Source organism: Capra hircus, chromosome 6 (genome assembly GCF_001704415.2).
Source record: "Capra hircus breed San Clemente chromosome 6, ASM170441v1, whole genome shotgun sequence".
NCBI classification, from domain to species: Eukaryota; Metazoa; Chordata; class Mammalia; order Artiodactyla; family Bovidae; genus Capra; species Capra hircus.
In genome coordinates this window covers 114450702-114731702 of record NC_030813.1, presented here as the reverse complement: position 1 = coordinate 114731702, position 281001 = coordinate 114450702, and the positions used below count along the sequence as shown (strand labels likewise).

Below are 281001 nucleotides of genomic sequence, written 5' to 3'. Positions count from 1 at the left end.
GCCAGTGGCCCCCACCCAGGACCCAAGTTCCCAGGCTCTAGGCCACACCCTTTCCTTCCTGCCCGGGGTGGGGGGTCGGGGGCGGGCGGCGGCGGGGACTCAGACTGCCTGCCTATCCCAGGCTGCTGGTGTGGACGGACCGCCCCCTCCCCGCCCGCTTCCCTGTGGCCCTTGGTGGGATCCACACCTCCACCCGGCTGTATGAAGCCACCGGCAGCAGTAGTGTTTGAGTTGCCCTTGACAGATGTAAGAGGCAGGACGTGTGTGTTAGCCACCCAGTTGCGTCCGACTCTTTGTGACCCCAGCCAGGCTCCTCTGTCCGTGGGATTCTCCAGGCAGGAATACTGGAGAGGGTGGCCATTGCCTCCTGCAGGGAGAGGCGGGATGGTAGCCTCCAAAGCGTCCACTCCCAAACCTTGGATCCTGTGACCTTCTATGGCAAATGTGTTTAAATCAAGGGTCCTGAGATGGGTGAGCCTCCTGCTTATCTGGGTGACCCTGTGTGCGTTCACAAGTGTCCTTGCATGGGGGAGGCAGAGAGGCGGGGGTGTGGAGAGGGAGCAGGGACGTCTGAGGATGCGATGCTGCCCTTGAAGGCTGGCCTGATGCGGCCGCAAGCCAAGCATGCTGGCAGTCCCTGCTGCTGGAACAGGCAAGGAGCCATCCTGCCCGAGGGCCTCCGGGGGTGAGGCCAGACTTCTGGCCTCCAGAACCCAGAGGGTAGCATTCTGTAGTCCTAAAGCCACTCCGTCTGTGGGCATCTGTTACAGCTTCCATAGGGAACTATGAGGTTCTTGTATGCGAGTGAAAAGTTTTAAAAAAGGACTGACTGCCATCCAGACCCCTGTGTGTACCTAACTTGTCCCCTCTTTTCCCAAAAGGGCCCCCAGCCAGCACGGGAAGCCTGCAGAGGAGAAGGACTTACTTTGGACCAATGCTTGCAGCCCTCCCCAGGTGCCTAGGAGCCCTGGAAAAGCTGTGCTGGGGTCGGGGCGAGGAGGGAAGGGCAGGCCCCACGCTTCTGAGCCCCTAAGTGCGGGGGAGCATGGCCCCAGACGGCCGGAAAGACTGGGGCTCTCATTCTGGCTACTCTCAGAGTCATCTGGGGAGCTTTCTCTTTTTTTTTGGATTGTGCTGTGAGGCATGCTGGATCTTAGTTCCCTGACCAGGGATCGAACCTGGGGCCCCTGCAGTGAAAGTGGGGAGTCCTAACCACTGCGCCTCTAGGGAAGTCCCAGCTTTAACTCGTTCTGATGCCAGGTCCCCACCTCCAACTGCTTTACGAGAAAGTTTGGGCAGGGACCATGCTCACTTGATTCCCATGACCACGTTCACTTCAATTCAGTTCAGTTGCTCAGTCGTGTCCGACTCTTGCGACCCCATGGACCATGACCAAGTTACTCTTGGCTTTAGGCTTAGGATCTGAACTCGGCCACCCTGAATGGCACCTGCCCGGCCCCTCAGTTCTCAGGGGCTCTCAGACAGCTCTGCTATCAGGGAAGACCTCACCCCCCACCCTCCAGTCCCGGGTGCCACTCTGCTGATGGCCATGGTCCTGCCTGGGGCTCCCTACGTGGAGGCCCCCCCCTCACGTCCCCCAGGGGTCCTGCAAGCCTCGGGCCTCCCAGAGCCCTCTCGACACTTCCTTGTCCTCAGACTGGGATGGGGGACGCCCTGGCCAGCTGCCACTGCAGCCCCCGCCTCCGCCCCCGGAGACCCACACTGGGCCTCCTTCCTCTCTCCACCCATTCCAGTTTCCCGAAGGGAGTTTGGGAGGTTTTAATTACCAGAGCACCAGGGGGGTCCCTAGTGGTCCCGTGGTTAGGACAGGGAGCTTTCACAGTCATGACCCAGCTTCAATCTCTGGTCAGGGAACTAAGATGCCCAAAGCTACGAAGCTAGGCAAAGCAAAACAAAACAGGGCAGGCCCTGGGGCCCTCCCGGAGCTCAGTCACCTTGTTTGATTCACCGCCCCCCACACAGCCGGCCTTCAGGGGACCCTTAGTCCATTTTTTAAGAGCAGCTTTATATTCATGGAAGAGTTGAGGGGAAGATGCTGAGAGTCCCCATGTGCTGCTCCACACCCCGGCTCGTGCACAGACCCCCGCAGCTCCAACATCCCCCACCAGAGCAGCACCTTCTTACAATCGGTGAATTACACAGGCACGTCACCATCATCCAAGGCCGCGGTTTACTTTGGGGGTCACTCTTGGGGTTGCCAGTTCCAGAGATTTGGACAAATCTGAGATGACACGTTCCCATCATTAGAGTCATCCCGAGGAGGCTCCTGCCCTGAAAACTTCCGTTCCGCCTCTTCATCCCTTCTCCCACCACCCTTGGCAACCACTGCTCTTTTTACTGTTTCTATTTTGTTGTTATTTAGTCGCTAAGTTGTGTCTGACTCTTTGCGACCCCATGGACTGCAGCACGCCAGGCCTCCCTGCCCTTCGCCATCTCCCGGAGTTTCCTCAAACTCATGTCCATTGAGCCAGTGATGCCATCCACCCATCTCATCCTCTGTCGTCCCCTTCTCCTCCCGCCTTCGATCTTTCCCAGCATCAGGATCTTTTTCAATGAGTCAACTCCTTGCATCAGCTGGCCAAAGTATTGGAGCTTCAGCTTCAGCCTCAGTCCTTTCAATGAATATTCAGGGTTGATTTCCTTTAGGACTGATGGGTTGGCTCTCTTTGCAGTCTCAAGAGTGTCCTCCAACACCACAGTTGCCTTTGCCAGAATGTCAGATAGCTGGACTCATGCAGTCTGTGGTCTTTTGAGAGTGGTGGCTTCTGCCACTCAGGTTTGCAATTGAGTTCCCACCGCCCATGTTTTTCAGAGGCTTGATCGCTCGTCTCTTTTAAGCTCTGATTGCTAGCTATTTCTCTATCCATCATCACCGACTGAAGGGCATCTTGGTTGATTCCAAGTTTTCCCAGTTATGAATAAAGCTGCTATTAACATGCATCTGTGGGTTTTTGTGTGGGTATAAGTTTTCAGTTCCTCTGGGTAAATACCAAGGAAGCCTGACTGCTGGATGTTGAGATTCCTAAGAAACTGCTTTCCCCCGTGGCTGCACCATTTTGGATTTCCATCAGCGGCGAGCCGGATAGCCCCCTCCACATACTCACCAGCGTTTGGTGAGGACTGTAGCACCCTGATAGGTCTGTAAAGTGGCGCCTCTTCCCATCTGTTAATCTAGGCTCCTAATCATAAAATGTGTCATCTGTTTGGCTTTTACTCTGAACTGTCCAAGCCAAGCCCTTCTGTGATTAAAAACAAAGTCCATTCCATGTCAAGTGCTACTGAAACACAGCCAGAGCTTTCGGTGTTTTGTTTGCTAATCACTGTGAGGCTTCTTGCGCTTCCCAGGCGGCCCTAGTGGTCAAGAATCCGCCTGCCAATGCAGGCAGCCGCAGGAGACTCAGGTTTGACCCTTGGGTCAGGGAGATTCCCTGGAGGAGGAGATGGCAGCCGGCTTCGGTATTCTTGCTGTGATAATCCCATGGACAGAGGAGCCTGGTGGGCTACAGTCATGGCGTTGCAGAGTTGGCCATGACTGAAGCGGCCAAGCAGACAAGCATGTTAAGCTTCTTAATCAGGTCTGATGAATCCTTGAGGCTTCCTATACTCCTAAATACACACACACACACACACACACACACACACACACACACTGCTTTGGATACACTTATTCAAACATCTTCTCCAAGCTTGTGGCTTTTCCCCCTTGAGCTTCCCTGATAGCTCAGTTGGTAAAGAAACTGCCTGCAATGCAAGATAACTTAGGTCCGATTCCTGGGTTGCGAGGATCTGCTGGAGAAGGGATAGGCTACCCACTCCAGTATTCTTGGGCTTCCCTGGTGGCTCAGCTGGTGAAGAATCCGCCTGCAACGCGGGAGACCTGGGTTTGATCCCTGGGTTGGGAAGACGCCCTGGAGAAGGGAAAGGCTGCCCACTCCAGTGTTCCGGCCTGGAGAACCCCATGGACTGCATAGATCATGCGGTCACAAAGCGTCGGCCACGCCTGGGCGGCTCCCACTCTTTTCATGCAGTGGTTTACAATTTTAATGGTAAACAAGTGTCCTTCTGTTCCTCTTGCGCTATCGTGTCTTTCTGGAGACATCCTTCCCGTGCCAGCTCAGGAAAATTCCCTTTTTTTTTTCCTTTAGAAGAGCACATCAGTTCCTCTTTCCGTCCTGTGGTCTTTAACCTGGCGGCAGTGGGCATGAGGGGGCTGTGTGGTCAGGACGCTGTTTCACCGGTGGGCAGCTCCGTGTCCCTCTGCGGCAGCTACAGCATCCAGCTTCTCCCTGCAGGCCTGCATGCTTTCTACTGAGTCCACACGTGGGACAGTTCAACACTGGGCGTCGGATTTTCCCCAGTTATTTATTCCTGCCCTGTATCCATGAAATGCTCTTCGCAGGTGGCTCACTGGTGAAGAATTTGCCTGCCAGTGTGGGAGATGTAGGTGTGATCCCTGGGTCGGGAAGGCCCCCTGAGGAAGGAAACGGCAACCCTCTGCAGTGTTCTTGCTGGGGAAATCCCACGGACAGAGGAGGCTGGTGGGCTACAGTCCATGGGGTCGCAGAGTTGAACATGACTGAGAAAATACCCCCCCACGCACGCATGCCTACACGCATACATGCGCGCATGTACACGCACATATACACGTGTACGCACACACACGCACGCATCCATGAAATGACTTTGTATTCATAACAAACCATGGGATCTGGCGGGGCAAGGACTCCGAATCGCACGGCTTTTCAGAGCGTTTCCTAGCTCATGGGTGCTGGTCTGCAGGAACAGAGTTGACTTCGGGTCACGCTTTTCCCTGCAGACTTGGCTTCTTGTTAATTCCAAAGCTGTCTGAGCCTCTCCTGGGGTTTTCTGTGTGAGCCACCCTCAGCATCGGTGAATAATGTCCCTTTGCCCCTGCTCTAACAAACTCTGAACCTCTTCCTTTTGCCTTTGTTTCGCTGCACTTTCCGGGACCTTCACTGCGATGTTGATGCGAAGGGGCTGTGGGGGCCGCCCGGCCTCACCCTTGACCTTCGGGAACCACGTCTCAGGCTCCACTAGATACGGTGGAGACCCCTTCCCAGGTTGGGGGCCTGCCCCTCCTCTGTAAGAGGGCTCATCACGGGCTGGGTGACAGGACTCAGAATGTGTCCACTCCACCCACCGAGGCGGTTCTGGGGGTCTTGTCTGCTCTGCCCCGTGGTGTTGGCCAGGGACCCGGCAAGACGTGGAGGCTGGTGGAGGGTCGCGGGAGGGGCAGCTGAGCTCAGGGCGGCCCCGGCCTCCTTCCAGCCAGGGCCCATCCCGGCATGGAAGGGCTCTTCCGCATCAGCCGTCCTGTTCCAGGCGGGGCCCACCGAGCGCATCCAGGGGAGCAGACTTCCAGGCCCGCCCGCCTTCCCCCTTGGCCCCGGGATCCAGGCCGCATCAGGAACAGGCGTGTCTGCTCTTGCTGGACAGCAAAGCCTGCCGTGCGTGACCGTGACCACACTCTACCGGGTCCCTCCCTGCCAGCCTCGAGGAGGCTGCCAGTCTGAGTGACAGCAGCTGGCTCAGGCGAGATGTGGGATGTGGGGTGGAGGAGGTGGGCAGGGGCCACTCCACGGGGTGGAGGGCAGGGGGCCCTGCTCCTGGGCCTATCCCAGGCCTGGTGAGCGGCCCTGCCACCCCCGCTGCCCTCCCCGAGGGGCGGGCCTGTCGGAGCCCCAGACATCAGCGTTCAGTGTTGTAAGGGTGTTCCTCCTCCCCGGCCTTCTCTGGAATCCCAGCCCTGCCCTCCCTCAGCCTCACGGCCTCCCCAGATCACTAATCCCTGGAGAGGTCTCCTCACCCTGCATGTGGGGCTCCCTGGAGCCGTCAGAGGCGTGGAGCCCACCCCCGTCTGTGTGTTCCAGCGTGGATGCCCCTGTTTCCTGGAGACACCCTTACCCTGCACGTCCCCTTCCTGGGATTCAGGGCGAACCCAGCCCAAAGCCACGATGCTTCTGAAATTGTTGAGCATGGCCCCGGGGTGAGCAAGGGCCCTGTTTGCGGCCAGAAGTGACTGCCCCTGGGGTGGGGGGGAATAATGTCCCACAGCATCCCCATAGACCCAGGCCCTTCTGGAAGGCTGCCCTCTGCTCCGCGAGGGAGGCCCTGAAGTCCACGTTGTCCGGGGGCCTCAGCCTTGCGGAAGGGCGGCTGAGAGCCTGGGGTCCCGATACCCAGGCTTCCCTGTCTCCCTCTGTCCTCAGCTCCTGGTGTTAGGAGCTGAGCCTCAGGGCCTCTTGTGTGGACTTGTAGAGCCTGGAGGGTGTGGGCAGTGGGCAGGTGAGGATGGAGGTCTCTGGGGGAGGGGAGCTGGCGTGTTGCTGGATGTGTGTCCTTTCAGGCGGGGCTCCAGTTGCAGGCACACCCGGGGCTCAGCCTCAGTATTTGTTGTCTGTGTTCTGTAACAAGTGATCACAAGCACAGTGGCTCACAACACGCCTGCTTCTTATCTCAGTTTCTGTGGTCAGTTCTCTGCTCGGGGTCTCAGAGGAATGTCATCAGTCTGGGCTGTGATCTCATCTGAGAATCAGGAGCCCCTTCCAGGCCGTGTGGTCATTGGCAAAATGCATCTCCTTATGGCTGCAGGGGGGAGGTCTCCCTACCCTGGAGGGCTGCCAGCTGGGAGCCGGTCAGCTCCTCACCTCGTGGCCCCCTCCATAGGGAGTTTGTCCATGGCATTCTTCAAGCTGGTAGATCCTTTCTGTGCCATCACAGCTCTCTGCAGGGAAGGCTGGGCCCGCTTTTAAAGGATTCACCTGATTAGGTCAGGCCCACCTTGTTTGGGAAACTCAGTCAACCAATTAGAGACCTTAATTACATCTGCAAAACCTTCACCTTTGCACATACATAACCTAACTAATGGGAAGGAGATGGCAACCTACTCCAGTATTCTTGCCTGGAGAATCCTATGGACAGAGCAGTCTGTCAGGCTACAGTCCATGGGGTCTCAAGAGTCGGAAACGACTTAGCGGCTAAATCACCACCACCACCAACCTAACTAAGGGCGGGAAATCCCATCACATTCAGTTTCACTCAAGAGGAGGGGGTTATATTGGCCAGTTTAGCGTCCTGCCTTCCCTCTGGGTGAAAGAACATCCTTGTCTTTACTCATTGGTTTGCATCAACCCTGACTGTCAACGATGGGGGAAAATACTAGCTATGCCGTTGTTAGGCATGGGTGGTAAAGAACCCACCTGCCAGCGCAGGAGACATAAGAGACGTGGGTTCAGTCCCTGAGTCAGGACGATCCCCTGGAAAAGGGCATGGCAACCCACTCCAGTGTTCTTGCCTGCAAAGTTCCAAGGACAGAGGGGCCTGTCAGGCTACAATCCACGGGGTCACAGAGTCAGACCCGACTGAAGCGACTTAGCACACAGTCTTGTTAACAGTCTGACGAGCAACCCACCCCCTTTACAGATGAGAAAACTGAGGCTCACGGAAGGCAGGGCACATTGACACACGAAAGGTACCTTCTGCTGGGTGCTCCAGGTCACAGCAGGTTGGAGGGAGGCAAGGTCCAGACTTGACCTAGCACGGACCCCAGCCCGGCTGTGGCAGACCACCACACAGCCTGTGACTGACAGCTGCCCCCCCCCACCCCCGCCGCACCGAGTCAGGCGCCGGACCCCCACAGCACAAGCTGACGGCTGTCAAGCTCCCTGAAAGTGTGGTGGGGTCACGGGCAACGCAGACCCCAGTCTGAGGGGCATCTTACAACCCTTGAACACTCTCAGGACTGTCTAGTGACACCTCTCCATTCGCAAGGGAGACCTCCGGGGCCTGCCTGCACCCCTCTGCTGACGGACAGCTCCCTCCTCGCTGAGGTGAGCTCGTGCTGAGACACACCCCCTCCTTGCGGCTTTGGCCCGCCGGTCGTCCGGAGGTGATGGGCCGCTGCGGCTCCACTGTCATGATGGAGATGACTGATGCTGTGCACCTTTGAGACAGTCACTCTCCCTCTAAGAGCCTCAGTTTCTTGTCAAAACTGGGGGCCAGCCTGCACTTGGTTCTCCAAGGGTGGAGACAGCATGCTGGCGGGGAGCTCTGGGGCCTTGCGGTCAGGAAGGGTGCAGTGTGACCCTGGGCAGGCTGATTTCCTTCTCGGTTTGGGAAAGTGTGTGGGAGAGCCTTCAGGGACCCCCTGCAGGGAGTGTGATTTTATCCTCAGCCCCAGGGTCTCCTCCAGGAGGGGCCGCTTGTGGCTCAGCTCATGCCTGGCCCGCAGGGGTTACTGAGCTTGCACACAGTAGGTGCTCAGTGAACCCAAGTGAGAAGGTGCCTGGATGGACCCAGTGGAGACACTGGGGTGGCAGGGCCCCTGGGCTGTACGTCCCTGTGCCGGACGCGTGCCTGTCCCACACCCACCACTCTGCCAAATGAGGAGGTGGGGGCCTTGCTTCCCGGGGCCTGGCTGCTGCAGCGTCAGAGCAGGACTGGAGCCCAGTCGGCCGGGGCCCAGGGCGGCTAAACGCTGGCCTCCACCTGCCCGCAAGGTGCCTCGGCCACCAGTGCGGGCCGGGCGGCCCTGAGGTGTGTGCCTCCTCTGTGCTGGTACACAGCTTCTCTTCACGCTCAGGACCCTGCTGTGGGGTTGGGTTTTGGTTGCAGATGAAGAAGAGATGGAGGGTTTGAAAGGCTGGGTGATTTGATCAGAGTGACTCACGCTCTGGTTCCGGGTTCTGTAGCCTGCGGGTGCTGGCGCTCGGCCCTTGGCAATCTCACCGTTAATAGGAAACAGGCCACTATTAGCCCCGGCTCTAAGCTGAGCCCTCGGCTTCTCAAATCCTCACTTCAACCCCACATGCAGCGATCATCAGCTGTGTCTTAGTTGCGACCAGACTGGGACTCTGAGAAGTAAAGCTTCTTGCCCAAAGCCCCACAGCCTCTATGGGAGGAGCTGGGATTTGAACCCACAGGTTGGATGACTGGGCCTCACCTGGACCTCCAGGTCTGCCGCCCTAGAGCAAGGGGTCCTGGGCTGCCCGAGCCCCCCGTGGGCCTAGGGCATGGGGCTGGAACCCCAGGTGGGAGTGGCGGAAACCCAACGGCTCCTGGATGGCCAGGGATGCCGCAGGTTCCGAGGTAGGTGGTGGACCAGGAGTGGCCCTGTCCCCACCTCGCGTGGCGCAGCTGCAGGCCCGGCCGGGCAGCTGCCCAGCAAGCCTGTGACCTCAGAGTGCTGTGACCCCGGGGTCACCATGATGGGGCTTCCCGCCGCCTCCAGCACGGGCTGTCACGTCTTCATGTTTTCAATTACAGCATGGCCTCCGCCCATGGTGCAAACCCACCCAGCCCTCAGAGAAGGCAGCCCAGGGTCAGGGTTACAGGGAAGTCTGTTGGCCCTGCTGCTGGGACCTGCTCCCTCCCGCCTGGAAGCTGCTGCTTCTGGAAAGTTCTCTGCTGCCCCCTGGTGGGGAGAGGCCTGGGCAGTGGCGGGGGGGGGGGGTGCCCTACAGGTATGTCCAAGCAGGGAGAGAACTTTGGGGCTCAGGGCTTGGGACCCCAGAACCAGAGAATGTTGGAGCGCCCCTGCCCACCTCCCCCAGACTCTGGGCCTTCCAGGCTCCACCTCCTGGGCACAGAAACAAGCCAGGGGTCTCCTGACTCTGTTTCGTTCTGTTAATGAGGGTCCTGGGGAGAGAGATCTTTTTTTTTTGCACAGTTCTTCCGTGTATTCTTGCCACCTCTTCTTGATTTCTTCTGCTTCTGTTAGGTCCATACCGTTTCTGTCCTTTATCGAGCCCGTCTTTGCATGAAATGTTCCCTTGGTATCTCTAATTTCTTGAAGAGATCTCTAGTCTTTCCCATTCTGTTGTTTTCCTCTATTTCTTTGCATTGATCGCTGAAAAAGGCTTTCTTATCTTTTCTTGCTATTCTTTGGAACTCTGCATTCAGATGCTTATATCTTTCCTTTTCTCCTTTGCTTTTCACTTCTCTTCTTTTCACAGCTATTTGTAAGTCCTCCCCAGACAGCCATTTTGCTTTTTTGCATTTCTTTTCCATGGGGATGGTCTTGATCCCTGTCTCCTGTACAATGTCACGAACCTCATTCCATAGTTCATCAGGCACTCTATTTATCAGATCTAGTCCCTTAAATCTATTTCTCACTTCCACTGTATAATCATAAGGGATTTGATTGAGGTCATACCTGAATGGTCTAGCGGTTTTCCCTACTTTCTTCAATTTGAGTCTGAATTTGGTAATAAGGAGTTCATGATCTGAGCCACAGTCAGCTCCTGGTCTTGCTTTTGCTGACTGTATAGAGCTTCTCCATCTTTGGCTGCAAAGAATATAATCAATCTGATTTCAGTGTTGACCATCTGGTGATGTCCATGTGTAGAGTCTTCTCTTGTGTTGTTGGAAGAGGGTGTTTGCTATGACCAGTGCATTTTCTTGGCAAAACTCTATTAGTCTTTGCCCTGCTTCATTCTGCATTCCAAGGCCGAATCTGCCTGCTACTCCAGGTGTTTCTTGACTTCCTACTTTTGCATTCCAATCCCCTATAATAAAAAGGACATCTTTTTTGGGTGTTAGTTCTAAAAGGTCTTGTAGGTCTTCATAAAACTGTTCAACTTCAGCTTCTTCAGTGTTACTGGTTGGGGCATAGGCTTGGATAACTGTGATATTGAATGGTTTGCCTTGGAGACGAACAGAGATCATTCTGTTGTTTTTGAGATTGTATCCAAGTACTGCATTTCAGACTCTTTTGTTGACCATGATGGCTACTCCATTTCTTCTGAGGGATTCCTGCCCACAGTAGTAGATATAATGGTCATCTGAGTTAAATTCACCCATTCCAGTACAAAAAAGATCTTCACGACCCAGATAATCATGATGATGTGATCACTCATCTAGAGCCAGACATCCTGGAATGTGAAGTCAAGTGGGCCTTAGAAAGCATCACTATGAACAAAGCTAGTGGAGGTGATGGAATTCCAGTTGAGCTGTTTCAAATCCTGAAAGATGATGCTGTGAAAGTGCTGTACTCAATATGCCAGCAAATTTGGAAAACTCAACAGTGGCCACAGGACTGGAAAAGGTCAGTTTTCATTCCAATTCCAAAGAAAGGCAATGCCAAAGAATGCTCAAACTACCGCACAACTGCACTCATCTCACATGCTAGCAAAGTAATGCTCAAAATTCTCCAAGCCAGACTTCAACAGTATGTGAACCGTGAACTTCCAGATGTTCAAGCTGGATTTAGAAAAGACAGAGGAACCAGAGATCAAATTGCCAACATCCGCTGGATCATGGAAAAAGCAAGGGAGTTCCAGAAAAACATATATTTCTGCTTTGTTGACTATGCCAAAGCCTTTTATTTGTGTGGGTCACTATAAACTGTGGGAAATTCTGAAAGAGATGGGAATACCAGACCACCTAACCTGCCCCTTGAGAAATCTGTATGCTGGTCAGGAAGCAACAGTTAGAACTGGACATGGAACAACAGACTGGTTCCAAATAGGAAAAGGAGTACGTCAAGACTGTTTATTGTCACCCTGCTTATTTAACTTCTATGCAGAGTACATCATGAGAAACGCTGGACTGGAAGAAACACAAGCTGGAATCAAGATCGCCGGGAGAAATATCAATAACCTCAGATTGCAGATGACACCACCCTTATGGCAGAAAGTGAGGAGGAGCTAAAAAGCCTCTTGATGAAAGTGAAAGAGGAGAGTGAAAAAGTTGGCTTAAAGCTCAACATTCAGAAGACAAAGATCATGGCATCCGGTCCCATCACTTCATGGGAAATAGATGGGGAAACAGTGGAAACAGTGTCAGACTTTATTTTTGGGGGCTCCAAAATCACTGCAGATAGTGACTGCAGCCATGAAATTAAAAGACGCTTACTCCTTGGAAGGAAAGTTATGACCAACTTAGATAGCATATTGAAAAGCAGAGACATTACTTTGCCAACTAAGGTCCGTCGAGTCAAGGCTATGGTTTTTCCTGTGGTCATGTATGGATGTGAGAGTTAGACTGTGAAGAAGGCTGAGCGCCAAAGAATTGATGCTTTTGAACTGTGGTGTTGGAGAAGACTCTTGAGAGTCCCTGGGACTGCAAGGAGATCCAACCAGTCCATTCTGAAGGAGATCGGCCCTGGGATTTCTTTGGAAGGAATGATGCTAAAGCTGAAACTCCAGTACTTTGGCCACCTCATGCGAAGAGTTGATTCACTGGAAAAGACTCTGATGCTGGGAGGGATTGGGGGCAGGAGGAGAAGGGGACGACCAAGGATGAGATGGCTGGATGGCATCACAGACTCGATGGATGTGAGTCTGAGTGAACTCCGGGAGATGGTGATGAACAGGGAGGCCTGGCGCGCTGCGATTCATGGGGTCGCAAAGAGTCGGACACAATGGAGCAACTGAACTGAACTGAACTGGGGAGAGAGATGGGAGGGGCCGTGACTGCTCAGCGGCCCAGGAGGCTTCTTTGGGGACACAGAGATGTTTTGGAACTGGACAGTGGCGGCTCCACAGCCTTGCAGGTGTAGCATATGCCACTGAGTCATTCACTTTTAACGGCGGGTTTGCATGATGTGTGAGCTTCCCTGGCAGCCCAGATAGTGGAGAATCTGCCTTCAGTGCGGAGGCCTGAGTTTGACCCCTGGAGCCCACTCCAGTGTTCTTGCCTGGAGAATCCTATGGACAGAAGAGCCTGGAGGGCTACGGGAGATCCATGGGACTGCAAAGAGTCGGACATGACTGAGCGATTAAGCACACACCTAGGCACACACAGGATGTGCATTTCAAGTCACCAAAAGGAGAATCTCGGAAGCGCGCCATGGGGCTGCCCACGGCCTCTGAGCCTCAGCACCCTGTCTGTGGGTCAGGAGCCAGTTTCAGCCCTGCCTGAATTCCCAGCCCTCAGTGGGTCGCTGGGAGGGATGGGAGAGGGGGCGGGCGGGGCTGGGGTCAGCAGTCCAGATAAGCCTCTAACTACACTCAGCACCTAGTGGCTGCCGCTTGGGCTGGAGGCCCCGCCACCGCGTGTCCCGATGGCTGACTGGAAGCTGCAGGTGGGACTGGCCAGGCGGGGCCGGAGGACACACAGGTAGGGGCACACTTGGAGCCCCTTCTCCTGTCCCCATCACAGACAAGGGCAGAGATGTATGGGGTAGGTCCCTGCCCTCAGGTCCTAACGGGACACATGATGTGAGGCAGGCTAGCAGGCTGGCGCAGGGGTGAGTACACGGGACTCTGGCTCTCTGCCCCTTCCTACCTGCTGTGTGACTGCGGGCAACGCACCTAACCTCCCCGTGCCTCCGTTTCTTCAGCCGTTCATCAGGAGACAGACAGTCCTGACCTCGAAGCGTGCTTCGAGCACTCAAAGCAGAGAGGCCCCAGCGCTGGACACTCGGTGAGGGTCTAGGGAAGGGAGAAGGTGCCCAGGGAATCCCACGACCCACAGCTGACCAGCTTGGGGGACCTGGCCTGGGATGGCTGGACCCCCAGTCCTACCTGCCCACACCCGAGGATGGGGTGCAGTAGTGGAACGGCCCCCTGGGGACAGGCCCTGATCCCCACATACTCCCCAGGAGGCAGTCCGGGGATGGCGGAGCCTGGGGACTCCAGAAGGCTTTCTGCAAAACACATTTATTGCTTCTTGGCCCCTTGACCGCGTGCCTCCCTTTCCCAGGAAGCCAGCCCCTGAGACCCTGGGCCAGCCGGAGGCCGTGCCTGCAAGCACCGGGCTCAGGACGGGGGCCCGGGGACCAGGTGGCCCCGGCGGACGCTGAGCTCGGTGGCGAAGGCACGCGCCTTCTGGTAGAAGAAGAGGGACATCTCGCGGTCGAGGAGGGAGTGGTGGTAGACGGAGGCCAGGCGCGTGCAGAGCTTCATCTGGGCCCGCTTGCTGCCCAGGTCCATGGCTGCTGCCAGCGCCAGCTGGTAGTACCCGGCCGCGTCCAACGGGTCCTGGAGACAGACGGCGAGTCACCGAGGGGACAGCACCGCACCAGGGAGGGCGGCCTCGGGGGAGCTTCTCCCTAGGCTAGGCCCCCCGGCCAGGGCAGCTCCAGGGCTGGGCCCGCAACAGCGCTCCAGGTGGGCAGGACACTTGCTCGCCCCAGATGGGCCAGCTTTGGCGCCTCTGGACGGGCCCTGCATGCTTCCCCCAGGGAGGAGCCCCCTGCTCCTCCCAGGGCTGCCTGAGACAGACCGGGCATCTACGGGGGCCTGGACTGCCATCCCGGTGGCCCTGGGACCCCCGGTCTCCACTCCCCGCCTTGGCCCTGGAGCCGAGGCCTCGGACCTTGTAGTACCTGGTCCCCTCCTCCCAGAAGCCTCTTTCCTGCTCACCCCCGGGACCTCTGAAAGATAATCTGTGTCTCCCCCCTTGGGCTGAGCTGAGGTCTGGGAGGCTGGGGTCTGAGAGGTCCCTGCAGGGCCATGTGGCCCAGGGTGGCCTGGCTTGACCCCTGCAGCCCACATCCACGCTGATGCCAGCATGCCCGGCCTTTTGCCCCCGGTGCAAAGCGGCTCCAGGCGCCACCTCTCAGAGTATCCCGCCACCCTGAGGGGGCGTGACCCCCATGCCCTCCAGGACGCGGGCTCCCAGTTCAGATGCATCTTTGCCCTGGATGCACCATCCCCAGGCTGAGACGTCCCACATCCCCTCACCCCTGCCGACTTCTGCCTCCCACCCCAGGCCCCACGTCCCCCCTGGAGGTTACCCAAGGGCAGGCACTAAACCCAAACCTGCCCGTCCCCTCCTGCTCACAGGGGCTCCCCGGGACAGAGAACACAGTCACCAGCCCTGGCCCGCCACTGCCCCCGCACAGAGCAAGGACCCAGAAGACAACGGAAGCAGGCGTGTGTAGCAGTCACTGTCCCCTGGCCAGGCGGGGGGACCCTGTGTGTGTGTGTGTGTGTGTGTGTGTGTGTGTGTGTGTGTGCTGGGGGGAGAGGGCAGGGAGCCAAACACAGCTGACTCTGGGAAACAAGAGGTGTGACTGGCCCTGAAGCACAGGGAAGCTTGGCAGCTTGTGGGAGCCTGGGAAGCACCTCACTCAGCCTGGGGCGGGAGGGGAGGGCTTCCTGGAAGAGGCGGCATCCCAACTAAACGGAAGGAACTGGCCAGAGTGGGCGGGGGGGGGGGGGTGCATTCCTGCGCACATGTGTGTGTAGAAGCTGGTAGGTGGCAGGTCCAGGATTCACACCCACGTCTTTTCTAGTCCAGGGCTTGCTCCTTCTGCTATGACACAACACACACGGGCTAAAGAGAGTCGGTCGGTGAAGACGCCACAGCAGCCCCCACCTCCAGGGCAGAGCCCCCAGGCCCCCCTTTCTGCACAGGGCTGCAGGGTCCCAGTCCCTGAAGCCCCAGCCCACTGCCCCTCATTCTGCCATAATCAGCTGCCCACGCCTAGCCTGGTCCCCTCCCTGCCCTGTGGGGGCACCAGCTCGTGCTCCAGCAAAGCACTTGAAGAGCAAACCGCACAAATCCTGAGCAGCTCGGGGCCTGGACCTCGGGGGGAGGGGCTCAGCTGCAGAGGTCACCGCTGCCCACGGAATCCCCAGCACTGGACACAGCAGTGGCTGCAGGGACGACTTATGGCCAGCAGGTGTCGCCAGTCAGGCCTGCCTAGTCAAGGGGCTGGGGGTTACCCGGGGCAGTAGAGGGTCTTCCAGGGCCGCTCCGGCTCCTAACTGCTGCTGGTTGGGGAGGGGGAAGTGGAGAACTCAGCCCCAGACTGGCGCACCCTCACTTCTCAACCAACACAGATCAGGGACGCCGTGCAGGGGCAGGGCTAGACCCAGAGTAGGGGTGATGTCTGCCTGTATGGGCAGGGGGGAAGGGGGAAGGCGCAATAGAAGAGACACCCCCAGGCCCTTGTCTCATCCACTGCAGGGTTCACAGACGAACGGAAAAGTGGCCCCAGCCCCCACCACTGCAGCCCAGACAGGTAGGGGCTCAGCCAGGGTGCTGGGTGTCCCTGCCGGAAAACCTGGGGCAAGTCACGCCCCACCCAAGCCCCGGTTTCCCTCTCTGTGCAGCGAGATGATAAAGAGGACACGCCCTCTCCCCCAATCCAGGTGATATGAGGATTCCGGGAAGGAAGAAAGGAAGAGCTCTGCACAGACTGGCAGGCTTCCTGGAGGAGGTGTCAGGTATGGGCTGTACTTTGCAACCTGAAAATGAAAGTGTTAGTGGCAACCCCATGGGCTGTAAGCCCGCCGGGCGGCTCTGTCCGTGAGGACCCCCCAGGCAAGAATACTGGAGTGGGTTGCCATGCCCTCCTCCAGGGGATCTGCCCAACCCAGGGATCGACCCTCATCTCTATCGTCTCCTGCACTGGCAGGGGGGTTCTTTACCACTGGCACCGCCTGGGAGGCCCGCCTTGCAACACGGGTCTCTGGGAAGAAGGGTAACACTTCCTCCTGGCGGCTCAGCTGGTAAAGAATCACCTGCAAGGCGGGAGACCTGGGTTTGATCCCTGGGTTGGGAGGATCCCCTGGAGAAGGGAAAGGCTACCCACTCCAGTATTCTGGCCTGGAGAATTCCATGGACTGTATAGTCCACGGGGTTGCAAAGAATCGGACACCACTGAGGGACTTTCACTTTCTCGCTCTCACTTTCCCCCACCCCAGAAATGTCTTTATCCACCTCCTACATTTTTTGTGGTTCACTTCTGCTGGGCAGTCAAGACACAGCTTTGCAGTCACCCCATCCAGAAGCTCCCCCCACCCCCACCACCCAACTACACTCATTTTGCCCTTTACCCAGTGGCAGCTTCCCCCACTGACCCTGAGCTCTTGAGGGCAAGGCCGGACCCGCCTGGAAGCAAGGACGGTGTCCACTGGCCTCGCCTGCAGCTCACAGGGGGGCCCAGAGCTCCGGGGAGATCCCTGGGACTTGAGGAAGAGGACCGCAATGCCTCCCTCATGCCCAGCACCGGGCGACGGCCCCCACGCCCCGCACCCAGCCCTGCCTGCACCCCTCTCAACCTTGAGGTCGTAGAAGATGATGTCGCCAAGCGCCAGGTACACCTTCACGTAGTACAGGGGCTCCTCGTCGAACTCCAGCGGCGAGGTGCAAAGCGATAGCGCCTTGAGGTAGAAGTGCTCCGCCAGCTCGCTGTGGCCCAGCCGGTGGTGCAGGGCGGCCAGCCGGTGACAGGCCACCCGCTGGTTCAGCTGGTCCCCTGGGGATGCCGAGGAGGGCGGATGCCGTCTCACAGCCCCAGCCCGTCCCTTCCCGGCCCCAGACCGCCGTCCCACTCGTGCTAAGCCGCCTCAGTCAGGTCCGACTCTGCAGCCCCAGGGACTGTAGCCCACCAGGCTCCTCTGTCCACGGGACCCTCCAGGCAAGGAGACTGGAGTGGGCTGCCATGCCCTCCTCTTCCCATCTTTAAGGGGCACCTAGTGATGCCCGCTCTCCTGGCACCTCTGGGCTGTGGCAAAGTCGTGGAGCAGGACACCCACCAGCCCAGGCCTGCGCAGAGGCCCCTGCACAGGGAGCTTCGCTTACTGTTCTGACCAGGAGAGCCCAGAAGTCCTGCAGTTTGTGCCTCTGCAGACACGACCTTTGGCCTCCCTGCTGTATCCTCAGCTGCCCTCCACCCTGTCCTTGGCAGGGAGTCACCAGATGAGGCTGCCTGCAAAATCCTCCCCCTTCCAGGGTGAGCTCTGCAGGGCCTGAAGGCCCCTCCAGGGGCACACCTACTGTGTGCTCGGCCCGGTCGGGCTCCTTGCCTCAGGGAAGACAGATGGCCTAGAAGAGCCGGGCTTGGAGGGACAGGCCCCCGGAGAGGAGGACGGGGTTTCGCCGGCAGAGAGCAGCGGGGCCCACGGGCCAGTGGAGAGGGGAGGACAGGAGGGCATAGCAGGCAGAAAGGCACCAGGCGGCCCTGCCTGGCGTGTCCCGGAATGTCCGCGGTGCAGGGTGCCCCGGCCAGGCCCCCTGGCCAGCAAGGGGGGCACAAGGCGGGGGGCACAGAGCTGATGATGTTCAGGCGGGACGGGATAGGTTCTCTGCCGCCCGTCTCAGCAGCCTGACCCCAGGGCGGGAGAGAGGAGCCTGCGGGCCTGGGGAACTGAGGCCCTGCCTAGACCTCAGGGGTGGGGGGCCCTTGGGGTGGGGTGCGGGGCTCACCCAGGGTGAGGCTGAGTGCCAGGGCTGTGTGGGCGAACTCCAGGCCCTCCTGGGGCGTCTCCATCTCAGCCAGCAGCGCCGACAGCTTGTTGCAGAGCCGCAGCTCGGCCTCCCGGCTCCCCGTGGACACCGCCAGGGGCAGTGCCCGGTCCTGAGGGGACAGAGGGCAGGTCAGGCCTCCTCCTCCCGCAACAGGCAGCCAGGCCCATGCCCTCCTGAGGGCCCCTGGGTCTGCCCCCGTGAGCCCCCTGGAGCTTCTCGTGCCAGGTCGCTTCAGGCGTGTCTGACTCTTGTGGCTCCCTGGACTCTAGCCCGCCAGGCCCCTCTGTCCATGGGATTCTCCGGCAAGAATACTGGAGGGGGTTGCCACGCCCTCCTCCAGGGGGTCTTCCTGGCCCAGGGGCTGAACCCGCGTCTCCTGCACCTCCTGCCTGGCACTAGGAGGCGGGTGCGGTGCCGCTAACGCCACCCGGGAAACCCTCCCTCCACACCACACCATCAGTTCTCAGCAGCGTGCCATCCCCGGGCCCCTGGGGCGTGAGCTAGGGGTGTGAGCCTGGCCCGTCAAGCTACACCGCAGGCCCTTAGACCAGCCTTGCTCCTCGGTGCAGGGGCCTGACCAGAGGGTCCAACACCCCCTGTGCACCAAAGAGGCTACTTTTATCTCTGGGGCCCAGCCTCATGCAAGCTGGTCAGACAGAGGCGGAGACGCCGCCCTCCCCGGGAGGCACGTGCAGAGCCCTGGTCCCGGCGGCCCTCCATCTGATGCGACGTGTGCCCTTGGACCTGCCCCTGCGCCTCTCTGAGCCGGTTTCCTCCTCTGTGGAATGCGGGCAGGCCCTGCCTCCCAGGGTTGTGTGGATCTCTGGGAGGCGTGTCCTCCGACGGGCGTTACTTGCTCTGTTCTGCCCAGGCTGGGGCTGCGGGTTGGGATGGTCTCTGACCAAACCACCCGGAAGCTGAGCCTGTGCGCGAAGTGGGGAGGTCCTGCCCCCCAGGAGGGTCGCCCCTGAAGCCCACTAGCCTGGACCCACAGGACAGGGCGGCGCTCACCCGGTAGAAGGACACTGCTTTCTCGCGATCCCAGGCCCCGTTGAAGAAGATGTCTCCGGCCTCTTCGAAGAGCTGCAGCCCCAGGCCGGGGTCCCCCGTGCACAGGGCGGCGTTCTGCGCAGCCTGGATGTACAGGTCCACCAGCTCGCTCTGCCGCAGCGCGTAGTAGATCTTCCCGGCCTGCAGCCAGGCGTGCGCCTCCTTGTCCTTCTTCAGCAGGTCGATGAAAACCCCCAGGCTGCGCTTGGTGTACTCCAGGGCGGACCTGTAGGCCCTGGGGTTAGATAGAGGCGGGTGCTAGGAGCCGGCCTCCCGGGCCGCCCCGCTGCGTGGAGGCGACCAGGTTCTCTCCGGGGGCCCGTCTGGCCACCTTGGACCTGGGGCGTCGGGGGGGCCAGGCCCAGAGCCTGCGCGTCCAGGCTGATGGGAGACCAGGGCAACACACGGCCCTCATCCAGCAAAGGTGAGGAGGCCTTAGGGAGGGAAGCAGGCAGCCCTGGGGCCTTAAGGAGTGAGCGGTTCATCTCTGCCCCCCCTGCACACACACAGGCCCACATCACCTCCAGACACAGCAGGGGTCGTGGCCCCTGGGCAGAAACGTAGAACCCATCCAGGCCAAGGGCTCTGACACGGACGGAGCGTCAGAACCACCCAGGGTGCTGGTCAGACACAGATGGCAGGGTCTGGCTCCTGGAGCTGCTGGCTCAGGAGGTCCAGGCTGAGGCCTGCCACGCGTGTGTGCTCAGTTGCGTCCGGCTCTTTGCAGCCCCCATGGACTGTAGCCCGCCAGGCTCCCCTGTCCACAGGATTCTCCAGGCAAGAGTGACTCTCTGTGACCCCATGGACTGTAGCCCGCCAGGCTCCCCTGTCCACGGGATTCTCCAGGCAAGAATACTGGAGTGGGCTGCCATGCCCTCCTCAGGGGACCTTCCCGACCCAGGGATCGAACCTGCGTCTCCTGCGTCTCCTGCGTCGGCAAGTAGGTTCTTTAGCACTGAGCCCCTGGGAAGCCTAGGAATGCACACCTCCCACCAGAGCCCAGGGGAGGTGGACCTGCTGACCCGGGACCCCACTCTGAGGAGCCTTGATCAAGGCTGTGGGCCCATTGGTCCTGCTGTGAAACTGAGACCCCCAGGGTGAGAGGCATCCCTCCTGAGTCCCAGGGAATCCAGCCCCTTCTCTGCTCTCAAGGAGCCCCCACACTGGATGGGGTGTTATGAGACTCTGCTAGCCTGCGAGCTGTGTGGTCCAGCTATCTGTTCCCCACCCCCAGGCAGGACGCTCTGGGTGGGCTTCACAGGTGACCCCGAAACCCTGCTCTGGGGAAGCAAGCGGGACGGTCACTGTCTCCTGTGGACTAGGACCCTCCAGGCACACATGGTCGCTGTCCTCACATGTGAGGGGACAAACAAGGACCAGACTACGTGGCCTAGTGCTGGGCCAGTGAGAAAACACTCAGGGTAGGCTGGGGCCAGCTTCTAGAAGCTACCACGGAAGGGAGGATGACTCAGAAACACATGCTTCACCCCTGCCCTTGGGGACAAGACAGAGCTTGCTGGCTCAGTGCCCGACTGCCACTAAGGACAGAGGGATGTCCTGGGACGGTGTCCGCACCCTCCCTGCCCCGGGGCCGGCCCTCACCGCTCGGTGCCCAGGGACAGGTAGAGCTGGCTTATGGCCTCCAGGAGCTGCCCCTCCAGCACCTTGTCGTTCGCCCTGCGGGCCAGCGAGAGCTGGAACTCGTGGTAGACGACGCACCGGGCCTCGTTGGGCACGACCGCGCCGTAGAAGTGACAGAGCCGCTGGACGGCGAGCAGCTGGCCTGGCGGGAGACGGAAGGGAGAGGCCCTGTCAGGCGCTGCAGCGGCCTTCCAGGGCCCGCGGCCCCTGTGGCGCGCCCGCCTCTGTGAGCTGGGGTTGCTCCACGTGGGGACAGGCTGGGTGTCCGGCTCGAGGTCACACAGCCGGCCAGCAGCCGGGACGGGGCCAGGCAGGGCACGTCACAGACGCTCGAGGGACAGTGCTGGTCACTGGAGAACTCCCAGGCTGGGCGGTCCCGACTGGGCTCCCCTGATGGACTGGGACATGTTTCTGCTTCACAAAGCTCCTCCCAGACAGACAGGGGCTGTGTGTGAGCATGGTCAGCTGCTCAGTCGTGTCCGACTCTGCAGCCCCGTGGACTGTGGCCCACCAGGCTCCTCCATCCATGGGATTCACCGGCAAGAACCCTGGAGTGGGCGCCACTTCCTCCTCCAGGGGGTCTTCCTGCCCCAGGGCTCGAATCCACGCCCCCTGCACTGGCAGGCAGGTTCTGTACCAACTGAGCTGCCAGGGAAGCCTGAACAGTGGCTAAGCTCCCACCAAGTGGACCGCCAGCATCCCGACGAGGCAGACCGGCCAGCTGAGTCCAACGCTGGAGCAAAGGGCACGCAGTGGAGACGGGATTCAAATCCGGCTCCCGCATTCCACAGCCAGCGCTCCTTCGTGAAGCCGGGCTCCGAGCCCACAGCCTCACTCGCCTGTTCTAAAGCCAGAGGAATGGAAACAGCTGGGAACTTGCACCACTGAGAATGACCTGGCAGCGAACAAGCCACGAGGAGACGTGAATGACACGGCGAACCAACCAGGCCTAACAGAGCGCAGAGCACACGCCCAGCAACAGCAGAAAGCGGCGTCCTCCACGCGCCCATGGACGTTCTCCGGGACAGACTGGAGGCTGCCTCTCAGAACCGTCCTCCGTAAACTTAAAGGGCCAAAACCACAGGAGGCATGTCTTCCAGGAGCAATGGACGGAATCAGAGATCAGGGGCACTAAGGAGTTTGGAGCATTCGCGTATCTGCAGAAGTGGAGAGCGCGCTCCTAAATCACTGGGCTTCCCTTGTAGCTCAGTCGGTAAACAATCTACCGGCAACGCAGAGACCCGGCTTTGATTCCTGGGTTGGAAGGATCCCCTGGAGAAGGAAATGGCAACCCACTCCAGTATTCTTGCCTGGAGAATCCCATGGACAGAGGAGCCTGGCAGGCTACAGTCCACGGGGTCAGTTGCAAGAGTCAGACACGACTGAGCAGCTACACCACCACCACCAAATCACCAGTGGGTCCAAGAGGGAAACTGGGGACTGCCCTGGTGGTCCAGGGGTTAAGACTCTGCACTCCCAACGCAGGGGACCTGGGTTCAGCCCTTGGTCAGGGATCTAAATCCTGCATGCTGCAACTAAGATTTTGTATGTTGCAACTAAGACCGGTTCAATCAAATAGCTAAGTATTTTAAAAGATAAACAACCAAAAAAGAATAAAAATTTCAAATCAAAAACCTAAAGTTCACCCTTAAGAAACTAGAAAAAGTTAACTCGATCCAAGGCAAGCAAAAGAAAGGAAAAATCAAAGTTGAAGAGGAGACGATAAAATAATAGAGAATAGAAAAATAAAGAACAATGAAACCAAATTACAGTTCTTTGAATAGGTTAACAAAAGTGACAAAAGCTTAGCCAGACTGACCAAGAAAAGAAGGAGGTAGCCGAAGATGACTAAGATCAGGAAGGTTAGATGGGACATCACCACGGATCTCACGGGGGAAAAGGGGGAAGCTGTGAGCGACTGTACGCCAGCAAATGAGACGATCTAAGTGAAATGAACCCTAGAAAGACACAAACTAGTGAAATGGACTGAAAATGGAACCAGCTCAAGGATGGGTGACCCTGGGGGTCAGCACTGCCCTCAATCCCCTCCCCGTTCCATATGGCGGAGGGGCAGACCCCCTGACCCCCTGGAGGACCTCCTGGGTCCCCCAGCTTTGCACTCCCAAGTCTGAGTCCCCCAGTGCCTGGGTTGGGGGTATGGGGGCATCACAGAAGGTTTCTGAGCAGCCAGCGGGGGGCCATGTGCCCTTGGTGGCCACCGCCTGCACCTGCCCAAGGCTGCAGGGCAGGTCGGGGGACCCAGCTCCTGGCTCCTCCTGGAGGTCCAGGGGATTCCCCTTCCAGCCTCACTGAACAGATCCTACATCCCTCAGTAGCGCCCCAGTGCTCTCAGGAAAATGCCAAACCACAGCCTAGGGTCTTGGGCCCCTGCCTAGCTTCCCACCTGAGGCTCCCACCACTCATCACCTGAGCCACTCACTCCAAACTTGGCACCGCCCTGCAGGGCCCAGTCACTCACCCCAGGGCCTTTGCACAGGCTGCTGTGCCTCCTGCCAGGCCCTCTCCCGTACTTGGCTAAATTCTTCTCATCCCCCGGGTCTCAGACTAAACAGCCGGCCCCCTCCCAGCTGGGGCCTGGAGCCGCCCCACCACCAAGCTGAGCACCTGCTTCTGTGGCTCTCGTGGCCCAAGCATCGGTTTCCTGTGGCTTGGCCGCAGCCCCTGTGAGGGCCACTTGGGTGTGTTTGCTGGTGGACCCTGCCCAGAGCCTGCCACTCGCAGCAGCTGCCTTTGGATGAAGCAGCTGCCCCACACGCTCTGGGCCGGGGAGGTGTCTGGGGTGCCCGGCTGTTGGGAGACACTAAGGATACAGCGCCAGCAAAGCACCCAGTATGCAAGGCCCACGTGGCCGCTTTGGCTTGGCTGCCCCCCTGCCTGGCCTGGGCTGCGTCTGGGGTCACCCCCTGCCTGTCTGCCCGAGACTGCCAGGATTCCCGGCCTCGGGACTTTCAGTGCAGAAAGCAGGATGGTCCCAGGCAACCCGGGATGAGCTGGTTGCCATGGGGACATCTGGCCCAGCATGGGGCACCTCAAAACACCTGCTGGTTCCCACCACTCGGCATTCTCGGTGGAGAAGCAACCACTTGCCTCTGATTTGCAACCCCCAGGACGCTCTGAACAGAAATGCTAGGAGCCCTTGCTTCCCAGGCAGCCCGCCCGCCCTACACTTACTCTCCCAGTGGTCCATCTCCACGGCAACCAGAAAGGCCCACTCGTAGTAGCACCTGGCCTGCCGGGCGAGCGCCCTGTGGGTGCACAGGTCCCCCAGGCGTAGCAGCACCCGGGTGAAGTCCGGGCCGCCCTCCCTGCCAGGCAGCCGCGAGAAGAGCTTCACGGCCTCCAGGAGGTAGTGCTGGGCCAGCCCGCCGGCACCAGTCTGCAGACACAGGGCCCCGAAGTTGGCCAGGACCACCGCCTCATTCCGCGGGCAGCCCAGGCGCCGGGCCACCCTCAGGGCGCAGTAGTAGCCCTCGGCTGCCCGCCGGGTCCTGCCAGTCCTCTTCAGGGCGATGGCTGTCATGTTGGCAATCAGGCCCTCCTGGTCCGGGGTGGCCACCGCCGCCTCCAGGAGGGACTCCAGGATGCCCAGGGCTGCTGGGCTCTGCCTGTGAAGGACGTGCAGCCAGGCCAGGGCCACCAGGCGGTCCACGACAGTGCGGCCACCCAGCTGGGCGTCTGTCTCCACGGCCTGCACCATGAAGGCGATGGCCCTGCCCTGCCACCCGTGCTGGCTGTACAGCTGGGCCAAGCTGGCATAGACAGGGCCATGCAGGGCCCGCCCGGAGCCGGAGGCCGGGGAGGCCAGCGCCCGCCGGAGGTAGTGAGCCAGCTGGGCAGGCAGGACGGGGAGCCGCGGGCTGTTCTGCAGGACCAGGGCCGCGCTCCGGAGTGCGCTGCGCAGCGAGCCCTGTGCCCGCAGCGAGGCCACCCTGATGCAGCTCAGCGCCAGGTGCGGCAGGCACCTTTGGCTGTAGATGCCCGCCAGCAGCAGGTAGCAGTCCATGGGCCAGGAGGCGCCCGGGGTCCCCGCCGCCCCGGGTAGCAGCAGTAGCAGCCTCTCCAGGAAGGGCAGGGCCTCCTCCGGCTGCTTGAGGCGGGCGTGGTGCTTGGCCAGCAAGAAGCAGGCCCGGGCCTCGGCCTGAGGGCTGCGGCCGCCGATGGCCTTCCGCAGGGCCAGGGTCAGGAGGCTGGAGTCGGCCTCGGAGCTGTCGCCGTGGCTGGGCGTCCCCAGGAGCAGGGCCAAGGCCTTGGGCACCACCTGTGCGCACTTCTCCTTGCTCTTCTGCCGCAGGTGGACCGAGGCCAGGCTGGTGTACACGGCCGCCACCAGGACCAGGTCCCCGAAGCGGCCCCCGAGCACCCCCAGGGCTTCCTCGAAGTACACGCGGGCCTGGGACAGCTTCAGCTGCCGCACGCACAGCCGTCCCAGCAGGAAGCAGAGCCTGGCCAGGGCCATGGGCAGCCCGGCTTTTTTGGCCACCCCGCGGACCTCGGCCAGCCGCCTGACCAGCTCCTCGTCGTTGAAGCCGCCGAACACGCCGCTCAGCGCAGGCGGGGAGAGGTCGTACAGGCCCCGGAAACCGGCCTGGAACCCGGGTGCGTCCAGGAACAGCAGCTGCGAGCCCAGGGCCTCCGGGTCAGCCCAGTCATCTCCTACGTCCAGGCAGAAGGAGGGCTCCTCGGTGTCCGGCAGGCCTGCACCACTGGATGCCCTGTGGACGCCGGGGGACCCTGGTTCCTTGGGGCAGCCCTGACAGGACTTGCATTGTTCTAGAACATTCTTCACCATCTGCAGGATCTCCTGTGGCTCTGGGTTCAGGCAAGGCGGGGACATTTCTGCAAATGACCAAAATGCCCGGATGGGTGAGAGTGGGATCTGAGTCCAGGCAGGCCCGGGGGCATCCCTCCCCTGGCGGCAACGTCCCTGTCGCCTCCTCCATAAGGCTGCCCTGGGCATCTGAGGTGCCGTGGACTGCTGGGCACACTGCAGGGCTATAGGGGTGACTTTCCGGGAGAACATGGAGGAGGTTAGCCAAGCTTCTACCAACTAACGTGCCTCACAGTAGCCCTCTCCTCTCGGCCACGTGCAGGAACCCCCAAGACATCAAGCTGTAGCCAACCAGAGCTACTGACCAGCGTGAGCTCCAAAGCGCCCTCAGAACAGACAGTGGAGTCTGCATCCACCTGCCCGGCCCTAGCACAGGGGCCCTTCTGATGGGAAACACTGGGAACGGCTCCCAGACCCCAGAGTCCCTCTCATCTGGGCTGGTTTAGGAAGCTGGTTACTAAAGGGTTAAAAACAACTGCTGAAGAGTCTGGGGACAGGAGCTGTCCACGCCTGCCTTGCCTGCTGAGGGCCTGTTGGCCTTGGATGGACCCAGCACCCAGAGGCATGTCCAGGCTTGAGGAGCAAACAAGCTACGTTTCCTGTTGGGAAAACATGGGCTTTGAAGGGGAATTTGGAAGGAAAGAAACGGGAGGTAAAGACTCTTCTGTTTCAAGTTCGCTTGTAAAAAGTGTGTTCAAAGCTATTACTAGGAATTAAAAAAAAAAAAATTAAATCCGGTTGAGCAGCAAACGTACAACTCGACCGTGTACTTGACTGGCTAAAAAACGCCCCTTCCAGCGGAGGCGCGTGGTCTCCCCGGGGCGTCTTCCTGCATTATCCCTGTTACCCTGCCCCTGACAGCTGAGGTCCTCCCGAAGGCAGCCTGCAGAAATCCGGGAGTGGGGAGGGCCCCGGGACAGCCCTGGGACCCAGGGGCTGCTTCCGGCCCTCCTTCCAAGGGCCCTTCCATGTTTGCACGTGGAGGGATCCCATTCCCAGGAAATCTCAAAGGGTCCTCGGCTCGTGCGTCCCCAGGCTGTCCCTGAAGCAGACCCTCTGCTGTGGCTGAGATGCAGACGTGGGAAAGAGCAGGGACTTTCCCAGCGTAAGGCTCCACAGCAACGCCCTCTCCATCCACTGCACTCCTCCAAGCAGCACATGGGGAAAGCCAGCTGCTTTGGGTTAAATGAAAGAAAACCAGGGACTTCCTGGTGGTCCAGTGGCTAAGCCTCGGCGTTCCAAATACAGGGGGCCTGGGTTCGCTCCCTGGTCAGGGAACGAGCTCCCACATGCCCCAACTAAGAGTTTGCAAGCCACAACTAAAACCTGGTGCAGCCAAAAAAGAAAGAAAGAAAGAAACCCAGAGTCAGGCATAAGCCCATCCCTTAAGGCTCAGAATCCGCCTGCAGTGCGGGAGGCCTGGGTTCGATCCCTGGGTTCAGAAGATCCCCTGGAGAAGGGAAAGGTTCGCCACTCCAGTAATCTGGTCTGGAGAATCCCATGGACTCTATAGTCCATGGGGTCGCAAAGAGCCGGACATGGCTGAGCGAATTTTTCACTTTCAGGCAATGGTGGGGATGTGCTTCTTTGCTGGGGACAGTGCAGGGGGCCAGGCTATGGGCCAGGCAGTGGAGAGGTCACCCCACCTACAATGGGGACAGTGCGGGGCGGGGAGCCTCACCTCCGCTTCACCCAACCTCCCCCCAAGGCCAGACTGCATGTCACCAGCCCTTCCCCACAGAGGAGTGAGCTCTGCGGCCAGCTCCACCCCGAGGCCCAGCCCCACGCCCCAAGGGCTCCCAGGCCTTGTGGGAAGGACGCACCTTCTTCCTCCTGCTGCTGCTGTGTCTCAGCTTCTTCTGACGTGTCTGAAAAGTCAGAGAGAAGGCTGGCATCACTCTGGGACCAGCGCCCTCCGGGTTGGGGCCGAGTCGGGGGGCAGCTCTAGGACGGTAACACCCCTGACGCCAGCGCTGAGCGGGGGCACGGTCCGGCCCGAGGCAGGGGGCGTCAGCCAAGAAGCCATGTCTTCCAGGATGCACCCCTGCCCCTTCAGGGCTCCACCCCCGCCACGAGGCGGCCTCCTCCGGCGCCCTCGCCCCTGGGCTGGGCGGCAGAGCTGGACTTGCACCCCCTCCCCCTACCACCAGCGCTCTGCCACGCCTCGGCCCCGCCTCCTGGCTGCCATGGAGACCAGGTGAGAGGAGCCGCTGCACAGGGACAGGGGAGTGTGCGGCGCTGTCAGCCGTGCAGCATCCAGCGGAGAGGACCCCACCGCAGCAAGCGAGGCCCCCCACAGGCTCCCCAAGCAGGGAAGAAACCGTGGGCCAGGCCGGCTGAGGGCTGATCCGCCGAGGCCTCAGTTCTCATTGGACTTGTATGCGGAGTGAGTCATGCGAAACGCTGGGCTGGGTGACTCACAAGCTGGAATCAAGATGGCCGGAAATATCAGCAACCTCAGATACGCAGATAGTACCACTCTAATGGCAGAAAGCGAAGAGGAACTAAAGAGCCGCTTGATGAAGGTGAAACAGAAGCGTGAAAAAGCTGACTTAGAACTCAACATTCAGAAAATGAAGATCATAGCCTCCAGTCCAAATAGTTCGCGGCAAATAGAACGGGAAAAAGCGGAAACAGTGACAGGCTTTATTGTCTTGGGCTCCAGAATCACTGCAGATGGTGACTGCAGCCACGACGTTAAAAGACGCTTGCTCCTCGAAAGGAAAGCAGTGCCAACCTAGAACGCATATTAGAAGCAGAGACATTCGTTTGCAGACAAAGACTGACCTAGGCAAAGCGATGGTTTTTCCAGTAGTCATGTACAGATGTGGGAGCTGGACCGTAAAGAAGGCTGAGTGCCAAAGAATTAATGCTTTTGAACTGTGGTGCTGGAGAAAACGCTTGAGAGTCCCTTGGACAGCAAGGAGATCAAACTAGTCAATCCTAAAGAAAATCAACCCTGACTATTCATTGGAAGGACTTATGTTGAAGCTGAGACTCCAATACTTTGGCCACTTGATGTGAAGAGCCGACTCATTGGAAAAGACCCTGATGCTGGAAAGACTGAGGGCAGGAGGAGAAGGGAATGACAGAAGATGAGATGGTTGGATGGCTTCACCGACTCAATGGACATGAGTTTGTGCAAACTCAGGGTGATAGTGGAGGACAGGGGAGCCTGGCGTGCTGCTGTCCATGGGGTTGCAGAGAGTCAGACACGACTCAGCAACTGAACAACAAAGGAAGAGAAATCCATCAGTTTAAACCGAACATTGGTGAGAAAATTCTTATAACACGTGTCAGGAGGCAAGCAGGAAAGACACGCGTGAACATATGCTCACGTGTGTGTGCACATGTGTGTGTACATGTGTGCGCGCACAAATGTGGGTATGTGGCTATATGTGTGAGTGCACGTGTGTTCACATGAGCATGTACACATGGACACATACACGTGTGTAGGTGTGTGTTTGGGTGTGTCTGTGTGTACTCATGTGAGTATGCATGCGTATGTGTACACATATCTGTGGGGATGCGTCCAAACGTGGGCATTTATTTCCCTCCCACACGAGGAACAGATGAGCTGAAACGTTGCATCCCCAGGGCCCGGGGAGTGGCGGGTAGGCCTGTCCCACACCGTCCCCTCTGCCCATGACCTCCAGCTGTGGCTGCCGACTCGCCTCCTCCCTCTACTGTTCGTACCACAGTCCTAGGCCCCCTTGCTTCCCCAGCCCCAGCGGAGCAGGCAGTCAGGCTGGTGCCTAGAGGCAGTGGAGAAGCGGCTCAGCTGAGACCTGTCCCCAGGGCAGCTGGGAGGCTCAGGCCCCACTTTCCTGCATCTCCCAGCCCCTTACCCTGCTCCTTCTCTCTGTCTCTCCTGTCACCCCCTACCTGCCCTGAAGGCAGTGCCAGCATCTGTCTGGCCACCTATAAGTGCCCAGGGGCTGGCATTCAATACTGTGAACGATGGAGGAGGCGGAAGATTCCTTAAGGGCGGCGGGGTGGGGCTGCCGCCGCAACCAGTGGACGAAGCCAGAGCTGTGCCGCACTCTGCAGAGCAGACAGTCCAGCCTCGAAGAGCAGAGTGGACGGAACAGAGCTGAGGGGTGTCAGCCGGGGGCAAGCTCTGCACCCTCGTGGCCTTTCCGGGAATCTGCCCTAAGAACACTGTTCTGAATCACAGGCTGTAGGGCACTTCCCTGTGGCTCAGACGGTGAAGAAGCTGCCTGCAGTGCCAGAGACCCAAGTTCCATGCCCGGGTCGGGAAGACCCCCTGGAGCAGGGTGTGGCAACCCTCCAGTGTTCTTGCCTGGAGAATCCCACGGACAGAGGGGCTGGCGGGCTGCAGTCCACAGGGTCACAAAGAGTCAGACACGACTGAGTGATTAAACAGACAAGGTGCAGCCAGCTGCAGGTCCTGAGAGGTCCCCGGGGGCATCCTGAGGGGCGGGAGGAGCACCCCCATGTCCCCCCCCACCTACCCAGGCTGTACACCGTGCAGACATCCGTGCTGGACGTCCTTCTCAGCAGCTGCCTGGCCTCCTCCTCAGAAAAGTGTCCTTCACGGCTAAAGAAAGACCTTTCTTCTTCACTGAGAAAAATCACATTTTCCAAGCTGGAAAAAAATAAACTGCATGTTAGATCGCACATTTCCAAGTACACATTTCATATGAAGACCCTTTTCCCTCCCTCGCTTGGCAGATAAGCCCTGCCCAGTGATGAAGACCTGAAGATAAAAACAAAATAGATCCCGCCCTCAAGGATGCTTGCTCAGGCCAGAGGCAGACACCCAGGGGCAGGAAAGGCTGTGACAGATGCCGCTGATCAGTTTCTGGAAGAGGCGCTCCTGCGCAGCCTTCAAAACCCCACCTTAAATGCCCTTCCCCTGTGAGACAGGCCATGGCAGCTGCAGGCAGACTCAACCCCTCCACACTGCAATCTCTCAGAACTCCTTACACAACATGGGTACAGAGCACACGTGTACTCAGAAAAGTCAGGAGAGGAAAAACAGGAAGGAACAAAGGGAGGGAGGGAGTGGGGGGAGGCAACTTCTGCTTATAGAACCAAATTGGCAGCAAAATGTGAAACTTTCAAATGTACTTCGAAACTTAAGAGGGAGCTATTGTGGGAAGTTAAAGAAACCCTTAGGGGAGATTATGACGCGTTGGACATAAAGCCTGTATTCCTCCAAAAAGTCAGTGTCCTAAAGGACAAAGAGACCAAGGGACTGTCTCAGATCAAAGAGATGAGACTCAAGAGACAGACAGGTGATAATATGGGGTCTGGAATTTTCTTTGGCTAAAGCGAGGATCACTGGGAAAAATAGTAGGATCTGAGAGGGTAACAGGCAGGAAGGCCAGGGGTCTCCAAATGGAGGAAATAGCCTGTAAGTGTCAGACATTTTTATCTCCCTTAAGTGGCAGGAGGAAACAAACTAGCGATATTTTTTCCCTTCTCTATACAAATTTAAAAGGAGGTTTCTCTTAAAATTCTGTGTTGCCATGACACCTGGCTTCACCTGAAGGTAACCAATCAATGCCTTTTTCTTATGAAATATTTATCTTAAGCTATACCCCCTGTCCAAGGTAAGGAGCAGCGGCTGTGCTTTGCTGGAGCAGCCGTGAAGAGATACCCCACGCCCAAGGTAAAAGAAACCCAAGTAAGATGGTAGGCATTGCAAGAGGGCATCAGAGGGCAGACACACTGAAACCATACTCACAGAAAACTAGTCAATCTAATCACACTAGGACCACAGCCTTGTCTAACTCAATGAAACCAAGCCATGCCTGCAGGGCAACCCAAGACGGGCAGGTCATGGTGGAGAGGTCTGACACAATGTGGTCCACTGGAGAAGGGAATGGCAAGCCACTTCAGTATTCTTGCCTTGAGAACCCCATGAACAGTAGGAAAAGGCAAAATGATAGGATACTGAAAGAGGAACTCCCCAGGTCAGTAGGTGCCCAATATGCTACTGGAGATCAGAGGAGAAATAACTCCAGAAAGAATGAAGGGATGGAGCCCAAGCAAAAACAATACCCAGTTGTGGATGTGACTGGTGATAGAAGCAAGGTCCGATGCTGTAAAGAGCAATATTGCATAGGAACCTGGAATGTCAGGTCCATGGATCAAGGCAGATTGGAAGTGGTCAAACAAGAGATGGTAAGAGTGAACGTCGACATTCTAGGAATCAGCGAACTAAAATGGACTGGAGTGGGTGAATTTAACTCAGATGACCATTATATCTACTACTGCAGGCAGGAATCCCTCAGAAGAAATGGAGTAGCCATCATGGTCAACAAAAGAGTCTGAAATGCAGTACTTGGATGCAGTCTCAAAAACGACAGAATGATCTCTGTTCATCTCCAAGGCAAACCATTCAATATCACAGTTATCCAAGCCTATGCCCCAACCAGTAACGCTGATGAAACTGAAGTTGAACGGTTTTATGAAGACCTACAAGACCTTTTAGAACTAACACCCAAAAAAGATGTCCTTTATATTATAGGGGACTGGAATGCAAAAGTAGGAAGTCAAGAAACACCTGGAGTAACAGGCAAATTTGGCCTTGGAATGCAGAATGAAGCAGGGCAAAGACTAATAGAGTTTTGCCAAGAAAATGCACTGGTCATAGCAAACACCCTCTTCCAACAACACAAGAGAAGACTCTACACATGGACATCACCAGATGGTCAACATTGAAATCAGATTGATTATATTCTTTGCAGCCAAAGATGGAGAAGCTCTATACAGTCAGCAAAAGCAAGACCAGGAGCTGACTGTGGCTCAGATCATGAACTTCTTATTGCCAAATTCAGACTCAAATTGAAGAAAGTAGGGAAAATCGCTAGACCATTCAGGTATGACCTAAATCAAACCCCTTATGATTATACAGTGGAAGTGAGAAATAGATTTAAGGGACTAGATCTGATAGATAGAGTGCCTGATAAACTACGGAATGAGGTTCGTGATATTGTACAGGAGACAGGGATCAAGACCATCCCCATGGAAAAGAAATGCAAAAAAGCAAAATGGCTGTCTGGGGAGGTCTTACAAATAGCTGTGAAAAGAAGAGAGGCGAAAAGCCAGGAGAAAAGGAAAGATATAAGCATCTAAATGCAGAGTTCCAAAGAATAGCAAGAAAAGATAAGAAAGCCTTTTTCAGCGATCAATGCAAAGAAATAGAGGAAAACAACAGAATGGGAAAGACTAAAGATCTCTTTAAGAAAATTAGAGATACCAAGGGAACATTTCATGCAAAGATGGGCTCAATAAAGGATAGAAATGGTCTGGACCTAACAGAAGCAGAAGATATTAAGAAGAGGTGGCAGGAATACACGGAAGAACTGTACAAAAAAAATCTTCACGACCCAGATAATCATGATGATGTGATCACTCGTCTAGAGCCAGACATCCTGGAATGTGAAGTCAAGTGGGCCTTAGAAAGCATCAGTACGAACAAAGCTAGTGGAGGTGATGGAATTCCAGTTGAGCTGTTTCAAATCCTGAAAGATAATGCTGTGAAAGTGCTGTACTCAACATGCCAGCATGGAAAAGGTCACTTTTCATTCCAATTCCAAATAAAGGCAATGCCAAAGAATGCTCAAACTACCGCCCAATTGCACTCATCTCACATGCTAGTAAAGTAATGCTCAAAATTCTCCAAGCCAGCCTTCAGCAATACGTGAACCGTGAACCCCCTGATGTTCAAGCTGGTTTTAGAAAAGGCAGAGGAACCAGAGATCAAATTGCCAACATCCGCTGGATCATGGAAAAAGCAAGAGAGTTCCACAAAAACATATATTTCTGCTTTATTGACTATGCCAAAGCCTTTGACTGTGTGGATCACAACAAACTGTGGAAAGTTCTGAAAGAGATGGGAATACCAGACCACCTGACCTGCCTCTTGAGAAATCTGTATGCAGGTCAGGAAGCAACAGTTAGAACTGGACATGGAACAACAGACTGGTTCCAAATAGGAAAACGAGTACATCAAGGCTGTATACTGTCACCCTGCTTATTTAACTTCTATGCAGAGTACATCATGAGAAATGCTGGACTGGAAGAAACACAAGCTGGAATCAAGATCGCCGGGAGAAATATCAATAACCTCAGATATGCAGATGACACCACCCTTATGGCAGAAAGTGAGGAGGAGCTAAAAAGCCTCCTAATGAAAGTGAAAGAGGAGAGCAAAAAAGTTGGCTTAAAGCTCAACATTCAGAAAACAAAGATCATCGCATCTGGTCTCATCACTTCATGGGAAATAGATGGGGAAACAGTGGAAACAGTGTCAGACTTTATTTTTTGGGGCTCCAAAATCACTGCAGATGGTGATTGCAGCCATGAAATTAAAAGACGCTTACTCCTTGGAAGGAAAGTTATGACTAACCTAGACAGTATATTCAAAAGCAGAGACATTACTTTGCCGACTAAGGTCCGTCTAGTCAAGGCTATGGTTTTTCCTGTGGTCATGTATGGATGTGAGAGTTAGACTGTGAAGAAGGCTGAGCGTCGAAGAATTGATGCTTTTGAACTGTGGTGTTGGAGAAGACTCTTGAGAGTCCCTTGGACTGCAAGGAGATCCAACTAGTCCATTCTGAAGGAGATCGGCCCTGGGATTTCTTTGGAAGGAATGCTAAAGCTGAAACTCCAGTACTTCAGCCACCTCATGCGAAGAGTTGATTCACTGGAAAAGTCTCTGATGCTGGGAGGGATTGGGGGCAGGAGGAGAAGGGAACTACCAAGGATGAGACGGCTGGATGGCATCACGGACTCAATGGACGTGAGTCTGAGTGAACTCCGGGAGATGGTGATGAACAAGGAGGCCTGGCGTGCTGTGATTCATGGGGTTGCAAAGAGTCAGACACGACTGAGTGTCTGAACTGAACTGATGCTAATGTCCTATGCATTTACCCGAAACTCTGTCTTCAGTCGGATCTGCCTTTTGGGTTCAGAACCTACTTGATAAACGAGTATGTTAAACTCTGATACTGTTCCTCTAATCTATGCAAACGACACTATTTGTATGGTGCTCTGCCCTTCTTCAAGATTCAAGTTAATCCTTTTATGGCCCAAGATGAACCATTTGGAGCCAAAATTATCCCAAAATACATCTTATGGGTGAGGGGCCTGGTGCCATTCTGAGTTTTGAGACATCCCTTTCTCTCATTAACAGACTGCTGGTGACTATATAACATCCAGCTGAAGACTAGCAGGGGGTACTCTTTCTGCCCCCTTCTGATGCCTATGTCAGAAGCTTTCTCTAACTCCTTTATACTTCAATAAAACTTTGTTACACTAAAGCTCTGAGCGATCAAGCCTCGTCTCTGGCCCTGGATTGAATTCTTCTCCTCCGGGGGCCAAGAATCCTGGCGTCATAATTCAACAACAACCCTCCGGATCTAAGATCTGTGGAAAACAATTCTATCAGTGTTAGTTTCCTGATTTTGACAGTTGTGCTGTGCTCATGCAAGCGACGTCCTGGTTTCAGGAAACACACTGCACTATTTAGGGGTAAAGGAACATCGTGTTTGCAACTGACTCCCAAAGAATTTAGAAGAAAAAAAAATGAAGTAAAAAACAAACAGGAGAAAGTAGGCGTCATAACATGTTAACATCTGGGCAAACTGGGTGAAGGACACAGAGGAATTTTACCCTCTTTTCGCAACTTTTCCTTAAGCCTGAAATTACGACAAAATAAAAGAAATAAAGAATAGCCACCAGAATGTTCACTAAACAAAAGGTGAAAGACCCAGATCTGGCATAGGAAAGACGTTTAGAAAGTACTTGTCGCGCGAATGAGAGGGGTTGTTGGCGCTTCTCTGGTTGTAAATAGGATCAATGGCACTGGGCCCCGTCAACCTTCTGGGTGAAGGGAGGGCAACAGACCAGCTCAGACCCACAGCAATTACAGCACAGACCCTTGGCAAGCTCAGGACATGTCTCAGTCACATGGGGCCCAGCTGTCTGTTGGGACGTTGTGGTCTCCCCAGAGACGGTGACAACCATCTTGTGCTGGGAGTTCCACCACCCAGGGCACGTGGAAAGCCCATCGGTGTTGGTGAAGTTTGAGATGGAGCTTTGGGGGCAGCAGCTTTGGGGAACTAAGGTCTGGTTTCTAGCATCAGCATCGGAGCCCAGCCCAGCTTCAACCTGCTTCTGATGAGCGGGCGGAAGAGGCTCTGGAGCAGACAGACCCTTGAGTTAGAGAGCAGAGAAACTGGTAGCACATGTCGTGATGGCGGAGTGGCAGCCGAGACTTGGTCTTGGAGGCTCAGGTTTGTCCGAGGCGCCAGACAAGAATGAAACAGGACTTCAGGGCTAATGGGGCCTTAGGGACAAACATCTCGTGATGGACCCAGGGGCAGCTTCTGGACCAATAACAGGTCTTTTCTACACACTGACTCCTGGGTACTGACATCTTAACAAAAGCCTGAGAACGTACCTATGCTGCTGACCACTCTCTAAAGGTCACCTCCCTCCTCCTCTGTGCTGCCTAGGGCCAGGTGGTGGGGACCTGGAGGTGACTGGATAGGCCTGGCTCAGAATTCCCCAGAGCGGGTGGGGAGGCTTGCACGAGGAAGGAAGCACAGCCAGGAAGGGTGCCGCCCCCCTCCCACCACCCCCAGGGATGGCAGACAAGACTAGGGGCCAGTGGATGGTCAGAGCAGTTGCCCCTGAAATGTGGGTCAGCAAGGGCTGGGTCTCAGGGGGGCTTGAAGGTTAGATCCAGAGCTTCAAAGGGCTTTATGAAGGGGAGTGGAGGGTGTACTGGGTTGAATAGTGTCCTCCCTTCTCCCAAATCCATGTCTATTTGGACCCTCAGAAGGTAACCTTATTTGGAAATAAGACCTTTTTAGACGGGATCCAGTCAAGATGTTGGTGTGAAGAGATGATCCTGGATTATCCTTACGAGAAACAGGAGACAGAACCCAAGCACGCAGAGAGGCAGAGGGGGGTGATGTGGCCACAGGCCCAGGGCCGCCTGGAGCCACAGGAGCTGGGGGAGGCGGGGAGGGTCCCCCCGGGCCCCGAGGGGCAGGAACGCTGCCAGCACCGGGATTCTCACGTCTGGCCTCTAGTCCGTTGTTTCAAGCCCTCAGCTTTGTGCCACTGGCCCCACAGCCCCGGGACACCCGTGCACGTGGACGCCTGTATGTCTCAGGGGCGGCCCCGGCCACCCTTGGGGGAAGGGCAGGAGAGGGTCCAGACAGGAAGTGGAAGTCAGGCCCCGGGGACAGAGGTGAGGGTGATGAGGAGGAGGAAGGGGCAGGGCCTTAGCCACTCACTCAGACGCCTGGCCCTGCACACTGATGAGGCTCGTCCGCACAAACCCGACCTGGCCAGAGGCCGCGTGCCGGCCCAGGCACCAGGGCAGGCCGGGCACCTGAGCGCCCAGGATCTCAATGTGGTCGCCACTTCGGAAGGTCATCTCTTCGGGCCCTGAGCCCTGGCAGTCCGCTATGGCCAAGGCCTGGCCTATGGCTGCGGGAAGGAGGCCACACATGGTCAGTGCAGGGAGGCAGGACCGGGAGGGGCCTGGGTGGGCCAACAGGCAGCCCTCGAGCACACTGTTGGTGTCCCTGGCCAGGTAGCTTGCGGCTCTTCTGAGGACTGACCAGGTACCCGGCCAGGGTCGTGAGACTGCAGGGCTGGGTGTCCACGTGGTCCTGGGAGGTGGTGCCTTATCCCCACCCTGAGCATGAGGCCTGGAGACGTTGATCAACTTGGCCCAGGGCCCAACGGGGCAAACCCAGCTGAAAATGTTCACTTAACAGGTCCACAGGCCATGCAGACACCAGTCAGTCTGGGTCGGATCAGATGCACTGGGCCTGATGGTGGCTCAGATGGTAAAGAATCCGCCTGCAATACGGGAGACCCGGGTTCGAGCCCCGTGTCGGGAAGACCCCCTGGAGGAGGGCATGGCTATCCACTCCAGTGTTCTTGCCTGGAGAATCCCATGGACAGAGGGGACGGGTGGGCTGCAGTTCACGGGGTCTCAAAGAGTCAGACATGATTGAATGACTAACACACAAAGGGGCCAGGCTGTTTTTTCCAAAGAAGACCCCTGCCCGCCCCACCCCAATGGTCTGAGGGTCCTCCGAGGGGTCTGACGCGGCCCTGGCAAGAAAGCAGAGGCCTCGGGGGTGCTGGTGGGTGGGTGTTCCTCAGTAGAGGCAGAGCAGCTGGGGACCCTGGCCTGGCCCCCCGGATGCTGCGTGAGTCTGGGCCAGCCGGTGGGCCTCTCTGAGCCTCCTCATCGTCTCAGGAGCTGGAGAGCATCCGAGCCACCTTTTCTGGCTTGGGGAGGACTGAGGGGAGCCAGAAGCTTCTGGAATGCAGGTGCCCGCCCACCTCAGCCCCCTCTTCCCCAGGGGAGAAGGACCAACAGAAGCACGTACCCATCAGCTGGACGTCCGGCACCACGGGTCCACCCAGGGGGTCGTTGACGGAGTCCTTGGGGACCCTGAGCGCCCACCTGGAGCGGGATGAGAGGGGGTTTCAGATCTGGGCAGGTTAGAGCCGTGTGCAGACCACACAGGGCACAGCCGCAGGGGCCTGGGCAAAGCCCACCACTTGCTCCTACTGCACAGACACCGCCCCCCACCACCCCCCCCCCCAACACACACACACACACACACACACACACATACACACACACAGCCACCACACCACACACACACACACACACAGCCACCACACACACACACACACACACAGCCACCACACACACACACACACACACATATACCCACACACCACACACACATACATACACCACACACATATACACACACGTATACTCATACACCACACACATACACACACACCACACACACATACATACACACACACCACACACATAAACACACACATATGCCCACACACCACACACACACATACATACACGCACCAACCCACACACCCACACACACACTCACCAAACACACACACATACCCACACACCACACACACACACATACACACACACACCACCTCACACACCCACACCCACACACCACCCCACACACACACTCACCAAACACAAACACATACCTGCACACCACACACATACACACACACCAAACACACACACACACATACCTACATACCACATACACATACACACACACCACCTCACACACACACATACCTGCACACTGACACACACCCCACACACACACTCACAAAACACACACACACACCTCACACACCCACACACACACGTACCACACACACACATATACCCACACACAACACACACACACATACCTGCATACCCCCATACACCACACACACATACACACACACACACACACAGACAGATACACCCACCCACACACAGACACACAGACACACACACACACACACAGTATGTGCCCTATAGGCCCAGGTTGCCACAAGCCCTCTGCCCAGGTGCCTCCTGCCCTCCCACAGGCTGGCATCCTTGAAGACCTCCCTCCATCATCCACGGACTATTTCACTGAAAACAAGGAGATCTAGTTTCTCTCTTCACTTTGGCTGCCAGGAAGCTCAAGCCCAGTCTACGCCCACTTCAGCACATGAACAGGAGCCTGTATGCTACCTGTCCCTGCCTTCCCCAGGCTTTCCCTGCTTTGGTTCTTATTTGCATAGATCCCTGCATGCTCCCTTACTATGGGCACAGGCTACGTGGCTCCCTCAAAAGCTTTCTGGAATGAGCCAGAACATAAAGCCAGAACCCCAGGCCGCACACCCCCAGCCGTCTCATTCCAGAGCAGTCTTGCTGGGGAGGTGTCACTGTCCTGCTGTGCAGGTGACCGCCCTGAGGCTACACATTGAAAATGGTGGAAATATGGAGGCCGTGTCTGCCTGGGGCTCACACTGGTCCCCATCCACCCGCCTTGGCCAATGATCGACCCCGGCCTGGGGCAGTCTCCACAAAGCCTGCCAGCATGAGGGACCCACAGGAGGCAGAGAAACAAAGGTCGGTACCTACTGATGGAACGGAATCAAGGGCTCCTGAGTGGCCGCCGCTGCCCCCTCCTCCTCTGAGGACGTGCCGGGACTCGGGGCTGAAGGGTCCAGTGCAGTGGCCGCGTCTGCCTGAGGACCCCTCGGAGGCCGCCTGAGGGGCTGGGGGCCATTCCTCACTCTCACGTGGTGGTCAGGACACAGGACGAAGAAAGGGCCTTCAAAGTGGCAGAGGGCGGTCATGCAGGCGGCTGGACACAGGGGCAGCACCTGCTGGGCCCCCAGCCCCAGTTTCTGCACTCACACAGTGACTCTAGAGGCCCAGGGACCCAGGCCGGGAGGCTGGACCCGGGCTGGCGTCCCACATCCGCCTGGACTTGGCCAGGAGGAGCCTGGCTCAGCCTCAGCTTCTCTGGGACTCGACTGGGCTGTGAGGGGGCCAGGTGTGTGATCCCGAGGACCCCTCCAGCTTGGATTCTCCCCGCCCCCCGTCACTCCCCAGCAAGTCTGGCTGCAGCTGGCCTCCTCCCGTCCTCTCTGCAGCCGGGAAGGACTGACTGCTAACGCCCTGCTCGTGGCAGCCTTGGAACTCGACTGTGAGACCCCCGGAGTACTCAGAGCAACAGCCAAGCCAGGAACTCAGGGGTCGCTGGCAAAAGCCCCTTTTCTGTTATTTCTTTGGGGGCTTTCCCTGCCCAATGTCCCCTCAGTGTCCACTCCTCCAGGGCCCTCCTGCTGCCGGGGCCCTGGGCCCTCCCGGACCAGTGGGGAGCCACCGACATCACGTCGCTCACCTTCCTGGACGAGGAGGCTCTCGTACGCCAGCCTCAAGGCATCCGCATCCACCTGGACCTGGATGGCCGTCTCCTGGTCCTCGTCAGGCTCGAGCAGCCAGAAGGCCTGGTCCATGAGCAGGTTCTCCAGGCAGTGATGAGTGAAGCCTAGGAGAGCGGACAGCCCTGGTCACCAGTGAGCTCTGGGTGTGTGGGGAGAGGCCCTCACGGTCCAGGGCTGACTGAGCCCTGCACTGACCAGGGCCTGGGGCCAGCCCACTCTGCCCATGGGGACTCAGGGTACTGTCCACTACCCGAGCCGGGCCTCGGGGCTGACCCTCCAGGCTGTGAGAGGACCGGCCCTGACCGTGGACAACTTCTCTGGACTCGTCACGTCCTCTAGGACCATCAGTCTCCTCCTCTGTGACTTGGGACAAGAGTGTTCAAGGAGGCCAGGACACGGGGGGTGGGCACAGCCCTGCTCTGGCTCTCAGCCCTCAGCAGGGATGGAGCAGCAAGGTCCCCAAGGAGAGGTGCCTAGCCAGTCAAAGGCTTGCTTTGAGCAGGAGAAGTTTGGAAAAAGGCACGCGGGCTGAGGCTGGTGCTACTTTCCTCTGTGCTTGGCGAGGGAGAGCTCGGCTGCCCTGGAAGCCACGCTCAGCCCTGCCCATCGCGTTGATCCTCACCAAGGACAGGTGACCCATGGAGAGCTGTCGGGAACACACCTAGTCTTAAGCCCTGACTGGGAACATGAAGGGCTTAGTGCGTGCCAGGGGCCCCAGAATCCTTCCTGGGAGGGCCACTGCTTTACCGAGAGCGTGGTAGGTGGAAAACTTCCAGATTTCTTCAAACGTCTTGAATGTCACCACCATCCGGTCCTGGTCACTGTGGATGGACAGCAGCCTGGCCGACAGCTCCTTCCAGGGGAGAAACAGACATGAGAAACAGTCTCAGGGGCTTGGGGGGTCTGCCCACCAGCAGGAACGTTTCACGGGAGTGACCTGGCAGGGGTGGGGTGGGGCAGGGGGGCGGGGAGGCACAGCAGATTCCTTTACAGCCAAGCTGCTCCTCTCAGACCAGCTGTGGCTCCCCAGTGCCATTCCAAGCCTTCCCAGAGCTGGCGGCCTCCATGCCCCCTCCGTGACTCAAGGGCCTGCCTCACGCCCTGCACACCAGTGACACCAGGGTCTCCTCCACTCAGCTCTGCACAGCCCCAGCCTCGCCTCCCGTCCCCTCCCGCAGCAGCAACTCCGACTCCAATCCTAAACCCAGCGTCCCCTCTCCCATGAACCCTCCTGGAGGTAGCACCAGCTGGGACTCTCCCAGGTGGTCCAGTGGTTAAGAATCAGGGAGCGTGGGTTTGATTCCTGGCTGGGGAACCAAGATCCCACATGCCACAGGGAAGTGAAGCCTGCCAGCTGTGGGTACGGAAACACAGCTAGAGAAGCCTGCGTACCCAGTGAAGACCCCGAACAGCCGCAGAAAGCCGCCCAGAGGAGAGCGGGCGCTATTCTCGTCTCCACTGGGATTCAGAAATGAGGCCCCACCCTTAACCAGCCACCCAGCCCTGGCATCCCAGGGGCATCACCCCCCACCCCCCGCTGTCGAGCACCGTGCTGGGGGCACTGTGCTTGCAGTCCGCTGACCCTCACGGCAGCTCTGTGGGGTTACAGTTCTAAGCATCCCAGTAAGTGGCTGAGGAGGCTGCATTCACAGAGTCCAGGGGGCATCGGCCAAGGCCAGGCCAGGCTGAGTGCACGGTCAGACTCGGCCAGGAAACTGAGTCCCAGAGAAGCTGAGGCTGAGCCAGGCTCCTGAGCAAGTCCAGGCGGATGCGGGACGCCAGCCGGGTCCAGCCTCCAGGCCCGGGTCCCTGGGCCTCTAGAGTCACTGCGTGGGTGCAGAAACTGGGGCTGGGGGCCCAGCAGGTGCTGCCCCTGTGTCCAGCCGCCTGCATGACCGCCCTCTGCCGCTTTAAAGGGCCTTCTTCGTCCTGTGTCCCCACCACCACGTGAGAGTGAAGAACAGGCCTCTCAGCCTGAAGTCTCCAGACCTCCTCCTAGACCCACCACCTTCTTCTCCGAGCCGTCCTCCTCTGCCCCATTCGCGAGTGTGGATCCCGCACCCCTTCTCCCACCCAGGACCCCCAGGAGCCAGACTCACCCCGAGGGCGCGGGCCACCTCGCAGCTCTCATTCTCCAGCAGGCGGAGCCGGCCCCGTAGGGCCTGCTGCAGGTTAGGGTCGGGCAGCCCGCTCTTCCGCCGCACCGCCAGCAGCTGCAAGGTCAGGTCTGGAAGCGCGGAGCAGATCAAGGTGGGCGGGGTGCCGTGGGGTGCTCCCCCGCCCCCGCCAGCCCCCCGGGCCGCAAACCTGGGGGCCCGGGTTCACACCCCACGTGTACCACCTGGGAAAACTTCGCAGGCAGCCTGTCTCCCGTGAGGCCAGTTCCTTTCCTTGTAAATGAGTCACGTGCTGCCCACGACGTACACAGACAGGAGGAAGTGGACTGTGTCATCACCCCAGGGTAGGACAGCAGCTGTCTGGCTTTCAGCAAATGGCCCCCAAGTCACCGTGACCTCCAGCCCCAATCTCTCGAGCCCGAGCTCCAACGGGGCACCTGACCTCCGGGAAACACTCTGCCAGCACTCTCTGGCCCCCACCTCGTCCTTGCTTCACCAGCTTCAGGAGGGCCGCAGCCTCAGCCCTGCTCGGACCAGCAACACCTACCTCCATCACCCTCCACGTGGGCCCAGCAGCCCACCCCACTGATCCACCTGCAAAGCCACCCACCACGGCCCTGCCCCTTCGGTCTGCTGGGGCAGCACCTGGGCCCTGGCCCTCGCTCCAGATGGTCCTCTGGTCCACAGAGGGTCCCCTACAACCAGGTCTGGCTTATGGCCCCGGCTCCCAGCCCCCTGGGCAGTGCCGGCCCCTAGAAACTTCTGCAGCAAAGAGCGTGCCTGCTGTCTACAGCATCCCACAGCGGCCACCAGCCACACGGGCCCCTGAGCTCTTGAAATGTGGACAGTGTCATCAAGAAACCGGACTCTTTCTTTTATTTATTATTAAAAAGCAGAGACATTACTTTGCCAACAAAGGTCCTTCTAGTGAAGGCTATGGTTTTTCCAGTGGTCATGTATGGATGTGAGAGTTGGACTATAAAGGAAGCTGAGCACTGAAGAATTGATGCTTTTAAACTGTGGTGTTGGAGAAGACTCTTGAGAGTCCCTTGGATTGTAAGGAGATCCAATGAGTCCATCTCAAAGGAAATCAGTCCTGAATATTCACTGGAAGGACTGATGCTGAAGCTGAAGCTCCAACACCTTGGTGACCTGATGCAAAGAACCGACTCATTGGAAAAGACTGTGATGCTGGGAAAGATTGAAGGTAGGAGGAGAAGGGGATGACAGAGGATGAGATGGCTGGATGGCATCACCGACTCGATGGACATGAGTCTGAGTAAACTGCAGGAGTTGGTGATGGACAGGGAGGCCTGGCGAGCTGTGGTCCATGGGGTCGCAGAGTCGACACGACTGAGCGACTGAACTGAACTGAACTGATGTTAAGTTTAAGCATAAATACCCACACCCGGCTACTGTATTAGCACAGCGGCAGTGGTTTTCCATCTCAGAAAGAATAAAATGCAAATCCTTTCCACCTTCTCAGGCACAGCCTTGAGCCACCCGGCCTTCTCCCGCCCACTGCCAGCCTGCGATCTTCTCTCCGCTGCTCTGAGACATCCAGGTGTCCCCCACTAACCCCACGCCAGCCACTCCACCCCAGGGCCTTTGCACTCTCCATACCTTCCCCTGAGGCACAGTCCCAGAACAATGCCTGCCCGGCTGGCCGCTGGAGGATTCCATCTCAGCTCAAATGGCCCCTGCCCATCCCTACCCCTTCCCCCTGAGGCTCCAAAGCTGGGGAGATAAGGTGAGAGAGGAGAGAGGAAGAGAGATGGTGGAGGGGGAGAGCCCTCGGAGTAAGCCTTGCACCTGCCTTGGAAATTTCCAGTTCCCCCCCTCAACACACCCCCAGCAGGAGACTCTGGGATCTGGAATCAGGCCGCTCCCCCAGCAGGAAGCCAGTCAGCTTTTCTCAGCCAGTCTAAGCGGTAACCCTCCTACTCCCGAAGAGGGTAGGGCTGCACTTTCACTCCCATGATAGCCTGCCTCAAGGCTCAATAGCCCTAAGGCAGCACTGACCACCTGAAAGGCTGGATGGCAGACGACCCTCGAGGCAGAGGTGAACCGCCAACGACCCTGGGGTCTCTGCGCCCCCCGCCCCCACTGCTAGCGCTCTGGGGCGGGGTCTCAGGATAAAGGACTCCTTGCTGCCCCTCCTGCACCTGGGTCCGCCTCCCAGCATCAGCTCCTGCGAGAGTCCCGCCATCCTGTCCTGGAAGCTGGGATGCCTCTCTCGGGGGGCCCTCCGAACTCAACATGCCCCCAGGGTGTCGCTCCTTGGGACTCACTTCCCGCCTCCAGGGTGACATCGCCTCCTCTTTTACGTGTATGTGTGCTAGCCGTTCAGCCATGTCTGACTCTTTGAGACCCCATGGATGGTAGCCCACCAGGCTCCTCTGTCCGTGGGATTCTCCAGGCAAGAATACTGGAGTGGGTTGCCATTTCCTTCTCCTGGGGATCTTCCCAACCCAGGATCGAACCCGGGTCTCCCGCATAGTAGGCAGATTTCTTTACTGTCTGAGCTACTGACGAGCCCTCCTCTTCGGGCAGAGGCAAACAGTCCGGAAAAGGCCTTTGCAAGTGCAGGTGCACCCCAGCCTTCTGTCCCCCAGGGAAAATGCAGCGTCCCGGGCCCTACCGCAACCTCCCAGCGTCAGAACTGTCCCAGGAGCGTCTGCCTTTAACAAGCCCCGCCCCCACCCAGGAGACAGTGATGGACAGGGAAGCCTGGCGTGCCGCAGTCCATGGGATCACAAAGAGCCAAACACCACTGAGCGTCTGAACAACAGCCCTGACCCACCCCCGCAGTGACCTCAAGGCAGGCGTCCAGCAGCCACATTAGAGAAGACTCCATTAGACATTCTTGAGCCAGGAGTCCACAGAACGGTCCAGGCTGGAGGGAAGGGGGACGCCCAGGGATCCCACATTCGTGAGCCCGGCACAGACTTAACCTGCTGCGTGGGGATGCCTACCTGTGGGGCAGGACCCCATCTGGCCAGGGGAGGGCCCAGCAGCCTGCTGAGAGACGCCAGAGACCAGAGCAGCGTCAGTAGCAGAGCAGGGTCCTGTGATTGACGTGAAAACAGACAGCCTCAGCTACTGAGCAGGCACCAATCCCGGGTATTTCTAGAGGACAGGTTTGTCCACGCCCCTCCAAGCCACCGTTCGCACCCTTCCCCCATGGTCACAGAGGCCAGCAGGGTCCGGAGGAGGTCATGGGCTTCCTTCTGTGCAGTAACTAAGTACCTCACCGGAGCGGCTTCTGGAAACTGCACAGTGTTATCTGGGGTCCGAGAAGGGTCTCACTGGAGCCAAACAAGGTGTAGGGCAGCAGCGGTTCCTTTTGGAGGCCCTGGGTGGAGAATCTGTTTCCTTGCTGCTCCCGCTTCTAGAGGCACCACACCCCTTGGCTTTTGGCCCCTCCTCCGTCTCCAAAGCCAGCAGCGCCAGTACCTTCAGTCTCTCTTTGAGTCCCACCCCAGGGTAACCTCCCGTCTCCAGAGCTTTAAGCCCCTCTGCGAACTCTCTTTGCCACATGAGCTAACTTGTGGGTGCAGGTTGTGGGGAGGAAGACGTGGACTTCTGCGTTGCCTGTTGCTCACTCGCTCAGTCATGTCTGACTCTTTGTGACCCCATGGACTGCAGCACGCCAGGCTTCCCTGTCCCTCACCATCTCCCAGAGCTTGCTCAACTCATGTCCATTGTGTCGGTGATGCCATCCAACCATCTCATCCTCTGTTGTCCCCTTCTTCTCCTGCCTTCAATCTTTCTCAGCATCAGGGTCTTTTCCAATAAGTGGGCTCTTTGCATCAGGTGGCCAAAGTATTAGAGATTCAGCATCAGTCCTTCCAACGGATACTCAGGACTGATCTCCTTTAGGATGGACTGGTTGGATCTCCTTGCTGTCCAAGGGACTCTCAAGAGTCTTCTCCAACAGCACAGTTCAGAAGCATCAGTTCTTCAGCGCTCAGCCTTCTTTCCCTTGTGGCTTCCCTTGTGGCTCAGCTGGTAAAGAATCTGCCTGCAACGCGGGAGACCTGGGCTCGATCCCTGGGTTGGGAAGATCCCCTGGAGAAGGGAAAGGCTATCCACTCTAGTATTCTGGCCTGGAGAGTTCCATGGACTGTATAGTCCATGGGGTTGCAAAGAGTCACACATGACTGAACAACTTTGACTTCCCTTCGGCCTTCTTTAGGGCCCGCCTGCCACATCCATATGTGACTACCAGGACCAGCTTTGCCTCCGTGGACTGTGGTCACAGAGCGGCGTCTCTGCTCTTGATGCGCCGTCCAGGGTGGTCTCAGGTCTTCTTTGCCGGGTTGCTTAATCGCTCTGCCGTGTCTGACTCTGCGGCCCAGTGGACTGTAGCCGGCCAGGCTCCTCTGTCCGTGGAATGTTCCAGGCAAGAATCCTGGAGTGGGTTTTGCCGTTTCCTTCTCCTATAGGACTTCTCTGGAGGCCTCTATCCTGCTGACCACAGAGGGGAGGTGACATACTGGGGGAGCGCAGGGTCTGGGTGGATGGGGTCGCATCCTCATCCAGCCCCACCAGCCACTAGCTGGGGGGCCACGGGTCCTCTCGGCCTTGTGAGGTCAGTCCTCTGCTGGGGTCCCTGGACTCCGGCCCCCCGACTCGAGGCCAGCTCCCTGCTTGCATCTTGGCTAGAGCCCCTGTCCCTGCCCTGCACATCTTCCTCGTGTAAAATGGGATGAGTGGCCGGAACTTTCGGATGGAGGGTGATCCGACCCAGAAACACCTGTGGGTCCGAGAGGGGTTTGCAGAACCTCGCTGCGGCCTCCTCATCACCCCAGGGACACCCCTGCTCGGCGCTGCGGTGCTGCCCGTTGACTTTGGACCGGGCAACGTGACCGGCTCGTTCCTGCCCTCTCCCCACCTGCGGTCCACCAGCCCCAGGCCTGTGCGGTCAGAGCCCATTTCCCGTCCTTGCTTTCTCTGGGTCTCCAGAACAGGGGCTCAAAAATGCCTGTCAAGTCCAAATAAACACATGGTACTCCGATCTCGGCTTCAGACTCAGTCCTCCCACTGAGCCCGGGGCTCCTTGAGGCGTGGCCGATTCCAGGGCTGGGGCAGGGAGAGCAGAGATGAGACATGAGCATCCTGGGGCCCCAGAAAGCAGGTGGTGCCCACAGGATGTTGGAGACATGTCACAAGACCAAATTGGGGGCCATTTGAACTTCAGAATAACTAAGGACAGCAACCAATAGAGTCCAGAGAATGAAATAAAGACCTCTGAGCCTGCCCAGGCTAAAATAAGTGAGGAACTGGGGAGAGGGGACAGCTCTTCGCCCCAGTGAAGGTCAGTTAGAAAGGAGGCAGGCGGAACGCAGCATTAGAAAGTCAACACTGAGAGACTGTTTTCATGGCTTCCCTGCCGCCCAGACACGGCCGGCAGTGCAGCACACCTGGGTTTGATCCCTGGATCAGGAAGATCCCCTGGAGAAGGGAATGGCAGCCCACTCCAGGATTCTTGCCTGGAGAATCCCACGGACGGTGGAGCCTCGCAGGCTAGAGTCCATGGGGTCGCACAGAGTCGGACACGACTGAGCGACTGACATGGGTGAGTTTGGAGGGGGACAGAACAGTCACAGCGTTCCCACAGGCTCCTTACGCACGACGAGAGGGAAGACGGATGACTTTGACAGTGACGTTTACACGGTCAGACATCCCCTTAATCGAGTGAGCGACATGAGACGTGAACGTCACCAGGGCCCAGACCCACGGACGCCGAGAGGGACCAAAGGCACTGGGCATTTCTGCCCGAAGCACCTGCCTGCCGTCCTGAAGGAACACCCGTCTCCACACTGCGGCACCTTCTACAGGCTGACCGCCTGGAATCTTCGAAGGACCAGCTGCCAGGTTAAGAAGCTCCAGGCACACACACCACAGATCGCAAAGCCTGACCAGGGATTTGTCTGGTGGAAAGGCGGTTACAGGGACCGATGGCGGGATCGCAGCGAGGTCTGTTGCAGGTTGTCTAAGCCAGAATAGTGAGTTTGGAATTGTCTCACTGTGCGGCTGCACGAGCAGGTGCTGGTTTTAGGAAAGACACCCAGCGGTGGGGGAGGAGGGGAGTCATGTCTGCAATGGACCCCGAGACCGTCCTGGGAAAACACACCTGCCTGAGCGCAGAGAGAGAAGCAAAGTGTTAACATCTGAGGGGTCTAGGCGGGGTGGTGCGCATGCTCAGATACTCAGTCCTGTCTGACTCTGTGACCCCATGGCCTGTAACCCGCTGGGCTCCTCTGTCCATGGGATTTCCCAAGTGAGAATACCAGAGTGGGTTGCCTTTCCTCTCCTCCAGGGGATCTTCCAGACCCAGGCAATGAATCCGAATCTCCTACAATGGCAGGCAGATTCTTTACCACTGGGCCACCAGGGAAAACCCCTGGGTGGGCTAAGTGAGAATTCTTTGTATTGTTTCTTATAAATTTGTTGCCCGTTTGCAAAAGAAGCTGAAAAGGGTAAGGGGTCCAGATAGATGTGGTGGGAGCCCACTGGCCCCTTGGCTGCTCGGGGCTGGGGAGCCTGGGAAGACTGGGGGGGCTCCTAGACCATCCTGGTGCTGGCGGATGCCAGCTGTGCCGTGGGGCTGCAGGGGCGGGAAACACCGGGCTCGTGGTCAGGATGCCCCTGGCTCGGTCACAGCGCCGGACGGCAGGAATCCTGTGCTCTAGCACTTACGGCACCTTGGGCGCTGGCTGCCTTGCAGGAGGCTGGAAAGGCTCACGTGTTTCTGGCAGGACCCAGCCCCACCGTCTCCTGCTATCGAGCTCTCGGTGGGGCCATGATCCCATGAGATCCCCGGGCCAGGCCCCCACCACTTCTTGGAGCCCCTCTTCTGGGCCAGGCAGGTGTCTGACCGCAGGAGTCAGTTTCCTCAATGGCCACCCGCCTTCCTACCTCCATTTACACCGCGAAGGACCAAGAGAACAGGAGTAAAAACACCGCCAGTCACCAACCACGCACAGTGCCGGGCTCTGGGCCTGCTGCCAAGCACGTGGTTTCGTTGCATTCTCCCAAAGCATCGGTCATTCGTCAGATGCTCATCGGGCACCTGCTGCGTGCCGAGCCCTAGAGCCTCTGCGAGCGACTTACGCAGGTGACCAGGTGGAGGTGAGGATCTGACGACAGGAAGGTGGGGGAAGGACGGGGGACAGGCTGCCCCTGGCTCGGGGCCTTCCTCCCTGTCCTTCCCTTCCTTCCTCCAGTTCTGGAGACAAGGGCCCTGCAGACCCCCTAGGCCACCCCGCAGGTTTCCAAGTGGGGAAACTGAGGCCCGCGTCCAGCAGCGATCCAGCGGCAATCAGGATGGGAACCAGCTCCTCCCCAGCGGCAGCCCAGCCTGAGTCCAAGCCCCTCCTGCGCACACCCGGGCTGGTCGGGTGGGAGTCAGAGGCGCCTCTGCCCTCGTCTCAGCCCGCATCCTCTCCTTCCAGGAAGTAATCCTGCCCAAGGCCTGGCCCAGGCACTGCTCCTCGCCACCCCCAACCCTGGGCCTGGGTCTGCCCGCTGGGAGGGGAGGAGGGACTCCCCACCCTGAGTAACCCCGGGGGTTCACAGCCAAGGACAGAGCAGGACGGTAGGGACGCAAAGTTGTACAAGAGCTGTGACCTCATGTGGGGCTGTGTCCCTGGATCTCCAACCCCTGCCTGCCTGTCTCGCCAGTTTATCACTGATGTGACCCTGGAGGTGGGCCCGCAGCCCTCGCGCACTCTCCATCAATGCAGGCGCTGACGGTGCGACGCCGGGCTCCGTCCCGGGGTGGGTGGGGGGCGGACCCGCACGGTGCACTCACCCCCTCGGACGGTGGCCTTGGCCTCCTCGGGCTGTGGTTGCTCCCAGATGACGGACATGCTCTTGGCCTCTTCTCGGACCCCGCAGTCGCCACTGCTCCCCGAGGGCCCTGAGGGCCTCTTCCCCCTCGGAGCCGGCTCCGCTGGGCCCTCCATGGCCGGTGGCAGCCTCAGTGCCAAGGGCTCGGCATGCCGGGCTGGCCTCTGTGGGGAGAGCATAGGGCAGGGATCAGCAGCAGTCCTGGCCTCTCTGGGTGGCCGGGATCAGCATGGATCCTGCCCCCGAGTTAGGGCGCTAGAGGTGAGCGCGCCTCTGCCTTGCCTGGCGGGCTCCTGAGCACCTTCCCGGGCAGGGCCTCCTCCCCGAACAGCACAGTCGCCCGGAGCAGACTCCATCGGGGGCGCCAGCCTATGTCTGCTTCCAGCTGGAGGGCCCTGCGGGCAGAGGGGTGCCCGTTCTTGCCCATCACAGACCCGAGCAAACTGGTGGGTAGAGGCTGCTCAGAACCTTCCCACGAGTGCCTGGACAGGAACGTGACAACAGTCATGTGGAAACAGGAGACTGAACAGCTGTGCTTTAGGGACACCCCAGGACTCCAGGGTCTAGGGGTAAGCCCACCACACCTTCCACCCAGCGAGGGCTGGGATGGACAGACCCCCCCCCCCCGGGGAGACAGCACACTTCCCATGGGGCTCAGGGGCCCTGTGACTCCAGCCTCGGTTCCCCCCTGGCTCCGCCCCCACCCACCCTGGACGGAGCCGGCGTCGCACCGTTCCTGCTGCTCCTTACAACTAATCTTGAGGCCTGGGGGGTCTCCCACTAAAAGAGGCCTGCACCCAGCGGAGCCCCCGGAAGGAATGCAGGAAATGGGCCAGGTCCCAGGCTGTCCCCAAGATGGGAGGCAGTGGGCGGCAGAAGGCAGGGAAGGAGGAAATGGCCAGGGAGGAACTAGAGACCACTTCCCATGCCCGGGTGCCCTGGGGCCTTCCCCAGACAGGGAGCCATCAAGAGACGGTGACTTCCCTGGTGGTCCTGTGGCTGAGACTCCGCTCTCCCAACGCAGGAGGCTCGGGTTCAGTCCCTGGTCGGGAAACGAGAAGCTGCATGCCGCAGTTAAGAGTTTACATGCTATAACCAGAAGATCCTGTGCGCTGCGCCTAAGACTCAGAGCAGTGAAATAAATATTCAAATATACATAAAAATAAAATTTGAGGAAAAAAAGGATAAGTGAGGGTCTGCACAGGTCACAAATCTGAGGACAGAGAAGGACATGGAGCCGCTTCCAGGCCTGGGGAGGAGAGGCAGACCCGCCCCCCACAGCCCGCTGCAGCCACAGGGATGCAGGTCAACCACGCCGCCCTCAGCTTCTGCCTCGGGGACCGAGGGAAGGAGGAGCGGCACTGCTCAGCCACGCACAGGGCGGACGAGAGCAGGGCCAGGAGCCCCGGCCAGGAGCCCGTCTCTCGCGGAGTCTTGCTGCGCTCTGATGACGGGCCTGGGGGGAGCTCCACCCCAAACCCCGAGCAGGGCAGCAGGAAGTCCCTGCACTCAGAGCAGGATGCGCAGAGATGGGCGAGCACACTTATGAGACCCTTCCTGGGGACAACACTGCCCGCTGAAGAGCAGGCCTGGACTCCAGACCCATCCACCTCGGGGTAGGTGCTGGGGCAGGCCCCGCCCCAGAGACCCAGAGAACGCCAGGCCAGCAGCGTGGGACTCAGAGCCCAGACAGGTCCACCAGGGCGGCAGGGCCCCAGGAGCCCCCGGCCGGCCTCCCAGCTTCACCTGGGACCCTGCAGCAGAGAACGGGCGGGAGACGAGGAGGCCGACGGCAGCATCACCGAGTCGCCACGGGGGCTGGGGGAGCCCTGGGGCACAGGACAGGGGCCTGGGCTGCTCCAGAATGGGGGGGGGGCGGTGCCCAGGGCACTGAAGTCTCCACAGATGCCAAGAGAAGCCAGCAGAGCACTTTAAGCCCCGAGAGGACTGCGTCTTCTTCCTTGAAAAGTCCATTCCTGAGAAAGGACAGAGGAGGAGACGCTGGAGGAGGGACCTGCGAGGGGCCTTGGGTTCATTTACCGCCTCGGATTGTCAACAAGATCTGGGGGCTGACCTCCGTTAGACTCAGCGCAGACTATTCTCAGAATTGCGGGCCTCAGACTGTTCAGGGACGGCAGAGACTGTCTGCAGGCTCCCAGAGGGCACGCAAGAGTTTGTCACCACCTGCATGCGCCAGGCGTCTTGGCCAGGTTCCCAGTGGGGAGAATACATTGTCCCCTTCTACAGATGGGGACCGGGGTGGGCTCGGAGGGGTGGGCAACTCACCCCCTACACACACATGCGCACAAACACACACGTGCACACACACGTACACGTGCACACACGCACATACACACACGTGCACACAGACACATGTGCACACACTCATGCACACGTGTGCACAGACGTGTACACAGACACACATGCATGTGCACACACTCACATGCACACGTGCACACATGTGCACACACGCGCACACACTCTCACATTAACACTCTCTCACTTACCCCCACACGTATCCGTTAGTGCCCACATCCTTGTTTTTAAAAGGCAAACAGAGGCGCTCACACCAAACCCACAAGCTCCCGCCACCAGGTGAAGGTTCTCACAGGATGCTACCCCGGAGCCATCAGAGACCCCCTCAGAGGGGGCGCTGGGCTGAGGACCGTCCCACGCATCTGGGGGAGCAGGCAGGGGGCAGGCGGTGCCTGCAGGCCCACCCCTCCCTGTGCACTGCTGCTGTCCCCCGAGAACCGGCCTTGACCCTGAACTCACCCCCCGCAGGGGGCTGGGCCCAGGAGCCTTCAGCGTCAGCTCCGCCTGCAGGGTGGGCAGAGGAGGTCGAACCTCACACTCGAAAGCCTTTGGTTGTTTTGCAACAGACCCTGCTGACCTCTGCCCTGTGGCCAGCTCTGTGCCAGGCAGGGGCGAGGGGCGCAGAGGAGGGTGACCCAGGTCTGCTGGAATGGGGGGGAGTCTGGCGGTGTTGGTTCCATGGGGCACATTCTGGGAGAGGGAGAGAGAGTCTGCTGACCCCACAAGTGGAGGGAAGGTAGTCTGACCATTGAGAAGGCCCCGGGGGAGGCAGAGCCCGTGCGGGACAGGGAGGCGTGCCAAGAATGAGAGGGCGTGGAGTGTCGGCCATCCACGGAGGCAGGCCAGCAGAGCTACCGGCCACCCCAACAGGCCAGTGTGGAGCAGGAGAGTCATGGGCACCTCAGGAAGGCCACGCAGCCGGGAAGCTGCTGAGCAGCAACTGGGGCTCTGAACCCTTGATCCCAGAGGAAGAAGACCCTACTCCCCCCGTCCTCATGGACCCGACACACAGGGGCGTGAGCTCAGCACTGCCCTGACCACGCTGCTCCCTGGCCCTCGGGGATTTGAGGTGGGGGCTCCTGCAGGACCACTGCCTTACACCCAGGCTCCCAGACCATCCCCGACACCCTTTCATCAGTGGTCCCCAAAGCCTCTGGGTATGACCCCTGGGGGCACCCCCCCGACTGGTGACTCAGGGAAACCGGCTCACATCCCGGGGGCCCTTGGGGCATCAAGGGGGTTCCTTGGCTCACAGGGGCTTCACCAGGCCCGCTGCCCCCTAGACCCTCTACTCCCCCCACACAAGACGAGAGAGCTCCCGGGCTGGGGAGCCTACTTTAGCTCATCTCAAGCTTGCTGATTCCTTTTCTCTGGAACCAGCTTCGCTCCTCTCACGGATTTAACACAGGAGTAGGAAAGGCCGTGTTTCCAGCAGGCATTACCCTGGTCCCCCTTAGCCTGCCTCCAAGCTGTAGAGAAAAGCAGGGCATAGGGGGCCGTCTGGCTGTGACCTCGTCCCCAGCCCCCAACCGCCTCTAAGGGCCAGGGACCAGGCCAAGGGGCACCCAGGGGACGCTGGCACCCTTGTAGGCACCCCCAGGGAGGAGGGAGCAGGCTGGAGGTGGCTCCCTGTCCAGAGGGCGCAGCAGCATGGACCCTCGGGTTCTGGGACGCAGCCTTGCCGCATAGCTCTCCAGCCGCCTTTGGTCAATGTCCAGCTTCGTTTCAAGCCCCCCTGCCTTGTGCTCCCCATTTCCTGCTGCCGGGGTCTGTCCCCCCAACACCCTGTCACACAAAGACCTCCCAGCCTTTTCCAGGAGGCAGCGCCGTCCATCTGACCCCCACCCCCACCCCCACCCCCAGCCTAGCCAGCCCGTCACCCTCCCCTCCTGACTCTGGACACAGCAAGCCCACACCTCTCCTTGAGGTCCCCTGGCCACAGGGTGGGGAGGACCAGGCCACCATCTGCCCTCCTCTACTGTTCTGCAGCATCTTGGGAGGGCATGCGGATCCATCGTCCTGCTGGGGTCCTGTTTGCGGGGTCTCTCTAGCCTCCACCTGGGGTGCCTCGCCCCCCACTCTCTGCTGCCAGGCATCTGGCTCGCACAACCCACATCCAAGTCATCTCTTTCCCCCAGCCCCTGCCCACCTGTCCCCTGAGAAGTCAGGAGCAGCCCACCAGTGCCTGCATTCCAGGCCCACGGGCCTGCCCCCAGCGGCTCAGGGACGGTTTTTCAAGAACAGGGAAGGCTCTGGGGCTCAGGGGACTTCCCACCTGCTCAGCGAGGGGCCTGCCGCTGACAGTGGTAAGCCTGGGGTTCCTAGTCACGGCCCGCAGGAGGAAGTGGGCTCTGTCTCCCCGGGGAGGATCCTAAAATAGCACTACTCAGCCGGAGAGGCTGCCCGTGTCCCCGACTGCATCTGAAACTGTCCTGCCTCGAGGACCACGCAGACATTGCCCACCTCCCCAGGAAGCATCTTTTCAGGGTTGTCTGGGGACCTCAGTACAGAAGGTGACCAGCACACCCCCACATTCACACCCACCAGTGACCTCAGATTTGGTGGCCTTATTCGGACACAGGATGAAGTTAAGGTGCGGTCACTGGGGATGTCCCTGCCGGCCTGGTGGCTAAGATCTCACACTCACAGTGCAGGGTCTCTGGCTGGATCTTCCCCTGCTCAGGGAACCGGATCCCACATGCCGCAACTAAGTCCGAAGACCACAACTGAAGACGCTAGCGTGCCACACAGCTGGGATCTGGGGCAGCCAAATAATAAATACTAAAAATAATAGTAATAATAAGATGTGATCACACTGGGCTGGAGGGCCCTCCATGTGGGGGTCTTTGTAAGAAGAGGAGGAACACAGACACAGCGGGGACCCTGGGTGAGGAAGGAGGCAGAGAGCAGGGTGACGTGCCCATGAGCCCAGAGATGCCTGCAGCCGCCAGGAGCCAAAAGACCCTCCCCCAGGGCCCTCTGCCCACCCCGAGGCTTCAGATTTCCGGTCTCCAGAACCAGGGGAGAATGAACTTCTGTGTTAGAAGCCCCCGTTTGTGGCCCTTCATTACAGCAGCTCCAGGCCAGCCGTCGCCCCGGGTCCCTGCACTTCCCTTCTCTGCTGAGAAGCGGGCATTTCGGGAGGAGGAGTAAGTGACCTCAGGCATAAACACAGGAAGCGCCGTCAATGTTGGGAGCCACCTCCCTGCACAGCTGAGCATCCTCACTCTGTCCTCGTGACGCCTGGGGGAGTGTGATGGGCCCATTTCACAGAGGGGCCATCGAGGCTCCATGAGCAGCTATGGACCAGGTGGGCCCAAGCCCAGCCCTTCACACCTACCCTGAACCTGGGCACACCCTGCCTCTGGCCCCCACACTGCCTCCGTCCACGAGTTCAGCCACAGCCCCCCACCCCCGCTGGGGGAGGTCACACCCAAGTGACCAGCAGCACTGACTCCTCCCAGCGTGACTCTCCCATCTGTCGTCTGTGTGGAACCCCCACAGGCGGGGCTTGGGGCTCCCAGAGGGGTCACTGCAGGCGGGGAGAGGGGTCACTGCGGCCAGGACCACAAGTCCAGGCCAGGTGCTTAGTTGCTCAGTCGTGCCCGACTCTTTGTGACCCCACGGACTGTAGCCCACCAGGCTCCTCTGTCCACAGGGATTCTCCAGGCAAGAATACTGGAGTGGGGTTGCCAGGCCCTGCTCCAGGTCTCTTCCCAACTCAGAGATCGAACCCAGGTCTCCCGCATTGTAGGCAGATTCTTTACCATCTGAGCCACCAGGGAAGCCGCTGGCACGAAAGGGCCTGGGTCAGGGTCTCCCTAGAGCTGTCCGGCCGGGGTTCCCGGTTGAGTCACCTGTCCCATTGGTTGATGCAGAGGAGGCCCCGGGCGGTGACCTCAGAGTGGCCAGGTCGCAGCTGCAGTGCCACCCTCGTCTGGTACTTGTGGTATCTGCCAGAGGTGGCGCCAACCCAGGGTGGGGGCCCACTTGAGGCCCCCTGGGCCCGGAACCCTGCTTGCTGGCAACACAGCTCCTGTGTCCTGGCCAGACCCTCGGGACGCAAGTCTGAGTGGCCGAGGGGAGGTGGGGTCAGGTGAGATCTCAGAGCGGCGGTGCTTTAGCAAACCCGACGTTGGCGCTAGGACAGCAGCTGTCGGCGGGCGCCGGGCCCTCCCGGAGCCCCGCTAGCCAGCACCCTCTCCAGACACCAGTGCTGTTCCCTCCCTGTCCTGAAAGCTCAGAAAACTCTCCGAGAAAGTGAAAAGCAAGAGATGGCTCAGATCCCCCTGCGGCAAGACCCAGGTCTGTGGACAACGCCTGCTCGGCTGCCCTCACCCACCCGTCCAGAGCCCCGTACCTGCGCCCCGCTCCGTAGGACAGCGGGCACCGGGTGGCGGCTCCCGGCTCCTTGCTGGCGGGCCTCGCAGGCCGTCTCCGCCGCCCACAGCCCGTCGGACTGCACAGCGGCCGCCACCGCCCCCTGCTTCCTGCCCCACTTCCTCCCTGCGCCTGGGTCTGGGCCTGGGCCTGGCAAGAGGCAGGCCTGAGCTGCTGCACCGCCTCCCAGGGCTGGTTGATCATTAGCTCTGGCCTGGGCAGGCTCCAGGCCCTGACCCGCCTGCCTGCTGCCTGGTGCCCAAGCTCAGACGTGGAGGCCAGGGGCCACCCAGGCTCCCGCCTTGGCTGGCAGGATTGGGGAAGTCGGACAGCTGCCCTGGGCCAACCTCAGCCCTGCTCTCTCTTCCTCTTCCACTTACTGCACACACACACACGTGCACACACGTGCACATGCTATACAGACATTTGTGCACGTGTGCACACACAAATGCACACTCATGCGCGCACACATGCACGTTTACACAGATGTGCACACAGACATTCGTGCACATGTGTGGGCACAGATGGGCACACATACATGCACACATGTGTGCACACGTGCACGCACAGATACATGTGCATCCATGTGTCCACACGTGTGTACACAGACAGACACGTGGTTTCTTCCCGCTGCTGCCCCACCCAGTGACACAATCAATGGGAATACATTCTGGGGAAAGCTGGGGGTCTGCCCACAAGCTCTCCTTCCTTCCTTGTCTTCTCACCGGCTCCAGGCCTGACCTGGGTTCGAGAGCAGGGATTTGAGCTTGGGGGGCAGGGCTGGGTTTCCTGGCTGTCCGACAAGCAGCAAGAACTGAACTGGGGTTCCCATCAGCTCTCAGGCCCTCACAGAGGCAGAGGGTGGGCTCCGGTTGCTGGCCCCAGCTCAAACCCAGGAGGCTACCTTCTCCGCCCCAAGCTTGGGAGAGGCATGGTTTGGCTTCCTGACCAGGAACAATATCTAAGTTAAGTGCTAATGTGCCCATTTCACAGACAGAGAAACTGAGGCTCAGGAGATGATGTGGTCCAAGGCTGGTGACAACTAGAGGGTGAGCGGGGAACCAGGTCTGACGGACACTGAGATCCCTGAGCCTGGTGTCTGACCCCAGCACTGCTGGTGTTCGGAGCACTCGCTCTTTGTCCTGGGGTCTGGGCAGCGTCCCCAGCCTCTGTCACTAGAAATTGACCCCAGGGTGACAACCACGCCTGTCTCCAGACGCTTGCTCCCTGAGGGCACTCTCATTCAGGCTGAGATCCGCTTTGAGCCCAAAGCGGGCTGTTTCTGGTTGCCCGTCTCCCGCGCCGTCCGCCTTTATCCAATCAACTCCTGGCGTTATGCTTGGCCACCCCAAAGTCACAACCTCCCCTCCCCTCCTCAATGGGCCAGAGCTCAAGCGTGAGAGGCACAGCTGGAGACGCCACGGGCCTGTGGCCGCCTCACGCTGGAGAGGTCCCCACCAAGGGCCAGTGTGAAGACTCAGCCCCTCAACGGGCAGTGCTGGCCACTGGGGAGACCCCAGCAGGCCTGGACCCAGCGCTCCGGCCCCTCACATCCCCAGCCCAGCCCGGCCCCAGGCCACATACCACTGACATGCTTGGTGACCCCGAGGCGGGAGGCAGAGGCTCCAGGGGGCCGTTTTCACGGTCCCCTGTGACGCCAGGTGGAGTAGCAGGGGAGGGTTTCACATCACCCCATGGGCCCCGGGGGACCAGGAGGCCCCAGAGCAGAGGGGGCAGCTGTTCCCCCAGCAGCTCGCCTTCCCCCGAGGGAGCACGGCCTGTCGGAGCCCTGCCAACCTCTCTCCTCCCCTCTCCTGCCCTCTCCATGGAGCAGGAGCAGCAGTCTTTCTAGCCGTGATGGTTACGAAGTGAGCATCCAGGGAAGGCAGTGACGAAGTACCCCACACCAGGCCTCTTAAAATGGCAGAGGTTTATTCTCTCGCAGCTCTGGGGCCACAGTTAGTCAACGTGCCGGCAGGGCCAGGCTCCCGTGTCTCCAGACTGTCCTGGGCCTGTGGTCACGTCCCCCACCCTCTGCCTCTGCCATCATGCGGCCTCTCCCTGTGTGTCTCCCTTACTCCCGCTTGGAAGGATGCTCCGCACCGTCTCCGGGGCCCTGCAAGTCATCTGGGTGGATCTCACTTTGAGATCCTTACACGGATCGATCACATCAAGACCCTTTTTCCAAACAAGGGCGTGTTCAGAGGTTCTGATGGATGTGCCTGTGGAGGCTGCCCTCTTGCCCAGCGTGCTAGACGCCCACGGGAGTGGGGAACAGGCCGGGGACATGAGTTAGTGTTCGGGGTGCCCGCCCGCCTGACCGCAGCATCCTCCCTGCGGGCTGCCTGACCTTGGCAATCTGCAGTCTTCTAAGACTCCGCTCTCTTGCCCACCCCTCAGGCCCCGTCTTGCCCCGAAGGCCCTCCTCACCTGCCCTCTTCCCCATGACACCGGCCTGTCCACCTCCCCAGCCCGCCTGCCTCCCCTTCATGGGCCTGGCACGGTGATGCCCCCACCCTCCCCATTGCCAGGAACCCGCTGCAGCGGTCTCAGCCCTGGAGAAGTTTGGCTTTCCTTGCACTCACCTCTGCTGAGACGGCTCTCCTGGGCAGGCCTGCCTCCTCCATCCATGCCCACACTGACCTGCACAGCGACCTGTGGATACGCTTTTATCCCCATCATCTGTCCCCGGCCTTGACTCCCCTCCTCCCCCGGAGAGCAGAGCTCCAGGCCCATTGTCTCCAGCCAGGCTGCCCCTCAGGGTCCAAGCTCGGCAGGCACCGCCGTGGCAGGCGGCCACATCCACGGATGCCTCCTGGAAGGCCGGCACGGCCGTGCTGATCACGAGTCAGCAGGGAGGCCCTGGGTGGGATCTGACTGTCTGGTCTAGCTCTGAGCTGTCAAGAGGGTTAGTCTAGAGGCAGGAATCCCTCCACAGGGTGTGGGCTGTACGCAGGTGTCTCTGCATCTAACAAATCCCAGTACCCAAGCCTCTCCAGAGACCGCTGCAAGGGGAGAGCAGGGGACCAGGCTCCCCAGGCAGCGGGGAAGGATCAGGGTGTCAGAAGTCCCCATCTCCACCGGCCCCTGGCCTGTGCTGGCCCCGGGCTCCATGGGGCCTTGGGGGCTGAGGAGAAGAGCTAAGCTTGGGCCCTGCACCCTCCCTTCTCTAAGCCACGGTGTGCCCTGGGCGCACTCCCACCCCGCTCCTCTCAGCCTCGTCTGTGAAGCTGGGCTCCCTTGTTCCCCAGCCAGCCCTCCAGAACCCCATGCTGTGCGGAACGCAAGCTGCTTGCTCCTTCCCGCTCTGTTTTTCTGGAAACTGTGTTGAAAGAGGCCCCCGGCGGCTCCATATCCATAAAAGGGTCTGGACTCGCTTCCTCTCCTGGCCATTGTGCCCCGCAGCGGCCCGAGACCCGCATCCTGTTTGCCTCTGCAGCTGTGCTCTTGGCTCAAGGCCGGGGGCTTTCCATGAGCCTCCCCGGCCGTGCCCAGCGTTCTTCCACTCCGCACAGGGCACTCCAGCCCTGCACAGCACACCCTCGTTCTGCGTGTTGCACCCCGACTCCTCAGAATGTAACTCAATTCTGCAAGAGCACTCCAACCCTGCACTGCTGCTGCTGCTGCTAAGTCGCTTCAGTCGTGTCCGACTCTGCGAGACCCCATAGACGGCAGCCCACCAGGCTCCCCATCCCTGGGATTCCCCAGGCAAGAACACTGGAGTGGGGTGCCATTTCCTTCTCCAATGCATGAAAGTGAAAAGTGACTTTCCAACCCTGCACAGCACACCCTAATTCTACATGTTGAACTCCAATTTCTCAGAATGTTACTCAACTATGCAAGAACATACCAACTCTGCATACGGCATGCCAGCTTCACAGAGTGCACCCCAAGTCTGCAACTCTACCCGAATAGACTTCCAGAGGAAGAACGTAAGCCTTTCAGGTGGGGGTCTTTCAAGTAAGGGATCCCTCCTGGAGGTGGCCCCACAGGGCAGCCCCACACAGCCTTGAGTGTGAGAGGCTGGTCTCAACCCCAGCCCAACCCCGCCTTCGGGTCCCTCTGAGGGAGCCTGTCACCCACTGGGCCGCAGCTCCCCCCTTTCCAATGGGCGAGTGGGGCTTGGGGATCTCTGAGTACCCTCCTAGGTCAGCAACTCTGACCCTTGCAGTGATTTACCATCACTGAGCAGTTATCACTCGCTTAAAAATACTAAATCCATGGACTGTGACCACCCCAGTGTACTGCCACGATCCCACGGGCCTGAGCGGCAAATGGACTTAAGAGATGCGGGACTTGCCCTGGACCACAAGGCCCCCAGGACAATGCCAAGGCCTCCAGGGGAGAAAAGGCGGACCCCTGACTCCCTAAGCCATGAGACTCACACAGTCAGAGGAAGAGCTCCCAAGGACTTCCTGTTGGAATGTTTACACCTCTCCCCAGTGACCCAGCTGCAGCATCTCTTTAACCTTCTCTGAGGGGCTGAGTGACCCCTGCCCACTGTAGCCTGCCTGGACTCTCCTCTGCCATCGTGGGCAGAATTCCGGGTGAGCTCCCAGGACGGCTCCCGCCTGACCCCTGGACCACAGACAGCTGCCTGGGCTGTAATCCTGGGCTAGGGGCCGGGGCTGAGGGGTGCACTGCCCTCTGTGTGTGCTGCATGCCAAGTAGCTCGGTGGTGGCCAACTCCTTGTGACCCCATGGACTGCAGCCCGCCAGGCTCCTCCATCCATGGGATTCTCCAGGCAAGAATACTGGAGTGGGTTGCCATTCCCTCCTCCAGGGGATCTTCCCAACCCAGGGATCCAACCAGAGTCTCTGACAGTCTCCTGCATTCTCAGATGGGTTCTCTACCACTTGGGCCACCTGGGAAACCTCACCCCACCCACTACCCTCTGCTTATCTTTTTAACTTGTGGGGCAAGTAGCAACAGTTGTGGTCCTACAAAGACAAAAGGCAATTTCTAATTCCGTCACGCCATCTCAGAACATTTTCAATCCCCTGGGACTGTGTGGAACTATGTCAGCACAGTCTCAAGCCTGGAGGGGTGACCCAGCCCAACCCCCCAGGCCCAGCTGGGGTCCCCTGGACAGCCTCCCTGGCCACGCGGTCCAGCCTCTCCGTGGATCCCGACTCCAGCTGGTGACTGCTCTGCTCTTCAGAATTCAGAGCCACCCCTGCCACCCTCCGTCTTAGCTCCATCACCCCAGTTGCGCCTTCAGGTACCCACACATGAGGGGTCTCAGACAAGTCGGGTTTACAGACCTGGAAGGAGACTGGGGTGGTGTCCTGCCATCTGTGCAGCCAGAGAGAGAGGGGAAGGAGAGGAGGGAGAAATCCAGGAAGGCTTCCTGGAGGCAGAGGCTCCTCGGCTGAATCTGGAGGAAGAGGGACTAGGCAGAGGGTATAAAGGTCCTCCTGCGGAGTGGGGCCCGTCAGAAGAGTACCTGCGCCTGGCCTGCTCCAGGCATGCAGCTTGTCTAGCCTCCCACGGCCACTTCCAGGGACTGCAGATGTCCGGGTGGGGTGCGGGGGCTGAGGGTTAATCTGCAATGGGCCATAAAACAAACAGAGAATCCCAGGAATGCAGAGGCCCCCAGGGAGGGGGCGGGTGTGGGGTGGGAGGACAGCTGCTACCCCCTGCTCGTTCACTCCAGCAGCCTGGGCAGGAGCAGCAAGCACACAGGTGGCCACGGAGCAAGGGGCGGCAGCTGCCTTCTGGAAAGAGAGCAGCGAGGTTTGGCTCTGCCACGTCCCGCTGTTACAGCCCCAGAGCAGACGTGGGTGATCGGAAATGAGAGGGCCTGGCCATGAGCCAAGAAAACGTTATTTGCAAATCGGGGGCGGGACTTGGCCCTGGCTGCGGGCCCTGCTCTAGAGAACGGGTGGGGTGGGGATTCCTGGAAAAGCATCGTAGGACCACCCCACCGCCGCTGATGCAGGAAGGAGTCAGCACAAAGGCACCCCCCTCCCTAACCCCCTCGACCCGGACGCCTGCCTGGAACCAGGATGTGTACGGTTCACTGCTAGGACAGCAAGGGCCTCACTAGGGAGCGGGTGAAGCCATGACCAGACGGCTGAAGACCCTCTATGCCGGACGCCGGCTCAGGACAGTCCCGGGCGCGCGTCCTGCCTCTCTCCTCCCTCTGGTTAGGATGGAACTGTTAAACTGTCAAAGGTCACCAAGAACCAGCCCTTAAGAAAGCCCCCGGGACTTCCCCGGGCGTCCAGCGGTTGAGACTCCACGCTCCGGAAATGCAGGGGGCCTGGGTTTGATCCCTGGTCAGGGAACTAGGGACCTACACACCATACGGTGCAGCTGGGAAAAAGAAAGCAAAGAATGCTCCCAATAAAGACAGGTCAAAGTAAGTCCCTTGGGTTTACAAATGGGGAAACTAAGGCTTGTGAAGAGAAATGCCGTCGCCCAAGGTCGCAGGAGGGAGTGGACCCAGCATTCCCGTCGTCTTTCCCAGCCTCTGGTTCCCCGTCAGTAAGACACATCTGCGACATGCCTTCCGAGGCCCGCGCATTTCTGAGCCCCACCCGGATCTCCCCAGCAGTTCTCCTGAGATGCCCTTTCTGACAGTTTCCCCTGCACGCCCAAGCCCGAGGTCAGGGCCCGGGATGGAACGAGAAGCCTGGAGTTGGCCTGGAGCCTGGCACCCGGCTGCCGCTGGGCCCGCCGAAAGGGCCGCGACCCTGTGTGTGTGCCCAGAGGGGCTCGTCTGTGCTCCTTGTTTCTGGCCTGAGCGGCTGAGACCCGCCCCCGTCAAAGCCAAGCAGACCTCCAGGCCCCGTGATTTCAGGAACCTCTCTTTGCAAAACAAGAATATCGGGACCAAACAGGCTGTCCAGACAACCAGAGCCCCCCTGGGGCCGGGTCGAAGGCCTGCAGGAAGCGGTCAGCAGTTCCCCTGGACTGAAGACGCCACCCCCACTGACCTGGCTCAGGCTCCATCCGGGCAGGCGTCGCCCTCTGCCCAGGAGTCACTGATTCTGCTGCCCTGTCTCCCCGCCTCAGCCCCTGAGCTGGCCAGGGCCTGGGACTCCTTTGCGTTTAGAAGAGGGGTGCTCCCTCATCAATGCCCTAAGTAACCTGACGTGGGCACTCAGAGGGAGGTGGTCAGAAAGGACCAGCCTACATGGGAGCACGACCCGGACTGGCACACCCTCTTGTCACATCCGTAGTGGTCAAGGCAGCCCCTTACTTTAAAAAAGGAGGGATAAGGGGCCTTCCTCGTGGCTCAGTGGTAAAGAATCTGCCTGCCAGGGCAGGAGACGTGGGTTCAGTCCCTGGTCTGGGAAGATCCCACTTGCTGCAAAGCAACTAAGCCCGGGAGCCGCGGCTGCTGAGCCCGTGCTCCAGAGCAGCCACTACTGAGCCTGCGTGATACAGCTACTGAGCGCGCGTGATACAGCTACTGAGTGCACGTGATACAGCTACTGAGCGCACGTGATACAGCTACTGAGCGCACGTGATACAGCTACTGAGCGCACATGATGCAGCCACTGAGCCGCGTGATACAGCTACTGAGCGCACGTGACGCAGCCACTGAGCCCGCACGACGCAGCTCCTGAGAGCAGATGCTCCAGAGCCCGTGCTCCACACCAGGAGAAGCCACTACAATGTAGAGAAAAGCCCAGAGCAGTGAAGACCCAGCACGGCCATAAATAAATAAAATGATTTTTTTTTTTAATGAGGGACGAGGTTCTGAGAGGCCACAAGGCTGGCAGTGGCTGGGCCTCTGAGGTCCCTCCTGTCAGAGGACAGGTTCGCCCCACTCCCCTGGACCATGTGGCCCCTGAGTAGTGGTTGGGGTTGGGAGGTGGGTCCCTGGAGGCGACAGGAGTCGGAGGCCCCAGACTGGGATGCATGGCAACGGCTTCCCCGCTGCCATTTCCCCAGGAGCCTGGAGAGGTTGCTCAGTGATAAATGAGACCCCAGGGATACCCAGATCCCACAGGCTCTCACAAGGTCCAGAGCACCGGTATTCCTGAAGCAGGGCGCAGCAATCCCCCTGGAAAGCTGGACCTCCTGCCAGCCCAGGAACCAGGGGGTGGAGCTTGAACTTGGCTAAGCAAACATTAATCCAGCCCCAGCACACAATTTAGAGAGGCTTCCCCAGGGGGCAAGTGTCCTCCCAGCCAAGACCTCCTCATGGAAATGGAGCACAGATCATTCACGGCAGGCCAAGCTGGGCAGGAGGGCTCGGGGAGGGATTTTCACAGGACTCCCCTGAGAGTCACTCTCAGCTGTGCCTGAACTGCACGTGGGTGATGCCGCCTCCTTGCGCTGGGTTCAGCCCTCATTCCATTCGTTTGGCTGCTTCCCATCTCCTTTCCCTTCCCAGCAAAACCTCCAGAGCCCCCACCCCAGCCAGCTCTGCTTTCCGTCCTGAGCCTGGCCTCGCCCACTCCCCACTCCCCAAAGTAGCCCTCATCCAGGCTGCCAGCACCTTCCAGGATGCTAAGCCCACTGGCTTTGTCTCCGCCTGCGACTCACCGGCCCCTCAGCGGCCACTCTGCCCAGCTGACCACGCCCTCCTCCCGCTCACCCGCTCTGCCGTGTCTGCACTCGCCTTTAGGGGTGAGCACAAACGTAGAGGACTTCAGAGCCATCTGCCCAACTCAGATGGTCCAGGTGCCACTCAGCCCTGAGGGCAGAGCCAGGCCTTGCTCTCGGTGGAACTGGATAAGTGCCTCACGGCCCACCACCTACCCCTCCTTCCCCCATATCTCAGTAGCGGAACCAGCCACTTGGCATCTGGTCCTTCAGTTTCCCTGGACCTGTCACGTTCAAGCCGCCCTGTTCTCCAAACAGTTGGGGGCCTTGGGCTCCCTGAGCCCGCTCTGACCCCTGCCTCCTCCGCGTTTGCGCCTGCTCGTCGTGGTGCTGACACTGGTGCCCGTCTGTCTCCGAGTCTCCCTCCTGCATCACCTGACGTGGACAAGCCAGCCCTTCCCCAGCCCCGAGGGCCCCGAGCACCTTTGGGCTGAAACCAGGTGCCACTATGTTAACACTCAGGATCCTCAAGGCTCTTGTCCAGGCAACCTACAACCATCTGTTGAATGACTGACTAACTGGCGCCTGAACAGGAGCTGTGTGCAGGGGCCCTGCCTGTCCCAGACACGCAGAAGGGGCAGCCCCACAAGTTACCACCTCTGATCAGGCAAAGCCGTGCAGGACACTGACCCCTATCTCCCGCCCATTTCCAGGCGCCCGCTTTCTTCCTGGCTCTCCAGGGGGCAGCTGGGTGGGAGGCACTCACTCAGGTCTTATCCACGGGGCCACTGCAGGCTCTGAGCAGCGGCCCTGTCTGCACCCTTCATACATCCAGCCACCCAGCTGTAGGTTTCACAGGCCGCATGGTGGGGAGGAGTGGTCGGAGCACCCACTGATTTGGCGCCAATCCAGGTGGGAGCCCAGGGTCTCCCGTCACCGTGCAGGTGGGCACAGCCTCCTCTCCCTCCCCACACAGAGCTCTTCTGCCTTCAGAGGGCAGCTCTGTGGTGCCAGCCCCTCACACACCAGCCCTGCTGAGCTGCGCTGACCCTGCCTGCTGCGAGCTAAGGTGGTGAGCGGCACAGGTTCCGTCCACGTGGGAAGCTGGGTGAGCCCACTTCTCTGGCCTCCGTTGTCCGCCCTGGCCTGGGGCCCAGCACCCGCCCAGTGTGGGGAAGGGGGCCCACAAAGGAGAGTGATGATCATCAGAGCCAGTGGGGGCAGGGTCTGGTTGCTGGCAGCACTGCCCAGCCCCACCCTCTGCCTGGCCCAGTGCTGGGTACTGGGGACCTGGGTGGATGGATGAATCAGATGGCCCTGCCTGCGGGAGCTCTCAGCCTAGTAGCAAAGATAGCCAAGGAAACAGAGTGGCTGTGATGGAGGATAAACAGGGAGGCCAGGGCCACCAAACAGCCCCCAAGCTGCCTGGAGACAGCCAGGGAGGCTGCCTGGAGGAGGGGCTCCGAGCCAGGCCTTAGCGTGTGAAGCAGATTCTCTGGCGGGAAATGTAAGCAAGCCTGGGACATCTTACAGGCCCAGAAGGCAGGAAGTGAGACAGATAGATAGACAGACGACAGACGGGTGGATAGTTGGTAGATCTACGGGCCCGCACAATGATGGGACCGAGTCAAAGAGATGCAGGGAGGGGCCCACAGAGGAGACACAGGAGGGGCCCATGAAAGAGAGGGACGATTACCATCAAGGCCAGTGGGGTGGGGTCCGGACAAGAGCTCACAACGGCCAAAGCTGGGACAATCTAAGGAACAACATTAAGTAGGTATTGGATGATAACCCCACTTATAAAAGCCTGGTGGGCTTCAGTCCATGGGGTCGCAAAGAGTTGGACACGACTGGACGACTGAACATCAGCAATAAAAGGAATATCCCTAAGTCCATACCAATATAAATCAAAGGGTGCCTAGGTAAATGGAGGAGAAGGAGGTGACTCTCCCATGTCGCAGAGCTCCAAGGGATCTATGTGGCTGTTCCACCCCCCAGGAGGGGCATCTCCCTTCCCAGTCCTTAGGGGTGACTGGCCAGGTGACTTCCTTCCAGGGAGCACTTCATGGAAATGGAAGAGAAGGGTAATTTCACGGGAGAAAGCCTGACAATCACTGCCTGACTTCAGCAGTGACAGGTCATGTCAACACCAGGCTCCCTCGCCAGGACGGAAGGAAATGGGCATTTTACTTCTGTGGCCTTCCTCCCCCAAACCCATGGCCCCAGTATTAGCATGAGGAAAACTGCAGACAGACCCAAACTGAGGCTGTACATGGGCGGGGCAGGGTGGCAAAGGCGAAGAGAGTAACTCAGCTTGGTAGTCAGGAAAGGTTTCTTGGAGATGGTGACATTTGCTTAGGGGCTCAGCTTCCTTTGGTATGCAGATGACACCACCCTATGGCAGAAAGCAAAGAAGAACTAAAGATCCTCTTGATGAAGGTTGAAAGAGGAGAGTGAAAAAGCTGGCTTAAAACTCAACATTCAAAAAACAAAGATCATGGCATCCAATCCCATCACTTCATGGCAAACAGATGTGGAAACAATGGAAACAGTGAAAGACTTTATTTTCTGGGCTCCAAAATCACTGCAGATGGTGACTGGAGCCATGAAATTAAAAGATGCTTGCTCATTGGAAGCAAAGCTATGACCAACCTAGACAGCATATTCAAAAGCAGAGACCATACTTTTCTGACAAAGGTCTGTTCAGTCAAAGCTATGGTTTTTCCAGTAGTCGTGTATGGATGTGAGAGTTGGACCAAAAAGAAGGCTGAGTGCCAAAGAATTAATGCTTTTGAACTGTGGTGTTGGAGAAGGCTCTTGAGAGCCCCTTGGCCTGCAAGAAGATCCAACCAGTCCATCCTAAAGGAAATCAACCCTGAATATTCATTGGAAGGACTGATGCTGAAGCTGAAACTCCAATACTTTGGCCTCCTGATGCAAAGAGTTGACTCATTGGAAAAGACCCTGATGCTTGAAATGGTTTGATGGCATCACCGACTCAATGGACATGAGTTTGAGCAAGCTCTGGAAGTTGGTGATGGACAGGAAAGCCTGGTGTGCTGCAGTCCATGGGGTCACAAAGAGTCAGACACGACTGAGCAACTGACCTGACTTGGCTTTCCTAGTGGCTCAGACTATAAAGAGTCCATGGGCAATGCAAGAGACCTGGGTTCGATCCCTAGGTCAGGAAGATCCCCTGGAGAAGAGAATGGCAACCTACTCCAGTATTCTTGCCTGCAGAGTTAAATGGGCAGAGGAGCTTGATGGGCCACAGTCCATGGGGTCACACGGAAAAGGTGACTCACTCCTGCGTTCTTGCCTGGAGAATCCCCATGGACAGAGGAGCCTGGCGGGCTCCAGTCCATAGGGTCGCACAGGGTCAGACACCACTGAGCAGCCACACGACCTGAACAGCCTTGGAGGATAGGTCAGAGCAGGCAAGGGAGGCTCGGGTGGACGTCCCACCCGAGGGCAGGCAGGGTAAGGCGAGAGGAGGGAGGGCGGGTGGTGGCCGCAAGGAGCAGGGCTTGTCATCCCTTACCAGGAAGGGGAAGGAAGGTGCCCATGAGCAGGGCCAAACGACAGGAGGGGGGTGACAGACCTCATCACAGCACCCACGTTTGGGCAGCCAGGCCCACAAGGAAGCCAAAGGCCCTCAGGGCTGGAGGCCCGGTGAAGCTCAGGGCCCGGGACGGCGGGTTCGGCTCATGGGAAGCTGATTGTGTGTGTGCACGTGTGTGCACTCAGTCGTGTCCAGCTCTTCACCACCCCAAGGACTGCGTAGCCTGTGACAGGGAGCCAGCTGGGCTCCTGCCTGAGTAGACCCCCTACCCCAGAGTCTGGGTTTTAGATTCTCATCACGAACACAAGGGTCAGACAGGCAAGGCCAGGGGGTTCCCGTCACATGAAACACATTCCTGCTGGAGATGCAGGGACACAACAGGCCCAGAAGAGGCCAGGAGCCCTCTGCCTGGGGTCTCGCATCAGCGCCCACTGCACCCACGCCCGGTCGGGGAGCAGGAAGAAGGGAGCCGTCCGTGCATCACTGCACTCGGCCATTTCTCATGGGGAGAGCTTGGCTCAAGCTGCTCCCGTGCCCAGAATACCTTCCTTTCCCTGTGGCAGCCTGATAGACTCTTACACATTCTACCAAGCCCTGCTTGACCATCCCCTCCTCTGGGAGCCCTCCCAGATTGCTCCCGGTTCCAGGAGAGAATAAGGAGGAGTGGAACAAGCTGCTTCTTCCATTGCCTCCTGCCTCCCGTGGGCACCAACCTTCTCCCTGCACACCCCTCACTGAGGGTCAGCTGCGAGCCTCCCCTTCCACCTGGTCCCTGCCTCAGAGCCAGCCGTGGCTCCTGACACGTGGTGGGGGCTCAGGCTTCATTCGCTTCCCTTGGCCTTTCCTTAGTGCCCTATTTCATCCCCGGAGGGCACTGGGGACACCACCTCGCACTTAAGCATCTCATCTCGTTAGGCTCCTCTGGGCTGGGGCCAGCTGTCAGATTTTCCGTTTTTCATGACTTTGATAGTTCTGAGGACAGGCCAGGGGCTTCTGCGGGCTGAGCTTCAGCTGGGGTTTGTCTGCTGTTTATCTCAGTCCCTTTTCTCTTAATTTTCAACAAACAAAATCTGCTGTGGGATTTGGTTCTGAGTCAGGCTGGACCCTGCCCTCTCCCAGCAGGTATTTGTAACTGAACCTCACCTGAGACCCCATGGCTCAGATGGTAAAGCATCTGCCTGCAATGTGGGAGACCCAGGTTCGATCTCTGGGTTGGGAAGATTCCCCTGGAGAAGGAAATGGCAACCCACTCCAGTACTCTTGCCTGGAAAATTCCATGGATGGAGGAGCCTGGCGGGCTAAAGTCCATGGAGTCGCAAAGAGTCGGACGTGACCCAGCGACTTCACTTTCCTTTCTTTCTTTCTCACCTGCCATGCTGGAGGAAGAGAGCAATGACTCCACAGAAAACGGGGCAGACGGACGCACCCAGTTCCTACTTGTCTGTGTCCTTAAAATATATGAAAAGAGGCTCAGTACCCTCAACCAGAAAGACAAAGGGGTCCCAAGACACGCTCTGTCACCTCCCAGCTCCTCCCTGAAGTCTGCGGGCACACCCTCGGTGGGCTGCGGGGAGGGCAGGGCCTCGCCATGATGAGGGCGGGTTACCAGTCAACCAGCCAGCGCCTATAAAATCACAGTGCCCTTTGCCCAGAAGCCCCACCTGTGGGAACACTCTGCAGACGACTGTCCGCTTCTGACAGGGCAGGGCTCCAAGAGAGTGGGGGCTCTGTAACAGTGACACCTTGGAAATGACCCAGGTGCCACAAAATTCACGCTCCAGACTGGCGCGAGCAGTGTGAAGCTGGTGCCACGGCGTCGGCAAGGGAAGGCCTCTGAGCCACAGCGAGTGAGCAATGCAAGCAGCAGAGTGCTCTGGGCGCCGCCTTCTGTGTTCTGAAGGGGGTGAGAATATTTTCACATTCCCTGCCTTTGTGAGAATAAGCTGGAAGGATCAATACATCAGCGGCGTAGAGGGCTGAGCAGGGAAGCCCCGGGGACTTTTGAGGGTGGTCCTGTGATGGTCGCTACCTGATGCCTCGCGTTTTTCCAAAGTCTTTAAACTTTATAGCACAAGCGAACCTTAATGAATGAAAACAAAACAGATTCAAGACGACTAGGGAATCCCAGGATGGAAGCCGAGTCCACCAAAGCTGTGAACTGTACTATGAAAGAAAGAAGCGCCTCAATGACCGGAGGAGAGAGGTGTCTGCCCCCAAGCCCGGCGATGAGTGGAGGCTGAAGACTGAAAGTAAAGGCCCCACCTCTGTGTCCTGGGCTCCAGCTGGTCACCATGTTTTGTACAGGGCCTGGGTTTCAAAATCTTAACGCTTCTGTACATGTGTCCAGCAGTCTGATGTCAACAGCTAAGTAAATGGTGGTTGGTGGTGATAGACGGGTTTCTCACTTTTGGAGCAGGAGTTACAGAAACCCAGGAGAGGAAGCCGGAATGACCCATGGGGTGGTGGCTGAGAGATGGAGACACCAGTGCGAACTTGAATTTCACGGGACAGAGATACACGTGTTACATGTAGAAATACTTGTTAGATGTGCGTGTATGCACAGGTTGGAATACACGTATATACAGGCAAACTTACAGATATATGTATATAGACAGGTTAGTATCCACACCCACTTATAGCGGCTGGATGAATCACAAGCTGGAATCAAGATTGCTGGGAGAAATATCAATAACCTCAGATATGCAGGTGATACCACTCTAATGGCAGAAAGTGAAGAGGAACTAAAGAGCCTCTTGATGAAAGTGAAAGAGGAGAGTGAAAAGTTGGCTTAAAGCTCAACATTCAGAAAACTAAGATCATGGCATCCGGCCCTATCACTTCATGGCAAATAGATGGAGAAAAAGTGGAAACAGTGACAGATTTTATTTTCTTGGGCTTCAAAATCACTGCAGATGGTGACTGTAGCCATGATATTAAAAGATGCTTGCTCCTTGGAAGAAAAGCTATGACAAACCTAGACAGTGTATTAAAAAGCAGAGACACCAGTTTGCTGACAAGGTCCATCTAGCCAAAGCTATGGTTTTTCCAGTAGTCACGTATGGATGTGAGAGTTGGACCAGAAAGAAGCTGAGTGCCGAAGAACTGGTGCTTTTGAGCTGTGGCGTTGGAGAAGGCTCTTAGAGAGTCCCTTGGGCTGCAAGGGGATCAAACCAGTCCATCTTAAAGGAAACCAGTCCTGGGTATTCTTTGGAAGGACTGATGCTGAAGCTGAAACTCCAATACTTTGGTCACTTGATGTGAAGAGCTGACTCACTGGAAAAGACCCTAATGCTGGGAAAGACCGAAGGTGGGAGGAGAAGGGGACGACAGAGGACGAGATGGTTGGATGGCGTCACCGCTTCAGTTACAGGAAACAAAGCAAACTCTGGGAGATACTGAAGGACAAGGACCAGTCCATGGGGTCACAAAGAGTCGGACACGACTGAGCGACCGAACAGCAACTTGCACAGGCTAAGCTATAGATGTGTGTGTTTGCGTGGATGTGTGCACACATACTCGCGTATCTCTCCATGGGTTTCTATACACATATATGTCGGCTGAGAGGGTCTGAAAGACACAAGTGCAGCAAAGCACACACGGAGAGCAGGTAAAGCACCTTGGCTCCGAAAGCCACGCTCCAGTAAACAGAATCTTTGGAGAAATGGCTGATTCTAGGACTGGGCCAGGACAGACACACGATAAGCCTGGCTTGTGGTGACAGAAACATATCTGAGGTTATTGATGTTTCTCCCAGCAATCTTGATTTCAGCTTGATATTCATTCAGCCCAGCATCTTCCATGATGTACTCTGCATATAATTTAAATCAATAACAGTATACAGTCTTGTCTTGCTCCTTTCTTGATTTTGAACCAGTGGGTTGTTCCATGTAAGGTTCTAACTGTTGCTTCTTCATCCATAAAGAGGTTTCTCAGGAGATATGTAAGGTAGTCTGGTACTCCCATCTGTTGAAGAATTTTCCAGTTTGTTGTGATCTGCACAAACGCTTTTGCACAGTCATTGAAGCATAGGTAGATTTTTTTTTTTTTTTCCGGAATTCCCTTGCTTTCTCTATGATCCAACAAATGTTGGCAATTTGATCTCTGGTTCCTCTGCCTTTTCTAAATCCAGCTTGAACATCTGGAATTTCTTGGTTCATGTACTGCTCAAGCCTAGCTTGAAGGATTTTGAGCATAACCTTACTAGCATTTGAAATGGGCACGATTATCTGGTAGTTTGAGCATTCTTTGGCATTGCCTTTCTTTGGGATTGGAATAAAAACTGACCTTTTCCAGTCTTGTGACCACTGCTGGGTTTTCCAGATTTGCTGGCATATTGAGTGCAGCACTTTAACAGCATCATCTTTTAGGATTTGAAACAGCTCAGCTGAAATTCCATCACCGCCACTAGTTTTGTTCACAGTGATGCTTCCTAAGGCCCACTTGACTGCAGACTCCAGGATGTCCGGCTCCAGGTGAGTGACCACACCACTGTGAGTATCCTGGTCATTAAGGCCTTTCTTGTATAGTTCTTCTGTGTATTCTTTCCATCTCTTCTTAATCTTCCGCCTCGGTTAAGTCCTTACCGTGTCTGTCCTTTATCAAGCCTATCTTTGCATGAAATGTTCCCTTGATATCTCCGGTTTTCTTAAAGAGATCTCTAGTCTTTTTCATCGTTGCTATCTTCTTTTTTTGCATTATTCATTTAAGAAGGCCTTCTTATCTCTCCTTGCTGTCCTCTGGAACTCTGCATGAAGTTGGGTGTATCTTTCCCTTTCTCCCTTGCTTTTTGCTTCCCTTCTTTCCTCAGCTATCTGTAAAGCCGCCTCAGACAACCACTTTGCATTCTTGCTTTCCTTTTTCTTTGGGATGGTCTTGGTTACTGCCTCCTACACAATGTTATGAGCCTCTGTCCACAATTCTTCAGACACTCTGTCTACCAGATCTAACCCCTTGAATCTGTTCATCGCCTCCACTGTAAATCATAAGGGATTTGATTTCCGTCATATCTGCATGGTCCAGAGGTCTTCCCTACTTTCTTCAATTTAAGCCTGAGTTCTGCAATAAGGAGCTGATGACCTGGACCAGGCCGCTCCTGGTCTTATAGAGCTTCTCATGGTTGGCTGCAAAGAATATAGTCCATCTGATTTGGCCATCTGGTGATGCCCATGTGCAGAGCCGTCTCTGTTGTTGGAAAAGAGTGTTTGCTGCGACCAGTGTATTCTCTTGACAAGACTCCATTAGCCTTTGCCCTGTTTCGTTTTGTACCCCAAGGCCAAACTCGCCTGTCATTCCAGACATCTCTTGACTTTCTACTTTTGCATTCCAATCCTCTATAATGAAACGGACGTTGTTTTTGGTGTTCATTCTAGAACATCTTGTAGGTCCTCATAGAACTAGTCAATTTCAGCTTCTTAGGCATCAGTGGTTGGAGCATAGACATGATACTGAATGGTTTGCCTTGGAAATGAATAGAGATCACTCTGGCGTTTTTGAGATTGCACCCAAGTGTTGCATTTCGGACTGTTTTGTTGACTATGATGGCTACTCCATTTCTTCTAAGGGATTCTTGCCACTGTAGTAAATATAATGGTCCTCTGAGTTAAATTTGCCCATTTCACTGATTCCTAAAATGTTGATGTTCACTCTTGCCATCTCCCACTTGGCCACATCTAATTTACCTTGATTCATGGACCTAATTCAGTCCAGGTTTCTATGCAATATTGTTCTTACAGCATCAGATTTTACCTTCGCCCCCAGACCCATCGTACCTGAGTGTTGTTTCTGCTTTGGCCCAGCTGCTTCATTCTTTCTGGAGCTATTAGTAATTGCCCTCATTCTTCCCCAGTAGCATATTGAACACCTTCTGACCTAGGGGCTGAACTTCCACTGTCATATCCTTTTGCTTTTCCATACTGTTCATGCGGGTCTTGTGGCAAGAATACTGGAGTGGGTTGCCGTTCCCTTCTCCACTGGATGTTTTGTCAGAACTCTCCACCATGATCATCTGTCTTGGGTGGCCCTACACAGTGTGGCTCATAGCCTCATCGAGTTATGCAAGCCATAATTTCTGTCTAATCAGACAAATCTTAAGTGGGGGCATTTTATAAAGCACCATGAAATTAAAAGACACTTGCTCCTTGGAATAAAAGCTATGACCAACCTAGACAGCATATTAAAAAGCAGAGACATTACTTTGCCAACAAAGGTCCATCTAGTCAAAGCTATGGTTTTTCCAATAGTCATGTATGGATGTAAGAATTGAACCATAAAGAAAGCTGAGCACTGAAGAATTGATGCTTTTGAACTGTGGTGTTGGAGAAGACTCTTGAGAGTCCCTTGGACTGCAAGGAGATCCAACCAGTCCATTCTGAAGGAGATCAGCCCTGGGATTTCTTTGGAAGGAATGATGCTAAAGCTGAAACTCCAGTACTTTGGCCACCTCATGAGAAGAGTTGACTCATTGGAAAAGACTGTGATGCTGGGAGGGATTGGGGGCAGGAAGAGAAGGGGACGACTGAGGATGAGATGGCTGGATGGCATCACGGACTCGATGGACGTGAGTCTGAGTGAACTCCAGGAGATGGTGATGGACTGGGAGGCCTGGTGTGCTGCGATTCATGGGGTCGCAGAGTCGGACATGACTGAGTGACTGGACTGAACTGAACTGATCTTACAAAGCACCAAACCAAAACTCCTCAAAAAAATTAAAATAAGGAAAGTCTATACAGGTGACCAACAGGCACATGAAAAGATGCTCAGCATCATAAATTATTAGACAAACGCACATCAAAACTGCAATGAGCTATCACCTCACACCAGTCAGAATCAGTTCAGTTCAGTCGCTCAGTCGTGTCTGACTCTTTGCGACCCCAAGGAATGCAGTACGCCAGGCCTCCCTGTCCATCACCAACTCCTGGAGTTTACTCAAATTCATGTCCATTGAGTCAGTGATCCAGCCATCCCATCCAGCCATCTCATCCTCTGTCGTCCCCTTCTCCTCCTGCCTTCAATCTTTCCCAGGATTAGGGTCTTTTCCAGTGAGTCAGGTCTTTGCATCAGGCGGCCAAAGTATCGGAGTCAGAATGGCCATCATGGAAAAGTCTACTAAAAACTTGCTAGATTAGACGTGGAGAAGAGGGAACCCTCCTAAACTGTTGGTGGGAGTGTATACTGGTGCAGCCATGATGGAAAACAGTATGGAATTTTCTTTATAAAGTAAAAACAGAACTACCTTGCGCTATGCTGTGCTAAGTCACTTTAGTGGTGTCTAAGTCTTTGCCACCGTGTGGACCCACACTCGCCAGGCCCCTCTGTCCTTGGGATTCTCTAGGCAAGAATACTAGAGTGGGTTGCCGTTTCCTTCTCCAGGGGATATCCCTGACCCAGGGATCAGACTCGCGTCAGGCAGGTTCTTTAGCCACTGGCGCTACCTGGGAAGCCGTAGAACTACCGAATGACCCAGCAACCCCACACTTGGGCATATATCCAGAAAAAGTTCTAATTCAAAGAGATATGCACTTCCTTGTTGGTGCGGTGGTTAAGAATCTGCCTGCCAATGCATTGGGACATGGGTTGAATCCCTGATCTGGAAGGTTCCACATGTTGCAGAGCTATCAAGCGCGTGTGCCACAGCTACTGAGCCTGAACCCCTCAGACCCCCTGCTCCGCAATAAGAGAGCCCACCTCAATGAGAAGCTCATGCACCACAGTTAGAGAGCGGCTCCCACTTACTACAGCTAGAGAGAGATGTGGCGACGAAACCCAGCTCCGCCAAAAATAAATTTTTAAGAAAAGATACATACAATCCTATGTTCATAGTAGTTTCAACTATTCACAAGCGCCAAGGTGTGGAACCAACCTAAGTGCCTATCGACAGATATGGTACATATATACAATGGGGTATGACTCAACCATTAAAGAGAATGAGATGATACCATTCGCAGCGACGCGGATGACCCCAGAGAGTGTCACACTAAGTGAAGTAAGTCGGAAAGACACGTACATGTGAGATCTAAATAGCGACAGAAACTTATCCATGAAATGGAAAAAGCTTCATGGACACAGACAGTAATCTTGAGGTTGCCAGGGGGAGAGGGGGATGGGGGAAGGGTATAGTGGGAGCTTGGGGGCTGGCAGATGCTAACTATTATATACAGCCTGGACGAACAGCTAGGTCCTACTGTCCAGCATAGGAACTCTCTTCAACATTCTATGACAAGCCATATGGATATGAAAAAGAATGTGTGTGTGTGTGTATATATATACATATATGCATAAAACAGACGTGTTTTGCTGTACAGCTGAAATTAACGCAACACTGTCCATTAACTGTACTTCAATAAAATAAAATTTAAGCGACAAACAAACAAGGAAAGTCTGGGCAATCATCCCAGCCCAGGAGCCCTGGGAGGTGTGATGACTAAATGTCACATGGTGTCCTGGATGGGGTCCTAGAACAGAAAAGGGACATTAGGTGGAAACGCAGGGAAGCCGAATGAAGCCTGGGCTTTCCTCAGTAATAATGAACAAACTCTGGTTCATGAGCCATTGCAAATGCGCCAGAGACTGCGTGGGGCTGCAAGAACTCTGGGCGCTCTGTTTGCGATTGTTTTGAAAGTCTAAAACTGTTCTTAAAAAAAAATCATCTTTTTTTTTTTTTTAAAGGCCCAGGAAGGTGGAACCACCTGGAAATGTACAGAGAGAACAATCAAAGGCCAAAGACACTGGAGGGCACGTCCCAGGCCAACTTGCTGTGTGGCCCTGGGCCCGCCTTGGTGTGCCTCTGCGCCATGCCTCCCCCAGCTGTACGAGGAAGGTGAGAGGGGCTGAGCCTGGCTCTCCTTGCCATCCCCGGGGCACCAGGAAGACCAAGGTAGGCCTTCGGAGGAGACCCCACTTCCAGCCACTGTGAGTTATTCCACCCCCGACCTCCCACCCCCCACCCTGGAAAACCGGCACTGGGCCCGGCCCTTCCACGGGTCACCTGAGACTCTGCCCGGGGCCGCACCCACAGCCCCCTGGGGGAAGGAGGAAGGGTCATCAGGCTCGCAGGGTGTAAGGGTCGGAGGTGCACGGCCTCGCCTGGGCCACAGAGCTGTCCCCTCACCACTGGTCCATCTGTATGAAGTTGGCAGTGCACCCCAGGACCCAGGGGACAGAGCTGCTCCCCCCTCGCCCCCTCTGACCCTTCCTTGTCCAAAAGGCCCTCTTGGACAGAGGGGCTGTCCCCAGGGCTGCAGGGACATTGGCCCCTGGGGGACTGGGGTGGGGTCTGGGGGATGGAGAGGGAGCAGAGACCACCCCCCGCCCCCAGGGCTGATCACCAGGAAGGGCGGACAGCCTTAGGGGTGAGGGACCTGGCCCCCACCCCAGCCCTCCAGCCCCGGGGCTCCCGCTCCTCTCCAGGGCCATTGGCGCTGGACTCAGCCACTGACCGCCTAGGGACACTCTGCTGGCCCCAACACGCGTGCTGCCATGTCACAGATGGCAAACTGAGGCTCGGAGGCGGGTCCCTTACTCGCAGGCCAGGGGCTCAGCCAAGATGGGAATCTCTGGGGCTGCAGCCTCCGGGGCCATAAAGAGGCCCACCCCACCCCCACCGGGGAGAGGCGTGCAGCTCCGCTTCACTGCTGCTGCCTCAACGAGGTCCGGCTTCACGGCTCGCGGCCCCTCCCCGGACGCGGAGCCGCTTGAGCACTGCCCCGCCTCTCCCCAGCCAGGACGGTTTCGCGGCGCACGCCCATGCACACCCTCCCGTGGCTTCCCCTGTCCTGACAGGTGAGCCTCCGCACGCATGCACGGGGCTGGGGACTGCTTTGTAGGCAGTCTGGAACTTACCCCGCTGGGGAAGGAAAGGAGGGAGGCTCCTGGGGTCCCGCACCTGCCTCTGCTCCTGTTCTGGCCCCTCGCGATGGTCCCGGCCGCGTGATGCCTGTCCGGGCAGGAAGGCACACATTTGCAGCAAGCTGGCCCTCCAGGCTCCGATCAGGTGGCCAGGGCTGTCAGCCCGGGTCATTGGCTGCGCCTGTAGCCGGCCCGCCCTGCCGGGAAGGGGCCGGGTCTCCTCCATGACCTTCCTCCTCCTTATCGGTGGTGGTGGAAGTCAGCAATTCCCGGGTTAGCATTCCCCAGCCGGGCGGGGAGGAGCTGCCTGCAGGCGCGAACAGCAGGAACCTGGCTTCCTGACCGCCTGGGTGCCAGGGGACGTGGGGACACCAGGTGACACGTGCCACCTCTTGGGTGTCCGTGCCTCAGAGGGGTAGGAGGCTGGGCCTTTGGGTGCTGGGCTGCTCACAGCTCTTGCTGGGGCCGGGTTTTCTGCAGCTAGGAGCTCAGCAAAGGTCCACTGAGCGGGCCCCTGTGCCGGGCCTGGCCACACCAGCAGCAGGTCCCGAGGCGTCCAGAGGGAGCAAGTCCCAGGCGAGCTTCTAACCCAGGCACCGGGTGGCCTTGAATTTACAGATCCTTGACGCCAGACCCACCAGGTCAGCACCTGCCAGGGCAGGGCCTAAAAATCTGGATTGTTAATGAATCCCAGCTGGCCCTGTCATTAGCAAGGGGCACCTCTTTCCCAAATGATATGTCTTCAGACATCCAAATAGGCGGGCAGAGTCACCGGGGGCCTGTGGCAGACGTGCCCCCGGCCCTTCTCAGATCCCCGAACCACAGCGGGGCGGCGGCCTTCCAGGACTGACTGTGTGACTTGGGGCAAGACTCTTAACCTCTCTGTGCCTCCTGTTCCTGTCTTTGAAACGGAAGATACTGGGTACAGGGCCCCCCTCATCAACGTCTGTGAGAATTAAATGCGTTAGTAAGTTCTGAGGGCCCAAAATTAAGCCCTGCCCACAGATATAAACACACACACATACACACATATACACACTCCCATACCCATACACACGCATACACACACACCCATACACACACACACCCATACACACACACCCATATACATACACACACCTCCATACACACACACCCCCATACACACACACCCCCATACACACACACCCCCATACACACACACCCATATACATACACACACTCCCATACACACACACCCCCATACACAACACCCCCATACACAACACCCCCATACACAACACCTCCATACACACAATACATCCAAACATATACACACACCCGCACACAGACACACACACACACCCATATACATACATACATCCCCACATACAATATACACACACACACACCCATACACACACACACCCATACACACAGTACACACGTATACCCACACACAATACACAACACACACGCACACACACAGTACAGACACACACACAATGCGCACACACACATTACACGCACACACACCAGATGTGCAGTTGTATCATCACCCCGTGGCTCTGACCCGGCCGCACGAGGTGCCGTGCGCTGTCCTGGGGGAGCGCTGGCTCGGGCAGGAAGGGCTGGGCCTGAGCCGGCCGCTCAGTGCCCGTCCGCCCTGAGGATGCCCGAGAGAATGGGCGCGTGGGCGCATGCGGTGCGAGGTGCCTGGCGCTCTCTGCTCTGACTCGTGATGAGAGCACAGGGCTCGCCCCGCACGCCCTCCAGGCTGGCCCCGGACGGCTGTCCCTGTGGCCCCCTGCTGCTGTCACTCCAGCCCAGAAGCCCGGCCGTCCCCGGCTTCCTTGGGTTCACGGTCCGGCCTGTCCGAGGCTGGGGCTCCGGCCTCAGGGCCCACGCTGCGGCAGCGTCCCCAGGTGTCAGCCACCCTTGGTCCACAGGTGATGGGCTTAAAGACCTCTGATTCATTTTCAACAGTGGGAAGTAGAGATTCCACCCTAAACCAGGCATCTGGCTGTTCTGAAAAGTCGGGACATCTGGACCTACCGGGCTGTGTTCCCCAGCGGCTCACCAAGGGCCCGCTGCACCTTCATAGAGGGCATGCTGTCCCGCGGGCTCTGGGAGCGCCCCCCACTCCTGGCTGGCGACCTGCAAGTGCTGAACCCTGACCCTTGTCCCTAGACCATGGCTTGGTGGCTTGATTCCCAGGAAGCAGCTCAGACCCTTGGAATTCTCAGTCGCGCCCCCGCCCCGTCCCTAAGCTCTGTCCTGTGGCTTGGCCCCAGGCCTAGGCTGACCCGCAGACCCCATCCAGCGGCCTGGGGAGGGTGCCGGTCCCTGGCCCCAGAGAGGCCAGATGGGGGCTGAGAGGTAGTTAGGTCCTGGCCGCCCTCCTTGGGGGCCCTTCCCCAGGTCGAGGGCTAGCAGGGACCAGGCACCCAGCTCAGGCTTAGATTCCCAGCACCCGGCCAGGGCCCTTTTCACAGTGGAGACCAAGGCCCTGAGCAGCCCAGTGGCTTGGGCAGAGTCTCCCCACGGAAGCCCCCAAGCTGGGGTCCCACCTCTCAGGCGGGTGATCTCCCGCCTCTCAGGTCTCAGGTCTGGAAGTTCTTTAGTGCTGGAGACCTGTTCCCTGCACCCCCGTAACCCCGCTAGTTTTCTCATGGGTCCCTGTCTTTTCGTCTGCACCACACTGCTTGTGGGATTTCTAGCTCCCTGACCAGGGATCGAACCTGCGCCCCCTGCGTTGGAAGTATGGAGTCCCAACGATTGGATGACCAGGGAAACCCCATGGAGCCCTATATTTTTCAGTCCTGGGGTGCTGTGGGGCAATTCACAGGTCTCTCTGGGGAAACTAAGTTTCCCCATTTGCAAATGGGAAGTGGCTGGGCCGGGAGCCCTCTGGGGACCACAGTTCCAGAGCGGATGCCCCCGCTTTGGCCAGACTGCAGGTATCACTGCTTCTCTCAGCGGGGCTGGTGAAGGGGCCCAAGGCTGTCTTGAGCCCGCGTGGGGGGCCCTGACGCCTCTCCTTCCTCTCTGAGAACCCCCTCAGCAGCCTCACATCCGTCCCCCTGCACCTGGCTGTGATGGGCTCGGAACTGGTGCAAGGAACCCCAGGGCTTCCCTGATGGGCATGAAAAATGCAGGCCATCTCGCCATGAGGACTGGTGCTGCGGAGGCCAGAATTCACTTAAACAAATCACCTATATCCCAGACTCTTGTCTTAACCTTTTAAAGACCATTTTGGAAATCTTACTTTAAAGAAATGAAAGCCAAGTGCAACTTCTTTTTTACCAGCTGTGATTCTGAAGGGCAGGCCAGGCCACCCTGGCAATCCAGGATGGAGGGGTGTCAGGGGAGTCAGGGCCGTCAGCTGGGCGAGTCTCCCTAGCCTGGAGACGCCCGGGAAAGCCACGCAGAGAAGGGTGGATGGTGGCCTGAGGGGCAGGCATGACCCCTTCTGAGCGAGGAGGACCTACAAGAAGCTAGGAGGCTGTAGAAAACAAACGAGTCTGGACAGGCCGAGATACTCACGGCGGGGAAACAAAAGCTTGAGTCAAAGGGACAGCGCTTGGTCTCACACCTTCTGGGATAAGCAGTGTGCCCTGCAGCCAGGGCGACGTGCAAACAGGGGCAGGGCCCGAGACTGCAACAGGCATGACCCCAGCAAGGCAGCTTTACACGGGAATCGGAGCTTGAGGCGACACCCCTAGGCCATATGAACGTGGTTCCTGAGTCAGGGTCACGGGGGCTGTCTCAGCACACTCCTGTGATGTCCCCTGGGGCTCCCTCCAGGCCTGGGCCTATCCCAGACCACAGACAGTAGGAAGCTGGTGTGGCAGCAGGGTCAACACTGACAACATGAAAATATTCTCAAAGTAGCCTGCAAGGGCTTCCCAGGGTGCGCTGGAGTGGGCAGCCTTTCCCTCCTCCAGGGGATCTTCCCAACTCAGGGATCGAACCCAGGTCTCCCGCATTGCAAGCAGACTCTTTGCCAGCTCAGCCACCAGGGAAGCCCAAGAATACTGGAGTAGGTACCCAATCCCTTCTCCAGCGTATCTTCCCGACCCAGGAATTGAACTGCGGTCTCCTGCGGTGCAGGTGGATTCTTTACCAACTGAGCTGTCAAGGAAGGCCAGCAGTCAAGAACCCGCCTGCCAATGCAGGAGAAAAACGGGACTTGGGTTCGATCTCTGGGTCGGGAAGATCCCCTGGAGGAGAACACAGCAACCCACTCCAGTGTTCTTGCCTGGAGAATCTCAGGGAGAGAGGAGCCTGGTGGGTAATAGTCTACGGGGTCGCAAAGAGTCGGACATGACTGAAGTCACTTGGCACGCATGACCTGCAAAGCTAGGCCAGAGGAGGGGATTTCAAAACATCGTGGGTGACTAAAGCCCAGTTTTGGTTTTAAAAATGCTGTTTCAAGTAAACGAGAACGGGTCAGAAGAATGCAAAACTCTTCTCTGTGGTCATCAGAGTGATGAGGTCGGGGCCATTAAGTGTTCGTTAGACTCCGTATTTTCAGGGTGTATCACTCCTATAATAGAAGATGGCTATTTTCTGATCAGAAAAAGTACAGTGAATAAGGGTACTGTCTTAGGGTGCACGTTCAGACATGGAGGCCTTCCTGAGCAAGCTTGTGAGCCCGAGGGTGTCCTCAGCAGACCTGGGCTCACGACCGTCAGCTCCCTGCCCTCAAGTTTTGCTCATGGTGTAGCCCCCCCAACTCCCACTGTGAAGAGGCGCAGGCATGGATGAGCCCCAGGGAGGCTGGGGAAGGGGAGTAACTCTCCTTGAGTGGCTTTGAGTAAGTCCCTTCCCACTGGGTCTTCTCCCTTTCACCTCTCCACGTCAGATCAGATCCCTGGGGGTCACCACCTTCGTGTTCAGTCCAAGCCCAGGGGCGAGCCCTGCCCACCACTGCCCTCTAGTGGAAGACCGAGCATGAAGCACCACACAGGTCACCCCTCTGGGACCTGAGGGGCTAAGACCCCTTCAGTGGGCTCAGGAGGAGCGCCCCCAAGGCTGTGTTCTTATAACCACCCGCCACCACCCTGGTCTTCCCCACCTGTTAAAGCCCCGATTCCTCATCGTACAATAGCACTGTGACTTTGGTGACAGGAAGTGTGTATCAATGGCACCTCACTCCAGCACACTTGCCTGGAAAATCCCATGGACAGAGGAGCCTGGTGGGCCGCAGTCCCTGGGATCGCTAACAGTCTGACATGACTCAGCGACTTCACTTTCACTTTTCACTTTCAGGCATTGGAGAAGGAAATGGCAACCCACTCCAGTGTTCTTGCCTGGAGAATCCCAGGAACGGGGGAGCCTGGTGGGCTGCCGTCTACGGGGTCGCACAGAGTCGGACACGACTAAAGTGACTTAGCAGCAGCAGCAGCAGCAATGTGTATCAAAGAATATTCAAACTACTGCACAATTGCACTCATCTCACATGCTAGCAAAGTAATGCTCAAAATTCTCCAAGCCAGACTTCAACAGTATGTGAACCGTGAACTTCCAGATGTTCAAGCTGGATTTAGAAAAGGCAGAGGAACCAGAGATCAAATTGCCAACATCTGTTGGATTATCAAAAAAGCAAGAGAGTTCCAGAGAAACATCTACTTCTGCTTTATTGAATATGTCAAAGCATTTGACTGTGTGGATCACAACAAACTGTGGAAAATTCTGAAAGAGATGAAAATACCAGACCACCTGACCTGCCTCCTGAGAATCCTGTATGCAGGACAAGAAGCAACAGTTAGAACTGGACATGGAACAACAGACTGGTTCCAAATCAGGAAAGGAGTACATCAAGGCTGTATATTGTCACCCTGCTTATTTAACTTATATGCAGAGTACATCATGAGAAACGCTGGGCTGGATAAAGCACAAGCTGAGGTCAAGATTGAGAAATATCAATAACCTCAGACACTCAGATGACACCACCCTTATGGCAGAAAGTGAAGAGGAGCTAAAGAGCCTCTTGAGAAAAGTGAAAGAGGAGAGTGAAAAAGTTGGCTTAAAATTCAAAATTCAAACAACTATCATGGTATCTGGTCCCATCACTTCAAGGCAAATAGAGAGGGAAGCAACGGAAATAGTGAGAGACTTTATTTTGGGGGGCTCCAAAATCAGTGTAGATGGTGACTGCAGTCATGAAATTGAAAGACGCTTGCTCCTTGGAAGAAAAATTATGGCCAACCTAGACAGCATATTAAAAAGAAGAGACATTACTTGGCCAACAAAGGTCTGTCTAGTCAAAGCTACGGTTTTTCCAGTACTCATGTATGGGGGTGAGAGTTGGACTATAAGGAAAGCTGAGTGCTGAAAAATCGATACTTTTGAACTGTGGTGTTGGAGAAGACTCTTGAGAGTCCCTTGACTGCAAGGAGATCAGACCAGTTCATCCTTAGGGAAATCAGCTCTGAATATTCATTGGAAGGACTGATGTTGAAGCTGAAACTCCAATACTTTGGCCACCTGATGCAAAGAACTGACTCATTGGAAAAGACTCTGATGCTGGGAAAGATTGAAGGCAGAAGAAGGGGATGACAGAGAATAAGATGGTTGGATGGCGTCACCAACTCAATCGACATGAGTTTGAGCAAGCTCCAGGAGTTGGTGATGGACAGGGAGGCCTGGCACGCTGAAATCAATGGGGTTGCAAAGAGTTAGACACAACTGAGCAACTGCACTGAACTGAAGGCATATCAGGTGGCTCAAGTGGTAAAGAACCTGCCTGCCAATTCGGGAGATGTGGGTTCTATCAGGGGAGAAGATCCCCTGGAGGAGGAAATGGCTTCAGTATTCTTGCTGGGAAATCCCATGGACAGAGGAGCCTGTGGGCCCCAGTCCACAAAGGGTTGGACACGACTGGGTGACTTAGCAAGCATGCACAGCACATATTAATGGCTTGCAGTGGCGACGCTGTCCCCAGGCACATGGGTCACACAGGTCCTTGCCTGGTCACCAAAGCAGCTCTCGTCGGTGGATGTTCTGGTCTCACCCTCTTAGAAAGGAGCCATGAGGAGACAGAGTTAGCCCAACATCACCCAGCTGGTGAAAGGGGTGAGCATCAGTTAACACCGCCAGGGGCTCCGCCAACCCCACTGGCAGGACCCGTGGCCAGCCTGGTGCCTGGCGCCCTGTTCAGGGTGACCAGTCACCGGCTGACCAAATCAAGGTGAGGTGCTGGAGCCGTTAGCAGTCTCTGATCTCCAGATGAGGAGCTGGGTGATAGGGAAGAATGATGACGTGTCGGAGTCCCAGCTCCACCAGACGCCCAGCAAGAGACCCGGGCAGACAGACACCCCCTCCCAGCCTGAGTTGCATCTCTGAGGTCAGGGCAGGGATGCTGAAAGAGCCGGCCAAGCCAGGACTCAGGAGGGCAACATCCATGGAGCAGGTCCATGGAGGACAGAGCAGGGGTCCTTCCCTTGGGGACCACAAGTGCCATTCCCCGCTGGCTGCGTCTCACACACCCACCATTCACAGGAGGCAGGGCGGCGTGGGACAGGAGAACCTCCCCTGGTTCTGACACTGCGGGCTGTGTCTCCTTGAGTCAGACACAGCCTCTCTGACCTTCAGGATGTCCATCGTGGAAAGGGGGCTCACACGTGAGCAAGCTCGGAAGCGATCCTTCCCCTTGCCAGCAACCTTCAGAGGAGACCGCAGCCCGGCTGATGCCCCAGCTGCAGCCTCACAAGAGCCCTGGATCCACAGACACTGTGTGATAAGAAATGTTAGCGAGCCGCTAACGTCACATGCCTCCCTGCTGGCTCAGAGGGTATGAGTCCGCCTGCAGCGCGGGAGACCTGGGTTCAGTCCCTGGATAGATCTGCTGGAGAAGGGATAGGCTACCTACCCCAGTATTCTTGGGCTTCCCTGGTGGCTCAGCGGGTAAAGAATCTGCCTTCAGTGTGGGAGACCTGGGTTCGATCCCTGGGTTGGGAAGATCCCCTGGAGAAGGGAAAGGCTACCCACTCCAGTGTTCTGGCCTGGAGAATTCCATGGACTGTGAAGTCCAGGGGGTCACAAAGAATGGGACATGACTGAGCGGCTTTCACTTTCACTTTCAACATCACTAGCCCTTGAAGGGCCATCTGTGTTTCAGTGAGGGGAGGCTGACGAGCTGGTTCAGACCATGGACGGTGGCATCGGCCGCACTTAGGGTCTGTGCACCTCTCTGCTCTGCCGTTTGCTGGCTTTGGGTGGACCTTGGGGAGGGTCTCAGTTTTCTCATCTGTGAAATGGGGGCAACCTCGGGGGCTGCCAGGAAGACAGACAGCGTGACTCGGGTAACGCACACGCGATGGTTTCGCTGACGCGGGTGCCCACTCCCCCGGGGCCGCGTCTTCGGCAGGTGGTAGCTGCTTCACTAGCCTCACTCCTTACCCCCTCACTCTGGAGAGGGAAGCGCAGGGAGGCCCCAGGTCTGTTTGTCTGCACCTTGGGAAAGCAAATGACAAACAGGACCTGATTTTCTGGAAGGACGAGGGTGAGAGTGACTTGACAAAATACTCTGGCAGGACTCCTTAGTCACCACTATTCACAAAAAAGAGCACCTGGGATGAGAAAGCACTTGATTTGGGTGGTGTTCCTGGTTCTGCTTCCTGGAGGAGGAAATGCCAACCCGCTCCAGTACCCTTGCCTAGAAAATCCCACGGACGGAGGAGCCTGGGGTCGTAAGGAGTCGGACAGGACTGAGCTCACGGCACGCAGGGCTCTGAGGGTGGCTGGCTGTGTGACTGCAGGCATGGTGCTCGCCCTCTCTGAGCTTGCTGCGCCCAGGGGTGAGGTGGGCCACCCGTGGACCAGATGGCACAGCACATGTCACGTGTCTGTTCGGCCTCTCCCCTACCCGCCTGCCTGCCCCCAGGAGTCTGTCTGGAAGGCCCCAGTTCCCCTAGTGTGACCTTTCATCTAAATCCAACTTTATTCAACTAACATAAAATCTCGCCGGGCTTCCCAGGTGGCTTAGTGGTAAGGAATCTGCCTGGAAAAGCGGGAGACACGGGCTCCGTCCCCGGTCCTGGAGGATCTCACACGCTACAGGGCAACAAAGCCACACTGCTGAGCCCGTGCTCTAGAGCTCGGGAGCCACAGCTGCTAAGCCCAAGCCCACAAGCAGCTACTAAGCCCACGCGCCCTAAGGCCAGGCTCCGCAAGGGAAGCCGCGGCGAGGCGGCGCTCGCTCTCCACGACCAGGGAAAAGCCTGTGCGGCAGTGCAGACCCAGGGCAGCCAGGATAAAGAAATGAAGCTGTTTAATAGACAGCCCCCGGGCCCTGCTCTCACAGTCAGATCCTGTGTTACTGCACAACCATCTGCCGGTTGCCCTTCTTCTACCGTATCCACAACCTCAACCCCCCGTGAGGCCAACACGGTCACCCCCATTTGTGGATGGGGGAGCTGAGGCTCTGTGGGGTCAGGAAGCTTGCCCGGGGTCACGGCAGCGGCCCAGCCGGGCGGAAGCCTGGTCTGTGGGCCTCCTGGGAGCCACCTCTTCCAGGGACCCAGGCAAGCCAGCAGGAGCAAGGCCACAGGTGGGGGTGGGGAGGCAGGAGCCCCAGGAGAGGCAGGGAGAGAGGGCTCCCCGGGGCCGCTGGTTGCTTTCCCCCGCTCGGGCCTGGCCTCCTCGGGGCCGCCTTTGCCAGGCTGGCTGTTGCTGCCGCTGTCAGCCTCCAGCTCCGAGAGGGCAGGCCTGGTCACCTTGGCCCTGGGCAGCCCTGTGCGGCTCCAGCGACAGCCAGGTAAGCACAGCTGTATAAGATCCCGGCTAGGACTTCCCTGGTGGCAGAGTGGGCAGCACCCGCCTGCTGGTGCAGGGGACACAGGTTCGATCCCTGATCTGGGAAGATCCCACGTATCGCAGAGCAGCTGAGCCCGGGCGCCACAAATACTGAGCCTGTGCTCGGCAACGAGACGGCACGGCAGTGAGAAGCCTGCGCGCCACGCCTGGAGAGCGGCCTGTGCCCAGCAGCACAGACCCAGCACAGCCAACAGTGGCGGTAAAAGAAGACCCTGGTCAACCAGCCGCAGGGAAGGAGGGAGGCCCCGACCCGGGAGGACGTCCTGCTCACTCCCTGCAGCTGGATGGCTGCAGGGACTGCACGGGCCTTGGTGCAGTTCTTCGTCCAGACCGCAGCCCAGCCCTGCACGCCTACTATGTGCCAGGCCCTACAGAATGCAGTGTGGATCTGGGTCTCTGGTCCCGAGCCCTGGCCCCCAGCGACGTGACCTGGGAAGACCCCTCCCTGTGTCAGCCTGTTTCCTGGCCTGCACGAGAGGATCATGACACAGAGCTGAGGAAGCACTATAAATAAAGTTCAGCAATGCCCTGTGCCCAGCGCAAGGAGGGCCCTTAACTCTTGCTGTTCTTCAGTTCAGTTCAGTTGCTCAGTCGTGAATGACTCTTCGTGACCCCATGGCCTGCAACACGCCAGGCCTCCCTGTCCGTCACCAACTTCTGGAGCTTGTTCAAACTCACCGTTCATCGAGTTGGTGATGCCATCCAGCCATCTCATCCTCTGTCATCCCCTTCTCCCATCCTCAATCTTTCCCAGCATCAGGGTCTTTTCCAGTGAGTCAGCTCTTCGCATCAGGTGGCCAAAGTATTGGAGTTTCAGCTTCAACATCAGTCTTTCCAATGAATATTCAGGACTGATTTCCTTTAGGATGGACTTGTTGGATCTCCTTGCAGTCCAAAGGATTCTCAAAAGTCTTCTCCAACACCACAATTCAAAAGCATCAATTCTTCGGCACTCAGCTTTCTTTATAGTCCAACTCTCATACCCATACATGAGTACTGGAAAAAGCATAGCTTTGACTAGACGGACCTTTGTTGGCAAAGTAATGTCTCTGCTTTTTAATATGCTGTCTAGGTTGGTCATAACTTTTCTTCCAAGGAGTAAGCGTCTTTTAATTTCAAAGCTGCAGTCACCATCTGCAGTGATTTTGGAGCTCCAAAAAATGAAGTCAGTCACTGTTTCCATTGTTTCCCCATCTATTTGCCATGAAGTGATGGGTCCAGATGCCATGATCTTAGTTTTCTGAATATTGAGTTTTAAGCCAACTTTTTCACTCTCCTCTTTCACTTTCATCAAGAGGCTCTTTAGTTCTTTGCCTTCCGACATAAGGGTGGTGTCATCTGCATATCTGAGGTTATTGCTGTTTCTCCCAGGCAAATCTTGAGTTCCAGCTTGTGCTTCACCCAGCCTGGCATTTCACATGATGTCGAGATAGTTACTTTTACTTGGAATTTATTTTGTTCTGGTTCCGCGTACATTTGACCATGGAGCATCGAGCCAGCCGGCTCCCGTCCTGTGGGCCACAGTCTACAGGTCCCTTTATTTAGTTGATGCATGTGTGTTAATCGGTCGGCCTCCATAAGATGTTGATTCATGTTTACTTCCAGCAGCCCTGTCCTCAAAGATTAGATCAGAACGCCGGCCCCGGTCCTAAAGACGCCGGTCGTCCATGCCTCACCCCCGGCGCCCCCTAGTGGATGCCTGATGTCCAGCCTTCAGCAAGGACGTCCTCAGGCTGTTAAGCCAGAACCGTCCTCAACCTGGTGGTCTCCCTCAGTGATTTTCCATCCACTGCCCCCACCTGCCCCTGGGCCATGACCCCCATGACCCTGTATTCAGGACGGAGCCTGGCTCCCCCGTTGCAATTATTGTTGTTCAGTTGCTCAGTTGTGTCTGACTCTTTGCAACCCCATGGACGGCAGCACGCCAGGCTTCCCTGTCCTTCACCATCTCCCGGAGCTTGCTCAAACGCACATCCACTGAGACACTGATGCCATCCAAACATCTCATCCAGTGTCGTCCCCTTCTCCTCCTGCCTTCAATCTTTCCCAGCGTCAGGGTCTTTTCTAATGAGTCAGCTCTGCGCATCAGGTGGCCAAGTATCGGAGCTTCAGCTTCAGCATCAGTCCTTCCAGTGAATACTCAGGGTTGAAGGACTGACCTGTTGCAATAGTCCAGAATAAAAGCTCTCCAGCTCTGGGTTTTCTCTGACATGCGCCCCACCCCCGCCACCCCACCCCCCCAGGATCCTCTTTAGGGTCAGGCCCTAAGGCTCTCATAGCTTGGGGGTGGGCTGTCCCCTTGAGCCCCCCAGGCACAGGGAGGGCGCTTCACTGAGTATGGTGGTAATTCTGCTCACGGTGAGGACTTCCGTGTGGGGGGCTCCACGGCGGCCAGAGGGCTGAAGCTGCCAGAGCCAGAGACACTGAGGGGCTCTTGCCTGTGGGACTGGGGGTCACTGAGCTCACAGCACCTCATCAGTGCATCCCAGCCAGCCTGGGAGGGCCCTCGCATTGTTCCCATTTCAAAGATGGGAAGAGTGAGGCCCAGAGAGGGACCACAGCATGACAAGGGGAAATCCGTTCTCTGCAGCTGGTGGTTGGGTTGTGGGCGTCATTGCTCAGAAAGCTCACGTGCGGGGTTTTCCCTGATTAGAAGTTGAGCTTTGCTGATGGCTCAGATGGTAAAGATTCTGCCTGCCAATACAGAGAAACAGGTTCGATCCCTGGGTTGGGAAGATCCCCTGGAGGAGGGCATGGCAACCCACTCCAGTATTCTGCCTGGAGTATCCCCATGGACAGAGGAGCCTGGCGGGCTACAGCCCGTGGGGCAGCAGAGAGTCAGACAGGACTGCGGGACCAACTCAACTAACACTTTCATTTCCAGAAGTTGGAGGCTTCGGGGCTGCCGCCGTGATTCTCTGCCTCTGTAGCTGGGTGTCTCTCCTTCTCACCGAGTGCAAGAAGGCAGATGGCTTGCTGTTCAGAGAGCAGGTCAGATTACTTGTTATCAGCAAGAACCACACCCCCTCCCCCTCCCCCGTCCCTCCCAGCAGCCTGGGACGGGCTTAGAAAAAGAAGTTCAGTGACCAGGCGGCAGGACTCTGAGGCCAAGGAAACATCCCTTGACTTTTCCTTGCCTTGAGCCTTTTTCATCCAGGGTTCCTTGAGAAAATGGAGCTCTAGAGCTCTCCAGCATCCACCGTTCTCACGAGTGAATCCCCTCGCACCCCCGTGCAGCCGGAATGTCCTCCGCCCGCCGAGCATCCTGGGGAGAAAACAGCCCTCGCATCCCTCTCTGGAGTCCTGACTCAGACCTCGGCCAGCTCCGTCCTCCACCCCCACCTGCACCTCCTCCTCGGTCACTTCCGTCTCCCTTCCCCCCCACCCCCGCCCCACACGCGTGGGTTCTGCCGTCTCCCTGTCTCTCCAAAGCTCAGGTTCATGATCACAGTCACTCAAAGCTCAGACACAGGACTCGGCCGCTCTGATTCTGAGACTCCCCAGGGAGTCTGGTCCCCCCCCGGGATCTGCGTCTGGCATTCGGGGCTCCTCAGGATACCCCGCCGCCCCCTCCCAGTCCAGGCAGCCTCCTGTCCTGCTGTCTCTGACCCCTCCACGTCATAGCCTGGTCTTCCCTCCCTAACTCCACTCCAGAAAGGGAGACAGGGCTTTGAAGAGGCAGTTTACTGTGAAAGGGACTCTGGGAACAGGAGTGGGTCCTGGGGAGAGGGCAGAGGGCAGTGATGAATGGACACTGTTGATCTGGTCAGCCCGCAGGCACCGGGGCCTTGATCCCACTGAGATCTTCTAAGAAGCCACGTGGAACGAGCCTGGGGGTTGAGCCTAGAAGAGGGGCCATGAGTGCAGAGACTTGCACGCCCCCTTGACTCACACGCACCTGGTCAAGGGTGGCCTTGCCCCCCTGGGTTGGCATGCGGGGCAATCTTGCAGGCACCCGGGACACGTGTCAGCGAAGCCCAGGGCAGAATCAAAGCGAAGTGCAGGGCAGTGCGCCCGACATGCCCCACAGTCCAGCTCCGGTGTGGCTTCACCCTGCTCACCACCCTCGTCAAAGCCAGGCCCCCAGGCTGCCTCTTGGAGGCCCGTGGTCTCTACAGACTCGCTCAGGAGGTTCAGCACAACAGGGTGTGGCCCTGTGGCTTCAGGTGGGGCTCCCGGGGACCCTCATCCTCTCTCTCCTCCACGCCCTGGGCTGGCACTTCCAGCAAGGTCTCTGGAGGCCCAGACCCTCAACAGCCCTCCCCGCTGGTGGTCCTTGCTCGCCTCCCCTGCGCCCACTGCCACCTCGGTGGAAGAGCCCAGGGGCGCTGCTATGGTCCTCGGGGTGCCAGGCTCACTCCCACTGCCTTCACTCTATGGGCACCCCTACCTCCTGATGACGGTCAGTTACCACGCCCCACTCCCACCAGCAGGAGAGCGGCTCTGCCTTCTGGTCCACTGCTCTGAGGTCCCTACAAGCGGTCAGTTTCAAGTTCAAGGGAGTCTTTGCTCCATCTCCTGTTGGAAGCCAGGGTCCCCTCCATGCACGCTGAGCCGGGACCCCTGGTCCAGCAGAGCTCGAGACCGCAGAGATGAGCGGCACACACCCTACCAGGGGGCCACGGAGGACGACGCTGGAAGGGCCAGCAGCACCCTGGCCTCGGTTCCGGCCCCGTGAACCGCCTGCTTTTCTGAGCACGTACTGCATCCTGGCGAACAGGGCGCCACCCACGGGGAGCGGTCCCCGCACTGCTCCTTGGAGGGGGCCGTTCTATCAGCTGGCAGCTTCCGGAGATGTCTTTTTCTTTGGGACGGGGGCAGGACAAGCAGAGCTCATGGTCTGGGACTCAGCGTCACACACTCTTTGCTGCAAAGTGGGGTTCCTGGTCTGTGGCCTCTTCCCAAGGAGGCTATATAGACAGTGTGTGTGCATCGCTCAGCCGTGTCTGACTCTTTGTGACCCCGTGGACTGTAGCCTGCCAGGCTCCTCTGTCCATGGGATTTCCCAGGCGAGAGCACTGGAATGGACTGCCATTCCCTTTCTCCAGAGCATCTTCCCAACCCAGGGATCGAACACGGGTCCCCGGCATCGCAGGCAGATTCTTTACCATCTGAGCCACCAGGGACACCCATATAGACAATGCTGCCGATTATTATTCACAAACTGAACACTGGCTTTTAACCGGCCCCCATGGGGTGAAGAACCGGGGGCCCAGGGAATACCCACGGTGAGCCTACTTCTCCTTCCTGGCAGGCTGACCTCTGAAGCATTTCCCTGACACACAGCTGATGCGCTTTTCTTGCTGAGTCTTGCCTGGAACAGAGCTGGGAGGTGTCGCCTTTCTTCCCATCTCGGATAGGGGTCAAGGAAGCCAGACACTCTCAGGAATTCCTCCAGTTCCCCTGCCAGGCCGGGGGTGGGGTGGGGTGGGGAGCAGGTGGTGGGGTGGCGGGGAGGAGGCTTCCCACACTGTCCTGCAGCTTAGGTCAAGAGCAATCCCAGCATTGAGCCATCTGGAGGTAGACCCTGCTCAGGACATTTCAATGGGATGTGGCTTCAGCAACATGACAAACACCGATGTCTTAGGGGATGGCTTCAGAGACTGGGGCGTCCAGATGATTGCAGCGGCTGGGAACCTGGTTCCCTGTGTGACCTGGTGTCTCTCTTCTCACCAACCAGGGGGCCTCAGAACTTAAGCTTTACTCCCAGGAGGCCCTTGTGCGGGTAACATTGAGCTGAACCGTGTCCCCCTCCCTCTCCGCTACCCAAGACAGGCTCAAGTCCCACCCTCTGGGACCTGTGCACTTGACCTTACTTGGAAATACGGTCTCCACAGACGTCGTTAGCTAAGATGAGGTCATGCTGGAGGAGGGCAGGCCCCCCAAATACAATGGGAGTCACAGCTCCAAGCCCAGGGACACCAAGGGTGCCCGGGGGACCCAGAAGCCTCCCAGGATCAAGGAAGGAGTCTCCCCAGGAGCTCCTAGGGAGGGGGCAGCCCTGCCACCACCTTGATCTCAGACGTCTGGCCTCCAACTAGGACAGCAAACTTCTGTTGTTCAGGCCCCTGTTTGTGGGACTTTGTCCCACGGCCCCAGGACACCAGGACACCTTGCATCCCGGTTACCCCTTGAACCAGCCCGGCTCTTCTCTCATCTCCAGCACAGGGGCTGGTATGCAGGAAGTGCTCAATCAACGCCCTGCCCGATGCACTGCGTCCCAGAATGAGCTGGCCCTGCCCTTTCACTATTTCCCTCACGTACTCCTAACTCCCCTCGTCTGTTTTCTGCTGCGAGGGCACCAAATTTAATTAGAGAAATGGCTTCTTGATCACTAGCCAAAAATCCAAGTCTTGCCCACGGTGCATCCTTTCCCAAATCAGGCCCCAACGTCCTACTTCATTACTTGTAATGAACCCTCTCATGTAATTTCTCTGTGATGGCGAAACGGTGCCAAGTCTGCAAAGTGCTTGGAGTTAGCCAGGCCGTCCAAATGACGGAGCAGACTCAGCCGTCACGGATGATGAACGCACATGGCCTTTTCTGTCCTGCCTGGATAACTCAGGGTGAGTGACAGGCATGGGATGCTGAGGCTGGATCTGAATTCGCAGAATAATCCAGGTGTGTGGACCCATGTTTGAAGGAGTGAGGCTCCAAGGAGTGAGTCACATGTCATTTCTACTCCTGGTTTCATATGGCCTGGTTTTAAATTATTGAGTGGCTGGAAAGCTCCCACAATGAAATCATATTTCATTTGTTTCTCCATTTGGCTGTTAAGTGAATCAATTTCTGGGCTGGGTTTGGAGGTGAAGAAAGGACAGAGAAACCCACGCGGCTTGGACGAGAGAAGGCCCAGAGGTGCCCTGGGTGGTTTAGAGTCTCTGGAGGTGGCTCTTCCGTGAGACTGGGGCCTCCCATGTGCAGGATGTCTGCACGGCTGGGTTTCCAGGGTGGTGCCTTTCTAGACCAGGCCCCAAGTGAGCCCAGCCACACCAGGCACTCTCTAGGGAGAAGCAATTGGCGGGAAGTCTTGGCAGACCCAGGGTGAGGTCAGGAATGTGGGGAAGGGGAGACTCACCTCTTTTTTTTGCTGTGAGTGAGAGGCAGCAAAGGGGGCATCAGGGCGGAGGGGTACATGCCCTGGAGGGGTACATGATCCTGGAGTTCAGTGGTTACGCTCCTCCACGCTGGAGACCCTGGGATGCCCTGGAGACCCCAGGAAGTGATGGAGACCCCTTGATAAGCCCTGCCTGGGCAGCCTGACATTTGGTGAGGGAGTCAGACAAGAGGGATAAACAATACAAGTGTACGGCAACCTGGAAAGGACAGTCAAAGCCTTGGGGAGCGGAGGTGGCCCCTGGTTTAGCTGGGGTTTGGGAGTCTCCTCCAAGGAGGGCCTCTCTGGTGGAGTCCAGTGGGTGACGCTGAGCTCAGGTGAGGGTGGGCCATCCCCCAGCCCAGGGGGGAGAGGGCCTGGCATGGTTTGGCTCCAGCGCCACAGGTCCCTATGGTCCGACCTCCTTATCCTCAGTTCAGGCCCCTCTGCCTCGTCTCTTGACCTCCTCAGCGCTCCTTGAAGGTCCAGCAGACCCAGGAGAGATGCATGCCAAATCCCACAGGCTCACCCTTCAGAAGAGCCTGGCTGTGTATCCCAGCTTTTCTGCAGGGGACTAGTTTGCATTTGGGCGAGCGAAGCCTCGATTTCCCCATCTGTCCAATGGGTGCAAGGATGAGGCTGAGGATAGTAATGGGGGGCTCTCTGACACAGAGTGGTCCCGGAGCATTGCAACCGTGGTCCTGACTGCTTGCCTCACCTGCCTTGACCTTGGCATCCTCCTCATCTGTATTTTGCCATCCGCCACCCCCCCATTTTGGGGCCACACTGTGCAGCTTATGGGATCATAGTTCCCCGACCAGGGATCAAACCCAGGCCCATGGCAGTGGAAACTCAGAAGTCCTAACCATTGTTCTGCCGGGGAAGTCCCTCAAAGCCCTTGCTCCTCCAACCTGAGTATGAGGCTGGCCCCACTGAGGGTGAGACAAACCCCTCCACCAGGCTCTTCCGCCCCATTTAAGCAGCCCTCCCCTCTTGACCTTTCTCCCTCTCAGCCCCTCCTGGGCAGGCCTCAAGAAAGCAGCACAGATGCCCACTGGCCCTGGACCACGCGGTCGGCGTTGTGCCCATCATCTCTCATCCCTCAACATCCTTCCCTTCCCAAGGCCTTCAGGACCCACAAAAGGGCAGTAAACATTTTCAGGACAGATGGCCTTAATTCTGAAGGGCTTTCCAGGCCCTCGGAGCTGCAGCAGACGCCTGTATCTGCCTCCAGGGTGTTTGTCAAGAAAAGGCCCTTGCCTACCTGTAGGTCACTGGACTCATTTCTTGGGAACCTTCACCTGGCGCAGCCCACACAGGAAACGTATTCCCCAAAGGCACCCCTGGGACGGCTGTGCTGTGTAGCCGAGCACAGCGCTAGCAGACGCTTGAGAAGGGACGCTTAGGCTTTGATCACTTCTGTGTTTTGTGATCACCTCTGGGTCACCAGGGACAAATTATAGCCTGGTGCCCGCAGGAGAGCAGGCTTTGCTGTGAGAGGCTTGACTGTAGGACCAGCTGGGCCCAGGGCGGGGCGGGGCTGGGCCGCCCCTCCCTGGTCTGCAGTCTCCATCACAGGCACAACCCACATCTCCTGGTCAGTGGTCAGGAAACAGATGTGGAGCTGTCCATGTCCTCTCCAGGGTCCTACCTGGGTTCTGCTCATGAGGCCCCTTCAGCTGCCTGGCATCTGCCTGCTGGTACACCCTCCTTTATGACCCAGGGCTCTGCCATCCAGCCCTGATTATACCCCTGGCTTCCCTGGAGCCCAGGTTTGGACAAGGAGGGCACTGGGCCACGGGGCAGGGGCCAAACATGCAAGTGCCCATCTTCATCTTGGAGCTAGAAGTCTGAGTGCCCCGAGGCCCATCCCAGGAGGGATGTGGACCAGCGCTGCCGCCGGAGGTGCAGCCAGGGGACCTGGTCGACCCCCTGGAAAGTCAACCCCTCTGCACTTGCCCTGAGAGCAGCCTGGCCAGGTCATGTCCTCTCCCCAAGCCTGGAGATAGACTAGGTCACGGGAGAGATGAAACCAAAGGAAACCTGCTAAGTCTGCAGGCAGGAAAGATGGGGCAAGGGTGGAAGGAACAGGTGGAGGGCCAGCAGGGCCACCCGGGGCACCCACTTGTGACGGCCTGGGAGGGGGTCCCTGTGAAATGAGATGGGGACTTCCCCAGGGGAACGTTTGGGGGTACGTGGGCCGAGCAGCAGGTGTGGCTTCTACCCTGCCTGCAGGAAGGGGCCTGGGTCACCCCAGGGCATTCCTTCCACCCACGGGCGTGAGCCTGGCAGGAGGAGAAGGTGGGGGGTAGCCACTGGCACCCAGCAAGGCCCAGCGGGTCCTCTGAACATCTGAACACACGCAGCAGACGTTGGAAGGGTCTTGGTTTGGCTGTGAGCCTGTCTGGGAGGTCCTCGTGTCAAGGAGCCCCCTCTGACACTCCCTCCTTCAGGGCTCTTTCTACAATGAATTAGATGACTAATTTGAAAACAAATTTGTTTTCTTTATTAAAACGGTGCCCAGTTCACTAAAGGTACTGAATACGCGGTGGGTGGATGGCTGGATAGAGGACAGGTGAGCAAAGGTGACGCCCTTCGAGGGCTGGTGACGGCCCATACTGCTCTCTGGCTTGTTTCAATTAATGTAATGATAACCATCATTCCCTGAACCCTGGCGTTTTTGCACTTCGAAGTGTTTTATTCACGTGACTCATGGGATCCTCCTAAGAACCCTGTGGGTCAGGTGCTGTTTGAGGGATGAGGAAGCTGAGACACAAGAGAGGGTGAACGAGTTGCCCGAAGTCACACCTGGTTCACAAGGATGACAACCGAAACCTGGTTCCGTCCACCCAGATCACCCAGCCTCCGCGGGCACCGTGCCAGAGGAAGACGAGCGGGCAGACCTGTCCCGCAGGGAGCTCCCATGGGAGAGCCAGCCGGGCCAGGGCAGGGGAGGCAGAGGCATGGCTGCAGGACACCGGGGTTCTCCCTCGCTGCCAACCTGCCGTGTGACTTTGGCAGGACTTCCTTAGGCCTTCGTTTCTACTCCAGTGAAAGAATGTGCTGGAACCATATGACCCTGAGGTTCCTGCCTCAAGGAGTCGAGAACGGCTACAATTCCCCAGTCCCTGCCCCATTTGAAGGGGCCTGCTCAGAGAGGCGGGGCCGGCTCCACTGGGAGGCCGCCAGTGACTGCGTGTCGGGCGGACCTCTAGAAGCAGGCCACTCACACTCGCCCTCTGACTCACAGCGACTTGGGAGCAAGGGCCTGTCCACCCCTTTCCATGGGGAACTTGATGGCGAGCTTCCTAAAGAGGACACGAGGGGGCGGTGGGTGCTGTGATGTTGGGTGGGCATCTGCCCTGCTGCCCCGGGTGATGGCCTGGAAGGTACGGGGTGCTTGGGGTCAGCACCCTCTCTCCTTCCCTCCCTCTATTCAGCAGGCTATCTGTGGGGTGCCCATTCTGTGCCTGGCTTATACAAGTCACCGAGAAGGGATTACAACTGCATAATAATATCAAACACAGCTATTGATCTCAGCTGCTGCTGGGGCCCAGCGCGCATTAGCCCATGGGGGCCTCAGAAGTATCTAGAGAGGTGGGGACTGCTCACAGTTTAACAATGCACATGGAGAAGAAACCAGGCTCCCCACGAGGGAGTCAGACCCGCCAGGCCCCCACCCTGACTGGCCAGGCCCTGCCCTTGCCAGGACTGACCACCAGAATTTAATGCTCTCACCCGTGGTGGATGGCACTCGACCACTTCATGGGTGGGGCCCTGATGCCCACAGAGGGGCAGGACTGCTCAGGTCTGCACTGCCTGAGAGGGCCGTTGGGTGGAAAAGAGGGCACCTGACCCCTGTGAGCATCCTTCCATCATCACATCCACTCGTGTTGAGGGCAAAAGGCCCCAGCGGACAGGCCTGGAGCCAGGCAGCTACACAAACAGCCAGCCCAGCCAGGCTTTCCAGGTTGCTAGGGTGTGTGGGGCTGGGGCCAACCGGCTGCATTGCCCATGGCCGGTTTTCCCCAGGAGCCACTGTCCTCTGGCCTCCCTGCTCCCCGCTGGCCCCTCTTGGGAGTAGGTGGACGCTGCTGGAGGCCGAGAAAGTTATGTGCTCCTGCCTCTGGGCTCTGCTCAGAGTTCACAGTTTCTGGGGCCAGCCCTCTCTTCTCCGCCACCAGGCCGGGCCAGGTCCAGGGAGTCCACGTTCTGAACCGGCCAATCCTGACCCTCCACACCCACCCCCGAGCCCCCCTTCCAACAGCACCAGAAACTCACTGGGGTCCCCTTACTCCCACCCAGGGCCTTCCCTCTGCTGTACCCGGGACCCAGGCCCTCCCTGGGCTGGACCAGGGAGGTTACTGACGTCACAGAGGACAGTCGGCTCCTGGGGATGGGGGACTGATGGGGGCCCGCAGACTGCGCCACCGGGGTCAGACCACGGCGCCAGCCGGTGCGGCGCTCCGGGACCCTGGGGCAGGCCATCGGGTGGCCGCCGCCGAGCCCTAGATCCGGGATCAGGAGCGCAGGCTTCGCCCCTCGCCGGGGCAACTGGGCAAACCCTGCCTACCCCTGCTTGCCCCTGCCTCGGTTCTCTTCTGCAAACTGGGGAGGGAGGGAGTTGGCCCTGTGCGGCTCTTTGCACCAAGCTTGCACCTCACCCGGCCGTGCTCCTGGCCCGCTCGTGGGCTCTTGGCAGGCGCGGATGGCCAAGCCGCCAGCCATCCGGCCAGGCCGCGAGCCATCCGGCCAGGCCGCGCGGACAGCTCCGCAGAGACCCCTACCACTGGGCTGCGGGAGGCCGCAGCGGCGTCGCCCGCCTGCGCATACGCGGGCCGCGCAGCCTGCCGGAACTGTAGTCCCTCCCTGAGGGCGGCAGGTGGCGCCGAGCAAGGAGGAGCGGGGCTCTGGGCCTACATTTCCCAGAGTGCATCCGGTATAGGGGCGGGGTGAGAGGGGCCTCCGGGCGGGGAGGGGCGGGGCTTCGCTATGGGGCGGGGCCGGCGGGGCGGGGCCGGCGGGGCGGGGCTGGCGCGCCGAGGGGCTGCGGCGGCGCTGCGGGCGGGCGGCCGGCCCATCCCGCCTGCAGGCGCTGCACCTGCCGACACGGGCGTCCGGCTGCCGTCCCGCCCCGGCGATCCGACTCAGAGCTGCCGCTGAGATGAGCGCGGGTGAGTGTGCGGGGACCCGGGGCCTCCCCGAGCTGGATCGCGGCGCCGCCAGGGCTGGGATGCCTGCACCTGCAGACGGAAACCGCCCCGCGGCTGCAGCCGACTTGCCCTCCAGGGTCTTTGCAGTATGGCAGGTCAGGTGCGCCCCCCACCCCCGCCCTGTCCCTGCCCCCGGGGACCGCTTTCCCCGAGCGCCGCACCGCCTGGCTGCGCTGGGCTACCTGTACGGCGCCGCTCCTTTGCTTTTCTCCCCGGCGTGCGGGGTCGCAGCAGGGTCCGGGCGAAGGGCGCGCGGCCGCCGTAGACCCTGCGGCGGAGAGGTGTGTGACACCGATCGGGGGGTGAGGGCTTGGCGGCAGGGGGGCGCCGCCGTTGTGTGACTCCTGCAGCGTCTGAGTGGGTAGGTGGGTTGGGGGGGGGCATCAGGTCGACCCCCCTCCCGGCGCCGTGGGCTCGCCCAGAGCAGACTTGGGGGCTCGGAGCCCGCAGTTTGTGTGCCGCCCTCCGCGATGCGCGCGCGTGCTCTCTCCGGCCCCTCGTCCCCTCCACTGCGTACCCAGGCTGCTGCCTCTGGGGCCGCACCCGCAGGGTCTGACAGCCTCTGTGCGGCGCTGGAAAAATCGCACGTCACCACCACCTAGTGCGCTGGGGGAAACTGAGGCCTACCGCTGGGGGGCCTTGCCTCCTGAGAGACTCTGGAGTGACCAGAGCCCCCGTTTTCAGAGCCTTCTGGGGGCCCAGCCCTGGCTGGAGGGCTTGTCCCTACATTCCTCTGCAGGGAGAGGCCATCACCCCATTTTCCAGGGTGCGATCAAAGCTCTCCAGGCTTGAGTCACTTGCTCAGGTCTTGCAGTGGGGCTGGGTTTTGAAGCTGGTGCTCCCTGACTCCTGTGTCCTGCCTTGAGCCCATCTTGCCCGCAGACTACAGTATGGACCCCTGGCCACCCGGCAGAAACCAGAGGAGACAACCATTCCTCCCTGGGGACAGGGGGCGGGAGGGTAGGGAGCAAACAGGACTAAGGAGGGACTGTTCCTTTAGGGACCATTTACTGTATGCCGTCTGCTTGGGACCTATGTTTCCCAGGAGCCCCCCACCCCCAACCACAAGAGGAATCTGTCCCCTCCCCCTCCTAGTTGAGGAAGGAGGGACCACACACGGGCAGTGGGAGTTGAGAGAGAAGCTGAGAGCAAATGGCAGGCTGGAGGAGGCAGACTTCTCTAGAAGGGGATTTCTGAAATGGCCAACCTGTTCTCTGGAGGTGGCTGGGGAGCAGGGCACCCCACCTTGGCAGAGCCTCCAGACACATTTATCTAATGGTAGATGTGGGGGGGTAATGGCAGGGTGCACCAGGTAATTTTAGGCTCTCCTCCACCGTAATTGATCCCTCCGATCTCTCCTGTAATCAGGGGGAGCCTGGAAGGAACCCTGGCATTTCCCCCCTCATTTGTGTTTGTGAGGAGCAGGGGTAGGTGGGCACCAGGGTCCCTGAGGTGGGGGGGACCAGAGGGCAAGGAGACTGGGGTTTGAATCATAGTGTCCACCTGCTGGTCTTGGACACTGCGTGACCGCTTCCTGAGCTTGGCTTCCTGAAAGCAGTATCGTTGCCCCCATGGAGAAGATGAGGTAATAGTGGGAAATCCCGCACGTAGTGGGTCCTCCCTCGATGGCTTGTGCAGATCGGTGAACCTCAGCCTGAGTCAGTGCAGCTTTTGGAACGGGCAGTGGGCACGCCGACCGTCCACCTGTCACTCATGGCCCGGCCCGTGACCTGCACAGCGGTAAAATTTTCACCCACAGCCACGATGGGAGAGAGTGGACGGTGCTCCCTGGTGCCGGACACCTGTGCGCATCTGGAAGGTCAGGGGCTTCCCTCGTCCACAAGGGCAGGTCCCCTGTCGGCCCTCCCTGGGGAAGGCTGGCATCATCCCAGAGCTGGGCGCCAGCATGTGGCTGGGAGCACGTGGTCCAGTCTCCAGCGGCCCAGACCAGCCGACGGTCAGCGCCTAGGGGGACCTGAACCATGGCCCCGGGTGGGAGGCTCCCCTGTCCTTTATGCTGTGCAGGCTGCGGGCGTGCCTTCTTTCAGTCTGATAACTCAGGGCACCTTTGAGAGGGCTCTGGTGTGGCCTCAAGACCCCGTGCCTACTTGCTTTTCTGCGCATTCGCTTGAAGTGTTCGGGGAGATGAGGAAGCAGGATGATGAGGCGGGAGGAGCTGGCATTCTGCGTCAGATAAGCCTGGTCGCGCACGCGAGCTGCGTTCTGTTCAGCCACCCGTGGCCCGCTTTCCCCGCCGTATGGAGGGAGCCCCTTCGGCTCTGTGTGCACCGCTGGCGCACACCTGGGCTCTCACGCCTGGCCACTGTGCACGTCTGGCAGGTCAGGGGCTTCCCTCGTCCACAAGGGCACGTCCCCTGACGGCCCTCCCCAGGGAAGGCTGGCGTTGTCCCAGAGCCCAGGTGAGGCCCAGAAGACGACGGTGAGCCTGGTGGTGGTCTCCTAGCGTCCCAGTCCATGCAGTCACGGGGGGCAGGGCAAGGTGAGGCAGAGGGACGAGCCTGAGCCCAGATGGGCTCCAGAACCAACTCTGCCACCTCTGGGTACCAGGTCTGTGCTTTCTTGGCGCCTGTGTGTCCTGCCCAGGTGGCTACAAGTCTGGTGGGCAGGATTCTCCCAGGTGAGTTTCATGGTGGGGGGGTTGCATTAGTCTGCCAGGGCTGCCGTAACAAAGGGCCCACTGACCGTGCAGCTTAAGCAACAGACATGTGTCTTCTCACGCTTCTGGAGGCTGGAGGTCTGAGACGGAGGTGTGGTCAGGGCTGATTTCTTGCGGCCTCTCGCCTCATCTTGCAAGTGGCCATTACCTCCCTGCGTCCTCAGGTGGCCTTCCCTCTGTGTGGGTCTGTGTCCTTCTCTCTTCCTAAAAGGACACCGGTCATACTGGATTATGGATTTGCGGGAGGGATGCAGCTCAGCCCAGAAGGGGAGGGCAGGCCCAGGTGGAAAGCTGGGTGGCAGCTCAGCCGTCTTCTTTTCCCGTGGCTGATGGGTCAGGAACGCGGAGCTGGAAGAGGCCTGGGGGATGCTCCAGTCCTAGCCACCCACCCGCATGGAGGGGAACCGAGCCCCGCAGAAGGAAAGGTGGCCGTCCCGGGGCCAGGAGAGTGTGCGGTAGACGCAGAGCCGGAGCCCCAGTCCTCTGCGGCCTCTGAAACAGAGAAACACATTTCTGATCCAAGGCGGGGCTCTGCCGTCACCGCAGAGACGTTCACCACGGCATCCCTAACAGCGGCAGAAAGTCAGAAACCTGCTGCGTGTATGTGGTGGGGAGTGACGGGCCATGGCCGTGGGTCCTTCCTCCGGTCAACAGATGTTTCCTAAGCCCTACTGTGTGCCCGGTGCTGCCCCAGGCCCAGGGCAGCTGTGGACCAGAGCAAGCAGCTTCGTGTCTCCCTGAACCGTGCCCTCCTGGGGGAGGCGGGTGGTGAGAACGTCCTCGTTACCTGCGTGACGAGTTTCTCACGTTAGGAGGAAGTGCCTAAGAAAAGCTTCCTTTAGAAAACAGCCGAGGACAAAATGGTGCGTCCCATGCGATCTCCGCGCTACGAAGCAGCTCGGGGCAGGCCAGAAGGAAGTTGTCGTGCCGTCCACGGCGACCCCTCTGTTGGAGGAGGCGAAAGAGCTAGTGCTCCCCCCGCCGGCATCCTTACGCTTCCTGTCACCTTCCCCAGTTTTGTTTTCATTGTGTGCGCTTACCTTTTGCAATGAGGAATCTGAAACAAGAGGGCGTTGATTCCAGGCGTTGGTTCCGGCGCGAGCTGCTTCCAAAACCCATGACTCGGTGTCAGGTTGGGTGACCCCATCTGCAGGGGCCGCTTCTTTGCTCGAATGGAGGTCTCCCAGTTGGCAGCGCATGGATCTTAACACAAGCGCCCAGTTTCCACGGGGGACACCATCTGACTTAGGTGTAGCTGAAGGCAAATTGGCCTGACTCAGAAATTCATCTGAAATTCGTCTAAGGAGGATGGTCATTGCCCCGAACCGGCAGCTCTTGGACAGCCTGGGAATCCTCATCTCCAGACTGTTGGTCCTTCGCATCCGTGGCTACTTCCTAACCCACCACCTGAGATACTTCAATTCTTTCTGGTTTCTGTCCTAAGAAGTGATTTGGGGGCAGTCGGCATGTTCTCTGGACCCAAGTCCTGACTTGGGTGAACTCTTAGAAAGCCCAGTCTCACTGTCTCAGCAAAGGGAGTGTGACCCACACTCTGGACAAGTCACCAGTCAGACACCCTGACCCTCCAGAGTGTCAGCTGTCTTGTGGGAGAGCTGTGAGCCGGCACGAGGGAGTCGGCAAGTCTGGTGGTGCACGGAGCTGGCAGGGTGGCGTGGAGCCTCTGGGAGGGGTCTGTCCTGCTGGTGGGCCTCAGGGCCAGGCCAGCTGTCAGGACCCTGAGCTGTTTGGATGCCCGACTCTGGTCCCCAGGTCAGAAGGCCCCTGCGCTGCAGACACGGGCTCTTCCTTGGGCTCAGATTCCAGCTCTGCCGCCTGCTAGCACAGGATCCTCGGACCTCTCTGAGCCTCTGATGCTACCTCTTCTGGGATCTCCATAGGGACCGAGGGTCCAAAGTGCCTGGTATGCAGGAGAGGCTCAGTTCAGTTCAGTTCAGTCACTCAGTCATGTCCAGCCTTTTGCGACCCCATGGACTGCAGCACGCCAGGCCTCCCTGTCCATCACCAACTCCTGGAGCTTACTCAAACTCATGTCCATCGAGTCGGTGATGCCACCCAACCATCTCATCCTCTGTCGTCCCCTTCTCCTCCTGCCTTCAATCTTTCCCAGCATCAGGGTCTTTTCCAATGAGTCAGTTCTTCTCATCAGGTGGCCAAAGTATTGGAGTTTCAGCTTCAGCATCGGTCCTTCCAATGTATATTCAGGACTGATCTCCTTTAGGATGGACTGACTGGATCTCCTTGCAATCCAAGGGACTCTCAAGAATCTTCTCCAACACCACAGCTCAAAAGCATCAATTCTTTGGCACTCAGCTTTCTCTGTAGTCCAACTCTCACATCCATACATGACTACTGGAAAAACCATAGCTTTGAATAGATGGACCTTTGTTGGCAAAGTAATGTCTCTGCTTTTTTAATTGTCTAGGTTGATCATAACTTTTTTTCCAAGGAGGAAGCGTTTTTTAATTTCATGGCTGCTGGAGAGGTTGGAGAAACAGATAAAATAGTTGGGACAGGAAAACTCGGGTTGGTGTTCAGATGGCAGCTCATGTTTCCTGGTGATCGTGTGGTCTCGAGAGCTGCCATGGGCCCTAGTCAGCGGGCGCCAACCCGCCGGGCTGCCTCTGGCCGCTCAGACACAGGCAGAGCAACCCGAGTGCCGCGTGTTTGTTTACCCGGGGATGTTTCCGTCGCCACTGTCTCTAGGGTGTCAGGCAGCACCCTGCTTCAGTGCCAGGGTGCTGTGGCTCATGGGGCCCCCGCTCAGGCCCTGCTCTGCCGAGGGCTTCTCAGGGCTTCTCAGGATCGCTGGGGTGTCCCCGCCCATAGATGGGGAGGTGGACGCCCAGGAGGGCGTCGGGCACCACACCCCACCACTGGTGAATGAGAGCTGGATCCGAATCCTGGTGTGTCCAGCCGGGGGTGGGGGTGTGGGCGCCGTCTGTCTGTCCCCCTGCATCATTAGGGGCTGCGTTGGTGACCTCGTGGCGTGTGGCTGAGTGTTTGGGGTGCATGAGGCTTGATCCCCTGGGGGCCTCACGATGACGCTTTCTGGTGACAGCATGGGGCGGGGAGTCACAGCCGATGTCCTCACCTGAGCCGAGGAGCCTGGCCTCGTTCCAAGGTGTGGCACCTGCCGGCGTGGCTGGGAAGGCAGGGCCAGCCCCAGCCCAGCCCTGTCTGCTCCTGAGGACGGGCCCTGCCTCTCCAGTGCGCTCCTGTCCAGGGTCGTGGCTCGGCCCCAGGGATCCACCTGGGGATGGACTGCTCAGACCAGGAGAGGGTCACATGCCTCCCTGTAACCTCGACCCCTGGCCCTTGCTGTCCCCTCTGCCGGGCACTTGGGGTCTTCTGGAGCTGACCGCTCCTGATGGAGGAAGCATTCACGGCCGTCCCAGGCTTCTCCAGCTCCAGCCCCGCCGGCATCAACCGTCCCGTTAATGTCTGAGCTCCCCAGACTCTTGGGCCCACCTGCCGGACCTCTGTGTGACCTTGGGCCAGCTGACTTCTCTCTCTGGGCCTCAGTGTACCAGTCTGAAAAAACAAAGGCCACCCCCATTCTCAGGGGTGTGACCTGCTTTCTTCTGACCTCCTGCCCCCCGCCCCCGCCCCCGCCCCCCACTGCAGCGGGGAGATGGTCTGGGTTTGAGGCTTAGCCATCATCGGTTCAGAGAAACACGCCGTGTGAGCCGTGAAGTCTCGGATCACCCTTCTGGGCCACGTGGACCTCATCTGACGGTTTCACGGCAGGAAGCATGTTGCCCTTCATGCTGAGGGGACCTGTTGGTTAAGGGCCTTTCTCCGCAGCCTGCCAGGGAAGCCATCTCTGAGGACATCTGCCTGGTATCCGAGCCAGCAGAGCAGCTGAGTCCGAGTTCAGGGGACGGCCTAGGGAGGGAGAGATGTGCTCTGACCCCTGCCAGCGTCTCCTACCCTGGGCGGGGACGGGGGGCTTCCAGGCTAGTGGGGAGCCAGACCCAGGCTGAACCAATTCTGTTGCAAAGTGATGTAATAGGGGATTTTGTGTGCCATGTTGCCTTGGCTGGAGATATCTAAGCAACAAGGGAGGTGGTCTTGCTTGATGCCTTGAGGGCTTTGGGGTCAGAACACCTGAGTGCCAGTCCCAACTGCCACCTGCTAGGGTCCCAGCCACCAGGTTGCACAACTGCTCTTTGCCTCGGTTTCCCCGCCTCTCACTTGGAGGTAATGGGCTGTGGGGCCAGGGGCCTGGGGTGGGGTTTTTGTTGTTACAGCTGTCCCAGGGCTCAAGGCAAAGCCTGCAAGGTCCGCTGTGGCATCAGCTAGCGTGGCCAGCCGGTTCACTCCTCTGTCTCTGTTGCTGGTTCTCTTGCCTGCCCTGCCCAGCCCACCGGATGCTGTTTTACACTCCCTGCCCGGTGCCGGGGTCAGGAGAAGCCCAGTCCCTGGAGAGCCGCCTGCTCCTGGGTTCTGAGTGGCGTTTTGGGCGTCGGCCCCAACTCAGTCCTGCGAGGCTGTCCTCAGCACGCGCGCAGGGGCTCCACCCGGCCCCCTGCACAAAGTGGGCACACTGGGATGGCCTGGGGTTTGGGTTTCTTCACGCACAGAATGAGGGGTTGGAGAGATCCGGCCACCTGACTCCAGCCAGCTCCCAGTGGCCCCGCCGTGCACACCCGCCGGGCTGAGCCGAGTGGATGGATCCCCCTCCCGAATCCTCAAAGGCTGCCTTGAGTCAGGGCTCCGTGAACAGCCTCCAGTGGAGGATGGACAATGGATGGAGCTCAGGTCCCCGCTTCATGCCCAGCCCCCCCAGCCCCCACTCCGCGTCTGTTTGCCCTCATCCTGGTTGAGGACTCATGGTCAGGCCTCTCTGACCTGCTGCTCTGACCTCCTGCTTCTGCTTGGACATCAGGGGCCCCAGGATCTTGCTGGAAAATGGCATCGCCAAGGCCCTGGTTAGTGCTGCAGTTGGGCGTGAAGTTCCAAGAAGGAAGAATTATAAGGACCACCCCGTGGCCCCCCCATGTCAGTTTGGCGACCAGACTGTCAAATGCTCCCGGGGGCCCACCCCCACCTTTGTGTTCTGAGTGACAAGGCTGAGGCTGCAGGGGGTTTACCTGGGAGGTGGTCCCAGGAAGCAGAAGGGGGAGGGCTGGGGCGTGGAGGCGGGGAGCCGTGGGGCATTCGGATGGGTGGGTGGCCATTGCAGGCTGTGGGGGTTCAGTCCTGCTCGGGGACCGTGCAGAACGCTCCTAAGAACCAGTGAGACCCTGGGGCCTTTGTTGTCCTGGACTGGGGGTGGGGGGTGGCTGGTCCTGGGATCGTGACCGCCCCCCCAAACACACACACACACTGCAAGGTGTGACTGTCCGCAGCCATGCAGGGGAGCCCTGAGGCGGGGTGAGGGCGGGTATCACCACACAGCCGCTGTGCCCCAGAGGGCCCACGGGTCCGGATACGGCCCAGCGTCAGCCTTTTGGGGCCACCGCTGTTCCCAGCCTCAGTCCTGTCGGGGGAACCTCTGATGCCTGCCATCGGCAGCCCCTCGAGGGCTCAAGGCGGTCCTAGAATGCCTGTTCACTTGGTTTATTGAGCACCTACTGTGCACATTTGAAAGGACCCTGATGCTGGAAAAGATTGAAGGCAGGAGGAGAAGGGGACGACAGAGGAGGAGATGGTTGGATGGCATCACCGGCGTGATGGACGAGAGTGTGAGTAAACTCCGGGAGTCGGCGATGCTTGACAGGGAGGCCTGGCGTGCTGTGGTCCAGGGGGTCACAAAGAGTCGGACACGACTGAGCGACTGAACTGACCGCTCAGAGCTCTGTCCTCACCAGTGATTCCCCCAAACGGGTGTGTTTTCTCCTGCCACCTTCTCTCTCCCTCCCCACGCCCTGATGCTGGAATTCCTCCTCCCAGAACCCAGAACGCCCAAGACCCTTGCCTCCATCCTCAGGACCAGTGGACAGGACCTGGAGCCGGGGGCTCAGGAGAGGCCGTGTGCCTGCTCCTAGCTGCTGTGTGGCCTGCAGGTGGACACTGCCCCTCTCTGAGTTGCTTCATCTCTGAGTAATGGCCCCCGCGGACGCCCCTGGCCTCATCCCCAGACAGGCTGGATATGTTACGCACATGGCAAAAGGGACCTTGAGGATGGGATTAAAGAGATCTCGCAGTTGGGGGGTTCCAGGGGGGCCCGTGCTGTCTCGAGGAGCCTGCGAGGGAGGAGGCAGGAGGGTCAGAGAAGAGGGGAGGCGATGGCAGACGCAGAGGTCGGAGAGGAGACGGGATGTGGCGCGGCTGGCTTTGAGGACGCGGGAAGGGCGGCCTCAGTCTGTAAACTGAAGGGCTTCTGGAGCCACCGCGTGACTCAGTGCCACCGCCTACCCCTCAGGCTGCCTCTGCCTTCGAGGGGGTCTACTGAGCACTTGTAAGGGGCAGTGTCACTGGGAGAGTGCAGTCCAACACCCCCGGAGTGCGGGGACGCGGGGCAGCAAGGCTGAGCTGGACCCGGGCACTCATGTGGGAGAGGTGGCCAGCAGACGCAGGGGCAGAGGTCAGGAGGATCAGCGGACGGTCCAGGGTGGCCGGAGCTAGCCAGTCACCCAGGAAGGGCCGGACCAGGCAGCGAGGGGGCCATTGGGCTGGGCAGGGGCTGTGAGCCCAGCACAGGATGTCAGGCCAGGCATCAAGGGGGCCGTCAGGCCGGGCCAGGACCTGGACGGCACCTTCCTGCTGCTGCTCTGGCCGTGGCCATGCCGACCCCGTGACACGCTTCTCACCGGCTGCCCGCATCCCACCGTTCTCCTCCAGCTCTGAGCCTGGCCGCTTCTGCCAAGCGTTTGAAGCGTAGCCATGGGGTTCAGGGCTACAGGCACCGGTTCCCTTGAACACACCCCTGATGTGCCTCGGAAATCAGGAAATGTGATCTGTGTGCAGAAGCCCAGCGTCCAGCCAGGCGCCTCCCTGGCTGCCTCTGACGGGCATGGGGTGTGGCCCGGACCTGGGGCACACGCGGAGCGTGACCACAGGGCAGGTCCGCCTGCTGAGGACCACGGGTGGCCCTGCCAGGGCTCCCCAGGGCCGCCTCTGGCTTCCCTTGGGCAGGGGTCCCTGCCAGACCTCAGCGTCGCTGGACCTCTCTTTCCTGCCAGGCCCTGTCGTCACCCCGCCTCACTCTTTCCCCTCCGGCAGAGCCTGGACCGCACCCCCCCTGGCCCCACCCTGCACCTGCCGCATGAGAGCTTTGTTCTGCCCTTGCCCGGCCGCCTCGCCTTCTTCCGTCAGCCCCCACCCCCTGACCTGACCCCCCAGATTCCTTCTCTGAGCACCCCGCCAGCTGACGGCCTCTGAAAAGGAGCTGAGAGGAATTAAAATCGCCGGCAACAGTGCACACACCGAGCCCCTAAGCGGGCCCCTTTGGGGGACACCCTGCAGCCTAGGGCAGGGTTTTCTAGGAGCTGGTGCCCAGGGTTCCAGGAGCTGGTGCCCAGGGAACAGGGCTGACAGAGGGGGGAGGCAGTCCACGATACTGGGGCATCCAATGGGAAGGGGGCTGCTGGTGTGAAGCTCTGTAAACCTCAGGGGCTAAAACAGCAGGAAGTATTCTCTCCCAGTTCTGGAGGCCTGGAGTCCAAAATCCGCGTCACTGGGCTGAAGCCAAGTCTCGGCGGGGCGGGGCCTCCTCCAGAGGTGCTGGGGGAGTCCCCTGCCCGTCTCTCCTCAGCTGCCGGCACTCCCTGGCTTGTGGCCGCGTCACCCACACCTCCAGGCCAGCGTCTCCAGCACCTTCAGATCACCCGCCGCCCTGTCCGAGTGTGTGGGCCGGTCTCCCTCCGCCTCTGTCTCTGAGGATACTGGCGGGTGCACTTGGGGCCCATAACCCAGGGTGACCCTCCCATCCCAGGGTACTTACCTGTATCCCATCTGCAGAGACCAACCACCTCATTTTTTAGCCATATGATGTCACCCCCACAGGTCCTAGGGATGAGTACCCAAGTATATTGTTGGGGGGCATCATTTGGCTTTCCCGGGCAGCTTCTCGAACATTCTGTTTCTGAGACTGAAACCTGTTTTTTTCCCTCCTTGAGGGGTCTGTAGAAGATCCGAGGGTTAGAGAAAAGACCTCTCAGAGGATAAAAATTGTACGTCTCAAGTAGTCGAACGTAAACATCCCACGGTCCCCAGAGCTGGTGGCCTCAGGGGCCTCTGACTGTGGGTGTGTGCGGTCTCTTGGAGCAGCTAGGTGAGATCCATTGAGCCGTAAATACGTTCATGCCTTCAGTAGAAGGCGGTGGCTCTCTGGAATCTTCTGAAGAAGGGTTCTGAAGCACAGATATGATTGGTGCCTAAAAACTGCAGGGGTCACAGGCTCTGCAGGGTGAGTGTCCAGCCAGATGCTGAGTCAGGAAATTACCGTCCGTCTGTCTGCCTGTATCCAGCAGCTGTTCCCCAGCTTTGAGGGCTTAGGACCCCTTCACTCAAAATTACTGGGGACCCCAAAGAGCTTTTGTTTAAGTGCATTGTATTTATCGATATTTGGTGTATTAGACCGGAGAAGGCAGTGGCACCCCACTCCAGTCCTCTTGCCTGGAAAATCCCATGGGTGGAGGAGCCTGGAGGGCTGCAGTCCATGGGGTCACTAAGAGTCGAATATGACTGAGGGACTTCACTTTCACTTTTCACTTTCATGCACTGGAGAAGGAAATGGCAACCCACTCCAGTGTTCTTGCCTGGAGAATCCCAGGGACGGGGGAGCCTGGTGGGCTGCCGTCTATGGGGTCTCGCAGAGTCGGACACGACTGAAGCGACTTAGCAGCAGCAGCAGCAGCAGCAGTGTATCAGACAGGGCTTCCCTTGTGGCTCAGTGGTAAAGAATCTGCCTGCCAATTCAGGAAATGCGGGTTCGATCCCTGGATCGGGATGATCCCCCCGGAGAAGAAAATGGCAGCCCACTCCAGTATTCTTGCTGGGAAATCCCACGCACAGAGGAGCCTGGTGGGGTCATAAAAGGTCGGACACGACTGACTGAACAACAAGTGTATTAGACGTTAAAATGGAGAATTTTAAGCATATTTAATTCATTGAATAAGGAAAATAGCCCGTTGTGTGTTAACTATGAGTGTCTTCAGGAGACAGACTGGCCTTGCTTTACAGCTGTGCAAACCCCATTATCGTCTGGCTTCATAGGCGGCGGCGGGAGCCTGTGTCCTGTCTGTGTTCTGTCAGTGGTGATGCCACGTGTTATAGGGCCTCGGGCAAACTCCAGCGTACATTTGGGAGGGAGAGGGAACGTTGGAGGAAAATAACATCTCGGTCTTACTATGAACACGGCTTGGACCTGGCCGGCGCCCTGCTTGCATCCTGGGGACCCCAGGGTTCCTAGACCACGCTCGGAACTGGTGATAAAAGATGAAGTGTTATGCAGTCGTTAATATGATTGTCAAGGAGGAGTACAAGGCGTGTGTCTGCACTGGTGATGAAGAATATGGGGTCTGCAATTTTATACACAGTGTCGTCTACAAAGCAGGCAGAAAATACACTGAAATGCAAGAGTTATGGGCAACTCTGCCTTCTTTTTTTTCTTCTGATGCTTGGCTGTTTTATTTTCCCAGCTTCTTCATTTTAAGGGGGTGGGTGGGGGGTAGGCTTGTGCTCAGTGTTGGTCTCAAGAGGCTTGAGTGGAGAGCAGCTGTCTGACCCCCTGGCACCAGCCGGCTCCTGCTCCAGGGACCAGACGGCGTTCTTTCTCTATTTTTGGGAGGTGGACTCTCATGTGGCTCCAGGCCTTTGAGTGGCACCGACATGATGCAGGGATTTGTGTGTGTGTGTGTGTGTACTCTTGGGATAACGTCATCTACTGTTAGAAGCAAGAGAGCAGTTTCTGTGGGCTCTGGAGCAGGTTTCACAGTGGCCGATGAGGAGTTGGGGGCTGGTCTGAAATTCGGCGTCCCCTGCAGAACTTGCCCGGCCCTGGCAGGGCTCCAGCGGAGAGCTAAATATAACCTGGGTGTGTGCTGGCAACCTCGGGCACCCCAGCCCCCAGCTGGTGGCGGAGCTGAGCCCACGGGAGCAATTGATTTGTCTAATGGAGCTCAGTGTCTGCCATTTGTGGGGCATCTGGTCCCTGCGGGCGGGTGGAGAGGTCATCCAGGCCCCGTCTGGAATGCCACAGAGCCTGGCGGGGCAGGGATTCTTGCTCCCGATTTTCAGATGTGTGGGGACGGCAACTGGGCTAAGACGGGAGGCAGGACCCATGGTCACACAGCTGGTGAGCGGGGAGGTGCTCCAAGCTGGGAGCACCCCCATGCCCCTCCCCCCAGGGGGCACATGTCTCCCCTACTGGGTCTTCTGATCTGAGGACTGTGGTCACATGTTTCCGAGGGCTCTGGCATCACTGGCGGCAGAGAATGGTGGTAATGATCATCATAACGCCCCACACAGCATCCCTGCTCGGGTCCTTCCGACGCTGCAGGAGTGGTCTCCGTGACTGCCCATTTTACAGGTGGGCACACAGAGGCCAAGTGACCTTGAGAAACTCGCTGTGGTGGGCACACAGAGGCCAAGTGACCTTGAGAAACCCGCTCCAGGGACCCGGCTGGCAGTGGGAGCTCCTCCGGATCCCGGGTTCTGCTGAACTGCGTCCTCTCTCTCATAGAAATGTGGGTCAGCCGGCTCCCCGAGCCCAGCAGAAGCCCTGCTCCAAGCGCCTCTGTGCATCTGTGATTCTCCTCCACATCTCACCTTGTAAACTAGGGGCCTGCCTGCTCTCTCCAGCTCCTCCCACTGGCCCGGGGCATCATGGGACAGGATGATGTCATCACCTGTGGAGGGGGCGGCAGAGTGGGGTGACCGGTGGGGGCGGGGCAGCCTTCTGAAAGGGACTTGCAGAGAAACGATCCCTCTCTCAAGGTACGGCCTGCCACCTCCAGGATCAGCACCTCGGTGAGGACATCTCGCTGGAGACTGGGGCCCTGCGGGTAATTCCTGCCCACTCCTCGCACAGGGGCCTGCTCGCCCCCCGATACCCTCCCCCCTCACTCCCAGGCACCCCTGCAGCCTCCAGGAGACCTCAGCAGGGCTCTGCTCTGGAAGGGGTGATGGAGGGACAGCAGGGCCTCAGCCTGTCTCCTGGGAACCCCTTAAAGCAGTCTTCAGGGAGGAGGTGGCTCCCTGAATTCCCCCCACCAACGTTCCTATCTCCTCCATGAGGACCTGCCCCTTCCCCGGGGCGACCAACACAGGAAAGAACACTCCTCTTTCACAGGAGACCCTTCCCACCTCCCTGGGTCTCATGGACAGGCAACAGTCAACCCAGCATCCCTGGGGGTAGGGGTGAGGAGGTGGTTTCATTTGAGCATGTGGAGCCCTTGGCCTGGGGTAGAACGTGACCTTGAGGGAGTTCTTCCCTACAAAATCTTCCAGCCTGGTGAGAAAGGCGGACAGTGTGTGGGGAAGACACACCATGAGAAAAAGCACTCCCCTAGGAGGCTGTTGGGGAGTGGACAGAGGGCAGGGAACCAACCTGCCGTGAAAGAGAAATCCTGGCAGACTTCCTGAAGGAGGTGATGGCCCACCACATAGGAGTCAGACAAAGCCGTAGAAGGGCAGAGGTGAGCATGTAGGGCGTGTGTGAGGGGTTTCATTCACGCCTCTGCCCCACGCTAGGCCCTGGGTAAGGTGCCATCTGCCTCTCAGACACCGTGATTCCCCGTCTGCCCTCACGGTACCTTGTACAGCACCTCACCGGCAGAAGTGTTCGGTGATGATGTGGCTACAGGGGGCTGAGGCATCCAGAGAGGGGACAGGGAGGGAGTGTGGAGACCATAGGCTCCTGGGGGTCTGCTAGACCCACCCCCACCCGCCCCCATGACTGCAGGCTGAGCCAGGGCAGGGGTGGGGGCGTCAAGGAATCTCAGCATGTTTATCTGTGAATGGGGGCAGGGGGAGGTTAAAGCCCCAGTGCAGGTGTGGCCAGGATTGGGGAAGATGGGTCACTCTGAGTGGGGGGGAGGGGCGCGGAGGGGACACGGGTGCCTGGGGCATCCGTTTTCCTTGGTGCCTCATCCTCCCCAAGAGCTCGGACTCATCGAGGGCCACACCAGGCCCACGTCCTTGCAGAGGGCTTAGGGGCCCGGCAAGCTGAAACAGGAACGCTGACCCTGTCCTGGGGGGGCTTGGTGGGGGGCGGGTGTGCAGGGAGACCACTGGGGGTCCAGGCATGGCCCCTAGTTTGGAGGCCAGGGCCCCCTCCCTGCCCCAGTTCTGGGAAAGAGGGTCACGCCAGGAATAGAACGTTGTATTTCCCACGGCTCCAGCTGCCGCTCCAGGCCGCAGCAGTCTGCAGAGGATCGGCACCAGGCCGGTGATCTGCGGCTCCGGGTCAGAGTGGCGGGTGGGGGGGAATGTCACTGGCCAACTGGCCAGCATCAGGACAGCGGTGTCCAACGGTCGGGTATTTTTATCGCCTCCTGCTGGGATCATTCTCTGCCCGGGGCAACCAACCCACTCAACACGCAGGCTGCTAGTTGGGAAGTTTGGGAGTCTTGTTCCCAGGCACGTGGGCAAAAGGAAGTTCAGGATGCATCCCCAGACTGCCTGGCAAGCCAGTGCCTTGCCACAGCCCTCCTTTTACCTGGGACCTGGGGTCACCCTCACCTGTGGACCTGCCGTGCTCAAACCTGCATCCAGGTCTGTTCGGAACATCAGGCCCAGCCGGGTCCAGCCTCCCCTCATCTCTGGAAGCAGAAATATTCAGATCCCATTGACTTGGCTCTGCTTGAGCAAATAGGCCCAGGTCCTATCACTATTCGACAAAGGCCATTTCCCTGGGTGCCCGCGAGCTGCTACGAGAGGAAAATGAATTGCAGGCCAATTGCAGGGCAGGGTCTGAGAGAGGCCCCCTGGGCCGTGGTCTTGCCGAGGAGGGACGGGGCCTCTGGTAATTGCCGGCCACGTCTGGGGCCCAGACCTGTGGGTCTTCCCAGGTCTTATAAAAGCCGTAGGATTCCAGCTCGCCTTCGCTTGGTCCGTTACTTCTCTGAGCACTCAGGTACCTGTGACCTGGTTAGACTCTTCAGAACTGCTTAGGGCTTTTGGGGTTGGGCGCGAGGGGTGGCCGAGATCGCAGCTGGACAAGGCAAAGCCGCAATTTGAGCCCAGGGCTGTCTGTTTTCATCCAGGCCTCCCGGGTCACAGGAGAAGGGGGTGTGAAGACAGTGAGAGCCGCAGATCAGGTACCTGACCTTGTAGGAGGCGTGTCCACAGGGAAGCAGGCAGTGCCGTTGAGTTTTTTGTTGTAAATTAATTAATTTATTTTAATTGGAGGCTAATTACTTTACAGTATTGTCGTGGGTTTTGCCATAATCAGCCATGGGTGTACATGTGTTCCCTATCCTGACCACCGCCCCCCCACCTCCCTCCCCATCCCATCCCTCTGGGTCATCCCAGTGCACCAGCCCCGAGCACCCTGTCTCATGCATCGAACCTGGACTGGCGATCTGTTTCACACATGATAATATACGTGTTCCAATGCCATTCTCCCAAATCATCCCACCCTCGCCCTCTCCCACAGAGTCCAAAAGTCCGCTCTACACATCTGTGTCTCTTTTGCTGTCTTGCATACAGGGTCATCATTACCATCTTTCTAAATTCCATATATATGCGTTAGTATACTGTATTGGTGTTTTTCTTTCTGGCTTGCTTCACTCTGTATAATAGGCTCCAGTTTCATCTACCTCATTAGAACTGATTCAAATGTATTCTTTTTAATGGCTGAGTAATACTCCATTGTGTATATGTATCACAGCTTTCTTATCCATTCATCTGCTGATGGACATCTAGGTTGCTTCCATGTCCTGGCTATTATAAACAGTGCTGCGATGAACATTGGGGTACACATGTCTCTTTCACTTCTGGTTTCCTCGGTGTGTATGCCCAGCAGTGGGATTGCTTGGGTCATAAGGCAGTTCTATTTCCAGTTTTTTAAGAAATCTCCACACTGTTCTCCATAGTGGCTGGACTAGTTTGCATTCCCGCCAACAGTGTAAGAGGGTTCCCTTTTCTCCACACCCTCTCCAGCATTTATTGCTTGTAGACTTTTGGATCACAGCCATTCTGACTAATGCCGTCAATTTTAATGAGAAAAGAGGCTTGAGAAGACCCTGCTCACACACCCAGGTCTCCTGGGCTGTGATCCAGAGTCTGCTCATCCTTCAGAGTTCCTCGCAGCTGACCCTCCAAACCGGTAGGCGGGACCCCAGGCATCTCCCTTTTGAATGGCCCCTGGCACTTGCCTTCACCCCACATATTTCTGGGTGCCATCCTCTGCTACCAGGGACCTTAAACAGGGTGCATGCGCACTCAGTCACGTCCAGCTCTTTGTGAGCCCATGGACTGTAGCCCGCCAGGCTCCTCTGTCCACGGGATGTCCCAGGCAAGAATCCTGGAGTGGGTTGCCATTTCCTACTCCAGGGGATCTTCCCAACCCAGGGATCGAACCCACATCTGTTGTGCCTCCAGCATCAACAGGCAGATTCTTGACTGTTGGCGCCACCTGGTAAGTCCCAAATAGGGGGACGTGACCTGTTTTAGGGGTCTTGCTCTCATTAAGTTTCTTGGAGTCTGTTTTATTATCATTAATTGTGCAATGAATCAGACGTTCATTTTTGTAAGAATGGGATTGAAGAGGGAGCAGTCTGTGACGCGGCCCCCCCCACCCCGCCACCCCGGCCCCACGGCTGGCTCTTCCCTCTGAAGCCTCGGGCCACGTCCTGCACACCTCTCCTGACGCCCCCCAGGAAGTGCCCCCGAATAGGACATGCTCTCCTACAGTCGCTTCTCAGCGGCTGCCTGTGACTCTATGGGTTTTCTCTGGTTTGGCCACGTTCTTTATCCAGCACTAAGTACAGCGTTTTCTGCATTAACGTGTCTCATATTGTGGTAAAAGACACGTAATCTAAAGCACGTCACGTTAGCTGTTTTTGCTCGCGCCGTTAGAGGGGCTAAGTCCATTCACGTTGCTGTGAGACCTTTACCACCATCCGTCTCCGGACCTTTTCCATCTTTCTCAGCTAACGGTCCCCACGAAGCAACTCCTCGTCGCCTGCCCTCCGCCCCTCCCGTCCCCTTGCCCTTGGCACCCGCATTTCTGCTTTCTGCCCCTGTGGATCTGGCAGCTGCTGGGACCTCGCAGAAATGCAGGTGAGCCTCAGAGCTTGTCCTTCTGTGACTGGCTTGTCCCCCTGAGCATAGCGTCCTCCAGGTTCCTCATGTGGCAGCGGGTGTCGGAATGCCCTGCCCTTTTTGTTAACCGGACCCTATTCCACTGTGTGGATGGACCGCTCTGTTCATCCTTCCATCCTTCCTGGAGACCTGGCTGCTTCCGCCTCCTGACTGTTGGCAGCGATGCTGCTGTGAACACAGGTGAGCCGCATCCACTCAGGTCCCTGCTTTCCTTTCCTTGGGGCGCGTCCCAGAGCGGCATTGCTGGCTGAGAGGTACCTCTCCTTCATTTCTTGAGGTGCCATCTTGCCATTTTCCCGGTGGCCATGTGACTTTGCCATCGTCAAGGGGTGTTTGTCTCCCCCTTGGGGGTCTCATCGGGGGCCCTCTGGGTCCACCTTGCACAGACCCGACTGCTCGTCTTGGCAGAAGAGCCTGCCCTCACCTCCCTGCACGCTGTCTGGCAGCCAGGCTGAGACCTTGGAGGTTTCCCCACGTGGGCTGCCCCATGTCCACACCGTCTTTACCCAGGCTGGCCCCCTTCTGGGGAGCCTTCCTTCCCTGCCTCTTCCCCCAGCCCGCCAGAGCAGCAGGCGTCCTGCAGGCCCCTTCATTCTGTCCTGCTCCTGGTCTCGTCCCCACTGATGCAGGTGCTGTCCGGGTGAGTCTGAGCCCTTTCTACCTGCCTCCCTCCTGTCCCCCGGCTCAGAATCCTGGGAGCCCATGGGTACCTGTGCAGACCAGGGGTCCCAAACCCTCTGGAGCCTAAATGCCTGAGTGTCAGGGTAGGGGACCCCAAGCCACAGCTCCCAGGACCCAGGAAGCATCCCTGTCCAGCAGGGCAGCCTCACCTCCCTGGAGCCTGAGCGGGAACCCGGCCTTGCTGAGGAAAGCTGCAGCTGGACCCAAGGCCACAGCGCAGGACACCGCCCGGTTAGCAAGGGATAAATTTAGCCACGCTGATGGAAAAGCGTCCTGCGTCTTCCTTCCTCTGCTTCCCTTAGTCCCGAGGACATGATTCACAGGGGCATGGCTGTACCTCCCCGCAGCCCACCCCGTGGTCTAGAGGTGCAGAGATGCTGGTCTAGAGGGTGAGTGACCCCAGGCCACAAGGCAGACCCGGTGGGCTCAGTGGGTGAGAGACCCCTGACCCGCAAGGCAGACCCGGTGGGCTTAGTGGGTTAGAGACCCCAGTCCACAAAGCAGACCCGGTGGGCTCAGTGGGTGAGGGACCCCTGACCCACAAAGCGGACCTGGTGGGCTCAGTGGGTGAGGGACCCCTGACCCACAAAGCGGACCTGGTGGGCTCAGTGGGTGAGGGACCCCTGACCCACAAGGCAGACCCGGTGGACTCAGTGGGTTAGAGACCCCAGTCCACAAAGCAGACCCGGTGGGCTCAGTGGGTGAGGGACCCCTGACCCACAAGGCAGACCCGGTGGACTCAGTGGGTTAGAGACCCCAGTCCACAAAGCAGACCCGGTGGGCTCAGTGGTGAGAGACCCCAGTCCACAAAGCAGACCCGGTGGGCTCAGTGGGTGAGGGACCCCTGACCCACAAAGCGGACCTGGTGGGCTCAGTGGGTGAGGGACCCCTGACCCACAAAGCGGACCCGGTGGGCTCAGTGGGTGAGGGACCCCAGCCCACAAAGCAGAGCTGGTGGGGTCAGTGGGTAAAGCCCCCTCCTCCCCTGTCTCAGCCGGAGCTCCACCCCTCCAGCACCCCACTGCTATGAAGTTTCGCTGCCCTAGGCGCCGGGCAAATTAGGTTGGGGTAAAGTAAACACAACGTAACGCTCGCCCTCCTGAGCGTCGTGAAGTGTGAGCTCTGTGGTATCTGATGCAGGTGCTTGTGTGGCCATCACCGCCAGCACCTCCTGACCGCTTTTCCGCTTGTGAAACTGAAACTCTGACCCCACGACACACCAGCCCCCCACCCCCCAGCCCCGCTCCTCTCGAGCACCACTCTGCTTTCTGCCTCCAGGATTCCATCTGCTCCAGGCGCCCCAAGTCATTGGGGCCCTGTGATATCTGTGCTTCTGTGACTGGCCTGTCTCGCTGAGCAGAGCGTCCTCAGGGCTCATCCATGTGGTAGCCTGTGTCAGCTTCCTCCTCTTGAAGCTGAATAATATTCCATCGCATGAAGAGCCCACAGTTTGTCCTTCCATGTGACTGTGGACGCCGGGGTGGCTTGCCCCTTCGGCTGTTGTGAGTGATGCTGTTATGATAACGGGTGTATAAATACACGCTTTGGGGTTTTACAGCTGCAGCTCTGGGGCAGGTGGCCCTGTGGTCCTACCCCAAGCAGGCCAGGGCAGGGTCCTGGACATGTGGGGCTACACTGGTCCCTCCCCACTGTCCAGTGAAGTGTGCACTCCTCCTGTCCCCGGTGTAGATGGGGAGACTGAGGCCAGCCGGGTGAAAGGACTTCCCACCATGCCAGCATCTGGGCACGGTGCCAGGGCGCTGGGTGGGGGGTGGGTTTCCACATTCAGAACCCACACCCTCACCTTCTCCGTGGAGCATCTGGTCGCCCATGTGCCTTTGTCCGTTCTCTCAGCTACTGATTCATTTATCAGACACTGAGAGGGTCCACTCACCTCCCTGTCCTGGGCTGGGCCATGCAAGATGCAGCTAGGATATACGTCCCGCCCTTAGGAGCTCACAGGATGGAGACTGAATCACTCAGAGGCAAAGAACCGGTGATGGACTACCCACGCCTGCCACAGATGCCGGCCATGGGGGTGTGTGTGTGTGCAAGCCACACACTTGCCGACTCTGGCTACAGGTGAGCGCCGGAGGGCGGAGGGGTCCCTGAGCCCAGAGCCAGGTGTTGTGAGCCCCAGGTTTGTCTCTGTCACTGCAGTATTTTTCCAGGATCCATGAGGGTAAAGTTAGCCAGTCATGGTCTATCCTGTTCCTGGGGGGATTCTGCCTTCTTCATCAGTTTCTCTCCCAGATCTATCTTTTGAAAAGTTTTAAGCATATGCTGGGAGAAATATCAATAACCTCAGATATGCAGATGACACCACCCTTATGGCAGAAAGTGAAGAGGAACTAAAAAGCCTCTTGATGAAAGTGAAAGAGAGTGAAAAGTTGGCTTAAAGGTCAACATTCAGAAAACGAAGATCATGGCATCCAGTCCCATCACTTCATGGGAAATAGATGGGGAAACAGTGGAAACAGTGTCAGACTTCATTATTTTGGGCTCCAAAACCACTGCAGATGGTGATTGCAACCATGAAATTAAAAGACGCTTACTCCTTGGAAGAAAAGTTATGACCAACCTAGATAGCATATTCAAAAGCAGAGACATTACTTTGCCGACTAAGGTCCGTCTAGTCAAGGCTATGGTTTTTCTAGTGGTCATGTATGGATGTGAGAGTTGGACTGTGAAGAAGGCTGGGCGCCGAAGAATTGATGCTTTTGAAGTGTGGTGTTGGAGAAGACTCTTGAGAGCCCCTTGGACTGCAAGGAGATCCAACCAGTCCATTCTAAAGGAGATGAGCCCTGGGATTTCTTTGGAAGGAATGATCCTAAAGCTGAAACTCCAGTACTTTGGCCACCTCATGCGAAGAGTTGACTTATTGGAAAAGACTTTGATGCTGGGAGGCATTGGGGGCAGGAGGAGAAGGGGATGACAGAGGATGAGATGGCTGGATGGCATCACGGACTCGATGGACGTGAGTCTGAGTGAATTCCTGGAGTTGGTGATGGACAGGGAGGCCTGGCGTGCTGCGATTCATGGGGTCACAAAGAGTTGGACACGACTGAACTGAACTGAAGCATATGAAGAAGTTGTTGGTCGGGGCAGGGGCCGGGGGTGGAGGGGGGACTCCGTGCAATGAATCCCTTGTGATACCTTTGCATCTGGATGCATCGACTATGAACATTTTGCTACATTTCGCTCTATCCATCTCTCTGTCTCTCTCTTCCGAACCATTTGAAAGTTAGTTGCATTATAACAAGCAGGCCTTAGCACATGTCTGTACCCAAATATCCGCCCCAGAAAATCCCCGTTTCCTGTCCACCCCCCCCCCACCCCGCCGACAGGGCCCCTTTGCAGATGTTTGCCTACCATCTCTCCTCCAGAGGTCAGGCTGGGGTCGACACCACAGCCGCTCACAGGCCTCTGTCTGTGGTCGCCTTTATTCTGGGATGTTCTTCCCACTTGTTTTCTTTCGTTTTTCTTTCATGCCACCAACCCTTAGAGAGTCCAGACCCGTCTCCCTGTGGGTCGCCCCCTGCCCGATCTGCGTGGGTCTCTGTTCCTTGGTGATGGGAGTCAGGCTGAGCGTTTCTGGCGAGAGGCTGCTGTGCGGCTGCTCCCCGCACAGGAGCACGCAGGGCCGTTGGTCCCGCGTGCTTTCAGGATTTTAGCACAGCCCGAGCGCATCCAGTCGGGGTGAGAACTGCACACGTGGCTTTGCACCTGTGCGCGGATAAACCTGTGAGTGGAAGTTATACGTCTACCCAGAAGCGGAATGGTAAATGGGAATGTCGTCTGTCTGCCAAACCACTGTCCCCGGAGGCGGTCCAGGTCACATCTTTGCCCAAAGGACATGCGAGTCCCTTGTCCCCGTCCCCTCCTGGCCCAGCACGGGGCACTGTCTGTCTGCTCAGATTCGCCAGCGGATGGGGAGAGGGCCCCCCTGCTTTCCCCTGCCCCCGGGCGCCGAGGGCGTTGCTCTGGCGTCGGGCCATTTGCGTCTCGGTGAGCCTGCTGCTCCCTCCTTCGCTGGTTCTCTGGGTTCTCTGCGGGGCTGCTTGTCTGTCTGTGTTGCCCCAGCAGGGGGATGGGCGTGTGCCCTGAGCTCTATCCGACTGGGATGAGGAATCGCTCTCCTTCTGAGATCGGGTGGTGGGGCCCAGGAGCGGGGGTGTGTGTGTGTTGGGGATAGGGGGCAGGGCAGGGGCGCGGGGGGCTGCGTCTAGGTGTGTTGCTGGGCAGGGAAGGCTGCGTGGGCCGAGGAGGGGCGTCTCTGAGTGGGGAGGCAGAGACGAGATCACCTCCGATCGTCCTCACCGGCAATTTCCTTGCTTGCCAGGCTCGAGGGGTCGCTGAGACCCTCTCCCCATCCCGTCCTGCAGGGCCTCCTTTGGGCCTCTGGGCAGCATCTTCCTTATCTCAGACGCCTTCCCACTTGCTTACTCCTCCGCTGGACCCATCCACCTGCTCTTAAGTTTTCTCTTGGCCTTTGAAGTCAGCTTTAGCATCCTCTCCTCCTTCGAGAGAGGTCCCCTGATCCCCAAACCCTGCGGCAGCCACTGGCTCTGCGCCTGCGTTTCCCCCCCGTTACACGCTGATCGCAGGATGAGCCTGCGCATTCGTTTGCTTCCCTGACTGTGTTCGTCACCCTGCCAGCCTGCTAGCTCCTGGTGGGGGCTTCCGAGCTGACAGCCAACCCGCCTTCACCGACAGAACACCCTGCTCAGGGCATCCGCTCCCCTGTGATGCAGACCAGACAGCGTCTGACTCGCTCAACCCTTGGGCGTCCGGGCTTGTCCCACTGCAGCCACCTCCTAGCTGGTACCTTGGGGGTCCCTGCTCTCTGTTGCCTTTGGGGACCTTGGACTTGCTGTCTCAGGGGCATCCATGTCATAGACAGTGGTGCGGATGCTGTGGGGGGTGGCGGGCCGAGGTGTGGCCCCTTTTGAGCTCTGCTCCCCAGATGTGGATGCGGGCGAGAAGAGTGGACTGTAAGGACGTGGTCCAGCCAGGCTGGCGTCTGGGACGCAGAGTTCGATCTTGGTCTGGGAGGCCTCCTGAGCCCCCCGCCCCAGAGATGATGCTCTGTGCTGGGGACCCGGAGGTCGGCCTGGCAGGGAGGAGAGATGGGGCAGAGTCTCAAGCAGGTGAGAAAGCGGGTGGCTGGGAGGAACCTAGAGAAGGGGCAGCCCGAGGAAGGATGGAGAAAGCCTAAGGGCAATGCCGACGTGTGGCATGCGCTGCTCCGAGACCACAGACAGTGTTGGTGACGACAGGCAGGTCTGTGTTCTGGGTTGAGTTGTGTCCCCGAAGAGCGGTGCTGAAGTCCCGACTCTGGTCCCTGTGAATGTGACCTTATTTGGAAATAGGGTTGTTGCAGATGTAGCTAGCTGAGATGAGGTCACGTGGAGTAGGGCATCCTGACGAAACGAGGAAGAGAGACACGGACGTGGAGACACGGGAGGAGGGCCCCGGGACCGCAGAGGCAGAGGCCGAAGGGCTGCCGCTCCGCGCCAAGCATCGCCCGCGACCCGTGTCAGGAGCAGCGAGGAAGGGCTCTCCCCTGGGGGTTCCCGAGGGACTACGGCCCTGCTGACACCCTGATTCAGGACTTCCGGCCCCCAGACCGTGAGAGAATAGAGTTCTGATATTTAAGCCACTCAGTGTGTGGCCGTTTGTTCCAGCCAAACTCACACAGTTAGGAATTGGGACCGAGAGATGCCGCTCACCAAGTGCCCATCACGTGCCACGTGAGGCGCCCGGCACTTTCACGTGTATCATCTCGTTCAGTCTTTCTGCAGCCCGATGGGCAGACACCCGCATTATACAGACGGGAGACTGAGGCCCAGAGAGGTGAAGCCGATGGGCCCAGGTCACACAGTGGCCGAGAGATGGAGCCGGCTGCAGACACGGGCTGCCCGAGTTGCACAAGGGCAGTCAGCTGGGCGGGGGTGTTGGTGTATGATGCGTGGCCCTGTTGGAGGGCGGGGAGGGGGCGAGGGAGGGTGGCCGCGGTGAGGCATTCTCTTTTCCAACCGTGAGGCTCCCGGAGGACTTCCAGGTGGAGGTGTCCAGCACTCCGATAGCTCTGGGGGCTGAGTGCTCAGGAGGGGCCCGGCTGGAGGGCCTGGACGATGTCTCAGAGCCCTTTGGAAATCCATTTTTATGCCCCTGAGAAGGCACCAGCGTTTTCATTGCCTTAAACTCACCTGGAAAACCAGTACCCATAGTTTTCAAGCCCTTGATTTCGTTTGTTTCTCGTCTTTTTAAGCAGCATTCGGCAATGAAGGTGGGAGTGGGCATGACTCGGGGAGGCTCAGGGATGGTTGGACGCAGAGTGGGGCTGGTAAGGGTGAAGAATTATTCTGGAATGTGGAACGGGAGTGTGCAGGGAGGAGGCCAGTCAGGGGCTCGGGGACGCAAGTGGGGCCACCAAAGCCACCTGGCCACCTTCCCCCTTGCCTTTCTGGCTGGAGCCAGCCTGCTGGGGCCGCAGATGGAGGGCTGTGCACGGGGCAGGGTGGCCTGGGTCACGCCCTCACATGTGGCGGTCCTTCCAGGCTCCTGCAGTCCCGCCCACCCTCTGAGGCCAGGAAGAGCGTGTTTCTCTCTTTTCTTTAAATCACTGTCATTTTTGCCTGATCGCCCCACTCTGGCAGGGGTACAGGCATAGAAGTCAGAATAGAACTTTCTCCACTGCAGATGGCGACCCATTTGTGGGTGTGAAATCAGTTTAGTGGGTCACAGCAGCCTTTGTTACGTAAGAGGTTGAATTGAATAGAAAAAGAGCAGACCCAGTCTAGAAAAAGAAAGGAAAATAGCAGAGCACATCCCAAGTAATAGGGCGAAGCATTGTTGGGTGGAAAAAAAAATCTGTTATGTATTCAGATATCGTATAAATGATTGCCGCGTGTGGCAGGCTGAAAAACGCTCCCCCACCCCCAATATTTCATGTCCTCATCTTAGGACCTGTGAGTATTTGAAAAAAACGGGGGTTTTGCAGATGGGATTAAGGTAAGGCTGCTGCACTGGGGAGATCATCCTGGATTATCTGTGTGAGTCCTAAATGCATCACAGTGATTCTCAGAGGGGCAGAGGGAGGCTACAGACAGACTCACAGAGGAGAAGGGGCCGGGAGCAGCAGGGCGGGCGGAGATGAGGTGATGCCACCGTGAGCCAAGGATGCCCGCTGCCACTAGGAGCTGGAAGAGGCGGGAAGGATCCTCCCCTCGGGCCCCGAGGGAGCCCTGCCCAGCAGACACCTGCATTCCAACCCTGTGGTACCGAGTTTGGACTTCCAGCTTCCAGGACTGTTGTTTCACCCATTCGTGCAGGTCTCAAGAAGCTAGTATGCTGTGGGACGAACAACCCCGAAGCTCAGAGGCTAAGTCAATTGGTTATCCTGGCTTGGGGCCTGCGGGCTGGCCAGAGCTCAGCTGACCAGTCCGGGCTCCCAGGGGTCTGGCCCTGTCCCCTCTCCATCTTCCTCCTGGGACCATCGGGCTGGCCTAGGGGATGTGCTCTGTGCAGGAAGGGCAGAGGGAGGTGTGTGACGCCTGAACCCACAGGCGGTCACTTCCTCTTGTGTGCGTGCGGCGACCAAGCCAGGCGCGGGAGCAGACACCAAGCCACGGGGCCGGAAGAGCTCTCTCCCCCCGACTGGGGACCCTGGTGAGGGGGTGGGAGCAAGGGGGCCCGGGCCCGGCCCATCTGCAGTGTGCGCGTGGGGCCGCTGCCGGGTGGGCGCGTCTCTGTGCGCTGACGCTAGAACCATGTGGAAACTGCCCGCCGGCAGCACAGAGCCCGGTGCCAAGTGCCCTGGACGCAGCCGTTCGTGGGTTTTCAGGGCGCAGCTCTGCCTCTCTGTAACCCTCCCTGAGAATCAGTCTGGAAGGTTCCGGGTGGGGAAGGGACAACGTCCCACCTCACCCCTCACCCTGCATCCTTAGAGGGATAGATGGGGGCTCATCCTGCGGGGTCTGGGGCAGGGGAGAAGGGACTGCTCCCCTACAGCCCCAGCTGGTCGCCATCCCGGGGGAGATGTGCACATCCACCGTTAGCCTAGGCTCACATCCACCGTTAGCTTAGGCTCACATCCACCGTTAGCTTAGGGTCCTGGTCCTCCGCCTTGAGCGCGCACGGGGACTTTGGAGAGACCGCGGGGCAGGAATCTCCCACGATGAGGCTGGGCGGCCACAGCCCGTCCTCCCCGTGGGTGCTGCCTCGTGTTGCCCCTCCTGCCCCCTCCCCCCAGAACAGACGCGGAAGAGGGGCAGGGCCCAGGCACCGCCCCCGCCACCCCTGGTCCTGGGAAACCGCGTGAGCCCATGGGAGAGGAGGCCGTGGGTCCCTGGAGCCCTGGAACCTCTGTGGGCAGGGTAGGTGTTCCCACAAGCCAAGGGCAGTCTCCCACGGGCAGGGCCCAGGCACCGCCCCCTGCCACCCCTGGTCCTGGGACACCACGTGAACCCATGGGAGAGGAGGCCATGGGTCCCCGGAGCCCTGGAACCTCTGTGGGGCGGGGTAGTGTTCCCACAAGCCAAGGGCAGTCTCCCACGGCCCTGGCAGCCACTGCAGTCGGTGGGTCATGGCCTGGGGTTGGGGGTGGTGTGCTGGCCTCCATGGGGGCCCTGGTGCAGGCCGGGCAGGGTGGGCGGGGAAGGTGCCCGAAGCTGAGGGTCAGTCAGGCAGATACCTGGAGAGGCATGGAGCCCAGGGAAGACCTAGCGTGGTCAGCAAACACCAGCAGGCCAGCTGAACCAGGCCAGGGGCGGATTTCTGCCCCAGGGGCCAAGGAGCCCCCAGCCTACAGTTCCCATCTCCTGGGAGGTCCTTCTGGCAGTATTGTGGCCGCTCATGCCATGCACAGAGGTCTTGCTCCCCCCAGCCCAAATGGACAGGAGGCATCAGGCCCGGGGGGATGACCCTGGTGAGGGAGCCACCAGCCCTGGGGAGGTGAGGCCAGAAGGCAAGACAGCTGGCTTCTGCTGGGCGCTCTCCCCAGGAAGCAGCGGGCTTGGGGTTCATGTCCAAGCCATCTTCGCTGGGATGCATGGGAGAGGGAGGCGGTCCTTCCGAGGGGCCCTTGAGCCACGCTGAGTCTGGGCCGGAGCGGTGCCTGCCCTGTGGGTGGACGGTACCCGCGGCGGCTCCTACGATGATTCTCTTTCGAGTGCCTGGGCAGACCCCAGCCTCCCTCGTTCTCAGGGTGAGACCAACCCAGGGTTTTTGATGGAAGGTCTGTTGCCCCGGCCCCTGCCCGCCTTCCCATCCCAGCAGAGCCTCACGTAGCCTAGGGCACCGTCCTGCCGGGAACATCAGCTCGCTGTCTTCCCTCCCCAGCCTCCGTCCCGGAGTTGAGCAGCTCACCACCCCTTGGGCTCTGAGTCTCCCTGGGTTTTCTCCACTGGGGCATCCCCTTAAGCCCTGCCGGGAGTGCCCACTGCCCCCTGTGATACCCCGGGTCAGGAACCAGTCGCCATATTGCCCCTCTTCTCCCGTCTGACTCTCAGACTCAGAGCCTGCGAGTCTCTCTTGTTCACGAGAGCTGCCCCAGCTCCCGTCTCTGCCTCGGTGTCCTCATGGGGGAAGCAAGGATGTGACGGTCCCTGCGGCGCGAGGCTGGCTGGGGGCTCAGCGGGGGCTGCTGTCTTTGTCGCCGTCGCCAACACGGTGGTCATTTCGGCCCCGAACTGGGCATAGACTGCAAGGCATAGAAGCTGCAGAATAGATGAGTGGAGAGAAGCTCTCCTCCTCTGTAAGCACGCGGGGCTGTCATTCTCTCCCTGGGACGTGTCATCCGTACCCACTGGTGGGACCCGGGGGCCTGGTGTGATGCTGCCTGCAGCCCTGTGCTTACCACCCACCGTCCACCGGGCGGAGAGGTTCAGACCAGTGCCATTAGTCGTGATAGTGTTAGCCGCTCAGTCATGTCTGACACTTTGCAATTCCACAGACCGTAGCCCGCCAGGCTCCTCTGTCCATGGGATTCTCCAGGCAAGAACACTGGAGTGGGTTGCCATGCCCTCCCCCAGAGGATCTTCCTGACCCAGGGATCGAACCTGGGTCTCCTGCATTGCTGGCGGATTCTGTACCGTGTGAGCCCCCAGGGAAGACCTAGTGTGGTTAGTGAATGTCAGATCAGGCCGGAGGTCCCCGCCAGCGGCCAGCACCCCCTCTGACTCTCCAGAGACGAGCGGATGAGGTGTTTTCTGCTGGGTGCTGGTGGAGGGCTGGTGTGCCCCGCCCCCAGAGCTGCTGCAGCTGAGCACTGGGAAATACGACCCGTGCTCCAGGGCGTGGCCACCGAGCCTCCACGCTGTGGGATCCTGGCCCCCGGCCACTAGGCCATCACGCGCTCAATTAACCAGGATAACGCCTGCAGGGTCTCAGGGGCCACGTGCTCGGGGCCAGGCGGGCCTTCCTGCTTGTGTGGTTCATGGCTCACAGGGCGTTTCTGCCCCTGAGAGCTCAACGCCAAGTGTCGCAGAGAGACACCCAGGCGCACAGGGGCACCAGGGGACCAGGCAGTCAGCGTCTCTCACGCTGCCTGTATGCCTAGGGGCCCCCCGAGTGTCCCAAGCCTGAGTCTCCTCCCCTCTGGCACACGGGGGCTGCGAGTGGGTTAAGTAGGTCGCCCCGACATTCATGTCCCCCCGGAACCTTCGCGTGCGACCTTATTTGGAATAGGGTCTCTGCAGGGTAATCAGGGTAAGAATGGAGAGGAGGTCCTCCTGGAAGAGAGGGGACCCTAAATCCAGTGACTGGTGTCCTTGTATAAGAGACAGAGAAGGACACGCAGAGACGTACAGAGAAAAGCCAGCCCTGTGAGTTCGGGGGCCGAGATAGCAGTGATGTGGACGTTAGCCCAGGATGCCTGCAGCCCCCAGAAACTGGCGGTGAAGGGAAGCACCCCCCCCACCGCCCCAGAGCCTTTGGGGGTTTCTGGTCTGCAGACTGGGGGAGAGTCAATGTCTACTGCAGAGGCCGCAGCTGTGGGGCTGGGTCCCCAGGACCCGGGCACAGGCTGGGAGGTGCTGGGTGGGGGGGCTTGCGGGCGAGCCATGTGGGGCCACAGACGGACCCAGCTCTCCCGGGACCCTCCCCCACTGCCTTTGCAAAGCCGCTTTCCCGGACACCCAGGAACAGGTGTGTCTCTGGAGTGGGGTGGCAGTCTATTTCAGTGTTTTGGGCAGGGCTCGGCCCGGCCCTCTTCGGGCATGAGGGCGGCAGCTGCCTCGTGACCCTCTGGCGTGTCCCCTGAGGGCCATGCTGGCCACAGAGGCTCCAGCCCTCGGCCAGCTGCCGCCCGCCTGTGGCCTCACGGGTGCCGGCTAGGGTCGCGGAGATCACAGTCCATGGGGATGCCCGGAGGAGGGACAGGTAAGGCCCACGGTGCCCTTACCGCTCTGACCATCGGCCCAGGAGGAAGGCTTCTGTTCTGACCAGAAGCCTCCATCCAGTCCCCCCAGGAAGCCCGGGGTCCAACCCGAGGGGAGGCAGCGTGAGCTCTGCCATGTATGAAGGCAGATGCGGCTGGAGCTGACGCATGCCCGCTCCGTGCCCGGCCTTGGCGACTCTCCTCTGGACTCTTGATGTGACCCATTTTACAGATGAGGAAGCTGAGGCTCAGGGAAGGGGAGGGTTTGGGCAGGTTCATCGCTGCGGGCGTTGCTGTCGGGCCCCTACTCTGGGTTGAGCCTCTGTGCCTCCCCGCCCCTGCCCTTTGCTTCTTTCCTAGAGATTCTCAGTCTTCAACCAAGGGTGACTTTGCTCCCGGGGGAGGGTGGGGGGCGTTTGGCCCTGCCTGGAGCCACTTCTGATGGTCTCAGCTTGGCTGAGGAGGGGGTGCCACAGGCCCCTGGGGTGGGTGTTGAGACCAGAGATGCCGCTCACCACGCCGTGGCACACGGGGTGGGCCCACAGAAGCGTGATCCAGCCCAGAGTGTCGGCTGGGCCTGAGGCCGGGAAACCGGCCTTAAGAGATATCGTCATGACTTCGGTCCTTCTGCTGTTGATGTGGAGAGCAGGGCCCATCAAGGTAGAAAGAAACGCTAAGGAGCTCCAATCCGTTCCAACCCCACCTCGGACGAGGTGGCGTGTGGCGGGGATGGCAGATGACAGGAAGAAAGCTCCGGGGCAGGGGGAGGGGCTGGAGGAGGAGACGAGGGTGTGTGTGTGTGGGGGGAGGTGCGCAGAGGAGCGAGCCTGGACCCTGGAGCAGAGAGGTGGGGTGCAGCGGGGAGAGCCTCTGAGAGCCGAGGTGTGCGGGGCGGGGGGGGGCTCCGGCCAGTGTCCAGCCTCCATCCTGAAGTGCTCCCAGCTTGGTCCTCGGGGCGCCGCTGGCATGAGGCTCAGTGCCCAGCAGACCCTGCCTTAGCCAGAATCTCTGTCCCAGCTGTGGCGTCTGTCCAGAGGCGGGATCCGGGACCCCTCGTCCACGTGTCCCTGTCAGCATTCTGCAGGCTCAGGGGGGTTTATGCAGGAAGCAGCCCCTGGGGTGCCGGGTGAGCGGCGGCAAAGGTTTGAAGCCGGACCTGCCTCTGGCCTGACCCCACTGTGGGCCTGGATCTGGGCACTGTCTTGCTCCAGGGTGGGGGGGTGCTCCAGACCCCCTCTGTAAAATGGGGGTGTTTACAGTTCTTCCCTCCCATGGTGCTCTGAACCCACGGTGCCCTGAACCCTCCTAGCAGATTCTCCACGTTTGTCCCCCCAAATGTGTAGCTGTGGGTGCCCCTGCCTCCCCGGGCTGGCTGGACACAGCCCCACGTGGAGGTCTCACTCTGGCCTTAGAGCTCCCGCTGGCTGGGGGTCAGATAACATCCCCTGACCTGCCGTGTGTACTGGATTGTTCTGAAAACACCGGCGGATTCCAGGAGCTGAGCCATGTGACGATGTTCAGTTCTCAGATGGAATTTCCATGCCGGCGGCTGGGCGGGTCTCTCCACTCAGCTGAGAACTTGGTGTCCTTCACGCCCTGCTCTCAGCGGACGATGGGCAAAACAATTGTGATATTAAAAACTGCACAAACCCAGTGAGATAAGCCCTGTTGTTCCTGACTCACAGACAAAGAAACGGCATCTTGTGATAAAAGTCCAGGGAGGGAGACATGGCTCTCTTTATGTAAAATTATAAGAAGAGCTAAAAGCTAAAGAAGTAGAACTTTTAGAAGAAAATATTATATCAGGATAAGGATTTTTGATCTTGGGGGTTTCTTAGAAATGACACTAAGTACACAGCAGGAAGACATAGATACGTTGGATTTATTTCTTCAAAATGAAGCAGCCTTACGCTGCAAGGAGCATTAAGAAGCAAATGGGAACACCAGTCACAGAACAGGAGACGGTATCTGCCAATCATGTATCAGAGGATGGGCTTGTGTCTAGAATATGTGTGTGTGTGCATGCTGACTCGCTTCAGTCGTGTCCAACTCTTTGCGGCCCTATGAACTGTCGCCTGCCAGGCGCCTCTGTCCATGGGATTCTCTAGGCAACAGTACTGGAGTGGGTAGCCATGCCCTCCTCCGGGGGTCTTCCCGACCCAGGCATGGAACTCGCATTTCTTACGTCTCCCACACTGGCAGGCAGGTTCTTTACCACTAGCGCCACCTGGGACGCCCGTCTAGAAGATATAAGCTCTTATAACTCAATCAGAAAAGCCAAATTCAAGGAACAGAAGATCTGAATAGACATTTTTCCAAAGAATGTATACAGGTAGTGAACAAGCTCGTGAACAAGGTGTTCAGCATCGGGGCTATCAGGAGATGCAGACCCAAGCCACAGCGAGACACATCTCACGCCCATCAGAGCAAGTGCGCGCTCGGTCGCGTCTGACTCTGCGACCCCGTGGGCTGCAGCCCAACAGGCTCCTCTGTCCAGGGGATTCTCCAGGCAGGAAGACTGGAGTGGGTTGCCATGCCCTCCTCCTCCAGTCCCTGCCGTCTTCCCGACCCAGGGAGTGGACCCGTGTCTCTTGCGTCTCCTGCATTGGCCGATGGACTCTTTACCACGGCGCCACCTGGGAAGCCCACTAGGGTGACCGTGATGAGAAGGGCCAGTGGTGACAGGTGCTGACGAGGACGTGGAGAAGCTGCTGGCGGGAGGGTGAAGTGATGCAGCCACTTAGGGGAGCAGCCCGGCAGTTCCTCGCACGGTTAGACGCAGAGTTACCGTGTGACCAGCAAGAAAGGGGCCGTCCACACGAAAGAGCCTGTGCTGGAGCGCCCAGAGCAGAAGCTGTAACAGCCACAAGGTGGAAACCACCCCGGAGTCTGGTGGTGTGTTCCTGCAGCGGGCAATTATTTGGACAAAAAGAGTTACAACACGCTGACCCCTGCTACAGCGTGGATGAACCTTGAAAGCCTTAACCTGAGCAAAGGAAGCCAGACGCAATGTCCAGAGTAGGCGGATCCGTTACAGAGACGGAAAGGTCATTGGTTGCGGGGGGTGGGGGCGGGGATGGTGATGGGTGAAAGTGAAGTCACTCAGTCGTGTCCGACTCTCTGCGACCCCATGGATTGTGGCCCGCCAGGCTTCTCCATCCATGGGTTTTTTTCAGGCAAGAGTACTGGAGTGGGTTGCCATTTCCTTCTCCAGGAGACCTTCCTGACCCAGGGATCAAACCTGGGTCTCCCTCATTGCAGGCAGAGGCTTTACTTTTCAGAGGGATGGAAATACTCTAAAGTTGATCGTGGTGGTGGGCGCACGTCTATGAACATGCAACCAACCAGACCCCCAGTTCTTACAAGACACACACACAGGACACGCTTCCCCTGCCATCACCCTCCTTGGACCGGCGGGTTAGGTGGAGAACACGCGAAAGGGCAGAAGGTTAAAGGAAGTGGGGAGGGCGGGGAAGCCAGAAGAAACGGAAGACCAGGCTGGTCACACAGAGACGTGGGCTCGAATCCCTCCCCTGCCGATTACAAGCTGTGGGATCTCAGCCAGTTGCTGAGCCTCGGAGCCTCGGTTTCCCCGGCTGCTGTGGGAGGTGATCGTGCGTCTCGAGCCAGTTGGCGTGCAGAGCCCACAGCCAGGCAGAAAGGAGAGTCGTGGGTATTTCTGGGTGGCCGCTGGGGACAGAGCCTGCCCTTGGAAGTCGCAGGCCAGCTGCTGTCCCTGCTACCCTCCCCCAGCCCTGGCCGCCCCTCCAAGGAAAGAGAGGAGATTGGAGCTCCTGCAGGACCACCCAGCGGATACTAGACAACCCATCCCTCCCTGCTCTGTCCACAGACTCCCACCAGGGACCAGGCAGCACCGAAGCCGGTGGGCGGGGTGTCTGACTTGGGTAAGGATCGTCCAGCTCAGATTTTCAGACCCCAGCTGAGACCCCTTCCTTAGCAACACAGATCACTAAGTAGGCTTTTAAGGTCTACCTTTTGTGGAGAAAACGTGAGGGTTGTAGGGCTGGCCTTCCCTGTGGGTCTGGAATCCCATGCACATCCGTGGGCAGAGGGGCAGTGGCCCCGAGGAGCAGGTTGGAGGAATTTTAAATTGAACGTTGCTATGGGTTTTGCATGCTTCAGTCATGGGAAGCTGCTTCGTGACTTGGGGGAGGATGGTCTTTGTCTGCCAGACAGGCATCTGGGGGGCAAGTATGGAGCCATGAGGCCGGGCACTGGAGGAGGGTCAGGCTGGGGTCTTCAGACTCCAGGAAAGGGCTGCTGGCCCTCGGGAGGACACAGAGAGCCTGGACTCCAGGCTCAAGTGAAGGAGGGCCCTTCCACCACAGGAGATGGGGCTGGGCTCCAATGGCAGGTGAAATAGATGCTTTTGATGAATGATGTGAGCTTGCGGCCCTCAGGTTGCTGAGTCCATGAAAATAGCCGAGGACAGGAAGGTTTGCCAAGCTGGAGCACCCCGGGAAGATGCCTCACAGCGAGTTAGGTCCAAGGTGGACCCACCTCCCCCAGAGCTGGTCCCTTCCCTGCCCTCCACCCCTCAGCTGTCTGCTCTCCCCCCGGCCCCTCGCATCGTGCCACAGAGGGGAGAGCAAGACCCAGAGAGACAGGGCTTCTCGTTCCGGCCTGGAAGCTGCTTCCGTCCTTGGAACCTGTGTGTCCATCTCAGAATGGTCAAGAGAGGATGTTCCCTGATGTGCAGAATGAACAGGATGGTTGGACCTTAAGTGATGGGTCGGCAGCAGGCTCTGGACAATGGACAGTGTCCTCCTGGGAGAGGGGTCAGGAGGAGAGGCGGGGGCGGGATGTGGTGACCTCAGGCGCCCGCGCCATCCTTGCTGGGTTCAAAGCCAAGGGCTCTTCTGGACCACTGAGACTCGCTGATGGTGAGCTGAGAGGCAGCTGGGTCCCCGCCAGGCGGGTGGTGTCTCCAGGCCAAGGCTGCTGCCCCATCTCCAGGGACCTGGGCAGGAGAGGGGGCAGCTTCTGACTCTGAGCGGGCCCACATGCACAAGAGGCCTGTCAGCCAGCCCCCCAGCTGGCTGTGCCCCCCGACTCTGCCTGGAGAGTGAGGGTCCCTGGCAGGATTAGCACAGCCCTCACAGACCCTCAGGCTTCCCAGGTGGCCCAGTGGGTAAAGAATCCACCTGCAATGCCGGAGATGCAGACAGATGTGAGTTCGATCCCTGGGTCGGGAAGATCCCCTGGAGGAGGGCATGGCAACCCACTCCAGTATTCTCGCCTGGAGAATCCCGTGGACAGAGGAGCCTGGCGGGCCACAGTCCACGGGGGTCACAGAGTCAGATGTGACTGCAGCAGCTGAGCACGCACGCAGCACGCACAGAGCCGCCCGGTGGGAGCTGACAGCTGGGGCTTGGGGTCCTGCAGGCCTGGGCTCCAGTGTCCGTGGTGCTGTGTGCCCACTCCCGGCTGTGCCCCGGGTCACTGGTGGGAATTGCCCCGCGCCGTGTCTGGCCGATAGTCCAGGCCCAGGAGCTGAAAGCTGATGTTGTCACTCAGACTATTAATTCTCACCCCTGTGGGGCGCCGTTCTGTGCTCTGAGTCACCAAACGCATCCCCCCATTTCCCATCATTCGTCAGAAATATTCATGGGGCACCTGCTGTGTGCTGGGCCTGAGCCGTATGCCGAAGACCGAGACGAGGTCCCAGGCTGTCCCAGTGGTGGCCGCCTGGCCCACGCGAGGTGACATGAGGGACAAGCCGTGGCCCTGCCTGGGAGTCCAGGGACCCAAGCCCTGGCCCCAGCCTGGCCTCAGACCTGCCCTCTGCTTTCCCCTGTGTTGGGGCGGGGATGGGCCCAGATGCCCACCTAAGCCCTGACCTTCCGGAATGCCACCCGTGAGATACTTAGATGCCTTGCCGGTCAGGAAGGGCAGCTCTTCCGGCGATGAAATAACATCCTCCAGGGACGTGGGTGGCCGGGGAGCCTGGACCAGCTGCTTGAAGCTTCAGGAGTCTGTGAACTGCCAGAAGCTGGAGCCGACGGTGGGCGCCCCCTGTGGGCAGCCTGAGCTTCCAGGGGTGGGGGTGCTCACTGCTGTGTTCTCCCCGCTTCTACCTCCGAAGGGAACGCCTCTGCCAGCAGACACCACTCCTGCAAAGCCCCTACCACATGCCAGCCTGCAGAAGCCCGGCCTGGGGCAGCGTGACCATCCCTCCGTGCAGAGGAAGACAGGCTCCGGGGGCAGCGGAGTGGCGAGTCCCCAGCCCTGCTTCCCGCTCCGGGAGGGTTGGTTTCCGGGGGCCACGGGAACGAATCCCACAGACATTTCTTCTCAGACGGCTCTGGAGGCCAGGGGCCTGAAATCACCCTGTCCCCGGCATGGGCTCCTTCTGAGGTCTGTGGGGACCGGGGCCTTTCTTGGCCTGCGGATGGCCGTCTCCTCCCTGTGTCTCCACTCCTCGAACCTCTGTGTGTCTCTGCCCCAGTTTCCTGTTTATAAGGACACAGTCGTATTGGAGACAGACCGAGAGCCCTCGCTGTAACTTGCGTGCCTCTCTCCAGGACCCAGTCACGTTCTGAGGAGCTGAGGGCCAGGACTCCGACGTGAGGGGGATTCGGTTCCATCTGACACGGATGGGTTCCCTTGTGTGGCCTCCCGTTATCCTCGCTGGCTGGGAATCCATGGAGGCTCCTCTTTCCAGGCACCGGGGGGTTGTAGTGTGGGTGGGGGTCATCATGTGGGCTGGGGGGCCATCTCGTGGGCAGGGGGGTCTTCGCATGGGTGGGGTCATGTGGGTGGGGGGCCGTCTCGTGGGCAGGGGGGTCGTCGCATGGGTGGGGTCGTCATGTGGGTGGGGGTCATCACATGGGCTGGGGGGTCATCGTGTGTGTGTGGGGCGGTCCCTGCATGAAGCAGGAATCTGGGGTTTCTCCGCTTAAACTCTGCCTGAGTTCTGCCCTTGGTCGCTGGGGCCAGGACAGCTGGCCTGTAGTCCTAACCTGGCATCTCCCTGGCTGAGCAGCTGGGCCCAGGCGCCTGGGGGATTTTGGTGTGCCATCTGTGTGGGAACTGGCTAGGGTGGCCCTGGTTGAATTTGGAGCAGGCAGAGCCCGTTTCTGGAACCAGACCCGGAAGGTGATGAACTCGTCCTAGGGCAGAGAAATCACACCAGTCCATCCTAAAGGAAATCAACCCTGAATATTGGAAGGACTGATGCTGAAGCTGAAACTCCAATACTTTGGCCGCCTGATGCGAAGAGCTGACTCACTGGAAAAGAGCCTGATGCTGGGAAAGATTGAGGGCAGGAAGAGAAGGGGACGACAGAGGATGAGATGGTTGGATGGCATCACCGACTCGATGGACATGAGTTTGAGTAAACTCCGAGAGTTGGTGATGGACAGGGAGGCCTGGCGTGCTGCAGTCCATGGGGTCGAAAAGAGTCGGACACGACTGAGCGACTGAACTGAGAGTACCAGAAGAGAGGGAGGCCTGGGCTTGAACTCTAGCTCCACCCCTTCTGGCTGTGTGGCTTTGGGCTGGTTATTGACCTTCCTGAGCTCAGTTTCTAGCTCTGCCAAATGCGTGTAATGATATCCACCTTGCCAGGTGGTTGTGACGACTCCAGTCAAGGTCACACCAGACTGTGGGCACTTCCTTTCCTGGGTCAAAAAGGCCAGCACCTGTGGGACTTAGGCTGTGGAGGAGGTGACCTTACCGTCCCCGGAGCAGACCTCAGGCGGGGCAGGCGCAGGGGTGGGGGGCGGGGCTTGTACAGACGTGGGGCGGGGCTGCCTGGGCTGGAGGTTGGCGTGGCGTTCTGGTTTTCCAAGGCTGGGTAACTAACCACCCAAACCTTCACGGCATCAGATAGGTGTTCTGTGACACTCACAGGTTCCGAGGAGCAGAGATTCAGAAAGGGCTCCGTGGGGGTGTTGCATCTCTCTTCCACAGCATCTGTGGTTTCAGCTGGAAAGCAAGAAAGCCTGGGGTGACTCAAGCCCTGGGGACTGGCATTTCTGGAGGCGCCCCGACTCGCAAGTCTGGGCGATGTGCGGGGTGGTCTGGGCTTCCTCATACCCTGGCCGCTGGGCTCCCGGACTTGGCAACCTAGGAAGCTGGGCAGAGGTCTGCGGCACTGTGACTTGGGTCGGGGCAGCGGCAAAAGTCCACCCCGGTCCCAGGGAGGGTCTCAGAGCTCGCTGCTGAGCAGGAGGAGGGTCAAAGCCAAGTGTGGAGAGGAGCCTGCATGTGGGACTGGTGTCCAGCCGTCTTTACGTGTCCAGTCAGACACGTGATCAGACACTTGTGCTGAAGCCCCGGGTCCAGTCCTGAGACCCCAGGCAGAGCGGCGCTCATCACGGGCCTCCAGGAGCTGCTGTCTGGCCGCAGGGCAGTTCCTGGGCTAAGCTGAGGACAGGGGGCTGCAGAGGGGTCACAGAGGCCATGCTTGTTGGGAATCTAAGAGGATACACAGCTTCACACGGCGGTGGCACCCCAGCGGGTCCCTGCCGTTCACTTGTGAAATTATAGACACAGGCCTGGGGACGGGTCTCAGGATGAACATTCCTATGCCCGGGGGTCAGCATCAGTGCGGTGAGCTTCCTGCAAGGGGTTTCCATGTGTGTCTCCACCTCCGTGCCCTTGGGTGTAAGCTCCTCAGGGTTGGGGACCGTGTCTTCCTTGGCCCTGTGCCAGCAGGAGCTCGGCGAGGAGCTGGTACCACCGTGGCTTCGCCGAGGACGGATGCATGACGTGTCTGCAGAGGCTTCAGGCCTGGCAGTGCGGAGACCCTTGCAGCCGGCTCACTGGGCTCAGGCTGCCCCACAGCCTTGGCGAGACGGGCCGGATCAGAGAGCCGCGTCCTGGTTCCTGGTTTTGTTCGCAGCCAGCCCTTAAGGAGGTTAAGATGGGGAGTGACTACAGGCGCTTTGCTTTGATTTACCAACATATAACAGTAGGAGAGGCCCAGGCCTGTTCCTGAACCCGACGGCCCGTAAAGAGTATCCTGAGGGCAGGGGAGACAGACGCCCTAAGGTCTTTGTGCCATCAACTCCCTGTTTAGAAAGCCGGTCTAAACCAGCCCCTGTGCTGGAGGCTGTGCCAGCTGCAGGATGCTGGTGGCCGCCCGGTGTGAGTGCCGTCGCCCAGCTGGGCCTGGCCGGGAGCCCCTTGCTCTGTCTGCACTGGTCCCCGGCCCCAGGGAGTGGCGCTTCTCAGAGCCCCTGGCCCAGGAGGAGGGCGTGGTGACGTGTGCTTGCTGCTGACCTGAAGATGCCTTTGCAGCGTGCGCCACCTCCTCCTGGAAGCCCTCCCTGACTGCACACAGGTCCACCTCCCCGCAGCACCTGCCCACGGCCCCGTAGCCTCCCTCGGTCCTTCTGTGCTCACTGTCATCGTTAGAAAAGCCAGAGAGGGGAGGTGAGAACTCAGCAGCTGGGACCCGCTCTGGGTGCATCAGAGCCCCAGGAGAGGCTGTGATGCACGGTCGTGTAAAGCTTATTCAGTGTTAAAGCAGACTTATAAAGTGTGGAGACTCCACGCCAGCTGTTGGCATGACACAGAGAGCAAGATGGAGAGGGCTACAGAACCCTCTCGCTGATGGAGCATGGGTTCCCCTCGGGTTCCCCAAGGATGCAGGGACTCCATGTCCCGTTAGCGAAGTGGATTGACCCCCGAGAGCAAAGGCTGGAAAATAAGCTGAACAAGGGCTGTTGGTCCTTGGCCAAGCCAGCAGTGCCTGCTCGGGGGTCCAGTGTTAGCCGGACCCTTGGGGAAGGGACAGGACCATATGTAGAGGCTTTGAAGGTGAGCGGATTGAGTGGACATAAAGAGTTGAAAAAGTCCCCGATGACTGCAGAACGCCGTGTGCTTTGCTGTCTGGAGCGGGAGGGGTGAGATGAGGCCCTGGAACAAGAGGGGCACCTGCCCCCCACCCCCACTCGCTGGGCCCTGCGTGTGCCCTCTCCTGCCACCTGCCACACCTGTGCCCGGCCAGTTTGCACATCCGCCTCCCTGAATGCCCACCGGCTCCTCTGCTCCTGTTTGGTGAACAAGCCAGTGCATGACGGACTTGCAGAGCAGCAGGCGGCAAAGGGGATGCTGGTATTGGACACTGGAGCAGCAGGGACCCTGGCCGAGTCCCTAATCCAGCCACGTGGCTTTGGGAAAGTCCCCAGGCATCTCTGAACCTCTGTGTGTACTCAATCAGTGGTGTCCGACTCTGCACCCCTCATGGACTGTAACCCACCAGGCTCCTCTATCCTTGGATTCTCCAGGCCAGAATACTGGAGTGGGTGGCCATTCACCCCGACCCAGGGATGGAACCCAGGTCTCCTACATTGCAGGTGGATTCTTTACTGTCTGAGCCACCAGGGAAGCCTCCGTATCTTCACCTATAAAATGGGGGTGACAGGCCATTTCCATGGGGGTGTGTGTGGTATGGGTCAAGTGAGGGCCGGGACTGGGTCTGTTTTGCTCCTGTGGGACCTGGGCGCATAGCAGGTCTCAGACGTTTGTTGGGTGGGTGCATGAACAGTGAACAGGGAGGAGAGCTTTGCTGGCTGGAGTCAGGAGTTGCTCACACTTAGCACCCTGCAGCCCTGCTGCCAGCATGGCGTCGCGGTGACCTGCGGTGCTTTCCACAGTTAGGGTGCCAAGCAGGGTCAGGGAAAGATGCAGGGAAGATGGAAGGCGGGAGGAGACAACAGAGGACGAGACGGTTGGATGGCACCACCGACTCGATGGACATGAATTTGAGTGAGCTCCGGGGGTTGGTGATGGGCAGGGAGGCCTGGCGTGCTGCAGTCCATGGGGTCGCAAAGAGTTGGACACGACTGAGCGACTGAACTGAACTGAAGGGTCAGGGTAGATGCTCTGAGGCAGGAGGAGGCCAGCCCGCCATGGTCCTGCACAAGCAAGGATCCCACAGAGAGGAGGCAGTGGACACGTATTCAGGTGGCATCTCAGCAGCTTCCCAGGTCCCGTGATGGGAACGCATGGCATGTTTGCTCACGAGTCTTGAATGAGGCCAGGCTGGTGAATTTCTCTGAACAAAGTGGGAGATTGCCCCCAGGCAGGTCTGCTAAGGGAGTGAAGCGGAGAACCGAACGTTTGGTGGGTACACCAGCCGGAAGGGAAATCTACAGGCCCCCGGATGCTGTTGCCTAGTGTCCTGGGGGACCCGCACTGGGGTGGACATGAGCTGAGAGGTTGACATCAACCTTGGCAGCAGCGCTTGTGGGGTTCAGCCGCCAGGACTGCTCCCCGCGTCGAGCTCCAGCAAGCTTCCGTGCTGGGTCTGGATGGATCCCATTTGGATGGAAGACAAAGCCAGGACAGGCTGTTGATGAGGCTTTGGGGTGAGCAAAGGTATGGCCCCCAGGAGCTCCAGGTCCCCTTCTCCCTTCCCAAAGCCTCTGCCCTCCCCACCCCGGTGACTGGTTCCCCCTGAGACCCTGGAGAACTCAGCCAGCAGCTGTTGGTCGGCCACACCTGTCAGTCTTCACCTCCGAGCTCTCTCCACTTCACCTGATTCTGCACGGTGCCTCCTGAGACCAGGCTCCACATCACAGATGCAAGCGCTGAGCCTTCTCGGAGCTCAGCCATCCCTCAAGGTCACACAGCTGCCCCCTGCAGGGTGGGCCCAAGCCCAGCCTTGCCAGCTGCTGTCCTGGCCTGGCTCCTCCTGGACTCGGACCTGGTTGGTGGATCAGAATTGTACCCAGAGGGATCACAAGAGAGGGGTCACAGCGACCACCGGGTCAGACCCGGGAAGCCACGTGCCTCCACTTTGAGCGCGAGTTCCGTGTTGATGTTACTGGTAATTGCTCACTTATTCCCCGCAAGGCTTCCCTGTGCTGGGGTTTCATTATCACAGGGGGGATTCAGTGGTCACAGCCCCGTGGGATTGATCCTTACCACTTGACTTTCTGTTTCGTGTTAGTATCACAGTTAGGGACTTGTTAAATCAAATGCTAGAGCCAGTCTGGAAATTGTAGCGAAATGAACCTGCTGGTTTGGGGTTAGGTCTGGAGTGTGGTGGTTCCCGCTCTCTTTCTCTCAATTTTTTTTAAACAGGCTTTATTTCTTAGAGCAGTTTCCAGTTTACAGGGAAGCTGAACAGCAAGCAGGGGGTTCCCATATACACTCTCCCCCAAGTCCCCAGTCTCTCCTGTTCACATCTTGCGCGTCACACTTGCTGTGACCTGTGCGTGCTGCGTTAGTTGAGATGGGTGAGCTAGTTCTGACTCGTTATTATATAAAGCCCACAGTTTGCGTCAGCTGTTGCTCTTGGTGGTGTGTGGTGTGTGTTCTCTGGGTTTGGATGAACGTATAATAATAGATGGGCTTCCCTGGTCACTCAACTGGTAAAGAATCCGTCTGTAATGCAGGAGACTCCGGTTCGATTCCTGGGTCAGGAAGATCCCCTGGAGAATGGATAGGCTGCCCATTCCTGTATTCTTGGGCTTCCCTAGTGGCTCAGATGGTAAAGAATCTGTCTGCAGTGCAGGAGACCTGGGTTCAGTCCCTGGATTGGGAAGATCCCCTGGAGAAGGGCATGGCTACCCACTCCAGTATTCTGGCCTGGAGAATTTCACGCACTACAGTTCACAGGGTCACAGAGAGTCAGACACGAGTGAGCGCCGGAGCCCAGCAGAGCGTAGTGATGCATGCCTACCACCGTGAGATCACACAGAACTGTTTCGCGTGAAATCCCCCGAGCCCCGCCTGCTCATCCCTCCCCGCCCCCGGGCCCTGACGCCCGCTGCTCTTTCACTGCGTGGTCTTGCCTTCCTTGATGAAGTCGTGGGGTCAGTCGTGCAGCTCGTAGCCTTTCCAGACCGGCTTCTGTGACTCAGTAACAAGTACCTGAGGCCCCTCCAGGCCTTTTCATGGCTTCATAGCTCATCCCAAGAGTTCTTTACGAGACGAGGTCTGGCCCACGCCGCCCCCTCCCTGTCTAAGGGCCCTGAGTCCTGCCACGCAGGGGGTCCTGAGTCCCTCTTGCTGTGTCCACGTGCCAGCCGGGCGCCTCCCCCGGCCTCAGTCCACTCACTGGGCGGCAGGAGCCGTGCCCATGGCCCTCGCTCTGCAGGCTTCTGTGAGCACTGGTCCCGTTTGCAAAGCACCCGGCCTGTGCAGCTGCACGAGGTCCGAGGACTGAGTCCACCTTGAGGGGTAAGAAATCCCAAACCTCAGATCCGCAGGATCCTCAGGCTGGGACCCCAAGGACGAGCAGGCAGATGCGGGCTGGAGGGGACACCTGAGCAGGGGTACCCATGCCGACAGGCCCCCGCTGGGCAGTGTCTACCTCCCGCCACCAGGGGGCAGCACCCTGCGCTCACCCAGCCACCCAGAGCCCCCAGGCAGCCGGGCTGGTGCTCTCACAAAACGATCCTCTTAGAGCAGCTCTCACCCCAGGTCAAGTATGTGTCCATTAACCAGGAAACTGGCCGTGCCAGGCTGTGAGTTCTTGCGAATGACAGCGGCCGTTGTGAAGCCAGGAGGGGAAGGGGACGACAGACGAGATGGCTGGATGGCATCACCGACTTGATGGACATGAGTTTGAGCAAACTCCGGGAGTCGGTGATGGACAGGGAGGCCTGGCGTGCTGCAGTCCGTGGGGTCACAAAGAGTCAGACAAGCCTGAGCGACTGAGCTGAGCTGAGCTGCTGTGCATTGATCTCTTATGGTTTGCGGGACTCTGGGCTGCTTGCTATGCAAGCCTTTCTGCCTGAGGTCCCAGCCAGCCCTGGGGCAGGTGCTATGAGCAGAGGGCAGATGGACAAACACCTGGATGGCTGGGAGTTCCAGGTCACTGCCTGCTGGAGGAGAGGCTGGGCTGTATCCAGGTCTTCCCCCACCGCCCCCGCCCCTGATGGTCACTGCCTGCTGGAGGTGAGGCTGGGCTGTACCCAGGTCTGCCACCCCCCCCCCTCCCGCCCCTGACGGTCGCTGCCTGCTGGAGGTGAGGCTGGGCTGTACCCAGGTCTGCCATTCCTGCCCCCGCCTGCCCCTTACACTGATCCATCCCACACAGGTGCTGGTGTAAGACCTTGCGTGTCCACTTATGGAGCCACAAGGCACACCGTCCTTTGTATGCTTAGTGGGTGAGAAGACAACATTCGTGCCGCCACCAACCCTCCCCCAAACCTTGATTTAGCCTCGGATACGGACGGGGTGACTCGGAACCCTCTCAGCCCCACGTGAGTCCCAGGCAGCCCCAGGGCGGTGTATAGCCGGGAGTTGGCTCTGCCCGAGGTTTCAGTCCTCAGGCCCAGTGGGGAATCTTTAATTCCAGCCCCAGGACCCCACCCCCCAGCAGTTTTATTAAGTACTGGATGAGGGGTTTCTGTGATGATCGTATAGGAAAAGAGAGCGAGGGGCAAGCCTGCTGCTGACGCCTACACCAGGGAAGTGTCCCCACGGCACCCAGGGCGGCCGGTGGGGCTCCGCAGCCCTCGCCAGGCTCCGCACTGTCCAGTGTGCCGTTTGGTCCTGACCCATCTGAAACCTCGAGGCGGTCCTTAAAGCTGGGCCTGGGGTACTGGGGGTGATGCCTAGGTACTTGTTTGTGCCAATTATCTCCTTTCCTGCACCTGCTTGTCCAGACAGGGTGACTTTTTAAAATATGAAAGTGAAAGGTGAAAGTGAAGTCGCTCAGTTGTGTCTGGCTCTGCGCTCTGTCCGTGGGATTCTCCAGGCAAGAGTTCTGGAGTGGGTTGCCATTTCCTTCTCCAGGAGAACTTCCCGACCCAGGGATTGAACCCGGGTCTCCCGCATTGCAGGCAAATGCTTTACCATCTGAGCACCAGGGCAGTCCTGGTATACATGTATGGTTTGAAAAATATATATGTCTATAATTTGCTCATTTATTTACTTGTGGCTGTGCTGGCTCTTCCTTGCGGCGCGCGATTTCCTCTCTCTAGTTGCAGCGAGCAGGGCTCTTCTCTAGTGGCAGCGTGTGGGTCTCTCCTTGTGGCTTCTCTCGCTGCAGGGTATGGGCTCTAGGGTGCCCAGGCTCAGTAGCTGCATCTCTGGGCCCTTGAGCACAGACTCAGGTGTCGAGGCACACAGGCTTAGTTGCTCCGCGGCAAGTGGGATCTTCCGGGACCAGGGATTGAACCTGTGTCCCCTGCGTGGGCAGGTGGATTCTTTACCACTGAGCTATCAGGGAAGCCCCAGGATGGCTTTGGCCCCAGACAGCTGCTACCCTGGGGGTCTTCAGAGCCTCCTCCTGGAAGGCCTGGTGTCCCCTGCATGGCCCGGCCCTCACCACGGGCAGGACCCAGAGGAGGGAGTCCTGCACTGCGGATCTGCGGATCCACACTGGGGACTGTGGGGAAAGGGGATCTGGAGGCTGGGGGGGCAGGCTGGGGGCTGGATGGGGAAGCGTCCTCTGTGTGACGTCCGCCTCCTCCATCTTTGCAAGAGTGAGGACTTCCGTGCCCGGCGCTCCGTCAGGGATGGTGTCGGGCAGCGCCTCAGTGTGCCTGCGTGTATCTGTGTCTGTGTGCGTGTCAGACACGTGTGCATTGTGCCTATATGTGTGTGTGTGTGTGCTTGCGCGTGTGGATGTAGACTTGTGTCTCTTTGTATGTGTGTCTGTGTGTGAATGTGTGTGTGTGTCTGTCTGTCCACATGTGTGTGAATGTATACTTGTGTGTCTCTGTGTGTCTGTCCGTGTGTGTGTGTGTATTTGTGTGTCTCTGTGTCTCTGTATCTGTGTGTCTGTCCATGTGTGTGTGAGTGTGTATTTGTGTGTCTGTGTGTATGTGTGTGTGTCTGTGTGTGTATTTGTCTTGTCTGTCCGTGTGTGTATGAATGTATACTTGTGTGCCTCTGTGTGTCTGTATGTGTGTGTGTCTGTCCATGTCTGTGTGAGTGTATATTTGTGTGTCTCTGTATATGTCTGTCTGTCCATATGTGTGTGAGTGTGTATTTGTGTGTCTCTGTGTGTCTGTGTGTCTGCGTGTGTATTTGTCTTGTCTGTGTGTGTGAATGTATGCTTGTGTGTTTGTGTTTGTGTGTATGTGTGTGTTTATCTGTCCATGTGTGTGTGAATGTATACTTGTGTGTCTGTATGTGTGTGTGTCTGTCCATGTGTGTGTGAGTGTGTATTTGTGTGTCTCTGTATGTGTCTGTCTGTCTGTCCATGTGTGTGTGAGTGTGTATTTGTGTGTCTCTGTGTCTGTGTGTGTATTTGTCTTGTCTGTCCGTGTGTGTGAATGTATGCTTGTGTGTCTCCGTGTGTGTCTGTCCATGTGTGTGTGAATGTATACTTGTGTGTCTGTATGTGTGTGTGTCTGTCCGTGTGTGTGAGTGTGTATTTGTGTGTCTCTGTATGTGTGTGTCTGTCTGTCCATGTGTGTGTGAGTGTGTATTTGTGTGTCTCTGTATGTGTGTGTCTGTCTGTCCATGTGTGTGTAGTTGTGTGTCTCTGTGTACGTGTGTCTGTATGCCTGCAGCTCCCTGGCTCCTGAGCTTTGGACCTCTGCTAAAACCTCAGCACTCACTCAGCCCAGAAAAGGGGACCAAGAGCCCTGCTTTGGGGCAGCCCTAACCCGGGGGATGGGGGGGTCAGTGCCCCAGCCCCCTGCCCTCCTCCTGAGGGATGCCCTGGAGGGTCTCCGAGGGGGAGATCAGCTCGACAGCACACTCTCCTTCCTCCCTGCTGCTTCTTGCCACCTGGGGTCCCCTGGGTATGCCGCCAGGACCCCATCCTCGCCTCAGCCTCGGGTCAGGGGACCCCAGGCCGAGACGGCAGGTGGGACTGGAAGATGTGGGTCCATGCTAGGCTGTGTGCTCGGAGCTGGCTGAGCAGGAGGTCTGCTTCCATCCCTGCACCTGGCAGAGACCCAGAGGCAGGCAGAGGAGTGGACAAGCTTCCCCGTGGAGGAAAGGGACCAGCTCCTCTCAGGGAGTCATGTGAAGCTCAGGGGGGAGGCGGTGCTCCAGGCTGGTATGGAAGCCCACCGGACAGAGAGCACGGCCCACACTGGCCCCAGCAGCCTGGGTCCACCTCCCACCCAGGACCAGCCTGAGAAGGGCAAGCCTGCCCCTAGCCAGGCATATGGGCTCTCCCGCTATGCCCTTTCAGTAGCCTCCCAGGTCCCCCAGGTCCCCAGCCCCATCAGGCCTGAGAGGAGCTGGTCCCCAGCCCCTGGTCGTCCCCTGACCACCTGGCTGTGGCCACTGCTGGGCTGGAGCTCCCTGGGCACAGACGCTCCGTGGGCCTCAGTGACCTCACGCTGACCCCCATAGGTACCTCTGGAGGGTGTGGGTGAGCGGTGGCCCTGCCCGGAAACCCTGGAGCCCCACAGCTGGGCCTTTCGGCCATCCACCCTGACTCGTCCTTCTGGATGTCTCCATGACCACCCTCAGTTGTGGCTGGCTGTAAGGGGGAACAGTGACGGTACTCAGGTCACTGGCCCCAGGCCACAGAGTGGATTTGAAGTGAGCTCACAGGAGGATGCAATCGTATGGCATAGGACCTGGGTCCCCGTCTGCAGGACTCGCGAGCTCAGCAGAGCTGGGCTGGGGTGCCTTGCTTCTGAGGCCCCGGAGGGCCAGGGGGGATCGGCTCCCCTTTGGGAGGTGGGGGCCAGGACCACCGTCAGGGTCTCCCTTCTCCTGACCTCCGCTGGTCCCCCGATGCCCTCTGGGTCATGCTAGGGGTTATGCGGGGCCCTGAGTGCTTGAAGAGGTGCCGGGTTGCTCACCTGCGCCCGGCCCATCCCGCTTTTTAATGCTGCTCCTTTTCCCCTGCAGTGTCGGAGCCGCAGGCTGCTCCCAGCCCCCCGGAGAAGCCGCCCAGCACGGCCATCCTGTGTCACACCTGCGGGAACGTGTGCAGGGGCGAGGTGCTGCGGGTGCAGAACAAGTACTTCCACATCCAGTGCTTCATCTGCAAAGGTGAGCGGCCCGGCCCGACTCCACCGCGGGGCCAGGCGCGGCCCTGCCGTGTCGCGGGGTCCGCCTCCTGGCTGCCTTGCTGGGCCCCACAGTGTCCGCGGAAACTCGTTAGGTCTGGGCTACTGGAGAAACGGATCCCCACCCTTCATATACCCACGTGATCTTTTCAGCGTGGCCTGCCTGCATCCCTTACGGGGGCGACAGTGGGTCAGAGGACAGGGTCTGGTCCTGGGCAGCGTCCTCGATGGCTGTAGCCGTGTCAGAGGATTTGGATCCACTGGCCAAAGTGGCCACCTGGGCCCCAGAGCCACGCAGTAAATGGCCATTCCTGGTGGCGTGGACTCGGCGCCTTGGGCTGCACAGGGCCAGAGCTGGACCGTGAACCTCAGGCATGCCCCATCCTCACCGGAGGGGGACTGAGAACGTTACCACTTGCTCCAAATGAAAATGACTCTTTATCTGGTTATACAAAGTGACATGTACATGCACTAAATTCAGATAGATAATTTGATATTCAAACATCAGAAAGATAAGAGAGCAAAATAACTCACGTGAAATCCCTCTGCCTGAGCCTTTCTGGGAGCATCCTTCCTTCCAGCCTGCCCTGCCTCCCTGCACTAAAGATGGCGCATATTCTGTCGTGCCCAAAGGGATTTCGAGAATTTACATTTAGTTTCCTGAAAACAGGGCTTCCCTGATACCTCAGCTGATAAAGAATCTGCCTGCAATGCAGGAGACCCCGGTTTGATGCCTGGGTTGGGAAGATCCGCTGGAGAAGGGATAGGCTTACCCACTCCAGTATTTTTGGGCTTCCCTTGTGGCTCAGCTGGTAAAGAATCTGCCCGCAATGTGGGAGACCTGGGTTCAATCCCTGGGTTGGGAAGATCCCCTGGAGAAGGGGAGGGCTGCCCACTCCAGTGTTCTGGCCTGGAGAATTCCATGAGAGTTGGACACGACTGAGCAACTTTCACTTTCCTGAAAACAAATGAAAAGTAGCATTTGGGGGAAGGGATGGAAAAAATGCAGAGTACATCATGAGAAACACTGGGCTGGAATCAAGATTGCCTGAAGAAATATCAATAACCTCAGATATGCTGATGACAACACCTTTTTGGCAGAAAGTGAAGAGGAACTAAAAAGCTTGATGGAAGTGAAAGTGGAGAGTGAAAAAGTTGGCTTAAATCTCAACATTCAGAAAACGAAGATCATGGCATCTGGTCCCATCACTTCATGGGAAATAGATGGGGAAACAGTAAAAACAGTGTCAGACGTTATTTTGGGGGGCTCCAAAATCACTGCAGATGGTGATTGCAACCATGAAATTAAAAGACGCTTACTCCTTGGAAGGAAAGTTATGACCAACCTAGATAGTATATTCAAAAGCAGAGACATTACTTTGCTGACTAAGGTCCGTCTAGTCAAGGCTATGGTTTTTCCTGTGGTCATGTATGAATGTGAGAGTTGGACTGTGAAGAAAGCTGAGCACCAAAGAATTGATGCTTTTGTGTGGTGTTGGAGAAGACTCTTGAGAGTCCCTTGGACTGCAAGGAAATCCAACCAGTCCATTCTAAAGGAGATCAGCCCTGGGATTTCTTTGGAAGGAATGATGCTAAAGCTGAAACTCCAGTACTTTAGCCACCTCCTGCGAAGAGTTGATTCACTGGAAGACTCTGATGCTGGGAGGGATTGGGGGCAGGAGGAGAAGGGGATGACAGAGGATGAGATGGCTGGATGGCATCATGGACTCGATGGACATGAGTTTGAGTGAACTCCGGGAGATGGTGATGGACAGGGAGGCCTGGCGTGCTGGGACTCATGGGGTCGCAAAGAGTCGGACACGACTGAGCGACTGAACTGAACTGAACTGAACGAAACTGAATGGACGAATCAGATCCATCTGACACAGAGCCGAGACTCAGAGGATTCATACCTGGGGCCTAAGCAGCAGCAGCTAAGTTGCTCAGTCGTGTCCCACTCTTTGCAGCCCTATGGACAGTAGCCCACCAGGCTTCTATGTCCGTGGGATTCTCCAGGCAAGAATACTGGAGTGGGTTGCCATGGCCTCCTCCAGGGGATCTTCCCAATCCAGGGATCGGACTTCAATCTCTTCTGAACTGGCAGGCGAGTTCTTTATCACTAGCGCCCCCTGGGAAGCCCGTGTAGTTTTAAGGAATTCTCTCAATGACCCTGCAACCCCCACCTTACCTCTGAGCAGCACAGGGTGTTGTCACAGCCTGCCATCCCGTGGGTTGAACGCCGTCCAGAGATGCAGGGACCTTCACAGATGGACCTTGATGGGCCCTAGGCGGTGAGGGCCTGGGCTTCCTGGTCGAGTTAGGGAAGCAAACGCCACATGTAAGATCACGGAGCGCCGTGGTTTTTATCAGCTCCACGGGGCCCGTTAGCTGCCTGAGTCCCTTCAGCCGATCGTGGTCCCATGAGGTCCTGCTGTGTGCCAGACCTGGCCTTTGAAAGCCCTGAGCAGGAAGGCTTGCGAGCTAGCTTGGAGGCTGTGGTCTGGTCTGGTCAGGAGGTAAATCTATCAGCTCAGTGGGGAAAGTTGGCCCTTAGTGGTCGAAGCCGAAAGCTGGGAAGGGTCCCCTGGGGGTGCAGCAGGGCCCCAGGGAGCCCGCTGGTCCTTTGAGGTGCCGGAAGCCGGCTCCAGCTCCCCTGGCCCTCACCTCTGCTGAGCGCTTCCTGTGAGCCCACTTCTCCTGTGTGTTTCCTTCTAAAGCACCAGTCTTGAGGGGCGGGGAGTGGCTGTGGCGTTATCTCCACTGAAAATGAGGATTCAAGGGTGGCTGTGACTCACAGTTGTCGCCTGGGGGAGCCACTGGCGTGAGTCAGGACGGGGGGGCCCTTCCCATGAGTCTCAGCTCTGCCCCACCCCAGCGCGGAGGGATGGGGTGCGGGCCCCGAGCAGGGTCTGTGTCCCAGTGAAGAGAGGGCAGGAGGCGAGGGCCACGGGGTCAGGGGGGCCACGGTCATCAGTGAGCAGAGACGGACCCCGTGCTCCGTACTGCTGCCTCGCCCGGCCGCCCCGGAGCTTCGGAATCACGGACCTCCTGGGCCACGCCCGTCCTTTCCCAGGAGGGCAAACTGAGGCAACGGGGGGACCCTGCTTGCCCAAGGGGGCAAATCCGGTCAGCTACTGGAGACCCTAGACCCGAAGGTCTTCAAATGAGAGCAGGAGAAAGCCGGGGGAGAGAGGGAGGGGAGGATGGAGACGGATGAATGGGAGAGACAGAAAGAGCAGACCTCGCGTGAGCCTCGGAAGGAGAGAAAACCCCAAGGGCCAGCTGTGTTCCGCCCCTCACCCCACCCAATGCCTCGAGTCAGTGCCACGGTCCCCAGCGGGCCCCTGCCTCCAGCCCATCTGCCCAGTAGGGACCAGAGTGGGCTCTCCAGGCAGACGGGCCTCGGTCTCTCCCATCACTTGGGATGAAGGTAGCACCTTGCGCTTACCTGGCCCCAGGTAGCAGGTGCAGTGTCCGACTCACCTCTGCGTGCAGCTGGTGCACCTGGGAACTGTGTGCAGGCGGGGGGTGGGGCGGGGTGGGGAAGGAAGCAGGGAGGGCGGGTGGAGCGTGAGGGTGAGTGGGTGGAGGGTGACTGCGGAGTGGATTGACGGGTGTGTGGAGAGTGGACATGGGGCAGATGGGAGCCCAGTCGGCTGGCTGGAGCTGAGTGGACAGGGTGCCACTCTGCCCCGATGCACACCCTGCGACCAGCCAGGCCTCCTGGCTGGAGCGAGTGTTGGGCCTGGCCTTGCCCCCACCCCTCTGGGCCCAGGCTCCCGCCAGACCCCGTGATGGCCCATGGCTGGACGCCCGTTGGTGCCTCCCAGGGCTGTGAACCAGCTCTCTCGGGAGCTCCCATCTCCCTGTCGGGGGTCCGCATGGGGGGCGGTGGGCCCTGCTGGCCACTCAGTCTCCCCAGGGGCACGCAGGCACTGCCCTGGCCCTGGATCCTCCACCCTTGCCTCTTGCTAAGACCCCTGAATGAAGGTCTTCCCTCTCGGGTTCTGTGGAGGGGCCTCCTGGACAGGGGGACAAGGAGGGCAGGGAAGGAGGGCGGCGGGGAGAGCCCCTACCCCCCCAGGAGCCCCCCATCTGTAGCCGCATCACAGACTCTGTGGGAGCTCTTGTGTTGAGTTCAGTCGTTTGAAAAGAAAACTTGAGGACCGCTGCCCTGCCCTCAGCCGTGACCCTGTGCTCTTCACTCAACCCTAGGCCCACAGGGCTGCGCCGGTGCCCGGGGACCTTTCCTGGGGCGGACGTGGCCCAACACCCTGGCCAGGGCCCTGCCTGACCCGTTTCTTCTGCTCATCAGAGCTGCCCAGGTTCAGTCTCCTCTGCGCTCCCGCAGAAGCACGCACTGTGTTGGTGCATAAAGCCAAAGCCGTTAGGTTGCTCTTTTTCAAAAGCTGATTTGGAAAGGTCCAGGGGAAGTACTCCCTGTGTTTAGAAGGATTGTCTGGGAGCACCGACCTCAGGAACTGGATAAAAGGTGTTAGATGTCCAGCCCCCAGCCCATCACCTGCTGTGGCCCACAGGGTTTGGTCGGTGCGGGGAGCGGGGCGGGGGAGGGCTGCCGCCGGTGACCCTCCCCCAGGGTCCTTCTCTGAGCTCCAGCCTCCCGAGTAGACATGGGGATGGGTCTGGCCCAGTCCTTAGCAGCTGGGGTGGGCAGTGCTGGGCCAGCATCTGGACCTCACCATTGAGCCCCAGCAGGCACCTGAGGCGGGTTGCCGTGTTAGTGGGGGCAGTGGCAGGAGTCTTGTGGGCATGCAGGCCTGGTTCCAAGACCCCCAGGCATCCACCCACCCACAGGCTCATTCTGTGCCAGGAGCCCTGTCAGCCTGCAGACACAGCAGGGCCCCTGCCCTCAGGAGGAGGCATGTCTGCTTAACCTGCTGGAAAATGACAAGAACAGCCAAGAGTTCCTGCAAGCTTTTAAAAAGTTGTGTTTATCCACGCACGAGGATTGCATAGTGTTTGATTGATCTTTTATTCACCGCTCATGAAAATGCAAAGTCTGTGAGTCACTGAAGATGCTCTTGGATGAATAAAAGAAAAGGGCCAACTTACAGTGTCTTAAATTACATGGCTATTTATCATCTTAACAGGCAGCCTTCTCACCCCCAGAGCTTGTTATTGTAACAGCTCAACAAAGTCATCAAAGACTGGCTTCTTTTCCCACTTCTCCACCCCAACTGCCCCACCCCCAGCCTTTTGCATTTCAGCAGTGCCTGTCCTCATGGTCTCAAGATGGTTGCTCTAACTCCAAACATCATATCCTCACAGGTTGACACTCAACCCTGGGGAAGTGGTTGGGCAGGGATGTGGGGCAAATGTGCCCTCCTCCTGCATGATTGCCCTGTTTGGTTAATCAGGATAATCTCCCTTTGATGACAAACCTAAACTGTTTATTAAAAAGCAGAGAAATCGCATTGCCAACAAAGGTCCATATAGTCAAAGATATGGTTTTTCCAGTGGTCATGTATGGATGTGAGAGTTGGGCCATAGAGAAGACTGAGGACTGAAGAATTGATGCTTTTGAACTGTGGTGTTGGAGAAGACTCTTGAGAGTCCCTTGGACTGCAAGGAGATCCAACCAGTCCATCCTAAAGGAAATCAACCCTGAATATTCATTGGAAGGACTGATGCTGAAGCTGAAGCTCCAGTACTTTGGCCACCTGATGCTAAGAGCAGACTCATTGAAAAAGACCCTGATGCTGGGAAAGACTGAAGGCAGGAGGAGAGCAGAGGATGAGATGGTTGGATGGCATCACTGACTCAATGGACATGAATTTGAGCAAGCTCCGGGAGATGGTGATGGACAGGGAAGCCTGGCGTGCTGCAGTCCGTGGGGTCGCAAAGAGCCGGACACGGCTGAGCGACCGAACAGCAGAGACCCTTTGATCAGGGAGGAGAGTGTTTCCCTGGAGGCCCTCACAGGCTTGCTGTATGACTCACTGGCTGGAACTGGGTCACACTGCCTCCCACCAGTAAAGAGGAAAGGGAGGGCGGGGACTGACTGACTCCAGCCAGGTTCCTCCCTTGGTGGGTGTGTTGACAGTCCAACCGCAGCAGGGTCTGTTAGCACAGAAGACAGCTGTGTTGAATTCTGACCCGAGATCCCAGCGTATTGGGGTCCCGCCACCCAGACGCTTGCTTGGCGTGACTTGGTTCACCCGAATATGAAAATCTGGGAAAGGAGTCGCGTCGTTTTCCAGGCCCTCTCGACGTCGTCAGGCTGGGGCTCTGCTGCCAGCTCTGGGTTCCCATCCCAGCTCTGCCACTCCCTGCTCACGTGGGTCTCAGACACATTTCTTAGCCTCGGTTTCCATTCAGCAACCCTACTGAGCCCCTGCTCTGAGCCGGGCAGCGTTCTGGGTGCCTGGGACGGATCCATGAACAAAACAGACATCCTTGTCCTCGTGGAGATCACGTTCTAGGGCCGGGAGACGGAGAAGAAGCACTAGATAGCGTAAATGAGTAGATTTTTATTATATACTGAAAGTGAAGTACTAGGGAGGGGAAGACAAGGAGCAAGATGAAGATGGAGTTGGGAGTGTCAGGAAGTCACTCTTTTAAGTTGGGTAATCAGGGCAGTCTTCACAGAGGAGGTGACCTTTGCATGAAGACTCGAAGGAAGTAAGGGAAGGGCATCGCAAGCAGAGGGAACAGCCAGGGCAGTGACTGTGAAGCAGGCAGCTGTGCCCGGCGGTTTCCAGGACAGCAGGAGGCCTGCTTGCCCAGAGTAGAGTGAGGAGGGAGTGGGGAGGGCTGGAGGGGTTCTTGCAAGGACCCGGGCCCTGACCCCGGAGGAGGAAGAATGCAGGAGGGTCCTGTGTGTCTTAGTGTCGTGGCCTCTGGGTGCCGGGCTGATGTGGGGGGTCACGGCAGGGTGGGGAGACGGGCCTGGAGCCCCGGCCCGAGGCCATGGCAGCTTGGACGAGAGTCTGAGGGGGCGTCTGCTTCCGGATTGTCTTAGAACCCAGCCAGGTTCACGGTGCACAATGGGACTTTGGGTGAGACGGAAATAGGCCAAACACCCAGCACACAGCAGGTCCTCGGGAAACAATGAAAGCTGTTACTGTTGTTACAAACAGCTTGAAACTTGCCTAGGACGATGAATCTGGTCCTCCGGACCTTCCACGTGTGGCCGAGTCCTGTGCTTTCAGAGCATCTGTTTCCAGCTGGGGTCATCTGTCGCCCTGCTCACGACGCCTGGGAAGCACAGGCCCCGACTCCAAAACGACAAGAAGATGAGACAGCGAGACAGGAAAGCCGGTGCTTCCTGATCCGTGCGGCCCAGGGCTGAGCATGCTCGTGTTTGCAGAAAGAGTGAAGATGGGGGGAGGGACGTGTGTGTGAGTATGAGTGTGTAGGTGTGACTGTATGAGTGTGTGAATGTGTGTGTGTATGTGTGTGTGTGAATGCATGTGTGTGTGTATGAGTATGTAGGTATGACTGAGTGCGTGAGTGTGTGTGTGAATGCGTGTGTGTCAGTGTGGTGTGTGTGAGTGTGCATGTGTCTGTGTGAGTGTGTGTGTGAGTGTATGAGAGTGTGGGATGTGTGTGTGATGTGTGTGACTGTGAGTGTGCGTGTACATGTGTGCGTGTGTGTGTGCATGTGTGTGAGTGTGTGTGCCTGTGTGAGTGTGTATGATGCGTATGTGTGCATGTGTCTGTGTGAGTGTGTGTGTGTATGAGAGTGTGGAGTGTGTGTGTGTGATGTGTGTGAATGTGGTGTGTGTGTGTATGAGTGTGTGTGACTGTGTGTGAGTGTGTGTATGTGTATTTGTGAGTGTGCATGTGTGTGTGCCTGTGTGAGTGTGTATGTGTGTGTGCATGTGTGTGTATGTGTGTTTGTGAATGTGTATGTGTGTGTGTGTTGGTGAGTGTGGATGTGTGTGTGTGCCTGTGTGAGTGTGTATGTGTGTGTGCATATGTGTGTGTATGTGTATTTGTGAGTGTGCATGTGTGTGTGCCTGTGTGTGTATATGTGTGTGTGTATGAGAGTATGGGGTGTGTGTGTGATGTGTGTGTATGAGTGTGTATGTGTGTGTGCATATGTGTGTATGTGTATTTGTGAGTGTGCATGTATGTGTGTGCCTGTGTGTGTATGTGTGTGTGCATGTGTGTGTGTATGTGTGTGTGCATGAGAGTGTGGGGTGTGTGTGTGCGTGATGTGTGTGTATGAGTGTGTGTGTGAGTGTGTGTGTGTGAGTGTGTGTATGTGTATTTGTGAGTGTGCATGTGTGTGCGTGCCTGTGTGAGTGTGTATGTGTGTGTGCATGTGTGTGTATGTGTGTTTGTGAGTGTGCATGTGTGAGTATGTGTGTGTGTGTGTTGAGTGTGCATGTGCATGTGTGGGTGTGTGTGTCGTGCATCAGCTCTGCCTGTAACTTGGTAACAGCAGGTGGGGTTGTCCACAAGGACACACCCCTCTGGGGATCATGGACGGCCATGCCCAGAGCTGGTCTGGATGTCGGGGGGTGACAGGGACCAAACGCCTGTGTTCCAGAGCGTTTGTGGGAACCGAAAGCCGGGGAGAGCGGTGGACAGTCAGGGCAGGAAGGACTCTCAGCTGACGTGGGCCTGTTGTTTCCAGAGGGAGGGTCTGCGGCAGAGGCCAGGCTGCGGCCTGGGCGGGCGGTGACCCGCTGCCCCCAGCCAGCTCGCTCCAGCGCTGCGGACGCCTGAGTTCTTGGTCTGCCTGGAGCTGTGGCATCAGCCGCTCTCTCCTCGCCCCAGGCACCGGCCCCGGAGCGCCCCTCAGCTGACCACCCCGAGGGACCGCCATCCACATCCCAGTCTCTTCCTTTGTGAGAGTCTTTTCCATCCGGAGTCCTCTTGTCTTCAGACTTTTGTGTCTCTTTAAGGGACTGCGTGAGCCCTTTCCCTGCCGTGCGTTCGTCAGCACCTTTCAATACCTGCCCAAATTCCTTCAGTTGCCTGGCCCACGGCAAACTTGGAGCCATTCCTCAGCTGTTAAACGGTTGCATGGATTCCAGCCCGCGCTCGGCTGATCAGTTTCCTTTGCCTCATCTTACTGATTTATTGTGACAACCGTGGAAGATCAGCATGATTAACCCTTTGTTACAGATGAGGCCTCTGGGGCTCAGAGAGGTTAAGTAACTTGCCCCAGGTCACACAGCAGCGAGGATCCACGCCCAGGCGTCCTGTCTCTAAAGCCCAGCGTTCACTTTTCACAGTATCCTGTAGTTATGCTGCGGCTGACACTGTGCGGGTGGACTTCTGTGGACGTTCACAGTCATTTCCTTGAGATAGAGTCCCAGAGACAGACGGCTGGGTTAGAGGGTAGGAGCCGTTCACACACTCCTTTGAGTCGGTGCCAAACGGTATTTCAGAATACCGGTTGTCTTCCCACCACGGTCCGCCCCCTCCTGACCGTTTCTCAGAAATGACCATGGTTAACCGCCAAAGAGGGGGCCTCTTGGGGTCACTCACAGCTGCTCGGAGCCCTTCGTGACTCTCGGCTACTTGCTTAGGCAGATGGAGAGTAAGGACAGCGTACTGCCTTCATGAGGACTTTTAGCAGATGACAGAGGATGAGGTGGTTGGATGGCATCACCAGCTGGATAGACATGAATTTGAGCAAGCGCCGGGAGTTGGTGATGGACAGGGAAGCCTGGCGTGCTGCAGTGCATGGAGTCGCAAAGTCGGACACACCTGAGCGACTGAACTGAATGTATTTGGACTCTGTTTTTAGCAGGCAGAGGTCTGGCTTTACTGTCTGGCCTTAAGCTTAGGCGCCTGGGCAGCTGCAGTCCGCTCCGCAGCAGAGATGGCCCGGGAATGGGTGGGGGCGCGTCATGGCACTCGCGGGACCCAGCTCGCAGGGCAGAAACGCTGCTTTAATTCCGTCTTCTGGTGCCTCTGTGATGGAGACTCAGGTTTAAAGGGGCACTCGATCCCTCTGCACACTCTTCCCCTTTGAGGAATAGTCAGTGCCGTCATAGCTTTAAGAAGGTTGGAAAATGAGCCAAACCCCAGAGCCAAGGGTGTCCGGGAGCCTGAATCGCTCAGGGCTGAATCGCTGCAGGCGGCATTGGCAGAGGACAATAATTCTCCTGCACAGGCCCCGGGGAGCCTGTTCTTCCCAAGTCGGGGTGTAGCTGCTGGGGCTACAGTGGGGCGCAAGATTGAACAAAGGGGTCTCACCCTCGCCTGGGAGGGGGCAGATCCAGAGCCGAGTGCCGGCCTCGGGTCTGCCAGGTGAGTGACGTCAGTCCGACGACGACCTGGCCGGTGGCCCCGCACGAGTTGGGGCTCACGCCACGCGAGCTCATGGGATGCCCTGTGTGCTGCCGTCCTCCCGGCTGAGGACGCGGTGCCCAGAGAGGCCGGGGACCTGCCCAGGGGCGCACAGCACGGTGCACGGGGCGAGCCTGCACCACCCGGGCAGCCCCGGCGTCCCGGCTCTCAGCTGCTCAGCTTTCCGTCCAAAGAGCCAGCCGCCCTTGGAGACGTGGAAGGAAGGATTTCTAAGCCCGTGGGCGGCTGTTAGCGCAGAATGGTACGTGCAGCCCTGTGGCCTAAGCAAGGGGGACAGGGGATGACGGGGAGACCCCCACTGCCTCGCCCCATGTGGGGCTGGGGGCTGCGCTGAGTGGGTCCCTCCCAGCAGGGCCACTGGAGCCCCCAGGTCGCTGTGGGAGAGTGCACTGTGCGTGCTGACCAGTCCACGTGCTGAAAGGCGCTGCTGACTGGACCGAGCAGAACTCGGCCCCAGGGACCCTGAGACCCTCCGGAGATTCCGATTCCCGGAGAGCTCTTCCCGAACCTACCAGCCTGAGGAGCCACCTGGGGTGAAGGGAGGCTGTCCAGTTGCCCTTGCCTCCCAAACCTGCAGGGCGCTGTTCAGAGGTCGGGGCCCCCCGATCAGACACCAGGAGCTCCTCTCCACTGCCAGCGTCCGTGTCATCAAGACTGCACTGCAGAAGGCTTTTACCCTCCCCGTGTAGTGATCGTCTCCATGTAATAACAACGTATGTGTTGCATTCTGAGGTTCTGTGCTGGTCTTGGCCGTGCTGGGCCTTCGTCACTGTGCGGCTTTTCCCTGGTTGTGGCGGGCAGGCCTGCTCTCTAGATGCGGTGTGTGGCCTTATTGCGGTGGGTTCTCTTGCTGTGGAGCACCGGCTTTAGGGCACGCAGGCTTCAGTGCTTGCAGCCCTCAGGCTCAGTGCTGTGGCGCACGGGCCCAGTAGCCGTGCAGCGTGTGGAATCCTCCCGGACCAGGGACGGAACACGTGTCCCCTGCATTGGCAGGTGGATTCTTTACCCCTGGACCACCAGGGGAGCCCCATCATATGTGTTGCTCTCATAGTTAGTACTAGCGATCTTTACTAATAACTAGCTTTTTACTAGTACTAGTAAAGTAGTACTACTTTGTACTAGTAGCTGTAATAACAACCCCATCCAGAATAAGCTATTAAATATTTACAACCTGTGACCATAAGAACCTAGATAGCTTAAAAAGCAGACATTACTTTGCCAACAAAGGTCCTTCTAGTCAAAGCTGTGGTTTTCCCAGTAGTCATGTATGGATGTGAGAGCTGGACCATAAAGAAAGCTGAGTGCCGAAGATCTATTGCTTTTGAACTGTGGTATTGGGAAAGACTCTTGAGAGTCCCTTGGACTGCAAGGACATCCAACCAGTCCATCCTAAAGGAGATCAGTCCTGAATATTCATTGGAAGGACTGATGCTGAAGCTTAAGCTCCAATACTTTGGGCACCTGATGCAAAGAACTACTCACTGGAAAAGACCCTGATGCTGGGAAAGATTGAGGGCAGAAGGAGAAGGGGATGACAGAGGATGAGATGGTTGGATGGCATTACCGGCCCTATGGACATGAGTTTGGGCAAGCTCTGAGAGTTGGTGATGCATAGGGAAGCCTGGCGTGCTGCAGTCCCTGGGGTCACAAAGAGTTGGACAGGACTGAGCGACTCAGCTGAACTGACCATAAGGCAGGGCTTCCCAGGTGGCCCTGGTGGTAAAGAACCCGCCTGCCAATGTGGGAGACGCAAAAGATGCCGGTTCGATCCCTGGATCGGGAAGATCCCCTGGAGGAGGGCATGGCAACCCACCTCAGTATTCATGCCCGGAGAATCCTATGGACAGAAAAGCCTGGCGGACTATAGTCCATGGGGTCGCAAAGAGTCAGACACGACTGAAATGACTTGGCATGCACGCATGACCATGAGAAATTTCTGATAAATTGAGCTCCGTGTGGACTGCGGGGTTTTTGTTGTGGAACCATTGTTTTCCATCTCAGAAACGCCCCTCTTGCAGACGGTTCTGTTGGGGAGGGATAGAAATTGGCTTTCCAGGCAGAAGGGGGATGAACACCTGCCTTTACTCAGAACCTGGCTCTGGGTTTTTAAACAGAAGTCCATGGTCTTGCTTTGGCATCTCCACTCGACTAGTTAAAGTTGCCCATTCTTAGAATTTCCCAGAAATGATAACCTCTGCAATCAGTTAATCTTTAAACGTTGTTTATGTATTTGCCTGTTGCAGCGTGTGAACTCTTAGCTGTGGGGTGTGGGGTCTAGCTCGCTGAGCAGAGCGCAGACCCAGGCCCCTTTCCCTGGGAGCACTGAGTCTTAGCCGCTGGACCACCAGGGAGGTTCCCTCAGTTAATGTTTTGATGAAAACGTTTAAGCATTGATTAGAAGATGGGCTGCAGAGTTTTTGAAGACCCTAGCTTAGGGGCTGAGACGCATGAAGACCCCAGACGGACCAGATGGCAGGGTGGTCCTCCGCAGGGAGGGGCGTGAAGGCTGCTGCCTTGGGAACCAAGCCTGGCTCCCCCGTGCCCTGGGGCCCGTCCTGGGGGAAGGCGCCTCCTCCTCTACCCGGCAAGTCCCCCCTACCTGGTCCTCCCAGGGCAGGAGGTGTGTATTAGGGTCAGTGCCTGTGTGCCTGGCCTGTCTCCCTCCTGCAGGAGGTCCGGCCTCATCCACACTGGGGGAGACGGGTGCGGAGAGTCAGGAAGCCTCGCTGTGGCCTGGGGGTGATCATTTGTCCCTATGGAATCTTCCCATCCAGAACAGGGCCTAGCACATAGTAGGTGCCCAGGTACTGACCGCCTCCCCCATCTGGTATTTCTGTGCTGGGGACAGCACAGCTGGAGGGGCTAGGGGCTCGTGGGCATCTCCCCTTCATCCCTGGGGGCCTCAAGGAGGCGAGGAGACCCTGGACTGGCCCTCCAGCACGGCCTCGTTCTCTTCCTGGGCTGGTGTCCCTTTCTAGAGGCTTCCACAAGGAGGTCCACTCAGCTCCAGGCTGAGGGGCCCAAGCTGGAGTCTGAGCCTGGACCCCGGCATCCCAGGGATTCAGCGAGCCACCCCAGGCTCCCCCCCAAGGCCCGTGTGTGACCCGTCAGGACCCGGGAGCTGGTGGTCGCCTGCTAACTCGGCTCCGCCTGTGTCCCCAGCGTGCGGCTGTGACCTGGCCGAGGGTGGCTTCTTCGTGCGGCAGGGCGAGTACATCTGCACGCAGGACTACCAGAGGCTGTACGGGACCCGCTGCTTCAGCTGTGACCGCTTCATCGAGGGCGAGGTGGTGTCGGCTCTGGGCAAGACCTACCACCCCGACTGCTTCGTGTGTGCCGTGTGCCGGTGAGTGGGGCCGCCTCCCTCTTCCTTGCCTCCCTCACCTCCCCTCCTCCCTCCTCCCCCTGCTCCCTCCTCCTCCCTGCTCCCTCCTCCCCCTCCTCCCTCCTCCCCCTGCTCCCTCCTCCCCTGCTCCCCCCTCCTCCCTCCCCCTCCCTCTTCCTTGCCTCCCTCTGTCTTCCTTGCCTCCCTCTACTCCCCCTCCTCCCTCTACTCCCCCTCCTCCCTCTACTCCCCCTCCTCCCTTCTCTCTCCTCCTCCTCCCTCTCCTCTCCCTCCTCCCCTCTCTCCCCCTCCCTCCCCCTCCTCCCTCCTTCCTCCTCCCCCTTCCTTGCCTCCCTCATCTGTCTTCCTTTCCTCCCCCCTCCCTCCCCCTCCCTTTCTACCACTGGCTCAGGGCCAAGTGTGGCAGACACACCCTGACCCTGCCCGGAGGCACACCTCTGTCCAGCCCCACACCCTGCGGGCCCCCCGCCCCTTGCCACACGGGACTGAGCCCTCTTCCGGGGATGCAGAGGCCCATGGGTGCCGAGGCTACCAGCTCATGGCCGCCGATGGCTTCCAGGGCGCGCTCCCCTTCCCTTGCTCCGGCCTCCGCTGCCCCCTCGGCCCAGTCCTGTCCCGTCTGCCGCCTCGGCCGGGTCCTGTCCTGTCTGTAGCCTTGGCTGGGTCCTGTCCCGTCTGCCGCCTCGGCTTCCTTCTCTCACATTGGTGCCGCGATGCCCTCGCTTCATCCCCTCTGAGCCCACCCACTGGCGCTCCCCTCTCCTCTGCTGTCCGGTAGCAGCCCACCTGTGGCCCCCGCCCCTGGTCTGTGGGCCCCAAAATCCACCAGGCAGCACAGGCATCTCCCCAGGTCCCCCCCGTTCCGAAATCCCCCCAGCTTCTGCACCGCTCGGGCCCAGAACTTGTGTGCCTGGAGTCCCACCAAGGCCTCGGTGCTGGGGCCCCTGCTTCCACCCCCGCCCCCGCCTGTCACTGCTCCACGCCGCCCCCATGGCCTCCACGAGTAAGTGTGGGCCGCCAGCCCTGCTGAGGGGAGCGCCACGGTGTGCTCCAGTCCCTGCGCTCCTTTGCTCACTCGGTCGCCTGTGCAGGCGTTCCTCAGCACCTCCACAGGGCCAGGCCCCGGGCTGGCACTGGTGACTGGAGCCGCCTTAGCCCAGACCCTGCAGGGCACAGCGTCCAGCGACACAAGGGCACAGCCAGACTGGCCTCCCCTGGGGCCTCTGCCCTCCCTCTCTCCTCCTAGCCCCACAACCCACTGGGCACCGTGTCCTGGAGCTGCCCAATGCGAGTGCCCACAGGCAGGGGCTGGATCAGACTTCTCTCTGGTGCCCAGAGCCTGGCACGGAGCAGGTGGGCAGTGAGTCGTCCCTGGAAGCAGACTGAGGGGCTCACCCTCAGCCACAGGGCCGCACCCACTCCCCTCTCTACCCTGCACCTTTGGGGCTTGGAGAGGGGTCAGCGGGCAGTGGGCATCCTGCCCCCCCCTCCTCTCTCCCCCTCCCTCCCCCTCCTCCTCCCTCCCCTCCCTGTGCAGCCCCAGATACATCGCTCCCAGGGGAATGTTCCATTTCTAGGAAACAGACTGAAAACCTCTGGGTTCGTTTTCTCTCTGTTCTCTGTCTCACCCCACCCAGCTGAAAGGGGACTTTCTGGAGTGCTGTTCCTGAAGCCGTTTTCTGTAGTTACAGACTCTGCTCCAGACAGAAATGGGAGCTTTGTCAAGGGTAGGGGAAAGTGCTGAGCCAGGAAGCCAGGATGACAAGGGGCATTTCTAGTGGAGGGCCACTGCGTGTCATGGCAGCCTGTCTGGGTCGAGTTGCCCCCAGGGTGGTCTGCCTGTTTGATTTCTCTGCGCGTAGCTTAGAGACATAATCACCACGGCTTTGAAGGGTCACCTCTGTGATCCACCCTTTTAAAAATAACAGCTGACGGCTCTGTGGTTCTGGAGTCACCGGGCCTGGACTTATCCATCCCCTATAAACAACTAGAAAACAAACCAAAAAGAAAAAATAGACAAAACAGTTGTTTTGGGGGATACCGGGGCCCAGGCAGCCCAGGACTAACAGAGGAGTCGAATGCCGGGACCCGCCCCCAGGCTGTTTCTTGAGCCAAGGAGGATATGGCCTCCTCCCTGGATTAGAGAGACGGAGCCGCAGCCAGAGCAGCGTGGCCGAGGGGAGAGCGCTGTGCAGAGCGAGAGTGCGGGGGATTGTGTAGCGCTGCCTTTGGATCCTGGACCACAGTGAACAAAATCCCGGACTGTAAAATAAAGATAGGAACCCAGCGTGCGGTTTAGCACGCTCCTAGTGGCCGAGCTTTCTGCAGGACCCAGGCAGGAAGGGCCCAGGTGACTCTGGCTCTGAAAGGCAGCAGCTGTGTGTCCTTGGGAGAGTTAACCGCCTTCTCTGAACTTCAGTTTTCTCATGGATAGAGGAAAATGAAGACCCACGTGGACAAGCACGTTAAACAGCTGTTAGAGGAGGTGGGAACTAAGAGTCTGTCATGGAACCTGGCTGGCAGCAGTAGGCGTTGAGTAAACGGCATTGTTGCCTTGACTGCTGAAGTGAGCAGCGGCCCGAGGTGGTCAGAGGAGGCGGGGTCGGATGCGGGAGGCCCACAGCCTAGACTGCCCGGTGGATCGGTGGCTCGCCGCCGTGAGTAAGCGCCAGCCGGCCCCCGCCTGCCCTCCCCACGGCCCCGTGGCCTCCTGCTGGCGTGATGAGGAGACCGCGGCCAGGCCGTCCAGTGGCCAGTCTGAGGTCGGCTGGAGGGGCCGCGGCGGCGCCTGCGCAGGGAGGCCCTGCGTCCCGGGCCTGGTCTCCGGGGGAGGGCCGCGTGGTGTCCAGGGTGGTGTTCTCCCAGGAGAAGAGCCGGGCTGGGGGGTATCCTGGCTGGTAACTCGCTGTCTTATTCCAGGTCGCCCTTCCCGCCGGGGGACCGAGTGACCTTCAACGGCAAGGACTGCGTGTGCCAGAAGTGCTCCCTGCCCCAGTCAGCGGGCAGCAGCGAGCCCCTGTGCCAGGGCCTCTGGAGTAAGTGGGCGAGGCAGGGCTGTGGGGGGCGGCCTCTGCGGTGCCGGGAGGGGGCCTGACGACTCTGGGGAGCAGTGGGGACGAAGAGCTGCAGATAAACACACCGCAGGGAACCGGGGCCAGGGGTCTCGGGCACTCCCACCTCCGAGCCTTGGCTCAGCCCGGGACGCCCCCACCCCCTGGCCCTGTGTGCACTTCTGCCTTCAGCCTAGCTCTAGGCCACCTCCTCCAGGAAGCCTCCCGGCCTCCTTCTGGCCCTCTCCCTCCAGCACCCACACTCAGCTCCCCACCATTCATTCCACACCACCCAGAAGCCCGTAGGGAGGGCCATGAGGAGAGCGGTGACCTCTGGGCTCCTGTGGTCTGTGGCTCTCTGATAACTGCTCCATCCCCTGGGAGCTGAGCCAAGGCATGTATGCAGTGGGTGCTCAATACATGCTTCTGAATGGAGAAGGGGGTTGTCAGGAGGCTGTGGACCTGAGGCAGAGTGAGAGCAGGGCAGGGGCAGAGAGGTGCTGGCCTCATGGCCTGGGTGGCTGTTCTGGGACCAAAGATGGGACAGAGGGGTAGGGAGGGAGCCCAGCGCTCCGGGACGGCTCCCACGAGCTCCCACTGCAGAAACGGGGTGTTCAGGGCCCACCCTGCATGCAGGGCCAGGGTCATATGTCCTGAGGCAGAGGAGGGGTTTCTGCTGACCCCCAGAGCCAGCCCCTTGCTCACAGTCCCCTCCCCACCAGCCCACCTTGTCCCTGACACTGGAATCTGCTCAGAGAAGGCTGCATATCCTTCCGGAGCCAAATGTCGGCTTCAGGGGCTGCTAAGAATTTTATCTGATAAGTGAGGTGAAGCCTTCATCCCCAGGGAGGCAAGCTCACAGCAAGTCCCACTGGGGAGGCTATGGCTCTGGGGTCTGCTGGGAGAGGTCTCCATTCACAGCTTTCTCTGCAGCTGAGGTTTGAATTGATTAAAGAATTTGAGGATGTGCTCCAACAAACAATCCTATTATCATTTAATCTGAAATAGCAAAAAAAAAAAAAAACCCAACAACTACAGCATAATTCAAAAGGCAGGGATTCGTTTGAACAGTTTGTCCAGAGCATCCCGGCAGCCGGAGCAAAAAGGGAAGCCTGTCCAACCACAGACTCATTGTCTGAGACTTCTTTTTGAGATTTTTAAAAAATGCCATGGGCAGAAAGGCTGCCCTGTCCAAATGAAAATTTATTTTAAAATATCAAATTTGTGTTTTCAAAAACAAATGCTCGCTTGACCCCTGGATGGTCTAATAATAGAAGCTGCCCCTCCTCCCAGTCCACGGCGATGATCTGCAGCTTAGAGCCATTTTTGTGCCCTGTTGTTCAGCCGCTCAGTCATGTCCGACCCTCTGAGACCCCACGGACTGCAGCACGCCAGGCTTCCCTGTCCTTCACCGTCTCCCAGAGTTCACTCAAACTCACGTCCATTGAGTCGGTGATGCCATCCAACCATCTCCTCCTCTGTCGGCCCCTTCTCCTCCTCTTTCCCAGCATCAGGGTCTTTTCCAATGAGTCGGCTCTTCGCATCAGGGGGCCAGAGTGTTGGAGCTTCAGCTGCATTTTTGGGCCTGGAAAGCACTGAATGCCCATCACCAGCTCGTGGCTTCTGTGTGGACGTCTGCACATCCCAGCTCCTGCCTCCTTTTGTCCCCAGAGCAGCCCGAGGGCAGGGGTTCCTCTCTCCCTCTCCAGGAGCATACGTGCCCTGAGCCTGGCGGGGAGGGCAGATGTGCTGGGTGCCCAGTGAGGGACAGATGGGGTTGAGCTTTGAGCCAAGCCCTTTAAACTCCAGAGAGGGGAACCTGCCCTGCTGTGAACAGAGGCTTTTTCTGAGATGCTGTTTGGTCTGAAACTTGAAGCACAGGCTTCAGGAAGTGGGCATTGAGGTGAGGGTACTGCATGAGCTGGGGGCAGCCGCCACCCCCATGTGAGTGGACAAGGGGTCTTCTGTGTGGGGGCAGGGGGTGGAAGTGACACCAAAGAGACCAAAATCAGGTGGCAAAGCCATACCGGGGGGCTCCAGCTGCATCCTGGAGGCAGTAGGGAGCCAGAGATGGCTACTGACGGAGGGAGTGCCCACGTGGGTTGGGAGCACTGGGAGTGTGAGCCTGAGCAGCTGTCTGCCCTGCAGGGGGTGGTGGTGGGGGGACCCTAGGAGAGGGGCTCAGTCCCTTCCTGCCCCCCATCCTTCCTGCCCCCGTCCTTCCTGCCCCCCGTCCTTCCTGCCCCCGTCCTTCCTGCCCCCTGTCCTTCCTGCCCCCCGTCCTTCCTGCCCCCCCGTCCTTCCTGCCCCTAGTCCTTCCTGCCCCCCATCCTTCCTGCCCCTCGTCCTTCCTGCCCCCCCACTCCTTCCTGCCCCCCCGTCCTTCCTGCCCCTGGTCCTTCCTGCCCCCAGTCCCTTCCTGACCCCTGGTCCTTCCTGCCCCTCACTTCCTGCCCCCTCATCCTTCCTGCACCCCCTGGTCCTTCCTGCCCCCCCGTCCTTCCTGCCCCTGGTCCTTCCTGCCCCCAGTCCCTTCCTGACCCCTGGTCCTTCCTGCCCCCTACTTCCTGCTCCCCCATCCTTCCTGCCCCCCCCCCCCGCCCCGTCCTTCCTGCCCGCCCCATCCTTCCTGCCCCCAGTCCCTTCCTGACCCCTGGTCCTTCCTGCCCCCCTTTCCTGCCCCCTGGTCCTTCCTGCCCCCCCGTCCTTCCTGCCCCCCGTCCTTCCTGCCTCCTGGTCCTTCCTGCCCCCCACTTCCTGCCCCCCTGTCCTTCCTGCCCCTAGTCCCTTCCTGCCCCCTGGCTCTTCCTGCCCCCTCTTTCCTGCCCCCCTGGTCCTTCCTGCCTCCCCCATCCTTCCTGCTCCCTGGTCCTTCCTGCCCCTGGTCCCTTCCTGCCCCCAGTCCCTTCCTGCCCAGGGTACACAGCTACAGGTGGCCACTTTTGGGTGCTGCCTTCCCCAGGGGAAGTAAGAGTGACCGGCTCCTCCCATGGGAGTCTCGCTCAGTCCCAGGGCCCTGAACCTCCCTCCTCCGCTCTCTGGCCTGAACCTGTTGCTTAGAAACAGGATCGTGCTTCTGGCTGGGCAGGGATGCACTCCTCCCTCTGGGTGTCCACCACCTCCCTTCTTGCCTGAGCCTCCACGATGCTGCACCCTGGGCTGCCTCTTCCACTGCCTGGGATAGGGTGTCCTCCCAGAGGGCCCCCTTTGCTCCCAGCCAGGCTCCCCTTTTCCAGGCTGCCCCCTGAGTCTCCAGCTCTGAACTGGTGGCTGGTTGGAGCTGGTCACAGCCTCCTGACACAGTCCAGGAGGCTCCTTTGCTTTGCCCACGTATGGAGACTGGAACCAAGGCTCCAAGCAGGCTTTCCTGACTTGGGCACTGTTGACCTTTGGGGCCTGATGATTCTTCACTGTTGGGGTGACCTGTATTCCGGGAGGGTGTGCGGAGCATCCCTGGCTTGGCTCACAGAGACCCAGCGCCATGCCAGTTGAGGGGCAGCTCTGAGGCCAGGCTGCATGGAATGGACGCTGCCTCTCACCACCTGTGTGCCCTGGGTGAGTGGTATCTCTGCTCTGGGCCTTGGGGATGGACGCAAGGTCAGTAGTGTGTGTGGGTGGTGGCCGGGTTGGGGGGGGCAGCCTGGGGCAGGGGCAGCCAGGAGGTGGGAACCTGGGGCCTTGGATGGGGCAGTGCTGTCTGAGTTGAGGAGCCCCCATGGTTCCAGCCAGGATGGGGTCACACCCTGAACCTGAGATCCCCCTCAGATCGAGGACCTGGAGGCCACCAGAGGCAGGGGGTGGAGAGAGGGGCAGGAGTGGGTGGGGCCTTGGCACCGGGGCCTCCGCTGGGTGTGTGCTGGTGAGGAGCTACAGGTGGGCTGGGTCTTCACCACCCGGGCAGAGGTCGTGGGCTCCTCCCTGTCTTCTGCCCGCATGACTTTGCTCGGTTCACGTGCTCAGGGGTGGGTGATGGGGCTGGAGCCTCAGTCCCCCTTTGTGGAAATGGGGTGAACCTCTCCCATGGCGAGACCGTGAGGTTCGATGAAGGGGTAACATGGAAAGATGAAGGGGGGACCAGGCCCCATGGGAGGAGCAGGCCTGCCAGCTGCCTTGTGGGGTGCAGCGGCCTTGTAGGGTGCCCGGAACCAACATCCCTCCTGCCCCACCCCCACCGCATTGCAGTCACGGCCTGGGAGAGGGTGGGATGCACTTCAGTTCAGTTCACTTCAATTCAGCCCAGTTGCTCAGTCGTGTCCGACTCTGCACCCCATGGACTACAGCACTCCAGGCCTCCCTGTCCATCACCAACTCCCGGAATTTACTCAAGCTCATGCCCATTTACTTGGTGATGCCATCCAACCATCTCATCCTCTGTTGTCCCCTTTTCCTCCTGCCTTCAATCTTTCCTAGCATCAGGGTCTTTTCCAATGAGTCAGGTCTTCGCATCAGGTGGCCAAAGTGTTGGAGTTTCAGCTTCAGCATCAGTCCTTCCAATGAATGTTCAGGACTGATTTCCTTTAGGATGGACTGGTTGGATCTCCTTGCAGTCCAAGGGACTCTCAAGAGTTTTCTCCAACACCACAGTTCAAAAGCATCAATTCTTCAGTGCTCAGCGTTTTTTATAGTCCAACTCTCACATCCATACATGACTGGAAAAGCCATAGCCTTGACTAGACGGATGCACTTGAACGTGCTTTATCTTTCCCAGTGGCTGCTCACAGCTCCTCCCACTCAGTCCAGTTCCTTGGAGAAATCCCAGGTCGAGCCCATAATTTCTCAGGCACTTTTAAGAATTAGAACCCAGTGGGTTCCTTGCCATCAAAGGTCACCCTCTGATTCGACCCAGAGCTCCCTGACCCGGTTAGATCTGAGGGGACAGTGGGTTTCACCCTACTCCCTCCCCAAGACCCCAGCTAGGGCTCAGAGGCCCCAGGCATGTCCTGGGTCTCAGGCACCCTGTTAGTGACAGGGCCGGGCCTTGAACCCATGACCAGGTCTGGCAGAGGAGGGGGCACTTGAAGGGAAACAGGGAAACTATCTGGAAGATTCTAGAAGGTCACGCTGGGACCCAGGCCTGTCATGCTGCTGTGATGGCAGAGCCAGGCCCAGGTGGCAAGAGCGAGGCCTTCCAGGTGACCTCTGCCCCACCTCTGCCCTGGGCTGTGGGGACACACTCCCTCAAGGACATCCCATCATTGACAGCAGTTGTCGACTGGATTTCTCACACAAGTTTCCACCGTCACTGGCAAAGCAGTGCGAACCATGCTGAGCTCCAGATGTTTTCAGAAAAGGATGATTGCGTCTCCATGACAATGGTCCTTGCAGCTTGCTCTGGCCTCCGTGTTCACGGCTCACTGTTAATGAGGCTGCACCCTGAACTCAGGGGGGATGAGTGAGGGGGCTGGGGTTAGGGGGACATCCCCCGGCAGCTGCAGGTGACACGTTGGGCTGAGCCTCGGACCCTGCCCTGGGGGAGGGCTCACTGCTGACACGGCCAGAGGCAGAGAGGAGACGTGAACCTCTCCCCAGGGCTTCCTCTCAGCAGTAGCAGGGGTGACTCCAGTGTTCACGTGTGCTCATTTGTCTATCAAATGCATCTGCCAGCCCACGGGCCTCTGTTACTCTTCTTCATCCCCTGACAGCTGTGTGAGGCCGGTTCCTTTATCGTCCCCATGAAGCGCATCCCTGTTTTAGTGAGCACAGAGAGGTCACTGTCACACAGCTTGGGGGGCAGCCTGGTTCCCTGGTCCGTCTTTCCAGCCACTGCTAGTGGTCTGCCTCCTCCCAGATCTGTCTGGCACAGCCCAGGAGTCTCCTTTGCTTTGCCCATTTGGGGAGACCCGAACCGAGGCTCCAAGCAGGCTTTCTTGACTTGGGCACTGTTGACATTTGGGGCCTGATGACTCATTGCTGCGGGGGTGACCTGTGTCCTGGAGGGTATGCAGAGCATCCCTGGCCTCCAGGCTCCGGGAGCACCCCTCCCCACCCAGCTGGGATGGTCAGAATTGTCTCCAGACATTGCCCAAAGCCCGGGGGAGCAAAATGGCCCTGGTTGAGACTGGCAGAGGGTGTGCGTGGCCCAGGGTGGCTTGATCAGGGATGAGCATGGCTGGAAGGGCAGAGTGGGGGGCCGGCCGGGAGCCCAGAGCAGGCTGGGGGCCGTGGGTGGGAAAGCACCAGTCACCTGGGGACCAAGGCACTGCCAGGGGCCTGGTTCCAACCTGGGCTGGGACCCGGACCTGGAGTGCAGGACGAGGTCAGTGTGTCCCGTGTCCGAGATGCAGCACAGAGGGAGCTCAGAGGCCAGGCTGGAAGGCTTCCTGGAAGGGGCGTTATGGCAGGGGAGCGCTTGGAGGTCAGGCGTTGGGCCTCCGACCTCTCTATCTCCGCACCCTTCCTAAGGGGGCACGGTTAGGGTTAGAGTTCACCTGCCCACAGAGGAGGGCAGAGGGGCCACCAGCGCTCCTGCAGGCACGGCACCCTGCTGCCCAGGGACGCTCCCTCTGGAGACAGCCCCCAGTGCAAGGGGCCTCTGTCCGGGTCCACATCTTGCCGAGGCCCGGAAGCCCATCTCTGGGGGGCGGAGCCGCCATCGGTTCATCCGGGTATCCCTGGCTCGCGGCGCGGACTACATGCAGCCAGCGCTCAATGCATGCAGGAATGAGCTTCAGGGTTTGTTTTCCACATGGTCACATCGGCTGTCGTGTAATAGCGTCCTCCTTCAACGCCGGACGCTCCCCTCTGTCCTGCCCGCTGTCGCTGCCCTCGTGGCGTGGGCCTGACGTCCCAGCGCTGTGGGGCCCCCCCCGCGCCCCGCGCCCGCGCCCCGCCCCCGCCCCCGCCCCGCGCCCCGCGCCCCGCGCCCCGCGCCCCGCGCCCCGCGCCCCGCGCCCCGCGCCCCGCGCCCCGCGCCCCGCGCCCCGCGCCCCGCGCCCTTCGCCGGGAGGATGACGTCTGTGCTGCGTTCTTTCTTCCAGGTTGCGGGGGCTGCGGAGCCGAGATCAAGAACGGCCAGTCCTTGGTGGCCTTGGACAAACACTGGCACCTGGGCTGTTTCAAGTGCCGGACCTGCGGCAAACAGCTGAACGCGGAGTACATCAGCAAGTGAGTGGGTGGGGCGGCCCACCTGCGGCTTGGAAGGGGGCGGGGCTCCTCCAGTGTCCACTCTGCGCTCTCGGCCTCTCAGCCCCTGCCCCAAGTCTGCAACGCAAGCCCCGCTAGGACGGCAGGACTTGGCCTGTCTGTCCCAAAGCCCTCTCCCTGCCCCCTCCACCAGCCTGGCTTCCCTGCTGCAGAGACGCTCATTTCTGTTCATTGAGCCCAGGCGTTAGTTAGTGCTCCCTCCTTTGACCTTGTGGCAAGTGCTATCCCTGGGTGTCACCCTCCCTGTGGGACCTGCCGCCCTCGCTGGCCCCCGGATCCCCACTGAGCACAAAGTGGAGGTCAGCCGAGGCTGCTGGCCACAGAGCCAGGGAGGGATGAGGGGCTCAGGGGTCACGGGTGCAGCTGTCCTCTGCCATGGTGCTGACGTGGGGTCCCTGACGGGTGCTCAGAGTACAGGGGTGGCTGGCTTGGGGTGCGTGGGGAGGGAGCTTGTGCAGATCAGGGCCCAAGCCCCTGCTGGTTGGCCAGGAGGGGGCTGCATTAGAATCCCCAGAAACACCAGGGATGGCAAGCCTCCCGACAGCACAGGGGAAGGAAGGGTCATGGACTGAGCTCACGGAGCAGCTTCTCTGAGGGCAGAGCGGCTGTCTCCTGCCAGCCAGGGGTGTTGGGGACAACTTCTGTCAAAGGCTGTGCTGGTTCTTGATGCTCTGGGGGAACAGAACCATCACAGGAATTGATTGGTTTAAAATAATTCCTGCAGTAAAGCTGCAGAGAATGAAGCACACACACGTACACGCGTGCACATGTCCATGAGAGGTGCGTGTACACCGGGAGAATCCGGTCACTGTGTGTACCTGCGTCAGTTTCCTGGGGGACCTTGTCCCCTGATTCTGTAAGGTGTGTGAGCTTTGGGGAACCCCGAGGAAGGCTCTCTGGGTTTCTTTGTATCGCTTCTTACAAACGCATTTGGACCTACAGTTATCTCAAAATCAAGCATTTCCAGGGAAACCGAGATGAGCCTCTGTCCAGGCTGGGTCAGGCTGGGTGAGTTTCTGCTGCCTGTTTCAGAGTAAGGAGAAGGAGTGAGTGACATGCAAAGGCGGCCTTGGGGACCGAGCACTTAAAATAAAATGCTTCCCAGCCCCCAGAGTGCAGCAGCTCACCCACACAGCGTGCGTGTTACCTAGCAGCCTCCGGAACTCATGAGGAGGGGCCTTGGGGTTGCCATGGAGATGTTTTCTTTGAATCTCCTGGGTTTGCTGCATGTACAGCCTTTTTGGGGGGCTGTGATCGGGGCCCTGAGGTCAGGACATTTGAAGGTGGACCCTAGGGGCTCAATTGACGTGTTCCATCGCCTGTGCAAGGAAGGACTGCTTTCTCACTGGGACTGCGAGAAGCACCAGGACCCCACCCCAGGCCTGTCCACTCCTGCCAGCATCCGTGGGACCCAGACAAGGTCCCGAGCTTTGAGGAAAAGAGGGTGCCATCAGCTCCTTCTGCTGGCAGCTCGAGAAACCTTACCTTCTGTTGGCAGCTGAGCAGAAATCAAGACCAAACTGATGGCACGGCAACACACCAGCAGTGCCGGGGGGAGATGGACCAGAGCACCAGACGCCCCATCACTACCCACCGTGCCAGGTGCCTCCACACCTGGCTCCTGATGGACTGGGCCTGGGCCAGGAGCACCGTCCTGGCTGTCGATGACAATGACAGTGATAGTGGCCTCAGCCAGCAGCTGGCAGGTGCCCGCCGAGTGCCAGGCACCGGTCACCCCTTGTCATACACAGACTATTCTCTTACGACCTCCACTTTACAGACAGGAAGCTGAGGCCTATGCAGGTTAGGTAACCGCTGGGACTGGGGATCTGAGTGCCGGCCTGTCTGGTCGCCACTGCCCAGCCACACCCCACCCCACCCCACATGGAGCGCTGGCACTGTCCCGACACCATCACTGCCGCACGCCCCATGGCTCGACCGCACCGTGATAACTCCGATCAACTTCTAACGAGCTCCGACCACATGCCGCACACTGTTTAGGCCCGTGCCTGCATTCCCATCCTTCGACACCCGCAGGCCAGCTGTGACCTTGTAGCCCAGTGCAGGGAGCCCAGCATCTGAGCAGCCCGCCTGCAGCTGCCTGGATGGATACTCAGGAGCAGCGCCCACCAGGACACCCCTCTCATCCGTAATCCCCAAAGCCTCAAGCCACACCCTGTGCAGAGTTGGCCTGCTGCTCACGGGCAGCGTGAACGCATTGCGTGTGGTTCTCCAGCTCCTTCCCAAGCAGCGGAAGGTCCGGGCCACGCCCGGGGACAGTGAGGGTCAGTCCCAAGGCATACCTGCCCTGCTTGGCATCTTGTCACCCCCAGACCTGTTTTCCGACGTGGGCAGCTTTGTCAGACCCCCTTGTCAGCTTGCAAGGATGCCCCAGAAGGAACAGGAAGCCACCTGATGAGGAAACAGACCATTTCACACCCAACCCAGCTGTTGAGCGTTGGACAGAACAAACTGGAACGAAGAGTCACGTCTGCAGAAACTTCTTTTATTTCCCAGATGCAGTTTTGGCTCCTTGGGCTCTCTGGAGCCCTCCGCCAGCCCCTCGCTCACCCCTGGGCAGGCGGCCCCACCTCTGTACCTTGGTTTCTGCACCTGTGAAATGGGACCATCTTTGTGGTATTTCTTACCGGGCTGCTAGGGGGACTGAGGGGCCGTGCTGTGCTCGGCAGGTAAGTGCTGAACACACGCCGTCCAAGGGCCCGCTGTTATCTGGAGTAGGAGGCAGTGGGCGTTTGTTTGCCTCTTGGACACAGCCCCTCTCCTTGGTGAGGACTGTTGGGCCTTGGGAGTCCTCAGGGTGCCCCCGCCAGTCCTGACTGCCGGCTCTGTTGCAGGGATGGGCTACCCTACTGTGAGGCCGACTATCACGCCAAATTTGGCATCCGCTGCGACGGCTGTGAGAAGTACATCACGGGACACGTGCTGGAGGTGAGGAGGCCAGCTTGGAGGTGGGACCCGGGACCCAGCCTCGCAGATTCCGCCGCTCTAAGGCCTGCTGTGGGCCCTGGGACCTGCCTGCCCCCCTGGGACTTAACCGAGAGGATCCGAAAGGATTCCTTTGTGCAGGAATCCACGCCCCTGAGCCTCTGCCCCCCTCTTCCTCCCAGCTCTGCCAGAGGACACAGTCCAGGCTCTGCTCAGTGAGTGCCGCCTCCTCCAGGAAGCCTTCCCTGCCACACTCTCTCAGCTGTGTGATCTTGGTTCAGCCCTTTGGCATCTAGATGCGAATCTGAGGCTTGGGGCTTTTAAAAGTGAGCCTGTGCTCCTTAGCCGGTCCTCGCCCACACCCCAAGCCCATGGCGGCACCGGTCCACTTGTGGTTTCTGTAGCGTTTCCGCCTCTGGGCGTTTCCTACAGATGGAGAAGTACGCCCTGCTGTCCTCTGCAGCGGCCTCTGTCTCACAGGTGCCTGGTACACGAGCGCGCTTCAGTATTGCCCTGTGTCTCATCACAGGACTAGACCAGAAACGTGTAAGCTGATCGCTCGTCGTTGGACGCAGCACTGCTTTCCACCCTCTGGCTGTGATAAATAACACTGGGATGAGCATCTTTTTTATTGACTTTCTAGTTTTCCCGAAGGTTAGTTCACGGACATGCAGAAACTGCGCCAGCAACTGTGAGCGTTTTCAGGGCTCTTGAAAGTTGTAAAGTGCTTTCCAAAAAGTCTGTTCTGATCTCCCACCCTGGGTGTAATCTTTATGGAATCCTGCGCCAGGTGAGAATGTGGCCTTCGCTGTCATATGCCCCCCTTCCACCCCTAGAGGTGCTGTGTTTTGTCATTTTTAACCAGTCAGAGTTCTTCTTGAATTTAAGTTCCCTTTCATCAGCGTTGCCTGCTTATACACTGGGGTCAGTCAATCGCGTTCTTGCGCTGCACTTATCTTTCATCAGACTTCTCTGCTTCTGCGCTGGGGTCTTCATGTGCTTCTGACGCAGTTGGGCAGATGGTCACACGATGAGATGGTTGCCGTCCCATCTGCCAGACCTCTTTGTGTCTTCTTGGGTGGTGAGCAGGCTGAGTGTCTGTACCCACATCCTCTGGACCTGGACGAACGCTGTGTCCCTCCCCTGCACCCCACCGTGACACCTTACCTGGCGCCCCTCGTCCTGGGCCTCTCTCCTCTCCCAGCCCTTTGCTGCAGATCCTGCTCTGGGCAGTCAGCCCCCCTCCCACCCGACCCAGCTGCAGGACTGAGGCTTCTGGAGAATTCCCCCACTGGGGCCCTACCTGCTGCAGGGCCCCAAAGACTGTTCCAGAGCTTCCGAGCTCCATCCTCCCAGGGGCTGCTCCCCACCCCCCCCCCCACCCCAGCCTGCCAGCCACAACGGCCTTGTCTGAGATTTAACGGGAGAGGGTCCAGGGTCACTCAGGGCTGTCTGCGAAGTTTCCTGGTCAAGGGTCTGTCCCTCCTCCCATTCACACTCTCTCCTACCTGTTCTTGGTCTGAACCCCTGTGCCTCCTGTGGGAGGCAGGCCCCCTTCCTCTCTGGGGGGCCCACCTCCCCTCTCACCTCCCCTCTCACAAGGCATCCCCCCCATCCCCCCTCCGCCCACCCTCCCTGCCACTCCCTCCCCCCCCCCCTCCCTCACCCCCTCTCACAAGGCATCCCCCCCATCCCCGCCTCCGCTGGGGCCTGACCCTGCCCTGCCAGCTCCCTTCCTCCCTGGGGGGGTCCCACCTCCCCTCTCACCTCCCCTCTCACAAGGCATCCCCCCAGTGGCTCCATGAACAGCTCCCATCCCCCTCTGCTGTCCCCCCCTTCACAGTCAGGTATCTCCATGGGATGCTGACCTGCCCCCATCCAGCCCCCACCTCCCTCTCCAGACCATGCTCTGCTCGCCTCCCCCAGGCCCGTCTCTGTGTCCAGGAGAACACGTGCTGGCCAGCGGCCACCCCATGCGGGGCCGAGACTACTTGAACCCAGGCTGCCCAGCCAGGGCCCCCGCCACCCACCCCCCCGGCCTCTCGCCCTGTGGAGTCACTGGTGGGCACTGTTCTGCTTCGGTGCCGCCCGATGCCCTGAGTGGGGGCCTCTCGGGCTCTGTGGTCTGGGCGTCACTGCTGCAGGTGTGGGTAGGACGCTCCTGACCCGGACCCTGTGGCCGCCCTGCCTCTCCCAGTCCTGAACCTGCCCTGTGCCTGCCGAGCGCCCCCCATCCTCAGAGCAGCCAGCATCTCCTCGGGGGACCCTACAGGACGCCCCCCCGCTCAGCGGTGGCCCCGGGGGTGGCTGGTGGGGTGGGGGGTCTCCCCTGACGGATCAGGCTCGGAGGCCAGGGAGCAACCCCATCTGCATGTTGTCTTTGTTGGGTCTGCCTGTTAGCTCCCTAATTGACATTCAGTGCTGGGCCCAACACAGGCTCCGGGGTTTGGGCACTGTGAGTGGGGCGTCCCCTGGTCCGCCTTGACCGTGAGGAGCAGGAGAAAGGCAGGTCTCGGTGGAGGGTGCAGGAACCTCCCGGGAAGATGAATGCTTTGTTTTCGCCCCTGCGGGCGAGCTCCGGCGCGGTGGTGGCTGAGTCGTCGGCGGGGCCCTGCGCGGCTCAGAGCATCCTCCGCGAGCCGGCTCCGCAGAAGGGGGGCGGCCGTCACCGCGGCGGCGCTGCCTGGGCTCGGCCCAGAGCCTGCTGGCGACCTGGCTGGCCAGGCAGAGGGCTCTTATTGGGGAACGGTGCGGGGGGGTGCGGCAGGTGGCCGGCCAGAGACAGGACCTGCAAACAGGACAAGAAGGATCCAGACTGCCGGCTGGAGGGTGACGGTGTCTGTTCCTGCCGGCCTGTCACCGGAGGGGCGCTGCACCGGGGCCTTGGGAAGGCAGTGGGGGGGCGACTGCTTGGACTGAGCTCTGGTGCCAGGACTGCGTGCAGGTAGGAAGCTCCCTGGGCCAGTGGGGAGGCCATGCTGGCAGAAGGGGGGTGGGCTTGCTGGAAGCTGGGCCGATCAGCAGGGGTGAGATCCTTGAGGCACCTGCCACCAGCCCCGATCCTGCTGACTTGCCTCCCAAGAGGCTCTCCTCTCCAGAGCCCGAGTAGGAGAGCAGCTCGGGGGCCCCTTCCCCGCCTGCAGGAGTCTGCCGCGTCTGCGTGCCCGGGCCCGGAGCCATCTCATGCAGGCGCCCGCCCGCCCGCGAAATGTGCCTTTGACTCCCTCAGCCACGCTAAATACTCAGCATCCTCTGCCCCATGCCCACATCCTGCGTGTCTGGGGTGTCTGTCCCCATGAGCCCTCTCCACACTGGGTCCGCAGGGGACCCAGGAGGGGCTGACGCGGGCCCCCACCCAGTCGCTGGCTGGCTGGCCCCCTGGAGCGTGGGAGCAACCCTGCAGGGCTGGCTCCCGGGGATGGAGTTGCTCTGCGGACGAGCTGGAAAGTGGGCTGCTGGTGCATGGCCAGGGGACCGGGCTCTGAGAAGACCAACCAGCGTCTGATCCGGAGAGGAGGTGCCCAGTGAGGGGGTGTCCCTGGCTCGGTGGCCCCGTCACCACCTTCTCCTCTTGTTCTCACTGGTATTAGCAGGAACAGTTGGGAACTGGCGGGGCGGGGGGTGGGCACTTCTTGCTCAACCCCACCCTCCTTAACCTCGGTCCCACCTGCCTCCTGCAGCCTGGCTGTCTCCATGGTAACGAGAAGCCCAGGGTCCCTCCGGAACCACTAATTAACCCCCTCATTCCTTTATTGCTTCCTCCCTGCTTCCCTTCCTCCTACCCCTCCTTCCTCTGCCCTCCACTCACCTTGCAGACCCTTCCTGAGCACTGTCCCACCCCGGCCTGGGGGCTGGGCTCCCAGGGATGACCGTGGTAGGAGCTCCTCTGCCTGGAGGACCCCTGGGGGGTGCGGGGCCGGTCACCTGAACGTTTCTCCATTTCAAGTGGACCGTCTCCATGACTCCAGAGCTGGCAGATTTGTGCCCCCCTCTCCTTTCCAGCACTTTCCTTTTCACCCTTGTGAGCTGGCAGGACTTTTATCACAGAGAGAAAGCAAGCCCCGACTCTGAACAAATAAAAGCCTTTCCGAAGGACAGAGGTGAAGTCAACTTTTCTCTCTCTCTTTTTTAAATTTAATGAATGTGAAGTCAACTTCTCAAGGCCCCAGCTTCTCTCTCTCTCTCTTTTTAAAGTTTAATGAATGTGTTTATTTTAAAAACACGCTCAGAAGGAACACTTGTTTGTCATAAACCGAAAATCATCTGTAATGAATGTCATCACCCAGAAAAAAAAACTACCGTTAGCATTTAAATGTCATCCTTGCTCATTGTGTGCACACATGCCCACATGGACACACAGACACACACTCAGATACACACAAATACACACAGACATACACATAGACACACATAGACGCACACAGACGCACACAGACACACACACTCAGACACACACATAGGCACACAGACACACAAACAGATATACATAGACACACAGAGACACGTAAAGACAGATATATGCACGCGCGCACACAGATTCACACTCATACTCACACAGAGATACACACGGGCATGCAGACACACACAGGGATAGATGCACAGCAGACACACACAGACACACACAGACACACACACACACAGACCCCACGCAGGCACGTGCTGACTCGCCTGCAGCCTGACGCCGCGTCCCCGCTCAGCACCAGCAAGGAGTGGCGTCTCCGCTCCTTGCCTTCAGCCGTCCATCCGTCAGCACGTTCCCGTGCAAGGACCCTGGGCCGACGTGCTCGCTGCAGGACTTCTCAGAGCCTTGACAGCTGACGTGCCTGGAGGTGGAGTGTGCTATCTCTCTGCTCCCACACTCTGACCAGGATCCCCCTGTCGCCTAGGACCCCATTAGGCATGACGGGTGGACACTGTTTCCCTATTCTGAACGTCTTTATGAGATACCCTCTCTGCGTGCGGCTCTGCTCTAGGGCCTGGGGACAGCAGAGGACGAAGGGACGTGGCTCCGTCCTGGAGCAGTCTCCCCAGGTTGAGTGGGGGTGAGATAGGGGCAGGGCCAGGGGGCCACGCCAGCCTCAACATGCTCCCCCGAGCCCCTGAGCCCAGCACGAGCCTGTCCTGAGGCCAGTGGCATCAGCCGTGGGTCCAGGCTGACTCAGGGGCTCTGGGGGCGGCGGGTCTTTGCTGACATGGCACACAGCCAGGCTCTTCTTTTTGGGGTAAAATCTCCTTGGGCGAGTCTGGGGTGGCAGGGCCCTCTGTGTGGGCTCCTTCACCCCACCCCCACCCATCCCCGCTGCATGCTTCCTGCTAAAGGCTGTCGATGAGCTTCCTGGTAAATTTCATTTTGTCGGCATGCTCTATGATTAGACCTTTTAAAGATCTGGATCCGGTTCTGGTCATTCGCAAAGGAGACTAAATTAGCTTCAAATCCGGGGATGTGTCAGGAGCAGCCACAGGGAGCTGGCCATTCTGGGCTAGGGGGGAACGTGTGCCCTACAGGGCTGGCCCTGTGGGGTGGGGCCCCAGGGGAGGCCTCAGAAAGTAGGCGGAGGCCAGGCCGGCTCTCCCGAGACTGGAAGAGGCCGTGGAGGAATCTGGGAGGGGCAGGGTGTGCCTGCCTCTGATGGGCTGCAGGAGGCCCAGCCTCTGTGCTTCCCCTGTGGAGGAGGGAGCAGGGAGGGCTGGCCTGCTCCTCGGCAGGGAGGAGATGGGGGCTGGGGACCCAGAGGCTCTGCCACTTCGTGTTACCAGCCCAGCCCTCCGCGTTTGCAGTGCTTGGAGCCCTCCCCTCTGCCTGGGGGTCGGTGAGGAGCAGAGCCCACTCAGTGCTCCTGGAGGCTGTGTTCCTAACAAGCCTTGTTCTGCTTGATTAAAGACGACAGCCGCTTGTCGGAAGGCACGCGGCATCGTTGTGAAGGCGCGCGCGTGCTACAGAATCTCACGGGCTTTTGATCCCCTTGGCAATCTGGGCCACCCTGAGCCCCACCTGGGTTTAGGGGGCTTGTGCCGCCTGCCGGGCAGGGGCTGGGGGGTCGGCAACACAGGTGCCGCCTGGGGGCTGACGGCTGAGGCCCTTCTTGGACAGTATTGGGGGGGTTTTGGAGCAGGAGGTGCAGCCGTGTTCCGATGATGGGGAACGCCCGGCCAGCGTGACCACACCAGCAGTACCGAGCAGCGACGGGACTGGTGGAAGGCCTGAAGACTCGACTGTGTTTGAGCTTATGCGCCTGTCTTGGTTGGCCTGGGCTGCTATGCTGTGAACTGCTAGGCTCAAACAATAGACACTCATTTCTCACATTTCTGGAGGCTGGAATTCCGAGATCCAGGTGCCAGCCCTTTGGGTTCCTGGCTTGGAGATGGTCACTTTCTCCCTGTGTTCGCCCACGGCAGAAAATGCTGATGCCTCATCTCATAAAGACACTGATGTCCTTATAAAACACCACCGGGGCCCCAAGAGTCAAGACTTCATTTCCTTCCGCGGACAGATCTGTGAGTGGTCTTCCGTCGCGTTTGTCCCACTCGCCCGGTGACGACCCTGTGATCTGCTTCTACCTCCTGGCTATTGGCAGTGACGCTTCTATGCGGATTTATGTGCGGGTTCTGGGTGGGCGTGTGCCCTTATTTCTCTCGCTCTCTTCATGTTCCTACATAGGGAGGAGCGGAATCGCTGGGTTATGGGGCAGTTTTATGTTTACCGTTTGGAGTCACTGATACTGTTTTCCCAGCAGCTGCACCAATGTGCAACGGCTCCGCCTTCTCCACATCCTCACCAGCACTGGCTATTTTCCATTTTGTTTTATTTAAATTAGACCCTGTGACCCCGGTGGTAAAGAATCTGCCTGCAGTGTGGGAGACTCGGCCGATCCCTGGTCAGGAAGATCCTCTAGAGAAGGGAACGGCTACCCACCCCAGTATTCTTGCCTGGAGAATCCCCCGGACAGAGGAGCCTGGCGGGCTACCGTCGATGGGGTCTCAGAGTCGGACACGACTGAGTGACTCACGTGTTCACTGCCACTGGTGGGCTGAGGCAGTATCTCGTTGGTGTTTGGGCTTGCTTTTCGTTAATGACAGTGGTGGCGAGCATCTTTGACTTGGTTCTTAACTGTTGCTGTATCTTCTTTGGAAGAAAATGTCCTTTCTCGTCGTTTACACGTTTTTTAGCTGAGTCCTTTGTCTTTTTGTCGTTGAGCCGTAAGAATTCTTCATATATTCTGGATCCTCAGCCCCTATCAGATCTATGATTTGCAGATACCTTCTCCCCTCTGTAGTTTATCTTTGCACTTTCCTGATAATGTCCTTTGATTCACACACGTTTTAATCTTTACAAAGCCCAATTTATCTCTCATGTTGTTGCCTCTCGTGCTTGGCACATCCTATCCAAGAGTCCACTGCCAAATCTGGGGTCAGCAAAATGTACTTTCTTCTGTGGTTTTATACTTTTCTGGGAAAACTCTTTTATTGGCATGTAACACACAGAGGAATCCATGAATCTCACAAACTGGGCACACCCAGGCAACCAGCACCCCGACCAGGAGGACACATGCCCAGCACCCCAGACACCGCCTGGGGCCCCCAAGGCAGCCACCACCCTGATTCTAACCGTATGGGATCTGCTCTGCAGTGTCTGGTCTCCAAGGCCTTGGGTCTTCTGAGGCCTCCGTGTTGATTGCTCAGGGAGTGGGGTTGTTGCGGGGGTGGGGGTGGGGAGGAGGCGCGTGTGAACATGGGGTGCGTGCTGCAGAGTCAGGGACTGCCCAGCTCAGGGCAGGGGTCACAGGACCAGACTCCTGGCTCTGCCCCTCCTGCTGTGTGGCCTTGCTCAGCTTCCTCCACCTCTCTGCACTCTAATGAAAACGAGGCTGTCCCAGGGGTGGAGACCCGTTAGTGTGGGAAGGGGCATCCCCGTGCTCCTTGCAGAAACAAACAGTTTGCTGGTTGCTGCTGTTTTTGGAGCCAGGAGTGAGGTCGTCTGCCGGGGGCTGGGCTGGGTGGTGCTTTCCGAATCAGTTCAGTTCAGCTCAGTTCTGTCTGACTCTTTGAGACCCCATGGATGGTAGCACGCCAGGCCTCCCTGTCCATCACCAACTCCCAGAGTTCACTCAAACTCATGTCCATCGAGTCGGTGATGCCATCCAACTATCTCATCCTCTGTTATCCCCTTCTCCTCCCGCCTTCAATCTTTCCCAGCATCAGGGTCGTTTCCGGTGAGTCAGCTCTTTGCTTCAGGTGGCCGAAGTATCGGAGTTTCAGCCTCAGCTTTCCAAGTGGAGGGAAGCGAGTGGGCGCAGGGCCAGCCCCTCATGGTGGCCGCGGGGCTGTCTCTCCACTCAGCCCTAATTCTCCTTGGTCTGGCTGGGGTTTCAAGCCTGTCCTCTTCGAAACCGTCCCCATGGCTTTCTCTGCCCACCTGCCTCAGTGTGGACGTGCCTTGTGGGTATGCCATATAGACCCCCAAGTGGCTACTGCAGAATTTCTGCTGTGTGACATCATGAGGGTGGGTTGTCCCCTCTCCCCCCGCCGAGAGTGAAGGGGGTACCTGCCTGGGGAAGGTGTGAGGACAGGTGTTTAGAGCGCGTGAGTCCTCAGTTGACAACAGAGACCTGGTAACAGGTGGCTTCCGTTTAAAGCCAGGGCTGTTCCAACCCCTCCACTTACACCTCGGGGTAGGAGCTGCTCAGCACGTGGCGTTTTCACTGAAATGGCAGCTTCACTCTCGCTCCATCTGGGCCCACCACTGCCTCGTGACCTGCTCCCCAGATGTATCCCTGAGAACAGGGGTCCTGCAGTGGCCCCAAGCCAGTCCTGCTCTCGGAGGCTCACTGTCTTGTGGGGAAGAATTTCCGAATGAATTATCAAACCCTGTGACCATGGGGCTGTGGGGGACCCCGAGCAGGGGAGCAATCAGGGGCAGCTTCCAAGAGGAGGTGGCATTGGAGAAGAGTTTGGGAACATTCTGGGTGGCCCTGTGGGGAAGCAGCCCTTGGCCTGGAGACGCTGGGCCGCGTGGACTGGCACCGCCAGCCCCACGCAGGAGAGGAGTCTGTTTTGGATTCTTCTTCCCCGATGCACAGGCTTCTCTTGTGGCTCAGCTGGTAAAGTATCTGCCTGCAGTGCAGGAGACCTGGGTTCAATTGCTGGGTTGGGAAGATCCCCCAGAGAAGGGAACAGCCACCCACTCCAGTGTTCTGGCCTGGAGAGCTGGATACGACTGAGCGGCTTTCACTTTCAACTTTCCCCCCAGTACTCGAGGGTTACCTGGTTGGCACCAAAGTCACCAGCAGGGAAGGGGCAGGAAAGTGAGAGGCTTGTGATGAACTTTCACCTTGTCACTTACTGGTGCAAGAGTGAGTATTTCTGACTCAGATTCATGGAGGGGTGATTAACCTTCACATCTCAGCAGGCAGTGAGCGGGGGTTACGTCCACATTTAGCAGCGGGCTGCCCCCACCCGCGGGTGAGGGAAATGGTCACTGTTCCGTCATGCTGAAGACAGTATTTGAGGTGATATTTTTTGGTACCGTGTAGAAATAATCCCGGGTGTGGCTCAGCTAGTAAAGAATCTGCCTGTGGCGCGAGAGACCTGGGTTCGATCCCGGGGTTGGGAAGATCCCCTGGAGAAGGGAAAGGCTACCCCCTCCAGTACTCTGGCCTGGAGAATCCCATGGACTGTATAGTCCACGGGGTCGCAGAGAGTCGGACGCGACTGAGCAACTTTCTCTTTCATGTAGAAATAAGTCAAACCTGTCAGTGTCCTTTGTTTTGATAATTTTGCTATTTGAGTTGGATGAATTTTAAGAACAATAAAAACAGTAAAACACTCATGGAGAAAAGGGAGCAATAGAGACGAACATGACCCGTCGTTTTCACCCCGCCTGTCCTGTCCCTCCCTCTGGGGAAGTAACGTTAGTTCAGTGTCCACACGGAGATACAGAGGACCTGGCCCCCTCTGCCTCCTGGCGGTGGTGGAGACGGGAGAAGTGGCTGCTTCTGGAGGTGGGTCTCTGCTCCGAGGCCTAGCCCCCAGCGGACAGGGGCACGTCCACACACACACACCCTGGACAGCCTGGAGCGTCATGGGCCCCGACCCATCCCCACGGATGTGGACTCTCCCCGCACAGCCGGCCCTCCCGCCTCGCCTGAGCACCTGCGTCGGCGGTGGGGGCGGTGGGGGCAGTGGGTGGTATGGCCCAGCTGATGCTGCTGCCCCGAGCCCCTGGCCCCGGCAGACACGCCTGCGCTTTGTGCTTTTTCCAGGCGGGGGAGAAGCACTACCACCCTCTGTGTGCGCTCTGTGTCCGGTGCGGCCGGATGTTCGCCGAAGGCGAGGAGATGTACCTGCAAGGTAAGAAGAGGGCCGCGCCGCCCGGGACTCGGGGAGCCAGAGCGGCGCTCGGGGACCCGCACCCTGTCCCGGGGTGCTGGCCGCTTTCCCGCTGGTTAGGGAGCCCCGCCTCCCAGCGGGGCCGGGGGTTGGGGCTAGGGCTGGCAGGCTCTCCCCACAGGGACCCTGTTCAAGAGCAGGACCCAGGACTGGTAGACGTGTGGGTCCTAGTAGCATGTGGTCTGTGGTTGCTTCGAGCCTGTCCTGAAAGGCCCTTAGCCCAAGGTGGGGTGGGCAGGCAAGTCTCAGGGTTTCCCGCCACCCCTACCCCTACCTCTGCAGGCTGATGAGGGGGAGTGGAGGCCATGGGCTGCTCCTGAGGCTTCTTTCCTGGTCAGGGGAGTTGCCAAAGCGCCGGTAAAGAGAGCTTTAGAGGAAGGCATGGCCAACCTTGTCACCCGTTCCGTGGGAAATCCCGGACCCACTCACCACTCAAATCACAGTAACAGTAGACTAAAGGCGTCCTGTGGCCCCAGACCTGGAGGAACAGCAGGTCACGGCCAGTTGTCCCCTCCCTCCTTCTGCAGGGGGCCTTCTTGGTAGCTCATTGCTGCTTGTTTAAAAAAAAATTACATCAACACTCAGACCGGCGCAGCCAGCTCCCAGCTATTTCTTTACACGTTTATTGCCTGGGGTGCAGGCAGTTCTCCTCTGAACTGCACTTAGTTTTATCATTTTGATGAACCTGTCCCCCACCCCACCCCCACCACCACCACCTGTGGCTCATTCATTCCTGACTTGATAAAGATTGTTCACATACTTGTCAAAACGATGGGAAGACGTTTTTCAGTTCATGGCAGTCGGGGAGAGGGATCAGGCCGAATTCTACAAGGACAGTGCGGGGGATTTATAGCCAAGGCGCTGGGGGTCGGGGAAATGTGTGGATGGAAAATTATTAGGAGAACCGGAGGGGGATCCCTTGCTGAAGGCAGGCCCGGGGCCTAGACACCAAGTCGGAGGCAGCGGCCGAGGAGCTTGGGCATATGTCAAGGGTTGGGGAGTCCCTGCGCCGCCGCCCCCACCCCCCCGCCTCCCCCCCCACCCCCCCGCCTCCCCCCCCCCCCCCCAGCTAAGGCAGCTCAGCAGGATTCTCGCTGGGCCTGGGTTCCCAGGCTGAAGGCCTTCCCTGAGGGGCCCGGCAGGATGGTGGGATGCCGAGACCCCTCCCCTGCCCCCCACCGCGGTCACAGCGTCTTTTCTGTCTCGTGACCCCGGAGGCAAGCTGAGCAGGCTGCACAGTGTCCCCCAGATGGGCCGTGGGATGACTTCACCCGGGGACCATGTGTCACACAGGCCTGCCTTTCTGAGACAAGCTCGGGGGCTGACGTCAGCCGGGACGGCCTGGTCCCCAGTGTCCCCTCTTGTTCTTTAGTCTTGAGAGCTTATCAAAGGGGTCCTTTGGGCCCCTCCCAGCTGTGCCAGGATGTCTTGGGTGGGGAGGAAGCCCCCTGCAGCCAGAGGCGCCCACCCCACACCACGACAGCGCTTTCGGGACGTGCTGACACCACGCACGGGAGCTCGGGACACGAGCTCGCCATCAAGGGGACCTGGTCTCTGGACAAAGATGCTCTTCATGGCTCTGGGCTGAGGCCAGCTTGCCGTTTCTAAAGCTGGACCTGCCCTGACCTCCTGTGGAGTGTCAAAGCCCATCCCCCCACCTCCCGTTCCCCAGTCTGTGTCCTGAGGGTGCAGACCCACCTGGTGGTATTCACGCCTGCTCCATGGAGCACGGGAGTTGCATGGTGAGGCCCCCGCCCTGTATAGACACCATGAGACCCTCTGCCTGCCTGGTCCACCTGCATGCTGGGTTCCAGGAGGGTTTGTTTGATGGATGAATCCCAAGCAGTGAAAGCTCAGAGGAGCAGGGTCACGAGGCCTCTGGCCTCCAAGGGAGATGAGGCAGCCCCCCCCCCAAACTCCCACCAAATACCAGCCCCGCCTCCCAGCCCTGGGCACACCTGCCTGTCTGCAGACTCGGTACCCACAGGGGAAGAAGGTTGGCACTCACTCATTATCAGGGGTGGTTGTTACGTTAGTCACTCAGTTGTGTCCAGCTCTTTTGCAGCCCTATGGACTGTAGCCCGCCAGGCTCCTCTGTCCCTGAGATTCTCCAGGCAAGAATACCGGAGTGGGTTGCCATTCCCTCCTCCTAGGGGATCTTCTTGGACCAGGGATTGAATTCAAGTCTTCTTGGCAGGTGGATTCTTTACCACTGAGCCACGAGGGAAGCCCAATTATAAGGGGTACCCAGATTAAAATAACGGTTAGATGCTATTTTTCCCATTGGATCAACAAAGGTTAAAAGGACAGACATATCCCGCTATTTGGAGAATTGGAGTAGACGGACCTCTTACCTGGCTGATGGAGCGAAAATTGTGAAATTGCCAAAATGCCTCACAAGCCTTAAAAATACCCAGACTCTCTGAGCCAGGAGGACCCACTTTTAGGAAGCCTTCAAGCCAGTAAGAGAGACGAAGTTGAAATTTGTGTTTCATGGAGTTCCCATGACTTTATTAAGAAATAAAATGTTGGAAGTAACGGTCAGGGAGCAGAGAAAGAGATTCCTATTGATCCTTACGATGGAATATTATGCGGCCCTTAAAAGTCACACTTTTGATATTTGCTTATGTGGAGGAACACTAAGGCATTTTAAAGCAAAACTCACCGAGCACAAAGCTGTGCGAACGTCGTGTTTCGTGCGCGTGTGTGCGCTGGGCGGCAGCGAGTGGGAGGCGACAGATGACTCCCATTTTCTTGCTTATTCCTTTAAGGTCTTGGTTAAATTTTAATAAAAATTTAAAAAATAGGAAGTCCTATTACCAGGACTTCCCTGGTGGGTCCAGCGGCTAAGGCTCCTCACTACCAGTGCAGGGGGCCCGGGTTCGATCTCTGCTCAGGGAACTAGGTCCCACGTGCTGCAGCTAAGGATCCTGCATGGTGTAACCAAGACTTGGGACAGCCAAATAGGTACTTTTTTTTTTTAAAGAACATCTATTACCTTTGCAATCATAAACAATATATTTTTTTAATAAAAGTTCTCACACACCAATCAATTCCCTGTCTCTCTGGGAGCTCCAGGTTGGTGTAGGTGCTTTTCCAACGAAGGGCAGAAATGAGCTCCCTCCACAAGGGTTAACGCATGCGACCTAGAGGTTTTGCAGGCAGAAACGGGCTGCAGCTCCGTCCTGCCCCAGGTTTAAGCCCCCACGTCGAGTCAGGGCCCCCACTACATCTGCTCTGTGTGGCCTTCTGGGGGGCCTGAGAGTGGGGTGGACACAGCTTCCATCTCCAAGGGGACGTGGGCTGGCCTGGCACCAGAGGGCGGAAACCTTCCCCGGCAGAGGGCTGTGTGAGTGGGGTATGGGTGGGTGGGGGGCGCAAGGGGGTCCGGCTGAGGTTCAGTGAGGGAGAAAGCAGGGTTTCCGGACCCTGAAGTTATTACCCTTGCTTCATCATGTTAAGTTCTCCCAGTGGCCTGCTGAGGTAGGATTATTGTTGGCCCTGAGTGAACGTGGGAAAAGCCTGAGGTCTGGGGAGGTCGAGTTTGAATTAGAGAAGAGCAGGACCCTTGCGTGGGGAGCGGGGAGGGCGCTGGTGGTAAAGAAGGCGCCTGCCAATGCAGGAGACACAAGAGATACACCTTCGATCTCCTGGAGGAGGGCACGCAACCCACCCAGTATTCTTGCCTGGAGAATCCTGCATGCTGTAACCAAGACTAGGGACAGCCAAATAAGTACATTTTTTTTTTTTTTTTTTTTAAAAGAACATCTATTACCTTTGCAATTATAAACAATAGGAGGAGCCTGGCGGGCTATGCTCCAGAGAGGCAGACACGACTGAAGCAACTTAGCCCACACGCAGGGCCCTCGGGGCCCTGGGGGACCTGTGACCTTGACGGTGGGGCCATAGATGGGGAAAGCTGGGTGGGGCTGGCATGACCGAGACAGCTCAGACACCCTGGGAAGCAGTGAGGGGCTGGGCCTCTAGCCCACAGTCCCGCTCTCCAGCCCACACCTCAGGTTCCCCCCTGAGGTCCTCCTTCCTGCCTTCCAGCTGAGAGCCCCGCCCCAAAGCCCTCAGCTCCCATCCAGGTCGCGCCCAGCTCCACCCTCCACTGTGCCCATGGCTGGGCTTGGCCCCTGCCCACCTCATGGAGAGGAGCAGCGCCCTTTATCTGCTGCCTGAGTTATCTGGCTCTGAGGAGAAGCCACCCACAGAGTGCTCCTCGAAAGCCTCCTCTGGGAGCTGGGGACCCGAGGGGCCCCGTGGGAGCGCTGGCTTATGGCGATGCGCTGGCTGTTTATTCCATGTCGCCAGTGGGACTCTGAGCCCCAGAGCCCTGAGAGCCGCAGACCCGGGAACAACCCGTGACTCGGCACAGAGGAGGGCGGTGGGGCCCCCATGTGATCATCACAGAGGAGGGTTGTGGGGACCCCGTGTGATCATCACAGAGGAGGCAGTGTGACTCGGCACAGGGGAGGGTGTTTGGTTCCCAGTGTGACTCGGCACAGAGGAGGGTGGTATGGTCCCAGTGTGACTGGGCACAGAGGAGGCCTGTGGGGCCCCAGTGTGACTCGGCAGAGGAGGGCAGTGGCGCCCCCGTGTGATCATCACAGAGGAGGGCGGTGGGACCCCAGTGTGACTCAGCAGGGACGAGGGTGGTGTGGCCCCAGTGTGATCATCACAGAGGAGGGTGGTGGGGCCCTAGTGTGATCATCACAGAGGAGGCCTGTGGGGACCCCGTGTGACTCAGCACAGGGAAGGGTGGTTGGTTCCCAGTGTGACTTGGCACAGAGGAGGTTCGTGGGGTCTCAGTGTAACTCGCAGAGAAGAGCGTGGTAGGATCCTAGTGTGGACACCGACCCCCTCCTCCTGACCCTCGCATAGCCCCACCTCTGGGAATCCAGACTAACTCTTCCTCCTGGCCATCTGTCCGCAGGCTCTTCCATTTGGCACCCAGCATGTCGACAAGCAGCCAGAACTGAAGACAAAAACAAGGTTGGTGGAAGTCAGTCTCTTCCGATGCCCTTTCCCCAGGTTCCGAGCTACACTACACAGTTGAGGCGGCTCAGTGGTCAGTCCTAATGGGCCATGGTGTCCAGGTAGAAAGAGCAGACCAGCTGCTGGCTGGCCCGGAGGCTCCCTGCCCTGGCCCTCCTTTGTTCAGTGGACGCTGATGGCTGCAAAAGTTCAGGGACCACTGAAAAGTTAGCACCTCTCCTGAGTCCCCAAGAACGTCCATGCCTCTGACGCCAACAGCTGCTTCTCAGCGTCTCCCCAGCTGCCCTCAGGTTCAAAAACAAGTAAGAAGGACTTGAAAAGTGTCGCAGCCCGGTTAAGAGGGTGGAGTGGACTTAGCCCAGCGTGAGGCAGGGTCCCGGGGGGAGGTCTGGACCCAGGCTGCCACCGTCCTCGCCTGGTGGAGTCCGGATTCCGCACCTCCCAGCGCTGGCACACACCAGGCGTTACCAACCACGGAAGCCCCGTGGCCGGAGATCTTACCGGGGCTCCGTTAGTCGGTTGACTGGCCTGTTGACTGATTGCCATGTGGTTGCTTTCACTCTCCTGGTGACATCACCCAGGACTGCCAGCATCTCAGGGCTGGTCTTTCTGGCATGGCTTGCCCCACCCTGAGACCTTAGGGGTGTGGTGAGCACCCTCCCCCGAACGGAGAGCTCCAACCACGTGTGACGCTGATCACCTTCCAGAAGCAGGGCAGGACCTGTGTCTAGGCCATGCCAGCCCTCCCTTCTGGGCCAGGGGAGACTCCTCATCCCGCAGAGACACTGCTGGGGTGCCCGGCAGGAGGTGCCATGTGAGGGAGGGGGCCGGCCCGCCCCAGGGCCCTCCTGGGCTGGTGTCCCCAGGAGAGACAGAAATCAGTGCCCTGATAAGCAAGTGATGCAACAGGCTGGCAGGGCCGGAGAGCAGGGGAAAGACCAACTTTCATGGAGATGGTGACGTGGGGACATGGAGGGGGTCCTCCAGAGGAATCGAGTGGGAGCGGAACCCTGAAGAAGGGTGGGGGGTCCCAGGCAGGGCTGAGGGCTCAGGCAGAGGCCCCGGGGCAGGACAGGCAAGCTCCCTTTCGCTGGGGCGGTCAGCAGGGCAGGGGTGCTCCGCCCGCATCTGCAGAAACACAATCCTCCCACCGGGGCCGCCCTCTCGTACCTGGCACCCTGCCTCCCAGCAAACGCATCCTGTGGGCTCTCAGATCTGCCTAGAATGTCGTCCCCTGAAACGTCACAGACGCCTCCGCTCACATCCTCTTCCCCCAGAGCCTCCTCACCAGGCTTTAGGCGCCTCCATCCTGAACCCCCTGGCCCCGACCCCAGCCCTGGCAGATGACAGAGGAGTGTTTGTGGGATGAAGGAGAGAAGTGAATCTGGGTGAACTGCAGCTCAGGGCACCAGCCCCCCAGGCCCCTCAAGGGGAGGTGTGGCAGCCAGCTTTGCTCTGGCAGGGACCACCCCCACCCCTGCACGACCTCCGCTGGGATCCACACCCTGAAGACCCCAGGAGCGAGTGCACCCGTCCCCACCCCAGGGGTGTGAGTCGTGTGTGACCCACAGAACTCCTGGCCTCGTTCCAGCGACCCCTGGTCTCCCACGCCCGCCCCCATGCAGGGCGCCCAGGCCTCGACAAGACTTTGAAAGTCGCCAAATAGGCTACGGGTGAGCCACTGGGCAGATGGGCCCTTGAAGACCCTGGTGACTCAAATGCCCCATAGCAGGGGCGGGTCTGCATCCGGACTTGGCAAAGACAGCTGGGGGACTGCAGGGTGGCCGACGTGCCTGCGGGAAATCAAGCGGGGTATGCGGAGTCACTGCAAGAGCTGGGACCCAGGCCTCTGGGACTCAAGGCCATGGGATGCCCAGGATTCCTTCTGGGAGGAGCGCAGGGCTTGCTTTGCTGGTGGCAGCTCCAGGTCCGGAGGTCAAGCTGAATGGTGTCGGGAGGGAGGGGGGCGGCGAGGGGAGGGGCCGTCCCTGGGTGGGAGTGGGGAGGGGCTGAGTGGAGCGGAGGCTGGAGAGTGAGGTAGGGCCCCAGGACGAGCGTGGGAGGCAGACTGCTCTGGGGGGGTGATTCTCAGTGCCCCCCTGCGGGTCTCCGGCACCTGCGTGCATCAGAAGGAGACCACTGCCCCGAGGAACTTAGGCCTGGAATGATAGGAGCAGAGCTCTGCTGTTGGGGGCACTCTGCTGTTTGCTGGGGATGCTGGCTCTGCTCATTGAGTCCTTTAGTGACACTTCCACTGTGGGAGTGAGGGGGTCCAGGGATGCCTCAGCCGTGGGGAGTGGGTGGGGCCCGAGCGGAAACCGTCCCCTGACCCAGCAGAGGCGGTGGTGCTAGGGGCTGGTTCGGAGATCCACCCTCATGAACGTTGTCCTAGGAGACAGGATGGGTCTCCGGCTGGTGGAGGGGCCCCTCCTCCTCGTGTGGGCCCCTCAGGGAGGGTGGGACCCAGCAGTTCAACAGACGCTTGCCAAGCCCGTTCTGAAAGAAGTCAGCAGAGGGAAAGCCTCCCTTTTCCTCTAGCAGTTGATCTCAGTGGGTCTGGAAGCCTCTGCTTTCCATGGCTCCACCCCTTCATGAGTCTCATTCAGCACACCTTCAGCGAGGGTCTGGCTGGGCCAAGCCTGGTTCTCAGTCTGGGGCGCCAAGGTGACTGTCACAAGTCCCGGCCCGCAGCTGCTGCTGTTCGGAGGAGTAGGAGACTTACCTGCAGGTCGCGTCCGAGGGCCATGGGGACCATCCCACTATACCCGGCGTGGCGTGAGGGCCTGGAGAAGGTGGCCTTGGGCCAGGGCGGGAGGGCTCCATGGAGGAGGACAAAGTGCCCAGGGTCCTCCGTGCCCTACGCCTCCTCTAACCAGGTCAGGGGGACCAGCGCCAACCCTGGATGTGGACCCACTGTTGAGCTGGCCTCAGGGTCTGCAGGGAACCCAGCGGGCCTGGAGGTGGCAGGCATGTCTGCTCTCAGCCTGGAGCCCCCGCCCTGGATGACCGTGGGCCACTGGCCCAGCCGGAAGGAGGCCCTCTGGGTGCTGGAGGCTAGCAGGTCAGGGCAGAAAGAAGGACCATTGTCTCGGGGGCTGGTCATGGCCGCAGAGTTGGCTTCCGGAGCTCGTCTCCACAGATGCTTCGGGAACATTGAGGGCAGAGGCCGGCAGCCTGGGGACAGCTGTCCCTCATATCCGGTGACAGGATCCAGGCCCTGGTCATGCCCTGCGTGTCCCTTGATTCACCCTCCCCGCCCCTGCTTCCGTCTCGCCTGAGAAATGAGACTAAATGCTGGGCAAGCCAGGCAACAAGTGGACAGGGCACTGGGTGGATGGGGCAGTCGGTGCGCAGGGCAGTCGGTGGGCAGAGCAGCGGGTGGACAGGGAGGGCATAGATGACTTTCCCAGTCACTCGGGCCCATGGAGACAGCTCTCCCAGCCAGCTGACCGCCCCTGGCCTGCGCGGCAGGAGAGAGCCGTTTTTCTGTAGTGTGCGTTGAGTGGGAGCCAGCTAATGAGCATGAACCTGCCGGACCTGGTCAGCTCTGAGTCAGCCTGGCGGGGTCGGCTCGGCGGCCGTCAGCCCGGGCAATACTGCAGAGGTGGCATCACTCTCTGAGTCCAGCCTCTGGGCAGAGGTGGCTTTGCTGTAACCTGGCAATGCAGGTGAGAGCTAAGTTGCCCATCTGTAGGGGTGCTCAGCAGTCAGCTAACTAGGCATGCCAGGCCCAGTGGGTTCCAGAACCACCGTCCAGCCCCCAAGGCCAGCTCCAGAGTCCCTGCGAGCCAGCCAGGAGAGTGAGAACAGCCCTTCCTCACTCCTGGAAGATCCCTGACTGTGTGCCGCCCCGGGGAGAGGGCTGCCCCTCAGGACAAGGACGCGCGTCTGCCGAGGGTGCCCGGGGGGATCCCATCGGAAGGCTGTGGTCCTAACGGCCCATCCCCGGTGCCTCGCTGGGTGTCGGATCATACCGTCGTTCAACACACGGTCCCCGAGCACCTGCTGTGCGTTCCAGGCTGGGCGCCAGGAACACAGAGGTGAATGAGGGTCCCTGCCCTACAGCGTCTGGCCGGGGAGAGACGCATGGGCCAGCTCCAGGGTGCAGGACGCTTGCCTGCAGGGAGGGACAGGGCTGGCTGGATGGGCCTGGCGGGCGGGGTTGGGGGAGAGCCTGGCTTCCTGGAGCCAGGGCTTGGCAGGTGTGCGGAAGGGTGGGTCACAGGGGCCGGCCCTGCTCTGGGTGTGGGGTCCGAGTCTGAGGAACTGTGAACAGGCAGGGATCGAAGGAGGTTTCAGAGCCGCGGGAAAGGGTGGCCCTGTGTCTGCTGAGTACCTGGAGAGGCCTTGGTGCATGGAGAAGGTGGTCGGGACAGGGCCAGCCTGGCGGCTCCTGCTCCGGTGGGACCAGAGGGAGCCTGGATGGGAGGGCTGGTCTCCCCCAGGCTGCGGCTGTCTGTGGGCACGCCTACCCTGGGGGCGGGCGGAGGTCCTGACTGCTTACTGCGGGGCTGGGGGGGCACCCAGAGGAGGAAGCCAGAGCCCCTGCACTGACCGTGGGGCCGCTGAACAGAGAGAAGCCAGGCTTGGTGAAGCTGCCCCGGGGGCCCGAACACAAGGACGGAGAGACTGACCCCGAGCGAGGCTGTTCTAGCAGCATTCGCAGTGGCCACCGGGGTGGGAGAGCCAGACCCGCTGTTGGAGCCTCTGTGGCCTTGGGCCAACCACCAGCCCGCTCGGAGCCTTAGCCCCTTGGCTTTAACGTGGAGACGAGCGGGCACTGACCTCCCTCTGTGTGTCCAAGTAGCTTGTGTCTGACCTTAATGAGAGCCAGGCACCCCTCGACCCTGTTGTGGGATAGCGCTTCCTGGGGCTGGGGTGGGTGGACAGGGCTGGACGACTGCCTAGCCTTGGGCGGGTGTGAACAGCACCCCGGAGAACGCAGCTGGGTGCTGGGTTTGATTGTGAGGCTCCTTTGGGCTAGTTGGAGGCAGGGTAGAGAGAAGGTGAGAGACAGCCCAGGTCTCCTGATTCTAGGGGAACCCGCCTGGACTCAGCCCCCTTCCATCTGGGCTCCCTGACCCGGAGGACATTGCGGGGGTGGGGCGCCGCTCCTCTCCCTGCCCTCGCTTTTCCTGGGCTGGGAACCGGGGTACAGAGACGGGGGTCACCGTGTAGCTGCTCAGCTGCCTGCTCGGGACCCTGAAACGTGCAAGAGAAAGCCGGACCCTCTTGCTGCCGTGCACACAGCCCAAGCCCCCTTCCATTGGGGTCGTGATGGCAGTAACCGCGGTGCCACCCTGACAATGCCAGGGAGTGTCCCTCGAGGCCCTATGCTGTTGCTCTCAGCTCAGGGCACTGTCTTCTGAAACACCCAGTCGGCTTTGTGAAGAAGGAACTTCCTGTCGTGAGCTGGAATCAACTGAACTGAGATAAAAGCAAGGGTGACTCACCAGAGCCAAGTCCTTAGCAGGCTGCGCGTCTGAGTCCTCAGCAACGGAAAGAGCCTTCCAGGCAGGCTTTTCCATTTCACAGAGAAGGAAGCTGAGCGTCAAAGGTTTTTCTCAGATGTGCCAAACTCACAGGCACAGCATTTTTGCCTAGCAAAATGGGCCACCTGGCCACCGGGACAGCGGTGAAACACAGACCCTGTGTTTCCCGCCTCGCACGGCGTGTCTCCCTTGAAACCGCAGCACGTGATGTGTGTCTTCCTGGGGGTGGCCGAGCCTCAGGGGTCGGGCTGAGCTTCTCGAGGGACCCCAGCCTCTTGCCAACCTTTGCGAGCCCGTGGTCCGAGGGGACAGGCAGATTCCTGAGCCGATGCCCCATCCCGTGTGTGCAGCCGGGCCGTGGGGCCTCACAGAGGATGCCAGGGTGATGCCTGGGGTAAGGAGGCGGCTGGACCGGCTGGCAGGTGACCGAGCGTGGCGATTCCGCGGAGCTTCACGCCCTGCCCTTCTCTTTCCTTTCCAGATGCAGACCCAGGTTTCCCACCAGGCTTGCCCGGGCGCCACCCCCTACGCCTGTCAGGTTTGCCCCTGCCGCCGCCTGTCGGGCTCTCGTCCGGTCCTGGTGTCGTCCCGTCCCCGCTGGTGTCGTGCTGAGTGTAGGAGGCTCTGGGGGTCATCTCCCCGGAGGGGAGGAGGGCGCGCTCCATGGCAGGCATCTTTGTTGTTCAGTTGTGTCCGACTCTTTTCAACCCCGTGGACTGCCGCACGCCAGGCTTCCCTGTCTTTCCCTAGTGCCCAGAGCTTGCTCAAACTCACGTCCATCGAGTCGCTGATGCCATCCCACCATCTCATCCTCTGTCGTCCCCTTCTCCTCCTGCCCTCAATCTTTGCCAGCATCAGGGTCTTTTCCAATGAGTTGGCTCTTCACATCAGGTGGCCAAAGTATTGGAGTTTCAGCTTCAGCATCAATCCTTCCAATGAGTATTCAGGACTGATTTCCTTTAGGATGGACTGGTTGGATCTCCTTGCAGTCCAAGGGCCCCTCAAGAGTCTTCTCCAGGTGTTAGCCACACCAAATGCGCTTAAACAGCGAAGGGAACTGTCCTCTCTCAGCTCTGGAGGGTGCAGCTCCAGGGCCCGCTGGCAGACTCGGCTCCTCACGCGGCCTCGCCTCTGGGCGTGTGGGGGGCCTCGCCTCCCTGTGTCTCACCCATCACCCGTCTGTGCCCTAGCCTCCTCTTCTCATGAGGAATACAGTCAGATCCAGGCCTGTCCTGAAGACTCCATGTAAACCTAATTACGTCTCCAAACACAGTCACGTTCTGGGGTCCTGGGGTGTGGGCTTCAACCCATGAGCTTTGGAGGGGAGCGGTTCAGGCTGCTGGCGGGAGGTGTGGACCACTGTGAGGGGCTGGACAGGGCTCCAGGGGTGAGGGGGGGGGCCTGCTTAGAAAACGAGAGAGGAGTTGGACCTCCCTGGCCTCCTGTGGTTAGGACTCCACACTTCCACTGCAGGAGGCACGCAAACCCTGTGGCCTGGCCAAATAAAAAGCAGAACACGGGAGGAGCCTTGAGTGGGGGGCGGGAAGCAGGAGCCCGATCGTGGAGACGGGTTTCATTCGGATGAGGCGAGTGCGGGGGCTGGAAAGCTAGGAGGCTGGGTGGTCCCGGCCAGCCAGAGGGCTAGACCAGGAGAGAGTCCAGGAGCTGCCAGGGCACACCTGGCAGGCGGGGATGGACTCGGGTGCAGAGAGGGGGGCGGGAGCTGGAGGAACACAGGGTCGTCACGGTGGTGGAGGGCCTGACCCAGCAGAGCAGAGGGGACGGACGGTTGTGGGGTCTGTCACCTCCGGGGTGCGGACGCCATGGCCAGAGATGAGCGAGGAGGGCTGGGGGATGGTCCCCAGCTGCAGTGGGCACGCGAGGAGCAGGTCCCAGACGGGACGGCCAGACGGCGGCCAGCAGAGGCGGGGCTGGAGGCACTGCAGCGCGCCCCCCGGAATCGACGCAGAGAATCTGCTCTCCGAGCGCCTCGATCCTGCCTTTCCCTGAAAACGCATCATCGCTTGCTCTCACCCTCCAAATAAAAAGATCATTTCAGCGACGGGAAAGCTTCGTGGTCGTGGAACGAGTCCATCCTGCCCTGGGAGCACACGGCCCCTTTGCTGGCGGCCAGGGTCACCCGCTGTGTCTCCTGGTTACAGCTTCCTTGTCGTTCATCCAAGCCTGCGTGTTTATTTTTCAACCTGCCCATAGAAAGGGTCTCGTGAGCTCCAGCATTTCGGCTGGCGCTCGGCTTGCTATAGTTGCCTCCGGAAGGTTCTCTGCGTCGACAGAGCCTGCTTCAGCCTCTCCCTGTCTCCTCGTCTCCTAGGAAACCAGGACTTCCTCAGAGAGCATCATTTCTGTACCTGCTTCCAGCACCTCAGGGTCTCCGAGCCGCGTGATTTATGTAAGTCGGATTCTCTGTGGAGGGGGGAGGAGACCAGGGGCCCGGGGTCCTTGCTGAGTGTGCCCTCGGGGGGCACGGGGCGTGGGGCCGCGGGAGAGATTGGCACAGGCTCTGAGGCTGACTCGGGGCCTCCTGCGTGGATGTGTTGTGTGACCGCGGCTGCCCCGGAATGTGGCGTCCGGCGTGCAGAGAGGTGTGCTCACGGCCGTGGTTTACAGTGGTGCCGGTGAGGACACCTGCCTGCACCCTGCAGCCAGGGCTTGCCTGGACACACAGCGCTCGCCAGCCACAGTTCAGACCCGTGCCTGTGGGTGTGGAAAGTTCCTGACGTGTCTCGCGAAGGAGCATGTGAAGGATGACATGTCTCCGTGATCCCATTCTCATTCACGTGTGTGTGTCCATGTGTGTACAGGTATGGATATTGCGTGTGTGGGTGTGTGTGTCTGTGCACATACAAGTCTAAACACAATTGAGAACATTTTAACTAATTATTGACAGCAATTACCTCTGGGTGGTGGCTTTAGAAACAGAAGGTGACTGTTATAATTACTTGCTGGTCTGCTAGTCTAAAGAGCCTGTGCTGCGGGGAGGGAATGGGCAAGCGGGGTGAGCCCTGGACTGCAGGCTGGTCAGCCCGGCTTCACCCCTGCAGGCTGGTCAGCCCGGCTTCACCCCTGCAGGCTGGTCAGCCCGGCTTCACCCCTGCAGGCTGGTCGGCCAGGACGAGTCTCCTCTCCCATTCCCCCCACTCACGGCCAGAGCCTGGTCTTTCTCTAACACGATGGAGGTCGGATTCCCTCCTCTCGACACTTCTTTTCAGCCCCCAGCACTCTCACTCTGGTTGGACACAGGGCCGTTCCTGCCCTAATGATAAGAGCCCAGGTTGTAGTCTGTAGAGTGAGTGGCCGGATGACCCTGGGCAGCTGCAGACTCGGAGGTTCAGAAAGACGACCTGACCTTACCAGGCCAGCTGTGTGCCCTTGGGCAAGGCGTTAGCCTCTCTGAGCTTCCGGGAGCTCACCCGTACCTGGGGGCCCACAGCACCTGCTGCCCAGGGCCACAGAGGGCCTGAGTGGGAGGCCCTGGGCACAGCCCTGAGCCCAGAGCAGGGCCCCAGGAAATGCTCACTGGAGTCACTGTTGTAACATCGGTGCTTGTCTATGGGGCTCCTGTACCGAGTGCCCAAACCAGGGGGGCTCAACCACAGAGATGTACCTTCTCACCGTCCCGCAGCCTGGGAGTCCGAGTCACAGAGTCGGGAGGGTCGGTTCCCCGCAAGGCCCGTCTCCTGGGCGTGTGGACGGCCGTCTTCTCTGCATGTCCTCACGTGGTTGTCCCTCTGTGCACATCTGTCCTGATCTCTGCGTCACAGGAGGACCCCCAGGGTGCTGGCTCAGGGGCCCCCACCCTGCTGACCTCGGTTCACTTTAACCACCCCTTTAAAGGTCACTATCACCAAATACATATTCTGTAGTGCTGGGGGTTAGCGATTCCATGAAAAAAGGAGGAGGATGCGATCCACCCCAAATGCCGTCATCATCAGGACCAGTGGTAGCGACTGTTACCATTTGAACGAGATCGTGTTCGTGGCACACTGAGTGTGGCCCTGTCCGCAGATGGCAGCTGCTGTTAGTGACTGCTCGTTGCTATCATTCAGTCTGACTCTTTGTGACCTCGTGGACTGTAGCCCACCAGGCTTCCCTCTCCCTCACCATCTCCCAGGATTTGCTAAAACTCACGTCATCGAGTTGGTGATGCCATCAACCAGCTCATCCTGTCATCCCCTCCTCCCCCTGCCTTCAGTCTTTCCCAGCATCAGGGTCTTTTCCAATGAGTCAGCTCTTTGCATGAGGTGGCCAAAGTATTGGAGCTTCAGCATCAGTCTTTCTAATGAATATTCATTAGGATGAATATTTTAGGATGGACTGGTTAACCATGATTATGTTTTGAACAAGTTGCTGTTTGTAAGGGGCTTTCCAACCAGTCCATTCTAAAGGAGATCAGTCCTGGGTGTTCATTGGAAGGACTGACGTTGAAGCTGAAACTCCAGTACTTTGGCCACTTCATGCAAAGAGTTGACTTGTTGGAAAAGACCCTCATGCTGGGAGGGATTGGGGGCAGGAGGAGAAGGGGACGACAGAGGATAGAATGGCTGGGTGGCATCACCGACTTGACGGACGTGAATCTGAGTGAACTCCAGGAGTTGGTGATGGACAGGGAGGCCTGGCGTGCTGCGATTCACGGGGTCGCAAAGAGTCGGACACGACTGAGTGACTGAACTGAACTGAAGGGACTTGAGTACAGTGCTGACGTAAAACAGTGGCGTCAGCAAGGACGTTGGTCTCCGCGGTCCCTGTTACTTTAAAGATCTCGCAGTGGTAAGCAGTAGGGCTAGCTTTGAGACTAGGTCTTCTCACCCCAAAGCTTGGGTTCTGCTCAGGGAAGCCCGTTGCTCAGGGCTGAAAGCCTTCTTCACCAGGCTGTTTTCAGCACAGCCACGGCCATGCCCCCTAGGCCAGGTCCCTTGACGTCCCCACCCTTGGGCAACAGGAGCCGCCATCCAAGGACACCCGGGCATTTCCAACACGTGGACTCCCAGCACCGTGGCCGGTGCCCGGCCTGGACCCCTGCCCCCGACCCCGCCGCCGTCCCTCCCAGGTCAGGGCTGGTGTCGGCTCCGGTCAGCAGTGCGTCCCTGCAGTTCCTTCACCAAGGAGACGGGAGTCCGGTCGAGCACGCCTCCTCGGGCTCGCTCCTGCTCGTCTTCCGCTCCCGCTGGTGTCTGCTCCCACCCGCCTGTGGTCCTGACTCTGCTCGGTGCTGGGCACACTCAGGACCCTCAGGGCAGGGGCCTCGATCCACGCCCCAGCCCAGTGAGCTTTAAAGGGCGCCGGCCACCCCCTCCCGCAGCACCTGCTGTTGCTAAATGCAGCCTCCCCGCCCTCCTCCTTCCCCCATTCAGGAAGAGATCGCTTCCCCCTTGAGGTCCGCGTGTGCAGGAATGGGGCGGAATTCATCATGCGCTGGGGCTAGCCTCTTCCCCATGGGCTGTGAGTGCCTGGCAGGCAGAGGTCGTGCCTCATTCATGCTAGCATGTGTACAGGATAAACATGGGCACAGTGTGTGTGTTTAATTCAGTCGTGTCCGACTCTTTGCGACCCCATGGACTGTCGCCCGCCAGGCTCCTTTGTCCATGGGATTCTCCAGGCAAGAATACTGGAGTGGGTTGCCATTTCCTCCTCCAGGGGATCTTCCCGACGCAGGGATTAAACCCGAGTCACCTGCATTGCAGGCAGATTCTTTACCATCTGAGCCACCAGGGAAGCTCAATAAATGGTGGGTTTTTAAAAAAGTAATCTTTTCACTGCTTTTTCCTTTATTACAAAGGTAACCCACATTTATTAGGGAAGAACAGTGATTGGTATAGAGACAAACATGAATACCATTTATAGTCCTCCCAGCCAGCGTAGCCCATGTTTATATGTTGAAGTACACGCTTTTGGTCTCTTTCTCTCCGTGTGCGTGTATTTTCTTTCTTTTTTACAAAACGAAGTCACAGGGGCTATATTATTTTGCACCCTTTCTTCCCCAGCCAGTAAAGCAGTGAGTGGCGTAGTGTACAAGTACATCATCAGACTGTATTATCGGCAGGATTATATTACAGCTGTAACATCGTATATGGCCACATCCTAGGGGCTTCCCAGGTGGCGTCAGTGGTAAAGAATCCGTCTGCCAGTTTGGGAGACATAAGAGATGTGGGTTTGATCCCTGGATCAGGAAGATCCCCTGGAGGAGGGCGTGACCACCCACTCCAGCATTCTCGCCCGGAGAATCCCATGGACAGAGGAGCCTGGTGGGCTACCGTCCACAGGGTCGCAGAGAGCTGGACACGGCTGAGTGACTTAGCACACACGCGTGCTGGATACAGTGTAGGGAGGAGAAAGCGGGGGGAAAACGCTCGCAGACGCACACAGCCCAGTGGCCTTCCACCAATGGGAGGGCATAGCCCGTTGTCACGGCAACCACCCTAGGACCTGGATGCTCGGAAATGGATCTGTGAGCCCCGCTGGCTGGTGTGGCTGTGAGGAGCCAGGAGCACTTAGCCACCTGGCTGGGGGTTGAGGGTTGGGGGCCTCTTTTTGAGCCTGGCTCATGTTGATGGCATTGTCAAGCGCTCTCTCTGATTCCTGCAGTCAGGGGCTGACCCAGGGCCAGGTGGGCCTCACTGACCATGCGTTTGGGGCTGAACAAGCCAGCGGGCAGCTGAGCACTGTGATCATAGCAGGGCAGAGGGGCAGAGTGGATGGGCACAGCCTCCCCCAGCCCCATGGCAGCGTCGCCCTTTAGGTCAAGCCGTGTGGATGTTCAGAAATCCAGCAGATGGCGAGGCCCAGGTGGCATTCCCATTTTCAGGGGGAGACGAAGGCCCAGAGAGTCCACCCGGCTTTGGCGAGTGCTCGATTGATTTTAGCTCAGTGCAGCATGCTTGCCCTGAGGACCGTGTCATATCAATCATGGAATTAGGGGGAGGGGCTCCATGGTGAAGCAGAGTCCTGGGTCCACAAGCCGCTAGCCTTGTGGGGAGGGGACACTGATGCACCAGCAAAGATCAGCACCTTTACTCAAAAGAGGAAAACATCCAACCCAGACAGGAGAGAGAGAGAGGAAAGGCTGAAGTCAGGAAAGTCAGGAGAGGCCTCTGCTGACTCTGGAAGGACCAGACCATGAGCCGGGCAAAGAGGTCTGGGGAGGGAATGTTGGAGGGAGGGATCTGCGTGGTGGAGCCCTCAGGCTCTGGACTTGAGGAAGCAGTAAGGAGCTGGGTGTGGCTGGTTTCCTGGGGCAGGAAGTGAGGGGCTCCGATGAGCGGATACACAAGGCTGGACCGCCAGGGGCCTCGGTTCCAATTTCCCCAGAACAGAGAGGAGCAGCTCAGAAACGCCGATCAGGGGTCATCGTCATGACAAATGGCACACTCAGGGTTTGAACTCAGGTCTTTCGAGCGTTGCCCAGAGTTCCGAAGGAAATCACCAGAGTCTGAGACATCGGGTGTTCACTGTCTCAACCTACGTCACAAACGGCATGTGGTACCCAATGCCTCCCGGGAGCCTAGGAGTTGGGTGATCAGGGAAGGCTTCCTGGAGGAGGTGGGCTAGAGCTGCCAGACCTGGGAGGAAGTGGGAAAGCTGGGGCGTTGGGGCTGAGCCTGGCTCACGAGGGCACGAAGGGGAGAGATCGTACAGCAGACAGACTGGGGACATCTGCCTCCAGACATCGGAGACAGCAGTGAGGGCCGTGTCACCTGTCTCGGGAGGGCTGCCGGAGGATGAGCTGGAGGGTGAAGGGGGCCCTGGAGCTCGAGGGACGTGGCCCGGGCAGAGAGGAGAGCTGCCGTGTGAGCAGCTCTGTACGCACACCGCCTGCTGTGCTCCCTGGCTGTGGGACTGCGCACGTCACCTGACCTCTCTGGGCTCCGCTTCTTCCCCTGTGGGGTGGAGGTCCTGTGCGTGCCCCCCTTCGTGGGCTTGGCCCACTGCTGTCTGGGGTGGAGCACAGAGCTCATGCTGCTGCTGGGGTTTGTTGAAAGAATTGCTGGCAGGACGCCTCTCCCCGCGGCCACCCCCACACCCAGAGGCAGAGGTTAGATCTGGACTCGGGCCGTGAGGACCTTCACCAAAGCTGCCTGGGGCTGGAAGGGGGGCAGAGAGGTGGGCAGGGGCTGCGTTGACTGGACCGGGGGTCCCTGAGGGAGGCTGAGGTCGAGATGAGGGTTCTCGAGAGGTTTGTGGGGTCAAGCTGAGCTAATAGGGGCAGCCCGACTGGCCAGCTCTGCCCATGACTGGCAAGGCCAGGCTGAGATTAACCCTCAGAGGGGACACGGGGGAAAGGAGGTGACTGGCGTGTCCGCTCCAGGAGGGACAGGAGCCTGGGTGTCCACTCCACCAGGGACTGGGCGGTGCTGGGAGCGCGCTGGGGCCGCACATCCCTTCTTCCGTGGGGATCGCAAGCTGTAAACGTTCCATGCGCACTTACCGGGGGGGTGTGCCACGGGAACACCGGGGCTGAGACCGGTGTTTGGGTGTGAACCTCAACCCTTGTGAGAGCCAAGTCTCATGGAGCTCAGCTCCCAGGCCTGTCTGGTCGCGCGCCCCCAGGCAGCCCCCAGAGCCAGGAGGAGGGGCTGGTGGGCAGTGGGGCAGACCGAGCCCAGTCATGACAGTGAGCCCGCCCGTGGACCTCAGCCGAGCAGATGCTGCGGTTCCAGGTGCGTCGCCACGAGTGAGAACCTCCGTGGTGACCTCTGTGGTGACCTCCGTGAGGTCACACGCCCTCGGGCTGTCACCTGTCACATGTCAGGCCGTTGGCTGTGTGTAGGGAGTGCTCCAAAGCCCTGAGTGTGTGTACGAGTGTCTGGCTATGCAGGTGTGTTCATGAGTACTGGTTTGGGTGTGTGCGGTTAGTGTGTGCGAGTTGTGCTGGTGAGTGTGAGTGGGTGGAGCTGTGGATGTGTCAGCGTCCCCCTCCATAGCTGTGGGCGGGCACATTCTCTGTGTGCACACGTGTATTACATGTGCAGGCCTGCATGCGTGAGCTGGGCGTTTGCATCTGTGCATACATCGAGCAGGCATTTAAATGCATGTGTGTGTCCTTTATGTACGTGTGTGTTTTATGTGAGCACATGTGTATCTGTGTTCGCACGCATGCAGGTCTATTATGTGCAAGCGTTTGTGAGTATGCGTCCATGTGTGTGTTCGTACACATGTGTGCACGTTCCCTGGTGGCTCAGCTGGTAGAGAGTCCGCCTGCAATGTGGGAGACCCCGGTTCAACCCCTGGGCCGGGAAGATCCCCTGGAGAAGGGAACGGCGACCCACTCCAGTGTTCTCGGGCTTCCCTGGTGGCTCAGCTGGTAAAGAATCCACCTGCAATGCGGGAGACCCCGGTTCAACCCCTGGGCCGGGAAGATCCCCTGGAGAAGGGAACGGCGACCCACTCCAGTGTTCTGGCCTGGAGAGTTCCGTGGACTGTGCAGCAGAGAGCCGCACACGACCGAGCGATGAGTTTTCTGTGCCGGCACGCACAGTGTGTGTACGTGCGTGTCCGTGTTTGTGTGTCTGCATCCAAGCGTGTGTTTGCATGCGTGCATGTATGTGTGTATTTATGTGTTTGCTGTGCCCTCAAGTGTGTTTGTGCACGTGTGTCTGTGTGTATGCAAGCATAACTGTGTGAGTGTGTGTCTAGACCGCAGGCTGAGTTCTCACTGTCTGTAGGGCCAGGAGGCTTGCCCGCCCCCTTGCCTTTGCCCCTCCGCCCGCTTCACTCAGACTTGCCTCTTCCCGCGCCTGCTGGGCGACGCGGCCCCGGGTGTGGGTCTGACCAGCCCTCGTGGCCCCTCCTGCCCTCTCTCAGGCCAAGCTGGGTGATGAGATCCTGGACTACAGAGACCTGGCCGCCCTCCCTAAGAGCAAGGCCATCTACAACATCGACCGCCCCGACATGATCTCCTACTCACCCTACGTCAGCCACTCGGTGGGGGACCGGCAGAGCTACAGCGAGGTACGGGGCCCCCGCAGCGGGCCGCCTTGGTGGCCTCAACCTCCTTTACCCCCTCAGACAGCCCTCGCCTCCCCTTTAGAGAGTCCCCAGAGTGCTCTTGCCCCAACTGCCCCGTGATTCTGGACGGGGAGGCCCTCTTGGAGTGGGGGGCAGGGAGCAGGGAGCTCAAGGATGGTCAGGACAGTGCCAGGGGCAAAGCGAGCGTCTCGTCCTTGTCTTCAGTTGGGCTGATGCTCATGCCCAGGGAATGGACCGTGTTCCCTTATCCAGCCCACTCTTGGCCCCGCTCCCTGCTCACACGCTTCCCTGTCCCGTGAGCGCCTCGAGCTGGTCTGACCCCTGGTGGGACCGCAGTTGACTCCTCCCTTCTGTCCCTCAGGCGGTGCCCTTGTCTAGGCCTCCCGGCTGCACCTCTCATTTAACCTGGAACTTGTTGCTGGGTTTGACCCTGGGGGCAGGGCTGGAGGGGAGGAGCATTTTGTCAGTTGCCGGCCGTGTCCATGGGCCAGTTACATCGGTGGCCTGGCCCGGGCGGCCCCTCGGGGGGCAGAGCTCAGCCCCGGCCGTAACCGAGTTCCCCGAGGTGTGGCCGAGGCTCCGGGGTCTCCAGGCTCGATAGGGGTCATGCAGGCGAACCCAGCTTGGCAGGCGCTGCTGCGGGATGTGAAGGCGGGGCGGGGTCCTCCCGGGGTGCACTCACCGGACGCCGCAGCGGCTGCCCAGCGCCACCCCCGCCATGATTGCTGCGGCCACAGTTGCCACCTACGCTCAGACCCGCTTTCACTCTGCCCTGACCCCGGGCTTGGCGCTGCCCTCTGCCCATGGCGCAGCGCTCTGCAAAGAGGAGACCGAGGGGGGATGTGCTGGCCCCAGGACCGTGGGGCTCGGGGCAGAGCTAGGGCGTGAGCCCGGGTGGCCGAGTCTGGTCACTGCGGCCTCCGTGCCGGCTACTACCATTGCCCAGAGCGAGGTGCTGCGGTCCCGACCCTCCTCCGTCTCTGGGGCCCTCTCATCTCTGCAGGCCCCACCACGCATCAACTGGGGGGCCTGCTCGAAGGCAGGCTCTGAGGGGGCCCTTTCTGTGAGTAGATGATGAAGGGGGGCCCGGGAAGCCCCAGAACGGGGTTTGGGGCACTGAGCTGGGCAGGCATGGCCTAGGGCTGGACAGCTTCGCCTGCTTCTCTAGACCTGCAGCCTGATAGCCACTCATCCCAGGGTGGAAAGCTGGCAGGGGGAAGAGCAGTGGGCCAGAAGCACAGAGCTCTGCCAGCTTCTCTGAGCCTCAGTCTCCCCATCTGTGAAATGGGCAGATTGGGGTACAAGTTCCCCCTTCCCACTCTAAGGGCGGGGATGGTACAAGAAGGGGCCCCCAGTCACTCAGGCCTCCTCCTAGGAAACTCTCCACAGCATCTTCCTAGCTGTCCAGGTGTGGGGGAGACAGGTGAGCTTTCTGGCCTGGAATCTCAGTTCCCAGAGCCCCTTCTGCTACTTGCTGCCTCCCTGCCCCTGTATGCAGGTGGTGGATGGCCCATATACAGGCCCATGTACACACGGCGGAAGGTGCGCTTGTTCTAACGGGAGGTGCCTGGCTGGCAGCCGCTCCCCGGGGCCCCGATGGCCCCCAGCCCCTCACTCTGGTCCTCTCCCCAGACCCCGAGGCTCCGAATCACCCTTCCTTTCTCCCGGCTCCTTTATCTTTCCTGAAGAAGACCTGTGGGCTCACGGGGTAGTGACCCCGATGCCCTGAACCAACAGTCCTCCTACTGGAAATGTGTCTTCACGGGAGGGTGGCAGGGCGGGGCAGGCCAGCCAGGAGACAGGTCCACGCTCATCTGCACAGAGCTCCGTCCTGGGGGCCTCTTTCTCGGGTCCACTGATGGTAGGTCTCCAAAGAGAAGGCTTTGGAACCCGTGTGGGATCTAGTAGGGAGGAGTCCCTTCCCGTCAGGAGGAGGGTCCCTGGGGTGGATGTGCCTGGGCCGGGTGTGGGCCCCTCCCCTCGTGAACCCCTGGTGCTGGGCCTAACGGGGTCCCCTGTGTTGTGTCCACAGTCCCCTCAGCTGCTCTCGCCAACGCCGCCTGAGGTAACCGCCCCCCAGCCTGCCCATCCGCTCATCGCTCCGCTGCCTAGATTATAAAGATGACCGCCCGAGGCTCCCCCAGGAGGGCCCCCCAGGCCCTTCGCCTTGGCCTCTGGCCCTGGCATCAGGCCATGGCCCTCTGAGGCTGGGGTGCCCTCCTCGGCGCTGGTTATGTTTATAATGGTGTCTCATCCGCATGCTTCCCTGTGCGTCTGCCAGTCTGGCGATGTGGGCACCTGGGACACAGGCATCCTGCGGTCTGGTCCACGGCTTCCTTCAGAGGAGGAGCAGGTCCAGGGGCTGGGGTAGCAGGGGCCACCTCATCCGCCTCTGAGTGGGATTGTAGGAATATCCTTGGAGCCTTGAGGGTGAACGTGCTGAAAGCATTTCTGTATGAAATAGCGTTTATAATTAGTGGCCCGCCCTTCATGTCTGTTTCTCAAAATTAACCCATGACATCGATGGCTGCCAGTTAGACTCCAGAGGTATCAGATCCTGGGCACAGGACGGTGATGACAGATGCCTGTGGGTGGGCAGCTAGCACCGAGGGGCCCTTGCATGTGTGGTCGCGAGCCCCAGGGACAGGGCAGGTGAGGCGACAAGACACCTATAAAGTATAAGCTGCTCAGTGGGGCTGTGCAGAGAATGCCCGGGGATGGAGACGAGACAGCTGGAATGTGGCAGCCCCAGAGGAGACAGAGTGCCCGTCGCCGGCGGTGGGGAGTGGGGTGGTGGCGGGCCAGGAGGTCAGTGTTAAGCGCGGGGAGGGGGGAGGCCCTGACAAGTGCGCTCCCAGCATGAGGGCGGCCTGAGCGGAGCGTGGAGGTGGGCACGCAGGCAAGGTTTAGGGACAGTGGCTCATGCGGGCTTAGCTGAAGAGGAGCCCTGGGAGGCGGGAGTTAAGCTGGGAAGGGCGTGGGAGCCGTGAGTGCCAGACCCAGACCCTCCCAGTCCTCATCCCCATGCCAGCCTGGTGGGGCAAAGGAGTGGGGTCCACCCACAGCAGGATGCCAGGCCACATCATGACTCTGGCCAGGGTGCCGAGTTGCGGTGGTCCGGCAGTCTGCTCCACCCCCCACCCACGGTGCCACGCCATCTCACACCACCCGCTCTGACCGCTCTAGAGAGTGCCCGTCCTGCTTGAGTGGAGTCTGTGTTGTTGGTGACCGTGCGTCTGACTCAACTGAGCTTCTGGGCCCTGGCTCAGGGGCTTCTCACCTCCCACACTTGGAGAGCCCCTGTTGAGGCTGGTAGAATACAGAATCTCCGTGGGTCTCAAAGTGTCTCCCAAGGACCCTTGGGGGCCAAGGATTGGGCAAGATGGGGAGTGAAGGAAGTGAGGGGAGCCAGGTGCCTTTACCCACCCTTGGAGCCCAGCCTCAAGGAGGTGCTGTGAAGGGATGGGTATGATCCTGCCCTCCAGCAGCTGATAGCTGCTAAAGGATACTCAGGCCGAAGGGAGCGTCAGCACCAAGGCCAGCGCCCCGCCCGGCTCTTCAGAAGTGTCCTGGCGGGTGCAGGTTCAAGGACTCCATCCCGAGGCCACGTTGAGTCAGCCTCCTGGGTCAGGCGTGTGGAAGGCGCGTGAAGGGTGGAAGGGTGGGATAAGGCGGGTGGTGCTCCCGGCTCAGCGTTCACCGGGCTGTCTTCCTCCCAGGGGGAGCAGGACGACCGCTCCTACAAGCAATGCCGGACCTCCAGCCCCAGCTCCACCGGCTCGGTCAGCCTCGGCCGTTACACCCCAACCTCGCGATCACCCCAGCACTATAGCCGTCCAGGTACTTGGCCTCGCCCCCACAGCTCCTTTCACCCCCCTGAACCTGTGCTTCTTGTTGCTTTTCCTTGAGGGGTCTGTCTCGTACTTTGCACAGCTGGAAAAAGGACGAGCTGGGAGATGGAGGGCTGTGCTTTTAGTGACAGAAACAAAAGGCCCTCTGCGGTCTGGGTGGGGAGGTGAAGTGCAGAGGCGGCAGGTTACCCCGTTGATTAGAGGAGCCATCCTGGGAAACGCGCAAGGCAGTGCTGAGCACGTAGAACCCAGCTCACGTGTTAGTGTCAGGAATGAAAAACCACGCAAAGTGCAGGAGTCACTGAGTTCCGAGCTCCCAGAATTCTTGGAAGGTTTGCACTGTGAAGCCGAAATCAGCAGGCAAAAACTGGCATCAGCATACGCATGGACGCTTCACCTGTTTCTGGGTCAGTGGCCCCAAAGACAGCCGTGGGGACAAGCCTGAGGAGGGTCCTCTCTCCCCCGCCCCAGCCTCATCCCCTGCCTGGCGCCCAGCTGTGTATTGCTTTCCCTTCCCTTTTAAAACTCTGAGCTGCCTCAGTGTGTCTGAGTCACAGGGACTCCACACAGAGGCTGCTTTTCTGAGGGATTTTTCCAAGCATCTCCTCCTCGGCCAGCTGCTGCATGGCTCCATTCTCACCTCCATGAACTCAGCTCTTGAGTTTTGCAGAGCTTGTGGAAAAATCAAAGCTCCATTCATTGGCAAAGTTATGTTCATTACCTCCCTGCCATGTGCCTGGTACGTCCTGCTCGACAGAAGTTTGGAAAGTGGATGAGTGAGTGAATGAGTGAGTGAGTGGTGAGAGATGCGTGACTGACTCAGGGAATGAATGAGTAGGTGGGTGAGTGGGGGAATGAATGAATGAGTGGGGGAATGAGCAAATGAGTGGTGAATGAATGAATGAGTGACAGTGAATGAGTGGTGAATGAATGAATGAGTGGGGGAATGAATGAATGAGTGGTGAATGAATGAGTGGGGGAATGAATGAATGAGTGGGGGAATGAATGAATGAGTGGTGAATGAATGAATGAGTGGTGAATGAATGAATGAGTGGTGAATGAATGAAAGAGCGTGAATGAATGATGAATGAGTGACTGCGAATGAGTGGGCGAATGAGCAAATGAGTGGGTGAATGAATGAATGAGTGGGTGAATGAATGAATGAGTGGTGAATGAATGGATGAGTAAGTGAGTGAGTGAGTGGGCGGGTGGGTGAGTGAGAGAGTGAATTAGCAAGTGAGGGAATGAGGGGGTGACTGGCCAGGCAGGTGGGTAGGTCAGGGAGAAGGGCCGTCAGCCTCTCTGAGGACCCCTCTGCTGACCCCTGACCGCTGTATTTGAGTCACCTGGGCTGGCCAGCTGGTGCCTGGCTGGATGGCCACCCCAGGGTCAAGGCCTGACTTTCTCCTGGGTGAGGCCTGGTGCCTGTCCGGTGACTGACCCCTCCCCAGTCTGGCTAACTGCCCTCCGCCTGGGTCCCGGATCCCAAGAAAGCCCCTTCGTGGGGCAGTGGGCAGGACCCAGGGGGCCAGCTGCTCCCACCCAGCAGGCCTGCAGCGGGCCTGGGCACCTTGACCCCAGCGGGCAGGCCTTCCTCCCTCTGAGCCTGGAGCAGAGGTGCCCCGAGTGTACTTGGCGGCTCAGCCCCTCAAGGCGCCTCAGAAAGGTGTGTGTTCTTGGGTCGAGACGGCAGAGCGGGTCCTGGGGCTCTTCTGCGGCCGTGTGGCCGGGCGGGCTGACTCTGACTTGCTCTCTGTCGCCCGCAGCTGGTACTGCGAGCGTCGGTACCAGTAGCTGCCTGTCCCTGTCCCAACACCCAAGCCCTTCTTCCGTGTTCAGACATCATTACATCCCGTACTTCCGAGGTAAGGTGCGCGAGGCTGCGGGCTTGCCCCGGGCCACCCGCAGTGCGTCCTGTCTTGCTGCCCTGTGTCTGCTGCCGCATGGCCACCCCAAGCCCCCGTCTCACGCCCGTGCTCCCCGCTGTGTGTCTTGTGTGTCCAGCTCTGTCGGTGTGTCCGTGTTCCCAGGAGGCAGCTGCTTGTGTCAGAAAAGCGAGCGGCAAGGTGGGAAGAGGGTTCTAGGACCTACCCAACGCCCACCTTGGGCTGGCTCCAAAGCCTTCACCTCAGTCACCCCGTGTTATCTCCCCCTCGGCTCCGCGGGCATGGGGGACTGCTTGCCACAGTCATCAGGAGGTGCCCGCAGCTTCATTTCATGGTGGCCGGGCACCCTGCGTGGCTGCAGCTCTTCCCAGGGCTCAGACCTGCCCGTCTGCCCCACCCATGCCCAGGCACACGTATGTGAATCAGTCCAGCAGAAGGGCCAGTTCCTGGGTTATGGACTGCATTGTGCTCTCAGATTCATTTGTTGATGTCCTGAGCCTCCGTGAGCCTGCGTTTGGAAAAAACGTCTTTAGGAGAGTATTAGGGTTGCGTGAAGTCATAAAGGTGGGGCCCTAATCCGATGGGGTGGGTGGCCTTTTTGGAGGCGGAACAGACAGTCTGTTTGCATGTGCTCAGAGGAAAGGCCGTGTGAGGCCAGAGCAGTGTCTTCTGTCGATGAGAGAGGCTGCACCTGAGACCCAGCCCGGCCAGACCTTGATCTGGGACTTTCAGCCTCCATTCCGGGAGAAACGAATGTCTGCTGTGCAAGCCAGGCAACCGACGTGCTTTGTTACGCAGCCCTAACTGACTGATACACCCCGGAAAGATCCCCCAGAGCACAAGAGAAGCAGCGGTGGGTCTGCTGGTTCCCCCGGAGTGAGTTAGGGTCCCCGTTCCTCATGGCTGCCGAGTGCAGAATGTTTCAGGAGAACCTTCTGACCCCGAGGGACCGGGAGAGGCCAGCCCAGCGGGATTAATGCGTCACTGACGGTCACCCATCCCGGCTCCTTGGAATTTGGATGGTTCTCACATGCATTGTCACCACCCATCTGAGTGACCCCGTTAGTCTAACTGAGAAGAGAGCCCCCTGCTCAGTGGGGTGCTTTCCCCTCCTCTCTGTGGACCTGGCCCCGCAGCTCCCAGACTATTTTGGACGTCCTGGCTTTTCTGAGAAGGAGCAAAGCCCCAGATCTTGTGAGCAGGAGAGCAGCGTGGCTTACGTGCATCCATGTGGACAAGGGTGCCATGTGCCTGGGATGTGGCCTCACCCAGAAGCGGACAGAAGACTCACTGCAAACTGGAGGGAGCTTGACGTTTAGACGCGGCCCCGCAGGTCACCCACGCCGATGCCCCTTCTTCTTGTCTCGAAGGTCAGAAAGCTGAGCACACAGCTTTCCTCCCGCCCGACGTGGCTCTGCTTTGAGTCCCTGGCAGAGGTATGGCTCAGAGGCAAGGCCAGGCAAGCTGCCCCACCCTGGGAGCTGGGCTGACCGCCCGGGAAACAGCTTTGTCCACATCCGTCCAGGCGGCCCCGGGGACTGCCCTTCAGCTCTCCACCAAAGCATGGCTCAGAAACTGTATCACGGCCCCTCCAAGGGCACCCTGAGGTCAGGGAGGGGTCACGGTGTGCTCCAGGCGGGCACTGGCTCCACGGTGGGCCACCCTGCTTCCCTTCTGCCTGCTCTTTCCCCCAGGTCTCTTTGTCCAGGAATCGGGCAAAGCCCCGACCCTCCTCTCTTGTGCAGGATGTGGAGGGTGCCTGCCTGGCACCCCCGGGTCTGCCTGCTGCTGACTTCCAGGGCCGCCTGTGACCTCAGGAGCCCCAGCCTCCTTCCCAGACTCCCTCCTGAGGAGACGGAGGTGCAGGGACAGCTTGCTGGGCTGGGCCCAGAGGCAGGCCCTCACTCACCAGGTGCGTCCACCTGCAGGCTGTGGGACCGCTCCTCCCCAAGGCCCACAGGGTCTGGTGCATCACAGCCTGTGGACGCTCTGTGGCGAGCCATGCCAAGGGCCACCTGCCTTCCTCTCAGCTGGTCATGGGGCCTGGTGTCCACTTGCATTCTAGGAAAGCCTTCCCTGGCCACTCCTCCCAGCAGCTCAGCTTCCTTGGCTGCTCAGCTGGAGATTTTCCCTCTGGACGATGCTACAGGTTGAAGGCTCACCCAGGAGGGACCAGCACTTGCCCTGACCTGGCTGCATGCCCCTCCATTCCCACCTCACCCCTCCATTCACAGACACACCTTCCCACCATGTCCTGGCACCCAGGGCCACCCTCCTGACAAGACCTGTGTGCAGCTTAGGTGCCCGTGGCAGCCATTTGCACTTTAGTATAAATTTCAGTCCCTGGTGTATTTCCCAGATCAGTGTGAGGTTTAAGCCCGACCTCTCACCTGTTAAGGAGCAGGCCGCAGGGACCAGCAGTTGAGTGCAGAGAGAGGTGATGCTGGCAGGACCATGCTGCTGGGCAGGAGGGGGCAGTGACCCGTAAGCCCCCCGCCCGCAATGTGAGGGGGCGAGGAGGGGCTGCAGAGGCGGAGCCTCTCATCGGAGCCCCCTTGCCCACCCACTGGTGGCGCCTGTCGGCACCTCTTCATCTCACCCCCTTCTGGGACCATCCGCCTGGTGGCCGTGGTCGGCCCAGGTGGCCTGAGGCAGCAGGCCGGGCAGGTGGAACCCGCCTGCATCGTGGTGTCCCGTGGGAGCCCTGCAGGGGCTGGGGGCTGGCCTCGCCTCTGGTCACCTTGAGAAGATCCATGGAGCCAGGTGGGGGCGCTCCCGAGGGCTGAGTGTGGACAGCTGAGCAGCGGAACGAAGGGCATGGTGCTGGATCGGAAAGTAGAGTACAAACGTCCATGGGTCCACAGCCATGTAAAGCATGACCGAGTAATCAACCAATGGGGAGAAGAGACCAGCTCCCGGCAGAAGAGACCCCAGTGATTCACGGGGATCCTCTGCCCTCCAGGAGGGGTGCCCTCCTCCCTGCCGCCAGGAGGGGGCTGTGCTGGGCAGTTTCCCTGCAAAGAGTACAGAGTTGGGGGCGGAGAGGAGCCGGACATGCAGAATCCTGGGCCAGCACGACCTTGGCTGTGGGGTCAAGGTCAATCTCAGCACCAGGTCACATGGACGGCAGCACCCCTGACGACGAGGGGAGGGCTCCTCCCCTCCGGGCTCTTCCCCCCAAACCTGTGACCTTGTCTGGTCATGAGAACACACCCGGCAACTCCTCCCTGAGGGGCGGTCTGCCAGACGCCCGCACGGCACTTCTCAAAACTGCCCAGGTCATGAGGTGCCGGACAGAGAGAAGCAGTCACAGCCCTGAGGGGTCTGTGGGAGTGTGAAGACCATGTCGCCTGGTATCCTGGACAGGTCCCAGGATACCCAAGGGACACGAGCAGAAAACGGGTGAAATCTGAGTGAAGCAAGGCGTTTGGACAACACCGGGGTGGCGAACTGCTGGCTGCATGTAAGATGGAACCGCGTGGGATTCGCAGGAAACCTCCATGTCACCCGGAACTGCTCCGCAGCAAAGCACTGACTCCAGGGGGCAGGGGAGACGGCTGTTCACGGGCCAGCACTTCCCGGGCTCTGGGATGGCTCCCCCACCGAGGCCCTCACGGCTCCCTGAGGGCGCTGAGGACCGTCCGTAGCAGAGGTCAGAAGCGACCTCCGTGCTGACCCGCCTCTGGGAGGGGCCACACGTCCGGGCATGAGGAGCTCTGTGCTGTTTCAGCGTCGCCGCACAGCTGGGCTTGCCTCTGGCGTTCTCCCACCCCTGGTGATGTCGGTGGTGGGGGTTTTGGCCACTAGGACCCACGGGGAAGGCAGTGCCCAGAGATCAGTCTCGCCAGCACCCAGGGCCCTGCAGAAGGCGGCCGTGGGGAAAGTGCTCTGCGAGGCCCCAGGTGGGGTCTATGGGAGTGTGCACTTCACCGGGGGTTAGCAGCATGGTGACTAGGCGGGCAGGCGGGTGTCCAGAGAAGGGAATGGCCGGCTGGGCTGTGTCCCCTGGGAAGGCTTTGCACCTGAGCCTCGACCCAGGCAGAGCCTGGACAAGCAGGGAGGATTGGAAAGGGGGTCCCCCAGGGGTTGGGGGAGGAGGGGCGATGAGCAGAGACAGATTGGGTCAGATCCTAGTCTTAGAGTCTGGTGGCCAGTGAAGAGGGCCCTGGATGGCAGGTGTGAGGTGGGTGTGACCTGCCCCCTGACCCCAATGAAAGCCACAGCCCTCCTCAGATACACGTGCATGTGCGCACACACACACACGTGCACACACACACACACATGCGCACACATGCACACGGAGACACATGCACAGATGTGTCCTGTGCCACAGGACCACATCACCAGGCCTCCGGAAGGCTCTGAGCTGTGCTGGAGGGCGGTGCTAAGGGAAAAGTGGGCTTCACACCCCCTCCCTGAGGGGTACAGTTCTCTACCCGACGTTCTGTCCACGCTGACAGATGAAACTGGTGTCCTGGCAGGAAGCTGCTGGAAGCTGCAGTCAGTCTGGGGAGCTGGCTGTGGTATGCTGTGCCCACCCTGCCCCTCGGGCCCCCTGGGGCCCCCAGCACACCACCCCCAGGCAAGAGCACCCCCCAAGCCCATCTGCCGCTCCACCCCCGTCAGCCCACCTCCAGGCCGGCCCGTGCTGCCTCATCGCGTGTCGCCTTGGGGTCCTGTGACTCCCAGTCCAGGGTGTTTTCAGGTCGAGACGCCCCTTTCCTTTCACCAAGCTGTCACGTGACGTTCCCTGAGCTCAAGTGGGGAGTGAGTTGTGCCTTTGTATGTCCTGCTGAGACGAGCCATGCGCCATCCCTTCAGGAGGTGTGGGGGTGGGGTGGGCAGGGCCACCGGGTGACCACGGCTGTCTAAAGTCTGTGACTTGATAATCCAACCTTGTCCGCAAAAACTGAACTGACAGATCCAGATGGGATAAAAGTCGGAGCCAAAATCAGAGGGCTCTTCCCCTTCAATCTAGCCAAAAAAAAAAACTGCTTTATTTGGGAACATGGCAGCTGATGAACACCAGTTGCCTCTTTTTCTCCTGTAGCTGATAAAATTGTCCTCAGTGGTTTTTGAAAGACAGATGTCAATGAGTTCTAGCACTTCAGCCCCTGTTGTGAATGGCTGATTTGTGAATCCTCCAAGAAGTCAGCATCTTTTTACACAAGGATACTTAGGAAAAAGTGGGGGTGCTTAGTCTTGATGAATTTGTGATTTCCTAGATTCAGGCAGCAGCCTGGCCATGCCCACTCCCCCCGCCCAAGGAAAGAGGGGCACTGTCGATGGCCCGGCCAGCCATCCCGGGAACTTGGAAGCAGGCTGGGCCCTGCCCTGGGTGCTCCTGTTCCCCCATTCTGAGGCCATGGAAGGCGGTCCCTCGAGGTTGGATTAACGAGTCGTGGGGACCCATCTGGAGGTGTCGGTGGAGGGGGGGGGTCACACTCTCTCCCCTGGGCAGAGGGCAGGGAGGCCCCACCAGGCAGGGGAGACGGGCTCCCGAAGCTCTCACGCTTGAAATGCTCTCCTCTGCTTTCCCCTCCCGCCTCTGTCTGCTGTCTTCGCTCTTCCGTCTGGAGGCAGTGAAAGTGGCCGGAGCACTCCCAGCCTCTCCGTGCTCTCAGACAGCAAGCCTCCCCCCTCCACCTACCAGCAGGCTCCTCGCCACTTCCACGTCCCAGGTAGGCGCCCAGGACGCACGGCCACCCACCAGGCAGATGGGCCGCCCCTGAGCTGTCGGGGCGAGCGTCTGCCCTTACCTCTTGGGATTCGCATGCTCCCCAAGCTTCTTCATCCCCCGCCCCCACCCCATATTCTGAGATGCTTTAAAAATCCACAGATGGGTGGTGTGCACATCCCCAAACCGGCACGTGTTTGAGTCTCTCCCGAAGCCCCACAAATCCCGGGGAGGCGCGGCTGCCCTTCTGGGAGTGGACTGGAGACAGGTTGTCACTGGACACCCAACTCTGGCCCCCTCCGGCCCTCTGCCCCCTTCACAACGGTGGGTGGCATCTGGGCCGAGTGCAGCCGAGGCGTGTGGGGCCCGGGCGCCCGTCGCTGGGGTCCTCGATCCTTGCTGGGGACTCTGGGTGGCGGGCTGCTTGCTGACGGATGGCGGGAGAATGGGCACCACCACAGTGCGCTTGCTCACCCTGCCATCTCTCTCCTTGTTCTCCTTTCTCCTTTCCCAGACACTGGCGTCAAAGATAACATCTACAGGAAACCCCCCATCTACAAGCAGCATGGTACATGCCGTCGGAGCCCCTGCTGCTGCGTCTGCCCTGCACGCCTGCTGGGGCCTTTGCTTCTGCGTGCTTGCTCGTGCTGTGCTCTGATACGTGACGGGGAGGGGGCTGCGGGGGCTGCGGGGGCTGCGGCCTGAGCATTGGGTGCGTGGTGTTTGCTGGTGGGATCCCGGGAGACCCCTTCGTAAATTGCAGCGGAGAGTGTGTCTGAGTAAGCGCCTCTGTGTGTGTGTGTGTGTGAACCGAGGGCTGACTTGAGGGCCGGGCTGCAGATGAGGGCTTATAACCGCGAGCTGGTCCCCACGTGTGGCTTCAGGGGCACCGCTTTGAGGGGAGCAGCCAGCTTGATTTTAGCCTAGATGGTGAGGGACAGAGGTGCCTGGACCCCAGGGTGGCCCAATCTGGTCTTTGGAAAATAGTACAAACCAGAATCAGTCCTCTAGCCCTCCGTGAGAATATAAGTCCTGAGTTTTGAGAATCTCTGATGGTAGAATTAACGACTTGGCCTTTGGTTAAAGGGATTTCAAGCTTCAGCAAATAGGGGCAGCTGATTTCTGCTGGCGAGGGTGTCTCTCACCGCGCCCCCGGCCCTGCCTCCGATTTCCCTCCCAGACGTGACCAGCCGTCTGCACTCCACTGAGCCTGCAGGAGTCAGGTGTTCAGGGGACAGGAGGCTCCAGGTCTCACCTCTGTTTCTTCAGAGAATTTCTGGTGATTTGGGATGTGTTGCTTCACCATCCTGAGCCTCTGTTTCCTCGTCTGCAGAACAGGACTGATCCTCCGTCCTGCCTTTTGGACAGGCTGGTTGGGAGGGCCCGGGTCGGGCAATGAAAGTGAAATCACATTCTAAACTGTCGTGATGCGGGATTGTTATTGCATCCCTAGAGAGATGGGAAAGGGAGCTCCCATGCTTAAAGTTCTTGCCCAGAGGCATCCCCAGGACGGCCACGACCCCTGTCAACTGGAAGGATGCTGTGGGGTGAGAGCTATCAGAGCGTGTATTCTGGACTTCCCAGGCAGTCCAGTGGTTAAGACTACAGGCTTCTAACGCAGGGGGCGTGGGTTCAATTCCTGGTCAGGAAACGAAGATACTGCATGACACGCAGCATGGCCAAAGATAGTGTGTTTTTTTGTGGCTTACTGGGCTTCCCAGGTGGCGCAATTGGTAGAGAATCCATCTGCCAGTGTAGGAGACACAAGAGATGCAGGTTCGATCCCCGGGTCGGGAAGATGCCCTGGAGCAGGAAATGGCAACCAACTGCAATATTCTTGCCTGGGAAGTCCTCTGGACAGAGGAGCCTGGTGGGCTACAGTCTGTGGGGTCGCAGAGAGTCAGACACGACTGGCTGGCTGGCTGGCTGGCTGGGGCTTACTACAAGCCCGCGGTCTGTCCGTTTTATAAATGTTCTCCTTGACTGCAGTAGGCCCTGTGCTTTGGGTATTTCTTCCTCTCCCCAAGAAAGCAAGAGATGACTGGGAACTCCTGGGCTTCCAGGAGGTGATGCCTTTTACTATTGCCCCTTGATCGGAGAAGCAGGGAACCCAGATCTTCCCGAGGGATCGGAGAGGGCAGGGCTCATGAACCCCAGGACCCTCAGAGGTTGTCCAGACCAGCCCCCCGTGTCATCCGTGGGGAAACTGAGCTCAGGAAGGCAGGGGCAGGCAGACAGTGATGTTTTCCCTTCGGGGCGCCTGTGCTCCAGCCCTGAAGCTGTCCTCGTCTGCGGGGAGAACTGACTGACTTGGCCTTTGATCGGCCGGTGACACACCACTTACACACACAGGGTGGGAGGGGGCCAGGCGGTAAATCAGCTTGTGACATTGCTCCCTAGCATCTGATGAGGCCGAGATCCGAGAGAGAACTTCTCACACTAAGTCTCTTAACTGGATCGTGCCACAGAGATTCCGTTTACCTTTTTTTTTTTTTGGCTGCACGGTGCAGCTTGTGGGGCTAAATTCCCCGACCAGGGATTGAACCCATGGCCCCTGCAGAAGCACAGGGTCTTAATCACTGGACCATCAGGGAAATCCCAGTTTGTTCTTACCAGGGGTGATCTTCATATATTTTTTTTTAATCTGGATATTTAAAACTTTTCTATTGAAAGGCAAGTGAATTCCTATTTGAACCCACACTATTTTAACGTTCTGGAACTTGAGCTTATTGATTGCTTTATGAAATGAACCTTACAGAGCGCCTGCTCTCTGCCGAGCGTTCAGCCTCACGGTGGGATGAGCAGGAACACAGTCAGCCCCTGCTTGACTGTAAAGGGGCCGTGAGAGAGGCAGGCGCTCTCAGGGGCCCGAGTCCTCTCGTCCTGCTTTCCCCGGACAACCCTCGGGGGGAGGTGGGTGGGTGTGCTGGGGTGCATTTGAGACGTTCTGACTTGATAAGGTTTCCCCATCTAGCTGGACTGTGTCCGCCGGAAGTGCCTCGGGGGTGGGGGCGTGCATGCGTGTAGCACGCGTGTGTGTAGCACGCGTGTGTGTAGCACGCGTGTGTGTGAGCATGCGCATGTGTCCTGTGTGTTTCCAGTCCATGTGCAGCCCCTTCTCCCCATCTCAGCAGCAAACCAACCGTCCACTCATCTCTCTCAACGGAGAGAGGAACACGCCTCAGGCTGGAGAAGCCGTCAGTTTAATCTCCCGACTTGCCAGAAACAAACTCCGGGCAGTGACGTTGAGTTCCTGGGCCATTTAATTAGTTTGCTATGTCACTACTACCGGGAGCGGGGTTCGAACTCACACAGACACATGTGCATTCTTAAGTCCAACGCCTTAGCCACTCAGCAATCCCAGTGGTAAGAATACTGGACTGAGTTTCCACGTCCTCCTCCAGGGGATCTTCCTGATCCAGGGATCGAACCCGCATCTCTCACTTCTCCGGCATTGGCAGGCAGGTTCTCTACTAGGGTCACCTAGGAAGCCAAATGGCAACCCACTCCAGTGTTTCTTGCCTGGGAAATCCCATGAATGGAGGAGCCTGGTGGGCTACAGTTCACGGGGTCGCAGAGTTAGACTCGACTTAGCAACTAAACCACCAAGTCACTTCAGTCATGTCCAACTCTTTGCCACCCCATGGACTGAAGTTGCCAGGCTCCTCTGTCCGCAGGCCTTCTCCAGGCAATACTGGAGGGGGTTGACATGCCCTCCTATTAATTAGTTTAAGATGATACATTCAGTGAGCTTTAAAAATGTATGCTTTTTAATTAATGTATTTACTATTTGACTTTCTATTGCCAAGTCATCAAAAGTTGTTTCTAATTTAGCAACGCTATTTTCTGATGCCTTCATCCCACTTGTATGTTTGGGGAAATGAGCCTCCAGCCAGGCCTGGGGACTCAGGGAGGGGAGGGCGGGGGGCACTGATATTGAGAATGAGGATCAGGGTCAGGATTAGCGATTGCATAGCTGCCGCAAATGCATCGTGTGTGCCGGGGCCCCATCTTGACATAGCCCTGTTAGCTGCCATGCAGTCCCTCAGTCGTGTCTGACTCTTTGCGACCCCGTGGACTGCAGCGCGCCAAGCCTCCCTGTCCATCACCAACCCCCGGAGTTTACCCAAACTCATGTCCATAGAGTCGGTGATGCCATCCAGCCATCTCATCCTCTGTCGCCCCCTTCTCCTCCCGCCTTCAATCTTTCCCAGCATCAGGGTCTTTTCTAAGAGTCAGTTCTTCGTATCAGCCGGTCAATGTATTGGAGCTTCATCTTCAGCATCAGTCCTTCCAATGAATATTCAGGACTGATTTCCTTTAGGATGGACGGATTTGATCTCCTTGCGGTCCAAGGCAAGGAAGCTGAGGTCAGGGCCATGAAGTGGCCATCGTGACCAGCTGACGGCCAAGCTACCCCAGGTCTGTCCGACCCCTGAACCCGCTGCTCTCACTGAACGTCACTGGGGACCAGCAGTATTTTCTTCGACAATGTTAGCTCCATCTCCTGTCGCTCAGTTGCTCAGTCGCGTCTGACTCTTTCAACCCCACGGACTGCAGTGCGTCAGGCTCCTCTGTCCCTCATCATGTCTCTGCTTGGTTACAGCTTAATGACATGTTTTTAAAAAGGAATGAGAAACAGGAAAGGAAGCAAAGAAACTGAATGGAAAATACGAAAGAAGGGAAAGAAGAACCACATCCCACTGGGAAGAGCTGCTGTCGGACCAGCGGAGGGTGATGGACAGGCTGGGGGTCCGCAGGAGGCCTCCCACCGCCCGCTAAACCCCCAGCTGTGACAGGGACCTTTTTTGGGTCCTTTGAACAGCCCCGAGTCACCTGCAGTGTTGAGCCCAGTGTTGGCCCTCTGGGAGGTGGCCAGGACTCCCCCACCAGCTCTGAGTCCTGCTCTGGGGAGGAGGGTCCTGGCTCCCAGGAGCTCCGTGTGCAGCCACGTGATGCCTGGCACAGAGCGGGGGACTTTCCTCCCAGTGGAGTGAGCTGGCTCAGTGCTGAAAGGGAATTCAAGAGGGAAACGTAATGCCTCCCTCCAGACTTCCCAGGAAGCTGTCCAGCTGCGAGGACAGATGTTCCGTTTCACCGGCCAGTGCGTGGGAGCTGTCAGGTGGCGGCGTGCGTGGGAGCCCCGGCCCAGGGGGTGGGGGGTGCCTTACCACCTCCCACACCTGCTCTCAGCAAGGGGCTCCCTCCTGCCTCCCAGAGCCACCCACCCGCACCAGGCCACAGGGGCCATCCGCGCAGCCTGTAACTACTTCCCTGGTGGCTCAGGCGGCAAAGAATCCGCCTGCAATGCAGGAGACCCAGGTTTGATCCCTGGGTTGGGAAGATTTCCTAGAGGAGGGCATGGCAACGCACTCCAGTATCCTTGCCTGGAGAATCCCATGGACAGAGGAGCCTGGTGGGCTACAGTCCTAGGGTTGCAAAGAGGCAGAAATGACACAGTGATTAATACTTTAAAGAAATTAATCGCATCTCATGTGTCTCTCTGGGATTCCTTCATAGTGGGGTGGAGGCGCATTTTGGCTCTGGGGGGAAAGGGGATGGCTCTGGGCAGATCGCCCTTCCCATCAGGGTGCTTCCCGCAAAGGTCCCGGGCAAGCAGGAGCAAGGACATCAGCCTAGTCCAAAAGGGTGCTCATGGCAGATACCTTCCGCAGCTCAGATGGAGCCACCTTGTGTGACAGGAAAGACGCACACAACTCTGTTTCTCTGCCTGTCCTGAGCCGGTCTGTCTGTTCTTGACACCCCGAAACGGCCTGCTACAAATTCGCTGCACGATTCGCCTCTCGTTTATTCCTAATGTTTCAGACCTGTGGGCTGAGCTCCTCATATGTGGCAGTATCCATGTTCCTCTCACGTGATCCTCTTCACGTGAAGGGGGTGGGGTGGGTGGCATTTGCCTATTTTACAGATCAGGAAACTGAGGCTCAGGGCCATTAAGGAAGCAGCCCGCAAGCCACACGAAGCGCCAGGGTCCTCTGTGTCCCTAAGCCCATTTCGCATTTTTGGAGAGACCCCCCGCCGTGTGTTATGCGGCTCTGGAAAACCCCTGTTTGGGTCTGGTTAGCTCGTGCACACTTCTCGGAGCTGGAGGTGTTTGCAGAGAAAAGTTGCTGCATGTTGCTGGGGTCCCCCCATCGGAGGTGGGGCGCTTCTTTGAGCCTTGAGGCGGCTCTACAGCCAGAGCTCTCCTGCCCCCGTGTGACCCCCAAGGCTGTATGGGGTCCCCAGACCCAGGAGGTGGGGTGGGGGCGTGCTGGTCCCTGGGACGCGGAGTCTTCGGACTCTCAGGCCCTCCACAGCCCTTTGGCTGACCGTTTAGTTGCTTGTGCGTTTGCAAGTGACCCCAATCGCAGCAGTGCCTGCAGGGGCCTCTGCGGGCTGGTGAGGGGTGAGGATCACTCAGTTTTACCAGAAGAGCCAGCCCTGGAGGCCGTCTCTGGGCTGGACAGTGGCCGAGCTCTCAGAGCCCCCAGTAGGCGCTGGCCGGACTGTCGCTGAGGCTGCTGTGCCAGCCCCCAGGAGTCCGGCTGATGCATGGCTCGACACCCGGGGCGCTGCTGCCCAGCAACAGCCATCGTCTGGGCAGCAGGAGCGTCCACGCTGCTGGGCGTGCATCTGCCTCTGGGCCCCATCCCCTGCCGCTCCATCACGGTGCCCCGCACACAGGCTTGGCACCCGTTGCCCTCTGTCGGTGGAGAGAGCGAGGTCTTTCTTTTCATGTTGCAAGCCGCTGTCTCTCCCGGGAGAAGGAGAAACAGGGAGTCGTTGGGAATAACGAAATGTCAGAGCGTCCAGGACAGTCTTCAACTGTGGCCTTATCTTGTCAAGGTCCTGTAGCCCAGTCCCCCGTTTCCAAGCTCTCGGGTCTGATGTCAGTCTTGTCGTTGGTGGTGCGCAAGGCAGGGTGCTCCCAAGGGCTAGAAGGTCTGAGCCCTCCGCAGGCTGCAGGTAAGGAGCCCACCCTGCGCACGTCCTCGGCTTCCGTGGCAGGTGGCGAAGGACCCTGGGGTCTTCCTTTCATGGTTCCGTGCGTGCATGGGGTCAGTGGTTTAGCTCGGGATGCAGGGGATGGGTCGTCACTGAGTTGGATGCTGAGAACTGTCGGCCTTGCCCTTGCGTGGTTTATTTCATCATGTTAGTTTGGAGACGATAACGTGAGCCCTGCTGGGTGACGATCCTCACCCTCCCCCCGCAAAAAAAAAAAGGGGGGGAAACGGAGAATGCAGACACCTCTTGACTGAGCTCCAGAGAGTCTGCCGAGCGGCGGACGTTCGCGCCCTCTCTCGTCGAGCCCGCCTCTGGTCTGTGTTGCGCCCCCTCGTTGCTCTTCCTGGAGTCCTCCCAGCGGCATCGCTCACTCACCGCTCTGCGTCTTGTGGGCAGTGAGGTGGGGCAGACAAGAGGAAGGACTTTGGAGTCCCATGTCAGCCTCTGCCGCCCGCTGATCTGTGATCTCGAGAAAGTCACGTCAGGCTCTGAGCCTCAGTCCTCTGATCTGAGAAATGGGTCATGTGGGGATGAGCAGTGAAGTCTCTGAAGCTCAACCCAGCAGAGTCTGACCCACTGGGGGCTGGACCACGAGGCCCTTCTGTTATTTTAAAGTTAAACTTGGAAGGTGGAAAGCGTGATCTTCGAAATGCCAAGCGGCCAAGGAGGGGTCAGCTGGATTGTTAATGAGACATCGTGTCACACACCTGCTCTTCTGTTAGCGAATCCTGTGCAAGGCCCCCAGCCCCCATTCCTGCGGGGATAGTCCCCCAGCCGATCTGATTCCTCAGTCCTCAAAAATACAAGTGCTGGCAACGTTTCTTTCATTTCCATTTTGAGCATGACTGTGAAGTGGGAACCAGGACGTGCAAACCCGCCATCGATGGTACGCTGCCTTGACCAATTGATGTTTCCCTTCCAGCTGCGAGGCGATCAGACGGGGAGGATGGAGGTTTCGACCTGGATAACAGGAAGGTAATGAGGGGCAGGCCCAGTGTTGGGGGGCCTTCTCCAACTCGAAGCCGCAGCCCCTCCCCTTAGGTGCTGCTCCTTAGGGGTCTGGCGCGGGCCACATGGAACCACATTTAAGAGGCAGTCCTACCAGCCTCCTCTCACTTAGGAATAGTACCTCTTCTACCAAAGTCCTCATTCTTTGCTGTGTAACTTGAAAGTGAAAGCGTTAGTCGCTCAGCTGTGTCCAACTCTTTGTGACCCTGTGGACTGTAGCCTGCCAGGCTCCTCTGTCCATGGAATTCTCCAGGCAAGAATACTGGAGTGAGTAGCCATTCCCTTCTCAAGGGCATCTTCCAGACCCAGGGATTAAACTCAGGTCTCCTGCACTACAGGCAGGTTCTTTACTGTCTGAGCCACTTTTGTTTCTTTAACCAAGGAGATGACTGAAAAGAAAAGAAAATAAATCTTGAGTCCACCCTGGCTCAAGAGCTAAGACCCTTTGTTCGTCTTTAAGGAAGGTGGGTGAGTGTAGCAGGAGCCCAAGGCTGGCTTACCCAACTCCCGCCACTTGTGACCTCACCTGGGGCCCTGACCTCCCCAGCCTCAGTCTCCTCATCTGTAAAATGGGGCAGTGCCCCTGCAGGTCAAGTTGAAATTCACAAAGCTTCTGTTTCGTTTTTTTTTTTTTCTTAGCAGAAGACCAGCTGGCTGATTCTCAAGGGGGAGGCAGACACGAGGACCAACTCTCCGGACCTAGATAGCCAGTCGTTGTCCCTCAGTAGCGGGACCGACAGAGGCCCTCCCCAGACGGTGCCAGGGGACAACTTCTACTCACGTGAGTGGTTCTTCTGAGCGAGAGGCTGTCAGTGAGGCATGAAAGGCCTTGCAGAAAAGGGGCCCACGACCCCGAGCTGATCCCCCCCAGATCTAAGCCTTGCTCCTTAAAAACTCTGAGAGCACACCTACAGACAGAAGGGCAAGTTGGATAGGAAGCAGACCCGTAGCCACGCACTTTCTTTCCTCGATGGCGTCTGAGCCAGCAGGCTGCCTGCAGGCCGTGCCAGTGTAACCCCTGAACTCTCCACGGCTGGGAGGAGGCTGACTCAGGCTCCTGGGGTCCTCAGGGGGAAAAGGGCTTCCAGGCTGGCAGTGAGGGCCTGTTTTTCGCCAGAGCGGATGGAGCGTGGTCCAGGCGGTGAGTCCAGACTCAGGGCCGAGAGCAGCGCTGTCCGGTGTGGTGTGCAAGAACGCTGGCCCGTGTTACTGTGTGCCCCTCCTGAGCAAGGGGCCGGGACCCGGGACCCCATGTCCTCAGGGAGCAAGGTGGGACAAAGACCCACATCTGCCTGATCCAGGGGATCGTGACACGCAGTCGGTGTGCCCTTCAGATGTGGGGCAGACATCCCCGTAACGCTCTGCATGTCCAGAGGCTGTGAACTATGGAGGAAACAGCAGCAAGCTGCTGCCTGGCGCATACTGGAGATGGCAGATGGACTCTTTGGGTCTCAGCGGCTGTGGGTGGGTTTCTGTGGACCAGCTAGAGGTGTAGTTTGGAAGTAGAGAAGGCCAGGAGGGGATGGGTGTGCGTGTCAGAAAGCCCAGGAAAGACACTGGCTTTGCTTTGAGAGAGGCCCGAGTTCAAGTCCCTGCTGGACACTGACCTTGGGCCCACTGCCGGTCCTGGGCCTCAGTTTCACCCGTGTGCCTGGCGGGGCTGTTAGCCACCCAGGGCGGGGAAGCCATGAGCCGCCAGCGCTCAGCCGGGCGCGTAGTAGATGCTCAGCAGATGGACTGCTTTTCCTCACCACCATCCTCATCCTCATCCTCCTGACTGTAAACCATCTCACAAACGAAGGCGCGTGTGTTCCGACGTGGGAGGGGCCGGGAAGCGTGCAGGCGACCGCTTGTTAAAGAAGATGTCTAAAAACCGCAAGCGCGTGTCGTGTTGTGTGCCATCTCTGTAGGCGCCTTGCCGGCCTGGGCAGCCGCTGTCCGAGTGAAAGCTAGAGTCACTGCAGGGCTGGCATCCCCTCGGGAAGGTTGCACCAGGGAAGACCCTCAGCAAGACTCGTTCACTCGGCGGCGCGGGGGCAGGAAAGGCCGAGGCAGGCGGGCGGGGGTGAGGGGTGGTGCAGGGCTGCTTACAGGAGCAGTGAGGGGCAGATCCAGACCCGGCAGCTTCAGCCAGACCCCCAAGCCCTTCTCTGCCCAAGTGGGGTGGCGGCAGGGGGGGTGGTTTGGAACTTGCCTGTGGCCCCAACCATGGCCCCTCTGCTTTTCCAAATGGCAATTGTTTGGAAGGTGGAGACCTCCTACTGCGCCAGCTCCCCAGAGCACCCTCAGCAGTGCCCCAGCAGCACCCCTCTTGGGGGCACCAAAGCGTTCGCTCCCGGGAGTGGACACTCGAGTTCTCAGGCGGGCTTTGCCAGCATCAGCTCTTCCTTGCTGGGTGGTGGGCGGGCCCGTGTCTGTAGGGCTGGTGGCCGCCCCGAGTCTCTCCTCGGGGAGGGCGTGGGGGGCAGTAGCTGCTGTCCCCAGAGAGTCCCTTTGTGGCCTGCCTCTGGCTTGGGGCTTAGTGGGGGGCCTCCATCTGGGGAGAAGCCCAGGCAGGAAGAGGCTGCCTCCTAGGGGCCTCCCTGTGCCACACTGACCTGCCTGTGACCTGGGCGTGTTTGCCCACCTCCCTGCACTATTTCCTCATCTTGTGCCACACAAGGTGCCTTGGGGTCATCCCAGGCGTTCCCCCCGGGCAGTAGACCCTGCAAAGCCTGGAGGCTGTGCAGCTGTTTTGGGCAATCACACACCTGCGAGGCCTGTGTCAACCCCATTCCTTGCTGCCGTGTTCTCATCGCAAGCTGCAGGGGTGCCCAGCCTGCAGGAATCGCAGTGTCTGTGCTGGAATTCGTGCTCGAACTGGGCGAGCCCTCTGAAGTACAAAAACCTGCGTCTGTGTTTGTATGTATGCGTATGTGTGTACACATGTGTATGTGTGTACATGGGTGTGTACTGTGAACACACATGTATGCACATATTTGTACATGTATGTGTGGTGCGTGTGTGCATGTGTGCACACATCTGTCCGTGTGTGGGCATGTGTGCGTATTGTGCGCACGTGTGTGTGCACATCTGTATATGTTTGTGTGCGGGTCCGTGTGCATGCATGTCCTCCTTCAGGGATGCAGGCTCACAAATAATAATGCTTGTGCAGAAGTGATGATGCTTCTGCCATCGCTTCACTTTCTGCTGCTGTTCTGACACTGGTTCCTGCAAATGGGGAGCCCACGGTGTCTAACCACTGCACCTGTGACTTCATCTCTGCCCTGGTGATACGCTCTGCTCCCATCATGCATGGAAATAGCAACGAGGACCCAGGCTGCTGGTCCTGCCTAGGTCGGGTGTGCCTTGCTGTCTGCCAGCCTCTTGAGAAATTTGGGCGGGATGAGCAGCACGCCTCAGCTGAGAAGAGAGGGGCGCCCACCTGCTTCTCTCAAGCTGCAGCGAGGAGATGCGAGTGGCCCCCAGTCGTGAGGCCGCCAACACCAGTTTAGCCTGCAGTCGTTACTGGCCAAAGCGGTGTGCACGCAGCGAGGCAGGCCCGCCTGCATCCCGGGACGTCATCCGTAGCGCGCCAGAGGAGGGTAGGGCCGTGACACTCAACACAGTGGGCGCTCAATAAATGTTTGTTGAATTGAGATGCGCTAAATTCAACGGGTATTTATTGAGCACCCACTCTGTGCCGGACGCTGTGCGGGGCGCTTGGGGGGAGACCCCGTCTTGGAGAAGTGCGCAGGGAGCTGGGACAGGCAGAGGGGCTGCTGGGAGCCAGCGCACACACCCCGCCGCCCACCTGGGGTCCTCTGTGGGCTCACAGGGGCCGGGCGCGACCTCATCCCGCTCATGACACCATCAGCACATCTCACCTGAGGCTGAATTCATTGTTCAGTCACTCACCCATCCCTTCACCGAACATTAACTGAGCACCTGCTATGTGCTGGGCACAGCGCTAGGCAGCAGAGAGGAGCTGGTGGATATGGCCCAGTCCCTGCTCTCCCACAGGGAAGCAGATGACTGAGAAACCTGTGTGATATCTCCCTCCTCTAAGACGGTGGTTCTCAGCTGGCACGGCTCGTCCCTCCAAAGAGATCTCACCGAAACACACGTTTTATGATAGACTGCTGTTCTTCTCCCTTATGCTACACCCAGGGCGTTATCTGGGCTTCCCTGGTAGCTCAGAGGTTAAAGCGTCTGCCCGCAACGTGGGAGACCTGGGTTCGATCCCTGGGTCGGGAAGCTCCCCTGGAGAAGGAGATGGCAGCCCACTCCCGTGTTCATTATCTGTGCTGTGCGTGCAGTTGGCTGGGCTTCCCTGGAGGCTCAGTTGGTGACGAATCTGCCTGCAATGCGGGAGACCCAGGTTCGATCCCTGGGGTTGGGAAGATGCCCTGGAGAAGGGAACAGCAACCCACTCCAGTATTTTTGCCTGGAGAATCCCGTGGACAGAGGAGCCTGGTGGGCTACAGCCCACGGGGTCACAAAGAGCTGGACATGACTGAACAACCAAACCAATGCTTTCACCTGCTTGCTTGCTTTCTTGCGTGTAGTCAGTTGTATCATTGCTGAATCTGATTTTTGCCCAGGAAAGGGATGGTACTGATTTTCTGTTACAAGGAGAGGGTCTTGAGCCTCACAAGATGCGGGTCACAGGATGAAGGACACCAGGAGGTGTGGGCCCCTCCCCTGGTCTGGGCCCTGTGGCCTGGCCTGCTGCTGCTCTAGCCGCCCCCTCCCCCCGGCCCTTCGAGTCCTGTTCTCCCTTTTGAGGTTCCCCACATTCCCCCTACTCAGGGGCTCAGAGGTGTGCCGATGTCAGACAGAGCCCCAGGCTGGCTGAGACCCTTCCCTGAAGACTCGGTGAGCCCTGGAGAGGACCCCACCCTCCGGAAGGGAATCGGCAGTTAGGGTGGAGTTAGGGTGGGCTTGGAGGTCAGGGGAGGACCTCTCTGCATGGAAACCAAGGCGGCACAGAGGGCTGGTCCCGTGGGGGCCAGCGCCCCCCACCCTGCCTGTGACTTTGCCATCTTGTGCCACCTTCTGCGTGTCCGACCCCGTGGAGTCCCGTCCACTTGTCTGCCGCCTGCTACCCACCCAGTCAGGGCCTGGCTGGAAGCTGGGGTCTGAGCCTGCCCCCTGGGTGCCAGCCCCAGTGCCCAGCAGGGAAGGTTGGGAGACAGCATCTCTGTTTATCTGTCTTTCCCTGCTAACAGCAGCAGGAAAGCGGGTGTCAGGCCCGCTCTGAAGTGGCTTTCCCCGTCCTCTGTTAGTCCTTGGGAGTTTCCAGGCTGTGGAGAAAAATAGATTGTTCTCACGTTGCCTAGTCCACGGCGGAAAGAGAGAGAGAACTGATTTACAGTGTGCCAACCCCGTGTGAATTTCAGAGCGTGGGGGTGTGCTCAGTTCTGGGCGTTGTGACCTGAGACCCAGGGGGCAGAATCCATGAGCATCACACTGATGGGACGTCAGTCCCGGCCCTCCTTGTCAGACAAGCAAGAGAAGGCCCGGAGGCAGGGCGCGGCCGCCCAACCTCAACCAAGCTTTGGTGAGGGCTCCCGCGCCCTGGCCCTGGGTGTGTGCTGGGGGCACAGCAGAGTCTGCACAGACAGCACCCCGCCCCCCACCAGGAGCTGATGGTCTAGAGCCGGGGGGCGGAGGGGCGGTGACACAAAGTCCAGATGAAAAGGTGAGGCGTATGGCGCCTGCCTTTGCATGCTGGACGGCATCACCGACTCGATGGACAGGAGTTTGAGCAAGCTCTGGGAGATGGTGAGACAGGGAAGCCTGGCGGGCTGCAGTCATGGGTCGCTAAGAGGTGGACACAGCTGAGCGACAGCGCCTGCAAGTCAGGGGGCCAGGCCCAGCCGGGCTTGGGGGAGGAGGGCGCTGAGTGAGCAGGCTCCAAGAGTGAGGTATCTGGGGGAGAGGACCCTCCCCACAGAGGTGAAGCCTGGCTGCTGGGCCGCGGGGTGGTGTGGGGGCTGGCATGTGCAGGGTTGCCAAGGGCTTTGGGGGCCGTGGGAGGGCCTGGCCTGGCCTGTGAGTGGCGCCCGGGCCACCTCTGACTGAGGCCCCAGCAGGACTGTTGGGGGCGGGCACACTGGAGTCATCCAGGTTTGGCGGGGCAGGGGGCGGGGGATCGCGGAGGAGGCTTCTGGGGATGAACTGAGGGTGTCCCAGGGAAGGACCCTCCGAGCAGCCTGCCCTGGGGCTCGGGGCAAGAAGCGAGGTGGCCGTTTGGGAAACAGGAGGCTGGGGGCAGTGGCCAGAAGCCAGTGGTCCGTGTGCGGTGGCTGCAAACTTTCTTCTTTATCTTCAGGGACCAGAGTCAGGGCAGCAGGGTTGTGAGCGGGAGACGAGGCTGACAGTTTTACTCATTTAAATGCAGACAGGCAGCTTTGCAGAACATAGACTAGAGGCTGCCAGGCCAGGGCGAAGGGGACTGCGGGGCCCAGATGAGCCGCGGGGAAGCCCCTTGAGCGGTCCGAGCAGCAGGACAGGTGTGAGCGGTCAAGGGGGAGCGCGTGGGATCAAGAATGACTGTCCAGGTCGTCCTGGCTCAGGTGGGCGGGGTCACCTTTACTCAGAGGCGGGGCAGGAGCAAGGTGGGCTCTTCCTGTCTAGACAGGACGGGAGACACCGGGCCAGAGCTGCATGGAGGTGGACGGGCAGGCGGGGCCCTCAGGAGAGGTCTAGCCTGGAGGCAGAGTCCCCGGGGCCCTTGGCTCCCAGGCGGGCCTAGAGGCGGGATGTGGGCAACCCGAGGCCCAGCCCCGACCCCCACCAGGTGGGTTCCGGGGCTGCATTGCTTTCTCCAAAGGGTCTGGGGCCCAGAGAAGCTGTGATCCTCCTGTTCGACACCCGCCTCTGCCCCCACCCTCCTCCTCCATTCCCCTTTCCTGCAGGACCTGGGGCGAGGGTGGAGAGAAGGCATGGGCAGGGGGAGCCCCCGGAGAGCCCCAGGGGTGGAGAGAGCCAGGGCCGGGGTGGGGGGAAATGGGGAAAGCCTGGGCGAGAAAGGCCCAAGGGGGCTGGAAGGCTCGGGTCAGGCGCCCAGCGTCCCGCAAGCAGCCGAGGGGCCCCTGGGGCAGAGACAGCCGGGAGAGTGTGGCCCGCCTGGCCTCCATCTGGACGGACAGCCTACCCCATGCCCTCCCACTCATGTTCAGTCCCAGCAAGAGCAATGGGGGCTCCAGACGTCAGGGAGGGGACCTTGGCCCAAGAGAAGCCCCCTCGCATGTGAGGGCAGAGCCTCCCTGCCATTCCCTGGGGGCTGGCTGGGACTCTGCTTTCAGCAAAGGTTTCTGTGTCCCCCATGCTGGACAGGCTTGCCCCCAGCATGGGGACCGGATGGGTGTGACCTCGGATTTGTGGGCAGGGACACAGGCCAGGCCCAGACCCTCAGGTGTCCAGGGGTGAGAGCCCACATCTCGGGTCACAGCTCTCAGGCTTCTTATGACCCCCCACAATCTGGCTCTGGGTCTCGTGGTACCCACCTGGGAGCTCTGTCTCTCCTCTCCCAGCCCCAGCAGGGAGCACCTTATCTGGGGCCTTCCGTGTCCTTTCCCCCTCAAGGACCATCAGCTCCTGGGGGCAGGGTCCAGAGGGCCCCCTGCGCCTCCTCTGTGCCTGCAGCAGCCCCCCAGTGAGTGCCCGTGGGGCAGCGGGTGCCCAGGGCTTCCCTGAGCAGAGCCTACTTTCATTCACGGGTCCCAGCATGGTGGGGCACCACAGCAGTGACCGTGGACACGAGATCACGTGAGGGGTCAGCAGAGGCGGCTAGATTGGGGGGTGCCGGTGCCCCTGGGGGTGAATCCTGGCTTCTCCCTCGCTGCGTGACCCTGGGTACAAGAGCAGACCTCTCTGAGTGTGGAGTTGCCATCGCCTCATCTGTGAAGGCGGGCATGCTGCCGTCTTCCTGGCAGGAAGCACCTGGGCTTTGGTGCTCCAACGTGAGCATCCTGTGGGCTGACCCCTGGGGTGTCATGCAGAGCTGGTCAGGTCCACGGGCCAGCCGTGGTGAGCCTGAAATGGACCCCTCTCACGTGCTTCTGAAGTCTGAAGCTCAGGTTGCCCAAGGGGCCTCCTGCCCATGTTCCTTGGGGCTGAAGGTGGTTCCAGGCCCTCCTTCCTTGGATGGGGACACTGAGGTGCTGAGAGGGGACCTGAACCTGAGCAGGGCTGTGCAGCTGCAGACTTCCGTATCCGTGATCAGTGAAGCAAAACCCGTTTGCTGTGCTGGTGGAGCTGACCGGGATCTGCCCAGGGGAATGGCTCCCTGCCCCTTATCCACAAGGCATCCTGGAGGGGCCGTGTGTCTCGAGCTGCACCTGGAACAGTCATCCACCTGCAAGGGGCCTCTCCTTGCCCATCCGTTCAGCGATTACTCTAACCCCGGATGAGCCAGCCCAGAAGAGGGACAGACCCAAGGAGACACCACTCAGGGCCCCACACGCAGTCCCAGCAGAACGCTGAGGGCAAGTTGCCACAGGAGGGCCTCTAGAAGGAGGTGGCAAGGGGGCCTGGTTAGGCTGAGCTTGGAAATAGGGCATGGGCAGGCGTGCAGGGCCTCTAGGGCCTGTTGCAGCTCGGGGCCCCGAGTGCCCAGCTGCCACTGACCTGCCTTTTGTATGTGCCCTCTGTCTCCCTCTAATCCACACACCTCACATGCTCTTAAGGCCAGCCGATGCCAGCTGACAGGCAGGCCCCTAGAAGACTCCCACGCCTGCAGACCCTCACCAGGGCAGAGCTCCTGTAGCGGACAGTGTTACTAGGGAAGAAGGTATAAAGTCCTGGGAGCTTGTCTCATCCTCTTCATGAGTAATCATTAGACCTCCTATAGGTCACTTAGTTCAGAGACGGCAATGGCAACCCACTCCAGTGTTCTTGCCTGGAGAATCCCAGGGACGGCGGAGCCTGTGGGCTGCTGTCTGTGCAGTCGCACAGAGTCGGACACAACTGAAGCGACTTAGCAGCAGCAGCAGCAGCAGCAGCAGCAGCAGCAGCAGCAGCAGGTCATTTAGTTTCCCTGGGCCTTAGCTTCCTCACCTGTAAAATGGGCTCGTGGGTAATGCCTTGGCTAGTGATGGTCACGTAAAATCTCTGAATGTGTGAAGGGATTAACCTGGTGGTTCTCAATCTTGGCTGCACCCAGGATCCAGGGACCCCTGAAATCTACCGATGGCTGGTCCCATCCCAAGAGAACCAATTCTAAGGGGTCTTAATAGCACCCCAGGGATGTGATAAGTGGAGACTCGTCTCTCCCTGCCTTATTCACTCAGTAGAGTGGAAAGGCCCTAAAACAATAGGGTGGATGTCTGTAGAACTCTGGAAAGAGGAAGGCGGACTGGCCAGACCTGAGCACATGAGGGAAAATGCAGGACCTGCGCCTCCCACCGGCCACGCAGCAGACTAGGAGAGCAAGTAAACTGCCCTCCCTGGCGCCCGGCCCAGGGAGACACTCTCCATCTGCAGCCAGTGCCTCCCACCCCCACCTCAAGGCACAGAGCAAGCAGGAAAGCACCTTTCATCACCAGGGTGTCGCCAGCAACACCAGGCGGACTCTGAAGACCAGAGGAGCAGTTTAACAAGCATTCTGAAAACTTACTCGTCTTCAGAAGCACAGTCCACAATAAGCCAGGCCCTACATGTTAAACCTAAACAGGGAGACGGCCTGCTAATGTGGAAGACTTAACCAGGATCCAAGCCTCCTGGCATAAAATTCTCATGTCCAGGATACAGGAGAAATCACTCATCGCACCAAAGACCATGAACATAACTATGTGAATGAGAAAAGACAGTCAGCACGTCCTTGCTGTTGTCTGACTCTCTGCGACCCCATGGACTGCAGCACGCCAGGCTTCCCTGTCCTCCACTGTCTCCTGGAGTTTGCTCACTTGTGTCCATTGAGTCAGTGATGCCATCCAACCATCTCATCCTCTGTCGTCCCCTTCTCCTCCTGCCCTTAATTGTTCCCAGCATCAGGGTCTTTTCCAACGAGCTGAGTCTTTGCATCAAGTGGCCAAAGTATTGGAGTTTCAGCATCTGTCCTTCCAATGAATATTACTTTAGGATGGACTGGTTTGGTCTCCTTACTGTCCAAGGGACTCTCAAAAGTCTTCTCCAGCAACGTAGTTCAAAGCATACCCTAACACTGAAAAGACATTAGAATTATCTGAGGAGGATTTTTAAGGCGGTCATCACAAAAATGCTTCAACAAACAATTATAAATACTCTTGAAACAATTGAAAAAGTTAAAAAAAAAAAAAAAGGAAAGTCTCACAGAAGGAATACAAATTCTAAAAAAAAAAAAAAAAAAGAATTCAATGGAAATGATGGAACTGAAAAATAGAATATGCAAGATTTAAAAATTCACAGGTGGGCTCCCTAACAGAAGAGGAGGATATGTCAGAGGAGAGGCTCCAAGCTTAAAGACAGAACAAGAGCAATGATCCAACCTGAACAGCAGAGAGAAAGTAGGAAGACAGACTGAACAGAACCTCAGGAACCTGTAGGGTAACACTTATGTCACTGGAGACACAGAGGGAGAAAATGGGTCCAAAAAAATATTCACAGAAATATTGCCTGAAAACAAAAAATTTGGCAAAAAGACATAAACCTACCCACTCAAGAAACTGAGTGAACCGCAAGTAGATTAAGCCCAAAGTTATCCACAACCATACTTAAGCTTCAGAACCAGAAGACAGAAAAAACAATCTTGAAAGTAGTTCAAGAGAAAAGTCAACTTTATACTCCCTCCCAGCCAACTTCCCACCAGAAACCACGGAGGCCAGAGGAAGAGGGCACATTTTACAGGTGCAGAGAGACATTCGCTGTCGATGCGAATTCTATCTTGGGTGGAAATATCCTTCAGGAATGAATGGAACATGGAGACCTTCTCAGACAAAGGAAAACTCAGCAACGCGTTCGCTGGCAAACATACTTGTCTAAAGGACATTCTCCAATCGGGAAGTGATAAGAGGGCTCGGAAATTCAGAAGGGAAGAACGTCCAAGTAGGTGGAAATAGAGGTCAGCATAACAAACTGTCTTTCATTTTGATGAGTTTCTTAAGTCATTGTGATGATCAAAAATTATAGCAGCATGCGATACGGAAGCTCAAGGCAGGTAGAAGAAAGAGCTAAGACAGTCATAGCTGATGAGTCAGGAAAATGAAGTGGCCTGATGGAAGTGAGGTCTCTACACTTAATGCGAGCGTAGGATGCTGAGACAGAGGCTGGCAGCCTGCGCACAGGGAGTTTTAGAAGCTGGTCTGGTGATGGCTTCCGGGTGGAGAGTCACTGGTTTAGAGCAGGTAAGACTAGAGGAGGGGCATAGCTGGTCCCTGGGCCCTAAGGGGTGCCAAGCCTTAGTGAGCTTCAGAATGCCCTGGAGGGCTTGTAAAACACAGGCTTCAGGACCCCAGACCCAGAATTCTGTGTCTGTAAGTCTGCGGCGGGGCCTGAGAATCTGCCCTTTCTGACAAGTTCCCGGGCAAGACTGGAGCCGCTCGTCGGAGCCCCCGCTCTGAGACGTGCCGCCAGCACCCTTGGCTGATCAGGAGTTCCTGGGTCTCTCAGCCTCACACCCCCAAGAGTTCTGGCTCTGTGCGTAAACTGGGGAGCAGGTGTGTCCTGGAGGGACCCCGGGACTGTAAGTCGGGAAGACTCATCTTGCGGCTCAGGACCGGGTGAGGTTGGCCAGCTTCCTCCGTGGCCCTGGGCCTCCGTCCCCCTTTCCGTGAAATGGGAGAAGCCAGCTGGGTCACTTCCTGGCGAGGCCCAGGGTGACGGCACGAGTGAGAGGCGCCCAGTGGGCCTGGCCTGGGTGCCTCGCCCCGCTTCGCTTTCTCCAGCTCTGCTGTCTCCTGTTTCACGGATCAGTTTTCACACAGGTTTCCCGTGACGAGAAGGCTTCTTGGCTAAAACAAGTTTGAGATCCCTGCTCTTGACGTTGTAAAGGGCCCCTTCTGACCCGGAACCTTCCCACAGGCCATCCCGGGACACACGCGTCCCCGAGGCAGGCCCCCAGCTGAAGCCTTTCCTGCGAATGTGGCCTGTTCAGAAGGTCTCCTCACCCCTCCCTCTGCCAACCCCCAGGAGACAGGCACCCGGATTAACAGCACCCTCTGTTCGGAAGCTGGCCTTCCTGGAGTGGGCTGCAGGGCAGTGGGGCTGGCAGGCGTTCTGCCACAGTGCCTGCGGGGGCCAGGCACCTCCAGCGGGCTCGGTCCTCCGTCCTTGGGGACATTCTGGTGGCTCCCAGGAGCGCTTGCTGGGAATGGGAATCCCCTGGAATCACCAGACGTGGCCGCTGCTCTTCACGGGCTATGGAAAGACAGATGTTCAGACATCCGGGGGACGTCTGCTCCCCCAGGGTGGGGAGGGGTCCCCTACCCCCCAGGGACCCCAGCTCTGCCCTTCGTTCCCCTTCCGGGGCATGTCCCACACTCATGTCTGAGCCAGGAACTTCCGCTCTGTTCTCTCTAGACGTGGCACTGAAGTGGTTAATGATGGGGCGGGGGAGGGGAGGTGTCTCAAAGTCCTGGGCACCCCCCCTCCCCGCCCTGCAGGGGAGCCAGGAAGGTGAGTGATGGAGGGGACCCGGTGTGGGGTCTGCACAGGGGATTCAGAGCCCCGTGTCTCAGACTGGCCCCTTGAGGAGCCAGAAATTAGGACTTTAATATGAAAGCCCCCAATTGCAAACAGTTCAAGGGTTTGAAAGGTAGTCTGCAGGCCCTCTCTGGTGGAGCTGGGCCTCCGCTGGTCACCTCTGGCTCAGGGTGGCCCAGCCCTGCCCACACAGGGCCCCTTTCCCCCTCTGCCCCCAGCTCTCCTGGTCAGCTGGGTGAGGAGCTGGCCAGGTGACAGGACATGTGTGCCTGCCAGGCCGGGTAAGGCTCCATGGCGTTCCCGGGGTCAAGGGTAGGCTTGGGGACACACCCCCTTCCCGTGTCCATCTTCAGTCAGTTCCTGGGAGATCGGGGTCTGGAATGAGGCAGGTGGGATGTTCAGGGCCCTCCCGTGTCACCCAGTCACCCCCCCCCCCACACGGGCATGCCTCTTTCCCGCGCCTGGCTGAGCCTGGCCGCCTGCGTGACAGCTGTGCTGTGTCTGTTCCAGGGTTTCCCTATTCCAAGTCTGACCCTGTCACAGGACATGGCAAGAATGGCTTGGACCACCGGGTAGGTACTCGATACCCCCCACCCCGCACACCCTCCCTGGCACACGCGTGCTAACAGCTCCCAGGGCTAGCCCCCACAGCTTGGGGACCACTTGGCCAGGAAGAGGGGCCCTGGGGACCCCGCTCACCCGCCTGCCTGCCTCTGCCTGCTGCCCCACCGAGGGCCAGACCACCACCTAGCAACACCCCTCCTCTGTCTGCCTCCAGCTCCCAGGGAGACCCCAGGGTTAGGGGGACAGGGGCAGTGGGGCCACTCAGAGGGATCAGACCCCCGTTAAGGCCTTCCTGACTCCCTTCTCCTGTGACCTGGAGCCTAACAAGGACCAGAAAGGATGGAGGCGCGTCAGGAGCCATGTGTGCCCAGCGCCCACCTCCTCTCCTAGCGTGCCCCCCGCCACTGTTGGTACCTCACGGCTGCCTCTGATGGTGCCCTCAGCACTGTGAGTGCTTTGGGGGTCACACGAGGGCTGGTTGTCTTCTGCTCTCTCCTGGCAGCTGCTTTAAGCACCCCCTCCCCGCCCCCTGAGTGTGGGGACGCGAGAATGTCGCCCAGACAGCCTAGCACCCGGCGTGTCCCACAGCCGGGCCCACGTGCTCGCCCCTCTTCCCACAGCTCGTCCTGGTCTGCAGCGAGGCCCCCCTAGGCGGGGTGGGCGTGAGGTGCCGGACCCGCCCGGCGGTAGGCAGATGGACACACACACACACGACAAACCACACATACACACAGGACACACAACACACTGAGAACACACATGCATACACACAGAACACACGACACACAACACACGACAGAGAACACACACGCATACACACAGAACACACAACACACACGACACACACGACAAACCACACATACACACAGAAGACACAACATACAGAACACACGACACAGAGAACACACACGCATACACACAGAACACACACACTGAGAACACACATGCATACACACAGAACACACAACATATGACACACACACGACACACCACACATACACACAGAACACACAACATAACACAGAACACACACATACACACAGAAACACACACAAACACACACAACACATAACACACACGAAACACACAGACACACACACGAGAACACACGCATACACACAGAACACACACAATACGACAACACACATCACACGACAAACACACACACATAGACACACACACAAACCACACATACACACAGACACACACATAACACATGACACACACGACACACGACAAACACCACACATACACAGAGAACACACAAGCATACACACAGACACACACACAGAACACACGACACACATACACACAGAACACACACATACACACAGAACACACAACACACACAACACACCACAACATACACAACACAAACACACACATACACACAAGAACACACAACATACACAACACACAATACACACACGACAAACACCACACACATAGAACACACAACACATACAACACATGACACAACACACAACATAACACAGACACACACATACACACGAACAACAACACACACAACACAGAATACACACGCATACACACAGAACACACAGAACACACAACACACGACACACACACAACCACCACACATACACACAGAACACACAACATACACAACACACAACACACACGACACACACCACACACATAGAACACACAAAAAAAACAAAACACACATAGAACACACAACATATACAACACATGACACACACAACACACACAGAACACACAACATAACACATGACACACACGAAACACGACAAACACCACACACATACACAGAGAACACAACACAACACAGAGAACACACGCATACACACTGAACACACGACATACATAACACACGACACACACACATACACAACCACCACACATACACACAGAACACATGACACGGCAAACACCACACACACAGAACACACAACATATGACACACACACAGAACACACACATACAGAACACACAACATATACAACACACGACACACAACACACAGAACACACAACATAACACCACACAGAGAATACAACATATACAACACACACTAACAACATACACAGAACACACAACATAACACATGACACGCACACATACACACACACAACAAACACCACACACATACACACAACACATAAGACACACACACAGATGCTCACATACACCTACCACATAGACACACACACCACACACACACAGCCCCAGGACACTTGCTGCCCCAGAGGCAGCCTCTCACCGCTTGGAGGACACTGCCCACAGGAGCGCTCCCACCCTCCCAGAGAAGCCCCTCAGACTTGTCCCCACTTGTTCCCCCGGGTGGCCCTGTCACCACAAGTGGAATGCAAGGAGCGGTGACCCCTCGCGCTGACCTCCGACCCAGGGTCTAGCCACGGGGCACGTCCTAGGACAGGGGCCCCATCACGGAAGCTGTGGGCATCCTCAGGCCCTGCTCCATCACCCTCGGCCTCTGTGGGCCCTGCTGCTGGGTCTGTCCTGGGCCCCAGAGCCTCTGCATGATTAGCTCGGGTGAACCAGACGCATCCCACTGACCATTCAGGGGAACTGCGCACATCCCACTGATCACTCAGGTGAATTGAGCCCATTCCAATGAATGCGCAGGTGAACTACACACATCCCACTGACCACTCAGGGGTACTGCATGCATCCCACTGACCATTCCCCTGCTTGTTCAGAATGGGCTAAGCTGGAATGGGCACTCAGCATGCTTCTCTGAATTTCCTTTAAAGATTTTTCCGCTCCTGTCCTCCAGTCCTGTCCACAGGACCCCCTGGGCAGGGAAGAAGGTAGATCCTTAGGTTCAGCATGAGGGGCCTGAGGGCAGAAGGACTGGGTCAGAATGCTCCCTGAGTCTCTGCTCTATGACTCAGGGGCCGCAAGCGCCAGGATCACTGGCTGGGCCACATCCATGCCAAGGCATTCCACACCCCCCAAGCCAAGTCTGGGGGGTTTCTCTCAAAATGTGGGAGGCAATTAAGAGGATGGGTGTCAGCACCCACAGGCTTGCATCCTTGGTGGCCGAGCTGTGCATTGTCTAGGGAGAGTTCCCTCTTGGCTGCCATGCTGGAAGGATGCTGGTCAGTGGCCCCCAGCACCTGCAGGGAAGTCGTGGCCTCCAGATGCTCCACCCCCAAGGAGCCTGGGAACAGCTGGTGGAGATAGTCTGGCGGGGACACCGTCTCCAAGCCTCTCCTAGAGCAGAGAGCAGACACTTAAGCTTCACAGAGTTGACAGCTGAACCCTCCAGGAATGTTTCTCCTGCTGGCCTCACGGTAGGGAGCAGAGTGTTAGAAAACCTTTGAGCCCTTCTGTACATCTGTACATCTTGCTGCTGCTGCTAAGTCACTTCAGTCGTGTCCGACTCTGTGCAACCCCATAGACGGCAGCCCACCAGGCTCCCCTGTCCCTTGTCCCTGGAAGGCAAGAACACTGGAGTGGGTTGCCATTGCCTTCTCCAATGCATGAGAGTGAAAAGTGAAAGTGAAGTCATTCAGTCGTGTCCGACTCTTAGCGACCCCATGGACTGCAGCCCACCAGGCTCCTCCATCAATGGGATTTTCCAGGCAAGAGTGCTGGAGTGGAGTGCCATTGCCCTCTCCATCTGTACATATTAGGGAGTCGCTAAAGACGGAATTCATCACCCCATGAGGACTTTCAACTTTTCACATTAGACTAGCTTGGAGGCTGGTGAAAATCCTTGTTGACTTTTCTTTGGGACTCTTTTTTCCTTACTTATGTTCTCTCCCATTTTTCTTCTTCACTCTTTCTAAGACTCTTATATAACTGTTTGCCTGTTTTTTGGCCAGAAGACCGGATAATTGATGGCCAGTCTTTTACAGCTCAGCCATGTCAGATTAAGTTGTTTCTTGGTTTGTTTTTTCACTTTCTGAAAGGATTCTAGGTGACCTAAATTAAAAGCACAGATGCAGAGAGACCAAATCCCAGAGGAGAGAAGAAGAAAGAAATGGGAGAAAATTATGTCAGAACACACAAAAGAACACTGTCTGGAAAAACCATCGAAGCTCAGCTGCGAGCTTCCTGATGACCAGGGCACAGAGGCTGGCGGGATCAGTTGTGTGTGCTCATTGTCAAGTGGAAGGAAGTTAGTAAATCAGGAGGCGGAAATGAGCCTGGTTCTTGTTCCCGGATGGATTTGGAGCCAGCACCCTAGGCCCCACAAGGGCTTCCCTTGTGGCTCAGCTGGTAAAGAATCTGCCCGCAATGCTGGAGACCTGGGTTCGATCCCTGGGTTGGGAAGATCCCCTGGAGAAGGAAAAGGCTACCGACTCCAGTATTCTGGCCTGGAGAATTCCATGGACTGTATGGTCCATGGGGTCGCAAAGAGTCGGGCACGACTGAGCGACTTTCACCCTAGGTCGCAAAGCTTGTTTAAATGTCCTAGTAACTAGCCAGCCACAGAGCCTACCACGTGGTGGACAGTCACACCTCTCTGTAGGGTAAATGGGAAAAGAGCCGCCTGTGAAAGTCCTTCCCGTGGACCAGAGAGCACTAGTTCCACATGTGCCACCGGCCTGCAGTTAGGAGACCGGAGAGCCCCATGGACAGAGGAGCCTGGTGGGCTGCAGCCCACGGGGTCCAAAGGGCTGGACGCAACTAGTGGCTAACACTGAACGAGGCAGAAGTCAAGGGTAAAGTGAACTAGTAGTCTTAGTGGTATGAAGGGGGAACATTTCGTTCTTGACGACCCAAGTTATAAATCAGTTACAGCATTCATAAACTTCAATGTACCAAGCACCATGGCAACGCCAGAGACCTTGGTAAAATGCAAGCATGGAAAGCATTTTGAACAAGACTCTTTTGAAATCAGATAAGGATCTAGTGAAGAAAAAAAGGATAGAGAGCAATTTAATAGTGCCAAAAAACAAAATTAAACTAATAGGTGTATGAAAAATCCTTATCTTCTGGATTAGGTTTTCACATGTCCATAAAACATTAGTGTATATCACTATGAAGAAAACCTTAACAAAGTGTAAAAGTCTGATATTTTCCAACTGTGATGCTGGAAAGAATACATGCATTAATGTCAGGCAGCCCCGAGTCCAGATCCCAGCTCTGCCACATACTGGGTGTGTGTTTCGGCAAGTTACTTAAATTTAGAGTCTCTATTTCCCAGTCTTAAAAAAAAAAAAAAATCAAGGCAACCCACTCCAGTATTCTTGCCTGGAAAATCCCAAGGACAGAGGAGCCTGGCAGGCTGCAGTCCATGGGGTTGCGGAGTCGAATATGACTGCGTGACTGAGCACACACACGCACACACACACAGACGCACATGCGCACACACACACAGTCATCCTTACCTCTTAAAGTTATCATTTGGACAAGTAACGTGATGGGTGTGAAACCTAAGCTCTGTAAGCCTCGTTCCCAAATGAATAATTATGACAAAAGCACATCCCACCCTCTCTTACCTCCACATCACCGGCTCCTAAGCAAAACGTGAGCTTTAGCAAGAAAAGAACAGTCAGTGGTGAATGGCCAGTTTCGTTCTCCCTGTTATTAATCCCAGTATAATTTTTGGAAACTAAAAAGCTTCAGTTAAGTCTTTTACAGTTCCATGTATTAGCTGTGTGATCTTGGGCAAGTATCTTCTCTGAGCCTCAGCCATTACACGCTGATAACAACGCCCACCTCCTGAGGCTGCAGGAGATGAGTGAATGTGTGTGTAGGGCAGCTGGCACCTAATAACACCAAACAAATGGGAGAAGAGCTGGTTGCTTTTAGCCTCTCTGTTCTCTGCTGAGACTGCAGAGGGATCAGCTATGGGTGTGCCTGTGGGTGCGGCCTTTGTGGGATCCCCCCGGGCCGCTTAGCTGTCCCACCAGCTGACACATCGAGCCAGAGGCCTGCGGCTCCCCTGCACCAAAAAGGACATGAATGTCCTCCCACACTGGGTACTTAGATCAGGAGTAGACTGCTCTTCCCCTGCTCTGGACTGACACGGTGCCCCCTCCACCTGGGGGATGCCCTCCTCCCTGCTGAGAGTCTCTGCCCTGTCTCCGAGCCTGGCTGACCAGACGACGCTGGTCCTGCTGCCCGAAAGTGGGTTTCCCACAGCCGCAGGTGGAGGTGCTGCTCCCTGGCCCGGGAGCTTGCCGCCTGCGATGCAGAGCAGTGGGCACTAGGTGGCAGCATTTCTCTTTCGTATTCCGAACAGGCCCCGGGGGAGAAGGCCAAGGTGGGAGACCAGAGCTGCCTAGATTCGTGCAGGAGGTTCCCTATCCAGGCAGGTGCAGGGGCAGAGGGAATGTTTGTCAGCGGCCTGAGAAACCCTCTCCAAATTTCGCTCCTGAAACTCCCAAGGGGAGTCCTTCACGGGCGACTCGGTGGGTACGAGGTTGGCCGGCCCCAGGTCCCAGCGCTGGGACTAGGGTGCGGCGTGCCAGGCTCTTACCAAAGGACTCAGCTCATACAACGTTTGTGAGCAATCCAAATTAATTTTTTTTTTAATTGGCGATGGACAAAGGATCAGACACGTAAAGACCGCCACAGCCCTCCGCTTACGCGCTCACCTGCCTCACCACCTCCTCCCGGCGTCTCTGGGCCTCGGTTTTCCCCGCTCAGGATGAAGGACGTTGGACTGGGTGCTTCCGGAGGCCTCGCCCTGCCCCATGCTCGCGAGGACTGTGACCAGCTGCTCACTTGTCACTTCTAGCAGTAAATGAGTGCTGGAAGCCCTATCCCTGTAATACGACCCAGGGTGAGGAGGTGACGCCCCCCCTTAACTGCAGGGCTCCCTCCGTGGAAATTTAACCACTGCGCCCAGTTTCAGAAGCACTGGCCAAGAGCCCTGACCCGGGTCAGGTGCTGTACCCGGTGCCAGACGTGAGCACACGTGAAATGCTTTTCTCCACTGCGGGCAATGGACTCAAGGCCCAGACAAAGTGGACAGGACAGGGGCCAACTGATGTGCAGGGCCCCGGTGCCCGTGTCGCAGGGCGGGGACCCTCCGGAGAGGTTTGCAGGATGACTTTTTCAGGTGGGCAAAGGGAACGAGAGCGCCAGACATCAGGGTTGGCTGCTGAGATGCCACGGACAGGTGAAGGAGGCACCTGAGAGGGGGTGCCGGGCTCCCAGGCCCGCCGCCCCTCTGAGGGCCAGCCCTTGAGTGCCAGCATGTCAGCCACGCTCATGACACGTGGCGTCTGTGCCAGGGGCTTTACAGACACCGGCCACCCGAGCCCCCTGGGGCCCACTCGTCCAGTGGGACCGGAGGCCCCGTGCTGGAGCCGCGGCCCCAGTGAGATGCCCGCGGGGTCCGGGCCCGCTGTGGGGCCGAGGGGCAGGCGCCCAGGGGCTGTCGTCTCAGCGGCTTAGGAGCTGGCGGGCCAGGCAGGGGCGGCCTGAAGGCGGCAGGAGGCGCGTGAGCACACCTGCTCTTGGGAAGCCGGCGGCCTTTCCAGAGCCTGGTCCCAGCGGGCGCCCCAGGCCGACCCTCGTCCCCCGCCCGGCTGCCAGGACCCCGGCGACTGCCTGCCCCCTGCAACCTGCCCCTGCCGCCCTCTCTCTTTCTCTTCCAGAATGCCAATGTGGGCCCTGGTGGAGCAGACCCGGATGCCGGCTGGGCCACGCGAGGTACAGGAGGCGGGGACCCCGTGGGTCTCTGGCTGGGGCAGGGGCCGCTGACGGGTCCACGGGTCTCGTTCCCAGACCACCCTCCCTGCCATGGCCGCCGGCAGAAGGCTCCCAGCCCCCGGGCGGCGGAAGCCGGGGATGCTCGTGTCCCCGCCTCTTCCGGTCGTGGTCGCGCTTCCGTTTTCGCTTCCATCATGAGATAGCGGACATGCTTCCTCTTCTCCCTGGGGTGTCCCCCTCTAACTCAGGTGCTAACTCAGGGCTCCCCCCCGTCTCCTGCTCTAGGTGCTCCCCTCTGGAGCACGGGCCCACCCTGTCCTGACCGACTTGTCACTACAGGTCACTCAGGCAAGAGATCTGTGTTTGAATGACCACCTCAGGCCAGGGCGGCAGCCAACCCAACACCGACTGTCACATCCACCATAATAAGGGAGGCAGAGCCGCAGGGAAAAGCCACCTCGGGGCTTCCCAGGCGGCTCCATGGGTAAAGAATCCACCTGCAGTGCAGGAGCCCCAGGAGACGCGAGTTCAATCCCTGGGACAGGAAGATTCCCCCTGGAGGAGGAAATGGCAACCCACTCCAGTATGCTGGCCTGGAGAATCCCTTGGCCAGAGGAGCCTGGTGGGCTGCAGTCCGTGGGGGTCGCAAAGAGTCGGACGCCACTGAGCCACTGAGCACACACAACGGAGGCAAAGTGGAAGGGTAAAGCCCGCCCAGCTCCTGCGCCCACAGTGCAGCCTCCCAGGGCTTCGCACTGGCAGGATGGCCTGCAGGGAGGTTGGCGCTATTGGACAGACCTGCTCATGTGGCTGGTATCCGCCTGGGAGGCTCTGCCAGTCCTCAGCCACAGGGCCGCGATGCTCGCTCATGGCTGTTACCCAAGAGTGACCGGAGCCTGCTCTCCAGGGCTGATCCACGCTGGATGTTGGAGTTGGGGAAAGGGGAGGGAGTCGCAGCCTGCACCCTCTAAGTGGTCTCCAGGTCTCCGGGCTCAGAGCTGGCCTGGCCAGGCCCCCGCACAGCACACGGGGAAGTTCAGGGACCAGCCACCCAGTGCCCGAGCTGCTCACTGATGTCTCCCGCCAGAGAGGGAGGCTTTACAGCCAGGACCCAGAGATGCCGCCCTGGGGGGGATGCGTGCTCCTGGAGACAGCCCATCTGTATGATTTTTTTTTTTTTTTTAACAAGCCACTTTTAGTCTGGAAGAAAAAAAATACCTTTAATAAGCTAGCGTGTGGGGCTCTGTATTTAAAAGGAGGAGCTGAAGGGTGAAGAAAGTAAGACAGTAAGAGGTGGGTAAGCCCAGAGGGTAAACTGAGGCAGGTCTGGGGAGCCCCCCCACCTCAGGGAGACAGTAGCCCAGCCAAGAGAGAACACAGCGCTGCCTCAGGCTCCCAGTCTGGCCTCCAGTCTGCAGACCATGCCTCCCGCTCCTGGCTTCCCACGGAGACCCCAGGGACCCCCCACCCACCCCCAAGCTCTGAGGATGCTGCGGGGTGGAGGCGGCGTGGTCCTGTCGGCCACAGGGCGGGGTCTGGGCGGGATTGCTCCACCTTTGGGCTGAGCCCGTGCGAGTTCTGAGCTGGCCCCTGTGGTCTCTGCTTCTCTTACAGAATACAAGGTAAGGGCCGCCCGCTCCCGCGCTGACCTCTGCCTGCTGCGCCGCGCCTGCCCAGGTTAAACATTCCTTTTCTTGTGCTTTCCCGTGAAATGTGTGTGTCAGATGTGGATACATGTACGTAGCTCTTCCTTAGCCTCGACTCAGCTCTTGGCCTCCTTCTTCACAGACACACCTGCTCCCTGGGTGACCCCGGGCTTTCTTCTCCCTGCAGATCTATCCGTATGACGCCCTTATTGTCACAAACCGGATCCGAGTGAAGCTGCCCAAAGATGTGGATCGGACGAGACTGGAGGTGAGGGGGCCCCAGGGGTGAAGGACCATGTCCGCTGGGAACATCTCTCCCCATCCGGCGTGTTGACACACCACCCCCGAGATCCCCACAGTGATGTGCAGGGCCCAGTGACAGGCTCGGAATCAAGGACCTGTGTTGTCTCCAAGACCGGAGACCGTGGTTATGTGCCCAACAAAGATGGCTTTTCCAAAGGGCGCACAGCTGCAGCGGTTTGGGGTCAGGAAGGCTTCGTCACTGTGCTTAACTGGGTAACATTCGCCTCTTCCTTGAACGCTGGGAAAATTGGCACAGTTCCTGGTTTCTTATCTGATCACCTTTACCCTGACCTTGAATGGTGCTTAACTCCGGGAGCAAGGGCATGTTTAAAGGACCTGCAGGACGAGGGCACAGAGGGTGTGTGGGTGGCATCTCTTAGCCAGGCCCCACCATGAGCCATGGTCCCGGGTGGTCAGCATGCATAAAAACTTCCTTCATCCTCACCATCCTCCCACCAGGAAACCAGTGTCCAATGATGGACCGCACCTCCTGAGCTGTGTCGGGAAGGCTTCACAGGGGTGAGGGGTCTGGGGGCTCCTGAAGGCCCAGGGCCACCTGCCCCGTCTGTGCCCAGGGGCTGGGAGCAGCTGTGGGGGTGGGTGCGGGCTCAGGAGGCTGCCGGGAGGGAGCAGTAAGGGTGTGGATGTGGCCCAGGGGCCCCAGCAGTGCCGGGGGCTCAGCAGGGCTGGCAGGCGGAAGCCCATCCCAATCCAGGCCAGGTTGATCTGAAAAGAAGCGCATTCTCAGGGGTCCAGATGGACGCTCTGGGGCCCTGATCTTCCTTTAAGATGACGTTGATATCTGCTGGGTGGGGAGCTGTGCTCACGAGAGGCACTAGAGCCCCTCACCCAGGCTCCAGGTAGTGGTGGCAAGGAGGGACGGGGACGCTGGTGGGACTGCAGCGGTGTTGGGGGTAGGGGGCAGGGATCAACCTTCTGTTGTGATGATGGATCCTGACCGAAAGTTGTTGTTCAGTTGCTAAGTCTGGACTGCAGCACACCAGGCTTCCCTGTCCTGCACCATCTCTTGGAGCTTGCTCAAACTCCCGTCCATTGAGTTGGTGATGCCATCCAACCATCTCGTCCTCTGCCGTCCCCTTCTCCTCCTGTCCTCCATCTTTCCCAGCATTGGGGTCTTTTCCAATGAGTAACCAGAAGTAAGCTAGAAGGGAACTGCTAGTTTGTCTGACCGACGGGGCTTCAGGTGAGGTCTGATCAAGCCCCCAGACCCGGATTCTCTCCTGTTTCCTGAGTGCCTCCCCTGTGTGTTGGCCTCACAGACAGACAGATGTTCACTTGCCCTCCCCCAGACTCGAAGTCTGGATGAAAGAGACCCAGTGAGGCTCCCAGAGGGGCTCTAGGACCTGGGACCTAGGACCTCGAGACAGGGGGCGGGTGCTGGGCTCAGATAATTGCGATATGAATACATAATGTGGGATTAATACGGTAATGTATCCGCTTAACCCTTTACTAGCAGCTATTTAGTGATGCAGCTATTGTTGAGAGTTGAAAACGTAAGGACAATATTAACAGTAACTAGACTGGTTTTGCGTGTGATTTGAGGTACTAGTTTCATTCCCTTATTGATGAACAACACAGTACTCTCTCACTTCTCACAGCCTGCCTTAGCCAAAATCATCCATGCAATGTTTAATTGCAAAGAAGCCTTTTTGTTACCAGTGAAAAACTGAAAAGTATGCCGTCCGTTGAAAGTATTTCACAAATTATTTGCTCGTGATTATGATATTAAGGCTTCCCAGGTGGCTCAGCGGTAAAGAATCCGCCTGCCGAGGGAGGAGATACAGCAGATTCAGGTTGGATCCCTGGGTCAGGAAGATCCCCTGGAGGAAGAAATGGCAACCCGCTCCAGTATTCTTGCCTGGAAAATTGCATGGACAGAGGAGCCTGCTGGGCTGCAGTCCATGGGGTCATAAAGAGTCGGACGTGACTAAGCATGCACTGCTAAGTCGCTTCAGTCGTGTCCGACTCTGTGCGACCCCATAGACAGCAGCCCACCAGGCTCCCCTGTCCCTGGGATTCTCCAGGCAAGAATACTGGAGTGGGTTGCCATTGCCTTCTCCAATGCATGAAAGTGAAAAGTGAAAGTGAAGTCATTCAGTAGTGTCTGACTCCTAGCGACCCCATGGACTGCAGCCTACCAGGCTCCTCCGTCCATAGGATTTACCAGGCAAGAGGACTGGAGTGGGGCGCCATTGCCTTCTCCCAAGCACGCACAGAAGGAGATAAAGACTGTGGCCTTGTTCTGTGAAGTGTTCAGCGTAGTCTATGATGCTCTGCATACGTGCTAAGTCGCTTCAGCTGTGTACGACTCTTTGTGACCCTATCGATCTTAGCCAACCAAGCTCCTCCATCCATGGGATTCTCCAGGCAAGCATACTGGAGTAGGTTGCCATACCCTCTTCCGGGGGATCTTTTCGACCCAGGATCGAACCCGCGTCTCTTTCATCTCTTGCACTGGTAGGTGGATTTTTACCACTAGCGCCACCTGGGAAGCCTGGGATGAACAGAGCAGGCCCCGAATCAAGCTCAGGGGGTACCTGCCACGTGGTCTGGAGGACGGGGCCCAGGGCAGCCGCTGCCCGGGCCTCAGGGTGACAACCCCTGAGTTCTTTGCCGGGGACGCACTCTGGCTCCTGCTGAAGTGAGGCCCTTGGTAGCTGTGTGCTCAGGTCTCACTGCTGTAAAACAGGGTACATGCGGGCTGGGTGGCTGTCAGGACCTGCCTCAAGGGCTCGCGTGGCGGTGCCTGGACCGTGAACGCCCTGAGGGCGCCCACTCCCGCCATGGAGGGGGAGGGGGCAGGGGGGCCAGTGAGCTCAGAGCAGGGCGCCGACAGCTCCTGCTCCTGACCCACCAGCAGCTGCAGGGCCACCAGCCCGTTGGGACTTGCTGTTTCCCTCCTAGGGAGTGGGGTGCCCTTTCACTAACTCCCATCCCCCCCTTTATTTTGCTACAATACAGAATGAAGGTGCAAAATAGCAGATGGTTAATACATGTAAACATTCCCTGCCTTTTTTGTTGTTGTTCAAAAAAAGCCTTGGACATGAGGGTAATGAGTTTCATCACCCCCATTTCCAAGAAAACCCCAGAGCATGCATTGCTCTCTAGTCATTCTCTTCCTGATCTCAGCCACGCCAGGAGGCAGATTGGAGGTGTTGCCACACATGGTATGTCTCACATCCTCCAGGGTTGGGAGCTGGGCCCTGAGCCAGGAAGGGCTCTGGGGGTGGGGGGTGGGCTGCATCCCAGCAGGAGAGAAAGATACAATAATGTTTTCATCTCAGGGGAGAGAGCTTAATTTTTAATATAAAAACAGTTCCTAACTCTTGTAAAAGTCCAGAAAAACATGAAGAAGAACATAAGCATTCCATGGAATTCCCCCACCGAGTCATAACTCCTGTTAGCTCCGGGGTAGACCTGTTTCCGGAAATCTTTTTTTTTTTTTAATTTCTCACAAATGCCCAGAGATAACTGAATTCTGTTTTGGATAAGCAGGCTTGTACTGTTGATGCAGCTTGGCATCAGTTCCACGCCAGCTCATGGGAGTCTGCCTGTCCTTTAAGACAGCTGCGTGCTAGTCCTGTGGCCTGTTCTGTTGCCCAAAACTTGGCCTCTGTGCACTGCTGCCAAATTGAATCTCCAAGACAGGACTTTGGGTTAAGTAGGAAAGAAGAGCTGAACTGCTCTGCCAGGCCAAGGGGGACTTTGTGTCCCAACCTGAGATGGTTCCTTGAGTTTTCTAGTTCAAGGGTGGAGTTGCTGATAAGGTGTTTGCAGGGCCTGCACTCATTTAATCTGGTCTCAGGTAATCTCTTGTGAGCTTTTCTGGTTCCTTTAAGCTTAAGGCCTCAGGTGGCCTTCCCTGGAATGAAGACTGCTGGCACCTTCCATTTATTGGGGGTTTTATTAGATTGGTGCAAATATAATTGCAGTTTTGGACTGTGAATTTTAAATCTTTGTAACTAGGCTCAAACACATCTATATTAATCAAAATAGGAACCATTACAATCCACATGTTTTTACCAATGAGAAATACATTTGCTTATCCCTGTAGTATAAAAATCTGTGCTTCAGGATTCGATGAACTCTTGGAAAACATATTCTGCCTCCTGCTGGTTGTGGAAGCTTTTTCCCTGCAAAAAGTTGTCGAGGTGCTTGAAGAACCGCTAGTCGGTTGGCAAGAGGTCAGGTGAACATGGTGGATGAGACAAGACTTTGTAGCCCAATTTGTTCAGCTTTTGAAGCGTTGGTTGTGTGATGCGTGGTCGGGCATTGTTATGGGGAAGAACTGGCCCCTTCCTGTTGACCTTTGCTGGCTTCAGGCGTTGCGGTTTTCATGGCATCTCATCGATTTGCCGAGCATACTTCTCAGATGAAATGGTTTCGATGGAATTCAGAAAGCTATAGCGGATCAGACAGGCAGCAGACCACTACGCAGTGACCGTGACCCCTTTTTGGTGCAAGTTTGGCTTTAGGAGATGCTTTGGAGCTTTTTCTTGGTCCAGCCGCTGAGTTGGTCAATGCCAGTTGTCATATAAAATCTGCTTTTTGTCACACGTCACAATCCGATCCAGAAATGGCCCACTGTTGTTGCGCAGAACGGGATAAGACGGCACTGCAGGACGCCAGCGTCTGTGGTTTGCGGTCAGCTCACGAGGCTTCGAGCCTTCTCACCTTTCTGGTTTGCTTCAAGTGCCGAACGACCATAGCGGGGCCGACGCTGAGTTCTTGAGCAGCTTCTCCTGTGGTCGGAAGAGGATCAGCTTCGATGATGGCTCTCGGTTGGCTGTTGCTGACTTCCGGCCACTCCACTCATCTTCAAGGCTCTTGTCTCCTTTGCCAAACTTCTTGAACCGCTACTGCACTGGTGCGTGCACTTGTTAGCAGTTCCTGGGCCAAACGTGTTACTGATGTGTGAGTTGTCTCCACTGCTTTATGACTCGTTTTGAACCCAAATAAGAAAAATCACTCGAATTTGCTTTTGAGAAGGCAATGGCACCCCACTCCAATACTCTTGCCTGGAAAATCCCATGGACGGAGGAGCCTGGCGGGCTGCAGTCCATGGGGTCACTAAGAGTCGGACACAGCTGAGCGACTTGACTTTCACTTTTCACTTTCATGCATTGGAGAAGGCAATGGCAACCCACTCCAGTGTTCTCGCCTGGAGAATCCCAGGGACGGGGGAGCCTGGTGGGCTGCCATCTCTGGGGTTGCACAGAGTCGGACACGACTGAAGCGACTTAGCAGCAGCAGCAGCAGCAACACCATTGTGTCCATCGTCTACAATAAATATAAAATAAACAGCAAGGAAAAAGTCATTAGCAAAAAAAAGGCGAGAAATGCATATTAAAATGATGTATAACCTAACAACATTTATTTAGAATATATTCTGCTATCAAATGGCAAATTTCAATAGTGCAAAAATCACAGTTACTTTCTCAGCAACCTACTAGTTCTATGAAAGTGAAAGTGTTCGTCTCTCAGCTGTGTTCAGCTCTTTCCATGGACTGTAGCCTGCCAGACTCCTCCGTCAGTAGGATTTTCCAGGCGAGAATACTGGAGTGGGTTGCCATTTCCTCCTGCAGGGGATCTTCCTGGCTCAGGGATGGAGCCCTGGTCTCTTGCAGTGCAGGCAGATTCTTCACCTTCTGAGGGCTTCCCTGGTGGTTCAGACGGTAAAGCACCTGCCTGCAGGGCAGGGGCCTGAGTTTGATCCCAGGATTGGGAACATCCTCTGGAGAAGGAAATGGCAGACTCCTCAGTCCATGAGTCGCCAGCTCACGGGACCAGGGATGATGGCTGAGAAGGTAAAGAGTCTGCCTTCAGTGCAGGAGACCCGGATTCAATCCCTGAGCCAGGAAGATCACCTGGAGAAGGAAATGGCAACCCAGTCCAGTATTTTTGCTTGAAAAATGCATGGACAGGGGAGCCTGGTGGGCTACAGTCCGTGGGGTCACAAAGAGTCGGACACGACTGCGTGACTAACACTTCCACTTTTCTGAGAAATAGTTCTATAAAGAGCTCAAACGACGTTATTAGGTGCATCCCTTGAGGCAAACCAGGACCCTCCCAAGGCTGTACTGTCGCTTCCTGGCTGCTGCTCCTGTCTCTGCATCCTCTCCCTTCCCTGACTAGCAGCTGTTTGAATCTGCCCTTTACGACTCAGGGGAGGTCACAGAGGCTGGAGTCTGTCCCTGACAGACAAGGGACAGGGGAAGGCTTCCATGCCCAGGAGCCCCGTTGGGTCCTGCCCTGTTCCCATCCCACACAGGGGAGGTTGGCAGGGACCAGGCTGTGGATGACAGGCCATTGGCTGGGGCTTCATCACCCAGCAAAGCAGTGGGTCTGCTGTGTGCCCAGCAAGGGGAGACGATGGATGTGCGGGGACAGCTGGTGGTGCCCACATACCACCACACCACCAGGGATGTGGGATCAGCCCCTGGAAGGAGGACCGCTCTGTCTGTCAATGGTCAAAGCTTGTTATCCATCCTTACCGCAGAGTGTTTGGCTGAGCCTCACCAGCTGGGTGAATATGGGCCTGACATCGAGCCGGGCCTTGGGGATGCATGGTGAGCCAAAGCCAGCAGGAGTGCTGCCCTCAGACTCAGCCTGAAGGGGAGGCAGACGTCCATCAACTGATGACTAATGAGGGTATAAAATTATAGCCCGAGATGGGGCCTCTAAAGGAGGAATGTGGGCCCGTGAGCATTTTAAAAGGGATACAGTTAAGAATCAATACTTTTGAACTGTGGTGCTGGAGAAGACTCTTGAGAGTCCCTCAGACTGCAAGGAGATCCAACCAGTCCACCGTAAAGGAAATCAGTCCTGAATATTCATTGGAAGGACTGATGCTGAAACTGAAACTCTAATACTTTGGCCACCTGATGCGAAGAACTGACTCTTTTGAAAAGACCCTGATGCTGGGAAAGACTGAGGGCAGGAGGAGAATAGATGACAGAGGATGAGATGGTTGGATGGCGTCACCGACTCAATGGACGTGAGTTTGAGTAAGCCCTGGGAGTTGGCGATGGACAGGGAGGCCTGGTGTGCGATGGACAGGGAGGCATGGGGTTGCAGAGTCGGACATGACGGAGCGACTGAACTGAACAGTTAAGTGGGTGTGGTAAGTGTGCCTGAACGTGTGTGTGTGTGTACCTGCACACAGGGTGAGAGTGGCAGGTGGGAGGACTGTTTCAGGCAAGCACACAGCAGGCACAGAGGCCCTGGGGCAGGACGCAGCAGAGGCTGTGCTGGAGCAGGTGGCGGGGAGGAGGGCCAGTCTTGTGGGGTCCTGAGCGTAGGTTAAGCAGTTCAGTTTCTAGCCAGAAAGCAATGACTTCCAAGCTGGGGGACGACATGATTACATTCGTATTGAAAACCGTGCCTGAGGCTGCATGTGAAGCCTGGGCTGGCTGTGTGCACACAGCAGATGGTTGAGGAGGTGGTTGGGTGGTCTGGGCCAGAGCTGATGGCCTCTTGGACAGGGCGGTGGCAGTGCTGAGGTGAGAAGCGGGTGCGTTCAGGCCGTATTTGGGGGGCGAGGTGGGAGGGGGTTGTGGGGAGGGGCAGGGACACACCTGGGGTGACTCCAGGGTGTCGGGATGGGGTGGTGGGTACATGGCGGTCACTGGGTTCAACAGGACAGACCCAGGTTCTGCCGATGACTGATGCTCTGGCCTGTGCGGCATGGACAAGGGAATTCAGGACGCTCAGCCAGGCAAAGAGAAAGATGCCACGTGGGCACCTGGTAGCCCATAGTCTCAAGGAGGAGTCTGGAAAGGATGTGGTGGCCCTCCTCGCTGTCACACGGACGGCAGTCGGACGAATCCTGGATCCCCATGGGCAGGGCGAGGACCAGGCTTCCCAGGGAGACCCGTCTGGGGCCAGTTTAATGCCATGCCTGAGATTCAGCACTTTCTCTCCCCGAGGGTCTGGGTCTCAACCCAACCCCAGCACCCAAGGGCCTCGTACCGTGGCGGCTCTTGGGTCCTCCTGCATTTGGCAGATACCCCCTGACGGTCTGCCACGCCCAGAGCATCCACCTGAGGGGAAGAGCCTTGCCTGCCCTGGGCAGACTCCAGCGTCCACTTACTAAGGCCAGCCCTGCACTCATATGCCCAGCATTCGCTGAAAGACATGGCCATTTCGCTCTGTGTCAGCCTCTTGCCGTCCAAAGGTGGCACCCTAGTGGAGGGAGAGAGACCTCGGGTCCGGGTGACCTGGGTGTGAATCAGCCTCCAGAATGTTTCTAGCTGTGTGACATTGGACCAGTTACTTAGCCCCTCTGAGTCATCAGATGACATCACTGTGCCAGTCCGGCTGGGCGGCTGGAGTGTTTATCCAGTTCAGAGTCAGGAGCGCTTGCCATGGGAGAGCCCTAGGCAGGTGTGGTGTGCAGTTTCGGTCGTCTTGTCCGTGTCATCCCCTCTTTACCAACCTGAGAACCACGTGGGCCAGTAGAATTGGAGAAAGGTTTCCATGGAAACGGGAGTGCTATGGGCGGGCCAGACAGTGCTTGCTGAGAACTTCCCGGAAAAGCGAGGTGGCCGGGGGGTGAATGGAGGCTGGGTCAGGCATGGGCCTGGTCACCTGCAGAAAGGAAGCCCCTCCTGGATGCCGGGTACTGGGACAAAGCAGGATGTTTGAGAATTTATCAGATTTGGCTTACTTAATAAGCGCTTCATCACCACCACCAAGTTGTTTCAAGCACTCGAGTCATTGGTGTACTTGGTTGTCACAACTCGATGCAGCGGGTACAGAGAAGGCTTGGGGGAGTACAGAGAAGGTTTGCGGGGGTACAGAGAAGGCTTGGGGGAGTACAGAGAAGGTTTGTGGGGGTACAGAGAAGGTTTGGGGGGTACAGAGAAGGTTTGTGGGGGTACAGAGAAGGCTTGGGGGGTACAGAGAAGTTTCAGGAGGTACAGAGAAGGTTTGAGGAGGCGGGTACAGAGGAGGTTTGGAGGGGTGGGTACAGAGAAGGCTTGAGGGGGCAGGTACAGAGAAGTTTGTGGGGGTACAGAGAAGGCTTGGGGGGGTACAGAGAAGGTTTGTGGGGGTACAGAGAAGGCTTGGGGGGTACAGAGAAGTTTCAGGGGTACAGAGAAGGTTTGAGGAGGCAGGTACAGAGAAGGTGTGGTGGGGCAGGTACAGAGAAGGCTTGGGCGGGGGTGTACAGAGAAGCCTGGAGGATGTCCCCAGGCCTTGCAGCTTCTAGGAAGCAGATCTGCAGTTCTGGTTAAGATGTCAGGCGGGGCCACTCTGCTGTGCGTCTTCCCAGATTAATTACAGTGTGGAATATTGATTTCTAATCCCTCTTCCACACGCCAACCTCCCAGAGCACGCAGTCTGCTCCTTAGGTAGGAAAGTATGTCCGCCAGGGCCTTCCAGAGAAACAGCAGAACCAACAGGAGACAGATGGGTAGACAGACAGACAGACAGACAGAGACACAGACGGACAAGTGTTGAGTTGGCCCCAAGAGTTCATTTGGATTTTTCGGCAAGATGTTATGGAAAACCTGAATGAACTTTGGCCAATCCAACATCAAGAAATTTAATTTAAGGAATTGGCTTCCTGTGGGGCTGGCAAGTGTGGCATCCGTGGGGCAGGGCAGCCAACTGGGCACTCAGGAAGGAGCTGGCATGTAGAGACAGGATTCCTCCTTCTCCGGGAAGCCCTCAGTGTTTGCCCCAGCAGAGCGAAAGCGGCCACTGCATCTTCACTTAAAGGCTGATTGTAGGCATGGCCACGTGGTCAGAATGCCTTTACCACCCCTGGACTGTTTGGCCAAACAGCCAGGCACCAGGGCCTGGCCTGGCCAACTCCCGCGGAGATCAAGGCTGGCGGTTGAATAGGTGGGGAAGGAGGGTGTGTCCTCCCGAGGCCTGGAGGCTGTGGTCCCCAGGGTGCTCCTTTCTGAGTGCTTGGCATAGGCAGGGCTGAGCAGCTCCCCGCGTGCCAGACCCTGGGGCTAAACACACACCTGAGTTTGCTCAAGCAGGAAAAGCCTGAGTTGTAGGAATGCACCTGAAACCCAAGGTCCTGAGGTTTAAAGAATACATCCTTTGTTTAGAGTCATCCGACCGGTCTGATGGGTCTCAGAAGAACCCGACAGACTGATGGTGACTGTGTTCCCAGCCACGCGGATGTGTCTGGGAGACTCGTCTGCCGTAGCCTCCGGGCCCCTAGGGCCTCCTGAAGAGACACAAATGTGAGCCATCCTGGAAGGCCAGGACAGGTGGTAGGACTTTAGGGGTGGAGGGTGGGGAGGGAAGAGGGAGGCATGCAGAGAGGAGGGCAGGCCCTGCTGGAGGAGGGGGAGCTGGGAGGCAGCATGACTGGGGAGGTGAGAGCACAGATCATCCCTGGATGAGGACAGGAATCAGGCCCATGCTGCCCTAGAGGGGCTGAGACAGATGAGGTCAGCTGTGCTCAGTACTGAGGGACACACGTGGCCCAGGGCCTGCTTGCTTGGCTAGTGCAACCCAGGAGGGCCCCCAGGAGGAGGGGACATTTGAGCTGGGACCTGCAGAAGGAGGAGGAGCTGCTCTGTGAAGTGGGGGAAGAGCATTGAAGGCTCTGGGTGGCAGAGAGCCTGGCATGTTTCAGAACTTATAGATGCCCGCCATGGGGCAGAGCCGTGGTGGGAGAGGTGGGAGAGAACACGGTGATGCAGGGCCTTGGGGCCGCCTGGCAACCACATCAGTCCACATCTCAGAGCCTCCATCCCCGTCCTACCCAGTAAGCTATGGTGAGGTCACAAGCCAGTGATGGAGAGCTCCTGGCCCTTGTCTGGCACAGAGGAACGCTCCACAGACAGCAGAGGCCATTATCCTTATGACAACCATAACATCATCACAGTGATGATGTCGTCATGGTGATGATGATGTCATGGTAATGATGTCATCATGGTGATGGTGCCATCATGGTAATGATGTCGTCATGGTGATGATGTCATCATGGTGATGGTGTCATCATGGTGATGGTGTCATCATGGTGATGGTGTCATTGTGGTGATGATGGTGTCATGGTGATGGTGTCATGGTGATGATGTCATCATCGTGGTGATGATGTCGTGGTGATGGTGTCATCGCTGTGATGATGTCGTCGTGGTGATGAGGTCAAGGGGCAAGGAGCATGGACCCCGCTCAGCAGGAGCCCCCTCTGCAGACAGGGCCTCCTTGTGCCTTGTGACAGTGTGGGAGGCACTGCGGGGCCCAGACCTCTGAAGGAACACAGCTCCTAGAGTCACAGGCTGAGGGGGTCTGGGCCTGAGCTCACCTGCTTAGCACCCCCGAGAGCAGGGCCTGGTGGTAGCTGGTGGGCTGCAGTGGGCGTCTGAGCTTGGTGAGGTGGTGGGACTAGGTGAGGCCTGCGCAGGAGTCAAGGCAGGCCAGTCCTGGCAAGCCGGGCAAGCTCAGGCCTAGGGCCTTCACCACGAAGCCTGGGACGCTTCCAGGAGCCGCCGCAAGGCAGGCGGTCAGGACTGAGGGAAGGGCCCGGCTCTCGAACCTCCTGGCCTGGGGCCCAGGTTGCATGCCCCGGGACGAGGCTTGGGACCTCTCTGAGCCTGGTCTTCCAGAGGCTGTGAGTTGAGAGCAAACTCTCAGGGCGGGTGAGGATGGCAGCAAACGTTGTGAAGCCCCTTCCCAAGCCTGGCAGTGTCCTCCGTCAGTGCAGGGGGGTGGTGGGGTCCCCGTCTATAGCCACGCCTTCCAGGAAACAAACCCACTCAGAAGGACGATACAGACAGTGTGGCGTGCAGTTCGTTACACTGGCGGGCCCAGGGCAGAGTCTCTTCTTAGCCAAGGACCCCAACCAGTTTTTGTGAAAACCTTATATACCCTAAGTGTATGTGCCCAAACTTGCCTCCCCAAATTCCCTGAAACTAGTCTGAACAAAGGAAAAGAAAGATACAATCGAAGTTAACCCGTGATTCATAAGCCTTAAGCCTAGGTAGTTAACAGTGGACAATTATCAATAGGCCTGTGGTCATACCCCAATAAGCATAATAGAATGTATGATTCTATTCGGTTACGCAGGTAATTAGGGTATTCTTTTAGGGAGCGTCTAGGTACGAGCCCTGGGGCTCTTCCATCTGGGGTCCTGGTTTTCCATTGGTGTGTCGTTTCCATAGATACTGGGATATAGCTTAAAGTCCGCAGTCTGGCCCAAGATGGAGTTCTGCTTTCAAGATGGAGCCTGTTCTGTCTGTTTCCTCCTTCACCCAAGTAGACCACAGGACGTCCGTGGCGCCTCCTGAAGCCTGGATGCTAAGGGTGTGTGAGTGCGTGTAATTCTACTGAGATGCGCTGCTTCCTTAACGTTTCAGAGGGTCTGTGATCCAGAAAGAGTTGGGGATTGCTGCCACCAATGGCCTCAGAATGGACAAGCCTCAGTGGGCCTGTCGGCCACGGGGAGGGTACGTGGACCTGCCTGTCTGACCCGCACGTGGTCCTGAGGAGCAGCTGGGGGCAGCCTCTCAGAAAGAGCCCTGGACCCCCAGCCTGAAGGTCTGAGTTTCCAAGTGCCGCTTGCTGGGGCTGTGTGACGCAGGAGACGTCCCCATCTGGGACAGACGTCCCCATCAGTCTGCATCCTGTGGGCACCAACCGCCTCGCACACTCACCACCTCCCTGGGTATGAGCACAAGTGTGTATCTGGCACAAATGGTCCCTCGATGAGCTCTTGCTGTGAGCAGAGGTTCTTTATTACCGAGTCCTGTCTCGAGGGAGCCCTGGCTGATGGAGCCGGTTACAAGCTTGTTGACTTAAAAGACAGTCACAACCTGAAAGTCGAGAGTTATGTTTAATTCAGTGGGAAATTTCAGGACTTCAAGACCAGGAGACAGCATCTCAAGTGACCTTGAGAGAGCTGAGGTGGGGCGGGAATCCAGGTTATAAAGAAGTTTGTGACAAGGGGCTGGTGATCTGGACATCGAAAGATTATTGTTAATTACTAAGGAATTTAGCGCTTCTCTGTGTGAGGGAAGATGCGAGAGTCTGGACCAGCTAAAATCATTCCTTTCATACACGCTTCACCTGTCTGGCACCAGGACCTGTTTTCATATCCTGAGCTTCCTTTCCTCCGGGCTCACCATTGGGAGTGGCTGCAGTGTGATGGGTCTTGGATAGCAAGTATTCTCCTTCCTGAATTCCCTTAGGGCTCAGCAGCTCACACCCAGGACTGCAATCTCTGACATGACTGGGACATCCTTGATACGGCAGGAAATATTCCCTCTCTGTCCTTACTGAGTCCTGTCTCCGGGGAACTCTCGCCAGCAGAGCTGGTTACAAGGTTGTTGACTTAAAAACAATAGTCACAGCCTAAACGTGGAGAATTATGTTTTGTTCAGTGAGGATTTTTAGGACTTCAAGCCCGGGAGACAGCATCTCAAGTAGCCCTGAGAGAATGGCTCCAAGGAGGAGGGGAGGAGTCAAGTTATATGGAAGTTTTGCAACAGAGGATGAGGGGCGCTAGTGATGCCGAACCTGCCTGCCAAAGCGGGAGATGTGAGAGACGCGGGTTCAGTCCCTGGATGGGGAGGATCCCCTGGAGGAGGAAATGGCAACCCACTTCAATATTCTTGCCTGGAGAATCCCATGGACAGGGAGGAGCCTGGTGGGCTATGGTCCCCAGGGTCACAAAGAGTCGGACACGACTGAAGCAATTCGGCATGCAGCAGAAATCTTAAGCTAAGGAGTTCAGCACTTTTCTATGTATGGGAAGGCAAAGAGTCTGGGTTCACGGAAGTCTTTCCTTCCACGTGCATCTCTGCTCTGGGGGCCAGAATCCTGCCTGTTTTCACATCCCAGTTCCTCTGTGCTCACTGCAGGGAGTGACTGCAGCCTGATGGCTGTTGGATGGCAGGTATTGTTTTCCTTCCTGAGTGCCCTTAGGGCTCAGAAGCTCACCTTCAGAGGGCCAGAATCGCAGATGGACTGTGACAGCCTTGTGCACTGATATGGCAGGAATACTCCATTTCTCAAGGTGAAGTCAGAAAACTACCCGTGGCCGTGAGATGCTGGTGGGAGCCTCCGTGACGCTTCACGGGGCATCAGGCCTCCAGATCTGCGGCCCTCAGATGGCTTCACTGCTCTCCGACCCTCCTCCCTGGCAGGTGCGGGACCGCTGTGGGGTGGGGGCGCCCGGTCTGGTTTATCTCTGCGTCCCGGCACCTGATGCCCCACAAGTGAGGGAGGAGAGAGCCATCTCCAGCCCTCCCAGCTCTCCGGTCACCCCACCACCCAGGAGCTGCCTGTATAGGGTCCTAGGCACACAGGTTCCCCTTCCCACCCTGGGGTGTTCCTTGCAGAGGGAACCAGAGTATATAGTTCGCTTAGATCGGTGGCTGTGAAGCTACTCCTGTTGTTAAATTTTCAAGCATTTTCCACACTGGTTGTTAAACTCAGCCATTACTGAAAAGCACATCAAGTGTACTTGAGATTCATAAATTATATTTAAACCACAGGTGACAGAGACATCTCCTCTGCTCCCTAATTCCTCTGACACTTTTCACTACCGTCTGTGTCCTCGGGGTGGGTTGCCTCCCATCACATCTGCATGGAAGGCGCATTCTACAGCTAGGTCCCCTGGGCACCTCTTTCCAACTCATTCAGTAGCATCTCCTGGAAGCTTGAAACTGGCTGTGGTGTGGGTATCCACACCACGGGGAAGGAGGAGGTTTGAGGACCCGGGAGCCTGCGGTGACGGTACAGTCAGGAGAGGCTTTCTGGAGGAGCTGAGACTCAGACTCAGGTCTGGGAACTTGGAGGGGGTCAGGGGGGTTACCCGGGTGGACCAGGAGGGGCCGGCATTCCAGGCAGAGGAAGAATGGGGTGAAGGCACAGATAATCCTCATTTTACAGACATCGCAGCTGAGGTCGTGCCGCTCTGCACAGCTGGGCAGGCCTGGAGCCGGGACGGGGTTCCCCTGAGTCTGGCTCCTGGGCCCAAGGCCTTTGCACAGTCCCGTCCTGGACAGTGACCAACAGGCCAACTCCCAGCTGAGCATGTGTGACCCCTCCCATGCCTCCTTCCCAGGGGTGCTCCTGGGGGAGACGGGGCACCCCCAGAAGAGAGGGCCATCCCAGAATGTCCCTCTGCCCAAGCGCTGTGCCCCAGGCTTCCTTCCTGCTGGCTCAGGTGGGAGCTTGGCCAAGCCTGGCCTTGGGGGGTACCTGGGGTGGGGGAGGCCTGCCTCCTCCAGGGAGCCTTCGGGAGCCAGTGACTGGGGGAGTTGGGCTGGGGGAAAGCCTCTGGGGCCAGCTGTGCTCTATGGCAGGCAGTGCGTGAGCTGAGTCGCTTCAGTCATGTCCCCCCTGCCACCCTAGGGACAGCAGCCTCCAGGCTCCTCTGTCCATGGGATTCTCCGGGCAAGACTACTGCAGCGGGTGCCATGCCCACCTCTACGGGATCTGCCTGACCCAGGGATCGAACCCATATCTCTCCTATCTCCTGCACTGGCAGGCGGGTTCAACTAGCTGAGGAGAAGCCCAGGACGGGGGTCCTGACTCTGCTGTGAGTGGGATTACCTTCAGTGCCAGTGGCTGGCTGCCAGGAGCAGGGCGCCTCAAGCCCTTCTCCCCTGGGAGGCAGTGGGGCCAGCTGGGGGCAGTAAGACTGCACTACAGACCCCACAGCTGTAGCCAGGAGTGAGGGACAAGCTGCTTGGGCCCTGCAGTGCCCACAGGCCCTGCCACTGCCCCCCTGTACTAGCGGGAGGCCCCCAGGTGGGGAACACGGGGCCACCCTCATTGCACCCTTCTCCCCTTCTCAGCTTAGAACACCGCAACCCCTATAGTTCCCCCTCCCCTCTCCTCCCTCCCACATGTCATCACCTGGGAGACCCAACCCCGGACCCACCCAAGGGCCCTAAAACAGGAGACCATAGGCTGCAAGGGCGCTAGGCGCCACCCCGTGAGCCCACTCCAAACTTCTGCCCAGGATCCCTGTCCACCGCCACCTCGGGGCCCTTTCCCCCTCACCCCCACCTCCCCGGGGCTGTGCCCTGAGGACCAGCATCCCGCTCAGGCTTCTGATCTTTCTCTGACCCCCCTGCACTCCTGGTAACCACCCCGGCCCTGCCCCCGGCCTCCCCCCCGCCCAGGGCCTTGGGGGCACCCACTAGACACAAGCCCAGTGGGAGGAGACATGGCTTTCCCTGATCCTTCCTCTCTGGCATCTTGCTGGTCCCACAGTCACAGGGAAAGTCATGACGTGGCCCCCGGAAGCTGGTGCTGCTCTCTGGAATGATGGTTCTGAGTCCCCGTGGGCTGAGCTGTGGGTTCCCCAGCTGGTCAGGAGACCCTGGGCTCAGCACCGTGGGTATGAGTGTTTTTCTGATCCTGTTCCTGTCTGTGGGTCTGAGATGGCAGCAGGCAGCGGACGGCCCCTACCCAGCTGAGGCTAGCTGGATGGGGTGTGGGTGTCCCTGTGTGTGTTGGTGTGTCTGTGTGCGTCTGCTTGTATGTGCCAGTTCTGAGGACTCCAGGCCTAGGTTCAGTTAAGAGGGACTTTAGAGCTTCCCTGGTGACTCAGATGGTAAAGACTCCACCTGCAATGAAGGAGATGTGGGTTCAATCCCCGGGTCAGCAGGATTCCCTGGAGGAAGAAATGGCTACCCACTCTAGTATCCTTGCCTGGAGAATCCCAGGGACAGAGGAGCCTGGCGGGCTACCGTCCATGGGGGTCCCAAAAAGTCGGACACGACAGAGAGACTCACACTTTCTGTGACTCAGCATAAAGGCGTCCCTTGAGTCTCCTTCCCTGTATCACGCCAGTGACCGGGCTCCAAAACCCAGGGCAAGTCACACAGGGCTGTGATTTCTGTGAGAGATGTGCCTGGCGGTGATGGCTGTTTCTGCTTTCCATAGTTCCCCACGTGTCTTCACACCATTTTCTCTCTCGATCATCACAGTAACCTTTAGTAGGACGTGTGTTTTAAATTCAAGAAAGCACTCTTTTTTTCTGGCAGGAACTAGGCTTTAAATGATAAAATTCACAACTGCAGCCATTTTAAAGTGTGCAGGTGACTGCCTTTAGTGCATTCTCAATGTTGTGTGACCTCCACTACCTCTGCGGAATTCCAGAACGCGGTTGTTGGGTCCAGGAGGAAACCGCATGCCCACCAACCAGCTCTTCCCCAGCCCCCTCGTCTCCCAGCTCCCGGCAATGACTGAGCTGGTTGTGGTCCCTGAGGGTGTTCCCCACTCTGGATGTTTCCCACAAATGGACTCACTTAGCTTGTTTCCTCGCCCATCCGTGTTGTAGCAAAGGTCAGAGTGTCACGACTTTTTCTGGATGAATCATGTTCCCGATGGCACTAGAGGTGAAGAACCTGCCTGCCAAGAACCCTCCGGCAGCAGGTGCAGGGGACCAGGTTTTTGATCCCTGGGTTGGGAAGATCCCCTGGAGGAGGGCATGACTACCCACTCCGATTCTCACCTGGAGAATCCCCATGGACAGAGAAGCCTGGCAGGCTCCAGTCTGTGGAGTCGCAAAGCGTCAGACGCTACTGAGTGCTCACCAGTCATGTTCCAGAGTCTGAATCAACCTCATCTTGTGTACCCCTTGGTCCTTCAGCGGGCACTTGGGTTGCTTCCGCTTTGGACCGGTGTGGATAATCTGCTGTGAACGCAGGTGTGAAGGTAGTCGTGTGATTCCCTGGTTTTGGTCTTTGGGGATCTGCTGGGTCTTGAGGTGATTCTGCTAGGCGTGTGGAGGAATGGCCAGGCTGATTTCCATGCGGCCGCGTGGAAGCCACACTTCTTACATGGGGGCGGGAGGGGGTTTTGAACCAGGCCCGCTGGGGCCAGAGCTGACCCTGCTGCAGGCTGCCTGCTCCCCTTTCCATCTTCTCCCCAGCTCCTCCCAGGCAGGGGGGAGGGCCGGCCTCACTCCTGGGAAGCCCCCCAGGAGAGGGTGCCGTGCCCGCCTGAGCCGGGTCTTGAAGGACAAGAAGTTACTCAGCATCGGCTGAGGAAGACAGACATGGGGGCGAAGGAAGCAGACACCCGCAAGGAAGAGTCTAGAATTCAGGTGGCGTCAGGCGGCGGCAGAGGTGGCTCTGTCTTGGATCGTAATAACTGTGCCCGGGGCTCGCTGTCGCTGCCCAGAGCCGGGCTCAGCCCTGGGGGCTGACCTGCGCTGACCCGTTTACCCCGCAACTCCGGGGGGTGCCAGGGTGACCCTGTTTACACGTGAGCAGGTTGAGACTCCAGGCGGGCTAGCTGGGGCTCAGAGAGACAAGAAGCTCGCTCGGGGCCACACAGCAGAGGTGGGCTGGGGAGAGGGAGGATTTGAAGTGAGGCCTGGGCCTGTCTGCCTCCGTGTCCTCGTGCGAGCAATGGGGACACTTCCTGCTCACACAGCAGCCGTGAAAAGGAAATGAAACGGTACAGGTGACCACCTGTGCACACCGCCCGCCATTTCCAGGCCTGATTTGCACTCGGTCTGCGGTGGGAGGCGCTTCTGCAGCTGTCAGGAGTCAGGGCTCTGGCCCCTGCTTGGCAGCTGCTCACTGTGGGTCCCCTAACCATCTCTCTTTCCTCTGGGCCAGCTTCTGTCCACTGCAGAGCAGCCTGGTGGGGATGCAGAGGGAAGCTGGGGAGCCAGGCGCACCCAGGGAGACCCCCCCCATCCTCTCTGCAGGTCCCGCCTCCGGGGGCGCAGAGGGAAGATGGGGGACCAAACGCACCCAGGGAGACTTCCATTCTCTCTGGAGGCCCTGCTTCCGGGGGCGCTTGGCCAGGTTGCTCACTGCCCTGCTCTGGGTTTCCCTTTTCATTTGCAGAGACACCTGTCGCCCGAGGAGTTCCGGGAAGTGTTTGGGATGAGCGTGGAAGAGTTCGACCGCCTGGCCCTCTGGAAGAGGAATGACCTCAAGAAGAAAGCCCTGCTGTTCTGACGCTGCCGGGGGGTGGGGGGACCCTGACCACGGGCGCGCCTGTGGGAACCACCAGACCCCCTCCTCTTGCACTCGGCTCCGGCTTCTCTGTGTCCACGGCAGGCGGGCGGCGGTGGGAGCCTGGGGAGGGCCGGTTGGCGGGGGCTGGGGGCGGGAGGAGCTCCCAGAGCAGGTGAAGCCCCCTTTCTGGTTTGTGCCAGCACCACTCCCGCGCTTAGTTTGCAGCCCAGACCCCTGGCTTTGCACTGTCCTTCCCCGCTGCCGCTTGCCATCAGGAAGGAGGATGCGGCGAGGTTGCTGCCCAGAGATGCAGGACCGCTTAGACGCACGCAGCCCACCCTCCCACCTCCCTGCAGTGCCCTCTTTGCGCTGGGCCCCCGGGGTGCACAGAGGGCGGGAGTGGACGCCCGAGGAGGCTTAATCAGTGGCGGGCACTGGCGGGTTCCTATGGCTGGGCACCTGGCTCCTGGTATCCGGGGCCCCACCTCCCTGCTCAGCCTGGGAGGCTCAGCCTGGGAGGCACGGCCTGGCGTGCAAGCCCCCATCCCCCGCCCTGGGCCTCCCTGGGGCTGTCGGAAGCTTGGGGGTCGATTTTTGCAGCCTTCGTGATGAATCTGTGTTTAGGGAGGACCTTCAACCCGAAGGCGCACCTTCTGCCGGGGCCCTCCGTGCGCTGCGTTCCTCTTGCAGGCCATCCCTTAGATGCCTAAACGATATCTTTAAAGTTAACACAGAAGTTTTTATTTTGTTAAAGAGTAGAGCCTACTTAAACACAAAGACGACATATATAAAGAGTTTAATTTTATGGCCCCGCTGAAAGGGCGCGCCCCAGCCTTATTCCCCGCCTTCGCATCTGTGTGCTTTCAGGCTGTGTGTGTTCCCTGTCTGTTTCCTCTGTGCATTTTTCTTTCGCTTTTCGGCCTGTCACACAGGCACCCCGCAAGGCAGACCCCACCCCCGCCCACACACCCCCCTACCGCGGTTTGTAAGGACACCTAAAGCACGGCCACACTGCGTTTCTCACTGTCATTTTCCAAGTCTTGCAGAAGACATCCTCCCCTGATGGCCAAAGCCCCCGAATCAAGGGTTCCCACGGTCCCGGATAACGCTTGCCGCAGCTTGCAGCGCGTCCTCCTCGTCATGTGGCCGGTGGTATCCCACTTTGCACCCCTGCCCCGTAAAACACCCCCAGGGAGGGAAGGCTGGTGTCCGGTCCTGAGACCAGCGACACCCAGACCCTCCGGGCCGACGGGGTGGGAGATGCCGCCTAGACTGGCAGAGTCGGCAGGGGCACCTCCCGGCCGTGCGGGTGGGGTGGGGCGCCTGAACGGTGGTGCACCGCTTCGAGGGGCCTATGAAACGCGGCGCAGGTATCCCCAGAGAGTGGGCCCCGCCTTCGTGCCGCTGCGTCTTCCTCTGCGTCCTGGACGTTCCCGTGTTCAGTCCGCGTGACTCAGCCCCCTGTAGTCCTGCTGTGCACCCGGCTTCTCACCAGCGCGGCTTGGCCAGGGAGGGGGCTTCTCAGCACCTAGTATATGCTTCCCTCCACGTCGTGAGCTGAGCCCAAGCCGCTGGAAACCCCTATTTTCTCACTAGTGAACGTCTTGTCAGACCAGGGAAGCCTGGAAAAAATAAAGGATGATGTATTACAACTTGTGAAAGTGAAAAGCCGCTTCTTAAAAACGCCTGTCACTTCCAGCTATGGGCCCCCTTCTGCCGCCAGCGCCTGGGGAGGGCATCCGCTAAAAGCGGTCATCCTGGCAGCGGGCACAGAGCCGGGGGTGGGACAGACCCTGTGTCGGCCCCGGGATGGCCCGAGGACAGCCCTGGCAGAGGCAGCCCCTCGAGCTGGGGCGCTGAGTCCCTCACCCAGGCCAAAGTGCTGACGGGAGAGATGCTGATGCCCGCCACTGCCAGGCCGGGCAGACAGACAGCACACAGACCATGATAAGACTGAACCGTTTGGAGAAGTTCCCCAAAGGAAGCTCCATAAACACCCCAGAGGTCAGTGGAGGCTTTCTGAGAAGGCGCTGCCAAGCTTAAGTCTTGCCAGATGAGGACGTGTTCCTGGAGGCCAACAAAGGGACAAGAGAGCACACAGGGCTGGAGATGGCATCCCGGGGTCCACAAGCAGGCTGTTGGCTGTGGCCCTGGAGCTCGTGGCTAAGGAAAGGAAGGGCGCCTGCCCAGCAGGTTAGTAGCTGGTGCCCTGGGATGAAACAGTCTGTAGCCTCTACCTCCGTTCGCTCAGGCTGCTCTAACACAAGCCCTAGACTGGAGCCTCAGACAACAAGATGCCACGTTCTCTTAGTGCTGGAGCCTGAAGCCCCAAGATCAGAGTGCTGGTTGGGTCCGGTCCCGGCAAGAAGCCCCTTCCTGCTCTCAGATGTGTGGGCAGTGTTCACACTTGGCAGAGAGAGAGCATCTCTCTTCTGACCTAGCTAGCTTCTTACAAGGGCACTGACCCCCCTTGTTGAGGGCCTTACCCTCGCGACCTGATTACCTCCCAGAGGTCCCCTCCTACTGCGTCACATGAGGGATTAGGGCATCAGTTATGCATGTATGGATGTGAAAGTTGGACTGTGAAGAAAGCTGAGCACCGAAAAATTGATGCTTTTGAACTGTGGTGTTGGAGAAGACTCTTGAGAGCCCCTTGGACTGCAAGGAGATCCAACCAGTCCATTCTAAAGGAGATCAGCCCTGGGTTTTCTTTGGAAGGAATGATGCTAAAGCTGAAACTCCAGTACTTTGGCCACCTCATGTGAAGAGTTGAGTCATTGGAAAAGACTCTGATGCTGGGAGGGATTGGAGGCAGGAGGAGAAGGGGACGACAGAGGATGAGATGGCTGGATGGCATCACCGACTTGATGGACGTGAGTCTGAGTGAACTCCTGGAGTTGGTGATGGACAGGGAGGCCTGGCGTGCTGCAATTCATGGGGTCGCAAAGAGTTGGACACGACTGAGCGACTGAACTGAACTGAACTGAACTATGAATCTGGGGACACATTTAATCCACAGCAATCTCTAATCTTATTGCGATGACAGCAATGACTCTCACGAAGCCCCCAAACCCTGTCCACATGTACATACTGTGCCCTTAGTATCTACTTCATGATGCAGGTCAGGAATGAAAGCATTTCCCTCCCCACCAGGGACAGCCCATCAGAGGTCCTGGTTCTTCCTGAAGCATCTCTCCATCTCAGCAGACACCTTCACGAAATTATCCAGATCAGAAAACAGCCCTAGACTAGAGGGTGCTAGTTACCAATGGCCCTGGGACACAGTGTACACCTGGCCTGTCCCGGGCGAACCGGATACGTGGTCACCCTGAGCATAGGCCCTCTACCCTCACCTCTCATCTGAATGAACACAGCTTCCCAATCAGGTGTCTGGTCCCGGTCTTGCCTGGGGGCAGGTCATTTCCCACCTGATGCTTTGCGGCCACCGTCAGATCACGTCAACGTCCCAACAGCACTTTCTACGGCAGGCACTCTGCCGCCTCCCGTAAGTCACAGCTATGCCACCTTCCTTCGGCACAAGCCCTGAGCTTTTACACACACTCTCCTCCCTCCCAGGGCCGGAGACTGCTGTTTCTTCTCCAGGTGGAGCCCCACTCTCCCCCTCAGTTCAGCTCTGAAGTTTGCACCTCAGACAGTCCAGTTCAGTTCAGTTCAGTCACTCAGTCATGTCTGATTCTTTGTGACCCCATGGACTGCAGCACACCAGGCTTCCCTGCCCTTCACCATCTCCCGGTGTTTGCGCAAACCCACGTCCATTGAGTCAGTGATGCCATCCAACCACCTCATCCTGTGTCGTCCCCTTCTCCTGCCTTCAATCTTTCCCACCATCAGGATCTTTTCCAGTGAGTCTTCTCTTCGCATCAGGTGGCCAAAATATTGGAACTTTAGCTTCAGCATCAGTCCTTCCAATGAATAGTCAGGATTGATTGCCTTTAGGGTTTTTTTAGCTGATTTATAATGTGGTGTTAATTTCTGCTATGCAGCGAAGTGATTCAGTTATAATCATACGTACATTCTTTTCCATCACGGTTTATCACAGGATGTTGAATAGAGTTCTCTAGCACATTCTTCTTGTCTGCTTACTGACATTTTCCCTCCGAGGGGGCTGGCAGTTTTACAGCAGTGCTCTGTGACCCAGGATGTCACTGGAGTATTTGGTAACGAGACTGGAGCCCAAAGCTTTCCCAGGTATCAGTGCTTTCAGAGCAGCCCAACCCAACAGACTTTCTGCAAAATGTTCTGTACCCACTCTGTCCAGTACGACAGCTGCTGACATTTGAAGTGTGACTGGTGTGACTAGGGAGTTAAGTTTTCGTTAAAGTTAAGTTTAAGCAGCTACACGTGACTAGCAGCTTCCAGTTAGACAGCACAAACCTAGATTAGACGCTTCTGCTGCCCTGACTGTAGAGACTGGACCCCTTAGTGGGCTCAGGACCTGTCATTCTGCCTAGTGGAGTGCCATTTGGTGCCCAGTGTGTAGGGTCACTCAGAGCATGCACTGAGCCCCCATCTGTGCCTGGCACTGTCCTGGGTACTGGAGGTTTACAAGGCCAGCCCCTGTGCCCCGGAGCTCATGCCCACCTCTTGAGCCTCGGTGGTCCCAGATTCTAAGGAGCTGTCCACCCCAAAGCCCCAAGCCAAGTCCAGTCCCATTTTCCATGCCAGCCTTGGTGTCTGCCACTGGCACCAACCTTCCTGAACCAGCCTCAGCCTGGGCCTGTGTCAGAAGCCCTGGGATCCAGGGGGCAGGGAGATGTCAGCCTCCAGCCTTTCTTTCTGGACCCTTCTCCCAGGGTAGCTGTGCCTCCTAAGCCACTGAAATCTGAACCCAGAGCTGAAAAATTCACTGCTTTGAATGAGAGGAGAGAGACAGCCAGGCAAGTCACACTGCCCATCCTAGGGTTTGGCTCAGAAGGGACACATGTCACCACCAGCCCTGCTCATTGGCCAGAGGTGGTCACGTGACTTCATCCAACTGCAAAGGCGTCTGGGAACATAGCACCCATGTGTTGAGAAGCAAGCCAGCACAACTGGTGGGCACTCCCAGCTCTGCAGCCCAGGCTCTCCAAGACCTTCTTGTCCCCGTAGTCAACACCAACCCTCCCCACGCCTTTGGTGGCTCTTGGCTCTTGGCAGGAGGCCCCCAGCTGCCCCTGTCACCATGCTCTTGGTGCCTGAGGCTTGCTGCCCTCATCCGTTGGTGCCCATCTGCCCGCCTCACCACATGGACTCCAGCCCCTCCCAGTCTTTGCCATGCTCTGTGTCCCCTCCTGAAGGTGCTTTACCCACAAGTCACTGTGCCCTGCCCATGACCTGCTGCCCCCAGCACAGGCGATTGGACCAAGGGTGGCCCCTGAGCCCCTGGACTCCTTGGTGGCCCCATGTGGCATCTCTCCCCCAACCACTAGCCCGAGAGGCTTCGTTCCGCATGGACATGGTCCCCCAGTCAGCACCATCTCAGGGAGCTGGACTATGAGACGCATGAGTCAAGGGAGGTGGAAGAAAGCAGGGGACAACCCCCAGAGCACAAGCCGGCAGGACCCACACGGCAGAGAGAGGGCACAGGGGAAGGTCAGGAGAACAGGAGAGGGAAGCAGGAAGGAGAGGGAACTGGAGGGGCCATCACCAGCAGGAGGGGCACCGGGAGTGGCCCTGTGGGTGGCTTGGGGCTGTTTAAGCCCACCTGCCCCGCTCTAGGTTCTGGGCCAGCTGAGAACCAACAGGAGACAGATGAGGAAGCAGGGACTGTATCATTTTCCTTGGTGCATCAGACCCCAGAGCCCCAGTCCAAAGCTTCCAGAACAGCTGAGTTGGAAGATGTTGTTCAGTGTGTTTTAGATCAGAAAAGTCTGCAAGGATGATCCACCTCTTTCCGCAGCTGCCGCTGAACATAGATTTCCACCAGGTGACAGCCGGTGGTGAAAGCGGCACCCCCACCGGCCAGTGCAATGGGGGGAGACTGCCCATGAGCCCGTCTCCCTGGGCAAGCAGAAGAAGAATGGGCTCCGGGCCCACGCCGAAACCCCAGGCTGGGACCTGGCCCAGGCATGGCTCCCACAGGAGGTGGAGAAGAGAATCAGCGTAGCGTCGGTTTCCAGCTCTCGCTCTCTGCCTCTCGCTGTTCTGAGCACCTGGGGTCCTTACAATAGTACTGTGAGATCCTTCCTAATCCCTACTCTACAGATGGGGAAACTGAGGCATGGAGAAAGGTGACCCCGCTGGGAATGTCAGACAAGAGATCTAAAGCCGGCCCTCTGCATTTGGATAAGGGGCATTGTCCCACGGGTGCCTGCCTGAGCAAGCCTGCCCCGAGAACCCTGGGCAGAGCTTGGGCTCAGGTCATTCGAAGACCAGACCAGCGGCTCCCTGACCTCACCATCCAGAGAATCATCTGTTTGTGCGGACAGTCAGGGACACTCCCCACTGTGCCAGTGATGGCAGTGGCCAGTCGTGTCCTGCACGGGGAGGACTTTTTCCCAGGCCAGAAGGCCAGGCCCTGTGGTACTGAGGTCACTTCCGGTCACACTTAGCTCAGGAGGCTCCCTAGATGGCCCACCGGCCCCAGGGGCACGGAGGTACCCTGATAGCCAGGCTTCCGTACTGGGTGGGTAGGCTCCTCCTGGCCCAGCCCTGCTCTCTCCTCCCAACCCCACTGCTCTCACCTGTCCCCAGGCCTCCTCCAAGGCTGCCATCCTCCTTTCCAGACCCCTCCCCTACATCGCCTCCACCCTTGTCATTGCCCTTCTAGAGGGAAACCTGTCTACTACACAGGTGAAAGCTGGGTCATTCCAGAAGTCAGTTTCCCTCGACCCTGGACCCCTGGTCTGCCCCTCCCTAACCCCCACCGTCCAGAGTGGAAGAGACCCTGTTGTTGGGTAAGTTATCACCAGGGCTGAGTGATCACAAACTGGCCCGGTTCCCGGCCCACAGGCTGAGACGGCGCGTTCCCCAGTATAAGAGCACTTCTGAGAAATTAAATGAGGGAGATCAGTGCCTCCCCGGTGACTGCCAGGCTGCAGGCTGTTGTGGAGCCAGCTTTCATGAATAATAGAAGCTTCCTTTTCTCCCGTCGGCAGCCTGAGTCTCGTGAACCTTCCTCAGAGGCACGTCGTTTCTGAGCACTCCACACAGCAAGTGCTGCCTCCGAAGCGTGCCTCCTGCCTCCAGTGCCCCAAATACCTCCCTGACCTGATACCCATACACCACGTCATTCCTCCAGTTTGTCCCATGCTCAGGGGTCTGCAGCAGCTGGTCTGCAGTGCAAGCTGGACTGTGCCTGGAGACCTCACCACAGGGACTTCTGTGGCCTGTCCTCCGATTCCTTCCCGGGCACCATCTGGCCACTGATCCCCTCTCCAGACTCTTCTTTATCCCTCCCTGTCTGGCACCCTTGTTTCTTGACCAGCGTCTTCTCATCTCCCTCCCAAACTCATGTCCACCGAGTCGGTGATGCCATCCAACCATCTTACCCTCTGTCGCCCCCTTCTCCTCCGGCCTTCAATCTTTCCCAGCATGAAGGTCTTTTCCAATGAGTTGGCTTTTCGCATCAGGTGGCCAAAGTATTGGAGCTTCAGCTTCAGCATCAGACCTTCCAATGAGGAAACTGAGGCTCAGAGAAGTTACGTAAATGGCCCAAGAGCATGCAGCTGTTAACTGACAGGCTAGGATTCAGACCAAAGCCCACGCATGCATCCTCTGTAATTGTCATGTACGATTGCACGTCGGGTGTGGGGCTAGGAGTTTCATTAATACACCCTTTATCATCTGACTTAACTAGCACCCATTATATAGATGAGCAAACTGAGGCTCAGAAACACTAACTCACCTACAGTCACATGACTGCTTAGCAGAGGTGCTGGGATTGCAGCCCAGGACTACCAAGCTCTAAACCCAAGCACTCCCCAGGGTCCGGCACCCTGCTTCCTCCTTAACTCCCCCACACAAGGCTCAAATTCAGCAACAATGAGTGAAGTCTGTTACGAGATCATTTCATGATAAAGAGCCCACGGGAAGACTACTTATTGGCACAAGCTTTGAAGCGAATCATTGTCTTGTGTGAAGATGGGACAACTTAGGGACTCCCCTGATGGAAGAGCGGATAAGAATCTGCCCGCCAATGCAGGGGACACAGGTTCCACCCCTGGTCTGGGAAGATCCCATGTGCTGTGGGCAGCTGAGCCCGTGCGCCACAACTGCTGAGCCTGTGCTCCAGATCCCGGGAGACGCAACTGCTGAGCCCACGTGCTGCAATTGCTGAAGCCCACGCGCCCAGAGCCTGTGCTCCACAAGAGACACCACCACCGTGAGAAGCCCACGAACCACAACGAAGAGTAGCCCCTGCTCACTGAAACTGGAGAAAAGCCCACAAAAAGCAATGAAGACGCAGCACAGCCAAAAATAAACAAATGAATCTTAAAAAACATGCACAGTTTACGGTGGTTGTGGTTTAGTCGCTAACTTGCATCCGACTCCTGCAATGCCTCCTGCGATGCCGTGGACTGAGGCCCGCCAAGCTCCTCTGTCCATGGGATTTTCCAAGCAAGAATACTGGAGTGGGTTGTCATTTTCTTCTCCAGGCGATCTTCCTCACCCAGGAATCGAACCTGCGTCTCCTGCATTGCAGACAGATTCTTTACCGACTGAGCTATCAGGGAAGCTTGTTACCCACCAAAGATGAACACTGAATGAGTGTGTGCATGAGGGGATGCACTCAATCAATCGCATTCATCACAGCCCAGAATCAGAGTGATGGCGGCGGTATAGATAGAGGAACCTGGAGACCAGACAGTCTGATGTACGGGGGTATATTTAGGGTTTTCCCCCACAGCCCCTTCCTCTTCTCTGCTGGCTGCCCCGCCCTCTGATTGTCTGCACCTCCCCTTCCAGGTACTCCAAATGCAGCTGCCCTCAGTTTCCTGTAAAGAGCAAGCTGGGCTCTCTTTGCTTCTCTGCCTCAGCGCCCTCTCCACATTGATGGGCAGTGAGTCTTCAAAACCAAAATTAGCTTTCAAGGAGGCTACTGAGGTTCCGAGCAGCTTGAAGACTTGCCAAGGTCATACAGGTGTCAGAGCTGGGTTTCTAGAGACGGTTGTTATCACTCTCAGATTTATGCTTTCTCCAAACACCAAGCCTCCACGTTAACTTGAGGGACCAGTGTTTACAAAGGCACCAAGCAGAGAGGGAGAATGACACGCTTGGGGCCAGCTGGGAAGCGGTTCTTTTCCTACTATGCCGCGTGCGTGAAGGAGACAGGAGACAGTGCGTGTAAGTGGCTGTGGGTTTTGGGGGGAGATGGACTGACACTTTATTTTTCCTTTCAACATTATAAGACTGTTATCCCTTTTTTTTTGTTTTGCCTCCATTATTTTGGGTAAATAGTTATCTGTCTTACTGCCTTTTTAAAAATGAATTTATTAATTTTATTATTATTAGTTTTTGGACATGACACGTGGCTTATGAGATCCTAGCTCCCCAACCAGGGATCAGATCCATGCCTTCAGCAGCGAGAGCACAGAGTCCTAACCACTGGACCACTGGGGATTCCCTGTAAGTTTAATTGTTATTCCCCAGAATATGATGTTTGTTTTCTATGTCTGCTTTTAAGATTTTATTCTAACAATAAGTTTTCAGCAGCTTGGTAGGCAGCCTCTGAGAAGACCCCCAATGATCTCTGCTTCCTGGTGTTCCCATCATGTGTGGTCGCCTCCCATTGACTGTGGGCTGGGCCTCCTGACTTGCTTCCGATAGAACACAGTGGAGTTACTTGGACTTTCACTGCTGGTGAAATGCTTGGCTTCCATCTCAGGGGCTCTGGGGCAAGTCAGCTGCTGCGTTGTAAGTGGCCCTGTGCAGGCCTGGCATCCGTGAGGAATGTGGCCTTCGAGAAGCTATTGGAATGACATGGAAACAGGTCATCCCCCATCAAACCAGCACATCAAAGCTTGCCCCCAGCCAACAGCCTGGTTGCAACTCTGCAAGAGACCTCGAACCGGAGGTGCCTGGTTGGGCTGTGCTAGATTGTGAACCCACCAAAATGGTGAGAGAAGGAATGTAAGTTGTTTTTTGTTTTTTTTTTTTTTTTAATTTTTTGGCCACTTGGCATGTAGGATCTTAGTTCCTTGACCAGGGATCAAACCCACATCCCTTGCATTGGAAGCACAGAGTCTTAACCACTGAATGGCCAGGGAAATCCCACTGTAAGTTGTTTTAAACTGCTAGGATTCGGGGGTCATTTGTTACAAAGCAATATATGATCTGCGTGAGAGCCCTGTGGGTTTTCAGCCTTGGTGACTCACACCACATCCTAACGTGGGCTTGGATTTCTCACTGCTGCCCCCCACAGGGGACCTCTGCTCCCTCTGGGTCTCAGAATTTAGGAAGACTGCGTCAAAAGTGCCATGGAGTAATGATAACCCTATATGTGAGACAGCAAAAGAGACACAGATATAAAGAACATACTTTTGGACTCTGTGGAAGAAGGCAAGGGTGGGATGATCTTAGAGAATAGCATTGAAACATGTATAATGGATCGCCGGTCCAGGTTCAGTGCATGAGACAGGGCAATCGAAGCTGGTGCACTGGGATGACCCGAGGGATGGGCTGGGGAGAGAGGTGGGAGGGGGCTCAGGATGGGGGACGCACGTGCACCCATGGCTGATTCTTGTCAATGTGTGGCAAAAACTACAATATCGTAAAGTAGCCACAAATTTTAGCCTCCAATTAAAATAAATAGATTAATTTTTTAAAAAGTGCCATGGAAATGTAGCTTACCTGAGGATATAAATAGCCTGTAATTAAATTTACTTCCTCAAGAGATATATTAGTGGAGGAATCTGGAAGACGTCTGGGGTAACTAACCCCATAAGATAGCCCTTCACAGTATCAAACTAGGTCAGGAGCTTCTACCAAGTGTGCTGACTCAGGGATTCCCTGGTGGCCCAGTGGTAAAGAACCCACCTTCCAATGCAGGAGACATGGGTTTGATCCCTGGTCCAGGAAGATTCCACCTGCCTGCAAGCAACTAAGCCCGTGCACTATAATTACTGGGCTCGTGTTCTAGAGCCCGTGTTCCACAAGAGAAGCCACCAGAATGAGGGGCCCAGGCACTGCAGCTGGAGAGTAGCCCCTGCTTGCCACCACTAGAGAGACGTCCTTGTAGCCGTGAAGGCTCAGTTCAGGAGCTCAGTCGTGTCTGACTCTTTCTGACCCCACAGACTGCAGCATGCCAGGCTTCCCTGTTCATCACCAACTCCCGGAGCTTACTCAAATTCATGTCCATCGAGTTGGTGATGCCATCCAACCATCTCATCCTCTGTCATCCCCTTCTCCTCCTGCCCTCAGCCTTTCCCAGCATCAGGGTCTTTTCCAAAGAGACTCAGTGATTTTCCAATGAGACTCAGAGATTTCCAATGAAGACTCAGTGCAGACAAAAATAAATAATAAAGTAAATAAAATTATTAAACAAATAAAATCATGCTTCTTGTTGTAAAACAACAACCTTGGACACTGGGCAGGGTAGTATATGACTGGAGTGTCTCTAGCGGAGTGTGGCTGGGAAAGGAGGCCACGAAGAGCAGCAGAGCCAGCAAGCCCACTGGCGGGTTGGTCTGCCTTTGGCCCATTGCCTAGAACAGAGCTGAGCCGGGCGTTGAAGCACAGCAATGAATAAGACACACTCTGTTTCTATCTTCAAGGGGCTTCTGTGCGAGTGGCAAGCGAGTAATGTGAACCAAGCAGAATCGTGGTGACCGCCGGAAAGAAGTACAGGGGGCTATGAGTGTACGTATGGGGGAGGGGACCTAGCACTTGTTTTTTATGGTTTCATAAGAAATAACCACAAATGTAGCAGCTTAACGTAACCCATGTTTTTAAACTCAGTTTCTGTGGGTCAGAGTCTAGCCCATTTTAGGTGGGTTCTCAGCTCAGGGCTCACCAGGCTTCACTTAACGCTTCAGCCAGGATGTGTCCTTCCCTGCAGGCTTGACCAGGGAAGAGTCCCTGCCAAGCGCCTTCAGGTTGGCGTCTGGATTCATTTCCTTGGGACTGCCTGGCAGGAGCCCAGCTCTTTGCTGGCTCTTTGTTGGCCGGAGGCGGTCCCCAGGTCTTAGCACCATCCAGCCATCTCCAGGCGGGCTGCTCCAGAGGCCCGCTCAGAGCACAGCCTATACACAGAAACTCTCCCCATTTTTTGGTTATACATGTATATATATCCAGTCTTCTTTTTTTTAGCGTCTTTCCATTACAGAGCACTCAGTAGAGTTCCCTGCGCTATAGAGTAGGTACTTAGTAGTTATCTGTTATATATATATATATATATATATATTAGTATGGCATCACCGACTCAATGGACATCAGTTTGAGTAAACTCTGGGAATTGGTGATGGACAAGGAGGCCTGGCACGCTACAGTCCCTGGGGTCGCAAAGAGTCGGACATGACTGTGGATGGTTTAAGGCCTGGAAGAGTCTGAGATTTCCCAATAGGAGAGTCTATACCGGAGCCATGGGCCACCCTAATTCCCCAGCATGGACAGGTTGGGCAGAGACGGGGTGTAGACTCCAGAGGAGCCGCCGGTGGTGGGGGTTTAGTCATTAAATTGTGTCCAACTCTTGCAACCCAGTGGACTATAGCTGTGGCTCCTCTGTTCCTGAGATTCTCCAGGCAAGAATACTGGAGTGGGTTGCCATTTCCTTCTCCAGGGGATCTTCCCAACCCAGGAATGGAACCCAGGTCTCCTGCATTGCAGGTGGATTCTTTACCAGCTGAGCTACCAGGGAGGAGCTGCCAGTGACCTAGAGGAAAGTGGGGTGTCCCAGGATACCCAAGATTAAAGGCGGTGAGGACAGAGGTTTTATGGATGACTGGTACTTCAACTTACGGGGTGCCATGCAGGACGAGGAGAGTGCTTCAGGTGGGGAAGACCATAGGAACAAAGGCTTTCTGGGAGGAACGGGAAAGAGCTCTGTTCAGAGCACCAGTTTTGTGACTTCAGGTGACCTTTAGAAATCTCTGATTCTGTCTGCGGGAGGTCCTTAAGGGAGGGCCAAACTTACCTCTATTCCATTCTAATCGTACATCTTTGGGGCTTTGAAAATGTAGCTCAGTCAGTAGAGAGTCTGACTGCAGTGCAGGAGACCTGGGTTCGGGAAGACCCCCTGGAGAAGGAAATGGGAACC

General features: G+C 58.2%; 2 protein-coding genes across 13 annotated transcripts; one reads left to right on the top strand and one right to left on the bottom strand.

The window, feature by feature from the left end:
• On the bottom strand, positions 13628–57441 carry SH3TC1 (SH3 domain and tetratricopeptide repeats 1). Of its 2 annotated transcripts, XM_018049792.1 has the most exons (17): positions 57161–57441; positions 50447–50648; positions 45603–45695; positions 42610–42737; positions 41258–41363; positions 40468–40614; positions 39699–39891; positions 38122–38198; positions 37009–37204; positions 30202–30335; positions 27550–27594; positions 24070–25734; positions 20839–21019; positions 19198–19471; positions 18145–18295; positions 16998–17194; positions 13628–13964 (listed from the first exon to the last, which is right to left on the bottom strand). In XM_018049792.1, exons 2-17 carry the CDS (start codon positions 50598–50600, stop codon positions 13743–13745), a joined length of 3963 nt encoding a protein of 1320 aa, XP_017905281.1. In that variant the 5' UTR covers positions 50601–50648; positions 57161–57441; the 3' UTR covers positions 13628–13742. The 2 variants fall into 2 exon arrangements, with proteins under 2 accessions (XP_017905281.1, XP_017905280.1); XM_018049791.1 differs by lacking the exon at positions 45603–45695 and having other exon boundaries at positions 57161–57289.
• On the top strand, positions 101005–269474 carry ABLIM2 (actin binding LIM protein family member 2). 11 transcript variants are annotated; one of them, XM_018049779.1, is made up of 23 exons: positions 101005–101138; positions 148910–149053; positions 162526–162709; positions 165629–165744; positions 172737–172863; positions 175758–175851; positions 186108–186195; positions 191174–191232; positions 197209–197265; positions 199060–199137; positions 206547–206693; positions 208744–208776; positions 210431–210551; positions 212329–212427; positions 218028–218129; positions 218640–218693; positions 226056–226108; positions 226781–226922; positions 239258–239319; positions 246877–246931; positions 248546–248553; positions 248765–248845; positions 267693–269474. In XM_018049779.1, exons 1-23 carry the CDS (start codon positions 101129–101131, stop codon positions 267804–267806), a joined length of 2028 nt encoding a protein of 675 aa, XP_017905268.1. In that variant the 5' UTR covers positions 101005–101128; the 3' UTR covers positions 267807–269474. The 11 variants fall into 11 exon arrangements, with proteins under 11 accessions (XP_017905268.1, XP_017905269.1, XP_017905270.1 ...); XM_018049780.1 differs by lacking the exons at positions 101005–101138; positions 197209–197265 and adding an exon at positions 130936–131157; XM_018049781.1 differs by lacking the exons at positions 101005–101138; positions 197209–197265; positions 208744–208776 and adding an exon at positions 130936–131157.

Coding starts and splice junctions, on each gene's coding strand:
- SH3TC1 (XM_018049792.1), bottom strand. CDS start 50,600: ATGGAGGGCCCAGCGGAGCCGGCTCCGAGGGGGAAGAGGCCCTCAGGG. Junction 40,615..41,257: donor TTCCACCTACCACGCTCTCG/GTAAAGCAGTGG, acceptor CCGCTCTCCTAG/GCTTCACTCATCACTGCCTG. Junction 30,336..37,008: donor GTGCAGGGCCAGGCGTCTGA/GTGAGTGGCTAA, acceptor ATTTTTTTCCAG/CTTGGAAAATGTGATTTTTC.
- ABLIM2 (XM_018049779.1), top strand. Junction 175,852..186,107: donor TCACGGGACACGTGCTGGAG/GTGAGGAGGCCA, acceptor TGCTTTTTCCAG/GCGGGGGAGAAGCACTACCA. Junction 197,266..199,059: donor CCACCCCCTACGCCTGTCAG/GTTTGCCCCTGC, acceptor CTCGTCTCCTAG/GAAACCAGGACTTCCTCAGA.